The following is a 286,475-nucleotide window of genomic DNA, read 5'->3' as shown; positions in this document are numbered from 1 at the left end:
AAGGAAGACACTCAATGAGGACCTCTGGCCCCCACATGCACACACCAGCACTTACATGTTCTCTCTCTCTCCCTGCCTCCTTCCCTCCCCCCCCCTCTCTCTCTCTCTCTTTCACACACACACACACACACACACACACACACACACACACACACACACCTATGTGCCTTTCAAAGTAATATTATATGTTATTTATGGATACACCTGTGTAAATAAAGGTTTTAGACTGGATTGTCTAAATTCGCGAATTTAATAGATCAAGAGTGTGTGGGTGTCTCTCAGTAGTGGGGAATGAAAAGTAGCAAGTCATGGCATTACTGATAGAAAAAAAAATAAGTCACAAAGCAACCTGCTAAATTTTGAAAGTCATCATGAGGAATAATGTCATCCGCTCCCAGAGAGAGGGAAGGTTGGTTCACATTAGCAAAGGAAATGCGTCATTACCTGTGAAAACTCTTCAATACAGTCACTGAGTCGGCCCCACAGTTGCTCAGCTGGGGCAGTCAGCACCTCTGTAGTCAGACTATTTCTTAAAATGTTGTTGGGAGAGCAAAAGACTAGAAATAATCTAAGTATCCAACAGTAGCGGGTAAGCTAAATAACATGGAATTATTCAATAATTTAAAACAGTGACAGGGAGGTGTATTTGCTGTGGGAAAAGGTAGATGGTGGAAAAAACAAAAAACAAAACATGGATCACGAGACCCTAGCAGGATGCTGTCATTAAATGTGTCCATGGATGCTTGATGGACAAAAGGAAAAGAAAGGTTAGGTGACAGTGGTGGAGGAAATGTGACATTTCCCGCAATGTTCTCTGGGTAACACGATGAAAATGACTTTCTGTTTCCCCAACTTAGGCGTTCTCTTCATCAGATCACGGGCTGAGAAGGTAGCAGGAAGGGTAGCAGTGTTCAAGCCATGGCCCTACGCTGTTCACACTCCTCCTCCTTCACTCTGTGTGTCCCAGACAAGGCTCCTAGTCTCAGTGCCTTTCTCCTCAGTGCTCAGTAGTGAATGTATTCGCCACAGCAGGCAACAGGTGCGACAAAGGGGTAATGGGAATCACAGGCATGGGTTAATCGGGAGGATGTGGTGGTTTGAAAGAAAGTGGCTCCCAGAGGGAGTGGCACTATTGGGAGGTGTGGCCTTGTTGGAGGAAGTGTGCCACTGTGGGGGCGGGCTTTGAGGTCTCTTTTACTCAAGCTTCCCTTAGTGGGACTGTCAGTCAACTTCCTGTTGCCTACAAGATGTAGGACTCTCAGCTATTCCTCCAGCACTGTGTCTGCCTACATGCTGCCATGCTCCTCACCATGATGATAATGGACTGAATCTCTGAAACTGTAAACGAGCAACCCCAATTAAATGTTTTCCTTATAAGAGTTGCTGTGGTCATGGTGTCTTCTCAAGCAATAGAAACCCTAACTAAAACAGAGGAGGAGAAAGGGTAATGCAGGAGAAAAAAAAGAGAAGAAATAATTAACACTAAGGATGTTTAAAAAAGCCACAGGGGGACATTATTTTATAAACTTACCTAAAACATATATAATACATGCATTTGTGGGCATATATATGTACACACACACACACACACACACACACACACACACACACACACACACACACACACACGCGGTATGCCACGTGGAATGATGGTGCTTCTCCCAACAACCACGCACAATCTAACAAAACCCCATGTCAAGCATGGAGACCTCTCCTGGAGTGGTAGGTTAGAGGACTGTAAGAGTCTCCCAAAACATTATGGGTGTTGCCATTGCTCTAGGCTGCCTTCTAGAACTTGAAGGTAAGAGCCCATTGCAGAAGACATCACACACATCGGACACAGAATTGGAGAAATCGAGCTGAAATTGACCTGAAAGTCTTTTTCCTGAGGAGTGGTTCTCACGGTTTTGGAAGGTGCTATGCAAGCTGCCAAAGAAGGGGAACAGCTGACAGTCCCACCCGGTGCTGCCTGTGTAACTTGGGGAGGAAGTCACAGACCTGGAAGGAGACCAAATAAGACATAATGATCTGTCAGAGCTGGGGGCCTCCAGCAACCATCTTACTCATTCCCTTCTAATACATTGTGAGGAGAAGGTCTGGAGAGAATGGTATCTTGAGGGTCAACCACAGCCTCACCGGGTATCTTGGTTTTGGGGAGTTCTTAAAGGGTACGTTCAGAAAGATGCATTATGGGGTGAGGGGTATCAAAAGTTCTGGACCCTGGAAAAAAGGTCTGACCTCCTCCACCCAGCTGGGGCCTCTCCTGACGCAGCAGAAGAGCGATGGCTTGGGAAATAACAGATGGAAGGTCTAGGGTCCTAGTCTACTTTGTCACTCCCAGAAGAGAAGCGAAACATGTTCCCATCCGTAGAACGATCCCAGGATGTCAGCTCTACATGTGCTCCCAGTGCCATCAACTCCTTGTGACATTGCACTTTACATTACTCAAGTCACAGATAGCAAGAACCTACCATGTACCTCAGCACTTGTACCTTAGTTATTCAGTCATTTCTGACACTGACATCTAGCTGTATGCGCACATGTGTGGTTGTGAGCTGTCCAAAACATGTGCCGGGAAACAAACTCTGGTCCTCTGGAAGAGCAGTACCTGCTCTGACAGCTGAACCATCCCTCTAGCCCCACAGAAACATCCGTGTATGTACTATCCTTGCACGAATGTGCAAGCGTATCTGTAGAATGCAGAATAAGTTCCTGGAAGATCGCTGTGTTAAATTGTGAATTGCTCAGGTAAGTGGTGTGTAGATTTAAGTATTTTGATAAATATTAATAAGTTAGTCTTCAAAGTTATTGGGTGACTGTTTTTGATTTCGCTGCTCTTAGTTTACAGCAATTTCTTCTTTCTCAGAACGTAAGACAGAAAAGGAGCAGAGGATCTCTCAGTGGTGAGGGAGGAGGACAAGGGAGTCCAGACAAGAGCTAGCAATCCATTAGTGCTGCTCTCGGCCTTGGTCAGAGAAGTTTCTGCTTGCAGTGGGCAGCCGTTAATGCTCACAAAATACAGAGATGAAATGACATTGAGTACTTAGCCCTACATGGGACATCTCTTTCACTCCCTCCAAAGCTCGTGGGAGAGTGTGGAAGAGAGGGCGGAAAGAAGGCAGCGGCCGAGGACAGGGAGGGGGGCTCTGAAATGCTGTCAACTGTACATGGCGTGGCCGTTGCTCTCATGGACTCACAGCAGCAGTGGCCAGATGCACAAGGCCTGAGCAAGACTGGGCCCATCGACTGTCCATCGTGGAGGCCCCGACCCGCTCCCTGAGGAACTATTGGCAGTGAAGGGTTGCTGGAGAAGGGGGAATCATTTTCTTCAGTGATGTAGCCACTGGTACGTTGCCCATGCCCCATCAACACCCAACCTATGCTCAGGCAAGCAATCTTAACCAAACACAGAGGATCACGAAACAGCAGCAACAAAAGACGTGAGAGTTGGGACTCACTGGGAAGAAGGTTAGTTCCGCAGGGGCAGGGGAGGAGTGACAGAGGGCATGGGGATGAAATGACCCGAATACATTTCATACATGCATGGAATTGTCAACGAATAGATGTTTTTAAAAAACATGCCTCACTTTTTTCTTTTTTAATAAACACAGGCATGTCATTAACTGTAATGATAATCAACCTTTTCTAGACCTTTCTTCATTTCCCAGAGTAAGCAAGAACATTCAAATTTTCTTTTCTTTTTTCTTTTTCTTTCTTTCTTTTTTTTTTTTTTTTTTTTTTTTTTTTTTTTTTTTTTTTTTGAGACAGGATCTCGCTCTGTAGACTAGGCTGGCCTGGCTTTACCTCCCAAGTGCTGGATTAAAGGTGTGTGCCACCACCCCCCAGCTTCAATTTTTTTTCTTAATGCTTGAGGATTTCATTCATGTGTTCAATGAAATATGATCCCCTATCTCACAAACTCACAACAGTGAGGGTTATCTTCCCAAAACCTGTACAAGATCAATCCAGTTGAAATTCTGCACAGATGAAGTAGATGAATCATAGGCCCCATCCCTCACCGAAGAGCGACTTGGGGGGAGGGAGTACCTCAGGCTGGTTTTAAAACTCATACTTCTACTGCCTCGGCCTCTTGAGTGCCAGGATAACAGGTGTGTACCACCACACCTGGGCGCCAAGGCCTTTTAATATTGTTTTGTAAGAGCTGTTTCTATATTAAGAGAATTCAACTTTTTGAGCCACCTCGTGTGGTGATCAGCTCATTCATTATTCCTCCTTATTTCCCTATCCCCACATTTCCATGTTTCCTTATGACTTTTCCTAGGTTGCAAATTTTCTTTTCCAAATTTTTCCATTATTCTTAAAACTTTTATATTTATGAACTCAGTTAGTCTTGACACCACAGAATGAGGTCTAGGGACATATTGTTCACACAAGGAAACTAAGATTTAGATGAGATGTGACTGAACATAGCCTAAAGTCACACAGGAGTGCACAAAAGGCAGAATCCTCCCCTCTCTGGGCCTAGGCCTTTCCTCCACTTTGCGAGTCTGTATGGCATAGTTTTGAGGGTGTATGCATGTGTGCGAGTGTATGTTTGAGCACATGTGTGCCTCAGTGTGTGTGTCGGTTGAAGACAGCCTGAGCACAGTGGCCATCCTTTTGTAGGGGGTGGGGGGGGCGGGGGGCTATACCAAGTGGAGCTTTGCTTTGTGCACCAGAACCACCAAGTCTACAGTGAAGTCCGACTCCATCAAATAGACAGTGATGAGTCCAGCATTGGAGACAAGAAGAATCTATGTCCTTGCCTATGGCTTCTCAGGATGCTGGAGAACAGAGACTGGAAGTGTTAGGAAGGAGGCAGCTGGAGGCTGTGGATGGAGTCCTGCAGTAGAACGGGCCTGGCTTTGTCCATACTCTGCCTGACTGTCTAAACGATTCTAAATGGTCCTTGCCAGTCTGGAGTGCTGTGAGTCTTTGTTCCATTAGCCAGCTCCCAAACCATGACATGAAGACTTATTATTAATTATGAAACCTTGGCCGATAGCTTAGGCTTGTTTCTAACTAGCTCTTGTAACTTAAATTAACGTATTTCTATTAATTTACTTTCTGCCTCATGGCTTTATTACCTCATCACCGTAGTGCCCATCCTGCCCACTCTGCATCTCATGACGTCTGTGCCTTCTTCTTCCCAGCATCCTCTCTGCCCAGAAATCCTGCCTAGCTATTGGCCATTCTGGTTTTTATTAAACCAATCAGAGTGACACATCTTTGCAGTGTACAAAAAGATTATTGCACAACACTGAGGCTTTGGAGAATCCTCTAGGCGACTGTGTGGCTGCATAGCTCTTGATGCATTTGAAAGTGCAGGTGCATCTGGAATCTCCTCGAGGAGGTAGTTATCCAAGGTCACACTGAGGGTGGTGACCTGACCAACTTCTAGCTCAGAGGTGGCGTTTAGTGAACTGCTGAAGATTTGCTAAAATGTCCTAAACACAACGACGTGGTAACAATGTTTAGTATAGGGGCTGGGGAGATAGTTTAGCTGGTAAAGCACAATCATGAGGACATGAGTTCCGATCCCGAGCACCCATGTGAAGGGACAGATACAGCAGCCTGGCTGCAACCCCGGGACTGGATGTAGGGTGGAGACAGGCAGGTCCTTGAAGCTCACTGTCAGCCATCCTAGTCAAATATGTAAGTCCAAGTTCCGGGAGAGACTGTCTCAAAAGCTAAGACGGAGAGTGATCCAAGAAGATGCTGGACATCAGCCTCTGGCCTCCACATGTGCACATACCCACAGGAACATACACAAACACACCAAAAACGTAAATACGGTGAGCACTCACAGGGAGCATACAGCACACTAAGTGTTTCATATGTATTGTCATGTATCCCAGCCCTATCAAATAGCTCTGCCTTTGTTACCCTCATTTTATGTTATTTTATTTTGTGTGTATGAGTGTTTTTATCGTCTGTAGGTCTGTACACTACACATGTGCCTGGTGCCCTTGGAGGTCAGAAGAAGGCATTGGATCCCTTAGAATTGGAGTTAAGGGAGATTGTGAACCACTGTGTGGGTGTTGGGAATTGAACTGGGTCCTCTGGAAGAGCAGCCAGTGCTCTTAGTTGCTAAGCCATCTCTCTAGCCCCACCAACTCCATTTTATAGATAAGAAAACCGAGGCACCAAGTTTAGTAATTTACCTGAGAGATAACTACAAAGTAACTAACTGACAGTGTAGTTGGATGGATGGATGCATGGATGAATGGATGGCTGAAAAATAAATTAGCAGGTAAGTAAATAAATTTGAGTTTATAAAAGTCCTTAATATCTGCCTTCTAAACATCTTTAAGTTATATTTTAGACATCTCGAAGGCAGCTATTTACCCAAGATATTACAAGTATTCCCTCTCCAGCTATCAGTCTCCATGGTCAAGGTCACATACAACAGCATTCATACATAGTTTAGGATACACTTACATCAACCAGGATGCAGAGAGACAAGAACAGAAATCTTACACTGTACGTAAATATAGCCAATCCAGTCATTACACCCACACAGACACTGATACACTTAGAGACAGGCAGACATCGAAAAGGACACGCCATCAGGAGACACTCAAGGAGACACAGAACCACACAAAGACCAGGATTCGTGGAATATGTGCCCTCCGATTCTCTCTCTCTCTCACTCACACACACACACACACACACACACACACACACACACACACACACACACAGAGAGAGAGAGAGAGAGAGAGAGAGAGAGAGAGAGAGAGAGAGAGAGAGAGAGAACGTACAAGTACCAGGGTGTACATTGCATTTAAAGCCAGACTGGACAGACTTAGCACAAGGGTACAAACCTTGCAAGGACATACTCAGAGACAAGGTCATTACTGCACAGATGAGGACATAGGTTAGCACACATAAGCAGAGACCCACGTTGGGCTTAGCTGCCGCCTTGCAGCCCCCTCTCATTTTCTCTAGGCCGAAGCCATTTACTGGATTTTGTGAATCATGTAGAATATAAGGGCTTCTTCCCTCAGCTTAGGGCAAAGGGGCATGAAGAAGAGGGACTCCACCCACATGTCCTTTTTGTCTCTGGACATTCAGAAATTCGGCCATGTCTTCATCCCTTACCTAATTTAATACACCACCTATTTCTGTTTATACAGTCTCCTGGCCTGGGCCCTTGTTGTCTCCCATGCAAGTCTTGACTACATCCTTCCATATGGCCCCCCATGTCACCTGTCAGAGGGACATTCTGTCTCAGCTGTCCGCCTTTGTTGAGAAAGCAGAAAACAGCCAATGGCATTTGGGCTCAAACCAAGACTTAGCTGCTAGGAAGAGGGGGAGAGGCTCCTTCTGCATTCACTCCAATTCACCCCACCCTCAGAGCAGCCCTAGGACTGTTTTAAAACGGAGCAGAGCTGAAGAGATCCTCAATGGTTAAGAGCACTTGTTGCTCTACCAGAGGACCTGGGTTCAGTTTCCAGCACCCACATGGCAGCTCACAACTGCCTATAACTCCAGTTGCAGGGTCTTAAATGCCCTCTTCTAACCTCTGCGGGCACCATGCATGCGTGTGGTTCACAGACACACTTGTAAGCGAAATACCCATGCACACAAAAAACTGTAAAGCTGAGGCCATTGACTTTGTTTTCTTTATTTTTGGGGGTCCAAAACAGTGACAGACTACTAGTAGGTAATACCCCCAGACTGAATATCACTTCCCCAGGGCAGGCTTCTTGAACCCTTGTCAGACTTACAGTCTGCCCACCCCCTAGTCCCCACAACACTATAAAATAGAGATGTGCTATATACCTTCATCACAGTTGTGAGTAAATGCATCACAATCAAACCATTACATAATGTCAGTAATCATTGGCGTACTGTAAACCCCATAAAGGCAGAGGCCAGGCCCGTTTTATTCACCCCTGTATTACGAGCTCTTCATACTGACTCATATGAATTAGTAACTCAGAACTTCCATTCAGTGAACACTTAGTAAATGTCATGTCTACTCTACACAACTGATTTTGCTCTGGGGTGTGTGTGTGTGTGTGTGTGTGTGTGTGTGTGTGTGTGTGTGTACATCTGTGTGCACACCTGTATGTGTGTGCTGATGCATGTGGATGTGGAGGCCAGAGATTGACCTTGGCTGTCTTCTCCAGTCATTCTCCACCTTAGTTTTTGAGACAGGTTCTGTCACTGAACCTGGAGCTCTCCAATCTGGCTAGCCTGACTGGTCAGTGAGCCCCTGAAATCCTCTTGTCTTTGCCGCTCCAGTACCGAGATTATAGGCACATGTCCTGGGATCTGAACCCAGGTTCTCACGCTGGTACGGCAAGCACTTTACCAACCCAGTGGAGCCGTCCCCAGACTCCTTATCTTTATTTCTTAATGGAGAATTCCCAAAGGACTTATCCAAGACTACATATCCAAAGTAAGGAGGAGCATTTAAGTTCACCAGACAATGTTTCTTCAGCTCCATTCCACCTGCCGGGACTGTGTAATTCTGCATTTTACTGGTCTCAAAGTGGAAGCTTGCCTGTGGTTTCCCATAGTGCTTTTCTCCTGGGTCCACACCTGCTAGTCCCCATCCACAATCTCAAGACTCCCCTCACTCTCAGACTTGTTCCTCAAACCTCACTCAATGAGATTTCCCACGGGGAAACGGCATATTTATAAGGGATCAAAGATTTAGGCTTTTAAGCCTAAACCCTATTCCTGGACTATTAGTCATGAGCTAACCCTGAAAGGAGAAATGACACCAAAGACTGACTGGCTTTCTTTTCTTTAAAAAACAAAAACAAACAAACAAACAAAATCCATTGGAGCCAGGTATAATAGTGCACACCTTTAATCCCGGTATTTGAGAGGCAGAGGCAGGTAGATCTCTATGAGTTCAAGTCCAGCCTGGTCTACAGAGCCAGTCCCAGGACAGCCAGAGCTACACAGCAAGACATTGCCTCAAAAACACAAAACAAAGATCAATTTGTGCACACGGTAGGGGGAGGGGTGTGTGCATCTTGAACTTGTTCTTAGAAACCCAGGACAGGGGCTCTTTCCTTTTACCAGGTGGGTCTCAGGGATCAAACCCAGATGGTCAGGTGTGGTGGCAGTCACTTTTGCACTCTGAGCCATCTCGATGCCCCCAGACCAGGTCCTTCAGAGCTGCCTTTCTTCCTCTCCACAGTCAGCTTCATCTGTACTCCTCACCAGGAGCCCCCAGACTCTGGCCAGCTGAACAGGTGACCTGGATCATGATGAACCAGCACAGGTCCAAGATAAAAGGTCTCTGTTTTTCAACAGCTCTGTCCACATGTGCCATATGACGCTTTCTGAGCCTCAGTTTCCCTCTCCCCAGGATGAGTCATTTGGTGGTATTTCAGGTCCCCTTTGCTCAGCGTGGTCGGCCCTGACGGAGCTGTGTGGACCTTAGAGGGTAAGCTCACACTTACAGAGCACATGCTGTATCTGTAGTGTTTTCAGAGCTCCAGGCTGAGGAACTCACTTAATGGTGATACCCACTTTGTGAGGCACCGTCTCTGTGACGGTTGGAGAGACCGAAGCCCAGACAGGTTAATTCACTTGCTCAACGTCACTGTTCCACTGTGGCATAAATATGATCTCTAGACAGACATGTGTTCAGGAAGGGTTCAGTGGGGCAGCAAATACTCAGTGTCTCTCACTTGGTGCCAGCAGGTGTCAGCTGTGGCCCCATGAAGCTTCATCCAGGATGGGCCTCAGGATGGCTTTCTCACACGGTCAGTGGTCCAGACTGTCTGATAGCTGGCAGCTCCTTGGGGCTATCTTACGGCATCTAGCACGGAGTCCTCACATAGCTAGGCATCTTGGGCAGAGGCTGGCTTCTCCCAAGGTGCGGAGCCTGAGCAAGCCAGGAAGAAGCAGCAAGACCTTATTGACCTACCTGCAGAAGTTCTATATGATGCACACCCCCTCCCCACCCCCGTGTTCTACTGGTTACAACATAGTCACCGAGCTTCATCTGGATATAAAGGGAGGGGCTTGGACAAACATTGTATGCACGCTTTTAAGAGTGGTACAGAGGTCCTGCTGATTAGTGGCGAAGCTGGTATTTGACCCTCCAAAGGTTAGCTCAGGGTCTGTCTACATGTTTAATTTTCTTTCTTTCTTTTTGTTTTTTTTTTGTTTTTCTTTTTTGTTTTTCGAGACAGGGTTTCTCTGTGTAGTTTTGCGCCTTTCCTGGAACTCACTTTGGAGATCAGGCTGGCCTCGAACTCACAGAGATCCGCCTGCCTCTGCCTCCCAAGTGCTGAGATTAAAGGCGTGCACCACCACCACCGCCCGACGTACATGCTTATTTTTCATGCACAGCCTGCTTTCAATATTTAGGCTTGGACATCGCTCTTGAGTCTCTGAGATGTCTTCCCTGGTTCCAGGCCAAGTTCTGTGACCTCCCACAGCCCCCTCACATGGGCTTCCCTGAATTAATTTGCCCTGGTGTTAGGAGGCTGACAGAGCACGGGAAAAGACAGACAGTGGAGTCGGGCTGGCCCAGGCTTCAGTCTCATTCCTTTCCTGTGACCTTGGGGACATCAAGTCCCCTCTATAAGTCTCAGTTCTTTGTAAAAGATGGGAGACAGAAGTGCTAAGGACACCCCCCTTCATAAGCTGATATGAGGGTTCATTCATCCAACCTACAATTAATTAAAGGAGAATCACTTTTTGCCAGGTACGCTACTAGTCTCTGGGGTGGGTAGATAGAAAAAATGAGAAAATAAGAAAAAATCCATCCTCCACAGACATGATGGATCAGATGGCTACTAGAGGTACACAGGGGAAAAAAAGGGTAGAGAGAATTGTTCATCTCAGGGAGGTGGCCATGAGGGGAGACTTTACTGCAGAAGTGATATTTGAATGAATGTCCATGAGAGCAAGCCCTGTGGCTTCCCAGAGAGTGTTTCTGGCAGAGGGAAGAGAAATTCCACTGGGTCTGAAGCCAAGTGAGCCGCAGGGATGTGTGGAGGATGAGGACAGAGAGGTGGCAGAGCACACAAAGTTAGGACCTTGTAGACTCTGGACAAGATGAGAACCATGAAGGTTTGTGGCAGAGAAGTAGTCTAGGTATACTTTGGGTGTAGAGGACCAGAGTCACTGATGAAGACAGGCAGAGAGAGAGAGAGAGAGAGAGAGAGAGAGAGAGAGAGAGAGAGAGAGAGAGAGAGAGAATACTCTAAGATGTATGGTGTCTGAATGCCTAGAAAGAGTGAAGCTCCCATTTACCAAGTCAGAGTGGCTGTATGCAGAACACTCCGACTTTTCTATTGTTCTCAAGGTCAGAGTATGATTCCTGGAAAGGGGACAAGGCTTCAGGAGTGCCTTCTTAGTGCCAAGTACTCAGCAAGGTGACAGAATTGGAAGGCTGGTCCAGAGGTCCCCACCTTGTATAATTCCCTTTGGTTTGACTGTGTGTGGAACTAGGAAAAGGCATCACTGCCATGATCAGGTTGTAAGGCAATATAAAGGATGAAGGAGGACTAACTATCCTTTGGGGATAACCTAGCGGGAGTTAGAAAGAGCAAAGGATGAGAAGGGGTTGGCGTTCCTGTTGTGGTTTTGAAGATGGAGAACCCATGGAGAGGACCATTTGTAGATGCTGAGCTGCCAGCAGACATGGCCTTCAGTCCTACAGCCCCAAGGAACTGAATCCTGCTGGTACCCTGAATAATCATGGAACGAGACTCTTCTCCAGAGTCTTCAGTAACAGCCAGCCACACCTGGCTAATACTTGGCAAGGCTCTAAATGAGAACCCAGCTGAGCTGCCCAGACTTCCCATCTAGACAGATTGTACATTGATAAAGATCTGTTGCTTCCACTTGGTTGACTACGAAACAACAGAAAACAAATACAACCATACAGATTTAGAGGGTTCCTGTCGCCATCACATGGATGAGGAAATAGGTCAGTGAGATGGAGAGGCTTGCCCCTAGGCCTCTTGGAAAGAAGGGACCAAGCTGTCTTTCTGAGGTCACCTCAGATGGTTGCTTCAGGGAGAGGGATGGGAGCAGCTGGAAAGGGGAGCCACTTCTGTTGGTAGAGGGAACTTCTTGTCTTTCAGGTAGAGAGAGCAGCTGGGGGTCACTGATGAGCTTGTCTGTCTATACCCAGGCTCTGGGTATCTGAGCCTGTGGGTGTGATTTCAAGGACTGTGGTCATCAAGATATGTCTGAGAGGGTGTGCCAGTGTGAGCCTGCAGCAAGGTCTCAGGATCTTGAGTCTGAGGGTGTCTGCATCAGAATGAAACCATCCCTGTGGGTGACTCAGTCTGTATGGCTGTGTCTATAGGTATGAATGTTCTGAGGGTGACTGTCCCAGGTTTTGACATATAGGTCATCGCAGGAGGAGGAGTGCTAAGTGTCTGAGGTGGTCTGGGACTATGTTCTGTGTGTGGGAGACTTCCAGGGTGTCTGCAAACTTCAAGTGTGGGTGCATAAGGAGGTGTGTGTCTATCTAAACTTCTGTGGGGTTTGTGGGATCTGAGGGTCTCCGCTGTGTGGGAGGACATGTCCTGCCTGTTGTTCCCTGTAACTCTGCAGGTCTCTGTGTACCCTCTGAAGTTGCCAGTTGGTGTATCTGCCACTACGTCTCTAGGAGTCTCTGTGTATCTATAGATTGTCTGTTCAGGTGTCTATGAGGGTGTGTCTGTCCGGGTGTCCCTCCGCTCCCCCAGAGTGTATGAGAGCCTAAGATCTCTCTTGCTGAGTAAATACATCCTTGCGGGTGCTTGTGTATCTGAGGGTCTCCGTGTGAGCTGGAATCCTAGGGGGATCTGGCAGGATTTTTGGATTTCTTGGACTGTGTCCCTCTGTTCACATCTGGGTCTCTGGGTGAGGCCTGCTTGAATCGGGGTGACTGGCCACCTGCCTCTGGAGCGAGTCTGAGGACTCACAGTCACCGGTCAGAGAGGCCACTGGGGGTTCAACTGCATCAGCCGGGCGCAGACAGCCTTGCGGCGGGCTCCTGCACCTGCCGGGCTAGCGGCGGCGGCGCAGCCCGCTCCCTCGCGGCTCCCACGCCCCGCCCGCGGCGCCCCCTCCCCCGGGCCGCGGCGATTGGCTGCGGCGCTCGGCTCCGGCCCGCCCCGCGCGGCAGGCAGGCCGGGGGCGCCGCGGGCCAGAGCGCGCTGCGCCGCCACCACCGCCGCCACCGCCACCGCCACCGCCGCGAGCACCGCGCGTCTCCGGCTCCACGCGCCGCCAGCGTCCGGCCCTCTGCGCCCCGTCGCCAGCCCAGCCGCCAGCCCGCGGAGCCCCGGGCCGCCGCCACCACGCCGCGCGCCGTACTCCGCGTCAAGAATGGGGCGGCCAAGCTGCCCAAGCCGCCCGCCGCCGCCGCGGCCGAGGCTCCCGGCGCGGGCGCGGGCATGGAGCGCTCGCAGAGCCGCCTCAGCCTGTCCGCCTCCTTCGAGGCGCTCGCCATCTACTTCCCGTGCATGAACTCCTTCGACGATGAGGACGCAGGTGAGCGCGCTTCGGGCCACCCACCCTGGGAGGCTGTCCCGGGATACGGATGCCGGGGACCTTCGGGGACCCGGGGCGCCCGGGAGAAGCGGCCACTGTCTCCACTGCACTCCCGGTCCCGCCGGAATAGACATCCAGGGGCCCCTTCCACTCCCTGGGGACCCCAGCGGTCTAGGATAAGCTCTGGCCCTGCCCCTCTGCCCCAGGGACCCCTTGATCATCTGCACTCACCCTTCTCGCGCAGGTGGGCCCTTGGGTGGCCTGGACTCAACTCTCCCTATTTATGTGTACCTGCCCTACAGGACTCCCCCGCGACCCTCGTCTTGTTTCTGGACACGACTTGCCCCCACCTAAGTCTGGTATATGGCCCCTAGTCAGATCTTAGGGTTTAGGCCGCCTCACCCCTGGGCTTCCGACGTGCCTCCCAGAGGTTGGAGGTTGTGCGCAGTCCTTACCTCTCCGAGGTCTTTGTCTTAGCTGCATCCGGAGGCTCCCTGCCCAAGACCCCTGTTCAGAGGCCAAAGCCCTGAGTGCCCCTATTTTTCCTCGTTCCCTTCCCCCACAGGCTGAGGCTCCCGACTCTAATCAGATTGGGGCGGGCCGCGCAGAACTGGCCCGTGTCTGCTGGCCTTTCCTCTTTCCTCCCCAGGGAGGTGTAAGGCAGTGTAAGCGCTAACTACACCAGCGCACCCTCCAGTGTGTGCCCCTGACTCAGGTGCTCTTGTCCCTGGGGTGGCCTTTCTGGACGGGCTGAACCCAGCTGCCAAACCGTAGCTCAAACCTTCTGCTTCTAGGCCTGCAAAAAAACCCCAAAAACCAAAAACCAAACCAAATCAAACCAAAAATCCCAAATGATAGCCAGAGCCCAGGGCTGGGGAGGAAACCCTGGGTCCTGGGACCGGGCAGAGGGTACAGAGAGCTGTGAGTTTGGTTTTGGGGTAAAGAAGCAAATCCAACAACAGGTGCGGTACCTAGAAGATTTGGGGGAGAGGTCCCCCAAAGAGTGCAGGGTGAGGGGCTGGCATCAGACCCCAGTCTTTATTCCTTTATTCCATAAGCTGTGACCTTGGGCGAGTCATGCCCTCCGGAGCCTCAGTCTCCTCATCTGTGAAATGCGGATGACGCTGCCTCAGATACAAGGCTCCCTGTGGTGGGAGGCTGGAGTGAAATGGTTTTTGAACTGATAATTTGAGAGTATTTGAAGTCAATGAGGGGCGGGGGAGAGGAGTGTGCATGTGTGTAGGAACAAGTGGGTTCAATACTGATTAAAATATGAATTAGCACTCCGAGGGAAAAAAAGCATATAAGCATTACCCCAAAATTTTACTGCACAGCTTAAGGAATTCAAGAGCTCAGGTTTCAACTCCCTGCCGACTGGATCTTTCTGCCTAGGTTCTGTTATGAGGTGGAGTGGTGGGTAATGGGTGCTCAGGTACCAGTGACAGATGAGCAAAGGGAAATTCCCCAGGGTCTGTGGGCGGTGAGTGAATGGTAATAGCTGAGGCCAACACCTGATAGAATGTTGTTCTGTTGACCTGGGGGCAGGAGTTGGGGGTGAAGATGGTCGTTGTACAGACCATGTACTCACCATCTGACACATCGAATACCCGAGGCCCAGGAGCTCAGCTTCTCTCCGCAGATAGCTGAGGAGTGTTGTATTATTATTCTAGACAAGGCCAGGTGAGGTGGAACTGGGGAGGGGTCCCTAATGGCCTCTGCTGCAGCTAACTGAGAGAAGAAACCAGCTGTAGAGATGAGCGGGGGGTGGGGGGCGGCATTCTTGGGGCATCTGTGGAGAGAGAGGGCAAGCTTCCAGTCCTGAACTGATGTCAGGTTGCTCTCCTAAAGTTCGACAGACCACCTACTTGTGTCTCGTGAGTCAAACTGGGCAGGAGCACAGGTGTGTAGGAACATCAGAGACAGGCATAGTTTGGTTTTTCTCCAAAGTCATGCTGCAGGTTGTGGGTCAGGCACCTTGGCTCTCATTGCAAGATTCATTCTAGTTTCACTTGAGTCAAAGACAGCTTCGTTGAGAATATTAACAGCATTTCTAAACACCAATCTAATTGTCCCCACCTCCTAAATGAGTGTCTTTAAATTCTTGTATTTTACTTGTAAAGACCTTCTTTGGCCCTCCTAGGCCCCAAATACACAGGGTGGGGGTTGTGTATCTGTGAGAATGTGTGTGAATGGCTGAAGCCCTGGTGTGTGGTGTGTGTCTGTGTCTCTGTGTGTGTGTGTTTGTGTAACCCAAGGTCATCTGGTGTCTCATGCACAAAGCTGAGAGCAGAACCAGGTTTCCGGCTCTCTTCAGAACACCAGTAGCTTCTCTTTCTGGAGGAGGATTTTTAAAAAGCCAGATCTCACAGTGCAGAAAATGGTTCCCAGGTGAGGAGGCCTTGGGGTGTGGTTGGCAGCCTGGGGCTCTGTTTGGGCATCTCAGGCTCCCCACCTGCTCATCCCTAAGGCTGTCTCCAGCTTGGGAAGGAGGAGGAGAAAGTCTACTTTCATACCTGGAAGAATAATGATGGGCTGGTGAGAGTTGGAACTAAGAACCATTGGCCTGATGCTTAATTTCTCTTGATCGTCTCCTTCATTCATTTTCACCCAAAAGAAGAAAATTGGGCTTATTTCCTTTAAAACAGCACTGAACAGAACTGTTTCTAAAGGCAGTTGGAATAGGTTCTGGGGTCCTGGACAGGGATTGGCTTAACCAGAGGAGGCCAGCCCAGACTTGGCTCATCCTGACCTCCTCTCCTCTCCCGCTGGCCCCCTTAACTGCCTCTCTGTCCTTGGTGGTTTCATTTCTGAAGTGTGTCCCTGACAGGCTTCGGGCTCATCTGAGAGCCTCCCCTTTGTTGCTGTTCCCAACCCATGTCATCATTCTCCATCCATTAGATTAGGCCAGAGCCATCTTCAAGGCTCTCATGCTTCTCCAGCTAGCTTCCTGAGTCATAGGCTAAGGATGAGACTTTTTGTTAGCTTTAAGTGGGGCAGAGCACCTCCCTGCTTTGGACTTAGGAGTGTGGGCAAGCAGGGTAGGGAGAAGCTGCCCTCTCTTCCCATGTCTTTCTAGCACCCTTGAGCCTAAGAAGAGGATCACTGCTGGTTGCTACAATGCCTGTCAAGAGGAATCTGCCCTCATCCGTTCTAGATGCATCTCTGATGATGATGCTGTCTTGCCTTGTTCCCAAGGACGCTGGGGCTTTAGAGAGGCAGGCACTCAGGGAGAGTGGGTATTTCTATCCATGACTTTGTTGCCCAGCCTTACTGGCCATGGGTTTGCAGCTAGGGTCGGAAGGAGCTAGACATGTGACCCTGTTCTCCTCACCTACACAAGGAAGAAAATAATAGTGCTCCCAGTAGACTCCTTTGGGTCAATGTTTTAAAAATTATTACCATGTGCTACATATCTTTCTAGGCATTTAAGATGCATTATTTTAATCTTTCCTCATAACATCCCCATAAAATTAATATCCTGTATAACATCCCCATTTTCATATAAGAAAACTGAGGTCTAGGCAGAGTAATTCATTCAAGGTCATTTAGCCAGGAAGTGAGGGAGTTTGGGTTTAAATCTGGGAGAACTGATTCAAGCATGCTTGCTTTTAATTATGCTGCTTGCTATGCAGTGGTACCTGGCATGAAGTGGGTTTCAATACCTGTTAGCTCTGGTCTGTCTCATTAACAAGTGAAGAGTTGTCTCTGAGCATGGTCATAAAGAAGACCTCTGTGCATTTGGGCAAAGAAAATCCTGATTTTCAAAATTTTAGCCGTCATAATTTTAACAGATTAATTTTATTGCATTGTAGTTTACGAAGGTAAAACTACTGGGCCAGCTTTTTTTGAAGTGCCTAAAAGGTGGGTATTTCAGGGGGCTTGCGAGCCAAATGAAAGTGAAAAGCATTCTGGCTTACCGTTTCCCTCCTCTTTCTAATGAGTTTATTTGTAGCACATCCACAAGCCGGTCCCTTAGGGTATAGTTGGGGATCTGGGGTATATCCCCTTTGTAGTAGATACCAAAAGAAGTTGTTACATCAGGGTCTGGACCTGAGGCTAGTGTTCCTGAGCCTGACCAAATAATTTGGTGTCTAGTTCTCCCCCGCCCGCCCAGGAGAAGGGCGGAGAAGCTGGAGGAGCCAGCTCTGATTTGCCCATAGGATGGATGCTTCGATCCAGCTCAGGGAGGAAGTTACCATGGCAACACCAGCCGGCTACCAGTCCCTCTCCTAGCAGTTAAGGCCACATCTCTGGGCTGGAAAGCCCTTCATGGCACCTCCCTCTTCCGCTCAGACCAAATCTTTTTGAGGGGAGCATGTGGTGGGTGGGACCCACAAACTATTACCACAGCCCTCATCCCCACCCCCGGTTTTGAACAGAGGGGAAATGGAGGTGGTTGTTTGAGTTACTTGGAGGCTGTGAAGCTACCCATTTCCTGCCAGACAGATCTTGGCAGCGGGAATCAGGGTTCCAGTTCCTGCCAGCACCCCCAGGCACCTGGAATGACCACATTGAAATCTCACCCTCCCTCCCAAATTTACAGGATTTGGCGGAGTTTTCTTTCCCAGGCCAAGTGCTAACTTTTGTCCTTGAAATTTGACCCAAGCTTCATCTGGGAAACAAAATGTCCTGCTGCCCCTGCTCCTTCCCCTAGAAATGGTGGGAACAGAGTGAGTCTTTCAGCTCCAGAAGGGGGGCTGGGCTGTGTGCATGATTCAGGGAGCTCTAGTATATTGTATCTTCATGAGGGGGGCGCCTTAAAGCATGTGTCTAGGCTCTGGAGCCTCCTCTCCCTCCCTCACCCCGGGCGATGCCACATTCTGTGTCCCTTTTCTTTTCTGCCGTCTATTACCCACACCCCCAGTTTACCACCTGGAACTGTAATCTCCTTGATTGTTTTTGAGAAAGGGTCTAACCATTCACTGTGTAGCCCAGGCTTTCCTCAAACACGTGGTCCTCCTGCCTCAGCTTCCTGAGCACTTGGGTTACGGGTCTGCATCACCACACCCCGCTTTGTCATCTCCTGTAAAATTGGGAGCTGGGCAGAATTCTTCTAGATTTGGAAAACTCAAGCCAAGTGCCTCTACAGTTCAAGGTGATGAGCAGTAAGGTGAGCATGTAGATCCAGACACTCGAATCAAATTATCCTGAAGGAATCATCTCAGGAAAGCCAGGTGCAATACACACACACACACACACAGACACACACACAGACAGACACACGCACACAGCCTTGTACACGCACACAGCCTTGTACACACCTTAGACTGCTGCTCGGGTTTTCTCTGACCCCCAGAGCTCTTTTCTTCAGTCTCTTCCTTGGGTATTTCACCTTCCTCCTCATCCAGCTCCAACTTCCTTGGTTTGCAGTTACACCCCCTTACACACACACACACACACACACACACACACACACACACACACACACACACACTCTACTAGGGGAAGGGGAAGGAAAGATCCATCTGCCTTGGTTCCCTTTGGGGGATGAGGCCCATCTCTCTCCTTGCCACTCTCCAGTGCTCAGGCTGGAGACTGAGTTGGGGGCAGTTGGACTGTGGAAGAAAGTGGAACTGGAAGGCAGCACCCCCACCCCACCCCACCCAGTTGCTCTTCTGTCTCTAGCAGTTCTTCTACCCAATAGCCATCGCCAGCATACCTTTTAAAAACTGTCAGGAAAGAACCCCTTCCGGTCTCAAGGTCTGCGCCGTTCACTGTCTTTTTGTGAAAAGATCCTAGAGCTTGAATTTGACTCCACGGCCTGCAACCTCAAGCAATCTTTATCTTCCTAATTCAGGGTTGGGGGAGGGATAATGATCTTGGTTAGAGCATCTCTCAGGGTGGTAAAAAAAATAAATAAAATGACTGAAGGGCTTCCTTGGTGGTGTCCACTGCCTTCCATGATCTCATGGATTTCTGTATCAATGGCGGTGCTGGCTGCGGCTTCAGATACGCCCATTTTACAGATGCAGAATCCTAGTCCGCTGGAGCCATCGATGGGTGGTGATCTCAGCCCAGCTGTACTTGCCTGGAGGCTACCTTCCAGCTCTGAAGATGAGTTCCCTTGTGGGAAGGGGCTGTCACAATAGCAAATGACTAAGACTGGGGCCTGTTTGGCTTATATAAGCACCCCAGGGACTGGCAGCCAGCTACAGACCACCATTCCTGGGTGGTCCCCTTCAGCTGGCCAGCAGCAGCTCTGACTGCATGACCTCCTTGAAGGATCCAGTTGTCTGTCCTGGCCCTGAGGGCCCAGCCATCACCTGCCTCTGCAGAACGATGTAGGCCAGGACTAGATTATATTTAACGCTGTGCTATTTCTACTTGACAGCCCTGGAGCACCACTCCCCTCCTCCTTCCTCCCCCCTCCCCTTCTGATTCACTTGGAAACTGATGTCAGTGCCTTATTCTTAGCCCCCGTAATTGTAACTGCATTGAGCAGTGCGCACTTCATTAACAGTTTCTGCGGTGGGGAGTGAGAGGCCTGGGTGGCTGGGCAGGGACATGGGTAGAGGTGGGGACAGGGTAGGCACTGCTGGGACCCTGGCTAGCTGCCTGCTTTGGATGGACCAAACTGGGTGGGTTCCAGGACTGGCTTTCTAAGACAGGCTGTCCTGGAAGGACCGTTGGAAAGTAGTGGATAGTCCATTCTCCTCATTAGGCAGGGAAGGAAACTGAGGCTCAGAAGGGCAGAATGGCTTGCCGAGGTCAGATGTTCATGGTCCAGAATTTTGGCTGCTGAGCTTTTCCGGCATTTATTCATTGAGTTATTCAGTACCAAACTACATTCTAGGTGCTAGAGATGTGTTGGGGAGCGAGTCAGACATGGTTTCTGCTCTCATGGAGCTATGCCCTGGCCTGAAGCAAGCATATAGACAATAACTATATAATCAACTAAGAATACACATTTTCAGATTGTGTTAACTGATGTGGGATGAGATAACATCAAGTAGTCAGGGAAAGCTGAGGCAGTGGCAGCCGAGTTGAGGACTAAGTAACAAGGAGCCTGGCTTTTCCAGGTAGGTGTTCCAGGGCAAAGGGCCTGAGGTCAGTGAGACTTAGGGAACAGAAAGTAGACAGAAGTAGGGAGAGTCTGCTTAGGAGTCGGATCATCACAGCCTGCTAGGGAATGATCAGGGGCATCTGGTAGGGGAACTGAGGTCCAGAGTCGGGAAAGAAAAGGCCCCCATGTGAGTAGAGACAGCACAGGACCAAGAACTTCTCATATCTTTGGGTGCAGGAAGCTATGACTTTGAGTGCACAGCATGGCTTCTTCGGTGCTGAAGTTGGGAGGTACTGTGGAGTCGGGCAGGCCTCCTACTGCTCACCCTGCTCTTCCTCTTCCTCTTCCTCCCTGGACCCAGCTCCATCGCTTCTCAGGCTGACAGGGACCCTGGGGGCTTCCAGGGTGGGGAAGAGAGAGTGAAGCTTGGGCTCTGCAGACCTCAGGTTTGACTCTCGTGGTCCTGGGGGACCCCGGGGCAAGTCTTTGTGCCTCTCTGCACTTCATTTCCTCCTCTGTAAGATGGGCCATGCTCATAGACAACACCTCAAAGATGGCTGTGAGGGATGAATTATATAATGCACATCTCCAGAGCTGGACACGTAGGGTTGTGGCCTCTGTGATTGCATGTCCGATGCCCAGTCCGCAGCAGTTTTTAGCCAGTGGTGACTGCTATGGTTGTCCCATCAGTTTGAACAATGAGCCTCAGGATTACCTAGGTCTGTTCACAGGCAGACTGTAGACATTGCCCCGATCCAGGGTTTCTTGTTCAGTCTGGGATAGTCCTTGAGAGCCTTGCTTTACACCTTCTCTCTGTTTCCCTCTCTGTCTCTCTGTCTTGGGTCTCTGCCTCTGTCTGTCTGTCTGCCTGTCTGTCTCCTTCTCTGTGTTTTGTGTATGTGTGTCTTTGAGACGCTGCATGTGTACATGTGTATGAATGTGTAGAGGCCAGAGGTCAGTATTCCTCAGGTACTATCTATCTTGTTTTTTGAGTCAGGGTCTTTCAGTGGCTTGGAACTTACCAATATGCTAGGTTGGCTGGCCCTTGGACCCCAGGAATCTGCCTGTGTCCACTTTCCCAGCCCTCGGATTACAAACATGTCTGCCATGTGTGGCTTTTTAATGTAGGTTCTGGGGTGCAAACTCAGATTCTCATGCTTTTGTGACAAGGACTTTACCAACCGAGCATCTCCCCAGCTCAGATGAAGGGCCTTGGCATGTGCCTCCCCTGTCTCAGCGTTGGCTATTGCCTGCAGGCCCTCTTGTTTCTTCATGGTCTCATCCAGAAGAACCTCAGCTTTGTGAGACTCACAGTGAGCTCCCTGGATCCTCTGGGAAGCCACGTGAACCAGAGATGAATGCAGCAATGTGTCTTAGAAGATGTAACAAGCCGAGGGCTGGACACAGATAGCCCTGGGATCTCAGAGGGCCTAGGTCTAGCGCCTTTTACCAGATGGAACAGGACACTGCCCTCTCTTGCTCTGATGAAAAGTAAGCAGGGCCATGTGTGCATCCGCACGGTTCATTTGAGGACAGCGTTGACTGGGAAGAAGTAAGTCAAACTGATCATGGATGTAGAAGCTTACTGCTGGGAAGTGCTGCCAAGGGGCTGGCTGAGTCAGTTTATTGAGATGCCTCTGAGACAAGATGGCCAGTTTCTAGGGAAGGTTTAGCAGGAGGTGGACCTTGTGAAGTAATAAATTTCTTGTCTGGCCCAAATAAAACTCAAAATAGGAAGAAGAGGCACCTAGAGCTAGTTTACTGGTGAAGTGTGACCTAAGCAGATGGAGCGCTCTCTTGGAGGGGTGGCTTGGGGTAGCAGTGACCTGGGTCTACATCGCTGCAGCATGCTAGCCATGAGTCCACTGTAGGTAACTGGTCTGGGCTTCATCCTTGTGTGTTACAAAATGCTGCACAAAATCGAGATCCTGGGAAGATCTGAGGCTGTCTGTACCACATGTGGAGAAACAGGAGCTGCTGACTTTCCAGTCATTGTAGACTTTCTGGAAGGAGGCGACATGCATGCATGGCTGGTTGAAAGGTGGGAGGGTGGGAGCATGCCATAGGCTAGGGTGACCCAGTGCCTGGGTCTGTCTGGATGATGGTTCACTGTGCACCCATGGAGCCTGAGAGGCTACCTTAGGGGTCTGAACAGTCATGAATCTTGTATCTCCTCTGGTCACATCTGGTTGCGTGTGTGTGTGTGTGTGTGTGTGTGTGTGTGTGTGTGTGTGTGTGTGTGTATGCATATGTGTTCTGGAAGTTAGAGGATAACCTCAGGTGCTGTTCTTCAGGAACCTTCCATCTTGCATTTTTTTTCCTTTTTTTTTTTTTTTTTTTTTTTTTTTTTTTTTTTTTTTTTGGTTTTTTGAGACAGGGTTTCTCTGTGTAGCTTTGCACCTTTTCCTGGATCTTGCTCTGTAGACCAGGCTGGCCTCGAACTCACAAAGATCCACCTGCCTCTGCCTCCCGAGTGCTGGGATTAAAGGTGGCCCGGCGCATTTTTTTCCTTTTAAGTTAGTGTCTCTCATTGGCCTGCAGCTTTCCAGTTAGGCTAGGCTGTCCAGACAGTGAGCCTCAAGGACTCCCCTGTACTGGGGAGTACAAGGGATTTTTATTACCCATGATTTTTATGGGTGTTTTGGGGTCTTTACACAGCAATCAGTGCACTGAGCCCTCTCCCCAGGTGCCCCCAGGACCCAGGACCCCATCTTCCAAACGAGAGCCTGTTGGCCTTTATTTCTGCACTAGCGGAACCTCCTATAAAGGACCTCACGCCCCATTTATTTCCCAAGTTTCTTCCTTCAGAGTTTCTCATTAGCTGATCTTTGGTGGATGGATCATCAAATAATTTTAAAAATAAGCTCTCGGGAGGCAGAGGCAGGCAGATCTCTGAACCTAGTCTACAGAATGAGATCCAGGACAGTCAGGGCTACAAAGAAAGACCCTGTTTCAAAAACCAAAACCAAACAAACAATTTTAAAAACATATAAGGATTTTGGACATTAGTGTATGTAGATTCTGAAATTAAATGTATGAAAGGTCCGGTGAGAAGTGTGCTGGGCACCCCATCACCGCATCTTCCTGCTCCCTTCCGTATGTGTGCACTGGTACCAGACTTCACAGCCAGGCCCGTTACTGTTGTGGATGAAAACATCTGTGTTGGAACAAGCGGAATAGCACCAAAGGCCCTCAGAGAAACTGTCCGCCCACCTCCGGCAGGCCCACTCCCACAGCCACCACGGCAGTCTTTTTTTCCTTTATTCTGAGACAGGGTTTCCTAATATAGCCCTGGTCGTTCTGGAACTCACTCTGCAGACCAGACTGGCCTCAAACTCAGAGATTTACCTGCCTCTGCCTCCCAAAGGCGTGCACCACCACACCCAGCTTCTTTAAGGCTTCAGTATCTCCTTACTTTCCTGTTACCAAATTGAGTCAAGTGCCTACGGTGGTGTCTGTATCTGAGCCAGGCACTGTGAAGGCTGGATAGGAGCCGGATAATCCTGGGTAGCTGGAAGAACAGAGGTAAGGGCAGAAGGTGTGGTTCTGAGTCCTGGCCCTTCTATGTGTTGACTGAGTGACCATGGTGGAGTTATGTAACCACTCTGAGCCATCTGTAAAATGGGTTTATCAGAGATCCTTCTCACCGCAAAGGTGCCACGAGGCTTAAATGAGTCAGTATTTGTCAAGTGCTTTATGGAGAGCCTGGTGCACACTGAAAATGAGGCGTGCTAAGGCTTAGATTTTATAGGGTTTTTAAACCCTGGGATTGACTCAGGCTCTCTTGGATGAGGACCAGAGAGGCATCTTCATTTGTCCACAGCCCCACAGCAGGTGGCTAGGAAAGCCAGAAACACTGCCAGTGTTCCCATACTCATGACTCAGCCTTCCCTGACCCCAGATGTGCCATGTGCCATGATGGATGGACCCTGCTGCCACCTGAGGCTTCAAGTCTGTACCATACATTTTCAGCACTCAGTGTCCCCGGAAAATGCCACTTGCAGTCACCCTGGGACCGAGTGGGAGGATGTGTCACTGAATGGGACCTGCCGTGGAAATTAATTAGTGCCTCAGAACAGGTCTCGAGAAACATCTTTCATGTGCCTGGGCCCAACACCATGCTGGACTAGGAGTCTCTGGGGCCTCTCCAGCCTAGGCTAGGCTACCCTCAAGCCCCCTGCTCCAGGAAGCTGTAACTTCTGGTGGGTATCAGTGTTGGAGAGGAGGGACCTTCAAACTGGGCAGTGAACTGGGAGTCTCTTGCAAGGGAGGGTTTAGCACACAGAGGGCACCTAGGATCCTTTGGTTGTTTCAGGTGGAAAGCATATGGAGGCGGTGCAAACTCTCCCTCCTGCTTTACGAGTTAGCCTGAGCTTTGGGCTTGGCTGACGACTAGTAGGAATGACAGAGACGGATATGGGATGGGCAAGGAACACAGGAACCACACGGTATTCAGCTGCTTGTGCCAAGGGTGGTAGCATCGTAAACCAGCTTTCTGAACTCCTATGTCAATAGCCCCCCAGCTGGGGAGCAGACATACCTTCCAGGGCCAGGCAGCTCCCACCAGCCAAAGGTGGGGCTTTAAAGACAGGAGAGCTACTTGGGGGGTGGTGAGGGTGATGCTTGGTAAAAGGGTATATCCAGGGCACTGATGGGGCCCAGACATCAGGGATCCTCTAACTGGGGGAAGCAGGTGAGCCCAGCTGTGTCCTGGCCCATGCCTAGGCAATGGCATGTCACTTGTCCATAGTTCTGTGAGGCGGGCCTGATTATCTCAAGAGGCCTATTTATGAAATGAGTCTCTGGCTTGACCCCTGTCTTGGCCAGGGCCCTTCATCCCATGAGAGCTAGAGCCTAAGCCTGAACCCAGCCCAGTGGTCTCTTCTGCATTCTGAGTCGCATTTCTAGTTCTTCTAGAACATGTATGTGCATCTGATGCTTCTCAAGGCTTCTTTCCCAGTGCCACCTTGAAGGGCATCCGTGATGACTTCCACTTTGCATCTTCCAGGCACAGAGTACTCCATGCTGAAAAAGGATTTCAATCTGCTTGATCTCATAGAATCTCATGGAACTCTGGCCTGAATTGGAGAAGTGGGCAGGCTGCCTGAGGGGATGTGACAGCTCCCAGGAACACTGATTTGTCATGGGGCGACCTGGATTTGAGATCTCATTTCTGCCAGTTTGCTGGTTGGATGACCCTGGGGGCATGTCATTCTCCTCTTGAACCCTGGTTTCCTCATTGGCTGAGCAAGTGTGTGGTTATAACACAGCAGCTAACCTGTGAGTTCAAGATGCTGTGTGAACCCAGAACTCTGCAGGGCGCTCTCTGGCTGGTCACTGGTGGAGAAGCTGAGAAGCAGCGATGGTCCCCATGCTTGCGGAAGAAGCAATGTATGCATAGGGAATAGTCTCAGTTTAGGGGTCCTCTGCAGAAGGGGCACAACAACATTTGCCCTGATGTCCACTGTCCACGTTTAGGTTTCCTCAGATGTAGACTCTGAAGATGAGGATTCAAGTTTAAGCAGCAGAGAAGCCTCATGGAGCTGCTATTTTTTTCTGAGTTGAAAGTCAAATAGTGATTGTGTATTGTTCATACAGTTTACAGAAGTGGTCTGTGATGCCCAGGAGGGAACTGAGGAAGTGAGGCAGGGAAGAAGCCAGGACATCTTTAGGCTGGTGACCTCTGAGTGAGGGAGACTGGAGGTTAGACTTGCTGGAGACTCTGAGGAGACTCCATAGTACAGGGCTACTCTGTGAGAGGCCAGGCAGAAGATATTTTGGTCTTTTCAGGTCCTGGATCTCTCTTGCAACTTTTCAACCACACAGACTGTATGTAAATGAACAGAGACTGGGTCCTAATAAAACTTTATTGACAGGCGAACTTAGTCTAAGGGTTATAGCTTGAGAACCCCTAGAGTAGAAGGCTGACTTGAATTGTCTACCCAGAACAAAGGAGCTGGGCTGTTTATGCTTCAGCTCCCTTAGTAATGGGAGCTGGGGTGGGTGCCAAGAGTGGATCGTGGTCATCATTTCCAGCAGATTGGGGGGCACTGAGAGTGTATCATAGCCATCATTTCCAGCAGACTGGGGCGTCACCCTCAGGCAAAGAAATGTAGGTGCCGGTAAGAGAAGTCAGGACAGGGGTGTGAATCAAGGGATTGGCCACAGCTCACTGTAGCTAGGGGTGTGGTTTGCTTGACCACTAGAAGGCAGTGTTGGAGAGAAGGCTGAAGGAGGAACAGGACAGCAAGTTCAGGGCAGGGGTTTATTACTTCATATTTCTGTCTTTAGCAAGTATTTGATGCTCCTTGGCTCAAAATGGCTTCTCTACACCTGATGCTGTTTTGTTTTTCCACACTCTGGACGGAACCCAGGACCTCACACATGTTAAGTGAGTTGTGTCCCCAGCCCCAGCTGATGATCCCGTTCTAGCTTTTCACTTCTGTGCCTCTGCTGGGCTGTCCTCTCTGGGGTGCCTCTCCCGCTCTGGGAAGCACTGCTGATCCCTCCACATGTACTGCAAGTTCCCATGGTCCTTTGCTTTTCCCTTCTCCAGGGACTTGTGTGATCCTGTGTCCCACCCGGGGCACTGGTTTAGGACAGGCAGTTCTGGCTCCCAAGCCTCTTCCTCCCTTCCCAGCACCTCATTCCTGTCTTTCTTTCTCTAGTGGTTGCTGTTGCCAGACCCTGTTCTGGGGACCCCAGACAAACTCCCTCTCATTGTCTTCATGGAGTTGTTGGTCTGGGGCAGGGGAGCAGGGAGCGGTTGATATTGGACAGCCCAAAGACACGACAGATGGTTCCGTCACTCCTGCGTTATGAGGCAACATACCAAAAAAAGGCCATGGCAAGGGAGCTGACCCTGGGGAAGACAGAGGGGACAGCTAAGCTGAGACCTGGGGGGTGAGTACAGTTGACCTTGTACACGCAGCAGAGGGTTAGAGTGGACAAGAGGCCTCTCTACTAAGCTCCGATAGGCAGCTGTGGGGACACAGGTGAAGTCCTGGATTCTCACAGTTTGGGTGATTGTTCTTCCCATTCCTCTCTCTCTCTGTCCCTCTGTCTTTCTCAGGCATACACACACATAGAAATAGTAACCTTAGGTCTGTCCATGATAGAGGTATGGGTAGATTCTGCTCTCTAGTCCATGTCTTCCAGGGATTCCCCAATAAGATGGGGCATGCTAAAAACTGAGGGCTTCAGAGTCAGGAGCCCCAGTCAGGCTCCCACTGGTAATCGGCATCCTTAACTAGGTTATTTGCAACTCAGAGGAGATTCTCTTTCTTGCTGTAGAAGGAGGGAAATACTAACTAGCCCTACTCACACGGTGCCCATCACCTCACTCACTCATTGAAGCCCCGAGGCTGTCCTACGGAGAAATCATGATGCTCCTTGCTTTACAGATGTGAAGTCTAAGACCCAGAGTGGCAACAGAGGCCACCCAAGACCACAGCAGGGGTCAGAGGCAGGATTCCTGTCCAACTGCCTGGCTCTGGAGTCTGAGCTTAGCTTCTTGACTTTAATGCCATCTCACAGGTCAGGAGAGAGGAGCCTTCACCCAGTGCCTGAAACAGTGCTCAGGAAATGTTAACTTGTCATTGTCTGCAGCTGTCAAGGGCCCTGAAGTTGGAAATGGACTCGGTCTTTTGAAAGCCCAGAGAAAGGACTATGTGACTGATGGGGTAGCACATTGGCTCATACTTCATTGTTATCTCTTACGCCTGAACTTAAGGGCAGTTGGAGCCCTTGTTGACTTTTTAGCAGGCATGGGATGTGACACTTAGACATGGGTTTTGCAAATCTTCAAAGACTTCTTTGGCGTCATGGGGAGGAATGGAGACGGAGGTCAGGATTGGTCCCCTTTGCACATAGTGATTCTTCTCACATGTGTGGGCCCTCGGCCAGGCCCGTGATGGGCCGTTGTCCAGGCTGCTGCGTGGGCCAGGGCACCGGAGAGAAGGCACGAGTGTGTCACCAGGCTGGTCTGGTGATGCTCGGAGGCAGGGATGTACCGGCTGGAAGGCAGAAACAAATTACTCTCCCAGAGCCGAGGCCGGGCCAGTTCCTGCCGTGTTACATTATTAAATTTGTAATCTTCGTGCTAATACTTTCCAGCAGTGAATAAGAACCAAATTTGAAATGCCGGCTTTACATTTCTGGAATGGGGTTCTTTGTCAAGAGCTCTTGAAACCCATAATTTCTCTCCAGAGGTGACTGTCAAAGTCTTTTTTAAAAAATTAAAATAATAATAAAAAAGGAAAACTATTCTTTAGTTAAAGGTTGAGGCCAGAGGGGTTGACCCCAGCTGTATGTCTCCAGTCCCAAGAAGGACTCAGAATCAGGCCAGACCTGTGGATGCTCAAGTCTGCCTTAGAATTTGAACTCCCAAGTCTGGGCTTTGTGGGGGAAGAGAGTGAGAAAACCTTCAGGCCTGCCTTGCCTCCCCTCCCCCCCCCCAGAGTTGTCAAATGTCTAGATTTGTGAAAGAGCCTGGTAAAAACTGAGTCACGGTCTCAAAAGGATCAGCCACTGTTCCCATGACCTGCAGGTGGCTGCTGGTGGCCGAGGTTCGTCGCCTCCTTGGTCCCAGTTCTTCACCTGATGTGGGTGGGGTGGCCAGACTTCCTGGTTGCTCTGTGTGACCCTCCTCCAGCCAAGCCCTAGCTCATGGGTATGAGGAGCCTGAAAGGGGATATGCTCACCCACCTGGCCTTTTCATGCTAGGCCAAGCTCCAGGTCTAGGGACCCCAGAATGCCCTGCTCACACAGCCATGAGCCAGTGGGTCTATCCAGATTCCTTCCCTGTGTTCATCCCAACTGAGAGGGGACTCCACCACCGATGACCACACCAGTGACCTTGAAGGTGCTCCTTGTGTAGGTGAAGACAGCATGCAGGTGTGCAGTGGGGGCTGGAAATGGAGAGCAGGGGTGGGCTGTGGCTGAAATCCAGCACCCTCCTCACTTCACGATCAGCCTCGGGACTCTGCGGAGTCTAAATTTGAACCTGCCCCTGCCTTCAAGGTCATTATGAAGACATATTTCTCAGAATAGAAGGAGGGGACATATTTTATTTAGTAGCCCTGATTTATAACTTTTAAATATTTAGAATAAGTATGAGAGCCTCGTTTGGATCCCTGCCAGAGCCCTACATATTAGGGGCCTTTACATCATCCTTTGAACTACGAGTGAGACAGTCTGCTGGACTCTTCCACTCTTGTGGTCCACATCATGGGCTCAGGAGCAGGAGTCTGGCTTAGATGGCACTTTTGTGCCCTTCAGGAAAAGGTGTATCTTCTCACACCCTGAGATTCCTCCTCTAGGAGGGTGAGTTGGGGAAAGACCCCTAGGTCCTGTATCTGCAGCACACACTCAGTGACCAGTAATCCTGCCCCTCTGCCGTCGCCACCCTCACCTAGACACCTTTGTTCAGGGCACAGCCTGTCTGAGAGTTCACAGCTTCCTCTAGACCAGACCCATGGAGGAGCCGCCATCAGGACCCAAAGGGAAAGTGCTGACGTTCTGGACTCCTGAGCTGTTCTCCATGTTGAAGGCATTCTTGTCCAAACAGGAGTGTATGCTTGTGTCTGCCAGCTATTCCGAGCACTTTACCTCCATTATCCTATCGAGGCACCAGACTGGAGGGAGAATACAGTGTCACAGCCATTGTACAGATGGAGAAGCCAAGGCACAAAAAAGACAGCCTTGAATTTGGTTCAGGATTGTTCAGTAGTAATTTCAGATTCCCATCTGCCTGGTCTTTCTTTGAATCCGCTAGTCTGACCTCTGTCCTACACTGCCCTTCATCATTTAAAAAAGTTTTTGTTTTCTACATTGATCCATTGATCTTGTGTATAGGAGAAGGGCACGGCACTTGTGCACATGGAAGTCAGAGGACAGCTTACAGGAGTTGGTTCTCTCCTTCTGCCTCGTGGGTTCCAGGAATCACACTCAGGTTGTCATGCCAGGCCACCTTTCATTGATGCAGCCAGCAGACACAGTCACTTGTTCCTGTGTGCTGTATCCTGAAGGGGTTGCTATGGATCCAGGACCTTCTACTCCCCAGAGCAAAGACAACAGGCAAAAGGTAACACGTTCCAGGGGAGGGCAGTGCTCCATTGAGTGCAGGATGCTGAGAGCCACTGTGGTTCAAGGTGCTTACTAGCTGCAAGGTCTGGGCACAGGATGGGCTTTCTGAGAACAAAGCAGATATATTATTTATGTCTCCTGGGAGCAAAGTAGGAACAGTAGAAAGTAGATACAGGGAAAGAGGGTAGCATGGCTGGGTTGGAAAAGGCCCCAGAGCTTTGCTCAGTAACACCCTTCTTGGAGACCAGAATTACATCGTAATTTTCAGATCTTATTGGTCTGATGAGATGGGTGGGACTTAACCTCCCCCTTCACCATCCTTGTGAAATTCAGAGAACGGGGATGGAGAGGGGAAGAGCCAATCATTCATACTCCTCTGACAGGTTGGGTTAGACCTTGACTCTGAGCATCCCCGCCTATGATCTTGTTCTAGTACAGGATACCTTTCATTCCCAAGAAAAGCGGATTTGCCATTTATCATTTTAACTTTTGCATGTGTGTGAGTAAATGCATGCATGCGTGTGTGTGTGTGTGTGTGTGTGTGTGTGTAGGGGTGTTGCACCCTGTTTCTGAACATAGAGGTTAGAGTTGATGTCAGATGTCTTCTTCAATTGTTCCCCAAACTTCTTGTTTGAGGAAGGGTCTCTCATTGAACCTAGCACTCACTGATTTGACTTGATGGGTTTGCCAGGAAGCTCCATGAATCATCTGGGTCCACTTCCCCAGCACTGAGGTTACAAGTGTGCACCGCTACATCTGGTTTCTACATGAGTTACTTTACTGGCTGAGTTATCGCTCCAGCTCCACATTGTCGTTGTTGTTTTGTTTTGTTTTTTCAAGATGGGGTTTCTCTCTGGAGCCCGTTCTGGAATTCGATCTGTAGACCAGGCTGGCCTCGAACTCACAGAGATCCTCCTGCCTTTCCCTCCTGAGAGCTGGTGTGCACCACCACCGCCCAGCTCCCAGCTCCACGTTTTAACTTTAACACGAGTTATAAACACATGTACCATTCCCACTGGCATTTCCTGCATACATGCTGCACTATCAGGTGCTGTGCTGAAGATTCACGTGTGTTTTCTCGTGGTTTCTGGTGTTCCCAGTATCCGGGGCTGCACACACAGCCGATAGACACCTGCACTGAATTCCCCTGGCTTTTGAATGCTCAGGCACTGCAGGGTGTGGTCATAGTGGAAACTTGAGGAAAACACAGAAAAAGCAGATAAAAAGAAAAGAAAAACAACTCCAGAGCTGATCAATTTTAGCTCTAGAATCCATGTTGGGGGGCCGGGGAGAAGCCAGGCATGGAGGCACATGCGTGTTATCCTAGTACAGAGGAAGTAGAAACATGCAGACTCCTGACCAGCTTCATGACCAGCCACCCCAGCCTGCTTAGTGAGTTCCATTGAGAGACCCTGTCTGAAAACACAAGGTAGGCAGCTCTTGAGGAATAACTCTTGAGATTGACCTCAAGTCTACACACACACACACACACACACACACACACACACACACACACACTACAAAGGGGGGAAATTCTAATATTTTAGTCCAAAAGTAGAAGAAAGCAGAATGTACTGGAGCTGTTTTCAGAATAGAGACAGAGAGTGGACGCGTGCACGTCCTCAGGAAGACTTGTTTAAACCAAAGCAGAGTTATACTATGACGCTGTTTTGTAAGCCGAAGCCACCACCATTCAAAAATCACCTCAAAAGGACCTTCACAGGCAGGTCTCAGTCGGATTTCTAGGATCAGGTCTAGAACTGAATGCTGCGGGCTGTTGGTCACGGCTTGTCCAGGCCGCACGGGGACAGCACAGGGCAAGCCGCTCAGCCTGATGGGCCATGGTGCGTATCTATCCCTGCTTTTCCAGTCTTTTTCTTGTAAAACCAATCAGTAAATAAAATTTAAACTGACAGCCCTCCCCAGGATTTTATTCTGTGCCTGGCCCTGCATTTCTATGCAGAAGCAGAAGGCTTGGGAGCTATAAATAGCCCCAGCCTCTTCTACACAGTGGCAAGAAGCATTTGTAGGTTGTCTCCTCCCAACCTGGTGACCTGGATTACTTCCCCCCTGCAGTGGCTGCGTTCCTTACCGCCTCCTGTCTGTCCTGCGTGGAGCAGAGCAGGCCCTGTTGGTGAGTAGTTCCTGAGCACCTACCCAGGGCCACACCCTCTGGGCTGGGCGCTCAGGCTTGTGATAATAGCCCTGTCTTAGTCTTCTGAGGCAGGAGGCAGATAGATGTAGACACAGTGGTCCATGGATGAGATTTTGGGGGGGGGGGTGTGGAAGCTCAATGAGAGACTTCCCAGCTCTGGGAAGCAGGGGTTGCTTCCTGGAGGAGCCCGGGAGGAAGCAGCCTGGGAGAAGGAGCTGGTGGACCAGTGATCATGCTGGATACAGTCCTGTACAGACTCACTCTTCTCTGTTGCTAAGCAGACTGCACATAGTAAAGGTGAGCCCTGTGTTCTGTGGGCCCGGTGGTTCCCAAGGCTCCTAGAGTCCAGTAGTCTTAGGTGAGGAGGATGCCCCACTTTTACTGGTCCTTGATTCCATGTTTTTCTGGATTCCCGGCTCAACCTAGACAATCAAATATCTCCATGAAGCCTGGGAACTCATCGTCTCATGCATCCCCTGGGGATTCAATATGCTGTCCTGTCTCCATCTAGGAACCGCAGCTCAGTCCCTGATTTACCTGATGAATGGGGGCACAGTCTCTCTTGGGGTGCATCCAGTGATAGGAAAGGGGGTTCATAGCCTCTTGGGGTTCCTGCTCACCAACAGGCAGCTTCTTCTTGTAGCCAAAGTCACCTTCATCATCAGCCCTCCCACAGTGATGACATGGATAATTCAGCATGCATAGCAGATACTTTTGTTATCCACAAAATAACTGCTTTGGGAAGCAAAAACAGAAACAAAAACATGGATCTCAAATACACTCAGACCTGAGTTCAAACATCTCCCTTCTTTATTATTGTCCTACCCTAAGGCTGTGTCTTTGTGTCTCAGTGTCTACATGAGTAAGCTAGGGGACATAATGCTTCTTACAGTCAGGTCCCTGGAAAGACTAAGTGTGTGTGTGTGAGCAAGGCCCAGCACTATCATTACTATTATGGAGCACATTTGAATGGTGAAATCAATATCCAAAAGGTTTTCATTGAGTGCTTAGTATGTGACTAGCCCTGCCCTGGGTGATGGACACATTGTGAGCAAGTTAACAAATGGCTGTTATAAGTATCAGCATTGTTAGCCCCACTTGGTCGTGATGGTGGGGTGGGTAGGACAGTGTTCTTGATGAGAAGACACAGGTCAGGTAGTGGCGCACACTGTGGCCCCAGCACTTGGGAAGTGGAGGCAGGAGGACCAAGAGTTCAAGGCCAACTTGGGATACATGAGACCCTGTCTCAACAAAACAAAATAAACGAGTAAGATGGAGGAAAGAGGCAGGTTAGAAAAGCTGGGGTAAGGTGGGAATCATGTCCTTTACATCTTTCTCTCCTTTTCTTTACCTTCACCAGATTATTCTGACAGTCCCTATGGGAAGGGAAGAAGGAAGGGGGCTGGCAGATCATTTTGAACTGGACACAGGGACTTCTTCAGCCTCAGCCCCTATCATTTCCGCTGTGCTGGGCCATTCAGGGACAGTTATAGGAGCCTTCTTCTCTCTATACTCAATACCACTGGAGGTCTAGTTATGATGCCTTTGGGCATCTTGCAGGTGAAATGGGTCCTTGGGGCCACATGTACCTGGTTATTCAGTCAGCTTGGCCTCAGATCTGCTCTCTCAGCTGCAGGTGTAGCCAAGACCCTCTTCCCTGTACGGAACCCCCTCTCCACCCTTAGTCACAGCCTGAGCCCAAGTCTAGGCTCTCTCAGATTTCTGAGGCTCAGGACTGGCACTGGCTGGCTGTGAAATGTCCCCTGTTGTCAGTGTCCTGCCCCATACAAGGAAGTGAGAAGTCAGCTACTGTGTTCCCTCTTCTAGGGAAACTGGGCTTTGGGCCTGCTCTTTCTCCACGGGACAGAAGCTCCTGGCCAAGAAACCTCAGACAACCCCAAGGAAATGAGAAAAGTGTTGTAGCTTAAAATGCACCTGTGGTCAGACTGCATGCGTGTCCATTGCTGGTGAGGCGGGTCTCAACTAATGCCACCCTCGCTCTCGTCCTTCTGTTTTGTTTCTCTGCCGTGATCCTGGCTTGGCTGCTCCTGGTCCACTTCATTTGCCAACCTAAGTCCTGACACCTGGGAACCCCAGTGTTTACAAAGTACTTATTTTCAGTTCATAACCTTGAACGTCACGGAGTTTTATACAAGTGGAAACAACTCTCAGTAGGTTTTTCAAGGGAGGCCATGGGATTAAGAACGCTGAAACTTGTGCTCCTGGTTTATATGGAATGGGACTGGGTGTGTTAGAGGAAGACGGGGCTCGGGTCCCCGCTGCTGGTGGTCCTACCCCAACTCTGCAGAATGCAGGCAATGTAAGCCTTGTCGAGCCTCGGCTACCCGTCTATGAAGTAGGCATCGGACTCAGAGAATGCAGGGTTGCCTTTCCCGTCATCACAGTCAAGGTCATCATCACTGTGTGTCAGGCCTCCTGACTGGAGGTCCTGTCTTCCAAACTGTGCCTTCTGTCACTTTTCCTTTCCTGCATCTTCACAAGTTTACTTCATTTTTTTAATAGTGTGTGTGCGTGTATGTCTGTGTGGGGCACTGTGCACATGTGTACAGGTGCCTGTGTAGACCAGATGAGGGTGTCACATCCCCCGGAATTACAGGCAGTTGTGAGCTGGCTGATGTGGGTACTGGGGACCAAACTTAGGTCTTCTGCCAGAACAGGAAGTGCTCTTAACTGCTGAAACATCTCTCCAGCCCTCTCTCCTGCATCTTGAGCTTGTCTAGTACTATTTCCCCTTGATCACTATGTTCTAGCCACTCTTGCCAGCCTGTGTGTGTGCACACGTGGGTGTGCAGAGATACATGTGCTTGCTCGCACACGCAGAGGTCAGAGACAACCTCGGCTGTCATCCCTCAGGTGCCGTCCACCCTGGTTTTGTTTTTTCTTTAAAGCAGGGTCTCTCCTTGTCCTCGAGCTGTCTAGTGACTCCCAGGGATCCCCCTGTTACAAGTGTAAGCCACCAAGCTCAGCTGTTGATGTAGGTTCTGGGGACTGAACTCAGATGCTTGTGTTTGCCAGGCAAGCACTTCACTGAACGAGTCATTTCCAGCTTGCTCATTGAGCATGCCATACAGAAAGCTGCCATGGGGTTTTTTGGTCCCTCTCCTGGATAGATATTCACAAGGTTATTCCTTTACTCCCGTCAGGTTCCTTTGGCTTTTGTTTTCGGTTTTTGGAGGTAGAATTTTGCTATGTAGTCCAGGCTGTTCTTGAACTCCACTGTGTAGTCCAGTTTAGCCTTAAACATGTGACAATCCTCCTGCCTCAGCCTCCTGAGAGCTGGGATTACAAGTATGTGATGCCATGCGCTGCTTCGTTCTTTAGTTCTTTACCAGCTTCTCATGGTGAGGCTGCCTGGCCCTCTGGGAAAGCATCTTCACATATGAGTCCTCTTGTTGACGTCTGTCACATCTGCTGTGTGCTGACTTTTGTTGCCCGGGTGAGTTCTAGGGCCTAGGATAGTGCTTGCCATATAAAACACGTTAAAAAAAAATACCTCATGAGTAGATGAACTCGTGAATGGCTCTTGTCTGGTCTGAGGTAGGATCCTCTGGTCTCTCACACTCCACAGACACCTGTAATGTAGTATTTCAACAAACTGATATTTCCCTGGAGGCTCCCTGTGTCACAGTGAGCCTCAGGTTCCTGGGATAGAGTGTGAGTGTGAACACCTCTGAGGCAGTAGGGGCCTGGCAGGTGCCACGGCAGGGCTCCCCTTAAGCACTTCCTGTACTTGTAGCTGGCCCTTCCGACCCATTGGCTGTTTCTTTGACCCAGATTGGAAGGCCCAGGGACAAGGACTTCGCCTGCCATGCACAGTGCTCTGCCCGCCCCCACTAGGACAAGAGCACATGCATGTGCATCTGGTGTCTGAAGAATCGAGGCCAGGATGGGACCAGCTGACTGACAGGACTTAGATATACCCAGGTGGGGTGACTGGCCCTGCCTGGGAAGGCGCAGGATAGAGACAAGGGGAGTCTCATGAGAGGTGAGGCCCCTCCTGTCCCTTGGCAGATTGCCTGATGCCTCACTTGGCTACCCATGTGGCAACTTGGGAACCATGGCAGGGTGGTGGCACCCCCTCCCTTGGGAGCTGGGTGGCCCTGTATTTCAGCTTCTACCTGAACCTGTGTCCTTGTAGTTAAAAATAGACAGGGATGGGAGTACAAGGACACTGTGTCCTCTGCCACCAACAGGGACTCTGCTCCCTCTTCTCAAAGAGAAGATCAAGGAAGGCAACAACTTAAAAAAAAGCACCCCTCCCTGTTATCTTAGAGGCGAGCCCAAGCCTCTCTCCCCAGTCTAGTATGACCAAGATGAGCTATGGGTGTCACCACTGGAAGGCTCTCTGGGGTAGGCAGACATCTGGCAGGAAGTCCCAGAGGCCCTCTAGGCTTAGGACCTTGGCAGACATCACCAGTTAATCAAGGCTTTCTTTCCCAGGACCATGCATGGTAGGCATCACCAATCAATCATGGCATTTTTTTTTCTCAATCCAGACACAGTGTAAGAATTCTTAGCATGGGCTATTTTAGGCAACAGCTACCAGAGAGAGAGAGAGAGAGAGAGAGAGAGAGAGAGAGAGAGAGAGAGAGAGAGAGAGAGAGAGAGAATATGTTGATCATCACCAATCTGCCAGATGGGTCAGAAATTTATATGTCACATGGAAATTCCACGGTGCAGCTGAGACCAGACCCACATTGTCCGAGTTCTGCTAGGCCCTCCCCTTCTCTGCTCCCATGGCTTCCTTTTTTCCCATCAGAACTAAGGTTTCTGGGTGCTGAAGGTGCTTTTAACCTACAAATTACAAGCCCTAAAGATTTCTGCAGTGCATTGTCTGTCTGGAAGGTTCTTTTCTAAGGGAGGAGGGAATAGCATTCATCAGCTCTCAAAGAGGCCCCTTCAAGACCAAGGAGAGAGATGAAATCAGGAAGGAGAGGAGTCTTGCCAGTATGTGGGCCATGAATCAGTAGTGTTGTCCTCACCTAGGAGTGGCCAGAAAGGCAGACGTCCAGGGCCCACCTCGAACCTGCAGAGGCAGAATCTGCATTTAACAAGATCCCTGGGGGACCATTTACACATTACCACTGAGAGGTACCTGGTTGGAATTCACCGGGCACAGCGTCTGTGTGCAGCCCCTGCTGGTTGCCAGTTCTAAGGCAGGCGTGGTCCCTGCCCTCATTTGAGAGCATGGAAAGAAACAGGTGCCATAGCTGAGCTGGGCCTAGAAGCTCTAGGGGTGTGCTAAGGCCAATTTCAGAGATGTCTTTGTTTCAACTGAAGAGAAAAAACGACCCCAGCCTGCATTAAGCTGGGAGTTTCTTGTGGGGAGGAATGAGTGGGCACAGGGAGCTGCTGTCCTGCAGAGCAGTTCAAAGAGGGACTGGTCTTGGGACCTAAGGAGCTGAGCAGATCAACAGCAGATATATCATCACTCATGGCTGGCATTTCTCACAGCTCCCAGAGCTGAAGGCAGCTCACTCAAGGTGGGACTGCTTTCAAGGGTACTGCTGCTAGGTGCTTTCAGCTGGTTCCAACTGGTTGCTCTTTGATAAACTCCGAGGAAGTTGGCCATATGTAGTTGAGGAGGGTGGAGGTGGTAAACCTGAAGCAGAGAAGACAAGACAGCTTGCCTTGGTGGCGTCGGGAGGAGGGAATTTGACCCCCTAGTCCCTCCCTCTGCCCCACATCCATGTTCCCCATTGTTGAAGGCTAGGCTGTTCTGGAACTTTCCATGAGGCCCTGATATATGGAGAAGGAACTTAGTTTCCTGTCTAAAATCGGGCACATGCTTGGCAAGGCCAGTAATGGCCTGGGGCCAGGGCCTTGGGGAAGCTGTGGCTCTGGATCCTGAGAACCCAACTCTTCCCCGCAAGGGGCTGTGGTTATCAGGCCCAAGGCGGCATGTGCTCAGTCTGTGGAGCACTTGAGATGTCCTGTGTTCCCTTGTGCAGCGCTGCTTGATTAGCTTCCTGCTGACTCCGTCCTCTTGTATGATGCTTTCATTACTGATGCTCCCATTTTTTCCTTTCAGGAAGACTATATATAAGATGCGGCACTTCTTAATAAACTTGTTTGGCATCAAGACATAGCTTGTGCAAAACCTCCCGGTCCAAAACTTTCCTGTCCTCTTTATCTTCTGATCCTCTGGTTCTTCCTCCCAGGGACCACTGAAGAACAACCTGCTGGTCTAGGTCACCCATCAGGGTGTTTTCATCGCTAGATCCCAGTTGGTGTTCCAGTGCATTCTGAGATGAAGGCTTACCTGGCCTCCAGAAGGGTTCCCAAGCTAGCCTCTTGTTCAGTTGAAGTACTTCCTGTCCCTGGAAGAGGCCTTCCCCACCCTCAAGCTACTGTCTCCTTGACTTTGAGGGGCCTGTGTAGAATGGAGTTAAAGTCAGGCCTGGGATATGAGATGACATGGATGGAGATATATACATTACACACACACACACACACACACACACACACACACACACACACACACACCCCCTACCTCTTACTGGACTATAATCCACATACCATATAGTTCACCTGTTTAGTTTGTATAGTTTAGGGTTCTGTAGGTTTAGTATATCCACAGACAAGTAACTGCCATCCCAATCAGTTGTACATCATTTTTGTTACCCACCAAAGATACTTTGTATTCATGACTGGTCAATTCCCATCTCCCCTCAATCCTGCCCTGACAAACTCTAGTCTTTTTTTGTTTTTGTTTTTGTTTTGTTTGTTTGTTTGTTCGAGACAAGGTTTTTCTGTGGAGCTTCGCTCCTTTCCTGGAACTCACTCTGTAGCCCAGGCTGGCCTCGAACTCACAGAGATCCACCTGGCTGTGCCTCCCAAGTGCTGGGATTAAAGGCATGTGCCACCACCGCCCGGCCAAACTCTTTTTATCTCAATAGGTTTGCTTCTGCATTTTGTGTAAATCAAGTTACTGAGTGTGTGTGTGTGTGTGTGTGTGTGTGTGTGTGTATGACTAGCTTCTTTCACTTAGCATAATGTTGTCAAGGTTCCTCTGTGTTGTAGCATAACACTACTTCATTCCTTTTTACAGCTGAATAATAACCTATTGTGTGCATATACAGTTTGTTTAGCTAGTTATGTCTTGATGGACCTTTGGACTTTCTGGATCTTGTAAAGGAACCTGCTGTGGCATGTGTGCTCCACACAGCTGATTTTGCCTCTACTGCTTTCTTGGTGTGGAGCCTTTGGCGAGTTGCTTCAGTTCTCAGCGCTTGTTTCATGAGTTTCTGAGAACTGGGAAGACTGTGTCCATCTCAGCGTCATTGGTAATTGCGGCTGTAATTTACTCTATACCCTTATCTTGCTATGACAGGAACTGTGCATGTGTGATGCCGTCGAATGCAGCCCCACAAGGGACAGGAGAGACTGTTTCACAGTTAGTATGGCTCTCTGCTGTGACAAGCTCGCATGCCGCCTTGTCATAATGAATCATTTCGTGACTGGATGAGTTCTTTCCAGTGTGGGTGCCCAAGCTTCCCCATTCTCTGTACCCTTGGCCTTTTCACATTATCAGGACAACCATATTTCTTGCCTTTCCTTTTAGATGTTTTTCAAACCTTTGAAATATACAAAGAGAAAAGTACAGTGACTAAAATCGCTCCCCGTGGCTCCGTCTCTCCTGCTTCCTTGCCTCTGAAGCGTCATTTCTCACACAGGACTTGCTCCTTCCCCCCAGGTCCCAGAGTTATTCCTGGGACAGGGCTCCTGCTGACTCATAAATAATGTTGAATAGGAGCAAAAACTAGACCTTTGTTCTATAAGTTACTGAAATTTGGAGCCCTTTGTTACTACAGTGTAACCTAGCGAGAGCTGACTGATGACACCGACGCCTTGCAAACGTCTATGGTGGCTTCTGTCACTCTGTCTGGCATACAAGGGAACGGAGGCTCATACATTCGGTAACTTTCTTTAGTTTTCTCAGAAAGTGGCATAGGCTAGGCTGGGGATATATTCCATAGCAGAGTACTTGCCCAGCCTGGACAAAGCCCTGGATTTGGTCTCCAGCACCTCAGAAGGAAGACCAGGAGAAGAGGGCTGCTTCTAAAACCAGTTACACAGCTCCAGGGCCTGTGCTGCTGAGACGTAAGTGAGTGGGCTGTTTGGTGAAGGATGAGTAACCGGGTGTAGATGGAGCACCTGGTAAGTGAGTGCTTGATGTCAGGGTTTGTAGTATAGGCTTGGGGCAAATCCTGGAAGCCTTGGATGCTGTGTGTTCTCTGAAGCTTCCCAGTGCCAGATGGGGAAATAGACCACACCTTTGTCCACAGCCCACTTCTTTCAGTGTGTTTGTTGGTCCTGAGTGCTAGTAGAGATGGCTTTCTGAGGAAAGGCAGCCATTGGCGGGGACATCCTTTCAGTGCCCGCTGTCTCCTGGTGACTGTGGCAAGACCCCTTCTCTATAAGGTCATTTCGTGTTGCCTGGAGCAGAGAGAATGACTGCCTGCCTTCCTCTGCTGAGTGTAGAGCCCCTCCCCTGTTGTATTTACTCTGCATCTAGAACGTTCCAGCCTCCACTGACCTTTCAAGTCCACATTTTTTTCACCTTCTTCCCACATGTCTCCCACTTGTTAACATAACCTTCAGCGATACCAGAACGTAGCATTTGTATGGTCAATGAGATACTATTTTATTTGCAATTAAGTGTAATTCAGCATTGAAATGATTCTGCTTTCAACCCAGACCCCCGCCTCTGCCTCTGGTGTAAGATTAATTATCTCTCTCTCTGGGTCTCATAATGTTCTGCATACATCTCTGCCCTTGCTCTGCACTACATTGTAATTATAGCACCTTGTGTTGTAATTGCCCCTTTACTTCTCTGCCTCTTCAGGTAGACAGAGTTTCAGCAAAGTCTGGGTTTCATTCGTCTGTATTGTGAGTCTCGAGCACAGGCTGGGGCACTGAATAGGTAATTAGTAAAGGGATTGTTGGATGAATGAAAATTACCTGCTACATCTTCCCACCCTCTCCCACCTGATAGCCCCTCAGGATGGAGATTGTTTTCAGACCCCCCCCATCCCCTTACCAAAGAAACATGGCATAAGAAATGAGCCCAATAAATACTTAGTTTGTTGGGTAAGTGCAAGTAAAATTTCTTTCTAGGGCAGAAGCAGGTAGGTTACAAAGCACAGTTGTAAGTGTTGCAAATATGAGCCTGGGACCCTCTCACAGTCCTCTTTCCCCTCGCTGGGGCTCTCAGATCTTCACCACCCACCTTTGCCTCGTTGCTTCCTTGTCTCTCCTCTTTGTGTCTGTATGGTCTCTCCTTCAGATCCTGTGTGATAAGGCCAGAGGCATTCTCCTCTCCCCACGCCCAGGGCAGAAATGACTGGGTCTGCAGTGAACCAAGATCCTGCTCTGGCTTTAGCTTCCTGCCCACTTTGGGCAGGTACATTAGCTCCAACTCTCCTGTGAAAATGGTCCATACTCAGCATCAATGGAAGTGTGTGTGTGGGATGGGGGGGAGGGTTTAACCATGAGCACAACTTGGTGATGTGATCTCCTATCAAAGTATAAGTTTTTTAATTACTGTTAATGTTGTGTGTGTGTGTTGTATGTCTATGAATTGTGTGTGTGTGTGTGTGTGTGTGTGTGTGTGTGTGTGTGTGTGTGTGTGTGTGTGTGTGTGTGTGCAGGTGCTCATGCCAGCATGGAGGATGTCAGGTGTCCTGCTCCCTATCACCCAGTTGAGCCAGGGTCTCTCACTGAACCTGGAGCCAGGCTGGTGGCCAGCAAGCCACAATGATCCTCTTGTTTCTGCCTTCCACATCCCTGTGGTTACAGATGCATGTGGCCATACCCATATTTTTACATGCGTGCTTGGGATCCGAACTCAGGTCCTCATGCTGGCACTCTTACCCTCTGAGCCATTTCTCCAGCCCCTGAGACATGATTCTTTGGGGGCAGCTAGTGGAAAGAAAGTATGATTTTGAAACACACTAGATGAGATGGGCGTGTCTCCCAGTCTTGAAATCGTCCCTTTTGTGAAACCTCCACCCCCAGCTAGCACCTGACCGCTACACTTGGCCAGCACCATGGACAGTTCCCGTGGGTGTTGGGGCTGCTGCTTGGCTTCTCTGCACAGCAGTGTCTGAGGCCTTTAGGAACCACTCATGACCGTGTACCACCAAGATGGTCAAATCCTTGCAGAATTTAGCTTCTACACGCCGTTGGTCATCTAGCACCTCGATTCTGGAGATGCTTCAGCATTTTCAAATGCAGGTCGTAATATCAGTGGAATGATGACTATTAGGCCTGGTATTGGAGAACAGTTGATGGAGGTTAATGATAATGTACGAGTTTACTTAATGCCAGATGGTTCCAGACTAGTGTCTACTCCTTCCTCTCTCACCCTGAGTGTTGTCCTTTCCTTGTACACTTAACAAACCTTCCATCCGGAGAATGCAGATGTGAGCCAAGTCAACACTCATCAACAATCTTTCCACCATTATTTCCTACCCAAGATTCCCTGCACTGAATGCCATTTCTTCAGGATGTTGTTTCCTGCTGAAGGAAAATCTGTGTGTTAACCTGCCCGGTCCAGAGCCTGCTGTAGGGAGCCTTCTAAATCTGTATCCTGTGGCCCAGCATTTCCAGCCTTAGGTTTGTGCCTTGCAGAACTGTGCACAAATGGTCACCAAAAGACACATGCAAGAATAATTTTGGCACAGCCATTTGTAATATCTCCATATGGAGATTACCCAAGTGCTCACCAATAATAGAAGGGATGAGAATTATTTTGATACATTCACACATTGTACTACAATAAAGAGAGTGAATGAAACCATTAGAATGACAAACCTCATAAGCAGACTTTTGAGTGAAAGAAGCCAGACGGTAAAGAAAGTAGATTAGGAGGCTCCAGATATCACAGGCCGCGAGGCTGGGGAGACAGTTCACTCAGTAAAGTGCTTGCTGTGAGTGGGCACCCGAGAACGATCCCAGCAGGCGTGTAAAAAGCAATGGAGCACATCTGCAAGCCCAGCACTGGGTAGGCAGAGACATGCAGATCTCTGGAGCTCAGTGGCCAGCCGTTCTAGCCAATCAGTGAGCTCCAGGTTCAGTGAAAGACAGTGTCTCAACAAATAAGATGGAGAGTATTTGAGAAAGACACACAGAACTGACCTCTGGTCTCCATACACCCACACAAACATAACCCATACACACACACACACACACACACACACACACACACACACACACATACACACACACACACACTATATATATATATATATATATATATATATATATATATATATATATATATATATATAATGGATAACACAGTCTGTGCTCTTAGGAATCGCAACAGTTATACTGTTCTTGTGAGGAGGTAGCTAGATGTGGGCAGGGGGAGCTTCTGGGCATTAGGAATGCTCTGTTGCCTCATCTGACAGTTGACACTGTAGACCAGTACACTGTGCAATATTCGCTAAGCTCTGAGCACCTAAAAACTGTACACTACATAATTGTATACTTTTCTTTGTGTATATTATAATTCAACACACAGTTGCTTTAAAAACATCTCCCTCCTAGGCCAGTTGTGGTGGGGCACACCTTGAATCCCAGCTATGGGGAAGCTGAGGCAAGTGGATCTCTGTGTGTTCAAGGGCAGACTGGTGTCTGTTTCAAGTTCCAGGCCAGCCAAAGCTACATAGTGAGACCTTATCTCAAAAGCAAAACAAAGCTCCATCCAGGGAGAAGAGGAGAGGGTCTAAGACTTTTCTGTGCAGGGTGGTGTAAAGTTTGGAGGTGGCTGGCCACATTTGGAAGTATTCCATCTCCCAGAATGCCGAGCTCACTGGGGGAAAGGGAAATGGATCAACGGCATAGAGCTGGGGTTGTAAATTAGGACCAGGTCGGAAAAGCAGTGTGTTACAGCCTTTGATGTATTCTGCAAGCCGTGGGGTGCCTCAAAAGTTTCTAATCAAAGAAATGGTGTGTTCTTTAGAAAGCTTGTGAAGGCCATAGGGGAGAGCTTGTGGGGAAGGACAGTTTTGTAGTGGACACAGCATTTGCCATAGAAGAGGAAAAATGGCAGTCAGATATTTTAAAATCTGTGTGTGTTCCAGCGATGGGGTCAAACTCAGAGCTTTGTGTGTGTTTTTAAATGTTCTACTACTGGGCCACATCTCCAGCCCTTTACACTTGTTTTTTCTTTTTGAGATAAAATTTCATTGCAACCTGGGTCTCAGGCTGGCCTTGGACTCTCTCTTTTCCTACTTGAGTCCCCAGAGTTCCGGGCTTACAGATACACACCACCATGCACAGCTGAGGAGGAGGCTGGAATAGCATGGTGGGGCAACGTACTCAAAATCATATAGCTAATGATATGGCTGGGGCCAGAGTTAAGGACCCAGGCAACCAAGCTCTGAAGACTTCTCCATGACTCATGCTTCAGGCCGCTAGACACCGGAACCTCCTGGAGATGCTGTAGATATCTCAGTGAGCAGCTGTGGACCAAAGAACAGAGAGCTTGAGAGCCATCCATGAGTTCTTGCACCACTAACATGACCACTGATGCATGCCCCTCCTGGAGCCTCAGTTGTCCTCTGAACAGTGAAGGTATTGGTCTGGAGGGTCCTTAAGTTCACTCCAAATGGAGGCTAATCTGGCTTCCAGAGAAGGCAGATTCTGATCACTCTAGGTGAAAGAGGGGGTGCGGTAAGGCTCTTCATAGAAGTCACTAGGTCTATGACTCCTCTGCCTGTCCCTGGAGACACAGCCAGAGACGCTGTCAGTTCTCCGAACCCCACGCATGGTTTCAGCCTTCACTTTTCAGGTGGATTTGAAAGCTGGAAGGAGAAACTGAATCCAATAGGAATATCAAAGCCAGGGAGAGGTTGGCCACAGAGGGAGGCGGTAGCAGCCATCAGAAAAAGCAGCAATGTGCCAGGGCATTGGTGTTTCTCTCCACCTGGTTTTAATTAACTGAGTCACCTGGAGCTCTTGCCCTTTGGGATTCATCGGCTGCTATGTGGACCTACAGGTCACACTCAGAGATTTAGCAACTGAGTAACGTTCTCTTGCTGGAGACGTGTGGTTTTCTTGGGGACTTGTCTGTACACCAGTCCAGTGAAACACAGGTTTAGTGGGGTGAGCAGCTGAGTGGGGTCCTCAGTGTTGAATGGAAGCAAATGAGGACTGAGCTCTCACTGTCAACATGGGGCTGGCACGACCCTGCTCCAACATGCTCCAGTAGACCAGTGGTGGTTGGGGGACCAGTGGTGGTTAGGGATGGAAGGCCTAGGGACCTGGGACAAGTGTCCTGTAACCTCTCTCAGCTTCAGACTCCTTGTGTGGAAAACAAAGCCAGCAACACTCACCTGCAGTGAGATGCCAAGGTGAGAAATAACTCGCCACCCTCCATCCTTCACCCGAGACCTCCAGTGGCTGAGGCTGCAGGGTCTGTGGATCCCACTCTGATCCTGGCTTTGCACTCGCTCCAGCTTGTCTGATGTATGCCTGGATGTGTTACTGAACTGCTCCAAGCCTGCTTCCTTGTTGTAAAATTAGGCTATAATGCTTGCCTCTCAAAGGCATTGTAGATTGAATTACGTGTCTAATAGCGCACGGAACAGGGTAACAGCCAAAAATAATTGTGTCTGCTCTCATAATTTGTCATTATTATTTTCTTGCTTTTTGTAAACGCTCTTAGAAGATGTGTGAAGCCCGTCCCCATTGGGGTATGAGCAACTGAGTAACGTTCTCTTGCTGGAGACGTGTGGTTTTCTTGGGGACTTGTCTGTACACTAGTCCAGTGAAACACAGGTTTAGTGGGGTGAGCAGCTGAGTGGGGTCCTCAGTGTTGAATGGAAGCAAATGAGGACTGAGCTCTCACTGTCAACATGGGGCTGGCACGACCCTGCTCCAACATGCTCCAGTAGAGGTGGAGATCAGGCGTCAACCCAAGGAGCTAGGTAAAAAGTCTCTTTGGAAGAGATGGCTTTGAACTCTGTGATAGAGACTGGTGAATTCAGCTCAGTGGCTTATTAGCATACTGTCTTGGGGACTGGAAAGATGGCTCCATGGTTAAGAGCACTGGCTGGTGTTTGATGTTTAGCACCTGCATGGCGACTCTTTACCATCTGTTAACTCAGGTTCCAGGGGAATCTGATGCCTCTGGCCTCTGCTGACACCTACACTCATGTGCACACACCCACACACACATGCACACACCTACACACAATTAAAAAGAGTAAAAATAAATCTTAACTAAAGAAGGAATCTGAATGAGGGTATCAGCAGGATGGCTCAGCGAGGGAAGGGGCTTGCGGCCAAGCCCCAGGCCCCATGTGGTGGGAGTAGAGAACTGACTCCTGATTTTCCACGTGTACCGTGACACACACACACACACACACACACACACACACACACACACACACACACACACACACACACAGAAAACACCTGGCATGGGAATCAGAAAAACCTGGGTTTGGCTTCAGCTCTGCCCTGAGCAGCTGTGGATGTCTGTGTGTCCTCAGGAAAGTTACTAAGCGAACCATAAATTTGCAGTCTTCTGCCTGCATGCCCCAAGTCCTGGCATTACCACTGTGCACCACCATACCCAGTGGAAATCACTTTTTGGTCCCCACTTTCTTCCCGTGTAAAGTGGAGTGGCAGCTAGTCACAGTTGTTGTGAGAATCACGCAGGTCGATGGCACTGACTTCATGGTATAATGCACTGATGACGACCACCCTTGTTGAGTGCTGACCTGTGCCATAGAACGTCCAGAGGATACAACCATAGTACATCATTACATAAACTACTACCTTTAGTTTTATCTTTTATTAAATTTGTTCTTTGACAATTTCATACACACACAATAGTGCATTCTGATTGCTGTTACTTACATCTTCTCCCATCCCCCAACCATGCCTAATATTCCCCCTCCCCACCCATGTCTTGTATGTGTGTATGTTTCTTACAGCCATGTCTTGTATGTGTGTATGTTTCTTACACCCATGTCTTGTATGTGTGTATGTATGTTTGTGCGGGCTACTGAGTTAAACCTGAACCATCTTTGTGACCATGAGTGTGGAACTGTCCATGGGACATGGTGGGCTCATCCCTGTGGACACAACTGAAGGAATGTGTGCCCCTCTCTCAGAACCCATCAATAGCCAATAGTTCTGCAGGAAGGATCAGGGCACTGTTGGCCTCTTTCCAGTCTTCTATTGGCTGTTGGCAATGCCAGTCTTGTGCAGATCCATTGCAGGTGGCTCCTGCTGCTGTGAGGCTGTGACAGCATTGGCTGGGTCATACTGAAAGCTATGACATTTAAGGCTCACAACCTCTCTAAGGATTTTGTGCTGTTGCAACCGTTCGATGACAAAATGGATGTAGGGTGCCTGATGTAGGTGTTGTCCAAGGATAGACTCTGGGGGATGGTTAGAAGCTTGATGGTAACGTGGAGGGAGGGGGGAGGAAGAGGAGAGGGAACCAAGATGGGGAAGTTCTGAGGATGGACATGGAGCACAGAGAGCCCATCCAGGCTGAGGAGGCAGGGAGGACGGAGAGCTGGGAGGGAACTGGTGCCAGAGGGAGTCAGTTGCAATGAGTGTATTGAATTTGTCAGGACAGGAAGAGCCATTCTAGGGTTTGGAGTAAGGTCATGCATGCATGGTTAGAGCTGTGATCCAGTTATGAATACATTTGTATTTTACTTTCATTTATATTGTGGACTTAATACATTTAACTATAAAAAAAATCCAAATGGCAAATAAGCACACAAAAGAGAAATAAAACCCCCTTCGCAGTGTGCTAGATGGAGTCTAAATCGGTGAAGCTATTTGGCAGAGTCAGCTAAAGCGGAACAAATATCCACCTTGTGACCCAGCAGCTCCTCTCTCAGGTACATTTCCAAAAGACGCAGGTGCAGATTCCCCCCAAGAGTCTTCTAAAATAGCCACAGCAACATTACTCCCCCATGGCCTCAAACTTGAGGAAAAGCCAACAAAAGCCCCCCACCAAAACAGCGCGTAAACAAGATGTGTCAAAGACTCCAAACAGAAACGTGCATGAATCTCAGAGGTGGGGCAAGTAGAAGAAAGCAGCTGCTTCTCCCCAGAGAAGAAGCACTCCTTATGTAACAGTGAAAACCACCCAGAGTAATTGCTGCCCTTAGAGACGCGCGCGGTGGCTGCCCCTGTAAGCTACTGGTGAAAGTGCTGGGCTCCTGGAGGTCCTAGGCATGCTTGCTGTTGTTTGTTTTAAGGCCTATGCTAATTATACAATCTTATTTAGTTGGTAAAAATTCACCAAGCTCTACACTTCCAGTCTGTGCACTTAAACTTAGATGTAGAAGTTATAAAAAATGATCTTGTACACACCACCCCACCCCACAATTACTCACCATTGACTTTTTAGTTCTTGTCTTCCTAGATTTTTCTGTTCATATGAATAAATATAAGGATGAACTGCTCTCTCTCTCTCTCTCTCTCTCTCTCTCTCTCTCTCTCTCTCTCTCTCACACACACACACACACACACACACACACACACACACACACGCATGCACAGCTATCTATAGCTTTACAGAAATGGCACATGTTTTACATTCTGCCTGCAGCCTGCTTTTTTAACTTACCAGTATGCTGAGGGAGCCATTCTTTGTCACTGTGGATGTAGATGAGTCTTTTCAGTAGTTACACGGTCTTTTATTGTGGTGATGTGTCATTTAATTAACTGGTCCTTCATCGATGGGCAGTTAACGCCAGCATCTCATTGATTGGAACAGTACAGTGGGGGACCCCTTGGTGCATAGCTTTGTGTTCTTCTGTGATTGCTTGGGTAGAATGGACTAGTAAGAGTGGAATGCCTTGGTCTGAAGTGGTGTTTTAATCTGTTAATGGCTTGTGGGTGGTGGGTTGGAGGCGGCTCAGAAGCCATTTAGAGTTCAAGCTTGAGGTAGCAGGGCTGCTTGGCTGTGAAGATGGACAAGAAGGGGATATACAGTATAAGGGACAAAGACTTTGCAAGCCCTGGAACACACTAAATGAGAGAAAAAGCCTCTGTAATCCTGGGGGGTTCTGAGTCTGGGGGCACATGGATTAGAAGCTTATTGGAAGAAGAAAGCCCACAGCAGACTGAGCTTCTGTAGGTTGAGTCCAGGGACCTGGTTCTCTTCCCTATGGTGATGGAATGCAGTAGCAATAAACACAGGCTTAGGGGCTTGTGACTAGAGTGTAGGGCTCATTTGCATAGGGTGGCTCTGAGAGAGAGAGAGAGAGAGAGAGAGAGAGAGAGAGAGAGAGAGAGAGATCCCCCCAAGGATGCATGGATAGATAGTAAGGGCCTAATGTGTGTAGAAGCCAGTGGGACTGTGAACAACAAAGGCCGTGGCCAGAGGCAGGTGGAGATCCAGTAGAATTCACTATCAAAGATGTCAAAGAAAGATGGAGTCCGTAACTCCGGCTCAGTGGGTAAAGGAATCAGTGTCCTAAGTTAGTCCCCATCTCTGCCGACCACCATGGGTGTGCTGCTACATCTAATGCTGGCTCTTCCCAGCACTTAGCTTACCTGCAATTAATCACTGATCGTCTACTTGCCAGCTTCCCCTCTCGACAGTGAGGCCACAGAGCCAGGGACCATGCCACTTCAGCTCCATCCTCTAGTCCTTGGTCACTGCTGCCTCCTGTCCCTTTCCCTGTCTCCTTCTCTCCTCCCTCTAAAAATTGGAAGAGGGGGGGACTTAGGATCCTGTGGGAGAAAATGCAACCTATACAATTGGAATTTGGGGTACAGCAAAGCTGAGTGCCTGTGAAAAATGGGAGTCCATGTTGTTTATTATACAACAGGGTGGCCAGCCTTTGAGGGTAGCCGGTTGCAGTTTGGTACCCAGGGTCCACAGAACACAAACTCTGAGCTCCCACAATGGCAATCATGCAGGATGGAAACAGTCCTTTGCCCAGTGTTCACCACCTTCTGGAAAGCCTCCTCCACGTTTAATCTACCAGGTAGTGGCACTTATCCCCGTTATCTATGGAGGGGATGGTTGCCCCTGAGTCCATAGTGACTGTGTTCATGCTTTCCCAACTCTCCTGCCCTATGACTCACCTGTCCTGATGTGATCTTTCTCAGGATAAGACTGGACGATGTCTCTTCTGTGTTTTGATCTTCCTCACTCCCAGAGGAGGGACATCTTCCTCCTAGGAAATAAGAGCCTGAGACAGCATCAGCAAGAGATTAATAGAAGAGTTGGGTAGCTGAGGTTAGATGGTGAGCATTCTTGGAGTGCTTGCTTGCACAGAGCATCTCCAGGTGAGACAAGACAGCATGTTTATGAAAACGTCAGCAAGACAGTTGGAGAGGGTGAACTGGGAAGTGTCATGAGGTCATTCTCTCTGTAATGACTGTAGACACTTCTGAGTAGCATCCACTGTGTGCCAGGTGTGGTGGCAAACATCCCATCATTAACCCCTTACAAGCTCCATGAGTGAGCAGTCTGATCTTCATAGCCATTGCCTGGGCCATCCTCCTTAAGAGCCTGACTTCGTTTCCTGAATCCAGCTGGCATGAGGCCCAGGAGCCTGCGTGTGAGGTTCCTTGAGGGCTGCAGGCTGCCACAGACATGAAATACATCCTGGCCTCCTCAGTCCTGGGGATTGAACTCTTTGTCATGCGTGACTCTGTGTCTGTCCATGACAGTGACATGGAGGTGGGGCACAGGGCTCAGGGATGGGGATCAGATGCCTGGGAAGGTGTCTGAAGCATGTCTGCAGGTGCTGGTTGTGGGTCTGAGGCCTCAGGGAGGGATTGTTTGTCCCTGTGCATGACTGCACTTGTCTCCATGTGTTTGGGTGTAGAGGGACGCTTCTCTTACCTGGGTTCTCTTCTGGCCTGGGTCTGTCCATAACTCTGTACCCGTTGAACACAGAAATGGGAATGGAGGTGGCTGGTTAGAGAAAATAAATGTGGACAGACAGAACACACTTCCATCACGTGTTCATAGACACTGGGTGACACACAGAGAAATGCGGCGTACTGCTGCTTCTTTGGTGTGCTTTCTCCAGTGGGTGGGCGTGGACCTTTGAAGGATGCGCATCTGGTGTACCCAGTTACCCTCAGACACACATTGAACAGTGGCTAGGGACCCATGGAAACACACACAGACAGTCGGATGACACAGGTACACACCACCTAGTTGCCTCAGACACAGACAGCAGGTGGAAACACACATGTATAGACATTTAGATTCCTTGCATCTTTGCATGTGTATTCATATGTGTTTCTCTGAGTATACAGACACCTCTGTATCAGTACACCAGGGGTGCATGTAGGGGACAGGAACATGTAAGCACACACTTGGGCAAACATACACAGCTTTGATAGCTCTCTACATGGGTATCTGAGACTCTGAGAGTCGCGAAGCCACGATGCCATTATAGTGCTGGGAAGAGGCCAGAAGAGAAGGCTGGAGGTGGCTTGGCCCACCTGGCAGCCACATGAGGACAGGGTTCACATGGCTGCACTCCCCCGTGGGTCAGTCAGTGAGTACTCACTGATGACATCTTTGAGGTCCCCAGGCTATCTCTAGATTCTAGGATGCTATAAGAAAGGTCTCATTAAGAATTTACCCATCCGCCAGGCAGCAGTGGAACACACTTTTAATCCCAGCACTCGGGAGACAGAACCAGGTGGATCTCTGTGAGCTCAAGGCCAGCCTGGTCTACAGAGTGAGATCCAGGACAGGCACCAAAACTACACAGAGAAACACTATCTCAAAAAACAAAAAACAAAAACAAAACAAACAAAAAGAATCTACCCCATCCATAGTGAGCCATAGTCCCCATGAGACAGGTAAGGCTTACCATGAATCATCAGGCCATGGGGCTCTGAGGGATACCTTCTGGGAAGGGGCATATTGCTGCTCCTCCTCACTGGCTCTGTGAACCAGTCCCTGATGTGTGCCATTGTCCACCACACTGAAGCAGGGAGACTAGGAACCTCAGCTTTATGGACTCTTTGGGGCACCATGGCTTACCCAGCAGTCACCAATTGGATGTCCACAGTGAGCTCAGAGGCTCCCATTGGTGAACACACCTATGTGGAAGCTGGCCAATAAAAAGCCAACACATAACCACGTTGCACAGTCAGCACCAGGAAACACCAAACACAGGCTCCTAGGCAGAGGGGCTGGCTGTGGAGGGGCTGGGTTGACATGAGTTGGTTAGAGGCCTTTAGAGAGAGAGGGTTGTATCACAAGATGGAGGCAAAGGAGTGAGTGGCTGATAAAGAAAAGCATGATGGGAAGGAATTCCAACCACAAAGGCCATTTTGTTTCATCATTACCTTGCAGCTCTCCCATTTTACAGATAAACAAATGGAAACCCAGGGAAGCTGGTGAATTCTTCATGCACTCTCTAGCCAGTGAGAAAGGCATTCAGGATTTGAGTCCTGCCATGTGGCTACAAAGCCAGTGATCTTAGTGGTCCTCAGTGAGGGTGAATTTGTTTTCTAGAGAATAGTTGGTAATGTCTGGATACATTTTGGTTGGCACGGCTGGACTGGGCTGCTCCTAGCATCTAGTGTCGAGGGCTAGGGACACTGCTAGGGATTCCATAGTGAACAAGACAGCGCCAACAGCATGGCAGGATGCTACCTACAGAGTCAGTCACTCTGGCATTGAGAAGCCCTGGCCTGACCTTGCAGAGCACCCAAAAGAGTATGACCCATAGTAGGTGTTTAAGATGGTATCCGTAGACAACAAGGGGGATATTGGAGAAGACTTCAGGGGAAAAAGTATGCAAATAAGCTTATCCCTTAACAAAGCTCGAGAGAGTGTTGGATGCTGGGTAGCTCTGAAGGGCAAGCAGCCTGTGCCCCAGGGATGCCGGTGCGGGCAAGCCAGCGGGTTCAAGGACATTGGTGGGCTGGGTCAGGGCTGAAGCTTGGCTTCCGTCAGCTGCTGAAACACTGACCAGACAACTTCTTTCTCTGTCCCTCCCCCTCCCCATGTCTCTCGCCATCTCTCTTGGCCCCTGTGCTCAACAGCAGACAGCCGGAGGCTGAAGGGTGCCATTCAGAGGAGCACAGAGACAGGACTGGCCGTGGAGATGCCCAGCCGGACACTGCGCCAAGCCAGCCATGAGTCCATCGAGGACAGCATGAACAGCTATGGCTCCGAGGGCAAGTGAGTGTGGGGCCTGCGCCTCCCTGCAGCCCTCCTGCTCCCAGTCGTCTTCTCGGTGGGGGAGCGATTAAGCAAGCCTCACAAGAACCCTTAGTTCTTGGGCAGGTGGGATGTTGACTAAGCCTTTTTGGGCCTTCAGATGAAATCAGTAAGGTGCAGAGCCTAGGTTTTATGCTTGATCCCAGCTCTACCACTTTGGAGCTGTGTGACCTTGAAGAGGTCGCATCCTTGAACCTCAGTTTCCTTGTCTGTAACCTGAGGCAATAGCATCAACCACCTTGGCATTGTGATGGTTAATGTTAGCTGTCGATTTTATGGGCTATAGGATCACCTGGGCCTCCAGACACATCTGGAAGGAATTATTTAGTCTCTGGCCATGCCTGTGAGGGTTATGTTGGTTTAATGGAGTTGGGAAGACCCCCCACTCAAAGTGGACAGTGCCATTCCTTGGGTGTGGGTTCTGGACTGCAGAAAAAAGGAGAAAGCATGGGCATGGTGGCATGTGCTTTTAACTGCAGCACTCGGGAGGCAGAGGCGGGAAGATTTCTGTGAGTTCGAGGCCAGCCTGGTCTACAGAGAGTTCCAGGACAACCAGGGCTATATATTGAGACCCTGTCTGAAGAGAGAGGGAGAGAGAGAGAGAGGGAGAGGGAGAGGGAGAGGGAGAGGGAGAGGGAGAGGGAGAGGGAGAGGGAGAGGGAGAGGGAGAGGGAGAGGGAGAGGGAGAGGGAGAGGGAGAGGGAGAGGGAGAGAGAGAGAGAGAGAGAGAGAGAGAGAGAGAGAGAGAGAGAGAGAGCTATCTGAGCGTTAGCAGCTGTGGCCCTGTGCCTCCCAACTGTGGGCGCCATCTGACCAGCTGCTTCCGGTTCAGCTGCCTCGACTTCCTGCTGTGATGGTCTGTGCCCTGAGCTGCAAGCTGGAGCCCACCCTTTCTCCCTTCAGTTACTTGCCTCACAGTGTTTTATCACAGCAGCAGGAGAAAAAAGAGACACGGATGTTGTGAGGCTTAAGTGTTCACAATCGTAATCCTGAGTTAATATGTATAAAGAGCATAGGACAGTGCTTGGCACCTACTGTATACCAGTGTTGGAAGATAAGCCAGAGAAAGGAGTTACTGGGGTTCAGTAATATATCATTATTGTTTCCTTTTTCTTTAGTTTTTAAAATCCCAGCTGGGTTTTAAAAATACAAACTAGGGCTTGATAAAGACTCATGTATGTCAAGTCTTGAGAAGGCTGTGCTGCCTGGCTTCTCGCCAGAGTTTCCTTCAGGACTGCAGACCAGGATCGGGTACGTGTTACAAATGCAGATGACAGGGCTCTGTGTCCCAGCCACTGGGTCAGTGTGTCTGGGAGGGAGCCCAGGAAGTCAGCTTTTCAGCCTTCTGGAGGAACCCATCTAGGCTAGGGTCTCACCTTCATGGGGCCCTTAGAAGACTAGGGGAAGTTTGGGGTTTGCCTCCCCTGATGAGCACACCTGCACACACACACACACACACACACACACACACACACACACACACACACACACTCACAGAGTCACACAAACCTACTCTTTTCTGTTTCCCCTCATGCCCATCCATGAGTTCCTGGCTAAGAATTTTAGATTCAAAATAACTCCATACTGTACAGACAGCCCAGGACTCAGAGGGGGTTGGGAGTTTGCCCAGGGCCACACAGCCGCTAATATACGGAACTCAGGAGTCCTGACCCCCAGCTAGAGCTCACTCTACACGACCACATTGCTTCGTTTTTCCAGTTGTTGTTTAAGGCAAGGAGGAGACCTGGGTGTCACATTCCCTGTCGTCACACCCGAGGGAACTGAGACTTGGGAAAGTTAAGGTCTGTGCCACCTTACCTGTGCAGGTGTCTGCTGCCCGAGGCTGTGTGACTGTAAATGGACTGAAATTAAACAAACCACCATGCTCCTCTGTCAGGCTAACTACGTGCAGACCATTCAGGTCCTCGTGGCTGCACGTAGTTCACGGCAGCTGTATTGGATAAGGCAAGAAACAGAACACTTTGTCTTCATGGGGGTTTTGCTGGATTGCACTGCCTGAGTGGCTTACCCCCTCACAGCTGGTGACGGGTTGCAGACTCCCGCCAGCTTGGGGCGGGAAGGGCTCAGCCTCTGCCTTCATCGCTGGTCGGCCTCGGTGGGACTCCCGCTGGCTAAAAGCCTTGTCCCCGACCCCCCACCCCCGTCCCCCCTCACACACACTCCACCCTCACCCGTCCCACACTGGGCGTCTCTGGCCTTATGAATGGCCTGGTCCTGGCAGAACTGCTGGTCCACCCACCTCAAGGGAGACTTTCCTGTGGGAGGGAACAGGGGTGGACAGCGGAAGGGAGAGGAGGAAGAATAGGAGGGAGAGAAGGAGGGCAACGGCCTGCCTTTTGTGTAACCTAAGACACTTGGCAGGGCAGCTAAGCTTGGAGGAAGTTATCCAGGCACCCAGGGAGTAGCGAGTGCCTTCCTACTCACAGGTACCAGTCTGATTCAGGAGGCGTGAGGCCTAGTCTTGTCCCTACTACTGGCACGTTGGGTGCTTGTCTGTCCTTGGGTACCTCTGTGATCTCTAGGCTGGAAGACATCATGTTGGCCTCAAGAGATTAAAAGAACCAGGTCCGGGGAAGCAGTGTGGTGCCCTAGGTGGCAGCTGACGTATCGAAGCTGCAGTCCTACGTCACGGAAAAGAAAAGACAGGCTCAGGCCGTCACAGAGCTGCAGTCCTCCATCATGGAGAAAAAGAGACAGGCTCAGGCCATCACAGGACTCCCGCAGGGGAAGCGTAGTAGGAGGGTATCACGAGGAAGAAAGGAGGCCCTGGCTGCTTGTGGGTAGAAAGTGGCTCTGGGTAGCATTTGCTGACGTGTGCCTCCAGGGACCAGAGAGTTCAACTGCATTACAGACAGGGTCAAAACAGGCTCAGCAGTCGGGCAGCCCTGGCTTGTGGTTCGTGCTTCTTAGTAGCCATGCCGCTTTGGGGAAGTCACCTCCTCTCTGAGCCATTTGTCCACTGGAGAAAGGGGGCAGTAACAGAGGAGCTGTCCAGAGAGCAGTGGTGAGGGGGAGTGGATATGTGGGAAGCACCTAGAAGAGTGAGCAGCACACGGCTGACAGTGATGATGGTCACTGTCAGTGTTGTTCAGTGTTAATTCAGCCACTGTGAGCTGTGTGGTTTGGGTCAATTGCTAATAGATAGGGTGAGCCATCCCACATACAAATGAGTCTACAGAGTGTGAATGAGCACCGAGCAGGTATTGACTGTAGTGGCCATTAAATGTTTGGAGAAACTGAGGGAGGATGAAAGATCTGGAAGATACTACTTCCAGCAGTGGGGACAGACGATAATAAATACATGACAACTTAGTATGCCGTATGCCAAGTCTGGAAAGAGAAAGGTGGAAGGACTTTGTGTCCTTGGTGGCATCACCAGCCTACGAAGCCACCCCAGAATTATCAACCTCAAGAAATCTAGAAGGGATTGAATCTTGTTGGAGGCCAGCCAGGTGCTGCCACCTCACCCAGCCCCTGGGTGAGAAAGGGACAGGGAGTGTTCATCTGTGGCCATCCCCTTCTGTTCCTTAGATATTTGGAGAGCTGGTCAGACCCAGCTGCCAGGCTCTGGAACAGGAAGGGGTGGGAGTGCCCTCCCCTCTCCCCACCTCTTGGGCTCTTGCCAGCCCAGCAGATGCTCACAGGGAGCCAACCTCGCTTGAGGAGTCCCACAAGGCCACCATCCCTGGCATTCCTGGATTGGGCCACTGAGCACCCAGCTACCAGGCATGTAAAGGCACTGGGGCTTTCCACATGAGTTTCCATGTCAACACATGTGATTAGTCACCTGTATTATGCCAGATAGCTGGGTTGGCAATCATGGAAATTATGTCCTCAGGGACTTCCACTGTAGGGCACTGGCCAATCATCCAGAAACCGATACAAAAGGTAGGTATGAAAATGGCGGCCAAGCTGCAATTCCACCCAGGTCTCCAGGCAGAGAAATACATGCAGCTTAAACCTCTGTCAGTGAAATTGCTGTAGGCTCTAGGGTAGTAGTGACTTCACCCTTTCCTGTTGAAAGTGTGGACCATATTTCAGCAACAACAGCACCCCCTGGGTGCCTGTTAGAAATCCAGATCTCAGCCCTATCCACACCCATTGGGTCAGAATCCACATGACACCAAGATCCGCAGCTGGTGTGTCAAGACAGTGTTAAGACACCCTGGCTTAATGGCCACATCAGCCGTGTGAATGCTGTAGAAAGCACTGTGCAGACACTGTGCCAAGGGCCCTGACCTATGTTGACTCATTTAATCCCCATAACAGCTGGATGGTGGTGTGAAGGCTAAGAGCCCCACTGGTAGAAGAGGAAATGCTAGGGGGTGATTTGCCCAAGGTCACAGGGCAAGGAAGCAGCTGAGCTGGGATTCATAGCCAGGCTTCTGCCCAATTACACTCAACCCCTTCTCTTGTTTAATTGTTGCATCAATGAACATTTCTGGAGCAGAGAACACAAAGTCCCTCCATCTTCCTCTTCTGCAAGACTCGGCATGTGGCATGTGTATTGTCTTTTGGAGCTTGGAAAGAACTTCCTTTTCTGGGACCTCTTTCTACCTCATCCCAGATTGGAGTTTTATTAGTGAAGGACAGAGGGGCTAGAGTCAGAGTAGGGCCATCTCACTAAGAGAAAGGGTACAGGCTAGAGTTCAAGCCTGAGAAGGAGTCCTGAGGATGCTAACACACACCAACTACACACTACACACAGACCAACACCTACACCCACCCACACCCACACACATACCTAGACACATATACCTATATCACACACACACACACACACACACACACACACACACACACACACACACACATATCTATATACACACCTCTACCAGATACACACACAACTTACATACACACACACCTCGATGAATATACCTATATCACATACATATACACACATCTATACATACACGTATACCATATACACATACCCCACACAAATACCTATACACATACCTACACATACACACCTGTACATACAGACACACACACATACCTAGAAGCATATACCTATATCACATACACACACACACACAAACACACACATACCTACACATACCCCTACATATACCTATGCATACACCTATACACATACATGCATACACCATACATACACCACATATACATAGTCCACATACCACACACACCAAACTTTCAACTTTATACACATCACATACATATGTTACACACTACACATACACTCCATATCCACATACCACACCCCATACATATAAGCACACCTAAATATACACATTTCTATAAACATACCATACTTTACACACACACACAAACACATACATCCCACACCCTTGCCCCCAGGCCTGAAATGCTTCCAACCAGACCTCACATGTATATTCAATTGGAAGAGGTTTACTTGGAAGGGGATTCTGAGAAATATTGTGAGAGACTGGGCAGGGGAGGCGTTTAATGGGTGTGCTGTATGGCGCCAGCTTCCTCCGTGGGCAGCTCAGTCTTGAGGGGGAGCCTGGCAGTCAGCAAGGAGCAGGCTCCTGAGTGCAGCCTCTCAGCAGGTAACTGCTGCTTGCTGTGGGCACTCCCATTTCCGTCTCTTGCTCTTTCTGTAGTACCATGGTCGAGGGACTAGAGAAACTCTTCAGGGTCCAGAGAGACATGGACGAGGCACAAAGAGGATGGCCATAGAGTGGCAGGTAGATCAGCAAAGCCCATCACACCGAGTGCACAGGACCCCCAACCTCCCAGCCACCCAGACCAGAACGCCCAGACTACCCCCTCTCTTGTATTCCTTCCCTGACCTGCAGTGACGTGCCCATTTTAATTGTCTCTTGAATCACCCATTTCTCCCATGCCCGTCCCTGAGGGCCCTAGCTGAGGGGCGCATTGCTCTTACCCAGACACCTGCAAGTCTCCTTTTGGCTCCAGACTCCATTGTCTCTCATCCTGCACTCACTGATGCTGACCTCTCCCAGCCTCTCTCTGTCCACCTCCCCGAACCTTCTGCTTGCCACCGTCTTGCCTCACGTCTCAGCATCCATAGCTCCTCTACCTGCGCTCCTGTCCCTACCCCTTGTCACCCTCTGACTCACTCCTCCAGACCTCGGTGAAGGACTAGCGCGTTGCTTCAGTTCGTGTGCCAAGGCCAGTTAAACTGTAGTGACTCCCAGGGGTACTGTGTTGAGGAGGAGGAGGGAGCCAATTCAGGCCTGGTCAGGGTGCTGAAGCTCATTAGCAATGTCTGCCCTGGGCATAGCGGGAGAAACGGAATGGCTCACAAGTCTGCCATTTCTCTGACTGGATCCGCAGCTTGCACACCCCCGGCCTCTCCAGCCATAGCACCTGCCACTCTCTGTCCCACTAGACAGTGATTTCAGTGCCTGCTTAGCTGGCTCACAGTTGGTGTTCTCGAATGTTGATGACTAGCTAGGTACCACAGAAGCATGTCCGCATTCCACTCTTTCGGTCCTCTCTGTCTCCTTCATCTCACAAAAGCCAGGGACTTAACATCCTCTCTCTCAACCCAGCAACTCCCAGAGCTGGCTTCCAGGACCCAGCTGCCTGTTCTGTCTGTTGTTGTCCTGAGGTGTCTGGGTCGCTCTGCCACAGCCTAGGGAAGTAGCAAGTGAGCTCATGACAGGGTCATCGCAACCCAGGCTCAGGGTTGCATGATCACCAAAGAAAGGCCCAGGAGATTAGCAGATAGCAAGAACCCCCGCCCCCCCCCCCCCCCCACCAACCTTAGCAGAGTCATTGTGACTAGCGGAGGGTGTGACCATGGGCCAGGAGGAAGGAGTTAGTTTTTTCTTCTTTTATAACACTAGGCTTTGCTGAGCATTTGACCATGTCTGACTCTGCCCTAAAGAATCTAACCCATTTAATGCTCAGGGTTACTTCCTGTTTTACTAGAAAGAAAATCAAGGCCTGGAAAGGTGAACCATGGATCTCCACGGTTAGTGAGTAATGGGGACAGGATGTGACCCCAGGCCTGCCTGACCCCAGATCTTGAACTGCAAATCCTCAGGCTCTGCTCTGGAGACATGGGGACAGTACTGTTGACCTTCCCTATCTGGATCCTTCACATCCATGGCTTCAGACAATCATAGAGAAAATGTTTGGATGGAATATTGTCTGTGCTGAACATGTGCAGCATGTATACATTTCTTCTTGTCATTTCCTCCTAACCCTGATAGGGAGACCAGGTATTTGCATAGAATTTATGTAGCATTAGACATTCGGAATCTAGACATGACTTCAAGTCTACAGGAGACTGCTACAGGAGAATGCTCCTACCTAGTATGCAAATACACCATCTTCTTTAAGGGAGTTGAGCATCCATGAGGTTTGATATCCAGGAGAAATCTGAGAATCAATACTCTGGGCACAATAGGGGTCAACTGTGTCTTCTAAGGGTTAAGAAATTGGACTCTGGGGCCAGACACCTGGGTTTCAAATCTCAGATCAGCCACTTTTTAGCCAAGTAGTCTTGGTTGGATTACTGTTACTCCAGTGTCTTGCTTTACCCTATTTCTCTAAAGTAGACATTGATGATAAGTTTTATTAAGATTTATAAAGGTGTTGGAGTAAATGAGTTAACATTGATCAGTTAACAGTATCAGGCTTGGCTCATGACAAGTTATTGATAAATGAAAAGCAAATCCTTGGCTCTGTGCAGAAACTCCACTCTCAGGGAGGGGACAAGCTTGGAAAAGTTTTGACTACTTCAGAGTTGCAGTCTAGATCATGTGGTCCAGTGTCTCTTAGCCCACGGCCAATTCTGCGACCCTGCTTGTTTTGAAAACTAGAATTTGTTGCAACACGATTGAAGTATTAGGGAATAATTTGAGCTTCACACTGACTCCACATTTGCTCAGTCAGGCGGGGTTTCGTCTATCGGCAACAGGATGTGAAGGCAGAAAGCTGCTTTCACCTAGGAACTCACACATCCCCAGTGACCGAGGCACCCTCGGTTTAGCAGGTGTTAGGATCTGCTGTGGTACAGTGCCCCACGTGGCTTCAGCCAGCCCTCTCCACTGCTTCACAGCAGATCACAGAGGGCAACCCTTTGCATGCTGCCAGCCATCTTCAGCTCGTCAAGGTAATGCACCGTATTTATTGCAATACTTAAGCACTTCTCGACATTTAATGTGTATTAAACTTTATGCCGTATTTACTAGGTGTGTCCGTGTCCCCCCCCCCCGTCCCCCTGCCACACACACACACCTTTTTATGTGACTTTGACCCATTTTCTTCATAACCTGTGATCTTCACTGCAGGATTTTTTTCACTCCTCAGTCATTTATAGGATGGCACATTTTACCTTGTAGCAGATTGTTGTACGAGGTGAATCTGTGTGTCAGGGTGGGGGTGTGTGTGTGACTGGATGGATGGACATGCTTGGAGTAGGCAGCGGGTAGTGGATAAATGGGCAAGAGAATGGACTTCCAGAACCTTCTAGAACCACAGCCTGTAATCACCATGAGGGCTGTACAGCCTTTTAATTTCTGATGCCATTAAGTCGGGTGATCCAACTGGAAAAGAGAATAGAGTCAAACCTGTAAATTACCCAATTACTTCTTTAACCACCAAGAACACAGGGTCCAAGCAAAGCTCAAAGGTTAATAATAAAAGACAAATGGATTGTGCTCCACAAACAAAACTAATAGGATTTGAGTTGCAGGAAATCTCATTTCACCATTAAAACAAAATAAAAGGCCAGTGGAACAATGGGTAAAATCCTGTTTCAAGGCTCTGCCTCTGCCTGTGTGGCACTGGCCCCGGGAGGAACTGGCTCGAGCAGGCTTCCCGCCACTCCCACGGCCTGTGCTTGGTCCCAGGCATCCAGATGCTGCTATGCCAGAACGGGAAGGACCGTGAAAACGCCAAGTAGAAGGGAGGAGACTGTGCCAGGCTGGGCAGCAGGGACCGGCAGCCATGATGTCTTGCTGTGATTGGTTCAGGAGCAGCTCTGTGTGCACCTGCGTTATCCTACCCATGTTCCCCAGTGATTCAGCTAAACAGGAACTCTTCATTTTTACTCAATACATTAGGAAACTGTAGCCCAGAGAGGTGAAAACCCCTGAGGGCCGGAAAGATGGCTCAGTGGGTCAAGTCCCTTGTTGCCAAGCCTGACGACCTGAGTTCAATTCCAGGGCTCCCATGAAGAGGGCCTGTTCCTGCAAGCTGTCCTCTGATTTACACACACTGTGGTGCCATGTGTGCATGCACACTTGAGTGTGTATATACACATGCACACACACACACACACACACACACACACACACACACACAAATAAATGCAATTAAAAACATTTTTAAATCTCACCCATGTTGCCCAGCACTGGAACAGAAGGTGTATATCATGCCACAAATCTTAATTGTTATCTTTTATTCTGTTGTCTGGGAGTTTGTCAGGGAACATTTCCTGAGCTCCTGTTGCATACAAGGACTATTCTATGTAATAGCATGTGTGAAGCATGTTACAGTCAGCAAGCTCTCTCATGCCCCTTTGCTAACAGATCTGCACAGAGCCTGGATATGGCACAGGCATGCTGTGCACAAAGTGGAGTGATATCGTTAACGGATTAAGATCACCAACGGAAGTGCCGTGACAGCAGTGACTTGCTGGAAGTCACTCGACAAGCAGGTGGCCAGTGAGGCATACAGAGACCCACCTCTGATTTGTTAGACTGCTTTTCCCCACACCTCCAGAGGAAAATCCCAAGGTGGAGCATGGCCTCTTGGTGGAGTTGGTCCTCTGGCCAGCAGGGGCAAGGCACACTGTGCCTCTTGCTCCATGGATGTTGTTTTTGCTAGCTCGGGGTGGCAGCTTGGTGCCTTGGCAGCCAGTGAGGCACCCTGGGATGGGAAATCAGGCAGCCGCCCAGATATTAGAAACAATTACCGCTAATTACCAGGGCTGCCAATTCCCCATTGTCTGCCTGCACTCCACCAGGAATCAAGGAGCAGGCGATGAGGATGTTGGAGGAAGCTTTCAATTTTGGCTTGCAGAATGCCTGGTGCTGTCTGGGGGCTGGACTCCTTCCTGCCTCGAAACCCACAAGGCCCCGATACCTTTCCATCTCTCTCGGTTTCAGAGCACACGTCCTCCCTATAGAATAATAGATCTTGGATCCTCCAGAGTGTTGGGAAGGTGGGGTGGAGGGACCCAGGGCCATAAAGCAAAACCCACACCTCAGCCGTGAGTCAAGTGCCGATCTCAGTGCGAGTAACTAAGGGTCTTTGGTTTTATAAATGTGGTGAGTACACACTTTAATCTCCAAACATTTAAGTGGGTGTTTATTTTGTACTTTTTCTATAAAAATATACTGCTGGTGGATGAAGATAATAGCCACAGGGGTTTACCTGTGTGGCTCCAGTACCAGACAGCCTCTTTCTGAAGCTGAACCAAAGACTTGAGAGGAATAGGAGGCCACCCCAGAAATCAACACTGGGAGAAGAAGAAATCTGATAGGAAGGGAGGGGTTCATATGGGCAGAGGTCATGCCTATGACCCCATCCTCCAGTAGGTAGCCAAAGCTTGGAGAGGCTGTGGAAGATGTGCAATCAAGCTATCCGTTACCCCAGCTGCCAGCCGTTCCCAGTTGTCATCAGTTGGATGTTGTTTCTGGGATGAGGTGGGAGGGGTTAAACCTTAGGGGCTTCCTCTCTGCCCTGCATATAAGCAGAAAGAATTGTCACACCAGAAGAGAGGACCCTCGGACTGTGTGGCCCATGTGAGAAAGGGCAGCTGAGTGCAGAGGTGCATGCTGGGAGGACAGGGTGAGCCAGACACTATCTGCCTGGCTTAAGTAGTTACTACTCTACCGCTGATCTATAAAATGGGTCCACAAATAGTATGGACCAAGGGCCTTTAAGGCCTAAATGAATTAATATGTGTAGAGAATGCCCTTCGACCTTTGGCAGCCCGCAGTAAGGGTTGTTCATTTGCTGTTACAGATCCGTTAATCAAGGCTCCATTTTTTCTGGTTTGTTGAAGCTTAATCTCAGGTGGTTCAGGATTGTCCAGAGGGTTAGATCTATGTCCTAGACATAGAGCACATGTAGAGAGAATCCATGTAAACTGCCAAAACAGGCCCAGGGGGAACAGCCAAAGTGTGTCTGCTCTTGGTATCCGTTAGCTGCTTCTGTGGGCTGAGCTAGCTTTGACTCAAAAAGTATCCAAAAAAAACCACTCCAGAAAGTTCCAAAAGCAAAATTTGGACTGGCCGCACGCCTGTCACTGTAGTGAAGACACACCGATGGAATGGTGTGCAGATGCACATTGCTGCAGTGCCTGCCATCTCTTGGGCCTCCATCCACTGTACGAGCATCGTTGGCCTCTGTTCATGTCCGTTAGGTAGATCTGCAGCGGTCATATCTGTACGGCACATGACAAAGTTACCACGTCATTTTTCCTAAACAGCAAAACAACTATTTACATTATCATGTGCAGTGGCATTGTGGGAAGTGTCTTATGTAATCTGCCCATGATTTAAAGGGCATGAGGGGGACTGGAGAGATGGCTCAGCGGTTAAGAGCACTGACTGCTCTTCCAGAGGACCCGGGTTCAATTCCCACACATGGCAGATCACCACTGTCTGTAATCGCAACTCTAGGAGTTCCAACACCTTCACACAGACACACAGGCAGGCAAAAACACCAATGTACATAAAATTAAACTTAAAAAAAAATCTTTTAAAAAGAAGTACATGAGGGCACCTGCATAGGTCTATGCAAACACTATCGATACATTCATCTTATAGGAAGGACTTGAGCATCTGTGGATTTTGGTGTCTCTAGGGGTTCTGGAACTGGAATCAATCTGTCATGGGTACCAAGGGACAACCTGTCTAATAGGATGGAGAAAGCACAGACACTGAATACATTGTTTAGTTTGTGGCAAGCATCCCACGTGCTCCAGTGTCCTCGTTCTTCCCATAGTGTTTGCCACCTTCTCTCATGGTATATAATTGATATTATTTTAGATATGTTTATTTACTTGTGTGTATTCATGTTTCATCTGGACAAATGTATGTGTACTGTGTATGTGTCTGGTGCCCACAGGTCAGAAGAGGGCGTCAGCTCCCCAGGAACCAGAGTTACAGACAGTTGTGAGCCACCGTGTGGTGCTGGGAATGGAACCCGAGTCCTTGCAAGAGCTGCCAGTGCTCTTAACCACTGAGCCATCTCTCCAGCCCATTGATAGTATTTCTTGCTGTGTGCCTGTGAGGACAGAAATCACCGTCTGCCTTGTTCCCTGGTGTGGTCTATGTTCAGAACAGTGCCAGGGATGTGCTAAAAAACATACGGTGAATGAATGAGTCACGTAGAGGCTGGCTGAAATGCCTGTATCCTTGCAGGGTTATCAGTGCTGGGTAGTGTTGGTATCATCGACTGTTATCATTGTGCTGCTGGGACCACGGAGGAAGGATGTGTGGTCCATAGGCATCAGCCATCATTCCAGTGTCTTCCAGCTGGTGACCGTTGCCGCCTGCTCCTTAGTCATCATTTCTCTAGCCTCAGCCACAGTCCTTCACCAGACCATCAGCCTCCATGGATCTTTTTCTCAAGTGCACATGCGACTTTTGTATCTGGGGTGTGGAGGGACACTGGGGCCTCAGAGATTGTCCCAGGGTCACTTGAGAAGACACCCAGGCTGCCATTTCTACAGAGCATTGTGCCCTTTCCTTGGCTCCACTTTCTAAGAATTATAGTGCGAGCCCCACTGCTTTCAGATCCCTGCAGACTATCTGGGGTTTTCTGTGATCCTTCAGCATCACCAGCTCACCTGGGGACCATAGATCTCAGCTCACTCCATCCTCACCAGACTCCCTCTGCTCTCTAGACTGGGGGCTTTCTATGTTTTTTGTTTGTTTTCTGGGCAGCACTATCCCATTTTTTGTTCCTACCCTTTTTTTGTTTTGTTTTGGTTTTGGTTTTTGGTGTTTTTGTTTTGTTTTGTTTTGTTTTTTGTTTTCCAAGACAGGGTTTCTCTGTGTAGCTTTGGAGCCTGTCCTGGATCTCGCTCTGTAGCCCAGGCTGGCCTTGAATTCACAGAGATCCGCCTGGCTCTGCCTCCCAAGTACTGGGATTAAAGGCGTGTGCTACCACCACCCGGCTTGTTCCTGTCTTTCTAAGTCTGTTTCTTAGATTTGCAATTTAAAAGTATGAAACTGAGTCTCTGTGCATCCTTCTAGGCTACCCCTCTTCTAAAGCAACCTTCTGACACCCTGTTACTGGTGTGTGGAGGACCCAGGGGGCAGTAGGAATTCTGGTAATGGATGTGGAGTCCTGTGCCTGCTGTGACTCTGCCCATTATGTCCACCGGAAGGGAATGGGTTGGCTGAGCGGCTTACCTGACATGGTGGAGGGTAGGTGAGGTAGACCTGAGCAGCCGTGATCTGGGAGCTTGTAGAGTCCGAAGGCTTTGTGAAGGCATCTGTCACTGGTCTAGTCCTCTGGGGCACTCCTTTTAACTACCAGAGTTGTTGAGTGGCCAGGCTCAGCTCAGGCATCTGACCCTGGATCCATCAGCTCTGCCCAAGAATTGGGATCACCCTTTTTGCTGGGCAAAAAATGTGTTTCTCATCTGAATAACGGTGGAAAAGATTGGCTTGTGTTTTTTTGTTTGTTTGTTAAGAAACAGTCAACCTCCTGTGGTTGTGGTGGGGATGAGAGGAGAGAATGAGCTGCAGGCAGCTTGTTCCTGTAGACAGAGCTCTGCCAGGCAGAGCCCATCACTTCTCACTCAGTACTGCAAGGGACCCTGGAGAGGGAAGCAGAGGGTTGCCATTTGAGGTTAGACGAGGAAAGGGAAGCTTAGAGGTAAAGCAGGGAGGGAAACTAGCTAAAGCTGGTTTAACCAAAGTAATAATAGTAACTGTTACTGACTTATGTATTCAAAAGGAGGTAACTTTGTTAGGTAAAGCCTACATAATACCTCCAGTCTGATAAAGGCTTCATCCCTGGGCTCTCCATACCAAACACTCCAGTTCCATGTCCCAGGCCCAAGTCTGCTGGAAAAGGGAACTTTACACTCCCCATAGTTCATAAAGCTTCCATAACAGATTTTCATTGACTGAACTGAGCCGTATGTCTGTGCTGGAGCCAAGCCCTGGCCAAGGAGAAAAGGGGTGCCCTGAGAGCTGGTCCTCCCTGCTACAATCACATGCCTTGGAGAAGCAGGGTCCCTAAAGAAAATTGGAGGTTCTATTACCAAAGAAGGAAAAGTGGATATCCGGAAGCCAAACAGCAGCAGCAGCAACAGCACCTGTTGGGTCCAGGGCTGATGTGCAGGGCACTGATCATCTGGACCTTTCTCATTAAACTGCTGATTCTGGTCTAGCAGCTGGGCAGAAGCATCACATGTGATGTGATCCTAACCAGCTCCAGATGTACCTGATGCTGCTGATCTCTGGACCACACTTGGAGTATCAAGGCATTAAGCTTTTTGTGCCAGCACTTGCCAGAACCATCTCCCATGATCTCTATAGCCCCCCTGGCCAGTTAAATCAGCGTCCATGGCACAGTCAGTAGTGGATATGGATAGAGATCACCATGGAGCCTGGGCAGTGGTGGCTCACACCTTTAATCCCAGTACTCAGGAGGCAGAGGCAGGCAGATCTCTGAGTTTGAGGCTAGCCTGGTCTACAGAATGAGTTCCAGGTTTGCATGGATACACAGAGAAATCCTGTCTCAGTACACACACACACACACACACACACACACACACACACACACGCGCGCGCGCGCGCGCACGCGCGCACAAAGATCATCATGGAATGAGGAACATATTGGATCTGTGCATCGATCCCAAAGCACATCTTTTTCTTCTTGCAGTCTTAACTATGGAGGTGTTTGCCTGGCTTCAGATGCCCAGTTCAGTGACTTCTTGGGGAGCATGGGACCAGCACAGTTTGTGGGCCGCCAGACCCTGGCTACCACACCCATGGGTAAGTGTTCGAAGCCCTGTGCCCCCTCCCTCCTTGCCCTTGCCTGATGGCTTCATGCTCTGAGCACCTGGGCTACATAGTCCAGCCGTCCGTGGTGCCTACCTCTGAAGTGTCCAAGCTGTAGCTTTGGGACTTAGTCTGCTCCTTTTTGGGCTGGGAGTGGGTGCAGAGGGACAGCAAGTCCCCACTGGAGCTTCTAAGCCACTCTCTAGTGTCGTCTCTTGCAGGGGACGTGGAGATTGGCTTGCAAGAGCGGAATGGCCAGCTGGAGGTGGACATCATCCAGGCTCGGGGACTGACTGCCAAGCCAGGCTCCAAGACACTGCCAGGTATGGGGACATCTGAGAGATATATGTGGTGTGGTCCACCGGACTGAACTAAAGAGAGAGACATCTTTCTTGTTTGTCATTGTACCCTGGTCCTAGTATATACTAGTATACTAGTATACTTGGCGCTCAGCAGGGCTCAGAAAGCATTTGTGGAGAGGTTGGTAAATGAATGTGTAAGGATGGCATGGTGGGCAAGTCGTGGACTGAGGGAAGAAACACTAAGCAAGGGAAGGAGGAGGTAATGAGGATCACTAGAAGGAAATCAGGCCCACCCAGACATGACCTCACATGCTGCCCACCTAGACATGACCTCACATGCTGCCCACCCAGACATGACCTCACATGCTGCCCACCCAGACATGACCTCACATGCTGCCCACCTAGACATGACCTCACATGCTGCCCACCCAGACGTGACCTCACATGCTGCCCACCCAGACATGACCTCACATGCTGCCCACCCAGATATGATCTCACATGCTGCCCACCCAGACGTGACCTCACATGCTGCCCACCCAGACATGACCTCACATGCTGCCCACCCAGATATGATCTCACATGCTGCCCACCCAGACGTGACCTCACATGCTGCCCACCCAGACGTGACCTCACATGCTGCCCACCCAGATATGATCTCACATGCTGCCCACCCAGACGTGACCTCACATGCTGCCCACCCAGACGTGACCTCACATGCTGCCCACCCAGACGTGACCTCACTTGCTGCCCACCCAGATATGGCTGCCCATGCTGCCCACCTTACACCCGTTTGCCCTATGGCCCTTTCCCATACCCCTGGGGTTTCTCTGGTCCCCAGAAGTAGGTGATTGCGCCCTCTCTGTTGCATCTACTACCCACAATTTGAGGGAGCAGCCTAGAACCCTGCCTTCTGCCCTTTGTCCCCAGCTGCCTATATCAAGGCCTATCTGCTGGAGAACGGTGTCTGCATTGCCAAGAAGAAGACCAAAGTGGCCCGCAAGTCACTGGACCCGCTGTACAACCAGGTGCTGCTGTTTCCTGAGAGTCCCCAGGGCAAAGTCCTGCAGGTAAGGGGTGTGTGTGTGTGTGTGTGTGTTATTTGGGGGCAGGGTCTCTTAAGGGCCTTACCCAGGGGAGTTGAAGCCCCGAGGCTAACTTGTACCCACAACTTCCTGTGTCACTATGAATTTAGTCCCTCAGGAGTCTTGGCTGTTTCATCCCTGGAAAACATGCAGGAAGGAATGAACTGACTCCCAAAAGTTGTCCTCTGACCTCCTTATGGATGCCATTTCATGAACACTCCATGCATGCATGCATGCATGCATGCACACACAAACTAACAATAACAACAAAATATATGTGTATGTACAGACACACACACACACACACACACACACACACACACACACACACACACACACACACGTGGGCTGGAGAGTCATCTCCGTAGTTAAGAGTGATTACTGCTCTTCCAGAGGACCCAAGTTCAATTCCAAGAGCCCACATTGGATAGCTCACAACCATCTATAACTCCAACTGCAAGGATCCAGTGCCTTCTTCTGGCCCCTGTAGGCAGCAGTACACACACACACACACACACACACACACACACACACACACACACACGCCCATGCATCTGCACATATACCACACATAAAATAAAAAACAATTTTCTAAAAAGATTAAAAAACAAAAACCAAGCAGACAGTAAGTGACAGTCTTGTGTGACTGAGGACTGTCCCTTAAGCCTGTTTTCAACTCTCCTAACGCTGCGACCCTTTAATACAGTTCCTCATGTTATGGTGACCCCCCAACCATAAAATTTTTGTGTTGCTACTTCATAACTGTGATTTTGCTGCTATTATGAATCATAATATAAATATCTGATATGCAGGATATCTGATATGTGAACCTTGTTCAACTCACAAGGGGGTCGTGACCCACAGGTTGAGAACTGCTTCTCTAGGCTTAGTTGAGCAGGGCTGAGTTAGCCCACCCTCGCTCAGGAGGACAGAACCAAAAGATGGGGTGCAGGACAGCAAATGGGGGTCCTGCAGCCGCAGATCCAGACCCACAGGCCAGCTCCAAGAGGGTGCTGACCCAGAGACCAGGAAGGTACTGCAGAGAAAGATCAGTTGGAACAAGAAAGGAGGCTACCAGTGACTGCAGCGTCCACTTGGTGAACATGCTTCATGTGGGTTTCTGAGGCTCCCCGTGGGGGCAGCAGGGAGAGGGATCCTGTTGCAGATGTAGGGCTATCCTTCAAGGCCTCCCTTCATTCGAAGGTGGGGCCATGTGGAGGGCAGAGCAGAGAGGATGAGCGAGAGGAAGGAAGCCAAGGTATAGATAGGGTGGCGTAACAGGGACACTAGAGCCACAAAAACATGGTCAGATGAGTGACTTTTATTGCCTTGTATTTGGGGCTGGGGGCACACATGCCACAGCATGCATGCGGAGGTCAAATGATAACTTGTGGAAGTCCATTCTCCCTTCCTCCGATGTGAGCTATGTGGGCTCCGGCATTGACCTTAGGTCATCAAGCTCGGCAGCAGGCGTCTCTCCCTGCTGAGCTATCTTGCTGGGCCCCCTTGCATGATTTTCAAAGAGGTAGACTCTGCAGGACTTAGTGACATTGGCCTGAGGGACCCCAGGTTCTGGCTCAAGGCCTATGAATGAATGTGACAGGCTTTTTATTTATTTATTTATTTTTGAACTTTTATTGTGTGGGTGTTTTGCCTGCATATATATCTGTGTAGTGCTCATGGTCCTGGTGCCTGTGTGATGCCAGGAATCAAACCCAGAGCCTTGTGCATGTTGGGTAAGCACTCCACCAGATGAGCAACCTGCCCAGCTCTCAGTTGCAAGATGGGATCAGTCATGTTTTTTTTGTCCTGCAGGTGATTGTGTGGGGAAACTACGGGAGGATGGAGCGGAAGCAGTTCATGGGTGTGGCCCGAGTGCTGCTGGAGGAACTGGACTTGACCACCCTGGCTGTGGGCTGGTACAAGCTCTTCCCCACCTCCTCCATGGTGGACCCAGCCACAGGTCCTCTGCTCCGGCAGGCATCCCAGCTGTCCCTTGAGAGCACCGTGGGGCCCTGTGGCGAGCGATCTTAATGCCAGGAATGGGGAGGGGCTCCCCGAGATGGCCTGGAGACCACCCAGCCCTGACCTGGGACCCCAGGCCCAGGGCCACATTGGACATTGGAGGATGGGGTGCTTCCCCACAGTGGGGAAGCAGAATGGGGAGACCTGCCCCCCTTGGGCCCCTCCTCACTCCTTCACCTCCTACCCCTGAGACCTTCCCTCTCCCAGTGGGTTGGCTACACTTTTGACTTGGCCGGGTTTGACCTGGTGGATGCGGCTACAGCCAGAGAAGGACTGAGGTGGCGGAGCAAACTACTCTCCCGCCCCCACCCCCACCCCACCTATCACCCCTTTTGCCTCCTTGGAAGCTCGCTGCCCAGAGCCAAGTCCAGAACCAAGCCGGCCATCTCCATGGTGCCAATTACCAGCAAGTGTCTTTCCTGCGGCACCGGGTTCAGGCAGCTACTCTTGCCCCAGAGCTGACGGGGCAGTTTGCAAGGATCCGGAGCCAGCTCCCGGGGGGGCCAGAGCTCCCCACTTGAAGGGGAGTGTGGGTCTCCCTCTGCCTGCCCGTGGAAGGAGCTTTGCCGCAGCCTGTCTGAGTCCATCCATCCATCCCTCCTGCCTGCCCCTCTGCTGTAAGCTCTAGGAATTGGGGGCCAGCAGAGATCCGAGGAAAGGAGGAGGTACCTGAGGCCCGGCACAGATCCCCAGGGGTCCTTGCTCCATGGGATTGCAACAAGCTGGTCTGGAGCTCTTGGTGGACTGGAAAGGACATAGTCATCTGTGATATGGTGGAGGACTGTGGGGACCTGAGTTTCCAGAGTCCTGCACACAGGGCTCTCTCATATGCAGGGGTAGCGGGAGCCGAGCTTTGAAGAAAGCTGGATTAAGTTTAAGGGCACCAAGGTAAGGGTTTCCCAAACAGGGGAACCCCTCCTTGTTGGATGAGATCAAAGGTCATCTTGTTTCCTTCTGCCTCTGGTCTAGGGTCTTGGGGAGGCATTAGAACCCCTCCCATTTTAGTCTTTTTAAATAAACCATCCTGTATGAAGGGCAGAAGCCACTGCCCCGGCCTCATCACCACGGCTCCAGGAGGTCCAACCGGAGGGATGCAGAGCTAGGCCTGTAAGAATTTGAGGCTCCGATGAGGCCTGGGTAGCTGCCTTCCTGTGGCCCTCCCTAGGGCCTGCAGGAGCCCTTTTGCATGCTGAGGGAGGACACAGTCTGGCCCCTGTAGAAGCACATTTCTATCACTCTCCTGGGAGCCGCCCAGCAGCCCGCCACTCCTCCTCACCTCGCCCCTGCTGTGTAGGGTGTAGTCCAGGTTAGCTGGGTAGTTAGTGTTCACCCCGAGGCCTGCTCTTAGCTCAGATGTAGTCTTTTTTCAAGCCCCAGGCTGGGGGTAGAGGGGAGACCCCAGTTACATTCCAGAAGATTGAAGCCTCTCTCTCTAGCCTGGGCTGGGTGGGCTGCCTGGCTCCCCAAAGACCAGCCCTTCCGCCTTCTCCTCCCTGCCTCCCTCTCTCCTCCCGTACAGGGTTGTAGCCCTAACTGTCCATTATACTCAGCATTCTAGGGAAATACCCTCGGTATTGATTTTCTTTAGGATGCACACCTGAGAATTGCCGGGCCTTGTAGAGGGGCCTGGACTCCATTAGAGGGTGCCATTTTCCACTGAGGATGCCAGGGCTCTGTTGAATCCCACCTTGTTCCTGGTTCCTCTACCAGGGATTCCTACCACTTGGAAATTCTCCCCATTCCCTGCCTGGCTAAGCTCTGAGCGCCCTTTAGGGTTCTGGTCCAGTTTATCACCTCCATATGGAGCTGTTGAACTGCACAGGGAAGGAAGGGGCTGGACACAGGCCCCTCTTCTGCAATTGGTCTTCAGAGTGTCCTTGGGACCGTGGAGGGGCAGGCCCTCGGGGCAAGGGAGCAGGGCTCTGGATGGGCTCCCATTTGAGGCCCACAGTTAGCCATCACCCCATTTTTTTCAACCAGTGTGATATCTCTGCAGTTAGGTTATTACTCACTGTTTGGAATATTTTGAGCTAGGAGAGCATCTTCTCTCTCCAGCTGTCACTGCTGTGGTTGTTCAAGATGGGACAGAGCCTGGCTGTCAGAACCAGAGGAGGAAGGGCTCAGCTCTGATTTGTCTGAGAGAGAGAGAGAGAGAGAGAGAGAGAGAGAGAGAGAGAGAGACAGCACGCATAGGAGCACAAGCTCCAAAGCAATAACAACACCCTGGGGCGGTCGGTGAGGCCCCCTCAGTGATTTTCTTGTTTGTTCTGTGAGATCTCACTCACCTCCTGGAGGGGTGGAGTGGGGGGCTGGAGCCCCCATTTCTTTGTGTCATTGTAAGCGTGTGCCCCACTCCCAAGGGACTGTGACCACTGGGTGTGGAAACCATATCTGTCCTCACTGAGGACTGGACAGGGCTTTGGGGAGGGAGAGGGATCTTCATCCTTAGCTTTAGGGACTATCAAGCCCAGCCCGTCCCCACCGCTGTCGGACCCTCGGTCAACTCGAATCTACCACCTGAAGAGTAAGAGGGTGGAGTTGGGGGGCCTCTCTGGTGCTGGGTCTCTAGGGGTGTTTCTTTATTTCTCTGAACAGAGGCCATGTATAGGACAGCCGTGTAAAGGGCCATCTCCATTTTCCTTTCCCAGAATGCCTCTGCATTCTGAAGGGCAGGGCCTGTGGATCTTTAGTCCATTTGCATTTTGCAAAAAGAAAAGAAAAGAAAAAAGATACCAGGGCCCTGCCTGAGGAGAGTCATCCTGGGGCCATTGATATGCCCAGTGGCCCTTCTACCTAGATCTCCTCTTCATATCTCGTGCTGAGCTGGAGCCAGGGCAGGATGAAGGGGGACTGCTGAGTCTCGTCCTTTCTACTTTTCTTTGGAGCCTGCCTCCTGGTGGCTCCAAATTATGGCAGGACAAGCTGTAGCCAATCTGAGAGGTTAGGAAACCCAGGCTCCAGCAGGAAGTCATTTGGTTAAGGCCTCTCAGCAATATGCATGGGGGGCGGGGGGAACGGACAGAGCTGGAAGCTGCAGCAGAGGACCAGCTTTTGTTCTGGGGACAGGTCGTCTGCCACCATCATCATTTCCAGCTTCTAGGCACAGGTGGCGCTGCCCTCTTGACTCTCTCTCTCTCTCTCTTCTGGGCTAGCGCCTTTTCTAAGCTTGAATTGGGAGAAGAGGAGGGGCCAGGGTGGCTGGGATCTCCTGGGCAGTCTCCCCAGTGATCCTGAGCTGAAGGATTTGCTCTAGGCCTTTTGTTCTGCAGGTCCAGCTGACAGTGGGTGGGAAACACAAGCTCCCACCTGGAGAGTGGGGACTGTAGAGTGGGGACTCCTGGGGAAGGTCTCGCTCACCTTCAGGAGAAATAGCACCCCTTCTCATAGCACTTCCCACAGTGTGTCCCCAGTGATTTTACTCTGACCCTCACAAGAGCCCCAGATAGCGAGTGAAGGGGGGCTTGTGTTGTCAGCCCCATTTTCAGGAAGGGGAGGAGGAGGTCCCGAGAGAGGTGCTTGCGGAAGTGCCGGCTTTGACAGCGGCTGAGCACCAGCTCATTCTCCGGTGGTCCACAGCACAGGCGTGCATGCACACAGTTGAGGTACTTAAAGCTTTTTACAAGCGATTCACCACTGGGTTCCTTAAGGCAGGAGATTCTGGAGCAGTTTGAGGTTCAGAAACAGCACAGCACCCCACACTCTCCCAAGGCACAGCTGTTGCACCAGGCAAGGTCACCTGCATTTATTTATTGAGCAACAGCACTACACTGGGCCCAGAGCCTTGAACCCCCTTCCTGTCCCTTGCAATGGCTCTCTTGGCCCTCCAAGAGGGCCTGTGTCTGTGGAACAGGACCTTGGTGGATGGAGAGTTTCTATAAGCTTACCTGGCAAGCCCCAAGGGTGTTTCATTTCAGCAAGAGAGCCTGTGTGGGCTAGGTGGAGGCTGGGAGCAGAGGTGTTACCTCTGAGCCCTTTGTGTCCTCCCCACAAGGTGGCAGGAAGGTGGGACCCCAGAGTCCTTGGGCTGCGAGCCTCCCTCCATCTACCCACCTTTCCCTGTGTCCTCTTGGGGAACAGGAACAGCCTGGTCCTTCAAGGAGGGAGGGTTTTGGGGGCCTCTGAGTTGGAGTGGGTCACATTGCATTGTGTTCATGACCACATAGCTCATGTTGGAAATTAAAGTTTTTGCTTTTCTACCCTGGCTTTGTTCCTGTTTTGCATCAAGACAGTTCTGTCTGGGAAGAGAAGGGACACGTGTTTTAAGGGGTGAGCACTCTACGATGCCAAGGCGCCTTGCCGTGGGCTTATAAACATCCCCTATGAGCAGAAGCTTGCCTCAGGAAACTCTCCTACAGGTGCCCATGTGAAGCGAGGTCTGCACAGGAACTCTTTTATGGATGGAGAAGCTGGGGTCCAGGGAAGTGACATGTTGCTGGTGATTCGTGGGACCTAGAATGAAATTTATCACACGCCACTGAGCTGCCTATAGATAGTAATGGGGGTGAGGGGGAGACTCTCCCCTTCATCCAAAAGGGACTAGCCAGGGACAAGGCTTTTGCTTGACAGTAGGGGCAACCATTTACATGGGCTAATTCCATTCTTCACGCCGAGCAAAGGGGATGCTGTCATCGATATAATGCAGAAATTGCCCACTGTGAGCCGTAAACTGCCTTCAGTCTGTCTCTATCTCATGCTTCTAGCATGAGCATCCAGTCTCAGTGTTTAAAATTATGCCCTTCCCCTCAAAGATATCGTGTGTCCTCTTCAGAGCAGAAGCTAGCCACTGGTCATCCTTTGAAGGGGTGACCTGGTGTCACCCCTCCTCGGAGCTGAAGGCCACATTTTCTTACAAGTTTAGACTAAACAGTTTACATCTCCAGGGTAACTGTAGAGTCGGCTTGTGCATTTAGTGCAGCATTCATGTATTTCTAGAAGGGATGATCCACAGTTGGTAACGGGAGCCTCAACCCCCTCCAAGCCAGAGGAAGGGTGGGTTTGCTAACAGGCGGGGCTAGACATTGGCCAGGGTAGGACTGTCAGATGGACTTCCTCCGAGCTCGGCGACTGGCTGAGCTGCTGTGGCAGTGGTGCAGGGCTTCTGGACTCAAGGGAGGCGAGAAGGCTGGGTTGTCACAGGCCCAGGTCTCCAGCTGATGGATGCGGTGAGAGACGCAGGTGGAGGACGCAGCACGGACGCGGCTCGCGAGCGCCCCCCTGCGGAGTGCGCTGGCGCGGCGGGCTGAGCGCTCGGGGGCGTCGGCGCTGGCGAGGAAGCGCAGGACCACCAGGTTGAGGAAGGCACCGATGACCGTGAGCCCCAGCAGGATGTAGAGGAAGCTGAAGGCCACGTAGGGCGGCTTCCTCTGCAGCGCCTCGTCTCTCTGCAGCGCCACGAAGTCGCCGAAGCCGATGGTGGTGAGGGTGATGAAGCAGTAGTAGTAGGCGTGGAAGAAGGTCCAGCCCTCGAAGTGCGCAAAGGCCGCGGCGCCGAGGGCCAGGGTGGTTGCGCACAGCAGCAGCCCGGCCACCACCATGTTCTCTGCGGACACGTGCGGCCGCTGCAGACCCAGGCAGCGTTTGGCCGCCAGCAGCAGGCACCTCACCAGCGCGTTTAGACGCTCGCCCAGGCTCTGGAAGGTGACCAGCGTCAGGGGGATGCCCAGGAGTGCATAGAACATGCAGAAGACCTTTCCGGAGTCTGTGCCTGGTGCGGCATGGCCATACCCTGTGCGGGGAGAGAGATGGGATGCTGACAGCCCAGCCTGCCCCGAGATGCTCCCACCCCAGGCCTGCCTGTCCTCAGCAGCTCTAAGCCCTACTTAGGTCGTCCCCACATTCTGAACACCCGTGAGGCTATTCACATCCCAGATGTCTACCCACCCTCCCCGTGGAGGTGGATAATCGACCTGTGGTCCTTCAGAACCACGGAATTCTGTTGGGGGCATCTTCTGTTCCTGGCAGTAGCGAAGGATGGATCTTAAATGTATGTTACCCAGTGGAGGAAGCCCAGTCCCACAGCATGGACCCAGTTGATAGGATGCTCTGGAACCAACAGCTGGAGAGACAGAACAGCGCTGTGGCTGGCTGCTCTAGGCTTGAAGGACTACCCAAGGGCTTAGAGTTTGGGCTGTACAGAGGGGTTCTGTGGCTTGGACTGCACCTATTTGATGGCTGCTCTGACAAGCTACAGTGTCGAGAAAATGTGAATTTTAGCAAATTATGCCTTGGTCAGAAGGGACAGGAGACAGGTCTTCTGTGGTTTCTTAGTATCCACAGGATAAAGTCCCAGTTCTCACAAGGATCCCCCAGCCCCCCCCCACTTCCAAGCCTCACCCCTCCACTCACCTCCTTCCTCCCCAGTCTCACCTCTCTCTGCTCACCTCCCCACTCTCCAGACTCACCCCTCCTCTCATCTCGCCTCTCTCCAGCATCAACCCTCTCTCACCTCCCCACTCCCCAGACACAACCCTCCTCTCTCCTCTCCACTCCCCAGCCTCAGCCCTTCTCTTACCCATCCTACTCCCTAGACTCACCCCTCCTCTCCACTCCCCAGCCTCACCTTTCCACTCCCCAGCCTCACCCCTCCTCTCAAATCCCCAGTCTCCATACTCACCCCTTTTACACCCACACTCTCCAGGTACACCCTGTTGTTCCCCTGCTGGAAAGTCATTTCCACACTTCTTTCATATTTTCCTCCCCTCGGACTGCCTTGTCTCCCCTTCCTAGCCCCCTGCTCCCTCAGATTCCTCCTCATCTTCTGCCACCCTGTTGGTCTTCACTAAACACCCATTGGTTCTGGGAGTCTCTGGATCAAGCACTGTTCACTGGTTCCCTCGTGGGATCTAAGCATGGGTGGGCTTCCTTGAGTCATGGGTCCCCGTGCCATTGTTGTGGAGTGTGGGTGTGTCTCTCTCTGGGGAGAGCACCAATAACTTACATGGGCCCGTAACCAGGGAGAAGTGAGGGGGTCCATCTCCCAAAGAGAATATCCTCCAGCAGACTGACCCTGTCTGCCCAGAGGTAGAACACACAGACCCCTAGACATGTGCACTTCTATATGGTAACCTCCAGTACATACAGATGTGTGAAATGGTGTGCCACTGTGGTCATAGCAGAAGTTAGAACCAAGCACACATCCATCAATAGTGGCCTGGTTAGGTTCATCTCAGCACCATTCAAACAGTAGAACACTACACCAGACCACAGTGGCCATATCACCATGCAAGCATCTGGCAACACCTAAGGAAGCTCTTGGTTGTCTCTACTAAGGGCCGGGAATGGGGTAGCTGTGTGTTGCTGGCATCCAGAGGCAGAGGCTGGGGATGCTGCCAGCACCTTACAGAGCACAGGGCAGGCCCCCAAACACAAGTAACCAGGGCAAGATGTCAGTGCTTCCAAGGTTGAGAAGCCCTGCTATTCAGCCTGAAAAAAAAAAAAAATGTCGTGGCTCTTTAGAGTTGATATAAAAAGCATTGAGACATTCTAAAGCAGGGTCTGGGGTACAGCTCAATTGATACAGTGCTTGACTAGCATGCCCGGTGTCCTGGGTTCAGTTCCTAGTACCAGATAAAAGACAAGCATGGTGGCATACATCTGTAAATCTCCAGCACCTGAGAGGCTGCTGAGGCAGGAAGACCAGACGTTCTCTGTCATTAACAGATACGGAGTGATTTTGAAGCCGGTCTGGGCTATATGAGGCCCTGTCTCCAAAAAACAAAGGATGTACTAAATGAAAAGAGCAGGAATAGGCAGAATAGTGCATACAATGTATTCTCCATACAATGTGTGTGGTGTTTAAAGGGACATGTACACAGAGCATGTAGCTGGAGTATTTGAGAGACGAGTGAGATGTATGTGAACTAGGAGATGAATGAATGGGTTAAGAGACAGGACAGAGACTCAGAAAGACAAAGATGGCATGTTTCCTCTTTCATGTGGAATCTAGATTGTAAAAAAAGACATGAAAGCTAGAAGGGGGACCACTCGGGACGAGGACCAGAGGAAGGAGGACAAGAGAAAGTGTGGGGGTGAATATAATCGGAGTGCCTGACAGATGTGTATGAAAACGTCACAGTGAAACCCATGGGTTCTGTACAATTAATATACACGAATAAAAAAGACCAAAGAGCTTCCAGGAAAAGGGGGGAGAAATTCCTTTTCATTCTGCACCCTTTGGTACCTGTGAAATGCACAGTGTGAACATGTATAATATTCAGAGACTCGGTTTAACGTAAGCATTTATAGCCCCATGGTTGGTTGCCCTTCCACTACGTGGCCCCGTGGGTCCGCCTCCCTGTGGTACCAGGGAAGGCACACACTGCCCATCACTACTTTGAATCCTTGAGGGCAGGAACCATGGTAGCCACTTCTGTACACCCTGAGTCACCCATGCTCTGCACAGACACACAGACAATAGGTCCACGGAAAGTTAACTGACTCAAACCAACCGGGAGGGGAGGGGAGCTAGGGCCCTCCTTAGGACTAACAGGCCAGGAAATGCTGTTTTCATCTGCTGCAGGAGCAATGCCAGGTTTGAGCAGAGGGAAGTGAGTATTAACAACACATATCAGGTACTCTCCACGGATTCTCTCATCAGGCCCAGGGTTAACACTGTTACCCCTGTTTTGTGGTCAAGAAAGCAGGCTCAGGGGGACGGAGCTGTGCAAAGGTCCCAGAGCCTGAGTTGTTAGCCCCAGGTCCTCCATGCTTCTTGGTGCCTTTCTTTTGCTAAAGCAGAACGGAGATTCTGGACTCTTGGGGCCTGGCTTCCTGCAAGGTTTTTTGTTTGTTTGGTTTTTTTGTTTGTTTGCTTTTTGTTGTTGTTGTTGTTTTAACACGGTACAACAAAGGAAGTGGTGCGCCCCCAAGTGGCCAGAAAAGCCGAAACATTTCCCGTTTCTACACCGTTTTGTTTTGTTTTGGTTGGTTGGTTTCCCTCGCCGCCGCCCCACCCCCCACCCCCGCCCCCCACCCCCGCTTTTCTTTCTCTAGCTTGGGTTTCAGGTTAGCGAGGGAGGAGGCCAAATCTGACCCGAAAGCGAAAATGGGAAAGGGCAGAGGCTCCAGAAATGGCACAACCTCTGTAGACACGGCAAATGGGAGTGTCTTGAGAATGGGGCTTGTAGACAAGAGAGGGCAGAAGCATTGAATGAGCTGGGTTTATAGTTGGCAAATAATAAATTATTACCACCAATAGTGCCTGCACAGCCTATGGCACCACATGCTGGGCCGTTCACACTCCCGACCTCACTTTAAACCTGGCATTTGCCCGGCAAGGTAGAACATTTGCTTTTTGCCTTTGACAAAAGCAAGTGTCAGGGGGCACAGTCGCTTGCCTGAGAAGGTAGGTGGCTGGAGGGGCCCAGAACTCAGTCTTTAGGGTTGCAAGTGTGCTTAAACTCATGGCTACTGTGCAAGTGCATCTTCCGGATGTAGGCTTCTGGTTTGCTCCTGGAAGGCCACCGGGACACCTGGCAACCACAGCTGGAGCCTGGTACCAATTGGTGAGCTAACTGAAGTCTGAAGCCCTGGAGAGCCGCTTCTCTCCTTGCAGGTTCCCCAGACTTAGCCCCTCAGGTCCTGGCCAGCTGTGGTTATGGCAACAGCTGGAGTCCAAATAGTGTATATAGCGGCTCCTCTGGCTGCCCCAGTGTGAGCCAAAGCTTTGGTAATCTGCCATGCCCTTAACAAGTGGTTGGACTCCTGTTCGTCTCTAGGACACTAGCCACACAGCAGTCACAAGGCAAATGAGAGCTCTGTTATACGGGGCTAATAGAATAATTGTTATTATAATACAAAGGCATTCTTATTCCCACGGTGTTTTCTGTGGGTCAGGTCCTGTGCTAAAACAATCTGCACAGTAATAATCTCCACCACAGCTGGCCTTCCTCCCTTCCCCTTGCAAGACATGTTAGGACTCCTAGTTTTCAAACACGGTAGCTCAGAGAAGTCAAGAAACTTATCTAAGGCTACACAGCTGATACAGTGGGACAGGGAAGCCCTACTTCTGTTCCCCAAGACCCTGGGGTTTCCTCTAGTCACCCCTGTGTCAGCCTCGTGACACACCCACTGACTGCCCCCATTCCGCCCAGTGAGGCAAATGAGCCTCAGAAAGCTAGCATCCTCCTTCCAAAGACAGGGACAGGGGTGGGACTGCGCCCGAGGAGAGATCGAGACTGAGCGGGACAGGGGGGAGGCTCCGAGGGCTCACCGATGGTGGTGATGACTGTGATGGCGAAGTAGAAGGAGCCTGCGAAGCGCCACTGGCGGCCGGCGCGGTGCGGCTCTGCCTGCAGCGCCAAGCGCTCCAGCTCTCGGTAGTCGTCGGCGGAGAAGCCGTACTTTCTGCGGAACTCGCTGCGCTTCCGGGCCAGCAGCCGCTGCCGGTTGCGCTCGGCCTCGGACTCCAGCGCATCGAAGACTGCGGCGCCCACCAGCAGGTAGGACAGGATGCACAGGATGAGCGCGGCCGTGCGCGCGCTCTGCTTCCTCATCGCGTCTCGGGGGCCCCGGGTTTCCGTGCGCCCCGACGGTGCCAGCTCCAGCAAGCTCTGAGCTCTCCCGCCGCTTCCCCGCCCTAGCTCACGCAGGTCCCCGCAGGGACATCTGGTGCAGAGGCCCAGCCCAGGTGTGCAGAGGGCCCGCCTCCATCCCGAGCTCGCCCTAGGACTTGGGGCTAGTCACCCTTTCCTTCCTCCCGTCTATCACCTAGGAAATGTTTGCCAAGCGCCCTCTGGTGCCCACCCTTCTCGGTGGGAGTAGAACAAATGTGCCAGCAAGCAGGGAGGGATGATAAATGAGCAAAAAGATAAGGTAAGACAGGTGTGATAAAGGAGAAAAATAGCGCTTGAAGAGGCGCGTGCCAAGCCATCCAGGAGTGACCAGGGAGACAAAATCCAGGCCACAAGTGTAGGTTCCTCGCCAAATCAGAAGGGAGGTGACTTGGTGCAGGAGACAGCAGGAAACAGTAGTGACTGGTGTGGCTGGAGCCAAGAGAATTGGCATGCAGGCTGGAGAGAGAGAGGAAGAGGAACAGCGAGAAGTGACTTTTTTTCACTTATTTTTATTTTATATGAATTGGTGTTTTGCCTGCATGTGTATCTGTGTGAGGATTCTGAATCCCCTGAAACTTGAGTTACAGACAGTTGTGAGCTGCCATGTGGGTGCTGGGAACTGAACCAGGGTCTTCTGGAAGAGCAGCCAGTGCTCTTAACCACTGAGCCATCTCTCCAGCCCCGAGAAGTGACTTCTATAAATCCATTTTTAATTTAATTTTTATTTTATATTTGCCTGCATACCACTTGCACAGGGCCGGTGGAGACCAGAAGAGGGTGTAGGTTCTCCTGGAACTGGAGTTGAGGTTTCCAGTTGTGAGCCACCATATAGGTGCTGGGAATTGAACCATAGGTCCTCTGGAAGAACTGCTGAGCCACCTTTCCAGATCCCAGGCTGAATCTTCAGGACAACTGAAAACCATGGGAAAGCAGTAAGCAGAATTACACGCAATTCCACCATAATCTGTTTTTTTGTTTTGTTTTGTTTTGTTTTTCAAAAAGGCCAGGAATGGCAGTCCACACTTGTAATCTCAGCACTTGGGAGGTAGAGGCAGGTAGATCAGGAGTTCAAGTCCTGACTGGGCTACTTGGCACCATGTCTCACCACCACACCTCAGAAAATGCAAGGGACTGCCATGTGGAAAAGAAAAGGTGGCCGAGAGTGAAGACCCTTCAAGAGGATGGCCTCACCCAGATACATGCTAAGGGGGGCTAGCCTAAGGTAACAGAAGAAGGGAAGCAGATGGCCCTGGGAAACATTGGAGAGCTGGACACATGGCAAGTGTAAGCTCCCTGGCATCAACAGGCTTCACCAGTCCAAGCTTTAGCCAGTAAATCCTCACACGCTGCTCAGGCCTGAGCTCTAAAGCCCTGCCCCCATGCCACCCCACCCCTTCCCCTCACCTGCAGGCTGAACACAGCACCCCCAAAGAGCACAGGAAGGCTGTGTGCCTTCTTGTGATCCATTATGTCAGGGTCTGATTTGGGGGGTCCATCTGTCACAGAAGGTGATACACTCCAATTCACTGGACAAGAGTCACTAGTGGATTTGGGTGTAGAGGTAAAGGGAAGGACTCAGGATGGCCCCGGAGTATTACCTGAGCAGCTAGGTGCTCGGGAAACCTTTCATTGACCCTTCTTCTCAAAGAGCACACTCCTGTCTCCAAGCACCAAAATGGTACCTTCTTCGGAGTCCTACCTGTGAGCCTGTATGGAGACTTCTGCTACAGTACCAGTTACCCTCACCTGAAGCTGTTGGGGACAACTGGACCTCCCAGGTATCTGCTGCAGCATGGCATGCATTGCTATCATCGTGCCTAATCAGGCCTGTCTCCCCATAGCCTCTCACCCTTGCTTGCCCCAACCACCCTCAACTTTCAGTCCCCACCATAAACGCTTGCTTGGCTCATTACAGCCTTCTCCCCATCCCACTCAGCCAACATCTGTTGCCTCCCTGCCAGGGGCCGGGTAGCAGCAGAAGTGCCATACAGGTATCGAGGTGCTTAATCACCCCAACTCAGCTGGCTCACACGCTGGCCACTCTGCCACTCTCAGCACAGTCGGATGTGTTTCCCCAGGGGGTCTCCTCTGAGCTCCTAGAGGCCTCTGAGTGCCTGCCATCTTCCATTCCTCCCACTACAGTATAACCCTTGCATTGCACATATGCATCAGCCCCAAGGGTCATCCTCTGGTCTCCAGCACCCAGACCTGCTGTGCAGCACACACCTAGTGGCAGTTTGAGGTCAAATGAGAACTTCCACGTGCAAGTTAGGAACAAGTCGCCTCCACTGCTCCCGGAGCTCGGGCTGGTTCAGTTTCCACTGCTCCCGGAGCTTGGGCTGGTTCAGTTTCACCGCCCGTAGAACGTCGGGTTTGTTTGCTTGTTTGTTTTTGTTTTTCGAGATAGAGTTTCTCTATATAATAGCTCTGGCTGTCCTGGAACTCATTTTGTAGCCCAGGCTGGCATGGAACCCACAGAGATCTGCCTGTCTCTGCCTCCCAAGTGCTGGGATTAAAGGTGCGAGCCACCAACACCTGGCTTAGAATGGTTTTTGTCTTTAATTCTTTTCTGTCTCATAAGGAACTGCAGTAGCATAAGAATGGCCCCCAAGAATGCCCATGCCTCCTCCTTGGGATCTGTGAATACATTTGGCTGCCTGGCAAAGGGAAGCTGAGGACGCTGATGGCACAGGTTGCTGATCACCTCAACATGGGGGATGATCTCAAACCTCCGGGTGAGTCCACATTACCACAAGGGTCCCTATACTCAAAGATGAAGGCAGGAGAGACACCCAGCGATTGCAGCATTAGGAACTCAGCCTGATCCCTGGAGGAGGGGTAAAGCAGGTGACATTCAGGAGCTGGAAGTGGGAAGAAGATGGGTTCCTGCTTTGTCTAGAGAAAGGAATGTGGACACACAGGCACCTTTGTTCTAGCCCAAGGAGACCCATGTCGAGAGAACTAGAAAGTTCTTCTTTTTGGGGGGCAGAGGTGGATGTAAATGTGCAAGTACACATGTGGGGGCGATATGCATGCACACGTGTGTGCATATGTGTAGAGGCCAGACATCAACTTTTGAATGTCACTCCTCAGGAACTATCCACCTTGTTATTTCTTTGGAACAAGATCTCTCATTAGGATTCAGGGCTCTCCAATTCAGGCAACTGACTAGCCAGACTGCCCCAGAGATCCTCTTGACCTGACCTCCTCAGGTAGGATTACAAACACATGCCACCACACCTGACTTAAAAATGGGTGCTGGGGATTGATCTCAGGTTCTCATGGTTGTTAAGCAAGCACTTTACTGGCTGAACTCTCTCTCCTCAGCCCCAGAAAGTAATTTGGAGGGGAGTGGGAGGTGGGGGTAAGTCCCCATGTTTGTGATGATTGACAGCTGCCATAGGGTGAATGGAGAAGCCTGGGGAGCCCCACCTGCTTGCCAACGGGATTACCCTAGGGGCATTTAGCCCCTGTTACTATCACAGTGAGTGGACCCTGGCCTGTAAGACCTCAGTTCTGGGGTGGAGTTGGGGCTCAGTGCCTATAGAAAAAGATTTGCACACCCTCACCCCCAGAGGGTCAGGATGGCAGCCAAGTGGCCCAGAAGCAGGTTGCTGACGCGGTGAGCTAACACAGTTGCTGAGACTTTATTTTTAGTAAGGGCATCAGCAAGTTTGTTTTTCTGATTCTTCTCCGCACAGAGAGGCAGAAACCTGGGCAGAAGCCTCGGGGTGGGGGCAGGGCGCCAGGCTCTTCCACTCAAGAAGGGTTGGAGAAGAGCCTGTGGGGACGAGCAAGCTTGGGGAGCAGCTTGGTCGTGGGGAGCGGGGGAGGAGAGTTCACGAGGATGATCCTGAGCACAGCTGAAGTTCAGAAAGACTTGAGTTCAAATTCCTACTCCTCCACTTTCTACTTGCATTTCCAAAGACAGAACATCTCCACCTTTTTGAGCTTCGATTTTCCCATGTGAGAACCAAGATACCAACGCTCCCCACGGAGGACCGTTACAGACACTGGGATGTGCTGCTTCCCAGGTACCCTGAGCTGGTAGTCTTGTTTCCTCCCTTTTCAAAACTGCCTGTCGACAGATGCCAGGAATTCTGTTTTCAGAAACAGAGGAGAGTCTGGCTAGAGGCGCTGGAGCCCTGTGTGTGCTGAGCATTGCCACAGTGTCACCTCTACAGGTCAGGAAAGAGAAGGTGCCGATCTACCAAGTCCCCGTGGTCATGGCTGAGACAGGACTCGAACATGGGCCTGCCTGAATCCCAAGGGCACCACTCTTCTTAGGCTAGGCACTGCTGGCCATGTCACTCTTCCATCGGCCCTGGGGACCATACTTTCCTCATCTGTGAGATGGCTGCAAGATCCTCGGTAGACGAAGCTGTCCCGCCACTGTGAGGATCCCATGACATAGAGCTGAGGGTGACTTGTCAGATGTGCCTACTGGGGTGGGTATAATTGGGGCCATGGAGGCACTGTCTGGCCCTGCCAGGCAGGTGACTCTGCCCTGTGCTTGGCATTTTTGGTTCAGCAGTGCTATTTTAAGCCGGAGGAGGTTAAGTTTGTGTATGTGTGTTTCTCAGCTTGGAAGTCATCAGCTGAGCAGACACCAAAAACAGAACTCCCTAAGGCACTCTTTTCAGCTCCCCTCCTCCCCCTGCTTGGGGACCTGAGGGCATCTAGTGATTTTCCTTTGTCCCCTGATGCTAGCATTATACCCATGGCCTTTCAGGGAGGCCTGGGGGCTCCTTAAAAGCTGGCAGCCTTTGCCACTCACACACTGGGGAGAGGAAGCTGAGGCCCAGCACAAGAGAGGGGACTCATCTAAGGCCACACAAGATCAGGTGGTGAACAAGGGACCAGGATGGAGTAGATAGTTATCTGGGACCTTGGGTCCCGTCTTAGGCATGTGACTTCACCTCTCTGAGCCCCAGTGTGCCCTCATCTCTGCCTCAGCAGGTGGGTAGGAATATCTGCCTGACAAGATTCCTGTGAGGATCCAATAAATGTGCTAAATCCAGGGTTTCACCAGCAAATGACAGCGCCCGCCCCTGCACCAAACCAGTTTCTCCGCAGCCCCTTCCATGTTGCTCATTCTGAAGGCTTTAGGGATCATAGGAAATTGATTTTTACAGTTAGAATGAAGTTCAGTGATTTCCAGAAAGCCAACAGGCTCAGGCATTTCCCTTGATAAGGTCCCTATGTGTCCCTCTTAACAGAATTGACTGTTTTCACCCCAGGGGACATCATTGGGAGCTCCTTAGAGAGCAGCTGTGGCTTGTCAGCACCCTGACTGTCACTCAGGGATCTGGGCTGCGTGACATAAAAAGCTGCTTCCCACTAACCAAAGAATCTCAGGCTTACAAGGACACGTGATCAAAGTCACCAGGCCAAGAGGCATGCATAGGAAGGCCACCTGCTGTGAGCTTGTTCTGGTGGCAGCCATACTTCCCTGTAGGGAGGGGTTTACCAGGCAATGGTGCGGGGTGACCCTGGCTGCCACGTGGCAGTCAGAGCTCAGCTGCTGACGAGCCCCACCCTCTCTTCTGCAGTGAAATCTACTCTGTTGGAATCAAGGGTGTCTGAGTCACGGGGTCAGGGCTTATCCAGAAGACATCATGGCCTAGGGATGGCAAGAAGATGGGGAAACACTGGACAAGAAAGTCACGGGCTGGGCTGGGAAGACGGTTCAGCTGTAACTCCAGTTCCAGGGGAGCTGATGCCCCGCCCCCCACGACCTCCTTGGGCACCAGCCATGCTCATGCATACATGCATGGAAAATACCCATACACTCAAGATAAGTAAATCGAAAAAGTTTTGTTTCAAAAATTCAGGTCAGACTTGGTGGTACATGCCTTTAATCCCAGTCCTTGGGAGGCACAGGCAGGGGGATCTCTGTGAGTTCAACTCAGCCTGGTCTACAAAGAGAGTTCTAGGCCAGCCAGGGTTACACAGTAAGACTCTGTCTCAAAAGAAAAACAAATATATAACTTAGTTTATAAGGGGAGAGGAGATAGTGGAGCCTGGGTTAACCAAAACTAAAGACTTTATGAAAAACCAGTATGGAAATCTACTGCTTCATAAGCTAATTACAAACTGTAATTAAAATATAGAACGAGTTTGAACACAGATACCCTGCATGTGTGGTCAATACTTCCACCAGACCACTTGGGTTATTAAAGAAAAATGTCAGTGCCAAGCATAGGTTATTGATCAGGAAGGCCCCCGAAATCCCCAAAACAACACAGACTATTGCTGTTGCTCCTGATTGCCAGCCAGAACTAGATGTTAAGGCCCTGCTGCAGAAGACACAGGACATTTTGGTTGCAGGACACGGAGAAATGAAGCTGGAACTGCCATGAAACCTTCCTCCCTGCTGTTTCTGTTCAGTGGCAGAGGATGCTCCGCAGGCTTTCTGGGGAGAAAAGTTGTCCGTGTCAGCTCTGCCGACAACCCTGCATCCCACCACGCTGTCTTGCCAGGCAAGATGTGCCCACTTTGGTGGCGTGAGAGTCATGGCGGTCACCATCTGCTTTTGGATTGGATTTGAGGCCTGAGCCACAGGAAGAAAGCCATGCCTGGTACTGTAAACCTGCTCTAAGGCGTGGCTTGAGAGGTTCTAGGGGAGAACATACTACTGTTGTTTTGGTACCCGACACATTGCCAAACCACCTTCTAAATATTTATGCTAATTCCCATGGATTAGTGCTGTTCTCAGCCTTGGCTAGAGAAGCTTCTCTTTGCGGTAGCCAGTAGCTAATGTGGAGACTCGTAACTGATGAAAGTGAAGAAGTAAATGACAGTTGATGCTCAGCATGGACTAGAACAATCTATACACACACACACACACACACACACACACACACACACACACACACACACACACACACAGCATCACAGAGGAGGAAGGGAGCAGAAACACTGTAAGAGCAGGAGGAAGGAGAGGAGGGCTGTGAAATGTTGTCTTCTGGATATGACAGGGCCATGGCACTCATGAACCCACTGCAGCTGTGGTTACCTGCCCAAGATCCAGCCAGCAAGTTGGGAGGACAAGGGCAAAAAGCAGCCAAAACATCACAAGAACAGTCTCTATGCCGCTTTCTAATATTCTTCTCCTCTGAAACTTCTTGAGCCAAGCTGTCACATGCTGTGGGATGTCTTTCTGTATGCTGTGAATATGTGTTCCTCCCATTGGCTAATAAATAAAGCTGCATTGGCCTATGGCAGGGCAGGATGGAGCCAGGTGGGAAAATCCAAGAGAGACAGTAAAAGGAGAAAGGAGAGTGTGGGGAGACGCCAGCTGCCGCCCCAGGAGCAGCAAGATGCCAGCAGACCGGTCACGCCACGGCCACATGGCAACTTACAGATTAATAGAAATGGGTTAAGTTAAAAGAGCTAGCTAGCAAGATATAAGCCTCTGAACGATCATTTTATAAGCGGCTATGAATCGCAGGTGAGAGGTTTGTCCTGACCTCGGGGCGGGCAGGACACAGGAAATCTTCCGGCTATAGTCACAGTTCACATGTCCCTCAGCACCATTGTCCATGCTCCTACTTGAATGGACCATTAAGGCCCACTTAAAATGTTCAACCACTTTTCTAGTACAAAGTCCTCCAACAAGCAGCCTGGTCAAGCCTGTCACATCAATGCCCCGGTCCCTGGTACTAACTCCTGTCTCAGCCCCTGTTCTACGGCTGTGAAGAGACATAGTGACCAAAGTAAACCTTATGAAAGGAAGCATTTAATTGGGGGCTGGCTTTCAGTTTCAGAAGCTTAGTCCATTATCATCCTGGCAAGGAGCATGGTGCCAGGCCTGGTGCTGGAGAAGTAGCGAGTACTCTGCTCCATCCTGGTCCACAGGCCGAAAGAGAAAACAACACTGGGCCTGGTTTGGACTTTTGAAACCTCAAAGCCCACCCTGCAGTGACACACTTCCTCCAACAAGGCCACGCCTACTCCAACAAGGCCACACCTCCTAATCCTAATCCTTTCAAATAGCACCCCTCCCTGGTGACTAAGCATTCAGATCGATGAGCCTGTGGGGCCCATTCTTATTCAAACCACCACAGTGTGTTATTAAGAGAGGAAAGGATAAAAGAGGGGAGTGGAATGTGTTGGGGTGTCTAGGGAAGCGGGAAGGGGGAATTGAGGGTCCTAGAGGGGGTGGGCATGCAGGAAGCAGATAATCAGGATCCATTATCTACATATATGAACCTGTCAAAGAACCAATAAAACAAGTTCTGAAAGTATCCAGTTCCTTCGTTGCAGTGGACATGTCAAGTTTGGCCACGGCCGTGACATGATGGAAAGCAGAGCACCTGCCTCACCGTGGAACAGTCCGTTGGACAGCACTGGCAAAGAGCACAGATTTGACAACCAGACTGGCTGGATTTGAATGCTGGTTCCAATCTTCAGTTATCCTGGGCCTCTGTTTACTCGCCTGTGAAATGGGGATAATGATCCAGTAAAGGCCCACATATGTGGGAGTCCACAGAGGTTTCCTAGTGAGATCTGAGCTTGCTTTACACAGCAGGGCTGCATTAGGAGATGGCTGGACCATGTGTATGGTCACCAGGTGTCTGGGATGGTCTACACTTGGCTGTGCTGGGGGGAGGTCTTTTGCTCCACCCCTTGGCATTCCTTTAAAAGCCCTTTAGTAGAGACAGAAGGGCCTGGTGGGTTTTGACCCAGGCCCTCCTGAGCTATCCTGTGTTTTCTGTCTCTCTCCTCTATACTTCTGTCTACATATTCTTTATTTCTCCCTGTGCTCAAGAGTACCCTGGGGAATAAGAGGGAGCTGGTCTTCCTCACACACAGCCATCACACCTGGGACTAGAGGTTAGTCAGCTACTCAAAGCATCAAGGGATGCTCTCACTCACACTGGACAAGCTCTCCTACCAATGAGTGCATTTCTAGTCCTTTGTTTTGTTTTGAGACAGGATCTTGCTAAATTGCCGAGGCTGGCCTTTGAGTTCACTATGCGTACAAACTGGCTTCCCAGGTACCTGGGACTATAGGTGTGCACCGTCACACCCAGCTTGTGTGGCTTAAATGACGTGCTAGGAATAGAACCCTGGACCCTGAGCACTTTAGACAAGCGATCTAACACAGAAATCCATTCCCTACCCCAGGACATCCTTTTAAATAGAAGATTTCTATTTGTTTGTGGGGTTTGTTTGTTTGTTCAAGACAGGGTTTCCCTGTGTAGCCTTGACTGTCTTAGAACTTGCTCTGGAGACCAGGCTGCCTGTCTCCTGAGTGCTGGGATTAAAGGCGTGTGCCACCACTGCCTGGCACACCTGGAAGATTTTATTCAATTAAAAACAAACATTTGTTTTCCGTCCAATCTATTCCTTGTGTTTAGCCCTGTTCATGAGCTTCACACATTGTCCCCATATGTGAAGGACACCCAGGACTGGCAGGCAACTAACAGAACAACAGGAGAGTAGAATCCTCTGCACCATGGTTCTTTCTTTTTAAAAATATTATTATTATCATTATTATTGTTGTTGGTTTATTTGTTTGTTTTTCGAGACAGGGTTTCTCTGTGTAGTTTTTGGTGCCTGTCCTGGATCTTGCTCTGTAGACCAGGCTGGCCTTGAACTCACAGAGATCTGCCTGGCTCTGCCTCCCGAGTGCTGGGATTAAAGGCGTGCGCCACCACCACCCGGCTATTTTTATTATTTTAATTGTGTATATGTGTGTGTGTGTGTGTGAGTGCATGTGCATGTGCCTTTGAAGACATCGGACCCCCGGAACTGGAGTTACAGGCAGTTGTGAGCCACTTGCTATAGTGCTAGGACACAAACCTGGGACCTCTTAAGAACAGTGCATGCTCTTAACCGCTGAGCTGTCACTCCAGCTGCCTCCGGATGTTTCTTTCCAGATCCTTTGGAGTTGTTTCTTCCATGCCCAATTTAAAGTAGTTTTTAAACCACAAGTCTTTATTGAGCTTTCGTAAAAAACAAATCTCTTCCCTTTGTGCTCGTATTTCACCAGCTTATGGGATCGCTAATTCAATTGCCTCTTTACAAAAACCAGTGTGGCTGGTGCAGACCAGTTTGGAAACAAACCCAATAGACTCTTGGCAAGCATGCAATTTGATGGCAGAAAGCCAGAGGGGACAAGGGTGCCAGAGAATGGCCTGCTGGCCACTCAGCAGGCGTGTGGCAGGAGTGTCCCATTCAAACAGCCTGGAGAGCCCCATTAGCCGGGAAGCTGTTTCAACAGATTGCTAACAGGAATTTTGTTCTCATCCTCATTCTAGCAAAGACTCCATAGTGTGGTGTCGACTTTGGGAGACACCTGCACAGCAAGACAATTCATTTGCCAGCCTGTCTTGCAGCCACAAGTGACCATGGGATAGGCCTCACCAATGGAGTGCAAGTTAGAGTGTGGGTTCCAGACATGGCCTCTGGGGAACAGGGAAACGTCTCCATCTCTGTCTGCAATATAGACGCAGAGGACCCTGTGCCCTGGGAAATGGTGGGTCACCATGTAAACAGCCAGGAACATCACGTGAAGGAAAGCCGCCATCCCGTCAGAATGCTTGCCTGGTTTATTAAGACAGCTAGCATCACCCAATGGACACACTTACCATGTAAGCTGTGATAGTCAAATTAGATGATACATACACAATAGACTCCCAAGTGGGACTTCCTATTGTTTCAGGTTCCCAGATGAAGTCTGCTTTACAGCTGAGGTCAAACAGAAGGTACCAAGAACGCCTATATTCCAGAAAGCTCCAAGACTCACCTGCAGGCCCTTCTTAGAAACGTTCCACTGGCTTCCGCCTCCTAGTCTAGTCCCTCCAGCTATGTAGTAAAGTCAAGGGCAAGTTTCTAGGACCAGAGAACAGGTTTAAATCCTGGGCCTACAATATACCAACTGCGAGACCCTGGTAAAATTGTGTCAGCTCTCTGGGTGGCCTTAATGATAATATCTGCCACCTCATTGCCCTATACCCCCCCAGATACAGAGGCTGTGAGGTCAGCTTGAGTCCTGGCTGCATGTTCTATTCCACCCTCCCTCCGACCCCTGCCTCCTCCCTCTCCCTGACTGCTGAATCCTGTCAGTCACTACATGGATCTCTTCTTTATCTAGTTGGAAGCCAGAAGAGAGTCACAAGGAATAACAAGAGCCATCCAGGTCAGAGCAAGCAGCCTGGGGAAAGGCCTGGAAGGGAGAACGTGGCCAAGAGGGGATGCCACACCTATGGGGTGTCTCAGCACAGAGGGTCTGGAAGACACAAGAGGCCTGAGAGTCGTGGGTCTGGCCCAGTCAGTGGAGGTTTATCTCAGGGTCCCAGAGGATTTTAAGCAGAATGACTTAGCCTTGGTTGTGTTTACAATGGTCTTTCTGGCTATGCAGTGTGGCCAATGGGAGAAGGCACTCACGGTGGGTCATCCAGTGGACAGACAAGGTACCCTGCCTCGGGGCCTGGTGATTAAATAATACATTCAGCACAAATGAAAAAGCAACAAAATACCCTCCCCCGAACAGGAGCGGGGCGGGGTGGGGGAGAGAATAGCTATCTCTATTTCCAACTCACCCGGAGGCTTGGTGCACCATCTCCAAATAGGCTGCACTTTTACATCTGGGCAACAGGGGGCAGCAGTGACCTCTGGATCCAGGACTTGGATCAGCTGGCAGCCTCTCCACTATTCAAGCTTACAAATATCACTAGGGGGCAGCACCATGTTACTGTTTCCTCCACCAGAGCCCGTTGGAAACCCGCTAATAACACACAGATTTTAGCAAAGTGGGCACTCAGGATGGACTGGCAGCAGGGGACAGAGGAAATGGAAGATCCTGCTCGGACCAGATGCTGGCGCAGGCGCGGGTTGTTCTTGAACAGTCGACAAGTGACCGCGTGTGATCTGGATACTTGATAATACTGTTCAGTTGAAGTTAAGAAAAAGAAGGGAGGGGAAAAGACAAAATGGGAGGAAAGGAGAAGGGAGAGAAGGGATAGATACAAACAAAGAGGAGAGAAAAGACGGGGAAGAACAGGAGAGAAAGAGAGGAGAGAAATGGGTGGGGTGGGGAGACAGCGCATGGGCCGTGGGTTCGGCTGGTTCTGAGTCTCCCAGCCCTGATAGTAGCTGTAATTTTACATATCCATCTTCAGTTTCTCCTCTGTAGGGCAGGAATTCCCTCAAGTACTTCACATTTCAAAAGTCATGGACAGGGGCACCAGGACACAGTAAATACCCGCTAGGTGATGGTACTGTCCACTGCCTGGCACCATCCTGGTGCTAAGCCCAGAGCAAGGTCTAGAGGGTCAGATTCTCTAGAGCTGTCGCCAGTTAGGACAGGGAGGGTGCTGGGCATCTTGGCAGGCCTGGGATCTCTCTCTGTCTTCCACTGAGGGAGCCCCGTCTTCATGATCTCCCTCAACATGCAGGAAGATGGGGTGCCCCAGTCCACAGTCTGGCTCCATGCTGGGAGAGTCAGCTATTGCTGACAGAGAAGGAGTTTCTAGAGAGTAATAGGTCAGTGACACACAGTTCCCCTGCTGCTCCAACCCAGCACTAAGGAAGTGAGTGCAGACACTTTCCTGGGGTTCAGCCAGCCAGACCCAGGTAGCTCAGCTAGGAAAGCCTGATCGAGGAAGAAGGTCAGGTCTTCATCTCTTCACACAGGGAGAGCTCCTGTCCCAGCCCTCCATCATTCTACCACACAAAGGCTGCCCTTCCTCTCCCTGTTTGGTGATTCTGGGAGACTGGCAGCCCTACATCGTGAGGTTCCTTCTCCTCTTGCCTCCAGGCCAGTTTTGGGCTTGGCCACCTTGCCCCACCCGTGGGAGGCTGCTCTCACTTCCAGGTGTGGTGCTGGACTTTGTTCTCTAGTTGGCTGCTCAGACAGACTCAGTACCCACACTGAATGTTTCTTCTTTTTTTTATTCTGTCGAACAGGACAAGTCAGTCACTGAGGAGCGTCTGGCTTCGAAGGCACAAAGCTCAGGGACAGGCAAAATCACACCTGTGGAGATGGAAATCAGGCAGGACGGGGCTCATCTAATCACCAGAAGGGGACCACAGGAAGAGCAGGACTTTTCTGAGGTGATGGGAACATTATATACCTGGACAGAAGTGTTGGTTACACGGGTGCACAGTCATAAAGGTTTGTGGCCTGTGCATTTAACTGTGCGAATTACACATATCTCAATAAAGTTTCATAGGGAAAATCACACTTTCAGCACAGAGACTATTGTCCTTTGTTTAGTTTTTGGTTTTTGAACAGGATCTCACTGTATAGCTCTGGCTGGCCTGGAACCCAATATGTAGACCAGGCTGGCCTCAAACTCACAGAGATCCATCTACCTGCCTCTTTTTTGGAGTTCTGGGACTAAGGGCATGTACCACCACACAGACCAGAGACTTCTCTGATTGCCTGGCTAGACCTTGATGATAACACCAGTTTTAAAAGTATTTGTTGCCAGGCATGGTGGCACATGCCTTTAATTCCAGCACTTGGAAGACAGAGGCAGGGGGATCTCTGATTTGAGGCCAGCCTGGTCTACAAAGCAAGTTCCAGAACAGCTAAGGCTGTTACACAGAGAAACCCTGTCTCAGAAAACAAAAACAAAAACAAAAAACACAAAAACAAAAAAGGATTTGTTGTTTGTGGTGTTTGTGTATGTGCACTTGTGTGTCCATGAGCGTGTGTGTGTGTGTGTGTGTGTGTGTGTGTGTGTGTGTGTGTGTGTGTAGGACCTCAGGCATTGTTCCTTAGGAGCTTTCCACTGTGTTTTTTGAAGCAGGGTCTCTCACTGGCCCGGAACTTCTAAGCAGGCTATGATGACTGGCCTTGGAGCCCTAGGAATCCTCCTGCCTCCGATTCCCCAGTACAGGGATCATAAGGGTGCACCACCATACCTGGCCTTTGTATGTAGGTTCTGGGATTCATCCCAGGTTCTCAAGCTTTCCTGGCAAACACTTTACCAACCAACCTCAGCCCCCACTTTTATTTTTAAAATAAACACAAAATGGACCATGGGAGAGGATGTAAATTTTATGTTTAGGTGTTTTTTTGTTTTGTTTTGACATGATAACACAGGACACCAGAAGTGTGGAGCTGTGAACCTCCTGCTTTTCAAGTGCTTAAGAAATGTGTGTTCTTACAAATACAAAGTGAAGTCCATGGATCTTGCTGATGCTCCTTGGGACAGCATGATTTCATCTCTTCATGTTCACAGAGGATTCTGCCACTGAATTCTTCCCGGGCGGGCAGGGTATTCTCAGACCAGGGAAGCCAGACTCACGAGTTCACCCATAATCTTGACTTTGGGGACAAGTGCACAGAAGTCCAAGAAGGGAATTGGGAGTTTCAGGCAATCTGCTGCCTGGTACCTCCTCACCCCCATTGTCCCCAGCATGATGACCAGGCTTGCCCAGCACAGCTTAGCTTTAAAAGTTCTTTTGGTGGTCCTTTTCGTACAGGGAAGTTCGGAGAGAAAGCTGTCCCATGTGCATGTTTGATAAGGAACTAGCCAGGAGGACACAGACGCCTGGATCAGAATCCCAGGCTGAATTAGAGAAACGGAGCTGGTCATATGCTCCACCTACCTCAGAGACAGCAGGCATCCCTCAGTGCTCTGGACAGCGAACCCAACCAGGACAGTTAACTGCAGCCCAGAAAGGGACATCTAGCGTCAGTTCAGGGCCTGGTCCTAGGGACACCTGCTGAGAGTGGCAATCTCTGCATCTCCATCCCCAGTTGGCTCTAGTAGGCACTGTTCCATGAGCTTCGACTCCTGCCTGCCAGGCAGGGTCTGGGCAGACACAGGCGGCGCTGGATCTCCAGTTGGCAGAATCGGTTCTGGTTGGATACTCGGGTGGTTACACCCAGCCCACAGGTGGTTGAGCAGGGGCCCCAGGCTGTGCTCCAATTTGGACAGGGGACATCAGCCGATGCGGGAGTGACAAGGCCAGAAAGTTGGTGTCCTGGGGGTTAGAAAGAAGAGGGTGAACATGGAGAGGTCGGGGCTCCGCAGGCAAGTCCACTGGCCTGCTAGCCATCACAGGGACCCTGGCGAGATGGCTGAGCCTTAGTTTCTTCCTAAACTTCCTAACATTTGGGATTGAATAAACAATGGCTGGGGAGTCTACGCATAATGCACCCCGCTGACACTGGTCATGAGACAACGGAAAAGGGCCCTTTCCTTTCTCTCTACCTTCCTACTCCCTGATCTATGGTGTCATACGGACACACTGTGTGGCACTGCCACCTGCTGGTAAGAATGCTGAAGGGCCAAGACGACAGGCTCCCCATGGCCTACCTCTTCCCTCCCATTCTCCTCTTCTCTCATGTTTGATATCCTTCCTTCTAGCCCTGAGAACCAAGAGCATATCTGGCAAAGTCTAGAGAGATCTTTCAGTTGTCACAGTCAATGTATACAGGAGGTTTTTTTTTTTTGGGGGGGGGGGGAGGGTTGCTACTGACATCTAGAGTGTAGAGGCCAGGTTGTCTTTCTACATCCCACAGCATACCCAACAGCCCCCAACCACAAAGAGCGACTCATCCCAAATGTCACTGGTGCTGATGACGAAAGAGCCGGCTTTGTGCACACAGGCGTCATGTGTTGGTGTGTCAGAGCAGGGGTGTTGGATCAAGGACGGCTCAAGAGTACCAAGTTGTGAGGTGTTTGCCCAGAGCCTACACACACCCTCCTAGGCACACAGGTCACTTCCAGATCACTAAGGCTAGCTAAAATGGGAATGTTCTTGAATAGTTGTGAAACCATCTTTGCTAAGGAAGAGTCTCCAGAATAAAAAAAAAAAGTTTGTGCATGCTCAGTACAGACCCAATTACAAAACTATTTTTGATGAGCAGCTGGTTGAATCCACGGATACAGAGGACCAACTGCAAGTATGCTCGTGGCCCTGTGTACATGTACACACAATGGAGGTCAGATGGGAGGTAGGGCTTTTATCTTGCTTTTTACTATGTAAGTGGAGGGCTGACAGCATGGCTCAGTGGTAGAGCACGTGCCTAGTGTGTACAAGGCTGTAGGTTCAATTCCAAGTATTATGGGAGGGCGTGGATACGTACCGTGAGCTGGATGACTTTCTCCAATGTGCCTAACTTGATGTGCCATATTCCCTGCCAGGGATAATGGTGGCCAGAGCACGTACGCAGTGAGTGTCAGGCCTCTTTACAACCCATTCACTTGATCTAATTCAACAGTTCTAAAAGGTGGGTGTTCTTTTTAGTTCCGATTTACAGTTGGAGAAACTGAGGCAGGGAACTCCAACAACTTTTTCAGAGTCACACAGCAAGCAAGGCCAGCGCTGGGTTGAAAAACGCAGTGTCCATCTCTTTAACCCACCCCGTCTCCTGCCTTCCACATGTGGCGGCATCCACAGAACCAGCCCTTACTTCCTGGTCACCTTCTCCAGTCAAATTCATGTGACAACAATAATGTTTTCAAAGAAACGGGACACCAAAGTCCCAAAGTTGAAGCGTTTGTAGAAGGATGTAACTGTCTTGTCTGTACCTCTGCCCAGCCCTGGGCTGTATCCCAAACTCCAGTCCTGCTGGTTCAGCTTTTACCCAGTATTTTACTAAATCCACACAATCATGGATTCATAATATTATAGATTGTACACATGTATTAAGAGTCATAAATATATGGTCCATATGTATATCTGGAACCCCAGCAGCTGAGGCCTTGGTGGCCTGGGCTTACCCTATACTCACTTACCTTGGGCCATGTAACGCTGGATCCTTGGCATCACTCCCTGGTCACACACCCACTCAGGACAGCACCTCCCAGGCACCTCTACTCTCCTGGGGCGTGGACAGTCCCAGCTGGGCAGCCGCACATCCTCACTGCACAGTGGCAGGCAGGTGAAGCCGCCGTCGTCACAGCGGCAGAGGACCCTGCAATTGGGCTGAAAGGTCTCCCCATCCAGGTACCTGTGGCCATTCACCTCACAGCTTCCATCATCCTCTTCCACTGCACAGGGAGGAGAAAGCAGACCGACTGTGAGTCCTGGCCCCAGAGCACAAGACAGGCACCCTGGCCCAGCCCTGGCCTCACCACACCCCCTCCCCCGCTGGCCTGCCTCCCTCCTCAGCAAAACAGAGAGGCATCCAGGAGCCTGGCTTGGACCCCAGCTCCAAATTTTTTTTTTTTTTTTTTTTTTTTGGTTTTTCGAGACAGGGTTTCTCCGTGTAGCTTTGCTCCTCTCCTGGAACTCACTTGGTAGCCCAGGCTGGCCTCGAACTCACAGAGATCCGCCTGGCTCTGCCTCCCGAGTGCTGGGATTAAAGGCGTGCGCCACCACCGCCCAGCTCTAAATTTTTTTAACCATGGACCACGTAATTTCACTTCTTGCCTCAGTTCCTCTATGTGAAAAATAGTATATGTTGGTACTTATTTCATAGTGTGTCCTAGACTAAATGAAATTATGTGTATAACGAATCTGAAAAAATGAAGCCTTGTGTTGAGGGATGTGGCTCACTTTGTAGAGTGCTTGCCTAGCATGCTCAAGGCCCTGAGCTCAATCTCCAGCATTGTATAAACTCGGTGTGATGGCATGCTTGCTGGCACTCCTGGACTCCTAGCACTTGGGAGGTGGTGGCAAGAGATTCAGAAGTTCAAGGCCAGCCTAGGCTGGAGACCCTGTGAAGTTAGTGATATTTAGAATTTAGTCGTGAAGCACACTGGATCTGGGGTGTCCGGTAGCATCCCCTTCTGTCCTCTTCCTGTGTGGAGTTATCACTGTCCGCCAAGGTTTAACTCGCTGGCTGTGGGACTTTGCATTAGCTGCTTAAATTATCTGAGTGGCCCCATCACCACCTCCCTAGAGAGCTGGAGCCAGAGTGCTCCTCCTCACATCCCCTTATTTCTCCAGAGAGGACAACTATATCACCTCCCTGTCCCCACTGCCTCCAGATCACAGCCCCTTGGATACAAAGACCAGACCTTCTGACCTGGACCATGTTGCCAATGGTTCCCTAGAAACCACACAGGTGCTGTGCCTTGCTCCCTACTTCTGGGTTCGCCCCACCACACCCATCTCACACACACACACACACACACACACACACACACACACACACACACACCGCCTGACCTCTACTGCCTCAGCTTTGGGGCCCTAGTTGCCAGGATGACCTGGTAAACAGAGGTGTGTTTAGGAAAGATAACGGGAGGATGATAATTTTAGCAAGAGTTCCTGGCACCTCAGAGGCCACCATCTGGGAGCTGGCTGGGTGTGGGGCAAGTGAGGCTGGGCAGTCAGTCCCTCAGCAGGGTAGATGCACTATGAGAGGTGCCTTGAGATGGCAAACCCCATGAACCATCTCAGAATTCCCCTACCCAGCTGTACCCGTGTCCAACTGCCAAAACCCTTGTTCCCTCCAAGCCTTCTTCAGGGTCCCCTCTGCCAGCAACCTCCCCTACCCACCCGTGACAGCAGCCTTCACTGGAGGTCCCCAGGCTCCCCTGAGCACGAGCCACAGGCTTGTCGTCTGGGGACTCTCGGCGTCTTTCTCCCCTCCGGAAGCCGTTTGCAAAGGCACGAGTCACAGATGGACTGATTTTTCCCTTCCACCGCTCACAAGCTGTGCGGCCTGTGTAAGTGACCTGAGCCTCTCTGAACTGAGCTCCCTCGCCTCCAAAAGAGGGGCAACCCTGAGATCTTCCTCAGTGTTAAGGATAAAGTAGAACTGACTTGTAAAGCGTTTTCCCATAAGACTTACTCTAGAAAGGGCTCCCTCCTGTTACTGCCAGCTGCTAGAACCTCTGCCGTCATCCACGTAATGCCGCAAATATTTGCTGAGCACCTACTGTGGCCTAGGCGGTGTGCCAAGCGGTTGTAATCCAGGATATGTGGGCAAACGGGCAAACATCATCCAGTGAAAGTAAACAGCCCACCAGCCGAGGCTGTGAGGGCTGGTGATCGGGCAGAGAGATGACGGCGCTGGAGGGGAATTCGTTTTTTAAATATGGTGCCAGGGCCTCATGGATGAAATAGCGTGTGAGTAGGAATGCGAAGGAAGTGAGGGAACTTCCCATGTGTATATCTAGGGAAAGGATGAGGACAGTGGATGGCCAGGGCAAAGGCCCTAAGGTTGAGAGCATGATCTGGGTGTTCAGGGCCAGTGTGGCTGGAGCAGAGAGCAAGAGCAAGAAAGGGAGCAGATGAGGTCATTTTTGTCAAAGTGTGAAACACACTTAGATGAATTGTAAAAATCTAAACCTTCTCTGTTCCTCTAAAGTTCTCAACTGGGGTAATTTTGCTCTTTGGTGACCTGGGCAAGGTCACCACTGGTAGCTGATTCTGGCACCTCATGTGTACAGAGGGTGCTGCTAACTGTCAGGCCCCAGAGGGTCTCCCTCCAACAGTGGCCTGGTACATAGTCACCGAGCCCTGCTCCAAAGTGTCAGAGGACACCCAGGCCTGAGAGGGTGATGAGGAATGTCACACATCCAATGCCACTGGGAAACAGCCCCGGGGCTCGCACTGTAGCCCAAAGCTCTCAGTGGAATGGAGGGAATGGACTGTTACTTAAATCTGACTGGAGATGGGCAGGCTGTAGGGCATGGAGCATGCTAGCTAACATCTCTGAGCCTCAGTTCCCCTGTTTGTAGACCTTGCCCAGCAGGACTATGGGGGCATGAACAGTGAGTGACCAGCACTGTTCACGGCACACGGCGCCCCATTGGAGCCTGCCCTCCTGCCTTACACGGGTCTGTGCATTTGTCTTGGGGCAACTGCTTGCCCAGCTTTGGAAGTTGGCTGTGATTTGGGATATCCCAGCAGAGGACAAGAGGGAAGAAACAGGAAGTGGGCCCAGGAACCTTTGGAGGTGAGCTTTGGCTGAGCTGAAGGAAGACCGCTCCTAGGGTGAGATCAGAGAGATACTGAGAGCAGGGCTCCACTTGGACTCTGGACCCCATGGCCTGGACGCCACCCCCATTAGTCTGGCAAACCTGCTTACAGAGGCACGTGGCTTCACGGCCACCGGGGCCTGCCCCAGGCTGACAAACCAGGCCCTGGCTGGGGTCACAGACATGCAGATGGTCACAGGACTCCCCCAGCCGCCGTGCACACACTCGACAGCAGCCACAGCCATCCAGCACCAGGGGCACCCCCAGTGGGCACTGGGGTGGTGTCCAGGGACAGGTACAGGATGTCGGACACAGCTGGGCACACACCTGAAAAGACAGAGACCTCACTCAGCTTTGACTATCATGGAAAGTATGGAGACTCTTACAAATGGTCACTTCTTAGCTGAGTCAGACAGTGTGGGATCCTTAACTTGGCCTCAGTGTCACTCAGAACTGGCCTTGAACTGGAACCATTCCATGGTGCTCCTAAGAGGCAGAATGACACTGTGCTCTGGAACAAAGACCCCAAGTCAGAGTTTCACTTCTAGGCTCTGCCTTATTGGTTGAGTTGCCTGAAAAGTCCTTGAGTTCTCCAAGCCTGGGTTTCCTAATTTGTGGAAGAGAACAGGAAATGATGCCACTAACTCCTGAGGAGGTCGGCAATACGGTTTGCTTTTTTTTTGGAGGGGGGTGTGTACATGTATGTGTGGTGTGCAGGTGAATGTGTGTAAATGTGAAAAGATCAATATCCTGTGGCTGCCTCTATCATTCTCCAGCTCTTTTTTTTTTTTTTTTTTTTTTTTTTTTTTGAGACAGGATCTCTCACTGTGCCTGATGATCACAGGCTAGCCAAGTGAACCCTGAGGATCTATCTGTCCATGTCTGCACCCTCAGCGCTGGTGGTACAGATGTGTTCCACTGTGCCAGGCTGTTATATATGGGTGCCAGGGATGGATCTCAGGTCCTGAAGCATGCTCGGCAAGCATTTTACCTGCTGAGCTGGCTCCCCAGCCTCCTGACTGTGGTTAACTCTGCTGGTCATCCTTGCTAATTACAATAAAGGCTGACCTATGAACTCACAGGAAGGCAAGAGTGAGAGCCTGAGGAGTGAGAGGTGGGAAGCCAACATGTTCTGGGTGAGTTCTTACCCTCGGGCTGAAGACATCAGACAGAATGTGAAATTCCCTGGTCTTGGCACAATCCAACATGTTTCCCAGCCCTGAGTGCACATCACATTAGCCAGGAAAGGGAAAATACAGATTCCCAGGCCTCCTCTGGGACTCACGAAACTAGAAATCATGAAGGTAGGACCTGCAATCCATTTAGTAAGCTGTCTAGAAGCTTCTAGCTTCATCTGGCCCACCCCACCCCAATACCTCCACCCTACTCTACCCCACTCCCACGCCGCCCTGCACAGATGGGGAAATTAACTCCAAAGGGGGGAAAAATGGTTGCTCATAGCCAAATCTGGGAGCTATGCCAAGCCCACGGCCCCAGAGGAGGACACTTCTCCAGTAACAGGCAAAATCTGAGCCAGGGGCTCAGTACCCATTCATTGCAGGGCCAAGGCTTCACCCCAGTGACACACTGGGCCTCCCACCCAGGACAGAAATACCCAAATGAAACACCAGAAGCCATGGGTTCCCAAGAGGGTGGGGACCATGAGAGGTACCACTCGAGATGTTCCTGACTGCCTGCCCCACCAGTGGAGGACCAATCTTTAGCAGGAGTAGACGACCTTATATGAAGGAAAAGAAAGCTAAAGATCCCAGACCTCCTAACTGGCCCAAAGAGACAGTGATTCCTTTACCTTCGGCCCTTATCCTGTCTACCCCTCGACCCACCATCCTAAAAACCTGCTCTCCAGGGCCCACAGTTCTCACTGTGGCCAGCAGGGGCCGCCATAGAGTAGCCGTCTGTCCTTGACCAGTGGCTCACACCTAAGGCAGGGCACTCTGCAGAATTTCAGGTTCCCAAGGGTTCCTGGACAGTCTCTGGGAGCTTGTAATGAACACACACTGTCACCTCTCCAAGCTTTCTGTGTCACCTCAATATAGGATATAATACATTCTGGGGTACCTCACTCGGAACTGGCCTGGGAGGAAAGAGGTGGACTTTCAGAGCACAGTTTCAACTCCCTTGGCTGACCAGAACTGACTGAGCAGAAAACAAGCCTTCTATGGAGCCCCTGGCCTGCTGCAGGCCTTCGGTAGCTCCCAGCTTCTCCAGGTCCTGACCCCCAGGACTAATGATACCAGTTACACTGAGTGCTGTGCTGTCCATTTCGCACTCTCCTGTGAGGTATGGGCAGCTTGTCTGATTTAAAGATGATGAACTAACATTTGAGAGACTGAGGCAGGAGAATTACCTCAAGTAACTTAGCCTGAACTACATAGCGAGTTCCAGGCCAGCCTGGGCTACAGAGGCTATTTGTTTCAAAATAAAGTCCAAAATAATAATGGCAAAACAGGTCAAAATCAAGATGTAAACAGCTGGAAAGCAATGGGATAGGACCAGAATCCAGGTTCCTGGGAAGCCAGAGTCCAAACTTAACTCTTGTGCCTACCCGTTACCCTCCAGGGGCTCCTCCATTAACAGCTGAGCCTCTGCCTCAGTCTACTCATTTGTTCAAGGACAGTGACAAGGCAGGGCAAGTGTTCTTGACTGGTCTATGGAAGAGGCAGCCCCCTCTGACCTCCCTCCTCTCCAATGCCCTTGTTAACCATCATGTCCCCATACTCAAGCTGTCTCGTTTGCCATGGTATCCCCAGACCAAGTAACTAGGACTCTGGTCGCAGGCAGCCCTGATCAAGAGGGCTTCGCTTTTTCCAGGTTGCCTGTCCTGGTCCCAGTCCCAGCTCTTCCTTGGCCTCTCAGAATCCCTCTCCCTCCCTAGGGAACAGGAGACTAAGCCACCCACTCCAGCATCTTGCTCTGCCCCATCCCCTTCCAAGACCAGAAGCCAGTCGGTCCTGAGCTTTCAAGGGAGACCTCTTGGGGCCAGGAAGGGAGAAGCTTATACCCACACTCCATTGGTCCCAGACCCAGGTCTCCATGTTACTGGGAACCCAACATTTAGTGCGAAGCATTGCCCAGGTTGGGGTGGAGACACAGACTGGGGTCTCCTCAGAACACACTGTGTCTGTCCCAGGCTCAATCATGATACTCTTCTATTGTTCTATTTCTTTGCAGTGTGGCTTTGGACAATTGCTCACCCTCTCTGAGTCTCAGTTGACTAAAAGAGGAAAACACTTTATAAGACTGTTGTGAATGTGAGGCAAGGTGGAACTACACACGAGCCTGTTAAAAAAATGTCCCATGTGGGGCTGGAGAGAAGGCTTAATGGTTAAGAGCACTGACTGCTCTTCTTGAGGTCCTGAGTTCAATTCTCAGCAACCTGATGGTGGCTCACAACCATCCATAATGAGATCTGGTGCCCTCTTCTGGCCTTCAAGGACACATGCAGGCAGAACACTACATAATAAATAAATCTTTTTTTAAAAATGTCCCATGTGGCCGGGCGGTGGTGGCGCACGCCTTTAATCCCAGCACTCGGGAGGCAGAGCCAGGCGGATCTCTGTGAGTTCGAGGCCAGCCTGGGCTACCAAGTGAGTTCCAGGAAAGGCGCAAAGCTACACAGAGAAACCCTGTCTCGAAAAAACCAAAAAAAAAAAAAAAAAAAAAAAAAAAAAAAAAAAATGTCCCATGTGACACTGAGGGACATTTACCCACAGAGATGTCTCCTGTTCTCTCTGACCAAGGTCAGAGGGTCACTGTACTTTGCAATCAGACCCCAGCATCCATCCCTGTCCTGGTGGTTTATTCTTACGAAACACTTACATCTGATTTAGTTTCTGCAGAGGGGACTGGAGGGTCCCTGCTGAAGGACATTCACCTTGGTCCAGGGCCTGTGCTACCCTCTGCAGAGCAATTCTCCTCAATGATCTCCCCAGAGGATTCTTGTACCCATTTGACTGAGGCCGAGGCTCAGAAAGGGAAGGACACATGCCTGAGGGCAAACAGCAGAACTTGCAAGAAGCAGTGGTCTGAGCCCAGGGAGAGAAGCAAGCCCAGGCACAGAGATCAGACTATATCCAGTGTACGGCCTGCCAAGGGTCCTAAGTTGTGACCATATAGCCATCCACCCAGAATTCTACTTTTAAAGGCCAGGATTCCTTACCATTGAGAGAAGGCAGAGGAAGGAGATGGTCAGAAGATGGGTCAGTGGAGTGCCCCTCATGTCACCGTGTCCCTTGTGGAGCCAGCTTCAACCCTGGGAGGCAAGACCTGAGTCTTTATGTTCTAGAGACTATGAGGTTCCTAGTACAGAGAGAGAGAGAGAGAGAGAGAGAGAGAGAGAGAGAGAGAGAGAGAGAGACAGAGAGACAGAGAGAGAGACAGAGAGACAGAGAGAGACAGAGACAGAGACACAGAGACAGAAAGAGAGAGAAAAAGAGACAGACAGACAGACAGACACACACACACACACACACACACACACATACACACACACACCACTTATAGTTCTCATTCTTTTCCTCATAGTCCCAAGAATGAGCCCAGTTACCTGAAGGTGAGGCCGCTGAGGCCACCAAGAAGGCGTCTGACAGTGTGCAAGAGGTGAGGACAAGCCGGCAGGAGCCTCTCGGCTCCTCAGCTCCCAGCAAGAAAGGCCTCCAGCCCAAGCCACTGCCACAGCAGCTGCAGCCTTGCCAGGGCCCCTGTCGCACCCTCAGGGGCCTGTGGAGACCAGAAGCGTCCGTCCGGCAAACACCCCTTTCCAGATCTGACCCGCAGTGTCTTGAGCCCTGTGGCCTGAACTCCGGGCAGCACAGACCCAGCCTGCGGTTTCTGGCAGGGAGACTGGCAGCCACCCAGAGGTGGGTGTGACCCAGAGCAGAGCTTCCCTGGCAGCCTGGCTGCTCTTGACAACCAGGAGCCTCCCTGTCCTGCCTCTGGGCTTCAAAGGTGGCTTAGTGTGGCCAAGCCTGAGCAGGCTGAGCCTACTATGTGCTTCTGGCACCAGCTGGGCCCTGCTGATCTGATGAAGCTAAACCGTCTTTGTTGAATTCCACCAGCTCTGGGGGGCTCTGTGGGACTGGAGACACAGCACAGACCTGGGGACCAGACCCTGCGGGGTGGAGGTAGCAATGGAAACACTGAGGGGGCCTCTTATTCAGACTAAGGCTGGGATACAACCTTCGGAGGGAGATACCATTTCTCAGAGCCAAGAAAGAAGCTAGAATGATCCAGAGACAACAGCCTGTTCAAATGCCCAGAGGAGGGACCCAGCACAGCAGCCCTGCCTATTCAGAGCAGAAGGTGCCTGGTGGGCATGTGGCTTCCTGGGCACTGGACTGTGCAGGAATATGTAGAGAATAAAATACATGATTCACACCACCAACTGTGGGACATCTCCAATGTCCCAGCTATTGGGTGCAGGGAATATCCCTAAGGTCCCTTCAGTAGGTGTGGGGGTATATGGACTTGGGATTTGAAGGCCAGGAGCTCATTTGGTTGTGTGTGCCTGGCATGCACACATCCCTGGGTTCCCTGGCATTGCATAATGAACTGGATGTGGTAGTGCATGCCTTTAATCCCAACCCTTGGGAGGTGGCGCTGGAGGATCAGACGTTCAAGGCTGTCCTTGGCTACATAGTGAGTGTGAGTCTGGAATGGCTACATGGCTACATGAGACACTGCTTGGAAGGAGAGAGAGAGAGAGAGAGAGAGAGAGAGAGAGAGAGAGAGAGAGAACACAGGTTGAGGTGCTTGGAGAAGGCTGTGGCTCTCAACACCTCTGCCAGTTATAGTGGAACATACCCGTGAGCCTAGAACACCGAGGGCTAGCCTGGACTACAAAGCAAGACCCTATCTCATAAGAAAACAAATAAGCATGGAGTCCACATGCTCCCTCTGGGTCACATGCAGGCTATGCTTGCCACTGTGAGCGTTAAAAGCCATCTCTGGAAAAGAGGACCATGAGACCTGCCTCAGTCAGGGCCTGCAGAAGAAGTGGTGTGGCCAGCGTGGGCACTTGCTGTCTGGAGCGCCCTCCCTGATCCTTCTTATGCTTACTGGGTCTAAGCTCTGCAAGCATGACACCAGGGAGACTGGAAAGGTAGATCACAGTCATTTGATTAGGTAGTAGGGGCAGAGAAAGGGGGCGCAGGCCCTGAATCAGGCCGGTGGGGAGTGAGAAGCAGCTGGATTTTGTGGCTGGGCATGCTGAGGTGAGCATAGATAGCTGTGGTGTGCAGTCAACCCTGAGCCAGCTGGACACCCTGCCTTGGTGGCTCATTTGCTCTGTGGCTGCATGGAAACTCCATGCCCTCTCTGGGCCTCCGACAGACCTGCATGGTGCCCACGCCAATAACTATCCTTTTTTTTTTTTTTTTCTGCTACCATCACCAAGAGCTGAGTTTAAGACAGAGGCATGCTCAGCTTGGCAGCTAGGCAAGACCATGCGGCTAGCTTCCTGCTGTGATATCTGCAGAAGGCATTGGGTGCAAATTCCGAGACTGGTCCCCAAAAGGAAGGGCTTTCTCTTTGTCTCATCAACACTCCTTTCTTCCTCCTGCTTCTGGTCAAAGATGTGATGATGGAGTTCAGCAGCTACCTTGGACCATGAGGGTGCCTTGAAGATAGATCTATGTACAGGAGGGAGATAAAATGAAACTTTAAAAAAGGAGACTGGAGCCAGGCAGGGGGGAACACACATGTCATCCCAGCACTTACAAGGCTGAGGCAGGAAGCTATCGAGTTTAAGGTTAGCTTGGGCTACATAGACAGATCCTGCCCCTAGAGCTACATATGTGTCCTGGATGCTCCTTATAGATTTAATTTACACAATTAAGGGGGTAATGTGCACATACATACATATAATGATATGTAACCACTGTTTTTAGTACCTATATAGCCCCCGTAGACCCTCCTTTTTGAACTGACATGAGTTTGAGTGTTCTTGCTTTCACATCTTGCTGATGCGAAAATGGCATTTTGCTGTTGTTGTGGTCTGGTGACCACGCACCTGGAAACCTTGCTGAATCCCATTTAGTATTCTGTCTGTTGATTTGTCTAGCCCTGTCCCTCCGGGAACGGCATCCCTTCCAGTCTCTCCTTCCACGCCTGGCTGTCTGGCACAGGCCTCAGACCACAGCAGGGGCATCTGCTGCTCTCCCCTTTTCCTGGCCCTTCCGGACATAGATGCAGCTTGGGGAGATGAAAAGCCCCATGAGATGAAGGTAATTCTTTTCCATGAAGGCCATGGACCTTGTCCTAGAGCTGTGTCTGCTCCAGGCTTCATGAACGCTGGGCTGTTTTTCTCCCCCTTGATTCTCTGAGGCAGATATGCTGGCCAGTTCTCTATTGTTGATGTTTTCTCTGGGATAAACTTCCTGATAGTGAGAGATTGTGGTTATTTTTCTGGATTCAGCCAGTGTTTTACTTAGTGTCTCCATCTGTGCTCATAAATGAAATGGGCCTGTAACATTCCTTTATGGGTTTCTCTAGCTTTTGTAATTAATGTTGGTCGTTTATCACATAGCTCCTCTGGCAGCTTCCCCACCCCTTCCCATCTCCCCTTGCGACCTGTACAACAGAAGAACTGTTTCCTGTGGGTCAGCACAGCTTTGCCACCAGAGCCCCCAGGGCTGATGATTTGAGGCTGGGAGGGTCTTGATGGCCACTCCAGATCTGGAAATATGACTCCTCAACTTTAAATTCTCCACTTGTTCTTGGGCCAGTCTTTGGACATCTTAGTGTTTCTGTGTCCGTGTGCATGAGGGTGGATGTGTACACCCTGGGTACAGGTGAGGAGGCCAGAGGGCATGTTGAGTTTCCTCCTCTGTGGCTCTGCACCTCATTTTTTGAGACAGGGTCTCTCTCTGAAGCTGGAGTTACTGATTTGGCTAGGCTGGCTGCCCACTGAGGCCCTGGGATCCTCCTGCCCCTGCCTTCCAGTGCTGGCGTTATAGCTGTGTGCTGCCAGACTCAGCATATTTATATGAGTCTGGGGGATTGAAATCCGAGTCCTCAAGCTTGCATACACTATCCACTGAGTCATCACTTCAGGTTCCTCTTTTGATGCCTTATACCTTCCTGAGAACTGCCTGATTCCCTGCAGGTTTTAGGTTTTCAAATGTGTAAATGTATCACTGGTTCACAGTAGCCTTTAAATTACTTAATCTCTAGGTCCAGGTTATCACCACCATTTTGCTGTGTGTTTTGTTTTACTTGGTGGGGCGTGCTGGGGATGGAACCCAGGACCTTGGGAAACCTGGGTAAGCGCTCTGCCCTTGAGACACGTCCCAGCTCCTTCTCTCCATTGTGCCTCTGGTCAGCCTGCTCCATGTGCGTCTGCTATTAATTTTGTCTTGTTCTGATGAGTTCATTTGATCTCTGGCTTGCTGGTTTATTCACAGTATCTCCTGTTGCGCACGGCCATCCTCTATTTGGCCCTTAGATGCTGACTCATTCTGCATCTTTAGCAATGTTATATGAAGGGGGGTGGGCTCCCACCCCCAAACTGGAGGTTGCATCTCCAAAGTGGATTCCTCCCATAGCCCTGCCTCTACTGTGGCAGGAGGAGTAGGTTAGGGGAATGGCCACCAGCTTGGCTGACTACAAACATCCAGCCCCCAGGGTCCCTCTGTGAATTCTGCTTCCACATGTTCTGTAGGCTGGGCAGGAATTCAGATGTCTGCTCTTGGTCCTGAAATCCCAGGTGCCGTGTGACAGGTCCCTGGGGACAGCGGTGGACTGGACAGTTCACCGCTTGGCTGAAGTTTGAGCTGTCCAAGAGCGTGTGGGAAATGACATGCTCCCACAGAAGGGCTGGAATGTGGTGATCACAGCGCACACATATGACCCGTCATAGCATGTGGCTGTAAGCCAGTGTGAGGTAGGGGTTTCAGAGCTAGGGGAAGGCATGGGAATGGTGCCAAGGGTGTAGCTGCTGGTGAGCTGAGGGTTATGATAGATAGCACATGACAGGGCTTTGGAAATCGGTATGAGGGCTTACTCTCAGAACAGCATGCCAGGGAAGGCCACAGATCCCAGGATGCAGTTATCTGGGTGAACCAGGAACCTGAGGAAGCCAGGCTCCAATCCCAGCTCTATTCCTATGAACCTTTGGGCAAATTCTCTGACTTTGTTCGGCTTCAGTTTCTTTATCTGTAAAATGGGTGAGACGTAACTCTTTATTTTCCAGGCCTCCCTGGTCCCAGAGATCTATGTTTTATAGACCTGGAAATCACTTATTTCTGGAGGCAGCTCTGACCCAGGGAGAGGCTTGGAGGGAGGGTCTCAGTCATCTAGAGACCCACAGTGTAACTCAGAATCCAGGGTACTTTGTTGAGTTGTGACCAGTTGACCGGGCACCAACCCAGGGGGCAATACTAATCTAGGTTATTCCTACCCCATTTGAGAGCCCCTGCCTTGGTCAGAAGATCCCCACTCCAAGGACTCACTTCTCCCTGAGGGTCCCTATAAGTGTCACTAATACACCTATCCATCTGTCCATCACTCATGTCTGTGTCTATCTGACTCATCTGTCCATCTGTTTATACACTCATCCATCAACCAACCCATCTATCTTTCCATCCATCACCCATGTACTCATTCCACAAACCCAAGCTATATAGGCCATGCCTCAGTGTCAAAGAATGAAAAGCATGTCCCTGTCCACAGTGAGCTCAAGGAGTTTGGGAACAGAGGCCAGCGGAGACGATCTCTACACAGTAAGTAGAGGATGCAGAAAGGGAGAGAGAAAGAGAAGAAGACCTAAGCTGGGATGTGAAACTGAATTTGGAAGCAAGTGTGGATGTCATCTGAGTGATTTGAGCAGGGGCAGGAGGGAGTAGAGGCCTAGAGGTGGTAGGATTGAGTCTGGATGGAGCTATGATGGGGGCTGGGGCTCAGGGGAGCTGCAGCGGAGCAGGCCAATGTCAACTGGAAGCACATTGGTAGGAATGATGCCAAAACCTTGGGCACACTGCAGGGCTGCTTGGAGAGAGAGAAAAGCTGTCTGAGGCAGGTTATCAGAACCCCACTCTCATGCCTGCCAGAGTGATGTCAGGTAACTCTGTGAGGCCCAGTCCCCAATGATGACATCACAGGTTGACCTTTTACCCTCCTGGGACCCTTCTAGTTCCTGAGTCATACGTGGTCAGCAAACTGAGGACCATGTGAACATGTAGCCTGTCTCTGCTGTACCAGAGGCGCTTTAGCTGAGGGGAAGGAGGTTTGGATAGGAGCCATCACTGAGGGCTCTAGTCATGGGATGGCCAACATGCCAAGAACGAGCTGAGTCACTGTTCCAGTCATCAGCTTGGGCCTCAGGGTCCCTGAGTGGGCGATGGGAGCCCCGTTCTCTCTGCTCATAGCTGCCTCCAGGGTAGCTCTCCAGACAGCAGACCCTCCACTCAGAAACAGCCCCTTGAAAACCCCTGTGTTTAAAATATGCTCAAGAAAAAATGGCTTGAGATGTAGCAGGGGGAGGGGTCCTAAATGGAGCATCCCCTAAGACTCTATTGGGGAGTGAGTCTTTTTTTTTTTTTTTTTTTTTTCTGAGACAATCTCACAAAACCTAGGCTGGTCTCAAGCTGCTATGTCGATGAGGATGACCTTGAACTTCTGATCCTCCTGTCAAGTGCTGGGATTTTAGGTGTGAGCTATCTCACCCAGTTTATTGGATGCTGGGAACTGAACCCAGGACTTCATGTATGCGAGACAAGCATGCTACCAACTAAGCTACATCCTAGCCTGGAGAAGCTCTTCTAAATCCAAGAGTCCCATACGCTCCACACTCAGGAGAGCAAACAGGTCCAGGTTGGAAGCTACACAACCAATGTTCACTCCTGCTAACCTCTCCTGACTCTGGTGCTGCCCAGCCCCGTGCTGGGGACACCCAGGGTAGCTGGGTCCAGCCCTGTGGGTCCTTAGAGGCTGGGAGGTTAGGATATAGCTTCTCCCAGGACATATGCAGGCAACTCAGAGACAGACAGTCAGATCTCAGTTGGACTGCCACTGATCCCCTGAGGAAGTGGCTGCAGGGGCCTGTGTGCAGAGATGTGCATTGCAAGAAAGTTAACTATGATGAGTGTACCCTCTCCTGATTACCTTATGCAGTGTCTTAGCTAGGGTTTCTACTGCTGTGAAGAGACACCATGACCACAGCAACTCTTACAAAGGAAAACATTCAGTTGAGATGGTGGCTTACAGTTTCACAGGTTTAGTCCATTATCATCATGGCAGGAGTATGGCGGCATGCAGGCAGACATGGTGCTGGCTACATCTTGATCAGAAGGCAACAGGAAAGGACTGAATATCACACTGAGCGAAGCTTGAGCAAGAGAGACCTCAAAGCCCACCCCCACAGTGACACAACTTCTTCCAACAAGGTCACACCTCCTCCAACAAAGCCACACCTCCTAATAATGCCACTCCTTATGAGCTTATGGGGGCCAATTACATTCAAACTACCACAGCAAGTAACAACTGACCCCTCCTCAGGTATAGAGGTTGAGGGAAGCCCCTGACTAGAAGGCTCAGGGCCTACAGCATGCTCAGGGCTCAGAAGGGCCATGTGCCTATCTGCTCATTCCACAGCCAGACAAAAAACAAGGATGTGGGCTGATCTAGACAAGGCCCCCCAAAGAGCAATGAATGGACCTAAGGAGGCCAGTCCTTTCCTGTTCCTACAAAGACTGACAAGGCAAGTGGTACCCCAGTCAACTGCTGTTGTGACTGGGGAAGGGTCCTTAAAGCACACCCCTCAGTCCCCAGACAGGATCTAAGTGTGACTGGCACTCATACTTCAGCTCCTCCATAATTTCAGGTCTGAATACAGATGTCCTATTGTAGCTGGGGAGATTTCTCTCCGGGTCCCGCCAAGCCCCGGCAGACCGACAGCCCACTTACAAAATAAACACACAGACGCTTACATTATTTAAACTGTTTGGCCTAATGGCTCAGACTTCTAGCTATCTAGTTCTTACATCTTAAATTAATCCATTTCTATAAATCTATACCTTGCCACGTGGCTCGTGGCTTACCGGCATCTTCACATGCTGCTTGTCATGGCGACGACTGGCAGTGTCTCCTTCCGCCTTCCTGTTCTCTCAAATCTCCTCTCTGTTATTCCCGCCTATACTTTCTGCCTGGCTACTGGCCAATCTGTTTTATTTATTGACCAATCAGAGCAACACATTCAACATACAGACCATCCCACAGCATCCTATCTCTACAGCAAAGACTTAGGGTATTTAGTATGAACCACGGGTGGTTCTGAGCAACTTTAAATATTAAATCATTTCATTATGTCAACATCCCCGTAAATTGTACTGTTGCCACCATCCCCACTCCAGAGATGGGGAAACTGAGGCACTGAAAAGTTACATTAGCCTTACAGAGTTAGTAAAGGCATAACCAGAATCAGAGTGCCCTCTGTGTGTGTGTCTCCTGAGGGAATGCCACTTTCCCAGGGTGCCTAGAAAGGGCCTAGTCCCTGCTCAACCGTTGCAGCAGGATGCTCAGGATGGTGTGGAGGATTGCTGTCCCCTGTCCACTCACTTGGCTGGCCATGAGGTAAACAGGGCTCAGCTGTGGCTTTGGATGGTTCCTGCCAAGCTGGCACTTGGGGCCCTCAGGGTACCCAGGGGATCCCAGCCCAGCAGCTGGGCGACCTCAGGGCCAGCATGTCCGTAAACATCCCAGTGAGCCAGCCCCACATGGTTTGGCTGGCCTCATGTGGTTTCCTATGACATGGCCACTTCCACCGCCTCTGCCTATCTGGGCTTCCAGTAATGGTATGTTTTCTCTGGAGCTGGTGGTACTGGTGGCATGGAGCCCTGGGGACTTCCTGCCCACTCCTTTTCCTCCATGGGGTCTTCTTTCCCTCAAGAAGGCTGAGGATGTGCTGCCCAGGGGCTCAGACACCTTGCACTACCCAAGGCACCCCAGGAGGTATAGGCTAGAGCTGGGAGGTACCCTGGGCATCACCCTCATCACAAACCTAGGTCTTCATCCTTGCAGCAGGAAGGGTGGGGATCCGGCAGAAACAACTGCATCCACGAGCCTCGAAGACGGCTCAGTCAGTAAAGTTCTTGCTACTCCAACCATGATGACTTGAGTTTGGATCCCCAGTGCCTATGTAAAAGCTGGGCATGGTGCCACGCATGGATAGTCCCAGCACTGGGGATAAAGAGACAGGGGGGTCCCTGGGGCTTGCTGCTCAGCCAGTCAAATCAGTGAGCTCCAGATTCAGTGAGAGACCATGTCTCAAGAAATAAGGCAGAGTGATAAAGGACAATACAATGTCAACCTCTGGCCTCCATACATATGTACACACATATATGCACACACAACACACACAGAGGGGGTGGGGGAAACCACTGCATCCTCAGAGAGCTCTGCATGAAAGTCATCCCTACATCATCCTGGAAGTGACGTCACTGCGATGCTCATTTCGCTGAAGGAGGAACTGAAGTCTCCGAGAGTAAAATGGCTTTTCCAACAGGGTCACAAAGGTAGGAGGCTGGACTGAGATTTGACCCCCACGAGGTGGATGCTGGGTCTCTGCACCCACTCTCCAGGCTCACTGCCTCTTTAAAGATGGTTGGGACTTGCATGGCGTGGGGAACATGGCTCAGTAGTGAGACACTTGCCTGGCAATATAAGGACCTGGGGTCCACCTCCAACACGGAGGGGAAAGACAGCCTGCAAGCACCTTCTAGGTCCAACTGCCTGCCATTCAGACAGGAAGAAGGTGTGGTGGTTTGAATGAAAATGGCCCTCACAGCCTCATAGGGAGTGGCACAATTAGGAGATGTGGCCTTGTTGGAGTAGCTTTTGGGAGGAAGTGTGTCACCAGGGGTGGGTTTTGAGGTTCAAATACTCAAGCCAGGCCCAGTGTCAGTCTCTCTTCCTGCTGCCTGCAGATCTGGATATAGAACTCAGCACCTTCTCCAGCACCTTGTCTGCATGTTGTTATGCTTCCTGCCATGATGACAATGAACTAAACTTCTGAACTGTAAGCCAGCCCCAATTAAATGTTTCCTTATAAGAGTTGCTGTGTCCACAGTGTCTCTTCACAGCAATAGAAGCCCTAACTAAGACAGATAGAGTTGGTTCAGAGAGTAAGATGGGCCTGGCTGTGACCTGGTTCTGTCATTTACTTGTGCCGTTCTAGATTACCTTGACCTAGTCACTTCACTTCTCCGAGCCCAGGTTTACAAGTGCGTTTCTTGAGAGGATTAAAGATCTGGGGACAGGACTTTCCGAAAATGATGCCCTCACGACGAGGTGAACCAAGGCTTGTAATGTCCCACAGCTGACAGCAGAACTGAGACCACACACACAACCAAGTCCAAAGCTTTCCTTTCCAACCACTTAGCCACACACCACTTTCCTCAAAGGCGGCACAGTGTCGGACTGCACAGCAAGCCTCAAGCCTGAGAGTTCTCAGGAGCTCCCAGCCCCACTCAAGAAGATTAAGAAGAATCTCAGGGCAATGGCACATTAAAGTTGGTGGGTGTAGTGGTTTGTAAGAAAATGGCCTCCAAATGGAGTGGCACTATTAGGAGGTGTGGCCTTGTTGGAGAATGTCATTGTAGGGGTGGGTCTTGAGCTCTCTTTTTCTCAAGCTTCCCTCAGTGTGACAGTCAGTCGACTTCCTGTTGCCTCTGAGTCAAGATGCAGGACTCTGCTCCAGCACCACATCTGCCTGCATGCTGCCACGCTCTCCTTCATGACCATAATGGACTGAACCTCTGAAACTGTAAGCGTTGCCGTGGTCATGGTGCCTCTTCACAGCAATAGTAACCCTAACTAAGACAGTAGGGTACCCCCACTTGTGGGAAGGCAAAGGGGTAAGTTAATTTCCTGCTCACCTCTAGCCCCTTCGTGAAGTGACTAACACTGGTAGGCAGGGCTGAGGTATGTGGAGAATCCTGAGTAGAGCCTGCATGTGGCAAAATACAGGACCACTCAAGGTCTGGGTGGAAAGTGAATTACAAATGGGGAACAGGGAGAAAAACTAAGTTTGTGCAAATAAAGAGGCTCAGTATAGCTCCTGGTGATAGCCCACCTCCCTAAGTCAAAATCATTCACTTCATGTCCCACTTTGTCAAAATCGACGTGTACCATGGGAGGCCAAGCCTGCTGGAGCCGGAAGTGAACCTCGCTCCCACTGAGTCCCAGCTCCTACCTACAATGGTTGGATGCTATCAGTGAGGGAAGGTATGGAAGGAGGCAGGGACCAGGATCGGGCACCCGCAGGCCCTCGGCAGTCCCTTCACCCCCTTCACCAGGAAACTGACCATGAGTCAGGGCCCATATCTTGGACCCACCAGTCCTGGAATAAAACCCTGGCCGGGTACCCAGACATGTTGTCAACCCCGAGTGCTGCATCCTTTGCATACGCATATGTTGATGAGGAAGGGGCTACTGTGAGGATCCATGCAGACCTGAACAGGCTTGTCTCAGCAGCACAATGTTCCAGGATGAATACAGAGAGATGGCTCTGCAAACAGGAGTCAGGATCATCCCCACTAATGTTACTATCAACACCTAAAGGCAAACATCACCTCTACCCAGAAGTAGCTGGTTCTATCCAGAGATGCTTCTCTCCCATCTCCGTGTCATCAGATTCCTGTGACCTGATTAACTGTGACCTGATTCCTTGTATTGGTCATTGGGGTCCCTGCCTGGAGCCACCCATGTGTTCTCTGGTGGAGAGAGCCTGTTAGATGTGGGAGAAGAAGAGTGTTCTGGGCTCCCCGCTCGTGGGTTTGGAGGTTGATACCGTCTTGAATCTACTCTAAATGTTAGCCTTTCCTCAAAGTGCATCTTTGGATGAGTTACTTAACAGTTATATGCCTCAGTTTCTTCAAAATGTGCATGCCTACCATTTAGACTTCACAGGACCATCATAAAGATTAGAAGAGACCAGCACAGTGCCCGGCACATGCCAAACTCTCATCCACTGGTTGTATGTGGGGTTTGGGTGGCGGGTGTGTGTGTGTGTGTGTGTGTGTGTGTGTGTGTGTGTGTGTGTGTGTGTGTGTGTGAGTTTATATGGTAGTCAGAGGTCAGTTTCTGGTGTTATTCCTCAGCCACCATCTACTTTGTTTTCTGAGACAGATTCTCTCACTGGCCTGGAACTGGCCAAGTACACTAGGCTGGCTTGCCGGCAAGCCCCAGAGATCGGCCTGTCCCTGCCTCCCCAGTACTTGGATTACAATTACTCAACACCACACCCAGCTTCGGGTGGGGGATCAATTCAGATCCTCCCGCTCTCGTGGAAAGCACTTTACTCAGGCAGCTATTCACTGTCACTGTTCACATGGACATTAGGACAGAGAAGATACAGGCCTTGGAAGGTAGAGGAGAGTAGAGCAATTATATGCACTAACAGGGAACAGGGAACAAGAGAGTGTGGCTGCGTGGGTGAAGAAGAGGTGAAGGGATGCTCTGGGGGGTCCAAGAGGGACCATGGCTGGGAAATGGGTCCTGCCTACTGCAGAAAAGCAGCCAGTAGAAAACGTAGGAGTTGGAGTTGGGGCTTCAGGACAGAGCACTTGCCTAACACGGGGTGCCCTGGGCCCCATCTGCAGCACTACAAAAATGAAGGTTACTTTAGGTGTCTGGTTAGCCTCCCCTGCCAGACCTGGTGCAAAACCACGTTGACAACCGTCTCTTTTTTGATGATGTGAAAGCAGTGGCTTGCCCAGGCTGGTGCTTGTCCAGTCCCATGGCTGGGAAGGCAAAGACAGATCTTAGCTCTCTTTGGTGTTAAAGTCCACTTTACCCTGAACTTCTGCCTCCCAGCTGAGGATGGATGGCGCCAGGCCTCCTCCCCAGTAGCTTAACGTCTGTGAGAGCTGCTTAGAACCAGGACTGTTTCGAGAGCCAGTTTCTGGCCTCTAGGGTAGAGGCTGGAAATGCCTGTCCACATTCCTGGGTGTTAAGTCTGGGGATGCAGGCTCCCGCCATCAGCCATCACATTCCCCAGAAAGAATCTCTATTCATAACAAACCCCAAAGGTCACTCGTCTGGGATGGAGCATTTCTGCCTCCACCCCGGGGCAGGGAAGAAGGGCGCAGGCTTCATTAAGAGCACTCGGGTTCCCAGAGGTGTGACCTGCTCCTGACAGCTCTGAGTCCCCATCTTCCCTCAGGTGTCCCCAGCAGCTGGTGTCTAGATAGGACAAGCAGACCAAGAGAGTGCAGGAACTGGACCTAGAGAGAGCCCCAGGGCAGTCAGCCTCATCACCTCCTAGCTGGGTTCCTTTCCTGTGCTTCAGTTTCCTTTCTGGACCACACCTACTGCACACGGTTGTCATGGAGAGCCGTGAGATTTTTCCATTCAGTGATCACTTATTGAAAGCCCACCAGCTGCCAGCGAGTAAAAACAGACTCAACTCTCCACCTTCAAGTCTTCTCAAAGGAAATCTTGGGATGATTGTGATTTTCTTTAGAAAATGTTGGCACTAAAGAAACTGAACAAATTGAGGAGAATGTCAACAGCTGTGGAACTGAAATGATGGATAAACAGCAAATGCTTTCTGTATGTTTGATTTTTTTTTAGAAATAAGAAGAAAGAAAAGAGAAGGAGAGAGAGAGAGAGAAGGAGAAAAGACAGAGAAAACAGGGCGGCAGTAATCGCTGTTATGACCTCTCCCAGGCAGGGCTGCTGCCTCCAACAGGGTACTACAGAATGATGCTTGGCACACAGTAGGGTTCTGCTAGAAGTGGGTCCAAACCCTGGCTTAGCCTTATCATTGTAGGACTCCTAGGTAAACTGATGTTAGAGCCACAGGAGGATGGTGGGTCGTTAAGTTGTTAAACAGTAAATATTATGAGTTGTTTCCCTGAGTCTGGCCATTGGGGTAAGGCACTGTGGATCACTGGGGTTAGGCTCCAGGTGTCTGTGTAAGACATCATGGACCCAGCTCCAGCTGGTTGTAGCCTGACTGTTGAAGTGTAGGAATTTTTATTTATTTTTGACCTTTGTCTCTATATTTCCCCCTTGACAGATCAGCAAGATCAAATCATTGACAAGTAGCAAAGATCATCTCTCTTTTGGAGCTGCCTCAGAGCTGAGTAGGGGTGATGGGATCCTAATTAGCATTGCTAATCTGTGATAGGATCATAGGACAGTGTGACAGTTAATACTGAGTGACAGCTTCACAGGGTTTCCGATCACAACAGAGAGATGCATCTGGGCATATCTGTAAGGGATTGTCTAGAGTAGGTTAACTGAAGTGGGAGGACACACCCAACTGTGGGCAGCACCGTTCTTTGGGGCGGGGTACTGGACTACATAAAAAGCAGAATGTTAAGTGAATGCCAGCACTCATCTCTCTCTCTGCTTCCTGACAATGCATGCAATGTGTCCAGCCATCTCGAGCTCCTGTTCCCATGGCATCCAGGTGCACCCTGAGGGACAGCACCCTCACACGAAGCCAAAGTCAACCTTTCCTTCCTTCAGTTGCTTTTGTTGGGTGTTTTGGTCACTATAACTAGAAAAGTAACAAAGGGGGAGTTAGTACCAGGAGTGGGGTACTAAATGTGGAACAAGTTCTCTGGAGCAATGTGGAAGAATTTGTAGGTTTGGGCTAGAAAAATCTCTTGAATGCTACAAGCAGAGCTTAACGGGCCATTCTGGTGGGAGTCTGGAAGACCAGAATGCTGGGGAAATGCAGACAGTAGAGACCTGACTTGAAAGGGTGCTGCCGTTTTCCTTCTTACTGAAGTGATGAAACCTTCTGACCAAAATCAGCTTGGGAAGAAAAGGGTTCATTTCAACTTACATTTCCAGGTCACAGTCCATCATTGAGGGAAGTCAAGGCAGGAACTCAAACAAAGCAGGAACTTGAAGCAGGAACCGTGGAGGACTGCTATTTTTCTGGCTGGATCTCTGGCTCACACACAGATTCATACTTGGACAGCCCAGGACCACGCACCAGGAAACTGTGCTGTTCGCAGTGGGCCGAGCTCTCCTACCTCAATTAAGACGACCCTTCCTGGGCATGTCCATAGACAGACCTGATAAAGACAACTACGCAGCTGAGACCCCTTTTTCAGGTGACTCAGCTTGTGTCAATGCTTGCTAGAGTTTCTATTGCTGTGAAGAGACACCATGACCACAGCAACTCTTAAAAAGGGAAACATTTGACCAGGGCTAGCTTACAGTTACAGGTTTAGTCCGTTTATCATCATGGCAGGACACGGTGGTGTGCTGAGAGTTCTCCATCTTGATCAGCAGGCAGCAGAAAGAGTCTGTGTGCTACAAAAGGCCTAGCTTGAGCATATATGAGACCTCAAAGCCCGCCCCCACAGTGACACGCTTCCTCCAACAAGTCCACACCTACTCCAACAAAGCCACACCTCATAATAGTTCCACCCGCTATGGGCCAAGCATTCAAACACATGAATCCATGGGGGCTACACCTGTTCAAACCACCACAGAAAACTCGACAGTTAACGCTAACTGGACAGAGGGGTACTAGGACTCCACAAGGAACCGGGTCATTCTTGTTACATTCTAGCAGAGAATCTGGCTGGATTCTGCTCCTGTCCTGAAAACTTGAGTGAGGCTGAATACAGGAGTTGTGGGCTTATTTGTTTGGTGAAGGAAGTTTCCAAACAGGAGAGAACTCAGGCTGTGCATGAATACTGATTAATGCTCTCAGCCAGGCCAGAGTCAGAGGGGGGAAAAGATGGAACAAAGGGTGGATGATATGGCTTGGGGTGGGGGGCGGCTCTAAGCTGACAACCAGAATTCAATCCCCAGGACCCACATAGTGGAAGGACAGACCTGACTCCTACAGACTGTTCTCTGCCCTCCTAAATAAATGCAATTGGGGGACAGAGTGATGGCTCAGTGGTTAAGAGCCCTTCCTGCTTCTCCAGAGGCCCCGGGTTCAATTCTCAGCACCTACAACAGGGAGCTCATAACCTCCTGTAACTGCAGGGGATCTGATTGCTGTCTCTTCTGGCTCCTGAAGGTCCTTATAGACACACATGAATAAATATTAAACTTTATGAAATCAAATGGAGCCGAAAGACATGAAAAATAAGTCCTTTGACAAGAAAGGGTGGGAGCAAGCTTAATGTTACAGACAGGGCAGGTTTGAAAACCACAGTCATTATTTAAGAGCTAAGAACCATTGAAGAGAAACCTGGTCCTCTGCACTGTGTCTTTGAAGTTCATGACTTTTTTTTTTTTTTTAACTCAAAGACTCTGAATTTATACTTTTGGACAGTCAGTGCTGGAACTTTGAAAGACTGTAGGGATTCTGACATTGGACAATACGGATTTTGCATCATGAGACAGTCATGAGCCTATGGGAAAGGTGCCCTGAGGGATGGACAATTTTAGCTTTAAGAATGATATGTTAGGGTGGCATTGTGATGGTTGATATTGATTTTCAACTTCACAGGATCTGGAATCATTCAAGAGAGATGCTTCTGGGCTTATACCGAGGGGTTATCTGGATTAGGTTAATTAAAATGAGAAGACCCACCCTAAATGTGGGTGGCTCCATTTCATGGGCTGAGGTCCCAGACTACATTAGAAAAACGAATCCATCTGTCCCTGCTTCCTGACTATGGGTGCAAGGTGACCAGCTAACTCAGGCCTCTGCCCATTGTGAATTCCTCATCATGACAGACTGTACTTCCAAGCTGTGAGCCAAAATAAACAGGTCCTTCCTTAAGGTGTTTCTGCCGGTATTTTAACACAGCAACTAGAAAATGAACTACTACAGACAATAAGGTATAGAATTCTCCAGAAGCATGCCAGAGGCGGGAGGGAATGGCTACTGCAAGAAGTGGAAGGCCGGATTATGGGACCACCACTTGGAGATGGAGAGGCCTTCAGTGATGGTAATGGTTGACATCTCTGAGATGGTAATGGCAATGGTTGATAACTCTGAGACGGCATATTAGTTGGGATTCTATAGAGGAACATGAGTGATAGAATGAATCTATCTATATAAAAGGGGAGGGTCATTAAAATGGCTTATAGGGTGTGGTCCAGCTAGCCCAACCATGGCTGTCTCCCAATGGCAAGTCTGAGAATCCAGTAGTTGTTCAGTCCACGCAGCTGGATGTCTCAGCTGGTCTTCAGTATACTCCAACTCTGAAGAAGTAGGCTCTAATGCCAGTGAAGTCATAGTGAGAGCAAGCAGGCAGAGAGCAAGTGCTGCCTTCTTCCATGTCCTTTACACAGGCTGCCAGCAGCAGGTGTGGCCCAGATTTAAGGTGGATATTCCACACTGGGCTCTGGTGGCACACACCTTTAATCCCAGCACTGGGAGGCAGAGGCAGCAGGATCTCTGAGTTCAAGGCCACCCTGGTCTTCAAAGCTAGCTCCAGGACAGCCAACGTTACATAGAGAAACCCTGTCTTGAAAAACAAAAACAGACAAACAACAACAACAAAAAGATGAATAGTCATATCTCAAAAGATTTGGATTTAGGGTAGATTTTCCCATCCCAAGTGATTTAATTAAGAAAAAAAAATCCTTCACAGGCATATCCAGCTACTTGGGTTTCAGTTAATTCCAGATGGAGTCAAGTTCACAACTAATAATAGCCATGGCAGATGGTAATGGTTGATATCTCTGATGGCAATGGCCTGAGACAGTATAATCTGAACCTTAATATCATGTTGTCTGGAAGATAACAATTATGTTGGCTAGTTTTCATGTCAACTTGACACAAGCTAGGGTCATCTAGGAAGAAGAAATCTTAATCAAGAAAACGCCTCCATAGGACTGACCTCTGGGAAAGTCTGTGGGGCATTTCTTGATTGATGACTGACATGGGAGGCCCAGCCCATTATGAGTGGTGCCACCTCTGAGCTGGTAGTCCTGGATGTATAAGAAAGCAGGCTGAGCAAGCCACGCAGAGCAAGCTAGTAAGCAAGCGGCACCGCTCCAGGGCTTCTGTCTCAGTTCCTGCCTCCAGGTTCCCACTCTGAGTTCCTGCCATGGCTTCCTTTGGTGATGGACTTATAAGCTATAAAATGAAATAAACCCTTTCCTCCCCAAGTTGCTTTAGGTCATGATGTTTTATCAGAGCAATAGAAACCTAAGGCACCAACAATACCAATGACACCAGAAAGAAGGTTAGGTAAGCAGGAGCTGAAAATAAAAAGCAGGATGAAAAACAGCAAGAAAGGGGCCATGGGAACCAAGAGAGGCCAAGTCCATCTGGAGAAGTTGCCTGGGAATTGTCCCTGCCAGGAATTCTGGAAGAAACAACTTGACTAGCCTTGGAGAAGGCAAGGACTAGAAATACAGAGCAGAATAAGAAATCCTGCTAGGGAGACAATGGAGGCCAACCATGGCCATGCCAGATATTTTCCAGAAAAATGACTGGACATACAAGCCGTGAGAGGAAGAACAGAGCAGTGGACCAGACTTGAAGGATAAACCCTACCTCTCAAGGATGAGAGCAGGAAGACACAACTGTGGTGCTATGGTGGGGTGCTTCATCTTTCCTGGAAGCCCCCCGTGAAGCAGGAGAGAATCAAGACGGGAGACAGGTTTAGATATGGTCAGTTAGTGTGTACTCAGTTAGCGTGTGCTGGGGGACACCCTGCTGGGGGGTCCCCTGGAGTTTGAGACTCTTAAGCTGAGTTAAGGGGTATGTTTGAGGCAATGTGCAGGCTGTGTAACCAAGTTTTGATCTCATAAAAATCTGTCGGCTTGGTCAGAAAGACCATGGAGACCCCAGAGGTGAAACTAACAAGGCCCACATCCTGCAAGGTAAAGAGTCAGTCAGAGGAAGAAATGTCCCCCAATTACACGGTCAAATTACTTGGATTTATAGTGTGACAGATCCTGCTGTGATGGAGATTTTTCATGAAGCAGAGAGTTGAGTTTCTCTTTACTCAGAGTCAGACAAATTAGTTTTGACGGAAGAACAGGACATCTTGAAAAGATTTTCATGATAGTAGAGAAAGGACCTGCCTGGTGGGACATGGGTAAGGGTGAGCCTGGGTGGCATAAGGACATCTTCCATCTGGGTAATTCCAAATCAGAAGCTATGTAGAGGCCTCCATAGGGTTACTTCTCTGGTTAGTACTTGGGTCCCTCTAAAAGGGGCCGGATATGGTCACCTGAATGACTGTAGGTCTGAAGGACCACTGAGTCCCCAGCTGAATCAGGGCAGGATGAGAGGTGTAGTGAGGAGCTGGGAAATTTTGTTTTTTAATACTCTTTTGTTTGGTGTTGATTTCCTGCTGAGTGTCTCAGGTCAGATGGATGGTCAAGAGTTGATCTTTTTTTCATTAAACTGTTAAGATCAGTAGAAATACTTCAAGGGCTACACTTTTTTTGTTGTTTGATGTTGTTCTTGTTTTGTTTTTTGTTTTTGTTTTCTTCAAGACCTGGAACTTGCTCTCTAGACCAGGCTAGCCTGGAACTCAGAGATCCACCTGCCTCCTGAGTGCTGGGATTAAAGGCGTGTGGCACCACCGCCCCACTCAAGGGTTACTCTTTTTTTTTTTTTTTTTTTTTAAGATTTATTTATTTATTTATTTATTATGTATACAGTATGTATGACTGCAGGCCAGAAGAGGGCACCAGATCTCATTACAGGTGGTTGTGAGCCACCATGTGGTTGCTGGGAATTGAACTCAGGACCTCTGGAAGAGCAGTCAGTGCTCTTAACCTCTGAGCCATCTCTCCAGCCCCAAGGGTTACTCTTAAGGGGCTTAATTTTCCTTCTGTTTGTGTGCTAGGGTGGATCAGGGTCTTGAGGACCGTGTAATTGGGGGACATTTCTTCCTCTGACTGACTCTCTACCTTGCAAGATGTGGGCCTTGTTAGTTTCACCTCTGGGGGTCTCCATGGTCTTTCTGACCAAGCCGACAGATTTTTATGAGATCAAACCAATTTTTTTCAAGTCATAGGATTCCTTGAGAGGGGTCTCATTGTCCCCTTCATCCTGACTGACCTTGGAGGACAAGGAACACAAGATTGGTTATCTCTTTTGCCCTCTTCAAGCTTAGGAGGCGAATACCCAGAAGGACAGTTTCTCCCATCTTGAAGATGAAATAACAGATTTTAGTTTTAATTTTTTTGTGTGACATTTAGACAAAGCTTAGGGGAAAACATGTTTTGAAACGACCGATTTTGTTGTTAAAGACTTCAGTGTCTAAGTTGGACAGACTTAGTAAAAAATAAAATAAATAAAAGTAAGTAATAAAACAAAATCTTTGTTCTTGAATTCAGTTATTGTAAGTGTTATCTGGGACAGATCTTAGGAGAACTTCACTGTTTGCAACAGAAGCTAAACTTGTTCTACATCAGTATATTGACCTTAGGAGTTTTAAAAGCTCTCATCACCGTGGGTATACCGCCTTAAAGTCTGAACTTTGGCAAACATTTCTGGTTCAGACCTCATCATTCCCATGCCATTTTGAAAAAAAAAAAAGTATTGTTTTACCTATCTTATATATCCCTCTCAAAATATTCATTTTTTAACCTTTTTTTTTTTGGTTTTTCAAGACAGGGTTTCTCTGTGTAGCTTTGCGCCTTTCCTGGAACTCACTTGGTAGCCCAGGCTGGCCTCGAACTCACAGAGATCCGCCTGGCTCTGCCTCCCGAGTGCTGGGATTAAAGGCGTGCGCCACCACTGCCCGGCCCTTTTTTTTTTTTTTACAATCTTCATACTTATTTGTTTTTTACAGTGTGCATATTTTTCCCAGAGAGCTACGGAAAGGTGTTTCATCTCCAGATTGTTTCTTTGCTTTTGGCATCCATAGCCTTGGGAACTTTTCTTAAAGCCCCAGGAAGGAGCCCAGGCCCATTGTCCAGCTGTTTGTCTTCCTTGTGGTCTTGTTTTTCTTCAGAGTGGTCCCACTTTCTAGCCTTGAGGAGGAAGACATTACAAGAAGGGGATGGTGGTTTTGAGGGGTCACTGTTGACAGTCCTTATAAGAGGAAGTATGAGCATGAGAGAAAGTGAGATCTCACTTCTTTTCCTAGGAAAGCGCCTCTTCAGGAAGGGCATAGAAAGAAGTTGGTAGTCCTCAACTGAGTCCCAGTGCTATCCCCAGAGAGGCAGAACGAGACAGCAGGGAGGGCAAAATTAAGCATGACACTGTATACACACACCGTCGGCAGACATTCGATGTGGTTCTAGGTAGCATGGGGAAAGGGAGGTGGAGAGAAGGATAGGGATCTCACAGCACAGAAAACAGCCAGAAGGGAACACATCCTTAGGGTGAGTTGAAGGGAAGAGTAGGTGTGAAAACCACAGTGGGTACCAATGAAGGTGCAACTTTAACTCAAAAGGTATTACTAGTAGGAGAGAGAGAGGCCTTCCATTTGTCTGCAAGGGACTTAAGCATCACTCTAAGCTAGAGCATCCCACTAAGAATGGAGGGCCTCCAGCTTCTGAAACTGAAACTCAGATTGACTCTGGAGCTTCCTGGGTCATGGCGCCAGAGTGTCCAGTTGGTCAGACTGGACCGACATCAAAAGGGAACTCACAAATAGAAACCAGCTGTGGATTGGTCATGAGAGACAGGAAGACTGTTATCCCGGAGATGTGAAAGCTTGGTCACCTGCACGTTTCTTGGACCTGGAAATCTGACCAAGAGAGAAGTGTCAGGCTTGTAAGTGATGGCCGTGTGGACACTGTTCCCTTCTGCTCTGGGAAGTGCACTCCTTCAGCAAGAGAGGAGTGAGGAGAGAGAGGAAGAAGAAAGCCCTCACGATGGGTGTGTGAGGGGATTTCCAGAAGGAAGGAAAGTAGCCCTTGCCCTCACAGACCGATCCACGGGGGCCTAAAGGAGCCCCCTGGCTTGTGGCCTGACAAGTGGCAGCAGCCTGAAAGCCATGGTAGGGTACTACCCTAGCCGGAGTGCCTCGGCTGTCTCTGAACCACTCATCCTGCCACCACAAGCACTGGAATAAGTGGCCGAGAGAGGCAGCGTGGGGAGCTTCTGTCCCCACAGGCCACCAACACGCTCTGGAAAATGACACAGGGAAAGCCAGTGATGCAGAAGGTGAGACTTTACCGGGACGTGAAAGACGAAGGAGAATTTATTGAAATATACTGCAGAAGAGGGTAGACCAGGTCCCAGTGAGAGCCTCCCATGGCTGAGAGGGGGCGGAACTGGAGGGAGAAGTGACTCATTGTGAGAAGCCCAGATCTGAGGGTCCAGGTGGGTAGTAAATTTTACGGCGGGAGTTGTTTCCTTGAGACTGTCCATTTGAATAAGGAGCCACGCACGGGTCATCAGAAATCAGGCCCAGGGACTGGGGACGTAGCTCAGTTGGTTAAGTACTTGCTTGTGCATGAGGATGTTAGTTTATTCTCCTGCATCTGAGTTTTAAAAGGCAGGTGGTACATCCCCATAATCTCAGTGCTGGGGAGTGGAGACCGGAGGATCCCTGTGACCCACAGGCCAGCATATAACCAATCAGCAAGTCTCAGGTCTGAATGAGACCTGTCTCAGAAACCAGAGTAGATGGCTCCTGAGCAATGACGCTTGGGGTTGGCCTCTGGCACACACACACACACACACACACACACACACACACACACACACACGCATACACACACGTATAACCAACTGTGTGTGCATCTGCTCACACAGGAACACATACACACATGCATGCACACATAAGCTAAAAGTATTTTTTTTAAGATTTATTTGTGTGTGACTGTGTGAGCGTATGCACACATGCACATAGGTGCCCACAGAGGCCGGAAGTGGGCCTTGGGTCCCCTGGAGCTAGAGTTACAGGTGGTTGGGAGCCACTGGACATGACTACTAAGAACTGAACTCAGGTCTTCATCGAGAACAACAAGCGCTCCTAACCACTGAGCTATCACTCCAGCCCCAAGTTAATTTACTTGCAGAGCAATTGGAGGTGGCCAGAGATGCCCACCACCGAGCTTAACAAACTGTCTTCAACTCCTGAAACCCACACGGTTAAGAAAGGAAACCAGCTTCTAACCTCCACACGTGTGCCATGGTGTGAGCCCCCATCACCACACACAATAAATGAATTTAAATGTAATAAAAAAAAATAAAAAGGAACTCAGGCTCCGGGTTTTATGTAAGACATCACAGGTCAGGCTCCAAATGGTTGTGGCCTAATTATTAAGCGTATGAGTCTTGAGGGCAACTTGAGCATTTCGTCTTTCCATTGGGCACCCCAGGGTGCTCCGAGCACTGGGTGCTTTGTCACTGGGCAGTGGGTGGCACTCAGATCCCATCACCCTACTCTCTTGGCCTGCATCTGGGCACAGAGTTCTCTTCTTTGTATCATGTGCACTGGGCAAAGCCAGTCGTGACATGGTGGGTCCTGGTCCTCACTGCCCACTCTGGCTGGCATGTCATGAAGCCTCGGGTTGTCCCACCTGGACAATGGGCACAGAGGGCTCTTTGCTGTGCTCTGCAGAGATGCTATAGCTCCAGGGAGGCACAGGGCACACATTCTGTGAATGCATTTCACAGGCCCCTGCCCAGGTTCCCATCAAAACTTTTGCCTGCTCTCATTTTACAGCTTTGGAAATGTCTTTGAACTAAGGATCCAGGGCTTCTGAATGGTGGAGCACTGATTACAGGCTCACAGAAGAGCTGACATGTGAGCCTGTGTGTGACAGCTCAGCTCTATGCCACGGACGTGGGAAGGGCTTAATCACTTTACTGTGGTTTTGAGCAGTCTCCATGTGAACCGAGAAGTGGGAAGGTAAACACATGGCTGTGAGTCAACCAGTCCTCAGACCAATGTCCCTGAAACACAAAGGATGCCCAACCTGCTTCTGGGGCCATCAGGCCACTCCCTCTTCTTGCTCAATGGTGATTGGTACTAAGTGGGAGGCAGAGAGGCACTGGTGTGTCTGAAGTTCCTCATCCCGTCCTTCTGGCTGTGCAACTCTCGACAAGTATATCACCCTCTCTGAACCTCCTTAACAGTTATGTGTGACAGTAGGGCTAGAGGCTCTACTCCTAAGAACATGGATGCTTCTGACTGACATTCACAGACTTTTCACAGCAGCAGTGGCCCAGGAGAGAGGGTGTGGCTTCCTCAAGGGCTCAGGGTCAGGCCTCTTGCTCCGTGTGGAATCTGGATTCTGTTGCCCAGAACAGCCTCTCCTGGTGCCTGGAATTCCACCAGGAATGACTCATGCCTCTGGGAAGCCACTGGCCTCTCTCCACTGTGCAATAACAATAATAGTCGCCTGTGGTGGCTTCTCTGCCCAGAGCTTTCACACTGCGGTCCCAGCTGGCCTTCGGCACACTGCTGAGAGCAGATAGGTAGGTGAGGGCACCCAGCATCAGATCAGGAAGCCACTTACTCAAAGCCGCATAGCAGGTGAGAACCCAAACCTAGAGGCCTGGACTCTACTGGCTCCTTGGCCAGTATCTCCCCTCCACACACACACAATGTAAAATTATTTTAAAAGCTATATACAATAGCTAAACCATAGAAGCTACCTAAATGTCCAATGACCAATGAATGGACAACCAAAATGTGGTATATCCATACAATGGAATATTATTCTGTCTTGAAAAATAAGGAAATTATGACTAATGCTACAACATTCTGCTAAGTGAAATAAATCAGTCACACACAAAAAAAACAAACATTGGATGATTCCAGTTAAATGAAGTATTTAAAACAGTCCAATTCACAGGGATTCAAAGTGAAATTGCCAGGCCCTGGGTGAGAACAGGGGCACCATTGTTATTTGATGGATACAAAGTTTCAGGGTGAGAACAGGGGCACCATTGTTATTTGATGGATACAAAGTTTCAGGGTGAGAACAGGGGCACCATTGTTATTTGATGGATACAAAGTTTCAGGGTGAGAACAGGGGCACCATGGTTATTTGATGGATACAAAGTTTCAGGGTGAGAACAGGGGCACCATTGTTATTTGATGGATACAAAGTTTCAGGGTGAGAACAGGGGCACCATGGTTATTTGATGGATACAAAGTTTCACTTTTGTAGGAGGAAAAGTTCTGGGAGTGGATGAGGAGGAGGACTGCACACCATGTACTTAATGCCATTGAACTGTACTTTGGAAAGTAAAGGTGGGCTGGGGTACCGTTCAAGACGCAGCACATTCTAACTTGTGGGTGAGGTCCTGGGTTCAATTTCTAACACACAGAAAACCCCCAAAAGTTAAGACAGTAAATGTTACTACGCTCTGCATCTATTTCCCCCCCCACACACACACACGCGCGCACACACACACACACACACACACACACACACACACACACGCACACACACACACGCACACACACACACACACACACACACACACAGGAGCAGGTGTGGAAGCAGAGGCTGACTGACATCAGGTGCCTTTCTCCTTTACTCTCCTTTTCTGATGCAGGGTCTCTCACTGCATCTGGAGCTGCCTGTCTCTGCTCCCCCGATGCTAGCATTTCAGATCGGTGCCACCATGCCTGGCTTTTTTCAGGGGTTCTGGGGATCTGAACTCAGGGCCTCACGCTTGTACAGCAATCACCTCACCCACTAAGCCATCTCCCCAGCCCCAAGACTGAAAACTTCAAAATGATGTTCCTAAGAGGAAGGTGGTAAACCCTAGCATTCCACAGAACATGCACCATCAGGCTGGGGAGATGGCTCAGCGGGTAAGGGCTCTGGCCATGCAAGCATGAGGACCTGAGTCCATCCTCAGAGTATGACGGCACACACCTGCAACCCTAGCATTAGAAGCCAGGGAAAGGCAGATCCCAAGGGCTCTCTGTCCAGCTAGCCTATCCAAATGCTGAGCTTTGGGTTCAATGAAAAACCATGACTCACAAGTTAAGATGGAGTGTGAGAGAGGAAGACACCTGATGCTGACCTCTGACCCCTACCTGGGCATATGTACCCACACACTATACAACACAGCACAATATAACACACACACATACACACAGAGAGAGAGAGACAGACAGACAGACAGACAGAAAGAGAAGCAGAGAAAGACACAGAGAGACAGACAGCGAGAGAGACAGACAGAAAGAGAAGCAGAGAAAGACACAGAGAGACACAAACAGACAGACAGAGAGAATACCTTAGTTTATCATGATTTGTATCTGTTAGGATAAGCTAGCTCATGCTGCTGTAACAAACAGCCTCCCCCCCAAATCTGAGTTTAGCATCAGACAAGTTTCCCTGCACCACACTCCCCCCACATCACTTCTTCCTTTCTACCCTAAGCCTCCCTGTCTACACCCCAAGCCCAGGAAAAATCCACTGGCCCCGAAGCTCACCCATTCAGCTAGCCTGGATAGCCAGCAAGTCCCCAGGATCCCCCGTGAACTAGCTGGTTCACTTTTCTCAACACAGTGGCTCACCTGGGAAACAGGAACAATCCCTCTGAGGTGAGAAGTCAAGGTCAATGGGAGCAGTTAGCATGGCCAAGGGCCTGTAGTCTGACTGTCCATGTTTGAAGTTCAGTGCAGGCTCTGGCACCCAGGCAGGGATGGCAGAAGCTTCATCTCCTGCCAGCAGGCCCTTGGCTTGAAGATGAAGCCAGGAAGAAAGCCTTGCTCCAGCCAGCCTTGCGTCAGGGCTGGGGAATGGGTGGGATGGGGCCAGAGGCTGCAGGCAGTTGTCTCACGCCAGCCTGGAATACTTCCTCCCCAGGAATCTGTTTTCAATCAGTTGGTCTTTTTTCCCCTTCTTTTAATCCGACCCTGCCAAGGAACAAGCATGCAAACCAGTGTCAGCTCCCGCCTGGCTAACAGGAATCCCTTGGAATTTCTGCTTTTTATCATGGGATGTGGGACCCTGCCACCCACCACGGGTGCTCTTATTCTCCACACCTGTGTGTGTCTGTGTGTCTGTCCCCAGCAATCTAGCCTCTGTCCCCTTTGTCCAGGCCTGTTCAACATGCCCGAGACTAGGCCTTGGACCCTCTCCTGCTGCAGCCTCACCGTCTTCCCTCTGCTAACACAACCTCTCAGTCTCATCTTGTGGGGGCCAGGGCTCCATTCTTACCTTCTCTGATTGTCCTTTGAGGACAGGGGCCGTGCCCCTACATCCTTGCAAGATCTCAGATGATCATGCCTTGAAAAAGCACTTTCACGACCACAGTACCAACGAGAGGAGTTAGTAGATTATCCCCATTTGAGAGATGAGGAACCAGAGGCAATGAGTGGCAGGTGTGGGGATGGGGGGCACAACCTGATTCTTTCCCCGGCTCCCACTCCCTCTGGCCACCCTGCTGAGCTGAGTCCATGGGGGCTGTTCCACCAGGAGAGGAAGGGCAGAAGGGTAGAGACTGGCAACTCTCTGACCTTGTTTTCTCTTCTAGACACACAGTGGGTCTGGACACACAGTGGGTCTGCATTTTGGCCACCAGCCTGTGCTGGGAAATCCAAGCCTTTGTGGCAGACATATCAAAGTGAGTCCAATCCCCCTGTTTCTAGAGCAATGTCACTTTGCTCCTTGGTCAATACAGTGTGCTAATAGAGACCTTGTGCTAACTCTGAGCGAGCCCAGGCCTCACACTTTGTGTTCTCCTCCCAAGTCTCTTCATCTCTCTCTCCCTCCCCATCTCTGTCACCTCTCCTCCCCAGGGGGACTAGGTAGAATGGGAGCACAGAACCTATGTAAGGTCAACTTTGATTGCAAACACAATCTCAACCTAACAACAAGAATGTCCAGGGCTAGGGATGTAACTCAACTGGTACAGTGCTGGCCTAGCTTGCATGAGGCGCCCTGGACTCAATCCCCAGCACCGCATGAATAGGGCCATGGTGGCCTACATGTGTAATCCCAGCACTTAGGGAGGTAGCAGCAACCTCTGAAACTCTAGGCCCTCCTGGCCTACACACTAAATTCAATGCCAGCCTGGCTACATGAGACCTCGTGTGTTGGGGGTGGGTAAGGGGAAAGAGAGGAGAGGAGGGGAGAGGAGAAGGAAAGGAAGGGGAGGTGAGGGGAGAGAAGAGAGGAGAGGAGGAGAGGGGAGGGGAGGGGAAGGGAGGGGAGGGAGAGGAGGGGAGAAGAGAGGAATGAGAATGTCCAGTCAGAATATGACTGAAGTTCCCAATTTGGATTTATACCCCAGCTGGTATTCTTTTCTAGCCCTCCCCTCATGCCTCCAGTGAGGTTTGAGGCCCTGGTAGAGGTGAAGAAGGAGGAGGAGGAGGAGGAGGAGGAGGGGGGGGGGGGGGAGGGGGAGGGGGAGGAGGAGGAGGAGGAGGAGGAGGAGGAGAAGAAGAAGAAGAAGAAGAAGAAGAAGAAGAAGAAGAAGAAGAAGAAGGGGGTCCCTCCAGGTGCCCCAGCCTGACTTGCCAGTTCTCTGGACCCATCGCCCATTGCAGAGGCTCTCACAGAGATGGCCACATGCACAGGCCTCTCTGAACCTTGGCCTTGGGAGATGCATACCTCTCTTTCTGGGGTTCCCCTGTAAACCTCCTCCTCAGCCCTTGGGAGTCCATATCTCATGCCAGCTGTTGCGTCCTTCATTCCTCCAGCAGGTCCTCGTGGACAGGACAGCCCTCCTCCCCATATATGCACACACAACCCGTATCTGATCTCAAAACTCCTCCCACCCACCCCAGTCCCCTGTCTGACACCTAGAGCTGTGCCCACAGAGTGCTTGTCCTGGCTCCTGCCCACAGCACCTGTTCTTTCTTCGGCATCTCATGGTCATTGATGGGGGTGAGAAATTGAAGGCAGGCTGCTGGCCTTCCCCTGTTAGCCCTTGTGCTTGTGACCCGCTAAGGGAAAGGCCAGCCTTCCAGGCTCATGTCTCTGGTTTCACATGGATGTATTTAAATCACAGAGCCCCTCCCCCACCCAGAATCTTACCCTCTCCTTCCCCCTTCAGTTCATTGTTTTGTACTTTTTGAGGTGCTGGGGAATCAATCCTAGAGTGTTGCAGGGCTCAGGCGAGTACCAAGTGTACTCTCAGGGAGCGACACACCAGCCCAATCTCTCCTCGGTTTTTAGAACCCATCATTTCCTGGAAATGCTCTCACATTACAGACCCTTCACCTTGTTTGATTCAGTATGCTCTAAAATACCCAGCATGAAGCTCACTCTCCTCACTCTTAAGTGTATGCCCAGTGGCCATTAGGCAGCCGGTACCAGTCTTCACTCACAGAACTCTTTCATATCGAAAGTGTAGCGGGGCGTAGAGTGTAGCTCTGTGGTAGAGTACTTCCCTGGCATGCACCAGGCAAGGGGTTCACTCCACAGCACTGTAGAAACAAAGGACCTCACCACCACCCAGTGTGTGTGTGCGCGCGTGCGTGCGTGCGTGCGTGCGTGCGTGCGTGCGTGTGTGTGTGTGTGTGTGTGTGTGTGTGTGTGTGTGTGTGTGTGTTACATATTCACACCTTGGATTTTGCAGTGATGTGTACACATTTCACAGTAATAGCACATCTAAATTAGGACCAGCCACAATTCCAGGGCTCATGGCCAGTGGCTGGTATGTGCGTGATCACTGATGGAGCAGCAACGGAGGTTTTTCTGTGTCTGTTACTGCCTGAACATTCTTGATTCTGAGAGATCGTGTCAGATTGACATTTGTAGGCAGTAAAGCTAGCTCAATCCCACAGACAGTGCCCGAGCTAATCTCCCTTGGCCCATCCCACCCCGGGTAGCTTTGCCTGCTGGTTAAACAGTACCAGCTGGGGCAGAGCATGCTAACACACAGTTCTCTTCCTAGGCGCGAGAGGCATTTCTTTCGGTGTTAGATGGCATGGCATTGCTCTGGCTGTGGACTGTCAGCTTGCCAGAGAGATAGATGCCTTTCACTCCCCTGCACCTCTCTCCTTGCTCCCCAGGTCCTCTTGGAGTCTGGGATGGAGCTGGGGCTGAAGGCTTGGTACTTCACAAATCCGTGAATTTGGCTGGCCAGAATGCTAGATGCCTAGCCGGGCATTATCTCTGAGGGCATGCCACCCCCTACTGGTCAAAATGAGTTTCATGTTCCTGACCAGGAAGCAGGGGCATCTGAGCAGCTAGAACTCAGGGCTGGCCTCTGGATTCCAGGTGAGGAGCTTTGTCTGTCTAGGCTGACCACCTCCCCATCTGTCAAGTGGAAATGACCATGGTTCCCACTCATAGGTTTGTGGGACGAGTGTTTAGGGACCTGAGCACACTTGGAGGAGGTGATGGACAACCGGTGCTAGCCACAGCATGTCTGGGATTGCTGACATTCTGAACGGGAGAGTCCAGAGCTGGTAAAGGAGGCAGCTGATGGCTGCACTTCCATGGCCCAACAAAATGCAGCCAGTGACTAGCCCCATTTCCTCTTCTGCGGAATGGCCTCCTCACTGCCCAGCAAAGGACTCAGACAAGCTGGATGCAGGAACCCTCACACTTGCGTAACCCTTCCCCGTGCCCAAGCCAGCAGGGGCCCTGCCTCTCCCCGACACCAGGCTAAGCATCCATTCAGTGGCCACTGAGGCACTGGACTCACCCTCTCCAGGAGTAGGGGACACCTGGCAGTGCCTTCCCCAAACACACTTCTCAGAGGTCCCCAGTGAAGCCCATTGCCATGGTTTTTGGAGGGACTGGGTGAGGGGGGTATATTGAGATATTCTGATCCCCAGCATCAGGAATGATTCTCTTTGATGTTCAGCTCTTGCCTAAGTGACAATTTCATTCAAATCATAGACAATGACAACCAAGATGTCTTCCTTTTACAGATTGTGTAAGCCATGTGGCCATGTGAATGCATTGGTGAGGTCCTCCAAAGGCTATGGAAGCAGATGTGTAAGGGGGTCCAAGAATCCTCACTGGTCTCCTCAAAGTCCAGCCCCCAGAGCCTCTCCTGGCCCAGGAGTGTCCATTGCTGGTGATGTCTTCCTCAGTTCTTCCCAACTACAAAGTCTTGAAGCTGCTTTTAGAGGATGGGGCTGGGTGGTTGAGGGTATCATTTTTCCATCCTAGATTATTTCTTTAATACGGTGACAATGCACTAGAAAATTGGTGCAGATATTATATACATGTAAAGTACCTGCAAGTGAAAAATACTCATTGGATGGGGCCATTATTAGAATTTTTATCTGAGCCTGGCCTCTCCAGCTTGGAAGAAACTAGAGCTTTGCTCTCTTTGCCCACTAGAGGGCACCAGACATTACTAACCCGTCCTGCCCAGCTCTGCACAGCTGGAATGCCCTCAGCTGCGGGGTCAGCATCGCTTCCCTCCTGCCTCAGAAGTGGCTCCCAGGCTAGCCAAGGGTACAGTAACTGTCCCGTGTCCCTTGAACTGACTGACAGTGATGAGGGTCGGTTGCTCTGGCCCACAAAAATTCTCTGAACTCCAGTGCTCAGAAAGGCAGCTTGTTCATCAAATCCAAAGTTTTGGCATCCTTCCCTGGCTGCATCCCACTGCCCAGGGCAGTGGGGACAAAGAGCTGGCTAAGCCAGCTCTTCACATTGTCTGTGTGGGTGCCTAGGCCTCTCTGAGCATGCGTTTCCTATGCTGTGCAACTTAAATATCAGCACCTGCATTGGGCTAGACTCAGGATGGAAGAGTCTCCACATTCCCCCACCCTACCGCGTTCTAGGTCTTCAACACTGAGCCGACAGCGGGGAGCAGCCCCTAGCGCTGAAGAAACTTCAGAAATGTTTTCATCTCTACCCTGATGGGAAGGCTTGCAAGGCCCTGACCACCAGACTTAACATGAAGAAGCAAGTTGAGACTTCATTCCTTTGATGCTGGTACAAGCAGGAACCCAGCTCAGCCTCCTGCCCTACCATTACAAGGCATTTCATCACCACTGCCCAAAGCAAGGATGGAAAACCTGGAATGTCTACAGTGTCGGGAGGAGGCCTTCTTTCTGGCCAGCTCAGGGCCAGGAAGGAGCCCTCCCTTGACACCAACATCCCTGGGATCCCAGCAACTCTGGAAGCCTGCAGGAGGCATTCAGTCTCTGCCTGGAAATCTGGGTACCAAGGTGGAGATGGCATGTCAATGAACCAATCTCCATGGATTCCTGAATTTGTAGAGAGGGCTTTTTCAATGCAGGGCTGTACCTGACTCCCTCATCTGTAGATGCTGCTTGCAGCTTTCTTTGTTTCTCTCTCTGAGAGGGCTCATGTACCCTAGGCTGGCCCCAGACTTAATGTACCTGAGGATGATCTCCAACTCCTGGGCCCTCTGCCTCCATCATGCCCATCTGGGATTGTGTTTTGTTTTGTTTCTGGCCTGGGATTTGGAGTCTCTACCTCCCAGGTGCTAGGATAACCAGACAGTGTTGGGATTTTGGGTTCTATGGGACATTTTTTCTTATGTGAGCTATTTTTTTCATTTAACATTTATGTTGTTTTGTGTCTTAATTATTTGGGTTTGGGTTTTTTGTTTTGACCTCCTGCCCTTTGAGGCATTTTCATGACCCACCTTGACCTAGAGTCAATTTTCTGTTGTTATTAAATGCTTTTCAACTTGCTTATTAGGACCTGTTGGGTTCTCATTCCTATCAATGGCAGATTGATAATAAAAATTATTAGTCCAGCAAGGTGATGCATGCCTTTAATCCCAGCACTCAGGAGGAAAAGCCAGGTGGATCTCTGTGAGTTTGAGGCCAGCCTGGTCTACAGAGAGAGTTCCAGGACAGCCAGAGCTACACAGAGAAACCCTGTCTCAACAACAAAAGGAAAGAAAGAAAGAAAGAAAGAAAGAAAGAAAGAAAGAAAGAAAGAAAGAAGAGAAGAGAAAGAGAGAAAAAAGAAATTATTTGTCAAAACTGAAGAAAATACATTAAAAAAAAATCCTGAAAGCAGAGAAAAGCTACTGTTCACAGTGGGTAGAGGACTGTCACAATTATGTCATCAAGTTAATCTGTGACACTGGAGTCTGGCTTTTCCTGCCAACCCTAAATGTGACCGATTCATTTGTTTGAATGTGAGGCACAGCTGAGGGCAAAGATGTGTGGGCATTTCCAAAGAGGATTAACAGAAGAGGGAAGACACACCGTGACTGTGGGTGGCAGCATCTCACAGCTGGGGAGCCCCAGTTAGTGGGAGCACAAGCGTTTCTGTGTGCCGTAGTGAACTGCTCAGCCCTGATGACTCCTCCCCCCACAACGACTCAACACTCTGAAGCCATGATCCCAGGTGCATCTCTCCTCTCATGTGTCTCCCGCCAAGCATGTGTCACCGCTATGAAAACTCTAATATTTGTTTCATTAATGGTGTCAAAGGTCACAGTCCATGTCTGCTCGAGGCCATGTGCTTGAGCAAGGCATGGTGGTGTTCTTCGGAGCTGACCACCTTACTTTCTGAGACACAGCAAGGTTCCTCACTGGGATCCAGAGCTTGCCAATTTGGCTAAACTGGCTGGCCAGTGAACCCCAGGGATCCACCTGTCTCTGCCTCCCCAGCGCTGGATTACAACTGCTCGACTATACCTGACTGTCTATGTGGGTACCGGGAGTTGAACTCAAGTCCTCTTGCAGGCATGGTCTCTGCAACCCCTTGAACAAGCTTCTTTAACCATGACCAAGTGGATAGTAAATAAATATATTTTCATCCTACTTTTGTTCCCATAGCATAGGTATTTTCCACGGAACTACCCAGTCTTTTATAATTATTAGAGATAAGAGCACTGGGGCTTTTCAGTGCCTCGAAGCAGGTAAGTAATTGTCACCATGGGAAGGCCACTTTAAGGTATGTTCTGTGGCTGTCACAGGCATCTTTTCCCATAGAAATTTTCTTTCTTTGGGACAAGTTAGTAGTTCCAAATTGGGAAAGGGTATCCTAGGATTTATCCCCTGGACATGGAGCACATGGAAGTTGGCCATCATAGAAATGTCAATCAAAACCGCAACAAGCTACCTACCATGGAGATGGCTACAGCCAAGGCAGACAATCACAGTAGTTGGTGAAGGGATGGGGAAGCTGAGCTCTCCTGCACTAGAGTGTGGTAGCAGAAGGCCACAGCTCCTTTGGAAACCAGCTGGCAGCCCCCCAACATATCAGAGTTCTGCTCCTTCCCAGAGTTCCTGATGCTGAGCAGAGAAATGAAACATGCCTGAACCAGCTTGGGGCCACCACAAGGAGACCAAAGGCAAATAAACCCTGTTACCCGTTCAAAACATAGTACGTGTTTTCTTCTGTCTCATCCTCATGCTCTAGCGTTTTGTCATTGATCAACTGACTAGACCACAGGGTCAGAATGCCCACAGGCTAGGAGGCCCTCATGACAGGAGCTTAAAACTAGTAGAGTTCAAGGTGCTCACACATGATAAACAGAAATAAAGGTCTATTGTCACAAAACCTAGATAAGCCCTCTATCCTGGCATACTCTTGGTGAGCTTTGAAATCACTGATTTTGGAGGTCACACCCTGAGCATGCAGTACTACCCACACTGCAGATAAAACCTCCGAGGAGCCAGTTATGAAATCCCCTGGTCACTTGCAGATTATACCTCCGAGTGTGGGGGTATGATAACAGTTACCTAGATTCTTTTGTAGAAAGCCGCCTTTCCTGACTGACTCTCTGCCTGTGCCTGCAGGTACTGAGGGGTGACAAGCACAGGTCAAAAGACTCAGGACCTGTCTTTAGACCATGACTGTTCCCTTTGCTGTTTCAGCCTTGGAATCAGTCTACTCAGGTCCACATGTACGCACACTGCTCATTTGGGAAATGCTTTTCTCCAAGACTACAATGCAGACTGTCCTCGGGCATTCCCCACTATAGCAGAGATGTATGATTTTTACAACGCCTTTGTACTTTCTGGGCAACTCAAACACGGGGAGTCCTTCAGCCTTATCATAAGTCAAGGACGTTCACACAAGAGGAAGCTGCCAGAAGCAGTTGTTCTGAGCTCTTTTGACTGGACTATTAGCACAAGTACAAGGCCAGGGTGTTTACCCACAAAATGAAGAATCTCTTTTAAAACCATGCTCATGGGCTGGGGAGACAGTTCAGTCGGTAAAATGTCTGCTATGCATGCAGGAGGACCTGAGTTCAAGCCCCAGAACCCAAGTAAAAAAGCCAGATGTGGTGGTATGCACCTGTCATCCCAGGGTTGGGGAGGCAGAGACAGGAGGATCCCTGGAGTGTGCTAGCCAGCCTAGCCCAAACAACGAGCTTCAGGTTCAGTAAGAGACTCTGTCTCCAAAAATGAAGTGGAGACCAACTGAGGAAAACATCTCACATCAACACACACACGCACACACACTCCTGTGTACACACACAAATACAAACATACAAAACTGCACCCAAGACTACTAGAAAATGACCATGCTTGGTCAATTCTGCTGTTGCTGCTGCACAGCAAACAGCCTGAGCCCCCTCTGCTCAGTGCTGCCCCCCATTGGCTGGGACTGAAGTCTCACTGTAGGGGCTCTACCTGTCTTCTTCATTGTAGATGGCTTGTCTCATTTCTATTGTTCCTGTGCCATTAGATCCCACTGTCCAGAACCCAGTGTCTACGTGAAAATGTTCTTCATGACATCATTTGTAAGAGCCAGGAGGTGGGCAGAGCCTAAACGCTGTCAGCCGAGAAAAGGACACATTAAATGTGATTGGTCCACACAACAGACTATCATTCAGCAATGAAAGGGATGGAGTAGCCAACCATACCAGAGTGTGGACGAACCTTGAAAAGAGCATGCTAAGTGAAGGAAGCTGTCACAGAAGACCATGCGTTGCTTGGTTACACTGATATGAAATGTCCAGCAGAGGCAAATCCATGGACACAGAAAGTAAGTTAGCCGTCACTGGGGTGGGAGGGGCTCTGCTGGGGGTTAGGGATGCCTCCTGATGGGGACAAGATTTCCTTAGGGGATGATAAAATTCAGTGTATATTGACCTGAACATTTCAAGCGTGTGAATGGTATGGTGTGTTATAATTATATATGTATTTGCATGTGTGTGTGTGTGTGTGTGTGTGTTGTGTGTGTGTGTGTGTGTGTGTGTGCATGCATGTATGTGTGCTCATGAGTGGACATGCTCATATCTGTGTCCACACATGGAGAGGACAAAAGTTGACATTAGCTGTCTTCCTCAATTGCTCTCCACTTTGTTTACTGAGGCAGGGTCTCTTGCAGAGCTCACTGATTCCAGCTGACGTAGCTACCCAGCTAGCCCTGGGTGATCCTTGTCTCCAAGTGCTAGGATTACAACTGGGCCACAATGCCCTCTTGACTGTTTTATGTGGATGCTGGAGATCTCAACTCCAGTTCTCATGCCTACACAGAAAGCATTTTATCCATCGAGCCATCCTCCAGCCCCAGTAACATTCTTTTAAAAAGAGAATGGAGATCCTCCATGACAATGAAAATACACAGCACCGCTTCTGGAGTGTGGACTGTTAGCCAGTCAGCAACTTGCTCATCCTCTTTTGCCTTTTTGGATGTTTCCATCAGGCTATTTCCCCTCATTACACAAACGAGAACACTCAAGTCCAAGAGCCACGGAGGAACTGGCCCGGGATCATTTCAGTGGCAGAGCTGTGATTTGAAGCCAAGTCCACACTCAGTGTGAAGCACTGTGATAGTCTCCTGGGAAGGCATTGGCAGCTGGTAACCATGTCAGCTGACAGATGGGCACACAGCAAGCGAGGGAACATGAGTCTCTGAGCTGGGTGGGACTCCTTTCTCCCATGTCCGTTATCTGGCACAAATGGCCAAGGCTCTTTATCTGCTGCTCAAGCCTTCTCCCAGAATGTCCCTGTTTGGGGCCCCCGGAGGAGAACCAGCCAAGAACTGCCCAGGTGGTCCCCAGGCTGGTTGCAAACAGAGCTAACTCAGTCCTTCCAAGGCAGTGCTCAACCCTGCCCACCACATAGCCCCCAGGACTTCTCACCGGTATCGTACAGAAATAATACACTTGCATAAAGGTATGCGGGCAAAGATGTTCGTCTCTTGTTCACAACAGAGAAAATCGAGAAAGAGCCTCAGCATCCAGCACTAGGAGGTTAGTTATGTGCCACAGAAGGCACAGCTCCGAAGAAGTCTGCAGGAAAGCCAGGGACAGTGACTCACTCGGTCCTGTGATCCCAGCACTGGGAGACTAGGGCAATGGGGTGGCTGTAGGGTCAAAGACAAGCTGGACTACAGAGCAAGAAACAACAAACAAGAAAGAAATCGGGGGCTGACCAGAAAGCTCAGCAGGTAAAAGGGATTGCTGCACAAGTCTGATGACTGAGGTCAATCTCAGGAGCACACAGTGGGAAGCAATAACCAACTCCCCAAAGCTGTCATCCGACCTCCACATGTGTATATGCACAGTGCGTGCATGCGCGCACACCCACACACACCACACTTACACACCACACACACCACACACACATATACACAACACACACACACACATTTACATACCACACACACCACACACACACACATATACACACCACACACACACACACCACATTTACATACCACACACACCACACACACACATATACACACCACATACACACACACCACACACATACATATACACACCACACACATACATACCACACACACACACACCCCACACACACCACACACACACAACACATACACACCACACACACACATATACACCACACACACACCACATGCACACACACCACACACACACACCACACGCACACACACCACACATACACACCACACACACACCACACATACACACCACACACACACCACATGCACACACACCACACACACACACCACACATACACACCACACATACATACACACCACACACACACCACATGCACACACACCACACACACACACCACACATACACACCACACATACATACACACCACACACACACCACATGCACACACACCACACACACACACCACACATACACACCACACATACATACACACCACACACACACCACATGCACACACACCACACACACCACACACCACACGCACACACACCACACATACACACCACACACACATACACACCACACACACACACATATACACCACACACAACACACACACACAACACACACACACACACACACACACACACACACACACACACACACACCAGGCTCCTTTTTGTTTCGTATTGAGACACAGGCTCATGGATCTCAGATTGGCCTTGAACTCCTTGTGGAGCTAGGATGACCTTGAACTTCTGATCCTCCTGCCTCTACCTCCTAAATGCTGGGACTGCAGGTCTGTGCCGCCATGCTCTGCTTCAAAGTCAGGCTCTGGTTCATCCTACGAGGCCTCATGGGATTTTGCTGGTGCCCACATCTCTAACTTATCTCTTTATTTTCCCGCTCCTCTGTTCCAGTCGCATGGGTCTTCCAGATGATTCTCCAACATGAAAAGAAATCAAGCAGACGCATCAACTGATCCTCCCTAGATCCTGTTCTCCTCACCTCCAAAATGGCTACCTACCCAGTCCCCACCACCCACTCCCCACTCCCCCCTCCCTCCCTTGTAGGCCATTGTGAGGGTTCTGTGAAGTCTGGGCGGAGCCTGCTTGGTGAACCGCACAGGGTACAGTAGCTATGAATGACTGTTATTATAAGAGCATTGAGAGCTGGGGGCCCAGCTTCCTGGTGGGCTGGGAAGGTAGGAACTGGGTGGGGTGAACACAAAGGCTAACTACTCCCCCTTGGCCCCAGGCTGGGCCTAATAGATCTGCCAGATCCTGCTCTGAGATCCTTGTCATCGAGCAAGGCCTGGCTCTTTCCCAGGGACCTGCAGGGGGCTGGGAAGAGCAGGGCCTCTGTGGGGTCAGAGCCAGGTGGCTGCTTACCTCACCTTCCCAGGCCAAGCTTGGGGTGCCTAGGCCAGGCAACCGGGAGCTGTCAAATGGGCCCTTTGACTTTGCAAGCGGCCGGCCTGCTAAGGATTGGACCCTGAGGAACATAAGATGTTCAAGGCTCCAAATAATTAGGAAGACTCAGCTGTCAAGTGCCCTCTGCTCTTCTGGTCCCCTCATAGCCCCCTTGGGTGCTTCAGGAAGTGCTTCATGATATCTATCCATGCAACTAACCATTATCTAGTCCCAAAGAGGAAGGCGATTCTGACATGTCACAGCATGGAGGAATCTTGAGGACACTATGCCAATCAAAACACGTCACAAAGAACCAACTATTTATGCAAGGTGTGTAGAGCTATCGAGTTCATAGGGACAGAAGGTTAAATGCTGGTTGCCCGGGGCTTGGGGAGTGGGAGCTGCTGCTCAGTGCGTCCAAATGAAGCTTCGGGAGATGGGTTCCATGGCACTGCATCGACTCAGCAGGGCTGAGCTGTCCTCCAAACGTTAGGGTGGCCGTTTTTGTTACATGAGTTCTACCACAACTAAACACCTCCCTGTGAATTCTGTTTCTCCAATCCCACCTGGTCTTGCTTCGTGTGTTTTAAAGTTTCCTGGTTAGTCACATGTGTAACTGTAACTGTTGAGACTTCTGATGAATGGACTTCTATTCATGATTAGATCAGTGGTGTTAGTCCCGCCCCGACAGCCTGCAACTCCCTAATTCCAGCCATGGGGTATGGTGACTAAAGACACAGACTCTGAAATCAAAGTCCAGTGACATCCCGTGTACTCTGTAAGCTAGGCAGGTTTCTTAGCCTCTCTGAACTTCTGTCTCCTCATCTATAAGCTTATGACTTTGCCTTCATAAAGCTGAAACTCTCATGGCACCTGGCATGTGAGTTGGTATCAGTCTCCCAATGTCATTAACTCTTCCTTGAATGGTGGATGTGTGTGTGGTGTGTGTGTGTGTGTGTGTGTGTGTGTGTGTGTGTGTGTGTGTGTGTGTGTAAACAGGGATGAGGAAGGAAGAGTCTAGACTTTGGAAAACAAGACATTGGAGAAGTCTTTGTAGGGTGCCAGGTTACCCCGGGTAAGACCAAAACACCGGAGCACTGTACCTCAGAGAATTATCATGAGGTGGGAGGAGAATTAACTATGTCTGCAGCCCTGTGGATGCTCAGGAGCCAAAGAGGAACTGTAGACGGCTGTCAGCTTGACAGAAGAACTTCACAGCCAGGGCTCTCCCCCATGACAATGACTGCACAGGACTAGAGGAGTACTCCAACCCCCCCCCCCACCCCCAGTCTGTGACGCTGAGGCTGTGGGAGAGGATTCCTGCTCTGCTGGGAGGTTGAAGGAAATATCATTCGCCTCCTTTTTTGGCCTTGATCTCAGTAGATAGGTCCCCAAATTCTTTCCATGTTTGGTAACACAGCCAGCAAGAGTCTACACCATTCTAATAATAAAATAGATTGAGCATGCTGAAGTTGAACAGTAACAATAAACATTAAGTTTATATGAGATCAACTTTGCATTTATGTAGGCAAGTATGTAAATTAAAATGTGCATCAATGCTTTCGTTAATGTAAAGCATCGCTGTAAGAATTTCATCACGGCATCTTAGTTGCATACTTTTAGAATAAGCTCCCACTGTATATCAATTTTGTGATGCCATTTTTCTATTAAAAAGTGAGATAATTTCATCTTTTTTCTAGCAGTTATCAAAACTTTTTTATTGTTGGCCCTTGGAAAAGTCTCAACATCTCCACTCATTATTGGAAAACTAAATTTCTTTCATAGCAAAGTTTTAAGACCAGCTGGACATGATTGTGAGCCTGTTAATCCCAGGTACTCAGGGAGCTGAAGCAGGAGGATCATCGTTTGAGCCCTGAAGACCTTGTGAACACAGCAGGTCTCCACTTCAAAATGAAAACATCCCGAAGACAATGGTTGTCAGACTGGATTTCGCAGCGCTGCAAAAACAAAATCAGAAGCTGTGAGCTCTCAAGCTGGGATTCCTTGATCGTTAATCTTGAGGATTCTTTGAACTGACACCACCTATTAACCAGCTCAGTGTTAGTATCCTCTTCGGGATGACATATTTTGACCTCAGTTATTGTCATAGTCAGCACTACTCCTCGACAACTTCTCCTTAGCTGAATCTCTAAAAACACCACACATACACCATTATACCCAAGGAGAGAGGAAATGGCAGAGGGAAGTTGGAGTGGACAGAGGCAGCGTTCTCAATCAGCTACTGTTAAAATATCTGATTTTGACGATTCTACAAAAGCGTGTGATTATGCATGGGTTGGGCCCACTTCCCAGGTTGTTGGGAGGCACCCAGAGCTGCTCTGAGGTGTTAGTCTCTGACTTCCCAGTAAGTCTACCTCTGCCTCTCCTCAGAACAAAAGCCCTGCTCTTCCATGCTTGGACACCATCAACAGCTGCTCCTGTTGCATAACTTCGTGTTTCTATGTTTCTTCTTCCAGGAGGGCTCCAGAGTAGGTCGCTTACCCAGCCTGTCCCCTGCTCTACGGCACTGGTAGCCCCTGTGTCTAGTTGATTTGCACTCGTAAGACAAAGGCTGGCCGGATGGCTCAGTTGGTCAAGCATTTGCTACACACGCATGAGGACCTGACTCCCCTGAACCTGTGTAAAAATGTCAGGTGTGGTGGTGAGGTTCTGGAACCTAAGACCTGGGGAGGCTGACTCAACACACACAGGAACACGCACACACAAGAGTGTGCACATACATACATAAAGTAAAATGTTGAATGGTGCCTAATCCGTAAGAGATTCAAGTTGGGAATGCTGAAGTAGCCTGTCCAGGTCTCCCGGATAATATTAGCAGAGCTAGGAACTGACCCAGAAGGAATGAATAGACAAATGAATAGGCAGCAGATGAACTCCAGTTTTCCAGACTGAGGCAGGGAAATGTAATTTCTTGGTGTAAACACTTGGTCTCTGCCTGACTGTGTCCCACCGTGACCCACCTGGGTCAGGGACCCCAAGAGAAGGTCTTCTGGGTCCAGCATAAGTCTCCTCCCCGTTCCCCACATCAAGAAACATGGAAGAGCGTGTGCACAAGTGTGAGCATCATGTCTTCCTTTTACACCTCTAAGAATCAAAGCCAAGACTTTAGGCATATTAGTCCAGAGCTCTACCATGGAGACACACCTTTAGCCTATGAATTTAAATCTTTTTTGAAAATCGTTTTAGTTAGCATACAAAGCAAGGGGCTTCATTATGATATTTTCATATACAGGTGGATTGAAATTTGAGTGAACATGGTCTCTGGGCAAGTTGGCCTCACAAGACAAAATATACCTACATTGATGATGCTGGTTAAACCTTTTGATGACTGATCAGCGGTTTTCATTCAAAGTGCTGACAGGATCTTAGAATCTATTCCATGTAACAAAGACAGTGAAACTTTTAAAATGCATTGAATCATTTTTCATTTTATGATTAAATATATAGTATATGTTAGGTATTGGAAATATGAAATAGATGAAGCCTAAGCCATTTGGATTTAGGAAAACTGTGTTTGTATATTACCAATGCTCTTCAAAGGTGACCTTTGAAGTTATTTCCAAGTTGGAAAAATAGGCACAATGACAGAAAAACAGATTGACTATGTAATGGAAATTAAAGTGGGATGTGAAATTAAATGAGTGCTAATATAGGAGTGGTAAAGATTTTAGCCTGAGTCCACAGTTAGGCACTTTAGGACTCAGACATATCTTGGCACAGCTAGAACTTAACAGGTTCAGTCCAACAGGGATACATTTAAACAAAGTGGGGGCCTACAGAATGGGAAAAGATTTACCAACTACAAATACAATAGAGGAATAATATTCAAAATAGATAAAGAACTCAAAAAACTAGATATCAAGAAAATAGATAACTGAATGTAAAAATGGGATAAAGATCTAAATAGAGAATTCTTAAAAAAAAAAGAAAAAAAGAAAAAAAAAAGAAACTCACTGGGCTGTGGTGGCAGTGCACGCCTTTAATCCCAGCATTCGGGAGGCAGAGCCAGGCGGATCTCTGTGAGTTCAAGGACAGTCTGGTCTACAGAGCGAGATCCAGGAAAGGCACCAAAACTACACAGAGAAACCCTGTCAAGAAGAAGAAGAAGAAGAAGAAGAAGAAGAAGAAGAAGAAGAAGAAGAAGAAGAAGAAGAAGAAGAAGAAGAAGAAAAGAAAGAAAGAAAGAAAGAAAGAAAGAAAGAAAGAAAGAAAGAAAGAAAGAAAGAAAGAAAAGAAACTCAAATGGCTGAAACAAAGGAATGTTCAGCATCCTTAGCCATCAGGAAAATGCAAATCAAAACCACTTGGGATCCCATCTTACCCCTGTCAGAATGGCTAAGATCAAAACCACAAGTGACAGCTCATGCTGGCGAGGATGTGGCATAAGGGAAGCACCCATTCATCGCTGGTGGGAGATCAAACTTGTACAGCCACTAAGGAAATCAGTGTGGTGATTCCTCAGGAAGCTGGGAATTGATCTACCTCAGGATCCAGCTGTACCACTCTTGGGCATATCCCAAAGGATGCTCCATCCTACCACAGGGAAACTTGCTCAAACTTGTTCATTGCTGCTCTATTCAGAACAGCTAGAAATTAGAAACAAGCTAGATGTCCCTTAACAAACGAATGCATAAAGAAAATGTGGTACATTTACACAATGGAGTATTACTCAGCTGTTAAAAAGTGAAACTTGATGTCTTACCCATAAAATGGGATGAGTGACAGGCCCTCCCTACACAGGACACGTGAGATCAGAAAACGTGCTCAGGCCTTGGAGACAGAAGCATGGTGGAGCCCGAGCAGGACCTTCCCTCCTGTGCAGGCCCAGCTGTCTGAAGTCCACACTTTCACATAGTCCCTCAGGGTCAGAAACCTTAACATGTCTGCTGATGCTTTCTGGGGATGTCAGTGAAGAAGATGGCCATTTGTCGTTATAAAGTAACACTAGAATGGACATTCATTCCTCCTTCCTGAGGGGTGTGGGCGGGCCCACGTCCATGTGAGCAGACGGCAGAGGGCAGCTGTGCCCCGCACTCGAGTTCTTAGTAAGGAACTACATCCCATTGCATGTCCTCAGCGTGTGTCTGGCCCAGGTAACTTTCAGTAATGCAGGCAGAGGATTTGGGGAGCAGCAGTCACACTGTCTCTCGTCCCCAAATCATTGCCACGCCTCACCACAGTGGCAGCTGGGGAGTCAGGAGCGGGGCTGTCACCTCCCATGTGCCATACTTCTCTACGTCTCTCTGGAAGGTAGCTGTCACTGTCCCCGTCTCTCAGAAACCGAAGCTCAGCCTGGAATAGCTCCCATCCGAAGAATCTCTTCTCAGCTAAGCAATTTCTCTTTTAAGATTTAACACTTTGGCAAGTAACCCTAGAAGACAGAAGGCCCTCCTTCCCTCTTTCCCTCCCTCCCTCCCTCCCTCCCTTCTTCCTCCCTCCCTCCCTTCTCTCCTTCCTTCCTTCCTTCTTCCCTCCCTCTCCCCCTTCCATCTTTCCTTCCTTTCTCTTTCTTTGCAGTTCTGGGAAACGAGCAGGCAGGCACTCCTACCACTGAGCTGTAGTCCCAGCCTTGACAATTTAGTTTTTTTTTAATCTAACATTTTCTACCTAGGAGCAAAAATAACCATGTGCTCTCTAGAAGGAAAACAAGGATCATCCCCCGTGCTCACTGCCTAGTGGTTGCTATGGAGTAGAAGCTGAATGTTTTTGCTATGGAGTAGAAGCTGAATGGTGAAAGGTGATCACTTTGCCTGCCACTTGTCTGCCCATGTAGAATGATAGTTCATTTTCATAAGATGAGACCCACCAGCCCAAAAGTCAAAAACCAGGAGCCTGTCAGGCAGATGGACGATGGACAGTTGTTGTCTAATTCACGTGGTATCTTTTTGAAATTTGAATTTCTAGGGGCTGGGAACAGAGCTCCCTCAGTTTGTACTTACCCAGAATGCACAAGGCTCTGGGTTCAATTCCCAGCATGAAATAAAGCTAGATATGGTAGTAAATGCCTGTAACCCCAGCACTGGGAGTGTTGAGGAAAAAGAATTAGAAGTCCAGGTCATCAGGTCAGCCTCAGTTACTTAGTGAGTTCAAGGCCTGCCTGGATTACATGACGTGAGACCATGTCTCAAAAAATTAGAATAAAATAACATGCCTTGATTTGTTTAAAAATCAGAAGATTGTGCATAAACTCTCAGTTTGTAGCAACACTGGCACCTGTGAGACGATATTTCCCAGACTCCCTTGCAGTTAGGCCCATAGGCCTACTTTCCAGCCAAAGGAGTATGGACAGAAGTATGATGTCACCCGGTAATAAAACCTCTCTCACCATAATCTTCCCGTGCTGCTGGCCAGACAGAGAAGGCTCCAGGAGATGGCAGGATCACAAAAGGAGAAGACTGAGAGCTTCCCAGATGACCTGCCCTGGACTGGAGGGAATAGGGAGCAAACCTTGGGAAAGCCAGACTCTAGTCTACTTCGCTTTCTCACTCTCAAGAAAGGCTCATGGCCTTCACTACAGAAGCAGGACCAATACAAATACAGACCTCAAAATCAATACATTTGTACATGAATCCCAGGTGGAGGTAACAAGGCCATTTCTGTTCTGAGCAGAGCTGGAGAACCTAGTGAATGTGTTCTCTGTGGGCCCCTCACGGCGGCTGTGCTGTGGAGGAGGGTCAGCCTATCTCATAGCCATAGCAATCCCCTCATGCCTGCTGCAGCGAGCATTTCCTGGAGTGCTCAAAGAAAATATGTGACATTTTCTGTGCAGCATCTGCCATGAGACTGTGGACACCCAGCAGGAGCCGAGGGACCTCCCGGGACTCAGCTATCTCCCTCAGATGAGATGATTGCTTGAGACTAAGAGCAACTTTACCAGAATCATCGCTCCTTCTCCCACCCCCGGAGACCAGCTGGCCCTCCCCCTCTACCGACTCAGAGATTTGAACATGCTGCCTTCCCCTCCCACCAGCCACAAACACCATACTCAAGGGACCAGGAAGACATCATCACTACATGTAGGGCCTGGATAGAGACAGCAGACAGGGTCCCTCAGTCCTCAGACTTAATTTAGAAAGGCCATGCTGGAAAATCCCAAGAACCCAAGGAGGTTGTGGATACAACAGCTCTGAGTTGTCCTCGAGGTCTGACTGACCACATGACATCACACAATGTCCACTAAAGAACAGTAAAAACAAATGTTGCAACCTATACAGCTTTGAGGCACACCCCTTTCTTTTTTTTTTTTTTTGGGTTTTTCGAGACAGGGTTTCTCTGTGAGAGGCACACCCCTTTCTAAACACAGGAAGTCTACTAATCACACACTGACTTCGGGGCTGGAGATGTAGCTCAGTTGACAGAGCGCTTGCCTGGCATGCTTGAGGCATGCTTGAGGCATGCTTTGATCTCCAGCACCACATGAACTCGGCATGATCGCACCTGTAATCTCGGCACATGGGCTGTAGAGGCAGGAGGATCAGAAGATCAAGGTGATCCTCAGCTACACAGGGAGTCCAGTGCTAGCCTGGAACACATGAGACCCTGTTTCAAAAAAACAACAGTAAAATCCTAACTTGAAAAGATGTGTGACGAAAAGGAAAGAAACATGTGACCATTCAAACTTTATTCTTTGCAGGAATACCAATGTCTTGAATTATGGGGCATTAATCCAGATCCCATAGATGTGGTAAATAATATATATTATGTGCCTGCCCAAACCCCCAAACAACTCCACATCCCAAAATGCACTGGTACCTTGAGACATCAGGGTTTTTGTTACAAACCTAAAACACAGAATCTGTCTATGGCCATAACCCTGAACGTTCCCTACACCACTAAAACATTGATTCTCACACAAGCATGTCAGAAGAGTTTGTCTGAGCCGGACTCACCCAGGAAAATGCACTCGCTAATTGCCAGAATCAGCACTCTGGAATGGATGCAAAGAGTCTGGTGTTACAGATTTAACAAGAATAGGATGGGTGGTTATGGCTGCTTGGTTGTTGGTGACAAGAATGTCAGGTGTTGGTTGATCCCTTGGGCTCAGGGAAGATATAGAGAGAAGCTGGAGCATAGCATTCCTACGGAAGTTTTTCACTCACATAATGTCAGCATGTCCATGATGAGCAGAGGTGAAATGGTTTAAGACCCGACTCAAGTAGAGCCTGAGACTCCCAGAGTGCCCTGCCTGGTAGGCTGAACAGGAACTCGCTGCTTTCTTTTCCTTACTTAGGACTTCACCACCATCCTCTTTTCCCATTCCTCTTTGTGATATGGGTCTGTACCCCACACTAGTCTCAAATTCAGTATATAGCCAAGGATGACTTTGAACTTACAACCTCTGCCTCCTGAGGGCCAGGTTTGCAGGCATGCACTACCACGTGTAGTTATGTGCCATCCACGAAACCCAGGGCTTCCTGCATGCTAGGCAAGCACTCTACCCACTGAGACACACCCCAACACTGTTTTCCTCTTTTGTTAATGATCTTTCCAGTGGAGGCATTTATAATATCAATAACAAAATTGTAGGGGAAAATCCTTTGCCTCAAGGAAGGGTCATTTCTAGGTAGTCATGTCCCCAGTGCAGTAATTTCCAGAATCATACCATCCTTTTGCTACCATGATTTTGGTTTTAGAAGTAGTCCTGTTATAACGTCAGGACAGACAAATGACAAGAGATTCTAACCAAAGACAGACAGCAGTGAGGCTCAGCAAAGCAACATCTTTAAGTCCTCTCAGAGGTCCCCCACTGCCGGTGACAACCAAGGAAATATTATATTTGAGGGTGTCCAGTAAAAGGCCTGAGGTGGAGAGGGTGACATTGGTCTCACCTAGGTCCCTGAAACTGTTGGGTCTAGGGTGAACAAATGTCCCTCAGAGGAACTGGGAGGATGAGGTGAAGCAAAGCCTCTCTGTTTCTTCCAACCTGAAAGTCCTGTCTGATTGGTCCCTGGGAACAAGAACCAATGGGTCAAAAGTTGAAGCAAAAGGTTGCAGAAACGCATAACCCGTTATTTGAAATCAAGCTGCAGTCTTGCCTTCAGGATTTCCTGTTCTGCCTGCTTCTGCCTGTTTCTGCCTGGCTCTTTCGCAAGCCCATAATTGCTGCTCTCCTTAGAGGTCTCGAAACCTTCTCTGTCCTGGGCTGTGGTCCCAGCATTATCAGAGATCCATCCTCACCACAGTGATTCCTTCATCTTTGTCTTGAACCTCCTGGAAACTTGAGGATAACAGTTATTTCCAAAAAGTACCCAGAAGGGCATCAGAATAAAGCAATTCAACTACGGACAGGATTTTAAACAGTCGTGACTAAAGGACTGACGGAAGCCCATACCTGACAACAAAATCATCTGTTTGTTACATTCAGCATGTCAGCATTGGAATTAGGACCTGTGAGAATTAGACACGGGAGTGCTAGATTTGTAAGAATCTCACATTTAGATTAAAGGAAACAGAAGCCTCACGTATGTCTTTTGGAGTTTCAGGTGCTGGTGGTGAAGACCCGGGAGATCCCCAAGACAGCCACGACCCAGACCGCAGAGATGTTTTCCGGTTCTTGGAATGTCGGAAAGAACTCGGAAATGTGACAAATAAGAAATTGGGAGGAATACTTTTTTAAACTTTCATTACGTGTGTGTGTGTGTGTGTGTGTGTGTGTGTGTGTGTGTGTGTGTGTGTGTGTGGTGTGTGTGCAGAAGCACACAGGTGTGGAGGACAACCTTCCAGTCAGTTCTGCTCTTCTACCATCTGGGTCTGAGTATCAAACTCAGGCCATCAGGCTCTGGGACAAGCTCCTCTCCCCACTAAGCCGCCTCGCCAGCCCACGGGAGGAAGCTTATCACAGAGTGAAAGTCTGCACTCCAGGGGTGAGAGTGGGCTTCCCAAGAGAGTCTTGCCCCGCAGGCTTTTCTTAAAGCTAGGGGTTGTGGTGTGAAGTTATACGAGCTACTTTTGTCTGGGGTAGCTTGACAAGGAATATTTGATTCCTGTGCTATGTCAGGATGAGGGTTGGGGCAGATGTGATATCTGCAGCTTAAGTTGGTTTTCACTCTCCGGTTTGGTGCTTTCTGATTTCATGGCCAGATACTGGCAAGCATGTCCAACCTGTGGCCTGCATCTGGCCGAATGTGACGAAGCATGTCCAATCTGTGGCCTGCATCTGGCCAAACCGTGACAAAGCATGTCCAACTCGTAGCCTTCAGGCCACTTCTATCTGGTTGTGACCAAGCTATGAGTATGGCCCAACTCAAAGTCATAAACGTACTTAAAACATAATGAGATTTTTTTGTCAACTTTTTGTAACAACATCTCCTACATCTTGAGTATGAACTTTATTGACATGTCTGTGAAAGGTTTATGGATTATAAATTCTTTTTGTATCTCTTCTTGTTTTACCTACAGATTTTCCCTTTGACCACCTTCTACTCCCTGGTCAGTTACTATTTCATCCCTCTGTGGTGATATTGTGTCCCCCAATATATTGTGCACCCTAATAAAGTTATCTGGGGTCAGAGAACAGAACAGCCACTAGATAGACACAGAGACCAGAAAATGGTGGCGCACACACCTTTAATCCTATCACATGGGAGGCAGAGATCCATCCTGACATCTATGAGTTCAAGGCCACACTGGAAACAGCCAGGCATGGTGACATACTCCTTTAATCCCAGGAAGTGATGGCAGGAAGCAGAAAGGTATATAAGGCATGAGGACCAGGAACTTTAGCTTTTTAAGCTTTTAGGCTTTTAGCAGCAGTTCAGCTGAGATCTATTCAGATGAGGACTCAGAGGCTTCCAGTCTGAGGAAACAGGATCAGCTGAGAAGTTGGCAAGGTGAGGTTAGCTGTGGCTTGTTCTGTCTCTGATCTTTCAGAATTCATCCCAATACCTGGCTCTGGGTTTTTTTTTTTATTAATAAGATCAATTAAGTTTTGTGCTATATCCCTCCCTCCCAGACATCCATCTCTTAATTTTAAGGAGTTGCAGAGGGGTGAAGGTTCATTTTCTGTAACTACTTCTGGCTGGTTTTTTCATGGAAATATCTAGAAGCCTGCTCTAGATCCAAGGTTGCTTTTTCAAGGGGATACAGTGGGATTTTGTTTGTTTTGTTTTTTTAGGGACCCTCATATTGATATGCAGGGCCTTGATCCTAGAAGGTGCACAATTTACAAGAATTTACTGGGCAATGTGGTTTGAAATGCCAGCACTTAGATGAGAGAGGCAGGAGAACTATTGCAGGTTCAAAGCCAGCCTGGACCATGAAGGCCAAGCAGGGCTACACAGATCCTGTCGAGAAAGATGGGTAGAGAAAGAGGAAGAGAGAAAATGATGGGGGAAGGGGAGAGAAAAAAGAAAAATGGACATGTTTAAAATGTAGGAATCAGGAGCTGGAAAAATGGCTGTGGCCACAAGCACTTGGTGCTCTTCCAGAGACCCAAGTCTGTTCCCCAATACTCATGTCAGGTGACTCACAGCTGCAGGGGATCCATCACCTCTTCTGGTCTCTGAGGACACCCACATACATGTGCACATACTCACAGACACATACAAATAAATTATTTTTTAAAAGCAGGAACCAGACACAAAGAGCCAACTAGTGATTACCAGAATATGTTCAGAACAAGATTAGTTGACGTGAGGAAGCTTAAAAAAAAAAGTCTAGTCTCCAATGTACAGACCAGAAGGCCTTTGGAGTTACTGGATCCAGATCACCCAGACACACCAAGCCTGAGGTAGTTTATAAAACTGAAAATATATTTGAATGCAAAGCATCCTTGAACAGTAATGCCTCAGAAAGGGCTGAAGGATGCATTTCTGCAAGAGCCCACAGCACGGAGGCCAGAGTTTTATAGCTACAGGTTAAGATGCTACAACTGAGTCCGGAGAGTGCTGGAACATTCTGGCTTTTCTCCCTGCACACAGTGGCTACTAGAGTCTTTTCTTGAATAGACCCTACAGTAGCTGTCACGGCCCCAAGAGCCCATCCCCCACTCTCTGCTTTGGTTCAATACCAATGACTCTGTTCTTTGGTTAGACTTTCTTGTTGGGTATGTTTAAGACCATGTAGGGGAACAAAAATCAACCAACCAACCAACCAACCAACCAATCACCCTGCCATGTGTGTGAGTGTTAGAATTTAAATCTTTTTAACTTTATAAGAGTTTGTGAGTGTGTGCAGCCTGACATATGTGTGCACATACATGTGTCCATGTAGAGGCTAGAGGCAATGTTAAATGTCTACCCCAATTGCTCTTTATTGTTTTTTAATAATAATAATAATAATAATAATAATAATAATAATAATAATACTCTCTGAACCCGTAGTTCAGCCATTGGTTAAACTAACTGGCCAGTGAGTTCCCAGGATCCTCCCGTCTCTGTCCCCCAGCTCTGGAGTTATAAGAGCACACTGTAAAGCCCTGCAATTTACATGGGTGTTGGGGATCTGAACTCAGATCTTCATGTTGTGCACCTCACCTGCTGAGCTGTCTCCCCAGACCCTGAAAATCTCTATAGTAAGAACTTTTTTTGATGCTGGGTGGCGGTGGCGGTGCACGCCTTCAATCCCAGCACAGGGGGGGCAGAGGCAGGAGGCTCTGTGTGAGTTCAAGGCCAGCCTGGGCTACAGAGTGAGTTCCAGGACAGGCAGGGCTACACAGAAAAACCCTGTCTTGAAAAACCAAAAGAGATTTTTTTTTTTAACTCAGTGCAGTGATATCCACCTGTAATGCCAGCACCTGGGAGGTAGAAGCAGGAGGATGGGGGTTCAAGGTCAATCTCAGCTACGAGCATGTTTGAGGACAACCTGAGCTACATGAAATACCATCTCAAAGAAAACATTGGTTTTGTAAGTCTAATAAAACATTTTATTTAACCCAATACATTTTTTTAAATTCTCATTTTATCAAAAAAATAAATAAATAGTGTTTTCGGTCCTGTGGAGTGAACCCAGAATCTCGAACATGCCAGGTGAGTACAGTACCACTAAGCTGGTACTTAAATAAACCCTGGGTTCCTGCTATTTTTGAGATTAGGTTTTACTGAGTAGCTCATGCTGGCCTTGAGTTCACTATGTAGTCCAGGCTGGCCTGAAACTCTTTTATTCTTTAAGTTGTCTTATAAAATAATGGGTTTGGTTGACATTTTCATGTGGATGTGTATTATTACACTTTGCTCACATTCACACACAACACTTTTTATTTTATTGTCAAGGTCCACTGAGGCTCTTGGGTGACTGGTAGAGCCTTGTGAGGAGCCCCTTGGCCTCCTCAGTCTTTTTCCTCTAACAGTTCTGTCTCTGCTGGGGCAGGGCAGGGTTGTTGACCAGGTGGCTTCCCTTGAACTAATGACTATTTATATTGGGTGTGGGTGGGTAATGTGTATGTGTGCACATGTGTGGGTGCACTTGCCTGTGTGTGCAAGTGCGGAACCAGAAACTGACGTCAGGTCTTCCTCTGTCACACTCCACTTTATTCTTGAGACAGAGTGGCTCACAGAACCTGGAGCCTACTGTTTCAGCTAGACTGTCTGTTCAGCCAGCCGCTGGGACCCACATGTCCAATGGCGGTCCTCTGAAGGATGTGTCCTGCGGAGAGCCCAATTTCTATGGTCTCCACAGCCCTCTGGGCAAGAGACAAGTGACTCACCAAGATTGTCATCCTCCGAGTTTTGGCTGACTTGGAGAGTAGGATCTTATTTTACCTGACATCTTTTTAACCTCAAAAGATCATTTCTTGTCTTGGCCTCAAAAACATAGCTGTTGGACACTCAGAATGGTCTGTCTCCCCCCATCCCCGTGTCTGTGTGTGTGAGTGTGTGTGTGTGTGTACATGCATGTGTGTATGTTGGAGTTTAAATCTTTATAATTTTAACTTTTGTACAACAGTAGTAGATAAAACTTGGACACATAACACATTTAGCTCTCAGAAGAATGTGTATTTATAGTCATGTGTTTACAAATACACTGTAGTAACCTAAACAAGAGTTTACTTAACTGGGGTTATAGACTATTTAAAAGATCTTAAAAACAGAGATGCAGAGTCGGGGGGTGCAGAGTCAATGGTGCTGGGGAGATGGATAGCTCGTCGGTGAAGAGCACTTGCTGCTCTTCCTGGGGACCCAGGTTCAATTCTCAGCACCCACATGGTAGTTCACACCCATCTATAATTCCAGTTACAGGGGATTCAATGTCCTCTACTGTCAGTGCCTGGGGAACTAGGCACACATGTGGTGCACAGACATACATGCAGGTAAAACATGCATACACATAAATAAATATTATTTTTTAAAGACTCAGTTTCCAGCTGGGCGGTGGTGTCATACGCCTTTGATCCCAGCACTTGGGAGGCAGAGGCAGGTGGATCTCTGTGAGTTCAAGGCCAGCCTGAGCTACCAAGTGAGTTCCAGGAAAGGCGCAAAGCTACGCAGAGAAACCCTGTCTCGAAAAAAAAAAAAAAAAAAAAAACCAAAAAAAAAAAAAAAAAAAACACAACAACTCCGTTTCCTAAGTAGTAAAAGCTGAAAAATGAACAGAAAACACAAGCAATTATATTATTTTAAAAAATAACAAAAATCATTGTTGTTTGGATGTGTGTGTGTGTGTGTGTGTGTGTGTATGTGTGTGTGTGTTTCAGATAGGGTCTCCCTATGTAGACAGGCTTTCCTTGAATCAGATATGTAGCCCCAGTTAGCCTCAAACTCACAGCAATCCTCCTGCCTCTCCCTCCCTAGTGCTAGAATTACAAGCATGCACCACTATATTCAACTAAAAATCATTGTTTTTTTTTTTTTTCCTTGCTGCTTCCCAATTGTTGTGATCAAACACTGACCAAAACTAACATGGAGAAGACTGGGTCTATTTGGCTTACACATCCCAGTCACAGTCCATCCCTGAGAGACGTCAGGAAGAAACCCACACAGGAGCAGAGGCAGGAGCCATGGAGGAAAGCTGCTGACTGGCTTACTGGTTTCTTCAGCTACTTTCTGAAACAGCTCAAACCCACCTGTGTAGTGGGTAGCCATTCCAGCTTTGATCTGGAAGTTCCAACCCCCATTGAAACTTCGGCAACTGTCACGCCTACAAGGCGGGGCCAAGGGAGGCGCCTGGAGACCTGGGATCTGGATGGGCGGCGCACGCACTCGGTGCCAGGACCTTGGACAGTGAAGGTGGCCCAAGCAGAGCTCCAGAGAACACCGCTGGACTGCGATACACCTGCCCCAGACCCCGCGACGTACCTATCCTTTAACTTGTAAGTTACGCCATTAAATAAATCTCCTTTTAACTACGTGGAGTGGCCTTAATAATTTCACCAATACACCTGCCCAAGGGTGGCATGGCCCACAGTGGGCTAGGCCCTCCCACATCAATTATCAATCAAGAAAATGCCCCACAGATATGTCCACAGGCCAATCTGATGAATGCAGCTCTTCAGTTGAAATTAGCTCTTCCCAGGTGTGTCAAGTTGACAATCAAGACCAGCCATCACAGTTCTTTAAGCTGTTTTTATGAAATGTTACTAAGAGCAGGATTTTCAGAACCCTTACACAGAGCTGGAGAGATGGCTGTTCTTCCAGAGGTCCTGAGTTCAATTCCGACACCTACATTGTGTGGTTCACAACCATCTACAATGGGATCTGATGCCCTCCTCTACAGATGGACATGCAGACAAAGTATCCATACACAGAACATACATTAAATAAATAAGTAAAAGAAATCCTTACTCTAAACATTAGAGAATTAGGTTCTAGTTTTACATTAGTGCATTAAATTTTACCTTAGAGTTGGAGAGATGGCTCAGCAGTTAAGAGTCCCGGATGCTGATCCAGGACACCTGAGTTCAATTCCCAGCACCCACATGGTGGCTCACAGCCATCTGTAACTCCAGTTCCAGGAGCTCCGATGCCCTCTTCTGGCCTCCGATGGCACCAGGCATGCATGTAGTACTCTGACATGTATGCTGCAAACCATCCATACACATAAAATAAAAATAAAATAAAAATTGACCTTGGGAATTCCTCGGATAACCTTTCAATGTGGTCAACTTATTTAACATAAAACAAATGCTTTTAAGGTTTCATACTTAACTTTTGTGACATACTTTAAGTTTATGGTTTTGCTCTTATCAGTTTTTTTTTGTTTTATCTGGAAGCAGTCCTCTTTTAATCCAAGAGCATTCTTTTCTTTCAAGTCCTTTTATTTTCTAAACCAAAAATACATTTACATATCTAAAAATTTTAATATAATTTCTCTTTCCCTTCTCTTCGTGTGTGTGTGTGTGTGTGTGTGTATGTGTGTGTGTGTATGTGTGTGTGTATGTGTGTGTGTGTATGTGTGTGTGTGTATGTGTGTGTGTGTGTATGTGTGTGTGTGTGTGTATATGTGTGTGTGTATGTGTGTGTGTGTGTATGTGTGTGTGTATGTGTGTGTATGTGTGTGTGTGTGTATGTGTGTGTGTGTGTGTGTGTGTGCAGGTGTGTGTGTGTGTGTGTGTGTGTGTGTGAACTGCTGGAGACCAGAGGGCAGCTCTAGGGAGTCGGTTCCCTCTTGCTACCCTGTGAGATCCAGGACTTGAACACTCAGGTCGTCACGTTTGTGTTCAAGGGCCTCTACCACTGAGCCACCGCACCAGCCCAGATGGTTCCTTTTTTTGCCTTGTTTTCTTCTTTAAACAATAAAATTCAAAACAATCTTTACCAGTTCCTGAACTTAGACAAAATTGTTTCTTCAGGAATAAAATGATATATTTTATATTTTAGTGATGGCCCAGGAAGTGATATCAGAAACAGAGAAAATAAAGAACCTTCAGTTGTAAACACCTAACACATAAAAATCCAGACATAGGCAAAATGTAAGTTTACAGTGATAGAGACGTTTCTATTTGTTTCGTTTGGTTTGGTTTTTTTCTTGTCATTGTTTTGTTTTTTCCAAGATAGGGATTTCCTGTGTAGCCCTGGCTGTCCTGGAACTCCCTCTGTAGACCAGGTTGGCCTCAAATTCACAAAGATCTGCCTGCCTCTGCCTCCCGGGTGCTAGGATTAAAGGTGTGCACCTCTGCCGCCCAGAACATTTCTGTTTTATATGACCAACAAATTAATTTATTTGCCAATGACTTCAGTCCTGTGAACTAAAAGGAATTGGAGCTAATTTTACATGAGCATTTCTTTATTCGTAAGCCAACTGGAATCAACTCTTTTCGGAGAACCTTATTTTGCAAACACTTCATATATCATACATCATATATCATATATCATATATCATATACAAAAGGCAACATATGTATGTACTATGTATGTATTTATGTGTATATTTTCATACACACACAAACTGAGATTATATAGACTCCAAGCTAAAACCTGAGTTCAAAGACAAAGGAATGTGGTGAGACTAATCTACTCATTTGAAGAGTATTGATGCCAGGTGGTGGTGGTGCTCACCTTTAATCCCAGCACTGGGGAGGCAGAGGCAGATGGGTCTCTGAGTTTAAGGACAGCCTGGTCTACTGAGTGAGCTCCAGAATAGCCAGTGCTACATAGAGAAACTCTGTCTCAAAACAAAACAAAACAAAACAAACAAACAAAAATGAAATGAAAAGGTGCTGTGGATATCGCTCTGTATAAATAAAATTCTGATTGGCCAGTAGCCAGGCAGAAAGTATAGGTGAGACAAGCAGAGAAGAGAATTCTGTGAACAGGAAGGCTGAGTCAGGAGACGCTGCCAGACGCTGCCATGAATACCAACAGGTAAGATACTGGTAAGCCATGAGCCATGTAGCAAGGTATAGATTTATAGAAATGAGCTGATGGTGGTGGGGCATGCCTTTAATCCCAGCACTCGGGAGGCAGAGGCAGGCGGATCTCTGTGAGTTCGAGGCCAGCCTGGGCTACCGAGTGAGTTCCAGGAAAAGCACAAAGCTACACAGACAAACCCTGTCTCGAAAAACAAAAACAAAAAAAAAAAAAAAAAAGAAATGGGTTGATTTAAGATGTAAGAACTAGATAGCTAGAAGCCTGTGCCATTAGGCCGAACAGTTTAAATAATATAAGCGTCTGTGTGTTTATTTTATAAGTGGGCTGCAGGACTGCCGGGGATTGGCGGGAATTGGAGAGAAACTCTCCAGCTACAAAAAGGAGTGTTGAAGGCTGGGCCGGGTGGCACAGTCTTGTAATCCCAATGTGAGGCAGGGGTTGCTGAGAATTCAGGCCTATCTCAGTTATAGAAGGTGAACCTCTGTGATTTCAAGGTCAGCCTGGTATACACAGCAAGTTCTGGGACAGCCAGGGCTACATAGAGAGACCCTGTCTCAAAAACAAACAAATAAACAATAAATAAACAAAATCCCAAAGTAATATAAGTACACAAATAAATTAATTACATTTATGATAAGTTATATTTATAACAGAATAAATGAGGTTATTTGTCTAAATGATCACACCCTAACAATTTTTAGGTGTTGTAAATGTTTTGTTTTGTTTGTTTGAGAGAGAGAGAGAAAGAGAGAGAGAGAGAGAGTCTATGTAGCCCAGGTTTCCCTATCTCACAATCTTCCTGCCTCAGCATCTCCAAGGCTGGGATTACAGATCTGTATCACTTGGCCTGGCCAGAGGCCAGTCTTAAGCAAGCCTCATGGATGACTGGATTTTAAAGAGTCACGTTTGAACCCTTCACCGGTCTGATCGTTTGCTCTTGCACGTCTGTGTTCTGTGCAGGGCTGGCTTGCAACAATCTTGCCAAAGCTGTGTTTTCAAAGGAGGCAACTGAAGAGAATAAACCCAATAGATTAGAAGCCTCTCAACTGTAGCCCTGGAGATGCATGCAAACACACACACACACACACACACACACACACACACACACACACACACACACACACACAGTATCAACCTAGATATGTAAGATGAGCTCAGAATGCAGAACCAAAGCAACTGTAGGTTGCCCAGTACTGTCTCAGGACACAGCAGTAGAGCCTCATGCTGATGGCTGAAACAAGAGTCTGTGTTAGGGAAGCATCTGAGCTCAGCAAACCCTGCTTCCCGGAGGCGTCAATGGGTCAGATCTCCTCCATTAGAGGTCTCAGAAACCCCCAGCACCAAGGGGTGTGAGTCACTCAAAGTAAGGGTGATTATACCTCTGTGCCCTTCAGAAGACTTGTCGCATTGCTCCCAACTCTCATTCCTATGAGATATGTGAGGCCCTGTGAGGTGGATGCATGGCATGGGGTCAGATACTCTGATGCCTCCATTAAGACCCACAGCAGGCCAAGGTAAGCATCTGTCTCTTTCTTTGGGGTCTGGAGACCCTCAATAGATAAATCTCTAATGGGATGCTGCTGTTCACTCAGATTTTAGCCTGTCAGTCACCACAGACAGGCTAACGTCAGAGTAATGACAGAATGACATGTCAACAGTTGCATGAAATCAACAATTACCATGAACACAGATAAGAAACTAAAAGAACACGTGTTAAATTAAATCAGAGTATATTCTTAGATATTTGAGTAAACTATTTTTAATAACATATAATCCTTTTTAGCCATAAGGGGAGTTTTAGAAAACATAAACTTGGGGCGGGGGAGAAGACTCATAAGAGTTTGCTTTGTAAGCAAGGAGACTTGATTTGATCTCCAGAAGTCATATAATACAAAGCTAGGCCTGGCAGTATGTACTTACACTCCCAGCCCTGAGGAGGAAGACACAGACAGGTCCCTGGGGCTTTCTGACCAAGCCAGCCTAGCCTAATCTATGAACTTCAGGCCAGTGAGAGACCCTGCCTCAAAGTAAGATGATGAAGGGATGAAGCCCAAACAACACTTGAGCTTGTCCTCCGGTCTCCACACATATGTACACACATTTGCATGCACACCAGCACATACATGCACCAACACACATGTGTACCCACACATATGTACAAGTACATACACAAATATGAAAAAGAACACAAATCATAATCATGTGTTTTAATCTCTGTTTCATGGGAAGAATGTTTATTCAACCTGACCAGCGTTACCCAGTTCAGAAATCAAATATTAACAGATCCAAGAGGACACGGGCCAGACATCAGCACGTGAGAACAAAAGAAAATTAGGAAAACAGGGTGTTGCTTCCTTTCCAGAGTGGGGCTGGACAACCCAAGGGGAAGACATTGGGTAGAGGGGGGGTGCCCATTGTGCTGAGTCTACTCATTTTTGTGACCTAAAAGGAGAGGGTAAAGGGGACTAAAGCATGCAATCATTCCCAAAAAGGGAACTCATATGACCTTATGACCATATGACCTTACACTGGGATTTGGCCTCTCCATTCCAAAAAGGATGGGCATTTTAGAGCCTGAATGTCCTCAAAATCAGAGGGCAGTGGCTTTGTGTTTGTAGAGGCGGGAGCTTTTGGCATGGCCAGGGTTCCAGAGTGCTGGTGATGCTCCCAGACATGAGGCATCCTCTTGCCCAATCAAGGTTTTTTGTTTTGTTTTGTTTTTGTTTTTGTTTTTTTGAGACAGAATCTCTTACAGCATAGACTGGCCTCAAACGTCCTGTGTAGCCATGAATGATCTTGAATCTCTAATCCTCCTGCCTCTACCTCCCCAGTGCTGAGATTACCAAGCATGGGTCACCACAGCTGGCCTGAGTGAGGTCTTCAGACCAGGAGGAACGTTTCTTTTGAGCTAACAATGACTGAGGAATAAATTGGGCAGGTCATCTGATGACCGAATTATTACATGCTTTGTAGTGAAAATCAGAGTGAACTGTGAAGAAAGGGGAATGTGGAGGGGAGGGGAAAGCCACCAAAGGCTGCTTCGTCAGGGACTGAAGAACACATGACTATGTCCACAGAAGTCAGATTACAGAACTCCCAGAAGGGCTTTTCTGAACCATGAACCTAATGACTGAGAAGATGCCAGAAGAAAGGAGAGATGGGGGTGGAGCAGATCTCACGGTCAAGTGCACAGTATGGGTAGGGTGTGGGCAGAGATCCACAAAGGCAAAAGAAAAGCCAGAGCTTATATGGTCCCTCCCTGCTTTCTGGGTGATTCAAGACCCACCTAAGACTAGAGGCTGCCCTCACCTGGGAGCGTCAGTGGCTACAGCTTGGGAAGAACTGCAGCATTCCTTGGTCTCAAGGTGTTCTGGAATTTGACCAAGAGCTGCTCAGTAGCACTGACTTAGTTGGGATGGAGCCCATGCTGCCTGCCTTCTGTCTTGACTGTTCCTTTCTCAGTGTGCTTCAGGGATAAGTCAACCAAGTGCTGGACTCTTCAGTCACTGGGGCCCGCGCTGGTGGTGGGTATCTCTTAGATCCTTCCAGGTCCCGATCCCTGTGATCACCCTAGATGCTGGCAAGATGTGTTCCCATGTGTCACTTGTGGAACCAGCTGGGGTACGCGATGGAGGCTCTCCTGTGGAGAAGGTCCCAGCTTTGGAAAACTGGCTTCCTTAATTTGGGTTCCTCGAAGAGTGAGTGGGTCTGAAAAGCGCTTTGAGTCAAGTGTGTGGTTTATGGGCAAAGCTTTGCCAGGAGTCACCTCACAGTCAAACAGCACTTCGAAGTGTCTGAGAAACGCAGTTACCTTAGACTGACTGAGATACTTGAAGAGACATGTGGCAGCCTTCGTAAGCACCTCCAAGACAAGCTAGAAATTCCCTCCACAGGTCAGTCCTTCTGGTGTCAGTCTGTAAGGGACAACTACAGGTCATAGGTCAATGTCCCAACACAGCCCTCTTCTGGGCTGTAAGGAGCACCATCTCTTCCTTTTGGAGAGGAGCTCTCCTGTAGTAACACACGACAAAAGACAAAACGAAGTAGTGGGTCATTGGCCAGGGATAAATCTAATAAATGACCATCTGTTTATATGTACATCTTCAACCAGGGGTGGCTAGATGGTCCCTCAGGTAAAGGCACTTTCTGTGTCACCATGGTGACCTGAGTTTCATCCCTAGAGGTGTGTTGGGAGAATAGGAACTAAAACAGCTCCATCAAGATTAACATGTGGCCAAACACAGTGAGAAACACTTTCAATTCCAGTATTTAGGAAGCAGAGGCAGATAGCGCTCTGTGAATTCAAGGCTATCCTGGTCCTCACAGTCAGTTCCAAGCCACCCAGGGCTATATAGACCCAATCTGAATAAATAAATAAATAAATAAATAAATAAATAAATAAATAAATAAATAAATAAATATCAAGATTAACATGTAAAGGAAGTGAGTTTCTTAGGAAGACTGAAAGCTCTACCTTATCCTGGCATCATATAAATGCATGAAATAAAACTCCCAAAATACCAACAGGAGGTGAAGGCCATAAAAGACCAGACACTGTGTGGTGAGAGGCTGTTATAGGCTCTTTCCTCCTCTCATTAGCCCACTTCCATTCTTGAGAGTGACTGTTCTTTTTATTTATTTATTCATATTATTGGGGTTTTTTGTTTGTTTTGTTTGTTTGTTTCATTTTTCGAGACAGGGTTTCTCTGTGTAGCTTTGCACCTGTCCTGGAACTCACTCTGTAGCCCAGGTTGGCCTCAAACTCACAGAGATTAGCCTGCCTCTGCCTCCCGAGTGCTGACATATTATTGGTTGTTTTAAAAATATTTTTAGTGCATGTGCATTGGTGTTTTACCTGCATGTATGTCTGTGTGAGGATGTCGGATCCTCTGGAACTGGAGTTACAGACAGTTGTTAGTTGCCATGTGGGTGTTAGGAACTGAACCTAGGGTTCTCTAGAAGAGCAGCCAATGCCTCTAACTGCTGATCTATCTTTTCAGCTCCCTATATGATTGTTTTTAGTTATGTGTAATATGTATGTGTATGTGCATGAGGATGCGGTTGTCCTCGGAGGCTGGAAGAGTGTTGGATCCTCTGGAGTGGGAGTTACAGGTGATTGTGAGCTTCTTGATATAGGTGCTGGGAATCAAACGTGCGTCCTCTGCAAGAGCAGTGGTTTTAACTGCTGAACCATCCCTCCTACCTACCTTTTCCTGTTTAAATAATCTATCTGTTTCTAGTCCACGCCTAACTTAGCAGACATAAGTTTTCCTCCACCTCCCTGATGGCTGCTAGGATTTTAACTTAGCCTGCACTGTGTTTTTCTTGTAGGCTCCAATCAAATTGTTCTGGGGCTTTCTTTTGAATCTATTCTAAATTCTTTTTTTTTTTTTTTTTTTTTTTTTTTTTTTTTGGTTTTTCGAGACAGGGTTTCTCTGTGTAGCTTTGCGCCTTTCCTGGAACTCACTTGGTAGTCCAGGCTGGCCTCGAACTCACAGAGATCCGCCTGGCTCTGCCTCCCGAGTGCTGGGATTAAAGGCGTGCGCCACCACCGCCCGGCCTAAATTCTTTTATTAATGAGACTCTGATCCCCACACTCGTGCTGAGGCACTCACCCCCCCACACACACATCACACCCCTACACACACACACCACACACACCCACACACACTAAAGAAAATTTAGACTAAAAGGCCCTCTGCTGTTCTGCTGTTTGCTTGCTGGCTTTCTTGCTTTAAGAGCAGCCTGGCTTTTAAATCATTATAATTCTAGGGGAAGACAGCAGTGCCCAACCCCCTTCAGTGACAGTGGTGGAACTCAGCTCCTCTCCCTTCCTCTGGAGAAAGCCCAACAACAGTAAAAATATGCTGACTTCCTCCAAAACATCTGGGAAGTCTGCATCTCAGGGAAAACACTGTCCAGCTTCAGTCACCTGAGACAAAGACTTGCTCCCCAGGGTGGCACTACTGAGGTCCATAGAGGCTTCAACAGCAATTCTCAGCCTTTCTGACGCTGTGACCCCTTAATACAGTTCCTTATGTTGTGATGACCCCCAACCATAAAATTATTTCATCACTACTTCATAACTGTAACTTGGCTATTGTTATGAATTGTAATGTAAATATCTGATAGGTGACCCCAAATGGGTCTCAATCCATAGGCTGACAACCTCTGCTTTAGGAGGTGGGATTCATGAGACGTCTTCAGGTGGGTTGCTGGAGTTGTGTCCTTGCAGGAGATATAGAGCCTAGCTCCCTCTTGCTCTTCCTGTTTCCTGGTCACCATGATGTGTGCCATAGGCCCCACTGCTGTGGGATGGTCTGTATGTCAAATTGCTCTGATTGGTCAATAAATAAAACACTGATTGGCCAGTGGCCAGGCAGGAAGTATAGGCGGGACTAACAGAGAGGAGAACAGAGAAAACAGGAAGGCGGAGGGAGACACTGCCAGCCGCCACCATGACAAGAAGCATGTGAAGACGCCGTTAAGCCACGAGTCACATGGCAAGGTACAGATTTATAGAAATGAGTTAATTTAAGCTATAAGAACAGTTAACAAGAAGCCTGCCACGGCCATACAGTTTGTAAGCAATATAAGTCTCTGTGTTTACTTGGTTGGGTCTCAGTGGCTGTGGGACTGGCAAGTGACAGAGATTTGTCCTGACTGTGAGCAAGGCAGGAAAACTCTAGCTACACCCTACACCTCCAAAACTGTGAGCCAACAACATCAAACGAAAAACCCCACATCCTTTGGTTCCATATAGTTGAATAGCCTAGGTATTTGCCATAGTGACAGGAAAATAACATGGCTGCTTCCTTGAAGTTAGGAAATGCAGAGTTCAAGGCTGGTACCAAGGACCAGGTCTAGAGTGGCCCACCAAAGTCAGTGGTCATCAAAAATCTCACCCTAAAACATACTCTCACAGGATTGTGCAAGAGTCAGAGCTACCTTCTCTGATATCCCAACACTCGGAAAACCACAGCAGGAGGCACTTCAGGTCCAAGCCAAGCTGCCTTGTTAGCCAATCCCTGTCAAGGGGAGGGGAGGGAAGAGGAGGGGAGGGGAGGGGAGGGGAGGGGAGGGGAGGGGAGGGGAGGGGAGGAGAGGCCTGGTAGAGGTCTTTGTACCAACAATGAGGATGGTCACTTGTGAAAACACACATTCTTGTTTTTCACACTAAATGCTCCAAGTGGCACTAAGGGATCTATTCTTTTTTTTTTTTTTTGGTTTTTCGAGACAGGGTTTCTCTGTGAAGCCCTGGCCATTCTGAAACTCAGTCTGTAGACCAGACTGGCCTCAAACTCAGAGACCCCCTGCCTCTGCCTCCGGAGTGCTGGGATTAAAGGAGTGCGCCCCCACGGCCCGGCTGAGGTCTATTCTTACAGAAGAAAAGAGAACACAATAAGGGTTTGCCCTGGTTGGTTGTTTATTGCTTTGATCAACAAGAACAGATTAGTCAGCTCACTTACACGTTCCAAGTAGTTCTAGTGATAAGTGAGAACGAGATATTCTCCTAATTATTCATATTCTGATAGTGTCAGCATGTCTACAAGGAACTTGGCTGAAACGGCTCAAGGTCCAGATTAATTACATAATCAGACTTTGGAATCCAGGAGGCTGTGTCCACTATCCCAAGACTTCTAGCTACTAGGCCTGCTGGGAAATGCAGATAGTTTTCTTCATATTTCCATAGATAAAGGGTGTGGCCCTCTGGCTGGATGACAGACAGCATTGGAAGGGACTTGCATCCACTGAGTCACTTAATCCTTACAGTCACCCGTTGATGTGGAACTTGGGCTATACACTTATTCTGTAGATGAGGAAAATGGGGCAGAAGTGAATCGAAGTGACATATCTGAAGAGACAGAGCTGGAGATGGCTAGAGCTGAGGACTGGACCTGGCACCCTGATTCCAGAGCCCACTCTGGACATCTCCAGCATTTGTCATAAAAATGCTAGGGGACGTGGGGTGGGGAGATGTGTGTGACCGCAGATAGTAAGCAGTGTGTGTGTGTGTGTGTGTGTGTGTGTGTGTGTGTGTGTGTGTGTGTGTGTGTGTGTATGCTTGTGTATGTCTCAGTGTGTGCTTATGTATGTGTGTATGCTTGTGTGTGTGTGTGCCTCTGTGTAAGGAAGGGAGTGTGTATGAGCATGTGAAGGACAGAGGTGAATGTTGGACATCTTCAATCACGATCTACCTTAGGTTTTGAGACAATCTCTCCTGGAACCTGAAGCTCCTCAACTGGGCCAGACGAGCTGACAAACAAGGATTTGCAGGGATCCTCCTGTCTCTGCCTCCCCAGTGCTGGGATTGCAGGCACAATTTGATGTGGGTTCTGGGAATTCAACTCGGGTCTTCATGATTATACAGAAGGCACTTCATCAACTAAGTCATCTCCCTAAGCCCCAGAGAGTAAGCTTTTAAGCCACGTGGTCACCCCCAAGATGGCACCTCAGGAACATTCTGGTGGTCACCAGCAGTTCTGGTTTCCCATGGCACCACTTTGGTTTTAGCATTGAAAACCCTGCACCTCAGGAAACTCCCTATCTGGGAAGGCTGCCCACCTAGTTCTTCCCATAAGAATCACAGAAGGCCACTGGGGGTTTCTGGGGTCTGAAGACACATGCTATCTGTACCACAGTCTGCAAGTTTTAATTTTTCGAGACAGACTCTCGCGATGCAACTCAGGATTCCCTCAAACTCATGATCCCCCTGCCTTAGTCTCCCATGGGCTGTGAGTGTATACCATCACCCCTGCCTCTTAAGAACTTATTCTCACAGACAGGCGATGCTCTTGCAGGCTCCCCCAGGGGACTGACACCGGACTTCATCCATACTCCAGTGGGAACACACCTCTGGAAGGAGATCAACTCTAGCATTCCAGCATTCCAATTTAGAAATAACATTCTCAGCCCCACCTTTGAGTCTAATTCACCAAAGATCAAACTGACATCTAAGGAGTGAACTAGGCCAGGAACTCATATCCAGCAGCTTAGGGCCTGCCCAATCCCGTTCAGGTTCAAGGAAGAATAGTTAGGTCCTGCCCCTTAGCAGGGTTCCAGGCCAGAGCTGAGATGCAGCTCTGCTCAGGTTCAGAGACAAAGAAAATTCTGAGGCACTAAGGGCTTCCAGAGCTAAATAAGGAAGGGGCAGCCAGGCTGGGAACACCATAGAATGTCCTCGAGTCTTGAGGTTTCCCCAGGCAAGAGCATAAGCCACATACTGGCTAGCTGTGGCCGACTACCATCACTTACCTAATGTCACCATTCTCTGTGATTCTGAGAGAATGACAAGGACACACACACAACACACACATCCACTGACTGGGACAATGACACCCTGTGAGGTGATAACAGCAGACAGGAAGAATCAACTAAACTGTGGATGCTATAGAACCAATGATGGATGGATGTGGAAAAGGAACCCAGAGCCTGAGACCAAGATGCTCCAGGGAGCCATGGAGACAGACTTGCTGAGCTCCCCAAAGGCTCAGGAGTTGGAGGAACCTGGCTCCCCTGAGCACGCAGCGGTGGAGGACAGACTGCCATTTGAAGGGATGACTGACTATTGCTCTGAGGAACAACTGGTCAACCAGGGCTCTTTTCACAGCAGGCACAGACAAAATGAGACCTTCCCCACCATGATAGGATACCCCATACCACATGCTCATAAGGGCTCAGGAGTGTGTCTCTCCCCATTTCCTTGATAAGTCATTCACACCAATGCCCTCTTCCTGGCTTGTCCTCTTATTTTTTCTTCTTAGTTACCAAGAGACTCAAAGACACAGAATGAGAGAAGTCACATGGACACCAGTGTCTGGCTTCCTGATGCCACACTTTCTTCCTACCCTCCTCAATGCACCAGGCCATTTGATGGGACAGAAGGCGGTTGTTTCCTCCCACTGTGTAACATTCTCTTGGTCCGTTTTCTAGATTGCTGGGGATGGGACCCAGGGCCATGCCTGTGTTAAGCAAGCACTCTACCACCGAGCTGGGTCCCCATTATCCTCTCCTTTACTAACAGGGCCTTCCTTTTTACCTGAGAGGCTTGTTTTCCAACTAAAATGCAAAACACTTCCCAGGTTCCTTTGCAGTTCAGTGTGGTCATATGACGTCATAAGTGAAAACTGTAAAGAGATTTGGAGAACTGAATCTTTAAGAGGAAGGCATTACTGGCTCCTTTCTTCTTCCACTCTGATCACGGAACTGCTGATGAGATGGGTCAGGGCCTCAGCTGCTGCAGTAGACACTGAGCATGAGGGCTTCACACTGGGGGTCACAGGACAGAAAGAGGCTGAGCTGTTCTCACAGAGTCATGACCTTCATGGCCTGCCTTTGGATTTCACACGACAGAGAAAGAGAAAAGTGTCCTGTTGTAACCACTATCATTTGGGGATTTTCTGCTGTGAAAAGAAGCTAATCCTATTTTGTAACCTGAGGTGAGGTCCATCTTCTCCCAGGTTCTCTTCCCACTCAGATCCTGGGAGATCAGCCAGCAGGGACTGACTGGGCTGGATGGAGTTCACACATCCAGGGGCAGATGTGAAGCACAGATGTTTTCTTTAGCTCCTACAAAGTTTTAAAAATCAGAAAATACTCGAATATGTTTTCTCTTATTATTCTTGGTGAGTTTTGTTGTATTTTTGTTAGTTTATTTGAATCAGTGTCTCATGTACCCAGGCTGGCCTCAGGCTTACTATGGAACCAATGATGACCCTGAATTCCTGACCCTCTTGCCTCCATTGTCTGGGTGCTAGGGTTACAGGCATGTGCCACCATACCTGGCTTATCCAGTGATGGAGACTGAACCCAGGACCTTGAGATTCTACATGAGAACTGTACCAACTGAACTACATCCCTAGCCCTTGAATAGATCTTAAACTTTGAAGTCCAAGATTCTGGATCCTCTTTGATGGCTAGAGGATCTGGCTGCCAGGCCAGTATTTCAGCACAGCAGTATTTTGTTTGTTTGTTTATTCATGACAGGGTCTCATGCAGCTCAGGCTAGCCTCTAATTCACTATATAGCTGAGGATGACCTTGAACTTCTGGTGCTCCTGCCTTAACCTTTGGAATGCCGGGTTTATAAGCATGTATCATCACAATGAGCATTTAGATATGGCATCTGCTACCTCCTTGTGATGGTTCCTTATCAAATAAGGATACTCTCCTTGGTCCAAGAATGAGATTTGCCTATGGCTCAGACTATGAGCCAAATACGTCCACACACTGGCCCTCAACTAGGGACGACTCTGGCTTATTACATGAGTTAGTGAATCTGTGTCATCTCCACTATACAGAGGAGGAAACAGGGGATTGGGGCTTGTCTGAGGCTGCAAGCCATAGGCCATCATGAGTTTTGACCATCTGTACTCTGTAACTGCTCTGTCAGCATTGACTCTGTAACCCTGAGACTCCTGGACGTGTGCTCAGCCTCACAGGGGAAGAAGATAAACTTAACGACCATTGATGTGTCATATTAGGAGGGGACAGATTATCTGAAGAATTACAAATAAGCAGAATGAGAAATTCCCTATATTCCCAAGTCTGGCACAGAGTCAGCCTGGGGAGCTATGTTGAGCAAGTGAGGCCACACTCCTCAGTCACCTGGTATCAGAACAGAGCCAAGATGCAAACCCTGGGTTCCTTAATATTTTAACCAATAAACAAGTGCTCAGTAAACAGTGGATGTCATTGGAATGCACCGTGTATGAAGTTAGGAGATGCAGGGGACTGACATTGGTACCTGGAAATCCTCATCTGCAGCCATCAACCTGGCTCGACACCAAGGCCCTGCTCAGATGCAGCTCCGCTCTATCCCAGGCACATCACAATGACCAGAGCTTCCCCTAACACTCCATCACACACCCCACAACACGCAAGCTTACTCTTCTCAGATCCTGGCCTCGGCCTGGAGATCTGGAGAGAAAATGAACCCAGTCACTGGCCAGTCAAAGTCATAGGACTTCCTTCTTTAATTCGTGTACATTAGTCATACAGATAATGGGAACATGTAATGTGCTCTGGTCATAATCACCCTGTTACCCTCCTCATTTCTCCTTCTCCTGACCTTCTTCTCACCAGTAGCTTCCTTCCTGATAATTCTTCCTCCATATTCTGCACTTGAGAGAAAGTGTGACTTCCTTTTCCTTTTAAATTGAGTTATTTAATTTAACATGGTGATCTCTGGTCTTATCTATTTTCCTTCTAATGATATGATTTCATTCTTCTCATGGAACATTTTCTTTTCTTTTCCTTTTCCTTTCTTTCTTTCTTTTTTTTTTAAGAAAAAGCCTCAGCCTGGTCTACAGAGCGAGATCCAGGACAGGCACCAAAACTACACAGAGAAACCCTGTCTTGAAAAACCAAAAAACCAAAAAAAAGAAAAGAAAAGAAAGAAAAAGCCTCATGTAGCCCAGGCTGGCCTCAAACTCACTAGATAGCTAAGGATGACCCAATTCTTCTGCTTCCACTTCCCAAGTGCTGGAATTACAGGCACATACCACCACCACATTCCTTCTTCACACGATCCACCTGTACTCTACTACAATGAATTAAATGTGCTCCTTCTGAACCTGGCTACCTCAAACCTCCTCTTCTAACTGGCTGGAGTAAACATGACCTTGATACCCTAGTGCTGCAGATTCAGGAGCACTGGAGGGGACCACCCACCCAGGAGTATTGAAGAAGTGCACTAACTCAGGGATCAGGCATCAGTATTTGTTACATCCTCTTTGCTACAGTAATTACTGTTGAAGAATTGTAGGTTTTTTCTTTTCTTTTTTTAATATTTTAGTGTTTGAGGCAGGATCTCTACACAGCTCTGACTGTCCTGGAACTCACTATATAGACTAGACTGGCCTTGAACTGAAGAGAGATTTGCTTGCCTCTGCTGAGTGATGGGATTAAAAGCCAGACCCGGCAGATTGTAGCTGTTTTTCAAGTGAAGCACCCCCACTGCACCCCAACCCCACACAAACTTTGTTAATTGAGCTGTTCACTATGGCGTCAGAGATGTTATTACCAAAGCCTCTCCTGGCAAAGCTGGAGAGATTACTCCTAAGCAGGCCCCATAATGCAACTTATTAGCTTGAACTGGATTTACATATATTGAGACACAGTTTCACTCTGTAGCCCAAGCTGGTCTTAATCTTGTGACAATCCTGCTTCCACCTCCCAAGCACTAGGAATACTGGCATGAGCACTCCACTCTGGTTGGGGTTAGACTTGAGCTTGGTTTTGCAGGAAGGCTAGGAGAGCCAGAGTTCCTGTATGCTTGAGAACCTATCTCAGTACAAGCAGTGTGCTGTGTGCAGAATGCATTTAGGGGACGGCCTCTCTCTCCATCCCTCCTCCAGCTCCTGCCTGGTGTGTGTTGTACGGAGAAGCTCAAGGCAGGGACCAGATGACACCCTCAAAGAGAGTAATGGAGGAAAGTTTAACAGACGGACCCACTACAAAGGTGCAGGCTATGCCCATGTGCTGCCCAAGTAACCTGGACTTCCCTCTACATGGTGAAAACTACTTCCCAATGACAGCTGAATGTCCCCATGTCTGTCTCTCTGCTGCAGGGCCCGCAGTCACTGAAGCACACTTAGCTGGTTATGTTGAACTGTGGGTACCAAAAAGTTAACGGAAGAGGTTCAAATAATACCAGAGGAGATGCGGGGGGGGGGGGGGGGGGGGGGGGGGGGGCACTTGCCTGCCACTCAAGAAGTCTGGGGTTTGGTCCTCAGTACTGCAAAATATACACACAAGCATACCTGATAATGGAGGAGAGTGTGTGGTTAAGCCCCTCCCTCCCGGGCCCCCAGTTGGATTAACTGCATAGCCTACCATCTGCCAGAGGTTGAGTCCAGAGCTCAGGCTGGTCACCTACCTGCTACTGAGTTCTCTCACTGCCCTGTCTTTTTTCCGCATCCCTCTTACGGTGCTTCCTTAGATCTCTTCAAATAAACCCCAAACTTTGTCTCGGGAGCTGTGTCTAGGAAAACCCTAACACCAGGAGCATAGCTCAGGGAGAGCAGCCACACATAGTATATAGTTCTTGGGGCCATCGTCTTAGAGACAGGGGCAAGAGGGGAGCTGCGGGGGTGGGGGGGAGGAGTGGAAGCCTGCCAGAAGTTATGGCCTTGCCAGAAAGACAGTTCTCTTTGATGACTCGGGAAGCAGAGGGAATAAGCATCCTGGCTTCTCCATCCTGTCACCTTCTGCCTCTCTGCTTATGCCACGGGCAAGAGTCCATGGTGGTGTGTACACCATGAGGCTGCTTTGGCAGAAGGGCGGTTTGTGTACCCAGCGGTGAGGACAATCAAAGGCTTGTAACCAAAACTCGGCTATTTCCTGGAAGTTTGGTCCTGCCTAGAGAGCAGAATTTCAACAGTCTGGGATCTAGAAACTTTGCTAGATCTGGTCAGGATGGAGCACACTGAGGTACAGAAGCTGGAGGGCTGTGGCAGATAGAAGTACCTGCCCCCAAACACGGTAGCCAATGAGAAACACCTGCTATAGCTTTGAGAGTAAGGAACATGGCTGGGCTCCACGGGGCACTGACGCTTTACTGTACCTCAGATGGTGGGATTAGGGGTGGCTGACAGTGGGGCTTGACTCAACAGCCGACTGGACTAGCTGAACATGAACTTTTCACCAGTGACAGTGTCTTCTGGTGGCTCAAGTTCCCAGAGAGAAAAACCAAGAGGCCCCAGTGGAAGTCAAAAGGGCCCCAGACCCCTCCAGATAAGGAAGACCTTTGCCTCCTTGGCCATGTCCTTTCTACCAGCAAGTCCATCAGGCTCTCCCAGGGCAAGAAGCCAGGACCTAGACTCCATCAGACAAAGACAGAATCAGCAAAGAGTTGTCACCTTTGGTGGAAAGCAAGTCATTTGCATGGCCCCGGCTTTCTCTAACATGCTGGATTGACTTTGGAGAAGGACTTGACTGGCACAACCCAGGCCCAGATACAGAGTCAGAATCAACCTTAAGTACCAGCTCTCCCTGCAATGCACTAATCTTCCTGGGCCCAGTGGGCAGGGTCTTCCTGCAGCCTCGGTTGACTTCATCTGTGACTGATAATGGTTCCTACTTCACAGGGTGTGGGATAGATTGGACTGGATGGTGTTTATAAAGCACTTCCACAACACTGTCCACTGAGGGTGTGCCCGCATATGGTGGTGGTGTCATGTATCCAAAGTAACAACAACAAAAATATCTCCTACAAAGCTACAATGTGTTAGGAATTTTTCTTTTTTGAGACAGAATCTCAATAATCTCAATAATAGCCCAACATCTTCCTGCCTCAGCTCCCTGTAACTAAGGTCACAGGCATGTATTACCATCCCTGTCTTAGAAAGACCGTTTTGATCCAATCCACCCTCTCCCTCACTCCCACATGCAACCCAATCCCAGATTCGGATTCTGCAGCTTACATGCAGAATCTATCATCTGTCCCACTGTCTCTCACCTGGATCCTTCCCCGGGGCCCCTCTCATGCTGTCCCCTCATGTCAGGGTGCCCCGGTGTCTCCACCTCAAGGTGCACACAAGTTGTTTAAGGATCTTGCTAGAATACAGCGCCCCCTTGGCCTCAGCCAAGAGTATGTTTCTAACCAGCTCACCTGGGACGTCAACCTGGCTAAGTTTCTAGACGCGCCCCTGGAGGATTTCTCCAAATAAAGGCGGATGCTGTCCTGAAACCATCGACAAACCTTCACTTACTTCGCAGCAGGCTCATGGGAAGGGCCAAGCCTCACTGGGGCAGTAATATGAGTTAGCTTCCACCTCGCCTGCTGGCCTCAGCCCTCCACTCTCGTACCTCCACTTTCCCCTCTGATTTATAGGTCGGTTTATTTACAGACGAAAAGAGGAGATTGCACCTCGCCCAGTTCTGACGTTTCCATGTGCCCCAGTCTTCCCACAGATTTATCCTGTCCCACCCCGGGACACAGTGCCTAGACTTAAGTGTATGTTTCCCTTGCTTTACAATCCTCCTCGCTGGTGCATAGAGCTAAACATGCATAGTTTGGGTGTTTTTATATGTTCTCAAGGTTGACCAGAGTCTGTGGAGTTTTCTTCTACCTATTCTTTGTCTCCATTCAGTATTGTGTCTGAGTACACCTGCTGTGCTTTGCAGCTGAAACTCACAAAATACTTCGTGGAGCAGACAGTGCGGGGTATTTCCCCAGAGAGTCGAGGTGAGCATCCTGACGTTTCTCCAGCCTGACTGCCCCGGGAGAGATGAACTCTGTGTCTCCAGCCACCCTGGTGTCCTTTCAGTTTTAGTTTCCAGGAGTCTCTCACACACATAACGAATGTCCTCTGCATCTCACCTGCCCTCACCTGGTGAGCTCCAGTCGTCGTTGACTCCGCTAAATCTCCCTAATTACACACTTTCGTCTTGGGATTCTGCAACAAGTGGGTCTATCCCGCAGAATCCAGCCCCATGGGCTGGATCCAGCCCCGGGGCTCCGTGCCTCCAGCTCCGGCCTGCACACAGTAGGCACCCAGGCAACAGTGAAAAGCCTCGGTGCAGAAGGGGCCGGAAAGAGGCCAGGGTTTGGCGGGGACACTGGGGTCACGCCTTCTGGGGGCTCACCTGGCTGTTATCCAGAGTGTAGCCGCCGGGAAGGTCTGGGGTCCAGCACTCCGGGAAATGGGCGCCAGGGCTGCAGGACGGCCAAGGGCGGGCCCCGAGCCCTGGCAGGCGGCGTCTCCGGTGTGGGCGGGGAGTGGGCGGGGAGTGGGCAGGACCGACCAGGGCAGCCCGGTAAAAAAGAGCGCGGCGGTCTGCCTTCTCTGAGAGCCCTCGGGACGCGACCCCGCCACCGAGCCAGCGCCGACCCAAAGAGCTTCAGCAGAGGGATCAGCGTCGGGGTGCACACTCGGCACCATGGCACAGACGCCCGCTTTCAACAAGCCCAAAGTGAGCGCGGAGGGGCTCTGTCGCCCGGCTTCTGCCCCCGGGCTTGCCCCAGGGCTTAGCCGGGCCCAACCCTGGGAGTCTTCATCCTAGATGCATAGGAGGACTCCTGCTGGCTTCTCCCCTCGGCCCAGGCCTGGGCTTGCTTCCGGGATGTCGAGTGAGGGACGTTGTGGCAGGGAGCGTTCAGAACCTGGAGGTGCCTCTAGCTGGCCTTCGGGTTCGGCTGCTGCCCACGCCGCGTCCACTTTGGGTCTCAGCCTCGCTGTCTGCCAAATGGGCGCCCAGTGGGTGGGGCTGTGTAGATGTGTGAGCCTGGGCGGGGTCCTGATGTCTGAACATCAGTAGAATGGGGCCCAGGGTCTCTCGCTGTTAAATGTTCGGTGAATGGCTTTATACTTCAGTGTTATGATTGCTTTGTTGGCACCAGGTAACTTAGGTTTGTGGATGCACCCGTGGGAAAAATCTGTGATCCAAGCCAGAAAGGGGAGCAAGACAGCAGGGCGCTGGGGAGGAATTCTTATGCACCCTGGGCCTTTGGCCACAGTGGGTTTGTCTGGGGTCAGGTCATGGCCCTTGACCCCAATGGAGAACCCCTTGCCTCTCTCCCCACAAGCTGTGGCTCCTTGGAAACAATGAGAGTCGGGGAGAGTCCAGGTCCTTAAGGCCAGGTTTGCAACCTTTACAGAATCTGTCCAGCGAGGCACTAGACCCAGCAGTCAGCCAGGCAGATTGAATGGGTCAACAGAGTGTAGGACGGAGGACTCGGGGGGAGGAATCAGAGACAGTCAGCCTCAGACTGTCCAAGAAACAGATGTTGAGTGGTGATGGCGGGCACTGCTAAGGCGTTGGTAAGAATCCAGCGTGTATGTGTGCAACATACATGTGTCTGGAGGGGCAGGGAGGAAGGGCAGGTGGGCCTGCTCTTACCATAGAGAACTCACTCTGCCCCTCCTGTTAGAAGCTAGAGGCCAGAAGGGCAGGGCAAGTCTTCTTGCCCAACTCACGCCTCCTGCACATCTTGTCTGGTGCCCCTCACCATAGTTAATGCCCCTTGCCGCCGAAGGCCTTTCTTTCTTTTCCTCTCAATGGTCTGAATTCTCTCCACCCTTGGTCAGGGGAACCACCTCTCCTGATGGGAGTGATGGAAGCTGAAGATGAATGACCGGTCACACTTCAGTAGCACCTACCCTTTTATAACAGCTCTGTGGGGAGTACCAATATATTGCGATCCCCAGTACTGTCACCTGGCTCATGGTGGCAGGTCATTTCCTCCTCGGCCTCAGACTCCACACCTGGAGAAAAGGACTTCATTACTGGGTCTGCTAGCACCAGTATCTACGTTAGAAGGCAATGCTGGAGCAGGAAGGTAGCGTGTTGGCGGCCACGTCTGAGGTGTGGCACATCTCCTGTCATGGTGGGGGAGGAATGCCGCTGTAGCTGGCAGAAATGGGAAGGAACCACTGTGATCAGAGTCTGGCCAGCCTGTGTAGCTGAGTGTCACCAGCTCGAGTTTACCGAGGGCCCAGCCTCCACAGCATAACGGCACACAGCCAGTCCATCCTGGCAATGACCTTACGAGGTAGCCAGTGCCCTCTCCATGTACAGATGGGGAAACATGTGCAGAGAGCTTAGCTGGGAATTAGCCAAGCTGAGAGAAGAGCCCACATTGAGGGCTGGCTTCAAAATCCCATCTCCTAAGCCAGGCACCATGGTCCTGTAGTTCTTGGTGTTTGGAAGGCTGAGACAGGAGGATTTTTTTTTTTAGTTCCAGGGATGTTTGGGATAAGAAAATAACACACAAAAGCCAGACATTCCATGCCCCTGTCTCTCCTAGGTGAGCTCTGCAAAAGCCTTGGGGATGACAGGGCATCTCACCTGAGCCAGGGGCCTTTGCTAGATTCTTTGGTTTCCCAAGACCTGGGACTTGGACAACTTCAAGGGGAGCCAAGCCCACGACACCTTCCAGGGCTTTTTGTTTTGTTTTGTATATATTTATGTGTGTGTGTGCGCGGGCCTACTGGTGGAGATCAGAGACCAACCTTGGGTGTCGGTTTTCACCCTCCAGCACCTTTGAGATAGGATCTCTTTGTTGTTCACCTCTGGAACACCAGGTTAGCTGCCCGGTGAGTTTCCAGGGATTCTCCTGTCTTTGCCTCACATTTCACAAGAGGAGTCATGGGGATTGCAGACGTGAGTTACCATACCTGGCCAGCTTTCATGTGGGCTCTGTGGATTTGAACTCAGATCCACACACTTGTGTTGTAAGCTCTTTACTCGCTGAGCCATCTCCTCAGCCCTGCCTTCAAGACAAAGAAGTAACATGGCTTTAACTGCAGGCTGTGACTGAGGAGGTTTGGGTGGGGCTGAGATCCTATTGTCTTGCCTCCAAGTGATATAACACCACTGGTCCAGCAAGTGGCCTGGAGGAGCACCTGCTACCTGCTTTGATTGAGTGCTTGCTTCCTAAGAATTGCTGGGCACGAAGAAGGTGGATGTGTGTGTATGTGTGTGTGTGTGTGTGTGTGTGTGTGTGTGTGTGTGTGTGTGTGTGTGTGTACCCGTGACCCTTCTCACTCTATGCCCACTCGAAGCAGGGTTACAAAATCCCATGCTCCAGCTGCCACTGTGTTAAAGGTCCACCCTGACCTTGTTCCTCTGGCTGTGATGTGAGCTGAGGATCTTTGGAGTAGAGTAGCCGTGAGTACCGGAACCTTTAGCAGCTTCATTCACAGAATCCTGAATGACCAAGCAGGTGGCTGTCAGCATCCCATCTGCAAGTGGAGTTGTCTGAGGACTAGAGAGGAGAAGGAGCTTGCTCAAAGCTGCTCCATCTGTGCATCTCATCACATCTTAGACTTGGAGGGAAGTGGCCCGGGTTGGGAAGGCTCAGTTTCTAAGCCAGCCTTTCCTCCTGTGAAAGTTCATAGGTAGCATGATTCCAGAGCACCTTTTCTCTCTCACACTTGGATGTGTGTCCTGCACCAAGTGCGGTTCTAGCTGCTTTGTGTCGATTATGTCATGTTTCATTCACAACAGCCTTCCGGGATAGGTCTTGTTGTCTTCATTTACATAGGAGGAAACTGACTCAGAGACACAAAGGAACTTGCAAAAGTAGCTTAGCCAGAGAGCGGCAGAGCTGGGCTGCAAGTCGGAGCAGCCTAAAACTGAAGTAGGTGCTAGTGACTGCTTTGCTAATTAGTCATTTTCCTTTTGTGGGGCAAGAGAAGCGGGGTGTGGGGAGGTTACAGAGCAAGGACCTAGCATCAGTGCCTTGGCCTTGGCCTTCAGACAGACCAGGGTAGAACCCCTGCCTCTCAGCTTGGCGGCATTGTCCTCAGGTAAGCAGGCCCTGAAACTCGGCCTCCTTTGCCTCGGGGAAAACCCACACCACCGTGGTTTCTGCTATAGTGCCTGGCTCTAAAGTGTGTGCTTCCTTCCGGGGGTTGCAATGGGCGCTTCCTGGACTCTGGGTCACCCTCATTGCTTATCTTGAGCAGGTGTACTTCTCCGGGTTCTTGGGGTCTTTCGGTTACCAGAGCCACCTGTTAAAATGAAACTACCCCTGGGAAGAGACCGTCTCACCCGTTCAGATTTGTGTGACAGTTGTTGGGGAGGGGACAGATGGAGATTTGGTTTCATGGAAGCCTTTGTCTGATGGGGCAGGATGAGGGACCAGAAAGAGGAAGGGGTCTGTGGTCACATAGGGAGGCAGGGAGGCCAGCCTGATTCCTCATTCGATATCCTGGAAGGCTGCCCTGCAAACTGGGAGAGGACTGTTCACCTGCCTAGGTGTCCTGAGAGAGTCCTATGGTGGTACCCCTTGGGGTTGGGGGAGGCAGCACTGTGTGGGATAGCCTTAGACAAGGGGACCCCAAAATGAGGTTGAATGCTATATTTATCATGGGGTTAGGGGTGAACTGTGCCTCAGAGTAGCTGCAGGGTTAGATAGCGCTCTGGGGGCTAAGGCCAGGCCTGTGCTGTCTGAGTTCTGCTCTCCCACTTAATTACTAGAGTTAAGTAACTTCACTGTGCTTAGTTTTCCCATTAAATGGGAATTATACCTGTACCCATCTCAGGGACACCAAGTGTGGCCTGCTTCGTGTGGGCATGCCACTGATAGCTCCTGTCTATAGGCACCAGTATTACCATTGTTGCTGATCATCCTGGTCACATTTTCCCTCTCCTCTGCCTAGCACCTTGCCTTGCATGCAAGGAACATATAAGCTTCTGGCTTTAGACTCAGGCAACTTCCTGGCTATGGTGTTCACCTGTTTGTAATACTGTTGTGGAGCTAAGGCAAGCTCCTCTCAGAGCCTCAGTCTTATCACCTATAAAATGGGGGCAAATGGGCCGCATTCCTAGATGGTTGAGTCATAAGATTTCCCTCAGTTAGAGATGCTTCTGCTGGCTGGGGAAGTTCTGGGGTGGCTTGTGAATAGTACTGGAGAGCTTCACCAGGCCCCAAGGGCTGCTTGGCTCCTTCCAGTCTGTACCTTGGAGCTACAGGAGCGCAGAAAGGGCTGAGCTGAGCTTGGAGGGCTTCCTGAAGGAAGCAGGGCTGAGACAGTTCACTGCCCCAAGCCTACCTTGTTTGTTGATTTCGTCCTAAAAGTCAGCAGAGGTGGTAGGGCATGAGGTGCTAACCCCTGACCCCTGCTCCACAGAAGCCATTGCCAGGATGAGGTAGGAAGAAGGGGCTGGGGCTGGTAGTGGGCACCTGTGGCTCCTCTGGGTACTGGCCATGGTGCTCAAGGCCAGGGCCTGGCTGCTCTGCCTGCCTGGATTCTCTACCAGATCTGCCCTTGCTGACATTAAGACTGGGGAGGGGGTGGGATCAATGACATTCAACATTTGCTGTGCCGGGTTCTATACTAGGTACCTAAGACCCAGGAGAGTGACACAGACAGGTCCCAGCTCCTGAAGCAGCGAAAGTGGAGTGAAAACAGAGCAGGGGCAGGTGTGGTGACACACACACCTTTGATCCCAGAGCTTGGGAGGCAGAGAAAGGTGGATCTCTGAGTTTGAGGCCAGCCTGGTCTACAGAGTGAGTTCCAGAAAGACTCTATCTCAAATTTAAAAAAAAAAAAAAATTAAAAAGACCAAAGAAGAAAGGAAGGAAAAAAAGAGAACAGGGCTGTGTGTTTAGGCATGTGGAGGCCTGGAAACACATTGTGTACTGGGGCCAGCCCTACCCACCCTCTATGGTCCTGAATCAGATATGAAGGCATCTGGCCAAGGAATCCAAGATTTAGATCCTTGTCCTGGTTCTGTCCACTGTCTCCAGCATGTCTTGTGACCTGAATGCACCTCTCTGGACCTGACATCTCTTGGTGCTTCCTGAGTTCCTGGTACACAGTAATTATCTGTTTGTTACTAAGCTGCTTCCTGTCCCCAGCAGCCCTAGGAGGGCTTCCTGCCATTCTCACAGATAATGGCCAACTATGAGCCAGTCTTGCAGAGAGAGGCATGCAACTCCTCCAGAGAGTCAGGAGGCTGGACGGAGACTGGGCACCGGGGTCAGGATGGTGCTGTGGCCACGAACAAGACCTGCGCTTAGAGGCAGAAGGACTTGGGCCCTGGCTCGGCTCTCAAGTCAGTCTGCACCCCCTAGGGAGGGCCTTACTGAGCTTTACTTCACAAGTCCATTTATGCAGCAGCAACTAGATCTAATATGGACCTTGCTGAATGGTCGAGAGAAAATGTGATGAAGGGTTCAAGGATAGCCACAGTTCGTCCTGTCTTTGGTGAGGCCAGCAGGACAGTAGTTAGGAGCTCAAGGGCAGACTTGGGTTCACTGACTGATTCCTGAATCTTTAACGCAGTGGTTCTCAACCTTCCTAATGCTGCCACCCTGTAATATAGTTGCTCATGTGGTGGTGACCCCCAACCATAAAATTATTTTTGTTGCTACTTCATAACTAATTTTGCTACTGTTGTGGATCATAATGTAAATATCTGATATGCAAGATATCTGGTATGTGACCCCTGTGAAAGGGTCACTCGACCTCCCTAGGGGACACGATCCACCTGTTGAGAACCACTGTTTCACATATTTCTCTGAGCCTCAGTTTCCTCTTGTGTAAAATGGGTGTGGCGTCCTTGCCTTCAAGGTTGTGACTTACACAGTAGACTCCACAGACACCCTCGCTGCTCCTTTTCCTGAACATGGCCCCACCTCAGTCTCCAAACTCGTATACCGCCATGCTCATCTGGGCTGGTGGACCTGGCTTCTCAATAGCAGCTTTCTGAAGTGTTCGGTGGGTTACCTATCTAAATTTTGAGCTGTCTGTGGGGATGGTCTATGCTTTTGCTCCCCACCAGCCTGCTTCTGTGGGAGCTTCTGTAGGAGCATGGTGGACAGCTGATCCCAGAGTTACCCTTGCCCCCGCCTGGTTCTCTGACACCCTCCACCGGGAGCTGGTGTGTGTTGGACTGCTGCTCGCCGCGCACCTACTGTGTGTACAGTGAGGGACACCCCATGTAGTAGCCAGCTCCCATCTGGACACATTAATGTCTTCTGTTGAGGTTTACTCCCAGCCCACTCTCCACCCAGGAAGCTAGAGAAGGCTTTTAAGAGGTGCCTCCCCTATTGAAAATATTTCTGTTGAAAACCCATCTCTGTGAGCATTTCCCAGCAGGCTTCCTGATTCCAACACACACTAACTCCTTGATCCTTCCTTCCTTCTCTCTGGCCTACTCTGCCCTGTGGGTCTCCTTCAGGTGGGCCTTCTGGACATGCTCTCTTGTATCCCTTGGTGTCTGATTGTCTTTACCTTGTGGCTCTGACTTGTGTGTGTCATCGTAGCCTGGAGCTCTAACCTCAGGAGGGCTCTTGTTCTGGTAAGTGGGACAGGCTAGAGCAGTCCAAGACAGCGTGGACGCTTCTAGAGCTGGCTCGTTGGCTCTCTGCCTGGAGCTTCGGGGAGCCTTTCTGGTCATGATGGTCTCCTGGGGGCGGGCAGGTGGGGCTGTCACATCCTGACAGATGTTGCTGTTAAACCGCAGCAGAGCACACTGTGGATGCATCTTGTGTTGACACAGAAGTGCTTTCCCCAGAGTGTCCTTGCAGACCCCTGGCACCCACTGATGGAGACACAGAACCCAGAGACCCTGCCCTGACCCACTGTCTGATCCCCCTTCTCACAGACCAGGCTTCATTTTGCCTCCTAACCCTCCCCCCCTTTTTCTGTGACCTCCTTTACCCCATCATGCATTAGTGTCTAAATGTGGCCAACTCACCCCCCCTCAAAAGAAATAAGCTGCTGTGACCCACATCTAGCCTCTGCTGCCTCCTGGGCTGTGTCTGCCATTCAGAAGTAAGGTTCATAGGAGAACAATCACAACCTTCTCCACTTTCTCTCTTCCATTTAGTCAAGCTTTTCCCTATCTGGATCCTGCCCTTGCTCAGGCCTCTAGTGTAGGGCTCTAGGGCATCTTCTCAGCCTTGACTCTATGTTCAGGAAAAAAAACAAAACACAACAAAACACAGGACTGAGGATGTGACTTAGTAATAGAGTGTTTGCCAGCCTTCTGGAGGCCCTGGCTCCCATCCCCAGCACCCCCAAAACACAGAAGCACACAGTCACACACCTGTGCCTGAACCTACCCCGAGGACTGAGGCAGAACTGATGAAGCCCAGACATCAGTGACTTCCCAACACTACCCCAGTGTCCTGAAGGGTTTCTACAGCCTGAGTTCTTAGACTCAGGGGCATCATTGTGTCCTCCTCACCTTGACCTCTGGCAGGGCCTGGCTGCATGAGATTCCTGTGGCAGCTGTAACAGGTGACCACATGCTAAGTGTCTTTAAAGCCACAAAACCCCCTGGGCTCCATTCCCAGCACTGAAAAGACAAAGCGGTGACATCTCCCTGCCCCCAGCCCTCACCCTCCAGTTCTGGAGGCCAGGAGTCTAAAATCAAAGTGCCTGCGGGGCCATGCTCACCCTGAAAGTGCAGGGAATCAGCCCTTGGCTTTTCCAGCCTCTGGTAGTGTCAGGCATTCCGCGGGCTTATGGCCTCAGATTCAATCTCTGCCTTTGTGGTCACACTGTTGCTTCTTGTCCTGAGTGTGAAAACTCTACCTCTGCTACTAGGACAAGAGAGTACGTTCAGGGCCTGCCCAGAGAGTCCAGAATAAGTTTTCCCAAGACTGTGGAGGATTCCAGGTGGTACCATCTAAGATTGTGGAGGATTCCAGGTGGTACCATCTAAGATTGTGGAGGATTCCAGGTGGTACCATCTAAGATTGTGGAGGATTCCAGGTGTTACCATCTAAGATTGTGGAGGATTCCAGGTGGTACCATCTAAGATTGTAGATGATTCCAGGTGTTAACATCTAAGATGGGGATGATTCCAGGTGTTAACATCTAAGATTGTGGAGGATTCCAGGTGTTACTGTAGCTGGAGAATTTTTCTCCAGCTCCCATCGCCAAGTCCCGCCAGTCCCGGAGCCCACTTATAAAATAAACACACAGACTCTTACATTATTTAAACTGCTTGGCCATTAGCTCAGGCCTATCATTGTCTAGCTTTCACTCTTATATCCAGCCCATTTCTATTAATCTTTACTTTGCCACGTGGCTCGTGGCTTACCGGTACTTTACATCTTCCTTGTCTTGGCGGTGGCTCCAGCGGGTCTCTCTTTCCTTCCTCCTTCCTCAATTCTCCTCTCTCCTTGTCCCGCCTATACTTCCTGCCTGGTCACTGGCCAATCAGTGCTTTATTTATATAGAGCGATATCCACAGCAGTTACCATCTAAGATTGTAGATGATTCCAGGTGTTACATTTAAGGTCCTAGTTACTGGTTCTAGGGCTTGAAGTGCAGGCAACTCCGGGGGCCCATGGTTGGCCCGGTGCCCCCCCCAAGGAGGTCACTGCTCTTCCTTGATAAGCCTGGTGGGCTGGCCTTTATATGCCATGTCCCCCGGTTTCCTCCCATCTCTGGCCTCTATTCTCCAGGCTCTGCCTCCCCTGCACTAAGTGCTGGCTTACGCCAGGGCCTGGTCCTAGACTCCAGCCCCCAAATCTTGTTGTGCGGCCCCTCTCAGCCTGCCTTTCTTGCCAGCTTCACATCTTATCCTGACTTCTCTGGCCCTTCGCCGCTGGGTGGTTCTGCCCTAGGGTTCCCAATCTCAGCATCTCCCTTCCTCCCATACACTCGCATTTCCCCCATCACAGGGCCTTTGCACGTACTGTTATGGCCACCTGAAATGTTCTTCTGCCCGTCTCCTCCCTTCACTTTCTCATCAGCTCCTCTGCATCCTTCAGCACTTGGTTCCGATCTGCGGGGAGGCTGTTTGCTGCCCAGCTGAGTGTGTTTGTTGCTGTCTTTCACAGTGAGGGTTTCCTGTGGGACCATCTCGGTTTATAACTATACATTTACCCACAGCTTGTCCCTTGCTGGCCTGGGGATGCCGAAGGAGTAAGACAAGACTTTGTCCCTTTCGCTTCCTTCTGTAGCCCCAGCAACACACAGGGCTTCACTAGTTTTACTCAAATGAAAACTCCTAAGTGCTGGGTATGGTGGCTTCGTGCCAGTAATCCTAACACTTGGCAGGCTAATGCAGGGGGATTTCAGGTTTGAGGCCAGCCTGAGCTAATAATGACTTTCAGGCCAGCTTGGGCTATATAGTGAGATCCTATCTCAGAGAACAATTTGAGAGATAAAGAATCAGAAAGACCATTCTTGGCTATAGAGTGAATTTGAGGCTATCTTGGGTTATATGAGATTGTTTTTTGAAAACAAACAAGTGATAGAGGGCAGGATTTTAGCAATTGCTATATGCCTAGAGCTTCATGATGGACCATCCACATGGTTCATGAAGACCTAGGGGAAAGGCATACTCAGGAGAACCCAGGGCACAGTGAAGTATCTTGCTCGCTCTGGGTGGCAAAGGAGTGAACAGAGGCTGGCTCCCACTGTGTGTGATGCCCTCCCAACCACCTGGCCTAGCTTCTGGGTGGATAACACCCCCCTCCAGCCTAGGGTAAGAAAGTAGAGACTCAGAGAGGTACAGTCACTTGCTTTAGGTAACACAGCTCCATGGGCCAGAAGCTTCAGGGTTCCAGTTGGAGACTCAAAGAAACTTTTAGTCAAATGGGGAAGCCAACAGCCAGTGTGACCCCAAGCTGGGAGTAAGCTGCTCTATCTTCTCCCAGCTGGACGGCCTTAGGAGTGCTGGTCACTTTAAGGACTTGCCGACTAGAATTTTGTCACCTCTGTTCCCTGTTGCTCTGGGCCTGGTTTCCTCTGCTGGAAGCAGGCTCTGTGAGAGTTTCTGGGGCTGCCCCTTGGGTCAGCAGTTCCCAGATGTTCCTGCTCCCAGCTAGATCTGCCAACCTTCTTATCTAGGTCACCAATTTCCAAATATGGCCACACCTTGGGAAATAGCACTTCTGGGTCTCCCTTGGTCCAGGAAGTTTCCTTCATGATCTGGATCAAGCAGACGACAAAGTCCCTTAGGTCACTGGCTCCTGGCACTTGTACCTCTTAACAGATTGTGGGAAACACCACCTCCCGGAGGCAGTGACTGCTTCCTTTGGGCCACACTTCTACACAGTCACTGTCTAAAATCTTCGTCGTGGTTTTTGTACAAGAGTGTACGCTGTTCAGTTAAAGCTTAGGCCCAGAGAGGCCAAACAGCTGAGATGTGCCCTACAAGGGTAGAGCTAGGACTAGACAGATGGACTCTCTCCAAAGCTCCTGCTCATGGCCTTGGCTTTGTGTACAAGGTGTCATATATGGGAATGGGCAAATAAGGGGTGATCACCAAGACCCTTTTTAGAGGATTAGAAAGACTTAGTTGTCACATACGTTGCCTACAAAGGTAGTCTTGACTAGCACCTCTTTGTGACACAGCGTGGTGTTTATATATTTTCAGTGCTAGGCTTGGAGCACAGGGCCTTGCACGTCCAAGTGTGTACTCTACCACAGAGCTGTACGCTCCACTGGAATCTGACTTGTGTTTCAGTGTGTGTGTGTGTATGTGTGTGTGTGTCTGTACGCACATGCGCACGCACGCATATGTGCTTGTGTGTGTAGGCCAGAGGTCAATATCAGGTGTCAGTCCTAGAGTGCCACCCACCTTATTTTTTGTGACAGGTTCTCACACGGACCTGGGGGCGGGCTTACCGGTTAGGCTAAACTGGCTAGTGAACCCCAGGGATCCCCCCACCTCCATCTCCCCTGCCCTGGAATTACAAGTGTGCACCAGCACACGTTTTATGTGAGCGCCAATTGGACTCAAGTCCTCATATTCGTACTTTATAAACCGAGCTGTCTCCCCAAACCCCAGAGCCTGATTTTTGAGGTGTCTGCAGTTGGCCCTTTCTGTTAAACTCAAGAGTTGGCTGAGTGACGTGGCTGAGGGCAGCAGCTCTGGTGTGGTGGTGGCTGGCTCCCACTGGCTCCGTGGTTGGCCTCATGGCTGTGATCACAAGTTTGGGAACTGGATTGGGGTTCGAATGCTGCTTCTGCTGCTCCCCAGCTGTGGCTAGGGCAAGGGTTGGGTCCCTGCGTCCATTGCTTTCTATGTGACTTTGGACAAGACATTTAACCTTAGTATCCTGAGCTGTGAAACACACAGCTCAAGTACTTGGCCACCTCCCCACCAAACACATACAGGTGAGCTCGGGCAAGAGCATCGTGTAGAGTTTAAGAGGTATATTGACTACGTGTCCAGGAAAAAGCGGCTTCTGAAGGGGTCCTCGGGCTCTGCGGTGTCTCATGTTCTTTCTGTGCCCCTTGCAGGTAGAGCTGCATGTCCACCTGGACGGAGCCATCAAGCCGGAAACCATCTTATACTATGGCAAGTAAGTCCATGAACAAACCACAGTCCTTGCAGGATTCAGAGAAATGTACAGCTCTTCTTAGGGACCCCTGGAGATTCCCAGGGCTCTGTTCATCCCTTGTGGGAGTCAAGGCAGCCCTTGATGGAAGATGGCGATGTCCTGGGTGCTTTCCACCCCAGCCTCCATAGGTTGGAGGTGGGAGGCGAGCATCCTACCTCCTGAGCTGTCAGGAAAAGTGAGCCCTTCCCTCACCAGCATCCTTCACTCCTTTGCTGTTAAGCACTCTGTGTATGCTGGAAGGACTCAGCTTTCCCCCACTGTCTCCAGTGTCTAGCCTCAACTCTCCCTGTGTGCCATGAGACAGCCTCCCCAGGTGTTCAGGTGCCAATTGGGAATTTGTCGCCCAACTCTAGAGCATGGCCCCCAGTTCCCCGGGAGAGTTCTGCTAGCACCCTTCCGTCCATGTTGTGCTTCCAGCAGCCTTTTCCTGCCCTGGGCTGTGGCTGTTCTTCAGCCTTGTGACATAAGCACACAACCTCAGCTGTGCTACACAAACTTAACTTAGTTATTCCTTCCCAGGCCACTGGCCTGGGGGGGCAGTTCCCTCGATCACCCCACTTTACAGATGGGAAGACTGAGCCATGGCAGCCAAAGGCTTCCTCGGGAGCACAGGGCAGGGTTTTAGTCCAGGGGTCTGGTAGAGTCTCTGCTGCCATCAACAACGCAACCTTCTGTGAAGGAAGGGCTGAAAAACAAACAGCTCAGTGCATATCAGGATAACCCATTAAGGTCACTCCCAGATGTCACGCTCAACATCTATGGTTCTAGTGTTGGGGACACGTCTGGCCTTATCTCTGTGGCCTTTGCTAAACTGGAGCTGGTAGCTATTGCCACAGGGCCTTGCTGAGGTCATTTGGATGGGACGCTAAGATGGGTTCTAATCGGGTATTATTAAATGGTCAAAGGCGGCTCATTAACCAGGTCAGGAAGGCCTGAGTATCCTTGGGTAAAAGAGGAAGAAGTGGATATTGGGGGACTGGTGTGATTCTTCTAGCCTCAGTGAGCTCTCAGGACGGGGGGTTGCCCTGGAGTCTTCAGGCAGCGGAGAAGCCCTGGCTTACAGTGCCCACGGCAGTGACCCCTTCTCTGTCTTGGTGACTGTGTTGGCAATCATCTCTTCTTCCTCCAGCTCCAGGGTTTCTGCCCTTCATGGTGCCTCTTGCCTCCTTGCCAGGCCCCTTCACCACCCTGTGGGCCCTCTGTAAAGCATATGAAGACCCAGCCTCCCTCTATTGCCCAGCATTCCACTACTCGGAGCCAGTACCGCCCCGTCTCTTGTCTGTCTGCAGTCTGTCTGCAGGTGCCCGTCACGGCCTCAGCATCCTCTGGGCGTCAGGGCTGCGGTCTGACCACTGTCTCTGAACATAGGTAGCAGTGTGTCCCTCTGAAGGCTCTCCGGGATCACCATGGCTAAACATGGCCTCAGGAAGGTCATGTGGGCAGGCTGGCCAGCAGCAAGAAGCTTAACCTGGAGGGAACAGGGAGTACTGAGAACCTGCCTTGTGGGCCAGAACCAAAGCAGGGGCAGGGACCACATCCCCACGGTAAATTATGGGGACCTGGGACTGGTAAGGTTTCATGACACTCAGACTGGAGCAGGGAAGCCTTGGTGTTACTTACTGGGAAACTACAGGGACTAGGGCTTATTTTATCTTATTGCTGTGCTGGGATGAAACCCAGGGCTTCTACATGCTGCGAAGCTGAAATCTGAGCCCCTTAATATTCTCTTTTTTAAACACACACACACATACGTATGCACACACATGTGCACACACACACACACATATACACCAATAAGAATAACAATAGTGGTGATGAAGTAGCAGAAACCAAGGCCGAGAGGAACACTGTGAACTGGAGCTGAGTCACAGTGGGTGGAGACAGCAGAAGGAGGAAGACACACCAAGTTCCCACCAGCTTCCTGCAGTCCACGGGGAGGCAGAGCTCCTGGTGTAGGAAGAAGGTTCCAAGGCAAAGGTGTTGGAGCAGGGATGGGACAGAGTCCTGAGCTGGGTGGCCAGCACAGCAGACCTGTTCTGGGTGGGGCAGGCTGCTATGACATGCCAGACAGGAGGGCAGAGGGACAGGTCCTGATCCCAGCTCCTGCCCTGGGAATTACGATACTGCACAGTAGCTATTGTATCTGAGAGCTTCGGTCTGCGCATATGTCCAGACGTCTCTGCCTGCCCCTGGACCTGATGAGGAAGGCATGGGCTTGCCATGGTACTCACCCCAGCATCAGCCTCCCTGTTAGTCCCTTGAGATGTATGAACTTTTCTCTGGCTCTACCACCCTGAATGCATTTAATCTCAGAAGCCAAACAGGGCTGGGCCTGGTGAGTACTTGGATGGGAAATGTGTGATTTGTCGTGGCTTCTGGCTACAAGTCTTGGAAGGCCTCTAGTCTGTTCTCTAGGCCTTGGAGCTCAGTTGCCTCATCTGTACCAGAGGAGAAGCTAGATGGAAGGATCCCCATGCTTCTTACTGGGGCTACCAGTCTGTTCCATGCCGCCCTGGGAGGCCTGGCTGGATCCTGCTCTGGCATCTCATGTTTTGTTTTCATTTGTTTTGTTTTTTAATGTAGATTTAAAAATTCATTTTATGCGTCTGAGTGTTTTGCCTGCAAGTAGGTACGTGTAACACATGCATACCTGATGCCTGCCAAGGAGGCTGAAAGGCATCAGATCTCTTGGAACTGGAGTTGTAGATGGTCTTGAGCCTTCATGTGGGTCTCAGAAGCAACCCAAGGTCTTCTGCAAGAGCAGTCAGTGCTCTTGCCCACCGAGTCCTGGCTGCAGCCCCTCACCTTCAGTTTTATTTTAGGAAGAGAGGCATCGCCCTCCCAGCAGATACAGTGGAGGGGCTGAACAACATCATCGGCATGGACAAGCCCCTTTCGCTCCCAGGCTTCCTGGCCAAGTTTGATTACTACATGCCTGTTATCGCGTGAGTTGTTCCCAATCCTCGTGGCGCAGGGCAGCTCCCGTCCCTGTAACCAAGACCAGACTGAGCTGCTGTAGAAGGCACTCCAAACCTCCGGCCCTGCTTTTTACCATGGTGTGCACCTAAGCCAATCTATCCTATGCCTTTGGACTCCTAATCTCTTCTCCCACCCAGAGGCAGAGGAGGCTGTGCTGAAGCCCTGTGGTGCTCAGGCTATGGGATGTCTTGTTCAGAACTCACTGCCCCTTAACACACAATATCCCGAGGCCCCTGCCACCATCACAGATCTCAGAGAAAGAGCCCTTGGCCTAGGTCAAGAAAAGGCATGGGTGCAGAGCAGGGTGGGGCCTGAATCAGGTCCCCCATGCCCCAGTCTGGAGCTTTGGAGGCAGGGCCAGGTCAGGCACCGGAGTGGGAAATGAAGGTGGAGTTGGGTCTTTCTTTGATGTCTTGAGTCACAGGTTGAATGAGGAACATTACTAGTCTTTGAAAAGGCCCAGGAATTGTCCCTAAAGAGTGTCAAGAGACAGGACTCAGACTCTCAAAACCTAAGCCAGCCTTCTGACCCAAATTTACCAACTTCTCTCAGTGTCGCTCAGAGCCAACGCCAAAACCCACGTGCCAGGTGCACAGTCCTACAACTTTGAGCCCTTGCTTTTTACAGACTCTGACTCCTACTCTCCCCTTGGGTACTAACACCCCACCCTCAGGTCATCTGCCCTTCTTCCCTCTGCCTGGAATGCTGTTCCCTAAAAGCCCATGGTCTGCCTTCCGCACGTATCTCCTGTGTCCCTTCTCAGGGAGCCTTGCTGACCATGTTGTGGCATACCACATCGCCTCCTGGCTTTATCTGTATCGACAGTGTTCCTGTCTGGTGGACTGTGTGTTTTCCCTTTACCTGGCTCTCCTGTCAGAAGGTGACCAAAAGGCAGGGATCCCAGCTCCTGGAGTTCACTGTGCACTAAGGGTCTGGGTCTAGTATGCGGGCTCAGGACCCACTTAGAGAATGAATGGAAAACCACAGCTATGGGAGAGCCGTGGGGGTCTGGGGCTGGGAAAGGCAGAGAGCGAGCCCCTCCCATGGCAGAGCTGAGACCCAGCTCCCCCCTCGTCCATTGAACCTCCTCCTGGGGGTGACCCAGTTCCCCAGAGCCGGGCCCCTTCTTCTCACCAAGGGCCGGTGGGGCACTTGCTTCCTTTGCCCGCTCTCCCTGCTCTGGGGCAAGTCCTAACTAGGACAGTCCATCAGCCTTCAATCAGTGCTCACAGAGGCTCTCACAGGTCACTTTCTGACTTGCTGGTGTGGCCCACACTCCTCAGCAGCAACTAAAACACTTTCAACATCTGACGGATCACTTCTGGGCCTTTTGACTGAGAGCAAGTGTAGCGTTTGTCTGCCTCCATCCAAGTGCTGGCCTAAGTGAGGTTTCTGATGTTTTGGCCATTTGTCCTTACAATAGTCCTTTGATACAGGTATCAGAGAGGGCAACTGACTAGCCCAGGATCACCCAGACTGTATAAGTCCATGACTGAATATCATTTGCCCATTCCAGAGTCCCTCTGGATTCACATATCTGTGCCCCTTTATCATCCCTGCCAGCCTTATATCCATTATTCAACAAATATTTGGCCACTGTGCCCTAGACCCTTTCCTTGGATGAAGTGTAACAGCTGTGACAAGAGAGGAAGGGATCTTTGCCTCACGGGAGTCAAGGGGAGATGGGAAATAGCACTTCAAAGAACCGTGTGATAGCTAATGTCAAGTGGTGCTCAGGGCTTCGAGAAAGGATACCCAGAGAGAAAGTGGTCTGAGGAGGCCTGGCAGAGTGCAGGATGCTGGGGCAAGCGATGGGACTGTGACCCAAAGTCCTGAGGTGGGAGGGACAAGCTTGATGGTCTTTGGCCCAAGACGTTGGGGAAGCTGGTGACTGCCATTGGGGCTGGCATGGAGTCAGATCTTTCTACACAGTTAGAAGCCATAGGATGCTAAACACATGTTCTGTCATTGAGCCAAACGCCTGAGCCCTGGTTTACTTTTCTTTCTAGATTCTTCTTTAGGGGGTGGAATCAGAGGACAACTTGCAGGAGTCTGTGCCCTGCTTCCACCCTGTGGCTCCTGGCAATCAAGAACAGGTCTTCAGCCTTGATAGCAAGTACCTTTTCCTGCTGAGCCATCTCACTAGCCCTCCTGGTTTCCATTTTTAATCATTCTCACTGCTACATGGAGAATGACGTTCAGGACAAACATGAAGACATGCCCGTTAGAGGCAGTTCAGTCACTCAAGGGTGAGGGGTCAGAGTGAGTTTGTAGGTCAGAAGTACAGATGCTAGGACCTGCCAGGTGGCTCAGATCTCTGCAGGTGCCCAGACAGTGAAAGCTTGTGAGCTGGAAAGAGGTTGGATCTAAGGAGGGTTGCAGGCACCTCGTTTGCTACTGGAGCTCCCAAGGAGTGGAAGAAGGTTGTTGCCAACCTGTGTTTTTCCCTTCCCAGGGGCTGCAGGGAGGCCATCAAAAGGATCGCCTATGAGTTTGTGGAGATGAAGGCCAAGGAGGGTGTGGTGTATGTGGAAGTGCGTTACAGCCCACATCTGCTGGCCAACTCCAAAGTGGACCCAATCCCCTGGAACCAGACTGAGTGAGTGACAGCGCTGGAGGGGCTGTGCTGAGAGTGGGCTGCACTGCCCAGCCCGAGAAGGGAGGATGGAGTGCTGAGAGTCTTGGCCTGGTCCATGGACTCAGGGACTCAACTCAGCTGGAAGAGGCATGATCCCTATCCCTCTGCCTGTGGTTATGCCTCGGCCCTACGTGAAGTGCTTGGCTAGCTGCCCATGACTCTGCCTGGCTTAGCCAGTGGCTTCTAGAGGCTTTGTTCAATGAGTGAGTCTGGCCCATCCCCGTCTTCTGGTCTGGACCCCTTGCATCTTGAAGGCCCCCCTGCTCCCTCCCTCTGAGCCATGATTCTGATACACGGAGAAAGCAGTAGTTCAACAGGCCCAAATTCAGCCCCCTCTCCACCTAGAAATAGGGAGGGCTATCTGACATCCTCACACTGGAATCTGGCAGTGCCCACGCAGCTCTAAGGAAGTAGCCCCCTACACAAGGGCTTGAAATCATGTCCACGTGTCTCCTTGGAAGACATAACTCAGGGGCAAGGCTGCCCCTCCCTGCTCCAGTTCCATGGCTGCCCATGGCCTTCCCTTGGCCTGAAGTCCTCCCTTCTCTCTCCACACAGAGGGGACCTCACCCCTGATGAGGTTGTGGATCTTGTGAACCAGGGCCTGCAGGAGGGAGAGCAAGCATTCGGGGTTAAGGCCCGGTCCATACTATGCTGTATGCGCCACCAACCCAGTGAGTACCATTGTACCCTGCTGGCTGCCTGGCCTAGCCACAGGGCTGTGCCTATTCTATCCCAGCATCCCCTACCCCATGTGTCTGAGCTTTCTAAGGACAACAGTGAACTCTTGGTGGCTCTGGTGAGTCTCCTTATCAGGAAATCTAGGTCTTGACAATCATGTGACTGACAGGAAGCCAAAGGAAACTAAACAATAAGGAAACATCCAAGACCACAGGACTCTGTGGTTTGTCCCGGTCTTATCTAAGCCAGAACCTCTTGCATAGGTCTGATTTCTGAGGTATCTGGGATTCCTCCCGTTACCAACATTGGTCAAACATCCAGGGCTCAAGCTTCAACCTGCAGGGCCCATTCTGTGACCTTGGGCAAGTCACATCACCCCTCTTGAGCTTTTACACCTTGTCCTGGGATGGTCACACTCTATACCCCACCCTAAGCATTAGTGGGAACCAAAGCCAAGGGCTGAGGTGAGGTTACAGGGCTTGCTACAATAGGGCATGGCCTACATGCCTCTTCTCAACCAACGATGCCACCTGAGGATCAAACTCGGGTCATCAGGCTTATGGCTTTCCCCACTGAGCCATCTTGTAGGCCCACACTATAATAACTTTATGGGGCTCTTAATATAAAAGTGCATGACTCATTAGCAATGAACTAATACTCCTGTGAGTTATAGTATGGGCTAAATATTAGGCTCTATTTTCCCATTTTCTGAGTGGGGGTAAGTCTGCCATGGGTGTTGATCAGCACTGAGGGAGCGGCCTGCTCATCACCTACTGAGCCCAGCCTTTGTCTCAGCGGACACTTGCCATGTCCAGTGGTGGTGGTATTCCTCTGGGAAAGGGGACTGTGAGGCTTGGGTCGGGGAGACACAGCAGTCAGGATCTGAAGACAAGACACTGGAACCTAGGTTTTCTCTGGACTCAGATGAGGGATCAGAACATTCAGCGGGGCAGCTGGGCAGCCCCACTCCCAACTGTTTGATGAGGCGCCAATGCTCTCTCCCAGGCTGGTCCCTTGAGGTGCTGGAAATGTGTAAGAAGTACCATCAGAAGACCGTGGTGGCCATCGACCTGGCTGGTGATGAGACCATCAAAGGAAGTAGCCTCTTCCCAGGCCACGTGGAAGCCTATGAGGTAGGCCTGAGAAGGGAAGAGATGGTCTTGGGGAGCTTGGATGGTGAGCTTGGGGCCTCCTGCGTCCCCAAGTGTGTCTTGGTTGGGGTTAGGGATTCAGAACCGGGTAGAAACAAAAAGAGATGAGAGCTGTTTGAGTCTGCATGTGCCTGTGATTTCCTGTGTGACCTTGGACAGAACTGCTTCTTCTCTGGGCCTCATTTCTTGGTTCTTGTGTAACTTGACTTTCTTAAGCTCCACCCTAAAATAGTGTTAGTTTGCTTTAGAATATTAGACAATGTGTTTAAACCCTTCAAACAGGTTCAGTGCATGGGAGCTGCAGAATAAAGGCTAGTTACCACTCTATTCATGACTTGGGAACCAGGCTACACCACGTACTTAGGGAAGTAGCCTAGCCTGACTCTGAGGACAGTCACACCTGCTAAAACTTAGACCCCAAGTGTGGCAAAGACAGTGCTTTCTAGGGACCTCTCGGAGCTACCCCCAACCTGTCTCTTCTCCTTCCAGGGGGCTGTGAAGAGTGGCATTCACCGTACCGTCCACGCTGGGGAGGTGGGCTCTGCTGAAGTTGTGCGAGAGGTAAGGAACCAGGGACCCTGGGCCTCTTCTTCCTGATTCTGATCCTGCTCCCAGAAAACTCAGCTCCTCTCTGCCTCTCCACAGGCTGTGGACATACTCAAGACAGACAGGGTAGGACATGGCTACCACACACTGGAGGACGAGGCCCTCTACAAAAGGCTACTACAAGAAAACATGCACTTTGAGGTGAGGGTCGGAGGCTGGGCGCTGCCTCTGGCTACCCCATGCCTTTAGGACAGAGGTGGAAGGACAGGCAGGCTAGTGGGAGGGGCCAGATGATGGCGGTTTCATGGGGCTTGAAGTAAGGAGGTCTTGGCAAAGTGGGCAAGAATGGAGCCACAGCAGGTGGCTCTGCCCCCCTGGCCTGGTATGGCCTGGGGCCCACTATGTCAGCCACACACCTGCCCCTTGCAGGTCTGCCCCTGGTCCAGCTATCTCACAGGCGCCTGGGATCCAAAAACGGAGCATGCAGTTGTCCGGTGAGATCTGGTTCCTGGGACCCATTTTGTTTTCTTCTGGAAAGGAAGGGGAGGGAGTGCAGGAATGGGTAATTGGTCATCCTGGTTCATAGTAATGAAGTCACATTGACTGGTTGGGAAGCAGGCATTTCTGTCCTTGTCCAACAAATGAGGAATGTGAAGCTCAGATGTACAGACCCGACTAATAGCATTGGGGTCCCATAGCCACGGCAGAATGCCCCCTCCAAGGGAAGCTTCTACATTCTTGTCACCCCACTGTCTCCTGGGCTTTGGGAAGATGAGTCTCATCTGTCTGGGTGTTTGCTACTCTTGGTGTTGTTGAGCATGCCCTGAACGCCAGCTTGAAGCTTTTCCCCAGAGCATCTCTCCCGTACTACCTGGCTCCCATCAGCTAGAGCATCTCTCCCATACTACCTGGCTCCCATCAGCTAGAGCATCTCTCCCATACTACCTGGCTCCCATCAGCAACTAAGACCATGGCCTTCCAGAGCTGTGACCAGGTCCTTACCAGGGCTCATGAGGACAAAGCTGTCTTCTCCTAAGGCAGGATACAGATGGAAAAACTTGGGCTGCCACTGCTCTGCCAGCCAAGCTCACACAGATAGAAGGAGTGTGCTCTGATGACAAGAGGCTCTTGGGCTTCCTTAGCACACGCGTGCATGGTGCCCGTGAGACACCAGCGGCAAGTCTTGGAGACGCATGGGTCTATAGCACGCTGGCTAAAGGTTCAAGTCATCTATGCAAATACAAAGGTTGAAGAACAAAGCCTCTGGGAGATGGTGGATCGAGAGGACCAGGGAGCGAACCCACAACAGTGACATTAAGGGACAGGCAGAAACAGAAGGGAAGTCAAAAGTGTGGTGCCAGGGGCTAGGAAGACAACTCAGTGGGTAAGTGTTTGCTGTGTGGTTCAGATTCCTGGCACCCACATAAAAAGCCAGGCATGGCCATGTACACCTGTGACCTCAGTGCTAGGGGAGTGAAGACAGGAGGATTGCTGGAACTTGCTGGCCTCAAAATAGTGAACTTCAGGTTCAGTGAGAGACCCTGACCCAAAGGACTAAGATGGAGAATGAGGAAGACAGCCAACACCTTCCTCTAGCTCTGTGCATCCTCAAACATGGGCATACACACAAACAGAAAACAAAAACCAAAATTTTAAGTAATGTTTTAAAAAGTATGGTGTCAGAGAAATCCAAGATTGGTGCTTTGAGAAGAGTCAAGTGTCAAATTCTGGGACTGGAAGGATGGCTCAGTTGTGTAAAGGCGCCCGCCACAAAGCATGGCAACCCAGTAACCTATATGGTAGAAGCAGAAAACCAACCACCACAGATTGTCCTTTGGCCTCCACACATACACCATGGCATGCACATCCACACCATAAACAAATACAAATTTAGAAGTGGTGGAGAGAGGGCTCAGAGATTGAGAGCACTGGCTGCTCTTACAGTGGTCCTGAGTTCAATTCCCAGCAATCACATGGTAGCTCACAACCATCTATAATGAGATCTAGCGCCCTCTTCTGGTGCCCAGGCATATATGCTGGCAGGACACTGTATACATAATAAACAAACAAACAAAAACAAAAACAACAAAAAAGGGTGTTGAATACTGCTATCTGAGCAAATAAGGTTGGAGCTAACACAGTTGAACTCAGTAAGATGGCGGGTAGGGTTGTGCCAGGAAGTTTATGTGGTGTGCTGAAGAGCCAGCCGTATGAGAAACCGAGGACTGACCGGGAGAGGAAGGCAGGGTGCCAGACATGCTCCAGTACTGAGAGGAAGGCTAGAGGGAAGACAGCTTGGGCGGCGGCGGCGGCTGCTTTCCGGGCTCTCCAAATTGCCCTTCTCCCTGGCTGTCACCTCAGGCCATTCTTCTAGAAGCCTTTGCTTCAGGACTGACAGGGTGGCTTTAGATTAGCTCCTGAGTTTTCTAAGTGTCCTCCTTGGTACCAGAACACAACCCTTCATGTTGTCCAAGGTTGTGTAAAGGTCGAAGGGGGAAGATGGGCAGCGAAGGTTCTCGGAGTAAAGAGATCTTTTCTCCCTGCTGGCCCCTCCCCCAGCTTCAAGAAAGATAAGGCCAACTACTCACTTAACACGGACGACCCTCTCATCTTCAAGTCCACCCTGGACACTGACTACCAGATGACCAAACGGGACATGGGCTTTACTGAGGAGGACTTCAAGCGACTGGTGAGTCGGTGTGAGCTGCGGCCCTGACACTTGGCCCAGGTGTCTGTGTGAGGACTGCCTGGGAACTCTGGAAACCCACAGTCTGTTTACCCAACATGCCAAGCCGAGCCTAGCACCAAAAGCCTTCCACAGAGCTGCCTTGGCACCGGCATCCCAGCTGAGGGACCAGGTGGCTTAGCCTTTGCTTGGGTTGATGCCTCTCCCCAGAAAGGTGTCTGGCTGTGGAAATTTTGTTGCCATTTAGGCTGCTCCTCGGCTGAGACCTTGGTCTTGGGCCTGAGTGAATTCCTGAAGGGCCTCTGCCCACATCCAACCTCCTCACATCAGCACTGAGTATGGGAGCCTGTGGTCCCTGCTACGGCTCATGCTGTCCTGTAGCCTGATGCAAGCCCCTTGCCCTGGTTCACGAGGCCACTCCCTTCCTTGCTCTTCAACTCCATGTCTCCCCTTCTAGAACATCAATGCAGCGAAGTCGAGCTTCCTCCCCGAGAAAGAGAAGAAGGAGCTTCTGGAACGACTCTACAGAGAATACCAATGGCCGCCACAGGCTGAAGGTACACCTCTGCAGGGGCCCAGCAACTCTCACCCTGTCCCTCCTCTACCTTACATGTGTCTCATAGCAGAAGTCCTTGGGGGAGCAGGGGCCAGCGCTGAGACTAAGTGAGGACTGTCTGGCTTCTGGGCACAGCTGTTAGGCAGCCAACTGTCAGGGTGGCCATTCCTGAGCAGCTACTACCTGACAGGCTTCCTGAAGACTCCTCAACCATCAGGGAAGCCTGGGGTGTGACCCCAACAAGGAGCTGGCCCAGTTCTAGCTCCAGGAGTCCCTTCATATGGCCTCGGAGAGCCACACATCCCCTTCCTTGCAGCGCGTTTTGTTGTCTGTGGAAGGAAGTCTGGGCCTGGAATTCTGTGTTTTCCCCAGTGCCTTATGTGTTTTGAGTGCTCTGACCTTTCTGTCTCTCTGACTTGACCAGCAGGGCAGGTCCCCTGAAGATGGCAAAGCCACTTCTCTGAGCCTCAGCTTGTGGATGGAGTCTTCACAACTCTGTGACACTTACCTTCATTCCTTCCAGACCGTGGAGTGGCCAGGTCTGTCCTCTGATCGGGTGTTCTGGCCAAAGCCCAGGGGCCTTGCCAATCGTGGGTGAATCGTGAATTGGAAACCTTCCTTCTAAGGCTGAAAATCTGGTGTTCAATAAAGCAGCTGGTGACTGGGGTCTTGCAGCATGTGGTGAATGGGGTCTTGGGACTGGGTGGCTAAGAATGAAGAGTCCTGGGGCCCCACACTGGGGACTGGGCTAGGAGGAGCCAGGACCAAACTCCACAAGTGACTTTTCCAGAATTGTTTGAGCAGATGCTCCTCAACTCCTGGCTCCTTTAATCAGAGTCCTTTGCAGTTATTTTTATTATTTTTAAGATTTCTTCATTTTTGAGTATATGGGTGTTTTGCCTGCATGTATGTGCACCATGTGTGTGCCTGGTGCCAGAGGTCAGAAAGGGCACCATATCCCCTGGAACTAGGGTTTAGATAGTTGTAAGCCACCACCGAGCATGTGTATTTCAGAGGACAACTTGTATCAGTTCCAGGGATCCAACTCAGGTTGTCAGGCCTGGTGCAAGTACCTTTACACACTGAGCCCTCTCACAGGCCCCTTCCAGGCTGTGGTAGCCGTGGGCTGTGTGTGGATGGGGTGGGGTAGGGCTCATCAGATGCCACCTGAGGAGTTGTACTGGTCACTACAGGACAGAGGGCAGCACTGGAACCCTGCTGGCTGAGGAGGGGGGAGGGGTACAAAGCCCAGCGGGGCATTTGGTGGTTAAAAGAAGGAATCTTAAGCCAGTCACACAAATCATCAGCATTTATTTCCTGGGACCTAAGTATCACTCTCTTGTTACAAAGGGCAAAGAATTGGTCTGTTAGTTTTGAGTCCAAATCTTTTCCCTACAACTGGATCTATGAGGCTCCATGGGGGAACAGAGCTGCATAGATCATCAGAACTAAGCTTAAAACGGCTTTCAAACCAAAACCAAAACAGAAAAAAGTGATTGTCAGTTCCCCCTTCTCTGCTGAAAAAAGTTATGTTTTTAAAAAATGTAAAAGAGGCTTTAAAAAAGGGCTAGGACGGTCTTTCCAACACAGGCGGCTGGCTGGAGGGATGAGTGGTGTGGAGACACACCCTGTCCGGGTGGGGGCTGCTCACCTGGGGCAGGGCCTGGCTCGAGCCCCGCCCCCACCTGGCTGAATAAATAACATCCCGTGGTGATGGTGTACCTGGGTACCATGGGGAGGTGGAGGGAGAGTGAAGCCTGTGGGTGTGGGCAGACAACTTTGCTGGAGTACGGGCCACAGAGGCCTCCCCAAGGCTCTCAGCTGGCCTGGCTGGCCTGGGATATGGGCTCAGAGAAGAGGCTGCTGGGTTGTGCCCGGGCTCCAGTTCCAGGAGGGGACAGCAGGTCTCTCTTCAAGACGAGGCGTTCGCATCACTGCTCTGGGGCTGGCTGCTGGCCTCCTTGTCTGGGGTACTTCCCTCTGCCTGTCCTTCTGCAGGGGAGAGGAGGAGGAAGTTTGGGACACATCTGCATACTATGGAGCACAGGGGGTCTGGAAGGACCAGTCAAACTGATCATTGTGGCCAGCCTTTGGAGCAGGCTAAGAGCTGCACTGGGGCGGGGCTGACCAAGGCCAGAGATGCATTAGCCTGCTCTCTCAATGTCCCACTTTTACCATGGAAAGGCTGGCAGGGCTCTAGTATAATAAAAATCAGTAAAGGTCAGGATTGTGGACAGGTGCTAAAAACATGAGATGAATGTGTGCTCTCCAGTGGGGAACTGTGAATGTTAAGTCCCCGGCAAGAAGCACGTGCTTAGTAAATGGGAATTTCGTTGAAGACAGTATAGCAGACTCAACCAGTCCAGCTCAGAAGTGCCCACAATGGCCTGCACATCCCAAGGTAGAGGATGCACATATGGACTCCCTGACTCAGCACACCACTGCCAGCATCCACTCCTGCTCTACTCCAGCCAGCCAGAAACCTGGGCTGGCCTGAAGTGATGGACAGCAGTAGGCTGAGAGACCCTCCTGCTCTCACTCCCAGCTTCCTCTGGCCTCGCTGGGAGGTGGGACCGGCAGTTTCTGCCTCACCTACCTAACAGCAGTGTGCCCAGCTTGTACTCCGTTCGCAACCCTCCCAGGGTCAGCAACCTCCACAGAGTCTAGTTATGGGCAGAGCCTGGTTATGGGCAAAGCTCAGTCAATAGTGCAGTCTCAAGCCCAGGGACACTGTGATGCACTGAAGGTCCATCTCACTCTGCCATTGGGCCTGTCTTTATGCCTGAACTGAGCTCTGGGTCTGGCCACTGCAGGCACTCTGTTAAACAATCCACACAGCAGCCTCAAGGTGTGGTTAGAGCCACGACATCCATGAGAAAACAGGCTCAGAGGGGCAAGTTGATGGATGTACATGTGACCAAAAGGTGGAGAGTCTGCTTACTGCTAAGCCCAACTCCTTCCACTAAGCAGCATTCTCTGGAATTTATAGAGACTTGTTGGCAGGACAGCCTCCCGGTGCCCCACATGGAAGTCTTGGGCCCTGAATGTTCATGGAAGTAAATAATTTGGACAGAACTTGGCATTGTGGCTCAAGTGCGTGCCAATCTGAGCCTGCCTGGCATGAAGCTACCTCCTCTGAGGATGGTGACTGAACCAAGGCTCTATCCCACAAGGTTCTTCTGGGCCTCTGGAGGCCTAACACCCATGACTGCAACCAAGGCAACATTTGCATTTTGTGAAGTCCTCCATGAGCTGCGACCCTTTGAACTCCCCATGGTCTTTGACTCCCCATGGTCTTTGCTCTGTTACTCTGCTCCTAGAGACCGCAGGCAAGTCACTTTGCAGAAGCCAGGCTGGCAAGGATGAAGACATTCTGAACAGACTCTGTGTCCCTCACCTTGGTTGTCAGACTATTGAAACATGGACCCCAAGAAACTAGGAATTCCCCAGGATCTCCTGCTGAAGAAAAGCCTAGAGCCCGAGCCAACCAGAGGGACTTTTCCCCGGAAAGAGCTCTGCGACTTGTCAGACCCTGAGGACAGTGGCCCCAAACAATGAAGGGTCCATGACGGGCAGGACCACACCTTGTACAGGACTGCTTAGGTATTCACAATTCTGGCCTCTATTTAAACCTGCCCTCATGGCAGGGCCCCAAAGATGAACTTGGAAGGGTCACTTGATCTCTTTGTCCCTCCTTCCCAATGTGGCCATGCTGAATAAATTACCTTTTCCTGATCTTTATGTTAAATTGGCTCTCAAAATTTTACTTTCACTTTGAGTGTTTTGCCTGCATGTATGTGTATAAGTGTTTTACTTGTATGTATGTGTACCACATGCATGCATGATACCTCTGGAGGCCTGGAACTACATATGGAGCTACATATGGCTGTGAGCAGCTATGTGGGGGCTGGGAACCAAACTCGGGTCCTTGATAGAAACAGCAAGTGGTGTTAACCACTGAGCCATCACTCCAGCTCCTAATTTGGTTCTTTTAATTGTCATACTGGGGACTGACATCTGAATCTGGCTTACTGGAGCATAAGATGTGACCCTAATTTCTCTCTAACAACCGTATATCCTCTGTGCCAGCCCGAGAAGAAAGAAACGGTGCTGCCCAGGGTCAGCGCCCTGTCACCCCCACGGCTAGCCTGTGGCTTCTCTTCCTTTAGGCAAAGTAAAGAAACATCTGTGCTCCTTGTCTGAGAAGATACCAGGAACAGACAGATTCACACAGCATGCTGGAGAGTGCTCACACACAGAGCAGGACAGAGGCTCGGGAAGATCAGGTAGCCAGGACCTCTTAAGCCTTTGAGGACTTGTCCTGCTTAAGTTATGTATCACCCTTGGAAGTTCTGACAGAGAAAAATTCTGGGGCCCTTGGCCTGCTGGGTCAGAATCTCAGGGGTGGCATTAAGGCTCTGTCCTCTGTCTTTGTGAGTCTGCTGGGCTCAGAAATGCCTGGAGACGTTTTATTGTGAGGCCTCCTCACAGAAGCTTCTCATAGCTGGTCTCTTTGCCCCAACTCTACCAAAGCTGCTCCAATCCCTGGCAGCAAGCACTGTTGTCTCCATGTCTCCTTGTTAGACACCAGTCACTGTGGCTAGCAGGCATCATGTACTGGGAGGACCCAAATGCCACAGACTCTCAGTTAGGGCAAACAGTGTTGTAAGGGCATGTATGAGGGGACTAGCGGCTTTGATGGCTAGGGTGGAAGGCACCAAAGCTGACTAGAGCTGAACAGAGCACAGAAGCCTTGAAGAAACCCTTGGCACCGTGCCTGGTGTGCCAGCTGGACACACTGCTCATTCGGCTGGGCAGTGAGTAGCCATTGAGGAGGAACCTGTCACGTGCCAAACAGTGCTAGTCACAGAGGGCATGTGCTGGAGCGGCTCAGTTCAGAGGGGTGCTGTGCTTACAGGGCACGGAGACAAAGGGAGAAAAGGGGCTCCTCTGCCAGAGACGAGCTGTGGTCAAGGAAGGCCTGGGCACAAATAGCACCACAATGAGAAGCAACCACCGTGTGTGGAGCAGGCAGTTGAAGAAGCTCATCACAGCTTTTGAGAGCCTGCAGGCCTTTCCTCTGGCTGGAAGCCAGAGCACGATGTGTGGAGTCAGAGTTGAAGCTGCATGGGGATGTGGCATGAGCCCTGTGGAGTTGTCCACACCTGAGCAACAGTAGGGACCAGCACGAGTGAGGCCAAGAGGAGGTGAGAGGCAGGACACTCTCTCAAGGCACAGAGATTGTCATACTAACTATGGTCATTTACTGGGTGAACCTAGGAAACCTCCCAATTTCTCCTGACCTCAGCTGACCTATCATATGAAAAGCTGGGTTCCAGCCCCCAACATCTTCTCTGTTCTGTCCTCCTAAGTCACTTCTGGGTAATAAGGACCAAGAATTCAAGACTAGAGCCCCCCAGGTAAGGACAATGCTATGGCTCTGCAAGGTCTGACTGCTCCTGGGTAACACAGGAGGAAGCCCCAGTGCATTGTGGGAAGTGGTATGGCAAGCATGGCCTTGGTGCCTGCAGCAGAGAAGGACTGGTAGGGAAAACTTCCCAAGGAAGGGTCTGTAGCTATCTGTGGAGTTGAGCTGAGCAGAGTCCTCTTAAGAGAACAGAGGGAGAAGTGGGGAGCAGGGTGTCCCAGGCAATACTGGGTGCTTCCTCTTGGTTTCTTCACTGGGTCATTCAGCCTGCGGTCACCAACTGCCTGCCATGTGCAGGAAGAACAGAGGCCCCTCTCTCCTGGAGCTCAAAGTCAACAAAATGAGACCTTTGAGAGTAATATGGCTGGGGCAGCCCATCAGCTCTCAGGGGCCGGCCACTCAGAGCATCTGCTAAGCTGGACCTGAGAGTAAAGGGCCAGCAAGTGGCCCTAGCTCCATTGGGGATGTTCTAGATGGGTAACAGTGAAGTAAAGGCCCTGACAAGGATGCTCTGCACCATGATAGAGAACTAGACAAAGATGGCTGAGTGGGGTAAGGTGTGGTTAACAAGGCACAAGTAGACCCAAGGCCAGGCAGCTGGCAAGCAGTGCGTGACTTCTGGCAAGCAGAAGCCCGACAGGACTGGATGGCTAACGAATCCTGCTGTCTGCAGTGCAAGAAGGGCAGGGATTCCTAGTGAACAGCAGGTAATATGGCAGCTATGGGGAGGATGAGAGGATGAGGCATGAGGAGTTAGGATATATCACAGAGATTGACAGGGCTTGGTGGTGGAGTGGGAGCAGAAGGGAAGTGCCCTCGATGCTGGCTGGAGCCCTCAGGACCAAAATGCTGACATTCTCCAACCTAGACATTGGCTGGCTTTGCCACTGATCAGTAACAGTCCCAATTATACACACTTCTCTGAGGAAGTGTAGAACCTGGAGACCAGCAAGAGCTAGCAGAGCACCTCCCCACCTGCCCACCTGCCCACTGGGATGCTGGGCATTGGCCTGACCTGCCCCCTCAAGTGCCAGCTCGCCCATGTCTCCAGCTAGCTTCCGCACGCTCACAGCCTCTGAGTCACCCTGGATGTCAGGGACTGCATTCCGACGGCCCGCTCGGTCGCAGGAGATGAAGTCCGAGTAGGAGGGCTCGACCTCCATCATGCCTGTCGCATCGTTCCTCAGGCCTGTGGGGACAGGGGCAGGAGAACAGAAGTGAGGCGCTGGCAACCTCTGACAAAATGGCATGACCACTTTTCCACTGAGAACTAGGAAGAAAGCATAGCAAACAAAAGGGACCCAAACCACTGTAGTCCCAGCTAGACCACTATCCACATCGTAGAGAACAGCATGGAGCCAGGGGGTGGTGCATGGCGGTAATCTCAGAAGTGGAGGCAGAGGCAAGATCTCTGTGAGCTCTAGGCCAGGCTGGCCTACAGCGAGTTCCTGGACAGCCAGGGCTATGTAGAGAGACCTTGTTTTATTAGAGAGAGGGGAAAAAAAGAATGTGTGAGGGCCAGGAAGATGGCTCAGTGGGTAAAGGGGCTTGCCACCACACCTGATGGTCTGAGTTCAATCCCCAGACACCACATGGTAGAGAGAGAACTGACTCCTGTAAATTGTCCTTTGACCTTCATACCTTTGTACCTTCACTCACGCACGCGCGCGCGCACACACACACACACACACTCACACACACACACGATGAAATAAATGTAAAAAATATCTTTAAAAAGAGCATGCATTCAATCTTCATTCAAAGTAAATTTGATGATCAGCATTTCCATGCTTACCATATCATGCGCCTGGCCCTGTCTTGGGGCTACAGAGGGAGCAAAGAACAGCCAGCACCGTTCCCCACCTCACGGAGCTTAGAGCATCAAGCTACCATGGTTTAGGCCATGATCACGTGTTCAGGGCTTCAAGGGTGCTACAGGGATGGCCAGGACCCAGCCAAGACTCGGAATCAGGAAGTACTACAACAGTCCAGATCCAAGGATGGTGTGGGAAGAATCTGGGCATGGTGGCTTACACCATGTTGTACTCCCAGCACTCAAGGGACTGAAGCAGGAGGATGGTTGTGAGTTTGAGGCCAGCCTGAGCTATGCAGCTGCATGTTGAGCTCTGGGATAACAGAATGAGACCCTGTCCCAAAGTAAAATTTTAAAATGGCAAAAGAGAGAGGCAGAGAGTGTCCTAAGGAAGGGAACAGCAATTCCTGCTCTGAGGAAGGACAATGGGTAGAGTGGCAGAGCAGAAAGGTCTTGTAGGAGGAGACAGTGACACCGAGGGCCCTGAGGGTAGGCAGAGGCAGACCACATCCCGGAGGTGTCGTAAGTCATGAAGACAAGCTGAGTATTTCAAAGACAATTCTAGCGTCTGTGTAGAGCAGGGCCTGGACGGGGGCAGGTGAGGAGGCTTCAGGAGAGGTCAGGTATGAGAAGAAGACAGCAGGGGTCAAGCAGGCCTGAGATGGATTCTAGACACAACCTGAGAAACAAGCATGTGGGCAGTGTCTGGTTGACAGGGAATTTTGGTTTCTGACATGAGTCAGGAGATAGCCAGAGGCGTGGCTACTGAAATGGGACCCACAGAGGAGCACGTGGGATACCAGGTGGGTGGAAAGCAACTGTTGACTAGTTAATCGCCTGGCTGGCTTCAAGTTTCCCATGAGCCCTCCAGTGGGAAAGGTGGGGCAGGCACATGAGGAGGCTAGAGAGGAAACAAAGGTGTGAAACCAGGAACTGTGGTAGACAACACTCTGAGCACAGAGAGGACACAGTAATTATTTAGGGATCATATCATACATCACATGTACATCTACACATCGTACACCACAGCCTATTCTTTGGAGCAAAGACCCTATCCCTCTCCGGACCAGTTTGCCCACCTGTAAAATGGAGGTGTGGGGAGATGGAGGGGGCACACAAACTCTGTGTGAGCAGTCCCCACTGCATCCAGCAGATGGCGCACCCTGCCTAGACTTCTTAGCTGTGGTCTTAGCTGTGGTGAGGGCCTCAGCTGAAGGAATTCCTGGGGGTGGTTCCTCCTGCTAGCCACTCAGCAGCCCCTTCCTTTAGGGAAACTGTTCGAAGCCCCAGTACAGGTAAATGGCCGTCTGCAATGGTGATAACACCGTAGGAACAACTACAAATGACAATGCCACCAGCTTTGGAAAGAGTGACAGGGCAGTCACCAGGCTCTTGTTTCATATCCATCACTCTCAATGGCCCCACCCAGTAAATACGCACTGTGTAGCTTTATAACCTGACTTGGAAAGGTCTCAGGCAGATCCATGTGGCTCCCAGGCTCAGATGTTTCCCCATGTGACACCAGCTGCCCATGGGATGGGTCAGACCCTGGGCAGCCCACACCATCTGCTGCAGCCTGTTTCCTCCATGAAAAGGAGGATTTGTGTCGGGATATTCAATGCACCAGACTGAAAGGCCTGAGCTTGGCAGCCGAGCCAACATGCTCTGCTGCTTCCTTCCAAGATGCTCCACTCGGCACCTGCTCCAGAAGAGGAGTGCTCTATAAATAAACCTGGATCACATTGCTTTTCATCCACCCACCCACCCACCCAGCCATTCTCTCCCCCTGCTACCTATCTATGGGATGACAGAATGACTCCATGGGCTGCAGGGGAAGGCTCTGCTGCCACAGAGTGCTGCACTGTTCTTGCCTATCTCCAGGATCTGACACCAGCAGATGGAGTTACCTGCTAATCTCAAGTGCCAGCCACTCTCTGGGACACATTCCCTGGGGCTCTGACCTTGCTCCTATGAGCTGCACGGCAGAAAGTTGATGCTGTTGGCACTGAGAAAGATCACTGTCAAGCCCCAAACCCAGTCCTGGAAAGCATCTGTCCCCATCCCTCAGGGAACAGAGATTCCAAACACAGCTCTGGGGAGTTTTCAGCTCTCACACCAACACCTAAGCTCACATTTCTTTCACATCTATATTCTTCACCCTGTGATGGCATAGACCTGGAATCACAGCTACCTGGGGGGCCAAGGGAGGATGATCTCAGGTTCAGCTAGCCTAGGCTACATAGCAAGATCCTGTCTCAACAGATAGACAAACACGAGGAAATGCTCATGTATACTGTTAAGTGAAATAAAATCATATAATCACATAGTGAATATTTAAATTATGAGTGATTTTTTAAGTATTTTATATTTTCTCTACCTTTTTGAGACAAGGTCTCGTGTAGCCCAAGCTGGCCTTGAATTCACCATATAACCACCACTGGCCTTAAACTCCTGATCTCCCTGCCTCTATTTCCCAAATGCTGGGATTACAGGTATGCACCACACCTGGCTTACTTTCTAAATCCTCCTTAGGGAAACAGTTATGTTTTTGTTATTAATTATTTTTAATGCTGGAGATGTGACCCAAGGCCTTCTGCATGCTAGGCAAGTGTTCTACCACTGAACTACAACCCTAGCCCATAAATTATCAAGTTTTAAGATATGTGTGCAAGAGGAATAAAACTCACAAGGTGCAAGAATTAGGTGTCTCCACTCTACTCCAGACACTCTCCCCAAGAATTGGGTGTCTCCACCCTACTCCAGATACTCTCCCCAAGAATTGGGTGTCTCCACCCTACTCCAGATACTCTCCCCAGCACGATATATCTTGGGTCCTCCCACAAATGTCTGTGTCATACACAAAGTCTTTCCCTTCCTTTTCCCTTAAAATTTTTGCAAACAAAATTTTCATTTTATATCTTTATTATTATCGTGTGTGTGTGTGTGTGTGTGTGTGTGTGTGTGTGTGTGTGTGTATGCATGTAGCATGAAGTGCGTGAGTGTAGGTGTGTGGCAGCCACATTGCTCATATGGAAATCAGAGGACATCTTTGTGGAGCTCTCTCCTTGTGTCCTTCTGGGTGGTCAGGCTTGTGAGGCAAGAGACTTAACCACTAAGTCATCTTGTTGGGAGTCCTTTCTCTTCTTTTGGAGAAAGGGTCTCATGCTGTGGACCAGGCTGGGCTGGGACTTAATATATATCCCAGGTGGGCCTCCAACTCACAGCAATCCTCCTGCTCCAGCTTCCCAGATACTAGGATTACAGGCTTGAACTATCATGTCTGGACAAAACTTAATTTTTCATCTTGCTTTTCTTCATTCAAGCATATGTCTTAGAAACAAGTCCAAATTCCCCTGAAACCCTATACGACGATATCAAAATGCTAAAAATACATCCAAAGTCTCCCAGCCCTCAGCTGTCGCTGGCAGCTGCATGATGATCCTCTGTGGTCACTGCTACAGACTGATTTAACTGCTCCCCACCCGTAAAACCTGGAGCCTGTTTCCTTAAAAGCAGAAATGCCACATCAAAGGCTCTGTGCTTTTTCACTGTCCTAAGTCCTGCCCAATTTTCCTCCACAGGCTGTTTCATTTTCATTCCCATTTTAACCATCCTGTGCTGCTAAAACAGAATACCTGAGTCCGAACCATCCTCAGCCCCATGCTTCATGTGAATACGGAATGTATACACAATCAAGGTTTTAATGATCACAGGTCATTCTTTTATAATCTCCCTTCCACAAGGACAAACACCGTCTTTCTTTTCTGTTTCCCAGTGTGCCCTGGAGGGCTTTCCAATGCCTGCATGCACTGGGTACTTCATATTTACTGAATAAATAATGAACTACTAATAGCCTGAGTCCTCCTCCTTAGCAGCCAGGCTGGGTCACTATCAGCACCCTGTGGTAGGTGTAGGACTCCTCTACACTCCACTCGAGAAATGAGAAGAACTGAAGTGCCTGAACTACTGGTGCCCCCATGCTCTCCTTCAGGCTCTTCTCTGTTTCTTCTAGTTGCTCTGCACATCTCTCCATCCCGTGACATGGCCATCCACCTGCTCAGCATCAACTCTCTCATGCTGAGATGCAGACACCTGGGTGACATCAGTAGGAACAGCAACATTCTGTTCCTTCCCAGGTCTCTTGTTTATTCTTTCTCCTGGGCAAGGAGCTACCTCCATAACCTGCTGCCCAAGACAAAACTCTATGGCCCTCAGCTCACTTCTTCCACACAAGCTGGCCTATGACAGCGCTTTCCTTCTGGCATATTCATCTACTCCCTACCTCTACCTCCGGCTCACCCTCAGGTCCTTCATCCTCTGCTGGCATGAGGGACACTCAAAAACAGTCAGGCTCATGGTCACCCCTGGCTCAGAAAGGTTCAGTGATTAAAAGGAGTAAAGCAAAGCTGAGTGTGACTGCATGTCTGAGACAGAGGCAGGAGGATCAGAAGTCTAAGATCATTCTTGATTATATAGTAAGCTCAAAGCCAGTCTGGGCCACATGAGACCCTATCTTAAAAAAGTAAAATAAGGCTACATGCACTGATGCATTCACACATATGCCATGAAAGAATGTTCTCAATAAAAGGTTAGCAACACGTGGGTCTGTGCAGGTTTCTCCCCTTAGCCCTGGCCCATCCTGGATTTCCAGCAGAGCAACAGCTTTGATGCATTCAGGATCACAACAGGGCCTAGACCATAGTATATGCTCAACAAATAACAAAAAGTTTACGGCAGAGTCGAACCGAGGGGGACTCCAGAGCTCATCTAGAAAAGCCTCTTGCTACTTGGAAAAGCTGAGGCTCAAAGGAGAATGCTAGAGGGTCACGGTGGCACACTCCTTTAATCCCAGGAAGAGGGGGCGGGGTTCTGAGGCTAGCCTGGTCTACAAAGAGAATTCCAGACCAGCCAGGATGACAGCGTAAGACCTGATCCTAAGTAGTAGTAACAGCAACAACAACAGTAGAGTGCTATACCCAAGGTTCTAGAATCTACAGGTCCTAACGCCTAGTGCAGAGCTCACTGCTCTGCCAGCTGAGCAGTCCCGGGACATCACTGAGGTCAGAGGCTGCAGGTGCACTGTGGTGAACTCATCTAAAGCAGCTGTCCGGCCAGCTTCCCTATTTACCACTGGGGACATGGTGGCTTGGGACTAACCAAAACACTCCCAAGTTCCTGGGCCAAAGTGAAGATACAGTAAGAATACAGGCTTACAGGGGCTGGAAAGTTCCATGCGATGTGAGAGGTACCAATTAATAAAACATTGCTGTGTCCCACTGTGGCTGAGGTATCAGCAAAGCTTCCCTTCTGACATTTCACCCAGCTCCTTTGTTTACTCTCTGTCTAACAGTGCCACAGAGAGCCAAAAGCCACACCTCCTTCTCCCGTGCTGTCACTGCTGGGTGGAATAGGAATTCTACCAGTAGGCAATCCTGGCCAGCATGTGCACTATTTTACTTGACAGACCTAGCTCACAGGCCAAGTTTAGGATGTGATGAACTGTGTTCTAGACTCAAGGTGGAAGGAGCAAAGGCTGGGCCCTGCGTCCTAACAGCAGTAAAGGTCTGACTCCACCCTCAGTGCTCACACAGAGGGCAGACTCCCAGACCCTCTTCTAGCTTCCTTTCCTGCATCTGAATAATGGAGTGTGTCCGCTAAGTCTCTTCCAGACTGGACATTTCATTGTCTACTGCACCCCACCGATATGCCAGGGACCTTCCCATGTGTGGGGTACACACTGCAGACAAGAGAAAGCATTGGGTGGGTATGGAAGGAGACGGAGGGTTCTCCAGCTGGACACATGGGTCAGTTAGAGGTGGTAAGTCAGGGAAGTGGCTTCGGGGTTAAAATGAAAAAGAGAGAAAGGTCAAGTGCCAGGTGTGGTGACATCTGACTACAATCCCAGCACCTACGAAGGAGAAGCAGGAAGACTCCCAGAAGTTCAAGGCTGGCCTAGTCTGCACAGAGTCCCATAGGGAGACCTCTCAGAAACCAGTCGATCAAACTAAAACACCCTCCCCCACACGAAATGAAGGTGGCTCAGGAGTGATCCAGGCAGAGCCAACAGCCCATGTGTGTCTAATAACATCAATCTGAGCCTGTGCTCCATGCGGTGCTAAAGACCAAAGCTCTCTACCTTATCCCTGGAGGTCTAGAGAACTCTGTGGGATCTGGATGCTTTCAGGGAACCCAGATGATCTTGACACCCAGACCAGAAGGGAGAAGCCCTTCTATTCTGGGGTCTTGAAGTCAGAGGCCGAAGGCCCTGCAGGTGTTACTCTCGTCCCCACAGGATGGCATCTCTTTAGGGTCTCTGCTGCTCTCCCAGGCTCTGAAAACTGAAGAGGCCCTGGGCTGTGCCAAGAGCTACAGTCTCCTTGAGTCTGCAACTCTTAGTCCTCATTGCTAGGGCAGATTCCATTACAACCCCAAACTGATTTCCAAATACATTTGAAAGGTCCTTTCCTGCTTTTTTTCCTTTTTTAAAAAAATGAAGTATTTTGCAGAAGTTACAGAAAAAGCAAACAGATTTTTTTTTTTTTTTACAGAGGACATAGGATACGGGAGTGTGAAACGGTCTGGTAGGAGGTTTCTCAGGGTAAGCAAAACTGCCTTGTTCCTCTAATGCCAGAAAGAGCTGTGGGTAGCTGATGTTTGGAAAGCCAGGATCTACTAAACCAGCAGACCCCAAACCCTCTCTTCGAAGGAAGCTGGAAGCAGACAGGCAGCAAGGCTGGCATCAAAGTGCTCCCTAGTGCCCTGAGGCACATACAGTGCAGGACCCCAGAGTGCTCAGCACCCATGCAGAGTAGCCCTGGGCACAGCTTTGATCAGAGGTGCCAGCAGGCTCCCAGCCTCTGCACAGGGAAAGCCCAGACTTCCACGGTCAGGGCGCAGCAGTGAAACCTGCTGTGGGAAGTGTATGATGGGAGGAAACAGTAGGATGCTGGCCCAGACAAGACCACCAGTGACCCTGTAGTGCCAGGGAGCAGGGACAGCTTTCTGCTCATTTCTTACTTCTCTAGTCACTTTTCCCGTGGGGTGTCCTGACACTACACCCTCTGGGTCCCCTCTCCTGCTGGAACCTGTACATTAGAGCTTCTCCCCCAAGTCCTTGGTCCTCTGATCTGTGTGCTCCTGGGGGGGGGGGGGGGGGGGCAGCAATCCCTTCCTTTAAATACTATATGTTGATGTCACCCAAAGAGCTTCAAACTTTCTTAGAATGTGTGAATCTGCCCACGTGGCGTGTCACTGGGCTTCCTTGTCACCAGCAAACCTCACCTGTCAAGCTATCAGCCTGCTCCTTCCCAGTCTTCCCTTTTCCTGGGCTGCTGGAGTCGAGAGCGTGGAGCCATTCTTCATCCTCCTCCTCCACCACCCACTTACAGTTTGTCTCCAGGTTCCATCACTTCTGCTTGCAAGACAGTCTCAGTGTGCCACTGTCCACCCGCTAAGTGTCATGCAGAGGCCCTGGATGCAGTCCTGCATCCCTCTTACCCAAACTGCTGCATGGCAATTTCCCATGCAGTCCCAGAGTTGTTCTCGAAACAGAAACTGGGCTGTGTGATTCCTCGGCTCCATTCAACATCAGCAAGACCCTAAGCTCTCGTGTCAACCTGACGTCCCACTCTGACCCAGGTCTGCCTTCCCTCACAGCTTTTCATCATTTCCTCTAACTCTCAAACCTAATGTGATTCCTAACCTTTCCAGGCCTCTTCCGTCTGCCTGAAGCATTCTTGGTCACTCTCACGCTTGTGCGCTGTAAGTAGACAGGTGACACTCTAGTTTTCCAAGGTTCCTGCTCTGAGGTCTGCAGGGCTCCAAACCACCAGGGTTCCTCTTTCTCACTGTGTAAGTCAAGAAGGCCTGGGGCCTGGAGGCTACTGCAGTGGACTTATATAACTAGGGTTTTGAAATCTAACGTCTGTCCCAGAGTGGCCCCTTATGGTCCTGGCCAACTCACCTGACCAAAGCACAACTGTGAAACATGGGTGCTAATAACTGCCTTGAGTGTGGCTGGAGGGATTCTCAAAGCTCACTGGTACCAGAGGTCCGGTGGTCTCTCTCTGGCTATAAATGAAGTCTAAGACAAAGAAAGCATTACCATGGCTGTTTTGCAAAAGACAGGGGAGGTCAGTATCTTGCCCAGGTCACACGGCAAATGTGGAGCAGGATCCAGTCTATAATCAATCAGGCTAGAGCATGGAAATGACCTAGAATAAGGTCTAGTGTCTAGTACGATTTTTTGTTTGTTTGTTTTTCAAGACAGGGTTTCTCTGTGTAGTTTTGGTGCCTGTCCTGGATGGATCTCGCTCTATAGACCAAGCTGGCCTTGAACTCGCAGAGATCCGCCTGGCTCTGCCTCCCGAGTGCTGGGATTAAAGGCATGTGCCACTGCTGCCTGGCCAGTATGATTTTTTTAAGTGTCTGTTTCCTTTCTTTTTCTTTTTTTTTTTCTTTTGTCCTCTGCCCACCCAGCCACCCCATTCTCTAGCCTCAAAGAAAGAATTTCACAAAGTGGAACAGGAAACAGGGAAGCCTCAAGAAAGCGTTCTACTGTGCTCGCCAAAACAAACAGCAGATGTACTTAACCACACTTAAGCAAAGTTCTGTGCTGAATTCTTGCACTTGTGATTTCTGGTTTTGAGTCAGAGTCTCACCATGTATCCCAAACTGGCCTCAGTCTTCTGATTCTCGGCCTCCCTATCGCTAAGAGTACAGGCCGGTACTATCACACCTAGTTCTCTGCAGTGGATTTTGTGCTGGAGATCAAATTCTTCAGTCTTTGCAATGATGACTGGTTGAGTCTATGAATTTGTCTCAAAATTCTTTATCCACAGCAATAGGAAAAATAATGTGGGATACCAATTTTAAAAACTTCACCCTCTTAACAGCTATGCCAGATTCAGCAGGGCTGTGTTGTGACTTATGTGCTGTAGGGGCTGGAATCTGTCAGTCTGGGATTCTAAGGAGGCCACTGGGATGAAGCAGCAAACAGTCCTGCTGGATCTTTCAGTGGTTAGGCATGCTTCTCCCCAGCTCTCCTACCATTTGTGCCATACCTAAGCTGAGCTGTAAAGCAAAACTTGCCGAGAGGATCAGCCCCCTCTACTCTGAAGGGAGGGGCAGGAAGGGATAGTGAAATCACTTCCAGGCAGGCTCGCCAAAGTCCCAGGCTGGGCTGAGCTCCAGCTCTGCTGGTACCAGGTGGACACGGTTCCCCCAATCTTAGGGGTCTCAAGTACGAATGAAGGGGGAAACAGCCCTCTATCTCTGTAGTAGTTCTGCAATATGTCAACAAGCTGTCTGACACTCTGCCTAACAGGACTGACTTCTAAAAGGCTGGAATGTAACTCAGTGATGGAGCACAAACCTAGTATACACACAGTCCTGGGTTGAAGTTTTAACACCCTCAAGAAAATAAAAAAGGTAATGGAGGGTCTAATTTAAATCCTTTGGATAAGTTATGAGCTAGCTTTGGGACTAACTTCTCTTCCTCCTTCTGTCCTGGGGATCCCACCCAGGGTCTTCCGAATACCACTGTGTCTCTAATTTCTAACATAAGATGAATCATGGCATCTGATTTCTAGGACAAAGGTAGTGCATCTCCTACAGCATCCACTTGGCTCTCCTGGATACCTGTCCTCAGCACTTGAGCAATACAGGAAATCAGAGGCTGCCAACCATGAAGAACCCAAACTAGCTCTGGGAAGTGACCCCACGAGGAAGCCTGAGCTACATGGATGGAGATGCAGCTGGCCAGTCACTGGCTATTACATGCCCCTTGTTAATTCAACTCTAGCCAATATCTATGCGTGAGACATACAAACCAGAATTACCCAGGTAAGCTGTCCAAAGTCCTGACCTACAGAAATCAAGAGAGAAAGTAAGTTACTACTGCCGTTTCCACCACCAGGCATCAAGGTGATGTGTTATGCAACGGTGGAGAACCAGAGCAAACCTGAGTTACTTCCAGCTCAGGTTTCCTCTCCAGCTCCTCCAAGAGCCTATCAAAGAGCCCCAAAAAATATAGTGTGTAGGATGAAAAGAAGCAAGATATTATTATCACTACTCTTCATCCATTCATCCAAAAAAATGTACTGATCACTCACTGTGTACCAGATTTGTGACTACATATTATGGGCATAAAAACAGCCAGACACAAGTATAGCCTTGAGTATATAGTTCATGGTCTAGTGAAGAAGACTGACTAAAAATTCCTTAACTCTTCACAACTTAAAGCATGTGAGACACATGGTGGAACTGCTAGAGGCAGTGGGTGTGCTTCCAAACCCTTTCCCCTCAGTGGGTCTGTAAATGACAAGGCGGGACGGGGCATTGGTACAACAGCCCTTGTTGACGCTTTACTGATGGGAGAGCATGACAGTCCACATACCTGGTAAGTGGGAAGAGTTTAGGAATACTTCAGGATATCATATATAAACTTTAAAATGTCACAAACTCGGGCAGCAGTGGTGCATGCCTTTAATGCCAGCACTTGGGAGACAGAGCCAGGCGGGTCTCTGTGAATTCGGGGCCAGCCTGGTCTACAGGACAGGCACCAAAATTACACAGAGAAACCCTGTCTCAAAAACAAAAAACACGCCGGGTGGTGGTGGCGCACGCCTTTAATCCCAGCACTCGGAAGGCAGAGCCAGGCGGATCTCTGTGAGTTCGAGGCCAGCCTGGGCTACCAAGTGAGTCCCAGAAAAGGCGCAAAGCTACACAGAGAAACCCTGTCTCGAAAAACCAAAAAAAAAAAAAAAAACCAAAACAAAACAAAAAAAAACAACAACAAGAAAAAAGACTTTTTGGGCTGGAGAGATGGCTCTGTGGTTAAGAGTACTGGCTACTCTTCCAGAGGACCCAGGTTCAATTCCCAGCACCCACATGGCAGCTTACAACTGTCTATAACTCCAGTTCCAGAGGATCCGACACCCTCACAGATAAATGTGCACATAAAATAAAAATAAAGTATATTTTTTAAAAAAAGTCATAAACCTTGGTAGATAAGAGCTAGAGCTAAAAGGAATAGACGGAATGATAAAAGACACCCGGCACCTTCTTCTCCCTCCTCCTCGTCTCTGTGCACGAGCACAGGTGTGCACACACACTCACACACACACACACACACACACACACACACACACTAAATCTTAAAAAAAAAAAATCTTCCGCCCCTTGCCTACATCAATCCCAAAGCGATACGGATCAGAGACATGCTCAGAGCCTCTTAGCTAATAAAGTCATTTATAAACTACATTAGAGTCAAATTTCATTTTTCTAATTATTCTCTGGGAAGGCCGCCCTCCACGGCACCAGGATCCTCACATTACTACTTTCTACATGTCAAAGCCTCATCTGGAGACATAAGTAGATCAGCAGTTGCCTAGGACTGGGAAGGAAACAAGAGGGTGGTAGAAAAGGATGCAGGGTTCTTTGTGGGTGATGGAGAGGTCTATAATTGACTGTGCTGATGGATGTCCAACTATGAAAGTACTGAAGGGTACTGACTTGTACTCTTTTATGGGTGAGCTATGTGGTAGGTGAATTCATGAAGTTGTAGAAAGAAAAGAGCCTACCTAATTATAATGGAGAGAATCCCTTCTCCTGTAGACACCAGTGCATTAATGCATTATGCCCTAAGCCTTCCTTCGGTATTTCAGATCACTCCTGTGAATGTGGTTTCTCATACAAACTGTGACACAGCAACATTCTCAGTATCACAGTGTATGGGGCCCTATGCAAAACTGTTTCTTATTTTTCTGCCTTTTCCCTAAAATAAGGAAGGTGAGCAGGGATGCTTTAGTCACACATCTCTGACTGGCTCATTGGCTATGTAATCTATGGCAAGTCACTCGACTCTATACAGTACAGCAGTTTCTCCATGTGTAAAATTATCACACCCACTTTCTTAGGGCGTTAAGTACAATAGCATGTAAGATGCTTTTAATGATACCCCTGGTAGTGGAAGCCAGACTGAACTGAAGCTCTCAACATAATTTTGTTTTATTTTATTTGAGACAGGGTCTGTCTATTATGTAGCTCTGGCTGTTCTGGAACTCCCTATATAGACCAGGCTGGCCTCAAATTCAGATATCCACCAGCTTCTGAGTGTAAGGATTATGTCCTTACGTCACTAGCCTGTGACGGTGTCCCAGCCTAAAAAGCGGGTGTTCCCTCTCTGTGCCCTCTCTTTCTGCACTCTCTCCTTCTGTATTCTCCCTTCTCCATGCGGTTGGTCTCTCTCTCTCTCTTTCTCTCTCTCTCCCTTTTTCTCTCAATAAAGCTCTAGAAAGGTAACCATGGCTCTTGATTCTTCCGCCACCGATACATCCAGCACTCTCCTCTGCCGCTTAACCAACATTTGGTGCCGTGACTCGGATAGACCACTGAGGACCTGCTGTGACCACTGCTGCTTGCCGCCTCCTCCCCCACCCAGTGAGACCTCGAGACTGAAAGTGTGCACATGTCCCTCACCTCTGCTGAACCCTCACACAGCTACCACTACTGCTACCGCCATGATTCTTCACCACAGTGAGTCCGCTGTTCTTGTGGCTGTAGTTTGAGCTATATTCTTTGCAATGGAAACCCTGGGGGTTGTCCTCGGGCTGTGCTGAAAACAGCAGGCACATTTTCGCTCCCAATGAGGGGGTAAATGCTGTCTCTGGTCCACTGTGGAACAACTGCAGCACAGCTGTAGCCCTTAGCATCCCTTGACAAAGAGGGTGGGTAACTTGAGCTGATTCACAGATCTCTCTTCATTCCTTGGGGACTCCCGAGATTGGAGTCTGACCCCAGCTTGTTATTTTAATTTTTTATTTTTCTCTCAGCTACAGCCATTGGACAAATGGGGGGATACATTTACCACTTACAATGGTGGATAGGGGCGGGTACCAGTAAATCTGGCCACATAACAGCTTCACAGAAACTTCTGCCAGCGAACAGGCAAATAAAAAAGTTACTTTATCCCCAAGCTTTCTGCTAAAGCTCTGAACCCTTCTCCCTCCCCATTTCTGCCTCTGCCACGTGCAACCTTTTCTGTCTGACTTCCGCTGGCAGTGGGCAGGCTCAAATGGGCGGGCTTGGGCGGCTTCTATGGACTTTTCATCCTAACTCACCTTAACTCCACCCACTCATTCTCAAACTGCCTTGAGAAGCACAGACGGGTCTGGTAGCAACTGACTAAGATCCATACAAATAAGTTTACAATAGTCAGGATGGCTCTTAAGCCAAAAATCAGCTTATAGCCTCAGACAAGTCTTCCAAAAGGATCGGTTTACAGTCTGCCTCCTGGCAGATCTTCCAAAAGCTGTCCTTAAGCCAACAATCATGAGAAAAAAAATTCAGAACACGGAGTAAAATCTGTCCCTTGTTCCCCAGACCTCCCTGACTAAAACTTAAGCATCTGGAGAGCAAGGGTCCTGACCCCACAGGCAAAAGAGTCATCTGTGGCATTTAAGGTATGCCAGGGAAGAGATAAAAGCCTGAAAACGTAATTGCCAAGTGCTGGCACTCGCTGACTCCCAAAAGCTGTAAGGTTCCTATTTTAAGTGAGGAAAAAGGCCACGGGCTAGTGAATGCCCTGCCAGGCCATCAACAGCCTTGTTAAAAGTGCCACCTAGAAAGACAACCAGTCAGCTGACTGCCCCCAGGTGCCAAGACGCATGGGTACATCAAGCTAAGACCTCCAGTAGACCTAGGCTTGGCTACAGACATGACAGGGAACCCAGAACACAGCAGGGAAGCGATCCGTTTCTTTCCTTCTGGACACCAGAGCCACTGACTGGGTCCTGGGAGTTTTGGGATGTCACCTCTCCTTTCTCTATTGTCGGGTACAGAGGACAGCCTTACCCACCTCACCAGATTTAATTGCACTTTCAGAGTTACTTAATGAAAAAAAGATTTCCAGCTAAGATAAGAGCTCATTGCCTCACTCCAGATCCACTGCCTGTGTTTCTCATGTGCACATAGACAGGGCCCTGATCTTTGCCTTGTCCCTAATTCCAAAAAATAAGTTCTCATGCACCACAAGCTTTTCTCTTCCCAGTTCCCTGTTCTAACTCACTGTTCAGCTAATGGTACAGGACCACCACAGAACCAGAGTCCAGAGATCAGATAAAAAACTGTAACAGAAGGTTCCCAGCCACAGCCAAGAGGGATACATGTCTCCAGAACAATGGATGGCAGACAGTATCCTACAACGCCTGTCTACCTTGGAAAACTCCCTTTCCCCATTCCCCCAAGAGCCAACTGACATCCAACCGTCAGCTGGAAGCAGCTTTTGAGAGAAACGATGCCCCTATTCCCATCTACCTGCTTTTTTTTTATAATAAGCAAAAGTCTGGGATGTAAGGATTATGTCCTTAATTATGTCACCAGCCTGCGACGGCGTCCCAGCATAAAAAGTGGGCGTGCCCTCTCTGTGCTCTCCCTTTCCACACTCTTTCCTTCCATATCCTCCCCTCTCCATGCAGTCTCTCTCCCTCCCTCCCTCCCTCCATCCCTCCTTCCCTTCCTCCCTCCCTCTCTCTCTCTCTCCCTCCCTCCCTCTTTCTCTCCCAGTAAAGCTCTAGAAAGGTAACCACGGCTTGTGACTCTTCCGTCACTCTCCTCTGTTGGCATGGCCGCTGCCACAAGCGCCACCCCTTAACTAACACTGAGTGCTGGGGTTAAAGGTGTATGCCACCCACCCCTTAACCAACACTGAGTGCTGGGGTTAAAGGTGTATGCCACCATGCTCAGTCCCAACACAATTCTTGCCATTATCAATGTCACTTCTCACAATGGTCTTTCCATGTACTCAAACCAGTAAACTAATGTCATGTTCAGAGCACTTGGGTGTTGAGTAGAATGAATTAAGAACGAGGCTGTGTATTTCATGATGTGGCGTGGACCACATGGTAACCATGCTGCTTGACAAAGTTCCAGCATTTTGACATTGCAGGCCACACTTCTCCAGCACCTTTTTACTTTCATTTTTAATGATTCTCAATAGTAATGCCTTTCTCTTTGGGAAATTTTGTATGGGCTTTTGTAAAGGCTAAAAATGTGTATCCTCTTTAAACAAAATAATTTTTTGGGGAAAAAAAATCCCCATCATGTGGCACCAGGAATTCCATTGTGCCCTCCTAATTACACCAAGGACAGAAAAGTTTTTACTTTGTCTAGTAAAAAGATTTACTAGACACACTGATCCTAAGGAAATGCCTACAAATCAGATCCAGAGCCTGAGGCCATTAAGGTCAAGAGTTCAGTTAAGAAGTGTAGAGAAATCAGAACGGTGCAATATAATGGGAAGAGTAAGACATCAGGACCTTCCCTTTTGGGAATGTTATGAGGGGAACAGGCCTATATAATAAGACTAAGAAATTGTAGTATTGTGTCTGTTCCCCAAAAGAAGTCCTTTTCCCCAGATCAGGCATTGGGTAAGGGTCTCCACTCCCTGGGCCCTTGAGTAAAGTTCTTGCTTGATAAAGCAGATGTTCTTATCTCTAGCAAGAGGAACTTGTGGCCCTTTCATTAACACAGGACTGGTGCCTATTGTCAAGGTCAATGCTAGATCCCTCAACCCCTGATCTCAAGCCACACCCCAGCAACACATGCCCCTTGTCTCCCTCTCCTGTTTAATCCATGTATAGTCTTTTTTTCAATTAAAGGCTGCTGGCAGCCATCCCAATTCACTCTCAGGTCGTGTCTACCACCCTCACCCAACTCCACACATCCTCTTTGGGACCTGAACCCCCGCCAAAGCAGGTCTCCAGCAATGAGGGGAGTCGGAACATCCCACCGGGCAGCCTTGAGCTTCAGCAATATTAGGTCACCTATCTCGGCTCATGGTACCTGGAAGTTCAGATGGGCCACTGGACTGTGAATTCCCTCTAGATCAAAAGTTCTCAAATTCCAAAGATCAAAGACACATTTGATAATCTAAGGAAAACTATGGACATTTACAGAGAAAATGTATATATGTGCGTGGTGGTTTGAAAGAAAATGGCCCCCAAAGAGAGTGGCACTATAAGGAGGTGTGGTTCTGTTGGAGGAAGTGTGTCACTGTGGGAGTGGCCTTTGAGGTCTCCTTTGCTCAAACTTCCCTCAGTGTGATTGTCAGTTGACTTCCTGTTGCCTGCAAGATGTAGGACTCTCAGCTCTAGCACCACGTCTGCCTGCATGCCGCCATGCTCCCTACCATGATGATAATGGACTGAACCTCTGAAACTGTAAGTAAGCCCCCTCAATTAAATGTTTTCCTTATAAGAATTGCCGTGGTCGCCAGGCAGTGGTGGCGCATGCCTCTAATTCCAGCACTTGGGAGGCAGAGGCAGGCGGATCTCTGTGAGTTTGAGGCCAGCCTGGGCTACAGAATGAGTTCCAGGACAGCTAGGACTGTTACACAGAGAAATCCTATCTCGGAAAAACAGAAAGAAAGAAAAGAAAGAAAAGAAAGAAAAGAAAGAAAGAAAGAAAGAAAGAAAGAAAGAAAGAAAGAAAGAAAGAAAGAAAGAAAGAAAGAAAGAAAGAAAAATTAAATAAGTAATAAACAAACAAATAAATAATAAACAAATAAACAAACAAATAAATAAATAAACAAATAAATAGCCATGGTCATGGTGTCTCTTCATAGCAATAGAAACTCAAACTAAGACAACATGTGTATCAAGCTGTGCCTGTGACTACAGGAGCCCTGGGATTTGTAAGGTCCCCCCACAAAGCCCAGCAGAGTCAAGGAACATAGGGCTCTGGCCCCCGGTGCTCCCTCCTAAACAGATTTGGGTAGAAAGAGTATCCTGGGAACTGACAGCTGCAGCCAAGCCACTGCAAACATATGCATCCAGGGCATTCCCAGAGGCCCTGAGTCAGGAGAGGACACGAGCCTAGTGTCCGGGAAGCAGCTGGCAGGCGGGTGCACAGGCTTCACTGGGAAGCAGCCGGAGGGCAAGGTGTGCAGGCGTCTCTGGGAAGCAGCTGGAGAGCTCTACTCTCAAGGCTGCTTCCCACTGGAGGCCCTGGTTCTGCACACAGGGCAGAGTCCAGCTGGGGAGGGGGCTGGATGGAGGAAGGACTAGAATCCCCTCAAATCCTGGACTACTAGAAAGTAGAGGGAAAAGGCTATAGAGCCCATCTCTGAGCTCTGGGTTCTTCATGTGTAAAAACAGTGCCCACTCTGAGAACTGCTGGAGAAGTAAAGAAAATGGGTACTACTTTCCCTCTACGACCCTGGAGAAGCAGGAAGCAGAAGTACAGGGTGAGAGCTGAAAGCGCTAAGGAGAGTTCAAATCCCGGCTCTACCTCCTTAGTCAGGGGGAGACTCCTGACCTCTTCAAACCCCCAGTTCTTCACCTGTGAATGGGGTAACAACTTCCCTACACAGCTGAACTAGAACTAGAAATATTAAGTGTATATAGCACTTGGCTCACACAAGATGTTCAAGGCAGGAGTTACTATTATCAAAAAAGTGAATAAAACCCATGGAGTAGTTTTTGTGTAGTTGAAAAAATAAAAGGCATAGAGCTTTAAAACACACACACACACACACACACACACACACACACACACACACACACACAACTAGAGTGAAATCTTGGGTGTGCTGTTTTTTTTGCTTTTGAATGTTGGCCAAATGCTATGATTTCTAGAAGTCAGGGTTCTCCCCACTCAGTAAAACACAGAAAATAAGCCGGGCGGTGGTGGCGCACGCCTTTAATCCCAGCACTCGGGAGGCAGAGCCAGGCAGATCTCTGTGAGTTTGAGGCCAGCCTGGGCTACTAAGTGAGTCCCAGGAAAGGCGCAAAGCTACACAGAGAAACCCTGTCTCGAAAAACCAAAAAAAAAAACACCACAGAAAATAACGAGAGTTGCTGAGTAAGACACCAGGAAGAACATGTGGCCAGTGCTACAGTCTTACTTTTTTTTTTTTTTTTTTTTTTTTGTTGTTTTTCGAGACAGGGTTTCTCTGTGTAGCTTTGTGCCTTTCCTGGAACTCGCTTTGGGGACCAGGCTGGCCTCGAACTCACAGAGATCCACCTGCCTCTGCCTCCCGAGTGCTGGGATTAAAGGTGTGTGCCACCACCGCCCAGCCAGTCTTATTTCTGTGCTAAAGGGTAAACCATACTCTAGCTAACACGGCAGCTCAACAGGGTTAAACGATGGCTTCCAATCAACCAGATAGATGTTTAAACCTTTCAGCATGACAGTGGTAAAAGTCAACAGTAAAACTTACATATATTCATAGTGTGCGGTGTGATGTTATGTATGTATTTGTGTAACATATACATTCACATATATATATATATATATATATACTAAATCATCTAAATGATTACTACATTTAGCTAATTACATATCCATCACCTCACTATTTTGTGATGAGAAGACCTCAGATCTATTCTCTTAGCAACTTTCAAGCAATCAACACATTATTAGCTCTAGTTGTCATACTATACATTAGACTTGTTATTATTATTCATTTTATAACTATGAACCATCAAATCTGCCTACGTTTAATTTTTAAGAACCTCGCCAGTTCTCCATAACAGCTACACTAATTTACATTCCGACAACAATGGACAGACGCCTCTTGGATTTCCTCCTGAGCCTTTTACAACCGTGCTTCTAATGCATGTGAGGTGGCTAACTCACTGCAGTTCCAGTTGCATTTCCCTGATGATTAGAGAGATATGAGGTTCTTCCCATGCATCTGTCAGTATGGTACCCTAGGGAAAGTAATTATTGGGATAGAGTAGTACAAACTTCTGGTTCCAGCCCTCAGGAGGTAGAGGCAAGACTATTGTGATTATAAGGCCAGCCTGTATCAAGCTGATAATAGAAAAATAAATAAATAAATAAAAATTTAAAAAAAAAATAAAGCCAGTCTAGGCTACATAAAACCCTGTCTCAAGAAAGCAAAAAAAGAAAAAACTTAAAAGGCCAGGTATAAGAACCATGTGTGTAGCCTGACTAATCCCAGCACTTGGGAGCAGGAGGCAGGAAGATGAGGGATTAAAGAAAACCTTAGCTGGGGCTGGAGAGATGGCTCAGCGGTTAAGAGCACTGACTGCTCTTCCAGAGCGACCCAGGTTCAATTCCCAGAACCTACATGGTAGCTCACAACTGTCTGTAACTTCCAAGATCTGACACCCTCACACAGACATACATGCAGGCAAAACACCAGTACAAATAAAATAAAATTTAAAACTAACTAAATAAATGTTTTAAAAAAGAAAGAAAACCTTAGCTACAGCGGGAGCTGGAGGCCACTGTAGGCTATGTAAGACCCTGGGGGGGGGGTTGTTTGTTTAAGTATGTGGAGGGGCTCTGGATATAGAAATGTATCTCAGCTAGTACTGTTTGCCTAGCATGCACTAGACCCTGGGCTCAACCCCTGGCACCACAGAAAGCAGGTGTAGCAGCACTGGGGAGGCAAGAGGATCAGAAGTTCAAGGTCGGGGCTGGAGGAGACATGGCTCAGCTGTTAAAAGCACTTGTTCTTGCAGAGGACCTGGGCTTGGTTCCCAGCACCTGCAAAGTGGCTCACAACCATCTGTAACTCCAATTCTAGAGGACCCAATACCGTTTTATGACCTCCACAGGTAACAGATAATCCATGTGGTACACAGACATACATGCAGGCAAGACACTCATGCACATAAATAAATCTAAAAATTTTTTTAAAAAAAGCTCATAGTCATCCTTGGCTATATAGCAGCTTCAATGCCAGCTGGGGCTAGATGAGATCTTGTCAAAAACACAAAAACAAAACAAGAAAGCCAGAGGTATTCCAGCAGTTGGGGAGAGTGGGAATAGGGCTACTACAAGTTTTAGGCCAGCAGGGGTGAAAAGGTAAGATCTCATCTCAAATAGCAAACAAAAAAAGCTGGGTGTGGCGACCATACCTGTAATCTCAACACTTGGGAACTGAGGCAGGAGAATCAAGAGTTTCAAAGCCATCTAAAGCTACATAGGGAATCTAAGGACAGCCTAGGCTACATGAGACCCAAACACAGACCACCAAAAACTAAAACAAATTTAAAAACCACCAATAATCGAACAAATATAAAAGAATCAACCATAACCAAAAAGTAACCACAAAACCCTCAACAACTAAGTACTCTGCTCATTTTTAATGGAACTATTTGAGGTACTTGTTTTTGTTATTAAGTTATATGAGTTTCATTTATTTTTATTTAAATCTTTATTGTATATAATGATTTACAAATGACTTTTTTTACTCTGCTGGCTACCTTGCATTTTGTCTATCTCCTCTGCCTCTGCTGTATACAGTCACACTTCTTTAGCTTTAATGTGGTTTAGATGTCATATCCAAAAAGTTGCTGCCAAGACCAAAACCATGGAGCTTTTATCCTCTATCCTAGGACTTGTAAAGCTCCAGGACACGTGTGTGCATCCATGTGGTCTCTCTTCTCTCTTCTCTCTTCTCTCTTCTCTCTCTCTCTCTCTCTCTCTCTCTCTCTCTCTCTCTCTCTCTCTCTCTCTCTCTCTCTCTCTCACTCACTCCAAATTAATGTGTGGGTGGGTACATGTGCCTATACATACATGAGGAAGCCAAGGCAAGACTTACTGCACTGAGCCAGGGTCTCTCCCAAGTCAGAAGCCTGCCATCTGAGCTAAGGTGGATGGCCAGTGAGCTCTCAATACCCACCTGTCTTCACCTCCCAGTGCTAAGGTTATAGGCACTCAAACCCATGCACTGCTTTTTATGTGGATAGGGGAATTTGAACTCAAGTCCTCAGGTCCCCATGCTACAGGGAAAGTGCTCTTACTGCCAAGCCATCTCCCCAGCTATCAGATCTTACATCTAAATTTTAGGCCATTTTTTAGTTGGGTTTTGTGTATGGTATAAGAAATATACCATTCTTTCTCATGGATCATCTTGCTTCCTCACTTATTAAAGAGGCCGTCTGTCCCTTTCTCCACTGCATATTTTTGACCCCTTTGTCAAAGATTAGCTGACATTCCATGTGGAGTTTGCTTCTGGACTTTCTATTCCAGCACACTGGCCTGTCTCTATGTCTGTTTTTAGACTAACACTCCACCACTTTAATCGCTAGTTTTGTAACATAATTTAGAATCAGGTATTGTGGGACCTCCAGCTTGGCTCTTCTTTCTCAAGAGTGCTTTAGTTATTCGTGGTCTTTATAGCTTCATAAATTTTAGAATTTTTTTTTAATGTAAAAGAAATCTTCCTAAAACAAGTAATTCTAGAAAGCCTTCTGTTGTGGCTATGGTCACGCAAATACCTGTTTCTGGGAGAAATGCCACTTCAGTTCTGTAAGGACAGTGCTAAACGTGTATACTGCTTTGGGTAATGTGGATACTTTGGTCACACTGGTCCTATCGGCAGACTCTTTAGATGGCTTGGCGTAGATACTGTCCTGAACAAAGAGGATTCCCACCTGTGACCCTCTCCACTCGCTCCAGTGACTCCCCTCAAAGGAGCCATCCTAGTGGCCATGGCCCCTCATTTGATGAAGGGCACCCTCTGTGTGCATCCCAGGTTAGCACAGGCATTGCTCCCTTCCTCTCACAGGAGTAACAAAGCCTTCTCTGTGAGCATGGCTGCAGGCCCAAAGGAAAATACCCAGGGAGCTAAGCAGACACACTCCGAGCTGTCAGGGAACTCACACACAAGGCAGAGAGGTGGCCTCAAGGCATCTGGAGAAAAGGTCTTAGGCAAAACACTAACTGGACAAGCTGCCCCAGAGCTCAGCTCTAGATCATGTGTTAGTCACCAAGAGAGAACAGAGGAGCTGTGTCTCTTGTTTCTCCACGGCCTCTGCCATATCTGACCCGTCTACAGAAATACATACAGTACTGCAGGTGCTGCAGCATCAGAGACGGGCTCTTCCACTTCACCCGTGTCACCAGGGGGTCACCTCTTGGAACCTCAGTTTCGTTATCTGTGACATTTGGGTATTTCACAAGACTAAACTCAGTGAGATTAAGAAGCATGAAATAAGGCAGCCATGGCAGTGCTCAAGCAATCCCAGCACTCAGGAGGCAGAGGCAGGAGCATCTCTGTGAGCTTGAGGCCAGCCTGGTCTACAGAGTGAGTTCCAGGACAGTCATGGATACACAGCAAAGCATAGGTGTGTTTATCCTAATACTGTTCTACACGCCTTCTGTACGGCCATGGCCAAGCACACACCTAGCCTGCAGCCAGCATCTGACCACTCCTCCCTAAAGATGGCATCATGGGAGAGAGGCCCTTAACACAGGACAAATAGCAGCTGGTGGACCCCAGGATCCCTGTGGGCATTTCAACAAGGCATTGCGTGACTAACAAGCCACAGGGGCCTGAAGCCCCAACTGAGCACATAAAATACCCACAGCGGAATCAAACAGGAGGGAGCGAATGCCTACCATCCTTTAGTAGACAAGGCAGCTGGTGCTCACAGCTATGAAGGGACTTGTGCAGGGCCACCTGTACAGGGCTACTCTGCTTTACACTAGATGACTCTACCCACCCACCTCCTCATTCTCTCCCAGGAGATCACCTCCCCAGAATGTAACCTTTCCTCATCAGGTCCACCAGCAGGAGGAGTATAGGCCCTGAGGAGAGGGGATGAAGGCAGATGGGGAGGGTAAGGAAATTAACTTAGCCTAATTTCCAGAAGGGTCGTCTTTCTAAGCCTGACTCAATGACTTACTGTTTACAGCCATAATGGTCCAGCCATAAGCTGGACTCATTCATAGCCATTTGCAGACTCAGCTTCACCGGTGGCTCCTGCTCTGTGTTACAAAGCCCATGCACACCATTGTATCCTCAGGGGCACCGAGCCTCTCAGGCCTCTGGACCTTCCCCCTGTGCTGCTCCAGAAGCCTGGAGGCCTGCAGCCTGTTTGGCATACTCCTCTCCAGACCATTTCTCACCTGCTTCTGCGCCTAGTGCTGACAAGTCACTCAGCTAGCGACCGGACTCTTAAGCTTCCTGAAGGCAAGGACTAAGTCTGCCACTTCTGCTGTGGTAACCAGTATCCACCTCACCCCTGCTGATAAACTGAGCTAAAAGACCATTTCCTGAGTGAGTCTAAACTGAGCTGCATTAGAGCTGTGCTGCTCCTACAAGACAACCTTCCTCACGAGTCCCTGGTTGAGGAACACAACAGAACCAATGAGCTCTTCACAACTGAAGAGAGGTGAGCTTGCTGCCAGGCTCTTAGCACCTTTCTGACAATTTTAGTTGTGGAAAAGACCTGGGTAAACATGGGTCAACTGGGCACATGTCGCCACTGACACCTGCATGAGTGGGCAGATGGCTGTGGACAGAATACCCTCAACTTAACAATGCATGGCGAGTCACAGGATTTTCAGATTTCGGTGTTGTGGGTGAAAATCCAGGTGTGGTGTGGTCATGCACAACTTTCATCCTACCATTTGGGAGGCAGAGGCAAGTGGATCTCTGTGAGTTCCAGGCCAGTCAGAGTAACATGGTAAGACCTTGTATCAGAAAGAAAGGAAGGAAGAAAGAGGGAGGGAGGGAGGGAGGGAGGGAGGAAAACCAACAGCCATGCCATCTGGTTTAGACCATGTACCTCTATGCCAGAATACCTGGCTATCATAAAAACTATGACTACTGACCCTAGGTGGCACACTTCCAGGCAACCCATTCACACTGTGTATGCAGTTTGTTTCCAAAAGTAAAGAGCCTGCCCCAGCCCTCGTCATAAGAATGCTGGGCTGTGCCCATTTCTTTGGACAGGGCTTTGCTTGTTTTGGTAACTCTAACAAAGTCTTAAAATGACAGTTCCTATAACATGCCCTGGTTGTTGTGAACATTTCTTTATAACAGAAACATGCAGAAAAAGTTGGCGTCACACCCAAAGTTGCTAATCAGCTATGTACGACTCCATCTGTTTGGGTATATGGCTAAAGAAACCTGCTAAGACACTGGAAGGAAGCTGTCTTTCCAATGCCTGTGGGAGTCAGGCCTGTGACACGGCAGATAGCATGCCGTTATATAACTGCTGTTAAGAGCCACCTGCATTTTCTTTAGGCAACAAAAATTCCCCCTGAACTTCATTTAGAACCTAATGACTTTCTTTCAAGCAAGAAAAAGGGAAAAAACATGTAGGCAAACTTGGGATATGATGGCACAGAAGTGTGAACTGCATAGCTACCCACCTAGTTTAATTTCTTTTTCCTGCTTGCATCTCTTCAGATTTTTCACTCTTGATTAATCAGTGTGGAAGTCTAAGAAACAAGAAGAAAAGAAACTGAGATTAGAGCCAGGCACACTCTGGGCTGTCTGCAAACTGGAGCAGCCTTTGGGAAGACGACTTTGCTGCAGTATCTGTTAACGTGGAATGAGCACTTCCTTTGAGTGAACCCAATGTTCAGAAGTCGGTACCAGGGATATATTCCAACAAGTAAAAGATACTGTGTGGAATTAGCTGCCTATACGGGATCGAGTCAGATTTCTGGGTATCAGTATGCCAAGACACCACATAGCCATTTCAAAGTGTAAAGAACTAACATGGAAAGAAGTTAATGTTTAGTTGCTTAAAAGAATATTGTAGCCAGGTGGTGGTGGCTCACGTCTTTAATCCCAGCACTTGGGAGGCAGAGGCAGATGGATCTCTGTGAGTTCAAGGTCAGCCTGGCGTTCAGAGCTACTTCTAGAGACAATCAGGAAGAAAAAAAAAATCATGAAATTACATATATTAAGTAAAAAAAAATGTAAAATTGCATATATTACTGTTGCTTTTTTGTGGGGGACAGTCTTCCTATGTGGTTCCAACTGCCCTCACAATCTCCTCCTCGGTGCTGAGGTGACAGGTGTTGATGGCACACAGCTACGTACATACCTGCATGTGGGACAGTAAGCTGCATTTGCCCTGACTTTTTTGGGCAGGAGGGGAGTGGTGGTGGTGGTAAGATCACAACAGAAAGGGCTTCCATTCCATGGTGCTGTTCTGTCTTTTTGAGACAGGTTCCTGACTAGCTGGAATGCTATGTGTTGGCATGCAGGTTTCTGTGAACTTCAGGTCAGCAAAGCTACAAAGTGAGAGCCTGCCTATCAATAAATAAAGCCTACAACGTAAACTCCCTCCCCTCTGGGAAGCCCATTCCATCCTGGGAGTGGCTGCTGCTGGGAAGAGGATGTTTCAGACCAAGGATCTGCTCACTGGCTGCTCCCAGCAGATGCTCTGGCTTCCATATCCCACGAGACCAGAACCAGATAAGGGAAATGTGAACACTGTTTGAATCATTTAGACAGAGGAGAAAGCAGAGGAAATGATAGCATTAAAGAGTGAAAGGAGCCAAGGCTCGACACAGTTGCCAAGAGAACTGCCTGACTGCATCAGCCCTTCCAGAGTTCCCAGAGGGCCTCTGCTCTCCTCTGCTCCAGGGCTTTGCTTCTCACTTTGTCTTAATTGATAGTAAAGATTTCAATGAAACAGCAATGGCATCTCCCATCTTCACATACCCTACAATGCATATTTGCTTTGCTTCTCACTGCACTCAGCCTTTGCCCTCTATGCTTCTTCATGGCAGCAACCACCATGCAGGCCACGACGTGTTCAGGCCTGCTGCACTGTTAACCTTCAGCAGTCTCATTCCCCCCCACCCCCTCATTCCCTCCCACCCCCTCATTCCCCCCACCCCCTCATTCACCCCACTCCTTATGCTTTGCCTACAACGGCCTTTCAGCTTCCTGAACATTCTACAGGTTTTCCTGCCTCCAATCTTCTTGCTCTCCTGCTCCTCTCCCTCCCTGGGTGCTCCTCTCCCTCCCTGGGTGCTCCTCTCCCTCCCTGGGGCTCCTCTCCCTCCCTGGGGGCTCCTCTCCCTCCCTGGGTTAGTCTTCCGGCTCCATGCTATCCTTTAACCTTATCCCTTACCCCTTGGCTCATGGCGTCAAGGCCTCCTGACTCTGTTCCAGCACCACCTCTTGGAGGAAGCCATGGCCCACACTCTCCTGTATCTCATTTAGCCTGTTCATGCAGCCTGAACACCGAATCTTGCGCTGGGTGAACTTCATTTGGGAAGGGCCATTCCTGTGTTCTTTCACACCACCCATCTATCACCACACCCACTACAAGTGGTGAATGGATATTGGCCGACCACAAGAAATGTCCTCAACATGAACTGAAAGTGTGGCCTCAATGATACGCTTTCTTTTCTGCCTTTTCAGGCTTGCCACCACTCTCTGGGGACACACGACAACAGGTTTGCTTTGTTGAAACAGGGCTTGTTTGTATGTTTGTTTGTTTTTATTTTTGGTTTTTTATTTTTTTATTTTTTTCAAGACAGGGTTCTCTGTGAAACACTTCTGGCTGTCCTGGAGCTCACTCTGTAGACCAGGCTGGCCTCGAACTCACAGAGATCCGCCTGCCTCTGCCTCCTGAGTGCTGGGATTAAAGGCGTGTGTCACCACACCTGCCTTCCTTTTATTTCTTTAACTGCTGGAAGTTGTTTTGTTTTTGTTTTTTAATTTCTTGTTCTGTTACTTTCTTGTACATTTAATTTCAAAATTTATTATGTGTGTGCTTCGTGTGTGTGTGTGTGTGTGTGTGTGTGTGTGTGTGTGTGTGTGTGAAAGAGACAGACAGAGAGACAGAGACAAATGTGGGGAGAGCCTATGAAGCTCTGATCCAGACACTTTCTAGGTCATAATTCAAAAATTTTCAGTAACTGTATGGTTGGCTACCATCTTGGCTGGTAACCTGGTGTGTGTGTGTGTGTGTGTGTGTGTGTGTGTGTGTGTGTGTGTGTGTGTGTCTGTGCCTGTGTGTGTGCACAGAAGCTTTTCCATATTTTTGTTTATGAGCCTAGCCTTTAACAGCTGAGCCATGAGCCATCTATTCAGCCCAAGAAGCTCTTTAAAAAAGATCTTGGCCAAGGCCAGGCATGGTGGTGCATGCCTTTAATCCTAGCACGAGGGAGGGATTTGAGTTTGAGACCAGCCTGGTCTACACATAAAATTCCAGGCCAGCCAGGGCTACATAGTGAGACCCTGTCTCAAAACAAACAAATTAAAATAAAAACTTAAAAGGTCTTACCCCCCCCTTCATATTCTCACAACAGCACCATTCAGGAGGCTTAACACCCAGATTTTAACTAGCAGGGCAGGACAAATGGAGGTGGCAGCCCCTACCCAATCAAATGGTAGTTCTGCCTGTATAGTGGACACCACCAGAACACACATGCCTCCAGGATACACAAATGCACAGGACCCCAGGCCCAGGGAGAAACATGGCGGTCTGAGCAGAAGACGGTGAGAGGGATATGTAGACAGATACCAGGTAAGTGAAAGACTGAATGGTGATTTATTTCAAGTATTTTTCTGCACTGTCTAGCTTTCTTTCCTTAAATATGTTCTAAATTTGTAACTGGAGAAGGAAGAACATCACAATCAATGCTATAGAAACAAACCAACAGAAAATCCACTGCTGACTGTAGACTCCAAGTTACTCACCCCTATAGTTGGGGTTCCCAATCTGGGGCCATCCATCCCAGGAAGGACCCTGTATTGTGAGGAAGAGTTTCTACCATTCCTCTGAAGCATGGGAGACAGACAGGAAGGTGACGGAGCAAGTGTCTTGGCTGCAGCAGTAGCTGCAGCTGCTCCCAGCCCAAGAGCTGCCAGCTGTCAGCACAGGAACTGGAGGAAGAGTGGGGGCTGAGAGCAGCCAGAGCTCAGAGCCTCTGCGGCCCCACTGCCTAGCGCTCCACAGCCCTCCACATGTCTTGTTTGTCCACACGGCACATGCCACGGTAACTGTTCACTCCCGCTGTCTGCCTTGAATCACAGGGCTTGGGGGGTAGCCCTGTGGCAGGGTGCTTGCCTGGCATGAAGCTGGGGTTTTTTTTTTTTTTTTTGGTTTGGTTCCTGTCCTGGATCTCACTCTGTAGACCAGGCTGGCCTTGAACTCACAGAGATCTGCTTGGCTCTGCCTCCCGAGTGCTGGGATTAAAGGCGTGCGCTGCCGCCGTGCCACCACCCGGCTATGAACTTGGTTTAAACATCAATGCTTCACTTAAAACAAAACAAAACACAACAAACTATAGTAACAACCCAGGAACCGTGTGGAATTCTGAGCAGGACCTGGTAGCATTTACCTACAAATTATAAATGTGGGAGGAAGAGTAGTAAAGGCCAGCTTCAGCTACCTAGGGAGTCTGAGCCAGCCTGGACTAGACATGATCCTGTCTCAAAAAGAAGAGGGGTGGGAAGGAAGAGAAAACAGCTAAGGCTGGGTCTGTAATCACCTAGTTTTCTAGCCCAGTGCTCAGCACTGTGGGAATGTGACAGACAGCCCTAACCTGATGGCACTGTGTTACAGCATGCCCAGGAAGAAACCACTCTATCCCAGTCATTAATGACCCTTCTTTCCGGTTGCCCTGGGTGGTCTGGTTTACTAGTTTATACAACTGACAATTTATACAGGACTCCCCTGTGGTGGCTAAGGACTTAACCCAGTACCAGGCACCCCCTAATAGCTGTTGATCTTTGTCCTGAACTGCCCGTGAGATCCTAGTGGCCTGCAAGTGTTGGCCATGTGAGATAAGAAAACTGGCGTTACCTTTACCATTGTGAAGGAATTAACCACTGTGCTCTGGCTTTTGTAAACCCGCTATGGCTCTGGGTCTGGGATGAGATGGTCTCTTTACCTCTGACAAACAACTGAGGGAGTGGAGCCTTTTCTCCTCCAGCTGTGGATTCCACAGAGCACGAGATAACTGTGATGCCCACCTCTGGGGTCCACCTCTCTAAACCCTCCCTTTAGCCCCCTCCGTCACTACAAGCTCCTGACTTGGCTCTAAGGCTGTTGTCCTTCTGCTAGAAGTAAGAATAAATTCATTTAATCTGAACTCAAATTGACAAATTGAGTCTAAGTCTTTAGTCTTTCCCAGTGCATTCAAACTCTACAACAATATGAGACCTCAATACACATTTACAGAATAGTGGAGACCACATCTATAAAGCATTATACAGAGCTGACCTAGAGCCCTGGGACACAAGTGTGCATTAACCACCAGACACTTCCTTTCTTTGGGGCTCTAAAGGTCCATAACCCTGTCCTAAAGAGCCAAATGGAAGCAGTAATTTCTTCGAACATCAACAAAGCTTCTCTTACATTTGGGAAAGGCTGGCTTCATAGTGATTTGTTCTAATCTGCAATTCATAATTTGTTGGCCTCACAGCTGAGTGCAACTCCCAGAGAAACCATGCTTTCTAGAGGAAGCCAGGCCAGTGTTCTAAGCACACTGGGTTTCCAGGAGGTGGTGAGCACAGCCTTGAGCCCTGAGTAATAACTGTTTCCAAGAGTTTCCACCTCTGACTCCACTTAGCAATCACTTCTGGCACCTGGAGCTCAGCTGAGTAGATTGGGTGGGCTCAGCATCTCACAGCCGCAGCGCCCACCGCTTCCTCCTCCAGCTCCCAGGCAGTAGCACCCACCTCTTCTTCCTGCCTCCATGCTGACAGCTGACTGAAGTTCAGAATTAGGTGTCCAAGTGACAGGAAGCAGCCCTGAAACCTGGTTTGTAGAGCCAAGAGGCAGTCCTGGGTGCCTCACATAGACACCACCCTGTGAGTGCACTACCATTCTCCTACTGTAGTAAAACAGCAGTTTAGAGCATGCAGTTTGGTTTTATTTTGTTGTTTTGTCATTTTTGGTGGTGGTGGTTGTGGCAGCACTAGCCTGGAACTCACTCTACATAGGTTTGAGGCTGAGGATAGCCTAAAACTCACAATGATCCTCTCCTGCCTTAGTTTTTCAAGTGCTGGGATTACAGGTGTGACTTACCATGCCCAGCTTAAGAGTTTGGTACCAATCTACAGGTGCTAATCTACTGTATTTCATCCACCCCCACGACACCCTGTGTGATAGGTTTGAGTGTGATCCCAGCTTTGCCCAAAGGCGGACGGGTTCTAAAGGAGGAGTGAAGGTCTGTCCAGGGCATCTGAGCTAAGGAGTGAAATGGTGCTCTTCCCTGCCTTCCTACCAAACTCTAGATTGAAAGCATAGGCAGACTAGACACCAACAAACCCAGGGATCACAGAAACCCACAGTGGCAAAGGGCCAGGAGCCAGACAACAGACTAGAATGTATAGCAAACTAAGCGGGGACAGTAATGAAGCGAAGCACATGGCCTAAGCAGCTGAGTTAGACTAAAACACCACTCTGCCTTCTGACTCTGGTATAATGCCCCTCTTCAAGCAGACAGAGAAACTAAGCCCCAGGGAGGTGATATGGACAGGAGAGAAACTGAGCCCCAGGAAGGTGATATGGACAGGACAGCAGCTCAGGGGCAAGTTCAAGGCTGGCAGGGACTGCCTATTCTCATTCAGCACTCTACCTCTATCGCCTGCAAGTTGTGAACACTTGAGCAGGTCGGTCCCCATCTCTGCACCTTTTTCTGTAAGATGGAGAATACCTCTCACTCACATCACTGCTGTAAGATGAAAAGGAATCAGCTGAGCTGAGCTGCCCGGCCTCGCATGTAACACACACTTGAGGAAGACAGGAAACCCACTCAAGAGCTCAACACACAGTCTCTTCCACAGCCTGCCTCTACTCCTAAGATGCCCTACACTCACCACCAGGGTGACAGGTGTCAGGAAGAGCCCTGTAATGGTGCTCTGATAGCACAAACAAGAAACTAAAGCCATCCTCACCTTGCATATGAAGAAGGCATACCACTCACCACTGTCCATTCCTGCTTCCTGGCAGAGACCAGGCAGCCCGCCCCATCCTTTCAGAGCATCATGGCGAGCCGGGCGGTGGTGGCGCACGCCTTTAATCCCAGCACTCGGGAGGCAGAGCCAGGCGGATCTCTGTGAGTTCGAGGCCAGCCTGGTCTCCAAAGCGAGTTCCAGGAAAGGCGCAAAGCTACACAGAGAAACCCTGTCTTGAAAAACCAAAAAAAAAAAAAAAAAAAAAACCAAAAAAAAAAAAAAAAAAAAAAAAAAAAAATCAGAGCATCATGGCCTCATTACCTCCTTAGAAAGACGGATGGTCCCTACCCAGATTCCCCAGCTCAAGGGGCCAGGCTGGGAGCTGAGGCCGAGAAGAAAGGCCTAGCCTCCCAGTGTCCTTGCTACCGGGTAGCTAGAGTCCACCTCGGATGGCACAGCCACTGGGAAAGCCTGCAGCTTTAAGATATGCCAAGTGGCTGCGAGAGCTCTCCCTCTAATCCTGACCTTACTTCAAACGGTTTCCAAACAATACATCCTCCTGAGGACTGGGGTCTGTGATGGCCCTAAGATAAGGAATTAACAAGACCTGGAAGGACAAGTGACCTTTGCTTTGTTTGCATCCTAGCTGTGGACATCCTTTCCCGGCAGCAGTAGTGGCCAGGACACCAGACTAAAAGAAAGGGCACAGAGGCAAGTACAGGGAACTTTTCCTTCCCCTCCCATCTCTCATCTTTCTTGCCAAATTAAAAACTAGAGTGGTAGGTTTTCAGCTGAAATGGAATTGTTAAGGCCAGAAAGATGGCTCAGCAGTTAAGAGCACTTATCCTCTTCCAGAGGCCCCAGGTTTGGTTCCCAGCTCCCAGGTAGCTCCCAAACACCTTTAACTCCAGTTCCAGGGATGCTATCAGTGCCCTCTGGCCTCCAAGGACTCGGACATAAATGCACTTGCCATTAAACCTGACTTTTTCATACAAGCTAGGATCTGAACCCAGGTCCTTGTGCTTACAGAAGCAAGCACCTTACTCACTGAGCCATGTCTCCTGCCCAGTATCCTCTTGATTTTGCCACCCAGCCAGTTTTTAGCCATTTTGGAATACTGAAAACCTAGGGCACTTTGCTTCAAAAGCTATAATGGTCAGCCTCAGAAGAAAGAAACATACACACAATCATCTGGTTTTGTCCCCTCATTTATGTTCAAATGAGAAAACTTATGTCCAAGTGTATCCAACCCTTGCTCAGGCCATATACTTCCCCGAGGACGGCTCCTTACTACATGGTGGCTTTATTTTTTCTGATGGAAACCTGGGAGGCCGTGTACATGGTGACAAGTGCTTCCCCTGAGCTACACCTAGTCTAACCCTGCTTTTGCTTTCCAATATTTTCCTTTTAACTACAACTTCTCAAGTATATTTAACCTGCTTGGTTCAAAACTGTCTGTAACTCCACTTCTGGCCTCTGCAGGCACTGGACATGAAAGTAGTACAGGCAGATTCTGAGTATATATGCAGGCAAAACACTCACACACATAAAAATATAGTAATTTTCAAATATCACCTCTCTTTAATTTGCTAACTGGGGAGATGGGCCACACTACGCCATAAGCCATCTCTAGCCACCTGAGGACCTCAGATGAGACCCACAGAGGGATCTTTGAGTAACAAGGGCCCCTCCCTTCCTCTCTGCACAGAGTGACCTGCCTTGTTTAAAAACCTGAAAACAGATTCCAAGAGAAGGAAAGAGTAAGGGCTTATATGGTCAAGGAAGAAAGCAGAAAGCCAAGGTTAAAGATCACTCTTTCTGAGACTGGAGCTCTCCACACAATTGTTACAGTACATGGAGATGCCTTTATGAACCTAGACAAGTTGGTATCCGAAATTTAACATATTTAACATATTACCAGCACTTGAGAGGATTAGGAATTTTAATAAACCAATTTATGTGTGTGAGAAATGTCTTTCAAGAATTGTAAAACTTTTTTAATTGAAATTTTAAAAAGCCTCTGTAATCAGAAAACTATTAGAATTTTACAGATAGCAATTTCTACAGTTAGACTTGGCTTTTTAGCCTGTATGTGGACAAGGAGGTGCTCTGAAGGCTGTGGAGACTTCTGAAGCTATGTGGTGAGAAAGCCTCCAGTGGGAATGGAGCCTACCTGGGAGAATGAGGCTCCCACTCTGCAGCCCTGGACAGCTGCAGACAAAGCTGTAATGTCTGAAGCAATTGTCCACCATCATAGCATAGAAACAGACCCTCTGTGGGCGGCAGGCTGGGGTGGGGCAGACAGTGCGGTTGTACTCACAGGAGCCAAGTCTCCTCCAAGTGCAGAGGTCCTGGGTCAGAACGGAAGGTAGAGTAAGAAGCCCGAGTTCAAGAAGGGCCGTGCAGAGAGCAGCAGGCAGCTTGTTCCTGCCCGTTCTCTCTCTGTCTCCTAAATGAAAAGCACTTCGAGGTTTTGGAGGGTGTTTCCCACATCTCTGGCCAAGTAAGTCCCCATTTGTTGTAATCCAATTCTCGGCCTGATGATGTCAACCACTCAACCCACTTGCTCAGTTTCCATCTCTGTCCACAGGAGAGATCTATTTCCTTTAGACAATGAGCCGGGGGGCTGGAACTGAATCCCAGGCCCGTCACATTTGTCAAACATCCTTCCTTCAATTTTCAACACTCAGGCCTCAGTGACAAAAGGCTTCCTATGCAGCGGGTCAGTGCCAGGACTCCAGGCGTAAGTCCCTCTGCTTCTCAGTCACTGGGAAGACTGGCTGCCTGCACTCTGCTGTGCTTCCATTCATTTCTTTGGTGTATAAGTGCTAAATTAGGCAGGAAACCTCTCTATCCTCCTCCATCTCTTCCTCTCTGCCCAGTCCTCCAAGGTGCTTCATCTCTCCAGCTTTCTAAGAGTGTGCTGGGCACAGTATGTGCGTGTCCTAATGTCCTCATGCACGCACGCGCGCGCGCGCGCGCGCGCGCGCGCACACACACACAGGAAAGGCTGGGACACAGCACTGCTCTGCTGCCTGGAGCACTGGCTGCAGATCTTGGCCCTGCCTCAAGCAAGTCACTGGACTTTGGCTTCATCACTGAAATGATAACCTGGGTGTCTTTCCTGCCTGAAATCCCACTGGACGTCAGTGTGTACAGAGTTTATTATCAAATTCATCTTGGAGCATTTTACTCCAGGCTACCAGCCACATGCCTGAGCAGGAAGAAACCCCTTCTCCTACAGGCCCAAAATGCCTGACTGGCCTTGTGGGCTCCTGGGCCCTCACAGTGAAGCTAAGACATTTCTCTGGGAGAAAACCCAAAAGAACTCACTGAAGGCATCCCAGGGGACATGAAAAGAGACAACATAAACTACTAGATAAGATAAACAAGTATGAGAATTTAACTGTCCTTAGGGACAAACCCAGCAATGGTTAGGCTAGATAACAAGAATGTTGCCTCTGCAGTGTGCTCCACCAGGGAGATGGGCAAACCTCTCCACTCTCGCCTGTGAGAAGTAAGGAGACCTAGGCAGGGACCGTGAGCACCATCAGGAGTCAGACACAGGATCTGGGTCCTCCATAACTGTCTCTCTCTGTCTCTCTCTCTGTTTTCCCAACTATAAAATGAGATGCTAGTGGCTCCATTTTAGGATTATGAGAAGTGATGCTTTCATGGGAACTGAGACAACGGTCAGTACAGACCAAGTACTAGGCAGATGTTAGCTCTCATTGTTGTACATCATCTACTTTCTCACGACACCCCTAGAAGAATTATTATTATTCTCTTTCTCAATAAGAAGATGAAACAGAGAAGTTTTGTAACATGCCTAAAGTCACACAGCTTGAAAACAAAAGGGCCAGAATTAGAAACCATGGCTCTTGGCTCCTAAGTCAGAATGAATGTCACACATGAGCCAATGCTATTTTTTTTTTTTTTTTGGTTTTTCAAGACAGGGTTCTCTGTGTAGCTTTGCACCTTTCCTGGATCTCGCTCTGTAGACCAGGCTGGCCTCGAACTCACAAAGATCCGCCTGTCTCTGCCTCCCGAGTGCTGGGATTAAAGGTATGCGCCACCATCGCCCAGCGGCCAATGCTATTATTAAAACAGACATCCCACCAGCCTGATAAAGGGAACACTCTAGTCCACCAGATCAGAGGGTGGACTTACTGGCTTTGTTACCAAAATGCTGGGTGGTTTTAACTGCCTTTCCCCAAAGGGGCAGAGCCAATCTATGTGCATGCTATTTCCATGGGGACGGGGTTATAGAACTCTACTGGACATAGCTCTTTATGTCAGATGGGAAAGGCTGTGGCCCTTTGTAACTTAATAGGAATTTTAATTAGTTCTCAGAAAACTTTGATGCTTATCAGTACTCAAGCAAACAGGCTCTTCATGGGAGGGTGTTTGCCAATCAGAAGGCTTTGGAACAAGTTGGTGAACTGTGGTGGAATAAAAACGACCAGTCTGAAAATGCTGTAGGAGCAACATGAACATCGGGGAGAGATGTGGGGTCCTAGTAGCCCTGCCTTCCTTCCAGAGGATGACCTTGGGTAATCGGTTTGTTTTCCTTCTCATCTGCCCCTCCCCCTTCCATGGGCATTTGACCCACAGCCACTGTAAATGAATACAACAGAGGGAGATCAAAAGCAGGAGGGAGACAGGAGAGGGAGAGAGACACCCTCCCCCACCCCACCCTACCCACCCACGCAAAGGAAACAGAGTAACCAACTATGGAATGTCTTAGGGTTGCTCTGTCAGCATTCTGCAAGGGTCTTGAGGGGCTCTGGAAATGCCAGCAGTCAGACCTTGGCACATACACCAGCTCTTGGCACAGAGCACTTCTGACAAGCGGGGCCACTCTTTTGGGGTTCCAAAAGAAAAAGCCGTGTGTACCTCTGCTCTGCAAAGACACCGCCTGTGCCTCCTAAATCTGCTTTAGTCGGTCATGTGGCTCAGGGCTTTTAGTTCTTGCCAATATCTAGGGCTGGTCTAGAGCAGTGGCAAGTTGACAAAGCCCCACAACAGGGTGGCCAGAGAGGAAGTCCAGTGTGCGGAGTTAGAGTGGGCAAACACCTGACTCCAGTCACTTCAAGCGTGGAGAAGCCGACGGCTCCCCCAAGCAGAGAAGGCCAGGATTTGGGTGCAATGCATTGAGCCTGGTTCCACTGCTGTTCCCAGCCTGTTCTGGCATGTGAATAATGGCCAAACAGCAGCTAGGGGAAGAGGCTGTTTACTTGAGTTCAAACTATTTATAGCATCAGCAATCTGCACATATTTGGATGACAAATCTCTGGGCTTCAAGTGAGCCGAGCTTTGCTCCTGGACAATTTCAACAAACACATTCCCTCCCCACACCACCCCCAGGTCCCTCAACATGTGTTGCCCTCAGGATATCTAACTTGAGTTGCTGAGCTTCAAAAGATTATAAAAAGAAATCACATTTCAAGAGCATGTGACTTTTAATTCATCTATCTATGAGTTTGAAATACATATATCCTTTAAGACTTAAATCATAAATCCTAATCCATATACATTCTTTAATAGTGCTTAAAGATCCCATAAATGGCCAAACAATATCTGACTGATGTTGTGGGATATTTTGATTGCACTCTGACACTCCCGAGACTGACAATAAAGTTGTCAGATGGCAGAGCTAGTTACTAGCTGACCAAAATTATCCATAGAGGTTTTGGAGGACTGAGGACATATAGAGAGACACAGGAGGCAGTAGGGTGGGGCTTAGAAAGATTCTCAGCCCCTTTGGATCGAGGAAGGAGAGAGGAGGTCACTGGTTGCTTCTCTACTGCTTCTCTGATCATTTAGCTTCTTACCCCAATATCTGACTCCTGAGTTTTTATTGATAAAGAATAATTCAATAAGCACAGGTTGGCACCCAACACGGGGCATGTATTCCCACATAGGACCTGAGAAAGCTTTAAAAAAAAAGTTCCAAACACACAAACACAGAGCCAAACATGGCTTCCTATCCCACAGTCTCTCAGGTGGGCTGACACAAACAGAGACACAGCTCCCAGGCACTGCATGCAGGCTTGAGCCAGGCAGTGTCATGTGTGGAGGCACACAGCAAGTTTAAGGCTTGGCTCATGCAGTTAGAGAAGGCTGCAGGCATGCAGTAAAGTGGTCCAGATCGAGAAAAATTTTTAACAGTTACAGTAAAAAACGGGTATAGACAGTCATAGAAAAAATAGTTAAAAAATAATAAAATAAAGCCTTTAAAGAGAAAGTAAAGTAATACAAAAGAAAAAAGTCACATAAAGATGGAAAATACACAGGGCATCTGGATCCTGTATGTTTTGCTGACTGAGTTTTTTGAATGTTAATGAGTGAACAGCAGCTGCTGAGAGACATTGGATTATGAAAGGGACTGCTGAAATAAACCAGTCTGCTGTGGGATGTTCTGTATGGTAAATGTGTTGCTGATTAGTCAATAAATAAAACACTGACTGGCCATTGGCTAGGCAGGAAGTGTAGGCAGGACAAGGAGGAGAATAAAGCTGGGAAGTGGAAGGCTGAGTCAGAGAGACACTGCCAGCCGCCATGATGAGAAACAGCATGTGAAGATGCCGGTAAGCCACGAGCCATGTGGCAAGGTATAGATTAATGGAAATGGATTAATTTAAGTTGTAAGAACAGTTAGCAAGAAGCCTGCCACGGCCATACAGTTTGTAACCAATATAAGTCTCTGTGTTTACTTGGTCGGGTCTGAGCGGCTGTGGGACTGGCAGGTGAGAGAGATTTGTACTGACTGTGGGCCAGGCAGGAAAACTCTAGCTACACCAGTCTATATACTTTAGAGATGTCTTGGCTTTAATGGAAGTCAGGAAGTGTGTTGTGTTGGGGGAGAGGCTGTGGCTTTGTTTCCACAGGAAACAAAAAGTTATGGATTTCTTCAAAATTAATGAAGATCAAATTTGATTGGGGGAGACCTGCTGAAAATCTTGACTACAGACATGAAAAAAGGAACCAAAAAAGACTAAAGGGCAGTTGATATATATGCTGATTCCTCTACTATGGGAACAGCTCTGAGTCTGAATGAGACATGACAAATCTTGTTGGCTACAGAGTCCTCATGACTTATTATTATATGTCATCCTTTCATATGGCATGGATAGAGGTTTGGTTATACAGTCCAAACAAACTTACCAAGTTGAAAGACACCTTTTATCTGCTCAAACATAAAACAAAAAAATCATCTTTAACTGACTGGTACACAATGCACATTCCTTGTGTTAATGCAGTTATACAAGTTACCTTTAAAAGTTTGTGTGTTCTGAACAAAAGGACCAGACACCAATGAAGACAAGTAGCCCAAGTGATACAGCCTCTCAGAATACCTGTTACAGTTTCCTCAAAATTCTACATCCAAAACAACTTCAAAGCCACTAGCTGAGATGGTCCAGCTACTACCGCTAGGACTTCAAATAAACCTTGCAGTTTCCCAATACACAGAGACTGGACAACAAATGACACAGCTAGCTTGCCCAGGACTTGAGCATTCTTTTCAGTTTTCTCAGGGTCTCCTAAAGATGTCATCCCCTCCAGACAACAGAAAATAATTTTAAGAACATAACACCCACATTCCCAAGAGGTGGGGTGGGTGGTTTTTGGTCATTCAGTTGATTATGGATGTTTATCATCGTTTAGGGGGATTAGTTGCAAGTTGTTACTGGTCACAGTCATGGAGGAAACTAAGCAAAGGAGATTAGACTCAGGGATCTCAATCTGAAAAGAAAAAAGGGGATATAGGAATGATAGGATAAAAGGGAGATTACTGAATCTACTTTTAAACTAAAAAAGCAACTACTAGGTTTATTTTACATTGGTATGGATTTTTGTTTATTGATACAAATTTAAGGTTATTTTTGTTATACTGTATATATGTTTCTACTCTTGTTTAAGATATTTTTGTATGTTGAAACAAATTTAAGGTTATTTTTCTTTTAACATACTTTACATATGTTTCTACTCGTTTAAGATATTGTACCTATGCAGCTTGTTTTAAAATGTAATGTAAAGGTCTAGTCTTTAAAGGCTATTATTACAAACTGTTTAAGATAATTAAGGAGCCAGGCAGTGGTGGCGCACGCCTTTAATCCCAGCACTCAGGAGGTAGAGCCAGGCAGATCTCTGTGAGTTCGAGGCCAGTCTGGTCTACAAAGCAAGATCCAGGCCAGGCACCAAAACTACACACAGAAACCCTGTCTCGAAAAAAACCAAAAACAAACAAACAAACAATATGTGTGTGTGTGTATGTGTGTGTATTAAGGAATGTAGGTTAGTAGTTAGTCATCTATAACAATCAAATTTGTTTGTGGCCATGTTGGTATGTTGTCAAGGTTAAGCAGAGATATATTTTAGATAGACAGATGGTCTTCAAATACTTCAGAGGCCTATAAAATATAGCATTTAAGATGTAATGATAAGCCGGGCGGTGGTGGCTCACGCCTTTAATCCCAGCACTCGGGAGGCAGAGCCAGGCGGATCTCTGTGAGTTCGAGGCCAGCCTGGGCTACCAAGTGAGTTCCAGGAAAGGCGCAAAGCTACACAGAGAAACCCTGTCTCGAAAAACCAAAAAAAAAAAAAAAAAAAAAAAAGATGTAATAATAATGCTTTTCATGACAGTGAGACATCTGCTCCTGACAGCTCCAATCTATTTCAGAGAAGATGATGAGCACTGAAGAACCTCCATATGGAGTTTGCTTTTATTATGGCAAAGTTAGCCACTGGACAAGAAACAGCTCTTGTCTCAACTGCTGACAGTGTACTGTCCAAATTGGACAAACAGGACACAAAAGAAAGTGACTGCTAAACTTTGCCAAGCAAAGTAAGACAGTCCTTCGAAATTTCTGCTTCACAGAAAAGTCTGTTAGGCCAAAGATAGATGCCCCAACATTGCAGAGGAACCTTAGGTGACTGTCCAGGCAGCCAGCTGTCTCTGTCATTTCTATAGTTTTGGAAGTTGTTTGCTTTGCACTTCCTGTTTACTCAGGTAATAATATATCCTTCTCAGGTCTTTGATGGAGTTGAAGATGAGACAGTTATAGTTAAAGTTTTCCTTGTTACCAAATTCAAAAAATAAACTTACATAAGAGATGTAAAGTTTATAAGGTTGAAAACCACAAAAGTTTAAGTTGTTTCTCTAAAAAGATGTTTTTAGGTCTAAAAAGATATTTGTAAGATGGGAATACAAGTTATGATAGAAAATGGTTTAGATATAAAACTTTGGACTCACCAAGATAAGACAGATAATGAAATAATTTCTCAATTTCTCCAAATTTACCGAATGCAAATGGATTGGATACTGTGAATGTAATCTCCCCTGATAATTGTTCTTACTGTATACTGTATATAGTTTTACTGTATTAGAGTTAAAACCTTTCCTTTTTTATTTAGACAAAAAGGGGGAAATATATGGGATATTTTGATCACACTTTTGACACTTCCCGAGACCGACAATAAAGTTTACTTTGAATCAGAGGGCAGAGCTAGCTACTAGCTGATCAAAATTATCCATAGAGGTTTTGGAGGACTGAGGACATACAGAGAGACACAGGAAGTAGGGTGGGGCTTAGAAAAAAATCTCGGCCCTCTTGGATCAAGGAACGAGAGAAAGAGGCCACTGCTTGCTTCTCTGCCACTTCTCTGATCATTCAGGTTCTTACCCTGGTATCTGACTCCCAAGTTTTTATTGATAAAAAATAATTAGACAAATGCTTCAGAATGATTGTAATCAGTATGTTTGTGTTGCTATAATGCTGCCAAGTCCAGCTCAAGACCTATACAGAGAACATTTCTTATAACACAGTTTGTGTAGGAGGATAAAAGTTTTCAGAAGTGATCCACAAATATGTAATCACATATGCGTGCCAAACAAACAGCAGAAACATTACACCGACTCCAGAGCAGAAGCAGTCAGTGCAGGATTGCCAACACCTCTGGAGCTCACTGCACGCCCATATAGGAGAAAGGCAGGGCTACAATAAAAAGCGTGCAGACCCTTCTATAGCTTTAATTCAAAGTGTGTTCAATGAAAGAGTCTGTTTGGAAAAATTTGCTACCTCTAAAAGCTGCTTTGTTTTTAGGATTAGGGACTGTCTAACTCTGAAGTGAGAAAAATGGTTGTTGTTAGGTCCATACGCAGAGTGGCTATTTATGTTGGAACCTTGCAGCTCTATCACACAATGCAGCCACCCAAAAGAAAAGGCTAGTAAGTGAAGAAAGGACATCAAGTGTGAAGAGAGATGCTGGACAAGCAGTTTCTGCAGAGGGACACAGTTGGCCTTTAGAAGGCCTGGCCTGTTCTCCTACCCTTTCTTCTTGCTAATACACTCACTGGAAGACAAAATGGAAGGGTTCCAACAAACCTTACATTTTATTTTTTTTGTTCTGAAACAGAATCTTACTACATAGCCCTAGCTAACCTGAAGCTCACTGTGCAGAAGTGAGTGGCCTTAGATATGTGGCAAGCCTCCTGCCTCAGCCTCCAGGGTGCTGAGATTAAGGTATGTGCCCCCATGCCCAACTATACTATTACTATAATGCTGAGGATGAGACCCAGGTCCTCAGGAACCCTAGGTAAATGCTCTACCTTTTATGGCCCCACCCAGCTTTCAATGTGCACTTCTTATCCCAGTGGTTCTCAGTGTGGATATTTATCACACAAAGATAACCAGACAAGAACACCTACGTAGATACATCCATCAGTAACAGTGTTTATAAAGAAAGTGTTGGTGACATGTTTACACAAGTCACCAGCTACCCACAAACCTCAAGTCTACTTGTTTGGTAAAGCAGAGGCCTCATCTCAGAGACTCAGGATTAACTGAGACTATTTGATGTACCCAGTTCATAGTTTACGTTTTGTTGCTGTTCCTAGAGCCATTTACATCTGTAAAAGGACATACAAAATACCAAATTGCCAAATGAGGACATTGCTGGATGTCGGATAGCAAGAGGCATCCATTAAATTATGTACTTGCACAAGTCCTTAATTTTTTAGAAGTGCATGTTAAGACCATATCCATGAAAAAATAAGACATTACTCTTCAGGAAAAGAGGGTGGGTGGAGGTGGAACTCAGGGGCAGAGCACTTGGCCAGCATCCACAAGGCATTGGGTTTGATCCCCAGCATCACAAAAGAAAAACAAAGCAAGGATGGAGAGAATCAAACTGAAGGAACACACACAGAGGAGAAAACAATTTGGGGACAGTAACAGGAACTGGAATTGGCTTAGTGTGATCTCAAAACAAAACACAGTTCCTAGCCAGGGGGTAGTGGCTCACACCTATAATCCCAGAGGCAGAGGCAGGCGGATCTCCAGGTTTGAGATCAGCCTGGCCTACACAGTCAGTTCCAGGACAGCCAGAGAGACCCTGAATGAAAAAAACAAAACAAAACAAAAAATAAGAAAAGAAGGAAGGAAGGAAGGAAGGAAGGAAGGAAGGAAGGAAGGAAGGAAGGAAGGAAAAGAAAAAGAAAAAGGAAAAGGAAAAGGAAAAGGAAAAGAAAAAGAAAAAGAAAAAGAAGACAAAGAAAAAGACAAAGACAAAGAAAGCAAACACAGTTTTTTGGGGACTTAAGAGACCGCTTAGTTGGGTGAAGGCACCACCAGTCCACCAGGCTGACAACCTAAATTCAATCCCCAGGACTCCCAGGGTGAAAGGAGAGACTCTATTTCCTCAGGCTGCTGTCTGTCCTCTGTTACACACACACACACACACACACACACACACACACACACACACACACACACACACACACACACAACGATTAAAAAAATTCTTTTGTTCTAGGTGAAAACAAGATCTCCAAAGTATTTCCAGGTTCTATTCATTGTGCCAGTGACACAGTTACAAGAGCATTACTTAAAAAACAAACAAAAACTACCTAGGGGATTTATGGGATGGCCTCATAAAATTCAAGATCTTACAACACACATACGAGAAAGCTCTTTAAAATCCTATCTGCCATCCAAGCAGGCTCCCGCCACATGGATGGATCTCCCAGCAAAGCACCATTTGAGTTTAGTGCTGCAAAATGTAATAGAAATAAAAGCTGCAGCTCTCAAATTGGCTCTTCAGGACACAAAGGAAGAACTGGGGTTACAGGGCCAGTCTGCGGGTTATAAAGAAGAGGATGAACAAGGAGCCAGGAGGATGGTAGAAACTTGGGGTACCCTCCTTAAGACCTCAAAATCACCAGTCAACAACACTTCCAATGCTTTAATGAGTGTGTTCCCTGTTCTTGAGAAAAAGTAAGAGAAGGAGATAGTTTCAACTCCGAGTTGGCAAATCAAGAACAGAGAAAGGTGGCTAGGGAGCACAGTTCAACTGGAGTGCCTGCAGCTCCAACCCCCAAACTGACGAAAGGGGGAGAGAGGGAGAGGGAACGGGGAGGGAGGGAGGGAGGGAGGGAAAAAGAAACAAAAGAGGGGGGACAGAGGTGACCTAGAGAAGCATATGCCACACTTTCTACAGAATCCTGGGGACTTTGGGCAAGGCATAAAACCAGGGGTCTGGTCTCAAAGAGCTGGGATATCTGGATCACAGAGTTTTTTTTCAGTTATTTGTTTAGTTTTGAGACAGGGTCTCACGTAGCCCAGGCTGGCCTTAAACTTGTTATGCACCGAGGATGGCCTTGTCCTTCTAATCCTCTTGCCTTCACCTCCCAAGTCCTAAGATTACAGGTGTGCCTGCCATGGCCCATTCATGCAGTGTTGGGAGTCAAATCCAGGACTTTGTGCATGTTAGTCAAGTACCACCTGAGCTATATCCCTAACCCTTGGATACCTTATCTAACAAGTGCAAGTGGGTTTGCGAGATAAGGGGATAAACATGTGATCTTCAATTCTGATCTTCAATTTGACTGGATTAAGACATAGCTGGGTAATGAATGAAACTCACTGCTCTCTCGCTTGCACACATGCTCTCTTTTCTCTCGGGTGTGTGTGTGTGTGTGTGTGTGTGTGTGTGTGTGTGTGTGTGTGTGTGTTTTTGCATTTTCAGAGACAATTAAGACCTTGAGGGATCTGACCAAATGAATAACTTAATCCCTTGATGGATTCTAACATGGTAGCATTATTGGGAGATGGTGAAAGGGAGGGGGTAGCAGCTAGCTGGAAGTAGGTCACTAGGAGCATGCCCTTGAGGCTGTATCTAGCCCTGGCCATTTCCTGTATCACCCCCCCCCCCCCCCCCCCGTTTCCTGTGTGCTGAGAATAGCTGTTCTCTGCTACACACTCCTATCATCACCATGTTCTGCCCAAGTGCAAGGGGCCAAGTGCCCATGGACTGAGCTCCTGAAACTATGAAATCCTTCTTCCCTTATGGTTAATTATTTATGTCAGGTATTTAATCATATGACATAAGGCAATTAATATGCATGAATGTATGAAAATACACTGATGAGACTCCTCCATGTCAGTGAAATACTTTCCTGCTTTCAGTGACTCCTACTCAATGTACATTATGTATCCCTTTGAGAATCGACGGAGAATGTGTATTGTCAAACAATTTTCTTTCAAGAGATCAACAGAATCTGATGATCATCTTTGGGTTTGTCACGGGTGCACAGATCACATCCAGAAACTCTCAAGAAAACTGCAACAGTCTTTTGATGGACATTGCTTGTTGTTGGTAATGGGCATCAAGCCACTTGCAGTTTATACACAAGGCCCCACAATACTACCAACTCCCATCCATGCATTTAAAAATGTGTGTTGGGGCCAGATACCCCAGGCCCTGGAGACATAGATGCATGCCATGAGACCTTTTACAGGGTTAACAATGGACTGAGGGAAGCAGAGGGCAAACAGACCTCCACAATATAGACAGGATATATCAGAGCACACTCATCAGACTGACCTCACCCTTCAATTTCCTTTTTGGCTCCAGGACTTACTAGCTACAAAACAACAGGTGGAAATGATTGACAGGAATTCTGAATAGAAAAGAAAGCAGTAAGCAGTCCAGAAACTATGGTACCATTGTTAAAGGCCCAGCCCTCTCTGCCTGTGGACTGCTGGACTTTGTGTCTACAGAAAAGTATGTCAAAACAAGAATAGGTTTCTTGGGTCTGGGAAGCCGGATCAGTCCATGACACGCTTGTTGCACAAATAAAAGGACGTGAGTTCAGATTCCTAGCACCACCCTTCAAAGCAGCAGCTAGGGGCAGGACCTGCAGTCCCAGGCTGGCCTTGAACTCTGCTTCTGCCCGCCCCCACCCAGTGCTGGAATTAAATGTGTGTGCTAACATGTTGGGACTCAGATATTCTTTTCTTTTATTTATTTGTTTGTTGGTTTGTTTATTTATTTATTTAATGGTTTTTTGAGGCAGGGTTTCTCTGTGTAGCTTTGCGCCTTTCCTGGAACTCACTCTGTAGCCCAGGTTGGCCTCAAACTCACAGAGATCTGCCTGCCTCTGCCTCCGTTTTAAACAGTACTTCAAGAAAAAGGAACTTTTTTTTTTTGGTTTTTTTCGAGACAGGGTTTCTCTGTGTAGCTTTGCGCCTTTTTCCTGGAACTCACTTGGGAGCCCACTTGGGGTGGAGAAATGGCTCAGGGTTAGGAGGGCTGGCTGCTCTTGTAGAGTACCCAGATTCAGTTCTTAGCACCCACATGTTGGCTCACAACGTCAGCCAACGTTGACGTCAATTCCTGGGGGTCTGATACTTTGTCTTTCATGGGTACCAGGCAAGCATGTAGAACATATAAGTACATACATGCAGGCAAAATACTTACATAAATAAAAAAAATAAAAATAACTGAAGTTTTTTTTAAAAAAAAAAAAGAAAAAAGAAAAAGGAATTAATTTCCTTTAATCCTCACAGACACTTTATGAACACTTTATCACTATTCTCATTTTACAAGTGAACAAGTAAAAGCTCAGAATGTTAACTTGCTTAAAACTGCAAATCTTTTAAGAAATCAAGTTAGCTGTCTAAAAGGAAATACTTTTTTGAGATTTAATTTATTTTATATGTATTGGTGTTTTGCCTGCATGCATGTGCGTGCACCATGTGACTGATGCTGAGGAAGGCCAGAAATGGGTGCCTGATTCTCTGGAACTGGAGTTACAGATGGCTGTTAGGTGCCATGTGGGGGCTTGTGGGATGTTCTGTATGGCAAATGTGTTGCTGATTAGTCAATAAATAAAACACTGATTGGCCATTGGCTAGGCAGGAAGTGTAGGTGGGACAAGGAGGAGAATAAAGCTGGGAAGTGGAAGGCTGAGTCAGAGAGACACTGCCAGCCGCCATGATGAGAAACAGCATGTGAAGATGCCGGTAAGCCACGAGCCATGTGGCAAGGTATAGATTAATGGAAATGGATTAATTTAAGCTGTAAGAACAGTTAGCAAGAAGCCTGCCACGGCCATACAGTTTGTAACCAATATAAGTCTCTGTGTTTACTTGGTTGGGTCTGAGTGGCTGTGGGACTGGCAGGTGAGAGAGATTTGTCCTGACTATGGGCCAGGCAGGAAAACTCTAGCTACAGGGGCTAGAAACTGAACCTGGGTTCCCTGGAAGAGGAGGGTACCCTTAACCACTGAGCCATCTCTCCAGTCCTATATTTTAAAGTTTTAATTATGTATCACCTACTGTGTGTGTGCTTATGTATGTGTGTACAGACATGTATAAATGTGCAAGCCACAGGCCAACTCTGAGAGTCAGTTCTCTCCTTCCATCACATGGGTCCCAGGGGTTGAATTAGTTTTGGCAGCAAGCACCTTTACCCACTGAGTCATCTCACCTGCCCAAGGAAACACTTTAAAAATTACATTTTGGCTGGGGTTGGGGATTTAGCTCAGTGGTAGAGTGCTTGCCTAGCAAGCGCAAGGCCCTGGGTTTGGTCCTCAGCTTTGAAAAAAAAATTACATATTGGGGGGCTGGAGAGATGGCTCAGTGGTTAAGAGCACTGACTACTCTTCCACAGGACCCAAGTTCAATTCCCAGCACCCACATGTTAGTTCACAACTGTCTAATTCCAGTCCCAGGGGACCCAGCACCCATGGCAAAATACCAACAGACATAAAATAAAAATAAGTAATTTTTTAAAAAATTACATATGGCACTGAAGAGATAATTCACTGCTTAGAAGCATTTGTACCTAACATCCCAGTGTCTACAGTGAGAACGGGGAACTCTTGGTCATGTGTACCTATAATCCCAGTGTGTCTACAATGAGAACGGGGAACTCTGGTCATGTGTATCTATAATCTCAGTGTGTCTACAGTGAGAACGGGGAACTCTTGGTCATGTGTATCTATAATCCCAGTGTCTACAGTGAGAACGGAGAACTCTTGGTCATGTGTATCTATAACCTCAGTGTGTCTACAGTGAGAACGGGGAACTCTTGGTCATGTGCATCTATAATCCCAGTGTCTGCAGTGAGAACGGGGAACTCTTGGTCATGTGTATCTATAATCTCAGTGTGTCTACAGTGAGAACGGGGAACTCTTGGTCATGTGTATCTATAATCCCAGTGTCTACAGTGAGAACGGAGAACTCTTGGTCATGTGTATCTATAATCTCAGTGTGTCTACAGTGAGAACGGGGAACTCTTGGTCATGTGCATCTATAATCCCAGTGTCTGCAGTGAGAATGGGGAACTCTTGGTCATGTGTATCTATAATCTCAGTGTGTCTACAGTGAGAACGGGGAACTCTTGGTCATGTGTATCTATAATCTCAGTGTGTCTACAGTGAGAACGGGGAACTCTTGGTCATGTGCATCTATAATCCCAGTGTCTGCAGTGAGAACGGGGAACTCTTGGTCATGTGTATCTATAATCTCAGTGTGTCTACAGTGAGAACGGGGAACTCTTGGTCATGTGCATCTATAATCCCAGTGTCTGCAGTGAGAACGGGGAACTCTTGGTCATGTGTATCTATAATCTCAGTGTGTCTACAGTGAGAACGGGGAACTCTTGGTCATGTGTATCTATAATCCCAGTGTCTACAGTGAGAACGGGGAACTCTTGGTCATGTGTATCTATAATCTCAGTGTGTCTACAGTGAGAACGGGGAACTCTTGAGCCACCTAACCTTGTTTATACAGCAGTGAACATGAGATCTCCGCCTCCAACAGGCTAGAAGGCAAGGACTGACACTGTTGTCCTAACTGAAACCATCCTCTAACCTTCACATGTATTCTGTGGCATGTGTGCCTGCACTTACACACATGAATAAACATGTGTGCTACCAGCTGGTCATAGTAGCACATCCTGTAATCCCAACATTTAGGAGGTGGAGGAAGGCAGATCACAGAATTCAAGACTAGTGTGGACTATATAGTGAGTTCCTGCACAGCCAGGGCACATAGTAAGACACCATCTCAAAGTAAAACTAAATTGGTTGATGATATGGCACAACAGGTAAAAGTACTTGTCACCAAAAATGAGGACCTGAGTGTGACCCTGGGACCCATATGGTAAAAGAAGAGAACCGACTCTTGCAAGTCATCCTCTGATTTCTACATGCACAGTGGCACGTGTATACCCATATACACATCACATATACAAACACACGTGTACATAAGGTTATTTTTATTTTGTTGTTTTTGTGGGTTTTTTTGTTTTGTTTGAGACATGATATCTTACTGTTCTATTGCTGTGAAGAAACATCATGACCAAGGCAACTCTTTTGTTCTGTTTTATTTTTTAGGGTTTCTTACCCCCAGGAGTGGTATTGTTTTGTTTTTTGAGACACAGCTTTGCTGCCAGGCAGTGGTGGCACACATCTTTAACCCCAGCACTCGGGAGGCAGAGGCAGGTGAATCTCTGTGAGTTCGAGGCTAGCCTGCTCTACAGAGTGAGTTTCAGGACAGGCTCCAAAAGCTACACAGAGAAACCCTGTCTCGAAAAACCAAGAGAGAGAGAGAGAGAGAGAGAGAGAGATTGATTCTCTGTGTAGCCTTAGCTGTCCTAAAGCTCACTCTGTAGGCCAGGATGGCCTTGAACTCACAGAGATCCACCTACCTCTGCCTCCTGAGTATTAAGATTAAAAACATGCACCACCACCACCACCATCACCTTGTTAAAGCAACTCATAAAAACAAAGCATGTAATTGGGGGCTTGCTTAAGGGGAGCATGGCAGCATGCAGGCAGACATGGTGCTGGAGAAGTAGCTGAGAGTTGTACATCATAATCCATAGGCAGAGAGAGAGATAGAGAGAATCTGGGGCTGGTATGGGCTTTTGAAACCTCAAAGACCATCGCTAGTGGCACACTTCCTCCAAGGCCACATCTCCCAATTCTTCTAATCCTTTCAAACAGTGCCACTCCCTAGTAACTAAGCATTCAAATATATGAGCCTACGGGGGCCATTCTTATTCAAATAATTACACATGCTCTCACTATATAGCCCTGGTTGACCTGGAACTCAGTACATAAACCAAGCTGGCCTTAAACCCACAGAGATCCACCTGCCTCTACCTCATAAATGTTGGGATTAAATGTATGCACATATAAAGTTATTTTTAAGTTCCTTTGGACAATGTATGTCTGTGTGTTACAAACATGTGCATACTCTGACATAAATGAGATGTTTATACCAGAGCTATCTATAATACAATAAAATGGAAACACATCTGGCTACTAAAACTGTGGAGACACACATGCTACAGTATCCTCTAAACTGTTTCTGAATGGTGCTCCTATACTACACTTCCCTGGCCCAGTCCAAGGGTGCCTTGCCTAGCTGACATTGAAACTCAAGCAACAAGCTGAGCTGGGCATGGTAACACACACCAGTATCCCAGCTCCTGGGAGGCTGAGGCAGGAGGATTTCAGATTTGAAGCCAGCCTGGGCTACACCATGAGACCTTGTCTCAAAGCAAAACAAAAGGGTTAAAAAAGACAGCCAGAGTGAAGAGGAGGTAGAGTCCTTGATGCTCAGCCCTGATATAGGCTCTCCCTGGTGGGAATGGCCGAGACAAGCATGAGGAGGAAGGAATGAAAAGCAGAGGGGAAAGTCTGAGTAGGACCTGGAGGAAGAAAAGAAAACAGGGTTTCTAGAAAAGAAAGGTGGGAACAGTACAGACGATGAGGTGGGATCTATAAGACCAATGGGCTCCTTAGCCAGGAGAGATCCCCTGAGGAGTGCTGAGCCAAGATAAGAGGCACTTTAGACACTTGGATTTCCGGCCAGTGTATACAAACTAGTTATAAACTCACATATAAACCTAAGGAGCGTGTCAGGCTCTAGAGAAACAGGAACTTCATAGACCAAAGTTATTCCCTAGAGTGTTTAAATACTGTTCCTGTGAGTTGTTTGTTTTTGTTGCTGTTGGTTTTGGTGTTTTGTTTTGTTTTTTTAGAAAAAAAGTAAGTTGAAGAGGTCTGTGTCTCTGAATGCATTTTAATGTTTGCTCATTTAATTTTAACAGAAATTGAAAACTTCCTAAGCCAAAATTCCAGCTCATGGAAGGTGGAGAAGGATCAGAAGTTCAAGGCTAGCCTTGGCCACATAAGAAGTTCAAGGAGCTCAAGATCAGCCTAGGTAACTCTGTCTCAAAAAACAAAAACAAAACTGGGCGATGGTGGTACACCCCTTTAAACCCAGCACTTGGGAGGCAGAGGTAGGCAGATCTCTGTGAATTCGAGGCCAATCTGATCTACAGAATGAGGTCCAGGACAGCAGCTGTTACACAGAGAGACCCTGTCTTGAAAAACAAACAAACAAACAAAAATAAAACCAAGAACCAATATTTGTAACAGCAACATTGCAGATAAATCTAGATCCTTCCTTTCAGAATAACAGTGAAGAAATACAACTTTTAAAAATGACAAATCACACTGTCCCCTTCCCAAGAACATTCTTTGATAAACTCATTTGAAAACTAAAAAAAACCAAATGAACAAAAAACCAACTGGATCTGGGTGTAGCTCAGTGGTGCAGAGCCCTTGTCTGGTCTCCATAAGGCTTTTGGGTCAACCCCCATGGGTGCTGGGTCAGAGTGGAAAACATTAACAAAAATAGCAGAGTACTATGTTAATGATTTCTGGTAGCACATCAAAAACCCTCGTCTTAAAGCAAGACACTTAAATGATGCCAAGCTTCAGGAAATCTACAGCTCAAAACCTAACAATATGTTTGTACATTTGGAAAAGGAAGAAAGTCTCATGTGCCATAGGCAACAGAAATAACAATCAAACACAGCCACTCCTCTCTGCTTGCTCATTGGAGTGTCCAGGGAAGCCCCCTCCCCCCTTCTTAGTCTCTCCCTGTCCACTCTTTTAGGAGACTTTTTGTGCGCTGCGTGCGTGCGTGTGTGTGATCGTGGCACACTTGTGAAGGTCAGAGATAACTTACTGAGGTTGGCTCCCTCCTTCTACTGTGGACAATGGGGACTGAACTTGGGTCTTCCTGGTTAAAAGCAAGTGCTTTTACCCACCGAGCATCTCAGCAGTTTCCTCTTTTTCTTTTCTTTTCTTTTTGGTTTTTTGAGACGGGGTTTCTCTGTGTAGCCCTCACTGTCCTGGAACTCACTCTGTAGACCGGTCTGGCCTTGAACTCTGAGATCCACCTGCCTCTGCTCCCGAGTGCTGGGATTAAAGGTGTGGACCACCACCACCTGGCAACAGCTCTTTTAGGAGACTTTCTTCAAAATGCAGGCTCTGGGGAGGATTTTCAGGGACACCTTGAGGAACAGTCTGCTGTGCTCTGTGCAGACACTTAGGCTCCCACAAAGCATTAAGAGGTTTGTCCTGAAAACACTGCCTGTCAGCCAAGAGGCTGATGTGTTCTCAAGCTGAGAATCCCTGCCTAGCCAGCAGCAATGGGCTCCCCAGCGCAGCCCTGTTCCCAGTGACCTCCTTTCCAGTTTTCAGACAGCAGTTAGCAATAAGGCAGAGCCCACATCCCCACTGATCTTGCATCAGATGAAGTCTGGCTGCTAGTTCCATGGGAGCGTGTTTTCTCTCCTAAGCTTTACTCAGGTTAATGAAACTCCCACTTAATGACTGCTTGACAGCTCTTTGTGACCGGACCTTGCTAATGTCTGCAGATCTGTGTGTCCAGTGTCACCTCACTGTCCTTCCATCAACTGCTTTCAGTTCTTCCCAAAGCCAGCTCTCCCTCCACCACTTCAAGGCTGCCAGAGTTACAGCTTTTTTGAAGTCTTCAACTTCCTTTGGCCATCCCACCCTTACCTTTACCCTTCCTCCTACTCAACCCTCTATTGGACCATCAGTCTCAGCTCTTGTGCCTTCTCCTCCAGGAAGCCTTCCTTCCTCACGTCAGCCACATGTAAAAGCACATGTGCAGGCCAAGATAACACTACGCTCCCTTCACCTTTATAAAGCATGTGGACTGGGATGTAGCTCAGTGGTAGAATGCAGACCCAGCATGCAAGAGGTCCTGAGTCCTATCCCCGCCAACACTGTAACAATAAAGACAAGTAGAACCGTTCAAGGGGTGGGGGAAGAGAAAGAGAAGGCACACTCCACTGTCAGGCCTGACAGCAGGCAGGGTTTCTGATCTTCAATGCTGCAGCCCTGCTGCTTAGAGCGTGTCTCAGATGATCAAGAGAACACAGTGAATGAACGATAAATGAAGTCATGGGGTATTAGTCATTCTGCTCTGTAAGCCTTCCCCATTTGTCTCCTCTTGATATGTTGTCTGAATTCTGCTCCACAGTCTTAAGCTCATCATGAGGGCAACACAGCCCTGGCTCCAATTTGGCTTCTTGTTCCTATCTCAGAGAAGGAAAACTGCCAAGTCCACAGAAATTAAGGTGACAACAATCTTCAGAGAGCAAGATGTTCCTCCTCCTCACATGTACACTTGTCCAATCACTTGTCCAATCACTCAGCCAATGGCATGAGTTTATCTCGGCAAAATGTTATGTGTTTTGTTTGGCTCCATGGTACCAATCACACTGGCTATTATCAGGGTGGCATAAACTTTCCTGAGATGAAGTAAAGTTTAAATAAAATTAAAAAAAAAAAAAAGCTAACTGAATTCCCTAAAACTTCCCTCCCAGGCGAGATCATTATGAGGCAGAGGAAGGGAAATGAGGGTGAGTCAGTGTGAGTCAAAGCGAGGAGAAAGCGCTTCTGGTAAACAGTTGCTCTTTTCCAGACAGGATTAGGATTACCCAAACCCCACCGCTAAAAATACACAGATAACAGGTGGTATACATTATATAAGTACTTCCAAACAGAGACTCGGTCACCGACTCTAAAAAGGGAACAGTTAATCAGAGTCAGCCAGGCCTTCTTGAGCCTGATTCTTCTTGGAGAAGCCCCAAGAGCAAGCAAATGTTTCCACTGAAGCCACGGAGACCCTGAGTGCCCACACTGTACTATAGCCCCCACGACCTAACTCCCCCCATCCACAGTACTCTGATCTAGGCCTCTGCATTTGCTCTCTGAAGAACCTGCTCCCTCCTGCTGGGGATGGAAGCCAGTCCTCCTGCATGCTAGACAAATACTTTACCACTGAGCTCTACCCTGGGCCATGAGACAGGACGGCAACAAGAAGCCCACACAGCCTGGAACTCCTGGACTCAAGCAATCCTACCACCACAGCCTCCTCGTTTCGTTTCCATTGATTATTACTGGGGGGAGGCACGTATCATAGTGTGCACTCTGGATGTCAAGAGGACAATTCTGTGGAGACAGTTCTCACCTCCCATCTTAACATTGGTTCCAAGGATCGAATTCAGGTTGTCAGGCTTATGTGACAAGCACCTTTAACTGCTGGGCCACCTCACTGGCCCTCCTGCCACAGCCTCCCAAGTGCGGGAATTACAGCCATGTAAAGGAATCGCCTCAAACAGAATGCTTCATCAGATAAAGGAGGTGGTGGGCCCAGGAAATCCCAAGCTACAAAAGCTACAGGATCATCGGGGCATGTTGAAAAGAGATCTGGGTGCCACATGGTGCCTCCTCCTGAACACACCCAAAGCCCAACACATGCATGCTGTCTTCCTTTCCTCTCCAGGAAGGAAGTCCACCATTCTGCCTGGATTCTTTACTAAGAGGGCAGTGGGATACAGTCAGCAAGGAATATTTTGAAGTTGGCAGGATCAGAGTCCTTTTCTGAAATGGTCTCCACAGTAAATGGATACAGAGGCCAGCGGTGTAGCTCAGTAGTATAGCATTTGTCTAACATGCTCAAGGCTCTGAGTTCAGTCTTTAGCAGTGTAGAAAGAAAAGAAAGGCATACATATGGAGGGCTCCAACTTGGTCCCAGCCTACAGAAGAATTCATTCCAGGGACCTCAAGAGAACGGTTTGTTCATGGGATTTGCTTGCTGACACATCCTACTGGGCTCAGGATGAGACTACACTCCCTGTCATCTACAAAGCCTCCTGAGACCCGGGCCTTGGCCATGTCTCTAGTATGAAATCAGGCTGCTCTCCCTTTCTGTCTGTTCTCCCAGCTAATGGTCCTACCGTTTTTTTTTTTTTAAACAAGCCAAACTTAACTCCTAGGACCATTATGCCTGAAGTGCCAGTTGTGGCTCTATTACTTACATATTATGTGACCATGGAAAAGCTAGAGGCACTTGAGACTCAGTTTCCTCATCCATTAAGTTCAGTCATTAAGGAAATAGTCACCAAGCGCTTTTCACATGGCATGTCCTGTTCTAGGCACTCCAAGGCAGTGAGCTATGTATGTGGCTTACTGTCTACTGGACAAAACCAATTTGAGGAATAAACAAGTCACTTCAGACAATACCAAATTCTACAACAGAAATTAAACAGAGTAATAAAACCCAGGAGTTGACTGTCCTAAGGTGTGGATCATCTGCTTCTGCTGGCTTCTGCCACCCACCATATCATATTTAACTCCAAATTCTGGACTCTGCCTCTTCAGCTACTTCTCCCCCACCTCTCTAACCACTCGTCTCTCCTCGCCTACTCCGTAAGCAACTTCTTGGTCTGCCTGGCTCCTGGAGCCTGCTATGGCCTCCTGGACACCCAGCACTCGGAAAGGCTCTGTCTCTTGTTGGCTCACTGGAGTCTGCTGCACGCTTATCCACTGTGGTTCAGGGCATCTCTGCTAAGACACTTACCCCTCCTTCTACTGGAATCCTTCTGGTGGAGTTCCTCTTTGTGACCCTTTTCTCTCAGCCTCTCCCACTTCCTCTTCACCCTGCTTCTAAAGGATGCCTTCTTTCATGCTTGCTCTAACCATGAGCTCTCTCATTCACAACTAGATGCATCAACTCCTCACCTGCCTTCTCTGACCTCTTTCCTCTTCAGACACAGAATTTTTATTAAAGCCTCATGGTATTTCTACAAAAGGCTTGGCCTCAGTACAGCTCAACGGGCAGAAAATGGCACCCTTGATTTCCACATTCTCAAAGATGATAACAACTACTGCCGTTGCAAAAGCAAAGGATCCTCAAATCTCTTCTAAGCCCTCTGTACTCCCTGATCTTGTCTTATCTCTGAGCTTTCTTTATTCTGCTCAATCAAGTTGCTCCCTCTGATCACTAAATTCATTTCACAAGGATTCAAATGTCTCTTGAGCACGGATAATATTAAAAATTGTTATACACTGTTCTAATTAAAAAAAATTTTTTTTAAAAAGGGCTGGCTGTGGTGTTGGATTATGGCTCTCCCACTCCAGACCCAAGCATGCATGTTTAAAAGTTTCCTCCACATATCTGTCCTAGGTGGTGGGCACGTGACTGTGACAGAAAGAACGAAACAGAACACCCCATCCACCCACCCAAGACACCATGTGCTTTAAAACAACCAAAGAGTAAACTATTCCCCAAAGGATTACTGCTTATCTCATATTCCTCTTCTTGGTTTTGTTTAACTCTCTAAATACTCCCCTCTCTTCAATCTCTAAAACTTTTGCTAAAGTATAAACTTTCTTTTATCTCGGGATTTGTAAATTCATTGGGTGTGGTGTAAAATCTGTAAAACCTGTAACAAAAAGTTATCTTAAAACTTGTAAAAAAAAAATTGAAGTTTAAAATCTATGCATAGGTAATCTTAATTTGCTACAGCATGCTTGTATGTAACTTGAATTCTTGTTTAAAAAAACACATCTGCTACAGCATACTACTACACATATGTAACTTGGATCCAGTTCTTGTTTGTGAAAAATAGGACAAATCAACAAATGATTGATGATTAAGGTTTATAAATTCCTAAGGTTGTAAAGGTCTACTCAGGATAACAAAATCTGCCTTAGAGATATATGTCTAGGCACTTAAACAATGTATGTTTTATGATTAAGGTTTATAAACTCCTCAGGTCCATCAGGCTGAGAAAAACTGACTTGAGGATGTATGTCTAGCCTCCCTGTCTTTGCTAACTTCGTTAAGCTTTCGCTATTTCTATAGATTGAGTCATATAAAAAACTGTGATATTCTGTAAAAGCACACTGTAAAAAAAAATCAGAAAAACAAGGTTACCAGTCCCCCTGTGGGCTGTTTTATGGTTTAAAGTTTAATTTTAATGCTAAAGAATCTTCTTTTCGCTGGGCGGTGGTGGCGCATGCCTTTAATCCCAGCACTCAGGAGGCAGAGTCGGGCGGATCTCTTTGAGTTCGAGGCCAGCTTGGGCTACAGAATGAGTTCCAGGAAAGGCGCAAAGCTACACAGAGAAACCCTGTCTTGAAAAACCAAAAAAAAAGAATCTTCTTTTCAAATTTTTAAGGCTCAAACTTAAGGATAAAATTGTAAAATCCTAATCTTATGAAAGTGACTAACTTGTAAACTGTTAAAGATAATTAAGATATACAAGTTAATGGTCAGTTACCTTCTAAATGATCACATTCTTTAATGTGCTTAGAATTATACTTGTAGTTATGCTAAGTACAAATGTAATTCATTTACAGGGACAAATTTAAGCCGTCTGTTTATATTGTTAAGCCTGAAGCAAGTAACTAAAAACAAGTAAAGTTTGTTTAAAATCAGGTATAGTTAATATATTAGATGATGGTCCTCAAATCCCTCAGAGAGATATGATGACTATGGCCTTTAAGGTGTTTAATAAAAAAGCCTTCTTCTATGCTGGGAAGGCAGAGGCAGACAGATCTCTGGGAGTTCGGGGCCAGCTTGGTCTATAGAGTTGAGTTCCAGGATAGGCTCCAAAAGCTGTATAGAGAAACCCTGTCTCTGTCTGGGCAGGGGGGCTTCTTCTGATAAGCAGAAATACCAGATTCTGGTAGCAGCTGCTAAGGCTGTCTCCAAAGAAGATGGGCAGAAATGGACTCTACATGGATCTTGCTTCAAGTATGATAAAGCTGACTCCTGGACAAAAGAACTGCTCCATGCCTCACCCACCACCAGGGCCCTTCCCAAACTATGGACACTGTCAGTGTTGTTATCATCTGATACAAGGAGAGTTCAAAGTTAGCATGGGCTGCCTAAGAGCCTGTCTTAAAAAAATAAAAAATATCGATCCAAAGCTGGATTGCATTTTGGTTATTTTACCCTCTGGGCATTCTCCTACAGGATTTTTTTTTTCTAAGACAGGGTTTCCCTGTGTAGCTTTGCACCTTCCTGGATCTCACTCTGTAGACCAGGCTGGCCTCAAACTCACAGAGATCCGCCTGGCTCTGCCTCCCGAGTGCTGGGATCAAAGGCATGCGCCACCACTGCCCAGCCTTCCATTGCACTTCTTTCAGCTTTGGACTTTCAGGCTGCTTTGTCTCTTCACACCTGTATAATCACTCTATAACTTACATATATGTATATTTATTGATGTACTTACTGTACTGTGTGTAATGTATGACTGAAAGTCAATACTAGCAATTGATATAATAAAAGAACCTGTGTTTTAAAAAATAAATAAATAAATAAAAATAAAAAATAAAAATAACCTAGTAACAATTTCACTTTTCAATGATTAACAAGTGAGATCAAGGAATCCATTTAGATCTATTGAAAGAGACAATAATTCAGAAGAAAGAATAGTGCTCTCAAAATAATGAAAATCAAGCCAGGGCCGGAAAGATGGCTCAGTGGATAAAGAGTTAGCTATATACATGTGTGAGGACCTGAGTTTGATTCCACAGAACCCATCGAGAATCTCAGTGCTCCGACACAGAGATGGGGCAGAGACAGGAGAATCCCCAGAAGTTCACAGGCCACCTAGCCTTGCACATACAGCAGCAAATGACAGAGACTCTGCTTCAAACCAGATGGAAGACAAAGACCAGCATCCCTGGTCAAGACTGTCCTCCAACTTCCACACACTTGTGGCTGCACGCACATGTGTGCACGTACCAGGCATGCTGGCACACACCTGTAATGCCAATACATGGGAAGAGAGGGAAGGAGGGGGATCACAAGTTCAAGGCCAGTATGGGCTAGGTAGGAAGATCCTGTGTCAAAAGCAAACCAACCAATCCACTGGAAAGGAAGACTGAACTAGAAGCAACGCACCTTCTAAAAAGACGCTGACTAGAAGATGAACAGAGAGGGTTTGTGCCAGCTCCCTTGAAAAGAAGCATCAACCAAATACATTGAAAACACAGGAAAAAGAAGTCGGTGTGTATAATGGGGGAGGGAATGAAGAGTTCAACATGCCAGTGCGGTTAATGGTGGCTTTAGGGCACTGCTCTTATATTTGTTTGGGGTTTGGGGATTATAAAGTTGGGGCTTAATCTCCTTGAAGTTTATAAATCATGTGATGGTATGAACCACAAATGCAGCCAACTTATGCTATCAAAAACAACCATCCAAAATTTAAAGAGTGAAACCTAAATGGCAACTAGTTAGTTTGTTTTAAAGGAAATATTGAAGTTTTAAGACTTCCTGAGAGTTTGGGTCTAGTGCATTGACTTTCTGGCCTGGGTTTCTGTGACCCAGGGGATGTGACAGCTCACTGTCCTGTCCAAACAAACACTGCAGACGTTTATTAGAACCATCAGGGTAGTCCATTTCTCTTCCCACAGAATCAAATTTTATCTGGACAGATAAGTCTGTTTCTGTTTTGGAAGAATGTTCTGCATAATCAGAATTCTTTGTAGCACTGAGGAGAAGGCAGTCAGTTTAAAACTCAATTTTCTTTAAAAGAAAAATAAAGGACTGATTTTTCTCCAGAAATCCTGGCTTTGGGGAAAGTAATGCAGTAATCTGAGGATCATGGAGCTATCTTTAATTAGGAGCTGACAAATGACTGTGAGAAAGCTGAACTTAAGGACACTGTTTATATTTCAAAGACTGTAAAAGAGATTCTGCTACAGAAGTTTCCCAACACTGCCCCTTAGTCAAAGACTCCTTAGGAAAATGATTTTATCAACTAGGTTGGTAAGAATTTCAACTCCAGTGCATATATGGAGCTATAAAAATGAAACTGTTTTCATGCTTTAGAAATAAATGTTTTAGCAGGGCTTTGGAGGCACACATCTTTCATCTTAGCACTCAGTGGCAGAGGCAGGTAGGCAGATCTCTAAGTTGGAAGCTAACCAGGGCTACATAGTAAGAATCTGTATTAAAAAATAATGAAAACAAACAAACATTTTAATCAGGCATGGCAGTGTATGCCTGTAATTCCAGCACCCAGAAAGCTGAGGCAGGAAGACTACCACACACTGAGACTAGCCTGGTCTACATAGCAAGCATCAGACCAACTAAGGATCCATAGAGTGACCCTATCTCACAAATGGGCAAAAAATAAAAGACACCTTTTTTGCAAATGGAAAAGCACTTATTGTGTTATAAGATTTATTTGCTGGGCTGACAAGTGGATCTAGGGGTGAAGATCATGAAGTCTCAGAATGAAAAGCCATATAAGGCACTAGCTTATTACCCCAAAACATTCCAGGGATATGATTCCCTCTAGTCAGAATACTCTGGAAAATTATCCTTAATGTTAATTCAGAAATATATTACGTGTATAACCTGTGATGCTCTATGGGTTAGGTAGATTAGACACTTTAGTAGCCCCATTCTCCTATGAAGAGAACTACAGTTGGGAAAGGACGGCACCCCAGGTCACCAGCTAGGTGCCTCAGCTGCCACACTTGCCTTTCTCCTGCTGTGCAGTGATGAGCATGATGCCCACAGCAGCAGTGGCACCTAAGTCACACTCACCACGCTGTGGGCACTGTTTTTTACACTTCCGTATGTCCACTCATGCCGTGCTCACAATAACCCCTCACTAAAGCTGGGTGGCCTGTCTGTGGGTCACCAGCTCCTCTCTGTCTACTTCACTCATCTTACACGTCCTGCATCTCTCCCCAGAAAATCAAAGTGGGCACCCTAAGACCCTATGTTCTTCACCTTCATCTCAAATCATAATTCATTCTTAAATACTAGTAATTATTAAAGCTGGATGGTGGGTAATAGGGATTGCTTTATACTGTTTGCTCTTCTTTTGTTTAGGTTTGAAATTACCTTTTAAACATTTATGGTTTTTCCCCTAACACGGAATCTGACCCATTGAAGAGGCCAGATGACTAGCCTCCACTAACAGTGAATTCCTAAGACAGTGTTACTGAAGAGGGCTCAGCAGGAAAAGAAAGGGGCATTGATTCATTCACTAGTTCCAACAACAAAGGTTAACCCCAATTATGTGTAAGGCTGGGTAAAGGTCCAGTGAGGGACTCCTGTCCTCACCAAGCTAAGAATTTAATAATGAACACCCATGTACTGCTTTGAAAAGTAATTATGCAAGGGACTAGTCATGAGAAATGCTATAAAAAGAAAAGTTCAAAGCACTACAAGAGTCAGAAAAAGAAGGAAATTCCATTATACAGACCTCTCCAGGACAGTCCAAACTTTTTGACGTATTAAGCATTATTTAAATTCAGTAAGTGGCTCACAAAAGAAAGGGTGCTAAATGCAAAAGCAAGTCAGGTCTGGAAAGCCACATTCTCTTTTATGGTATTATGGTGGCTCCCGGGGTGGGGGTTTAGGATTCTTCTGCAGTCTCAGGATCAAAATACAGATTAGAGAAGATGTGTGTGTATGCATGCATGTATAAATATGTGTGTGTACACACATAGGTGCTCACACATGCAGAAGCCAGAAGGCGTGTGTGTGTGTGTGTGTGTGTGTGTGTGTGTGTGTGTGTGTGTGTGTGTTTAAAACAGGATCTTTCACTGGGGCAGTGGTGGCACATACCTTTAATCTCAGCACTCAGGAGGCAGAGGCAAGTGGATCTGTGAGTTCGGGTCCAGTCTGGTCTACAGAGCAAGTTCCAGGACAGGCTCCAAAGCTACACTGAGAAACCCTGTCTTGAAAAACCACACACACACACACACACACACACACACACACACACACACACACACAAGGACAGGCTCTTTCACTGAACCTGGAACATGCCAATTCAACTTGACTGGCTGGCCAGCAAGCCCCAAGGATTCTCCTGTGTCCACTTCCTTAGAGCTGAGATTATAGACAGACATGGTCATATCTAAATTTTACATGGGTGCTAGGGATTGCACTAAGGTCCTCAATCCTACTAGGCAAGCACTCTACCCACTGAGCCATCTCCTCAGCTGACATTTTTCTTTAAGATTTATTGGTAAGGGGTCTAGCGATGCTCAGTTAAGAGTGCTTGCTATTCTTTGTCTTTCTAGAGTTCTAGTGCCAGACAGTGCTATTCAGGCTGCTGGAGAAGAAACGATAGTAATGATTTCACCCAGCACCAGACCCTGCATACTACAACACCAACCCAGCGCAGTAGTGGCATGACCGTTACGGAAGTAACCAGCCACTCTCTGCTTGGACTTGAGGCCTGCTCCCAGGAGGGAGTTCGTGCCTGGGACTATAAACCTGTCAAAAGACCATGGGTGGAGACATCATAGGCCCTAGAGGGGAAGCTACTGTTGTCATTTTTGCTAAATTTTTCATGGTGTCAAACTGCCTTCTAAATATTTCTATCTATACATCTGTGTTACTCTTGACCTTCCTCAGAGCTTCTTCCTGCACTAGGCAGTGGTTAATGAACTGAGTCATAACTGTCAAAATGCTGAGAACAAGTGACCACGAGTACTGAGCCCTAAATGGGACATTTGTATCATACTCCCCACGCCCAAGGCTTGAGGACACTGCAGAAGAGAGGGGAAAAAAGAATGATGAGCAGAGGGTGGGGAGGAGTGTTGCGAAGTGCTGTCTTCTGGACATAACAGGCTTTTATAGTCAGGAGCTCAATACAGCTGTGGATAAATGCACGCGCCCTACATAATCTGTCAACCTCCCATCAGGCAGCACTAACTGGACTCTGGTTACACACACACAAACACAGTCATACATTTATGAAATTGTCAAAGTATATATAAAGCAAAGATTTTCTTTAAGTGCACCCTTGAATGCACCTACTATGTTAAAAAAAAAAAAAAAAAAAAAAAAAAAACAGAATCACAGACGCTGCCATCTTTGAACAGTTTCTCCAAGAATCGATGTGAAGAGAAAAGCTGGGAATCCTGGTAGAGAGTCTGTAATCATGAAAGGAGCAAGACAGGATTGTTGTAACTCCCTTTTTCTAAAAGGTCTTTGTAACCTATCTCCTAAAGTCTTTGAAGAACAGGGGCTTGGGCATGGCTCAGTTGGCAGAGTGCTTGCTTGTCTGGCATAGCATGCTTGAGGCCCTGAGTGTGGTCCCCACCAGAACCTGTGCATGGTGGAGCACACTTGTAGGTTCAGAAGGTCAAAGTCATCATCCCTACTTAGTGGGAATTCATGACTGGTCTGGGCTAGAGACTGTGTCAAAAGAAGCATGGGACCAGGGTGGAGGGAATTTATTGCTCAGCATTGTATCATTTGCCTAGACCTGGTTTCAATCTGAGAGGAAAAGGTGGGAAGGAAAGGAAGAGGGAGGGAGGGAGGACAAAAATATAGGAACTACATAGGAAAGCTCAGACATTAGACCTCAGGACTTCGAGGACACAGCTTCCAGAAGGGGTCTCCTGAATCCTCACCTTTAGTTTCCCCTCTGAAAAGGAGAATGATCTTTGCCCACCTCATGGAGCTGTTTCAAGGACAAAATGAGAGTATAGACTTGCATCTTTCAGAAATTCAAAGTGTTGAGTTATTTACAAATGCCAGCATGGCAACCAGCTCCTTCCAGAATGCTCTGAAGCAGATCTCGGGTTGTGGAATAGAGAAGGTGATAGGCTGAGATCATCCAGACCCTGAAAATTCTTTGTCTTTTCTTTTTTCTTTTTAAGATTTATGGTAGTTGCCGGGCGGTGGTGGCGCACGCCTTTAATCCCAGCACTCGGGAGGCAGAGCCAGGCGGATCTCTGTGAGTTCGAGGCCAGCCTGGGCTACCAAGTGAGTTCCAGGACAGGCGCAAAGCTACACAGAGAAACCCTGTCTCGAAAAACCAAAAAAAAAAAAAAAAAAAAAAAGATTTATGGTAGTGGGCCACACCTTATATCCCAGCACTTAGGAGGCAGAGGCAAGCAGATCTCTGGGAGTTCAAGGCCAGCCTGGTCTACTGAGTGACCAGGACAACTGTTTACACGAGAAACTCTGTCTCAAAAAAACAAAAGAAAGGAAGAAAGATAGATAGATTATGGATTTGTTTTATTTTTTGGAGACAGGGTCTCACTGTGTAGCGCTGGCTATCCTGGAATTCACTATGGAGACCAGGCTAGTCTCAAACTCACGAGATCCTCCTGTCTCTGCCTCCCAAGTACTACAATTAAAGGTGTGTGTGTCTCTGCCTCCCAAGTACTAGGATTAAAGGTGTGTATCACTATTGCCCAGCTATATACATAAAATTAAAAAAAAATAAATAAATCTTGAGTTTTGCAAAACTGGTTAAACAACAATGCAAAGATATTTAACATTATTAAAACCTATATTTTAAAATGGTTATGAGAAAATAATAGATTTTATGTGTCCTTTACCACAAATAAACTTTAAAAACATTTTAAAATAAAATTTATTTATTTTTATTTTATGTGCATTGCTATTTTGCCTATATGTATGTCTGTTTGAGAGTGTCAGATCTTGGAGTTACAGACAGTTGCTAACTGCCATGTGGGTGCTGAGAATTGAACCCAGGTCATCTGGAAGAGTAGCCAGTGCTCTTAACCACTGAACCATCTCTCCAGCCCCTTAAAAACATTTTTTTTCTTTTTTCTTCCGGAGCTGAGGACCAAACCCAGGGCCTTGAGTTTGCTAGGCAAGAGCTCTACCACTGAGCTAAATCCTCAACCACTAAAAACATTTTTTTTAAAGAACTAATATTTAAGCTGGTGATGCACACCTTTTATCCCAGCATTCAAGAGACAGAGGCAAGCCAAGCATAGTGGCGCATGCCTTTAATCCCAGCACTCAGAGACAGAGGCAGGCAGATCTCTGAATTCGAGGCCAGCCTGGTCTACCTAGTGAGTTGCAGGATAGCCAGGGCTAAACAGTGAGACCCTCTCTTGAAAAAAACAAACAAAAAAATGAGGCAGAGGCAGAGGCAGGCAGAACTGGCAGAAGCCAGCCTAGTCTATATAGCAAGTCCCAGGCCAGTCAGATGGCATAGTGAGACCCCATCTCAAACACAAACAAATAAACAAACAAGAACTAATATTTCCAGAAACTTTTCCTACATATGTATTATTCTCAAAAAAAAAATATTTTTTGAAGCCAGGTGGCGGTGGTGGTGCACGCCTTTAATCCCAGCACTCAGGAGGCAGAGGCAGGCGGATCTCTGTGAGTTGGAGGCCAGCCTGGTCTACAGAGTGAGATCCAGGAAAGGCACCAAAGCTACACAGAGAAACTCTGTCTCGAAAAAAAAAAAAAATTTTTTTTCCCTCAAAAAATTAGAAGCATACTGTGTGAAGAGTCTGCCTCTTATACCTAATCACACGGTGCAGATATCTTTCAAGTGTGCATAACTGCCACCTAGTTCTGTTTTTATGACTGAACTGCCCATCACACGTCTGTTTCCAGCTTTTTGACATCATAAATCACCACGGCAACATCTCTGCAGACTTTCTGATGATGTCCTACTACTGGTACCGGCTTCCACTTGCCCCCTTTGCGATACCAACACCCTTAATTTTCCCTGGGAAAACCACCTCCTTGTCCTACCGTCCATTCTCGTTTGGTCTTCCCACCTCTCAACCAACTTTATCCTATGTGGTTAGGCACAGCATGCCTAAGTATATTGCTTAGTATGTGTCTTTTATGTGGCTACTGCCATTTCTTCTACAATTACATTTCTGATTATCACTGCTATTACAAGGCTATTGCCTTTGGGAGGTGAAGGTGTGGCTCAGTGGCAGAGCAGGTGGTTAACATGCTTGAGGAACTGGGTTCAATTCCTGGCATCAAAAAAAAAAAAGAAAAGGAGAAAGAGAATGGGGTGTGGCCTGTTCTCTCTCTTGTAGCTGTTTGCTCAGTTAATCTTAGTATATTTAAGTATTTTTAAGTTATCTCTTGAATTTTCTCAGCACATAATACGGAAGGTATAGAATTATACCACCTAGGTAGTGACCTACCACCTAGGTAATAAAAGCTCTGGGCTAGGAAGATGCTCAGTAAGAGCGCTTGCTGAACAAGCATGAGGATCTGAGTTTGAATCCCCAGCACCCACATAAAAAGATGGGGTAGGCTGAGAAATGCTCTAGGTTAAGACCAGTTGCTACTATTTACCTATTACCAGGGACCCAGACTTGATTCCCAGCAACCACAGGGTGGCTCACAACTCCAGTTCCCAGGGCTCCTGCATGCACGTGGTGCACATACAAACACTCAGGTACATATATACACATACAAAGTGCAGGTAAGACTGTGTATGCCTGCAACCCCAGCACTATGGTAGATAGAGAACGGGAATCCCCGAGGCTGGCTGACTGCCAGCCTGACTTTAGGTTCAGTGAAAGATGAAGAGTGATAGATCAGAACACCACACCTGCACACACACACAGATTAAAAGCCCAGCAAACTGAAACACAGAACCCAAGTATAATGAGATTTCAGGTAAGCATTTAACCATAGTTTTCATCCATAAACTGGAGATCATAACAGGGCCTGTCTCACAAGGTGTTTATAACCAGGCATGGTGGCGCACTCCTTTAATCCCAGCACTGGGGAGGCAAAGTCAGGCAGATCTCTGTGAGTTCAAGGCAAGCCTGGTCTACAGAGTGAGTTCCAGAGTAGGCTCCAAAGCTACAAAGAGAAACCTTGTCTCAAAAAAAAAAAAAAAAAAGGCTGTTTTACTGAAGGATTGTAGACTGCTTGCCTAGAACACTCAAGGCCCTCAACCGCAGCAACCCACCCCACCAAAAGAGCAGGTTATATTGAGAGTAGCACTTAATATACTCAGAGAAGTGCTTAGCATGATACTGGCTCGAAAAGGCCCGCAATCTGCCAACAACGAGAGCCGGCTGGCTCTCCACACTAACACACACCTTTGTCTGAGCTTGCTGCCTTCCACCTGGGCAGTCTGCTGGCACTAACCTGCTCCGAGCCCAGCCACTCCTACCTTCCAGAGAAAGTTGTGCTATCGGTTTCTCCTTCCGCTCCCATGTCTTCTCAGCCTTTCCCTCCCACCAGCTCTATGCCAACTGCATTGAAGCGCTCTCCCATGCTTTATTGAAAAAGGAAAAAAAAAACCTTCCCTTACTCCTCGATCGCTCCCCAGCCTCTCCCCTCCCTCCACAGCCAGCCTTCTCGGAGCTGCCTACACTGTCTTCTCACATCCCACTCTCACCTCATCCTACTGATACATTACACCAAACCTTTGGAAGCTGGGACATTATAGATTCCGCCCCCGCCACTCACCACATCTGCTCAGTCAGGTCCCCAGTGACCCCTGGAACTTATTTACTCAGTCGGCACATTCTAACCCTAACTTCTCCTACTTGCTACTCGGTGGCATCTAGCAAAGCTGACCTCTGCCTTGGGCCTTCATTACCACACTCTTGGTTTCCTCTTCCAGAGCCCTTTCTTCTTGGTGTCACCTAAGTGAACAGTTCTTCCAAGAGTGTGCAAAGCAGCAACCCTCAGATCTGGGCCCTTTTTAAATCTCCTTCCTGATCCTCCTGCTTCAGCCTCCTGAGTGCTAGGATTACAGGTGGGAGGCACCACAACTGCTCAGTATTGATATTCCACCTCCAGTTGTAGCGAACAGCTTTCACTACCATAAATAAACTAACAACACCAGGTGTGGTGGCCCGCCTTTAATCCTACTACCCTGGTGGCAGAGGCAGAGGCAGATGAATCTCGGTGGGTTTTAGGCCAGCTTGGCCTATAAAACAAGTTCCAGGCCAAACAGGGTTAATTACACAGTGAGACCTTGTCTCAAAATAAACAAACTAATGAACCTGTGTGTGAATATGTATATGTTAAAACAAGGTTTCACTTTGCCCAGCCTAGCCTTGAACTTGCATGTAGCCAGTTAAACTCTTGGTCCTCCTGCCTCCACCTCCCAAGTGCTGGGAAAACAGGCAAGTGCCACCACGCAGGGCTCTGTAACATTGCTTTTGAATGTGTTTGGAATATTGTCCCTTTATCATTCTTACCAGCTCTCCAGACAGTGCTAACTCACACTACTCCCTCCCCAAACCTCCAAACTAGACTGTATTCACCTGCCCAGAGGACTCCATTAATACATCACACAGTCACTAGTCAGAGGCATCGCTTCCTACCCAAGTTCTCATCGCCACGATAAGGATCAGCTTTCTCCTCATAGTACCACACAGTGCTGGGCACCTCATACTTGCTGTGGTTTGCATGTATCTCCCAAGGGTTCATGTGTTGAAATTTCACCTCCACTGTGAGGTGGCAGGTGAGGAGATTGGAGACTGTCTGAATACAGTGTCTAGAGGTGGGACCTTTGGGGGGGAATCAACATTATTAGATAAGGTCATTAGGTTCTTGTGACTGAGTACTAGGACTCTGTGCGAGAAGGTCAAGGATGCAGCTCAAAGGCAGAACACCTGCTTCATATAGGCAAGATCTGTCTCTTCGACCTCCAGCACCACAAAAAGGGGACTCCTCAAACTCCCCATCTTGTAATAAGCAACACTCTGAGCCATCTCAGGACTTTGCTATAAAAAGGCCATGGTCAGAAAAGCTACCCAGTCTCGGGTATTTAATTTCAATAATGAAAAAGGTCTATGATGGGGTTGGGGATTTAGCTCAATGGTAGAGTGCTTGCCTAGCAAGCGCAAGGCCCTGGGTTCGGTCCTCAGCTCTGAAAAAAAAGAAAAAGAAAAAGGTCTATGACAATATTCTGTATCTGGTTTTTGAATCACCATAAATAAATGGCTGCAAAGGGAAAAATAAGAGTGATGAGACCGCCAGGCGCATGCCTTTAATCCCAGCACTCAGGAGCAGAGGCAGGCGGGTCTCTGAGTTTGAGGACAGCCTGGTCTACAGAGCGAGATCCAGGACAGTCAGAACTATGCAGTAAGACCCTGTCTCAAAAAATCATACAAAAATAAGAGTGATGAGACCAAAGAGGGTGAGGGATCAAGCACACTCACCTACTGATTAGAATCCTCTGCCAGCTCATACCTGTATCCTAGAACTCTGGGGATGGAGACACAAGTTCAAGGCTAGCCTCAGCTACAGAGCAGCATCAAGGCCAGCCTGGAGACCATAAGACCCTGTATAAAACAAGCAATCTCCTGAAGGCCCCAAAAATAAAATCCTAACTTCCTTTACCACCACCACCCCACCCCAAAAAAAGTCTGTCAGGAAGAGCAGAGTCTTGTCTCTCAAACATCAAGTAGAGACTAGTTCTACCTTTCAGATTCTCTTCCGGCCTGAAATTCTTGAGAGATTCTCTACAAGTCAGGCTGTCTCCTCAGGGCTCTGTCTTCCTAACACTGGGCATGTCACCAGCCTCGTCTCCTGGCCAACACACCGGCAAGCTTCATCTCTCCTTTAGGAAGTAACCTTCTTGTGTAATCCCCTAGGACCACCGCTCTCACCTCTGAAGGTCTACAACTGCCCTCTCGGCGTTCAGTTTCCTGTACGTGCAAAACCACAGTTCAAATTACACCGAATTCCTGTTCATAGGTCTGTTTCCTACGGACAGGAGTGGAGTTCCCTAAGGACAAGATGTCTCATTCACTTTTTTTTTTTTTTTTTAACGGCTGGCGATCAGCCCGGGCCCTTGTTCTCAATAAATCCTCAATGATGTTCCTCGTAGCAAGAGCGTCAAGGAAAGCTCCCACGTATCGAGGATTTTACATAAAAGGCACTTGCGACCATCTTACAAGACAGGTGTTGTTACCATTATAACCCCATTGTGCAGGTGAGAAAACTGACACAGGAATAAGTCCAACCCCGACGGTCCCCCGAAGAGCGGCACACGCATACGTTCTCGTCAGTTCCTAGTTACTCGACGACCAACCCTCACGGAAAAGGAGCTTTTAAAAAAATTGTTATTTAAAAAAGAAAACTTTCCCATGAGCCTCAAGAGATGCGTCAGAATAAAAGCCGAAAGCGCACCCACCCGAACCCGGCGAACCCGGCCGGGGTCAGAGGGCGTCGCAGGCGCCCGCTCCCGGGCCCGGGGGACCAAGTCCAGCCCTCCGTCCTTGCCCGGCGTCCTCGCGGCCCGTCCCTCGCCGGCCGCCTGGCGGACCGCTCCTCTCCGAGCCGCGCCCGCCCGCTCTGCCGCCGCTTACCTGCCGCCTCGTCGCCCTCGCGGAGCCCGGGCCGCCGGCGCGAGCGCCTCCCCGGGGCCGCCTGGCGCCCGCTGCCCGCCGCCGAGCCGTTGCCTAGGCGACGCGGCTGCCGAACTCCCGCGTCGCTCGCGCTACGGCGGCCGGGAAGGGACGCAGCTGTGGGCGGGGAGAGGACGGGAGGAGGAGGCGCTCGGCAACAGCGAGGCGTGGGTGGAGGAGGGAAAGCTGTCGCGAGGCTGGGAGCCTTCGCGCCCCAGAGAGGGAAGATGGACGTGGGGAACAGCGAGGCTCTAAGGGAGGGAGTGTACCTCGGATGCTGCCTGTGTCTCAGTTCATCTTCGGCTCGCGAAAGGCGACCGTATGTAGAGGGGCCCTATGGCCCAAGGCTGCTAGGTTGGTAATAAATGGATTTTTTTTTTTTTTTAGTTTGTCTTTGGTTAGTTGGTTTGGGTTTCTATTTTTTTTCTTCCTTTCCTTTCTTACCTTGCTATCTTTTTTCTTTTTTGAGACAAGAGTTCATGTATCCCAGGCTAGCCTTCAACTCAGTATATACCTGAAAATGATCTTGAACTCTGCCTCTACCTCCCAACTTTTTTGGTGGTGGAAGAAGTAGAACCTAGTTTGCTTGCTTGGCAAGTGCTCTACCACCGAGCTACAAGCCCAGCCCCTTGACTGGAAATAAAGAGTAGAAGATTGATGTGAAGTGACAATTCTCTGTTATAATCTCTGGAAGGAAGAGGTGTGGCAAACAGTGAATAAAATTGGTTTTGGGGAATGAGAATTTGATCAGAATTGCTTTCAGCATGGGAAATAAAAAGCTCGTAGTCAGCAATTACACTTCCTGGAAAAATCCTGCAAATATACAGGACCCTACGCACAAAAGATGCTCCTGTTGTGGGGTTCCAATCCACTGGGAAAAAACAAAAGACTTAGACTCAGTCTGAACTCAGAGTAAACAAATTTATTCTTACTGCTCGCAGAAGGACAACAAACAGCCTTAGAGCCAAGTCAGGAGCCTGTAGTGACGGAGGGGGCTAAAGGAAGGGTTTAGCGAGGTGGACCCCAGAGGTGGGCATCACAGTTACCTCGTGCTCCGTGGAATACACAGCTGAGTGATAAAATTGCTTCACTCCATTCAGTTGTTTCTCATCCCCATTATACACAACAGTAACGCCATTTTCTTATCTCACATGGCCAACACCTGCAGGCACTAGGGTCTCACAGTCATTTCAGGACAAAGATCAACAGATATTAGGGGGTGCCTGGTACTGGGTTAAGTCCCTTAGCCACCACAGGGGAGTCCTGTATAAATTGTCACACAAACCAGACCACCCAAGGAAACCGGAAAGAAGAGTCATTAATGACTGGGATGGAGTGATTTCTTCTTGGCAAGCAATAACACAGTGCCATCAGGTTAGAACTGGCTGCCACAAACTCCATTGTTTTTTTTTGTTTGTTTGTTTTGGTTTGGTTTTTTGTTTTTAAAAGCAAGAGTTGAGACTAAATGTACATTGCTAGGATATTGAACAAACAAATAAATGGTGGTACATCCATAAAATAGGTGCATCCATAAAAAGAATTAAGAGTCAAACTAGGTATGGTGGCTCACACCTGTATTCCCAACACTTCAGAGGCTAGAGTAGGAGGATCACTGAGAGTGCAGGACAAGCTTAGGCTGAAGAGAGAGTTCCACTACTGCCTGGGCTAGTGTGAAATCCTGCCTCAAAAGTCCAAACCCCGCCTAAAATAATAGGATCCAAAGTAGCTACAGCTGTCGACACAGTTTACATGTAGACCTGCCTGTCTTTAAGCTATGGTTGTAATAAGATCTCCTGGTCTCTCCACTAGTCCTGTTCTTCCTTCTACCTTTTTTGGGTGGGGCAATGGGGGAACAGGGTCTTTATATAGCCCTCGATGTTCTGGAACTCTATATGTAGACCATGCTGTCCTGAAACTGACAGAGATCTGCCTGCCTCTGCCTCCAGAGCTAGGCCTATGCCGCCACACCCAGCCTCATTCCCAGCCTTTCTTTTATTTTTGCCATGCTGATCAAACCCAGAACTTTGCACATGCTAGGCAAACACTCTATGGCTGATTTGTCCTCAGCACTTGACTTTGTGCTTTTTAAGCCCAGCAGGCTTCTGTCTCAAGGCCTTTACTTCCATTGCTCTTTATCCAGATACTCGTCTCCAGATATCCCTAGGGTTTGTTTCCTCACTTTGTACCTCTATGTCCCATGACCAAAAAGACCTACCTGATTAAATTCGTATATTCCTCACAAACTCTGCTATATTCTTCTCACTTCTTCACTGCTCTCATCCAGCATCTGATGGTTCTACTATACATTTGTTTATTACTTGTTTCTTTTCACTAGAGCATACACTCCTTTAAGGACAAGCACATTGTTCCTTAGTGTTTGCTGTCTTATTGCTGGGAACAGTGCCCGGCACATGGTAAAAGCTTACCAGATGAGTAAGTTGAGTGTACAACATCATGTGTTTGGAATGCTACCTCATGTAAAGAGGAGTGATAGATCATAGACGTGTGTATATGCAGGCCTGCACATGTATAAATAAATACATACTTATGCTGTGGAATGTCTTTCTGCATGCTGTGAATGTGTTGCTCTGATTGGTTAATAAATAAAACTGCATTGGCCTATGGAAAGGCAGCTTAGAGGCAGGCGGGAAATCCAAGCAGATATACAGAGAGAAGAAAGCAGAGGTGGGAGAGACACCAGCCCAATGCCCAAGGAGCAATATGCTAGCAGACTGGTAACGCCACAACTATGTGGCAAAACATAGATTAATAGAAATGGGTTAATTTAAGATGAAAGAGCTAGCTAGAGAGAAACTTAAGCCATTGGCCATACAGTTTGTAGTTAATATAAGCCTCTGAGTGATTATTTTATAAGCAGCTGCAGGACCTTGGGACCAGGCAGGATACAGGAAAACTTCCAGCTACAGATGTATAGTGTCAACAGAGGCAAAGGCCAAAGACGCAGTTGAAGGCTGTCTTCTGCAGCAGCCTGAAGACTTCTTCTCAGAGACCTCTACTTAGGTGAAACTAGGAGTTTTGATTTCACAAAGAAAAGAATTTCAGGAGCCAATAAGAATTAAAGTCGCCGGGCGGTGGTGGCGCACGCCTTTAATCCCAGCACTCGGGAGGCAGAGCCAGGTGGATCTCTGTGAGTTCGAGGCCAGCCTGGTCTCCAAAGTTCCAGGAAAGGCGCAAAGCTACACAGAGAAACCCTGTCTCGAAAAAACCAAAAAAAAAAAAAAAAAGAATTAAAGTCACTCGAGTGGTGGCAGCGTGCACCTTTAATCCCAGCACTCGGGAAGCAGAGGCAGGTGGATCTCTGTGAGTTCGAGGCCAGCTTGGGCTAACAGAGTGAGTTCCAGGATAGGCTCCAAAGCTACACAGAGACACCCTGTCTCGAAAAACCAAAAAAAAAAAAAAAAAAAAAAAAAAGAATCACAGTCACAATATCTTGTCTATTTGTATTTGGCAAAATTAAAGAAAATATTCTATCCTATATTTGTGAGTCTAAAGTTTTATTATCTAATTTATCTTTTATCATAACCAAGAAAAATTATAACTATCTAGTCTTCAACTACATCAAAGACCCCAGAAGAATATAATATTACCTAAGTAAACAGAAAGAGCATTGTAAGCAACCTCCAAAATTCTAGAATGACAAAGACAGTTGGCTATGTGGACAGTTATCCAAAGTTCTTCTGCTATGTTGGGGAATCCATTCTTTAGCCTACAGGCCTAGAGTCTTTCAGTCACTTCTCTGTGTCCTGTAGACTGTCTAGCAGTTTCTTCTGGGAACCTAAAGGACCATCTCGTCTTGCAAAGTTCAGTGGTCACCTTCCTATGGGTCCTGAATGTCCAGTCAATATAACATTTTGTCAATCAGTCCAGGCAAGAACAGTTTCTTCCCCAAATGGCTATTTTTGCCAAGAAGAAGATAAACTCCATATGGAGTATCTTCGATGCCCATCTTCTCTCTGAAGTAAATCAGTGCTGCCAGGAGCAGACATGTCTCATTGTCCAGAAAAGTCTGTTTTTAAAACATTTTAAATGTCATATTCTGTAGGTCTTTGAAGTGTTTGAAGATTTCCTAACCTAATTGAATTACATCTATGTATACCTAGAAAACTTAAAATGACTATAAGTTTGACTATCATAGAAAACTAATTATTACTCTGTATTTCTTAATTATCCACTATAATTTCAAATGAGGTACACAAACATAATACCTTAAACAAGAATAGAAATATATATATAGCATAACAAAATCAAATGTAAATTTATATCAATAAACTAAAATCCATAGCAATGTAAAACATTTCAAACAAGTTGTTACTCTTTAAAAGTAGGTCCATTAATCCACCCTTTCATCCTATCATATGTATACTGTCCCTTTTTCTTCTTTAGAAAGAGCTTGTATTGGCTGGGCGGTGGTGGTGCACGCCTTTAATCCCAGCACTTGGGAGGCAGAGCCAGGTGGATCTCTGTGAGTTTGAGGCCAGCCTGGTCTACAAAGTGAGTTCTAGGAAGGCACAAAACTACACTGAGAAACCCTGTCTCGAAAACCCCCCAAAAAAAAAAGAGCTTGTATTTATAATCAACCCTCTTTAAATAAAAATAGACATTTATAAACAATATTTTGGGAATTTGGGCATAACTTCTCATATTACTTCCTGCTGGATAAGAGCACTGGCAATCTTATGGGGATCCTGAGAAAATTAAGGATTATGATCAAATCTTGACTAGAGTAGTCTGTGAGACTGCATTCTCTGAGCCAGTTGCCTTGAAGTTGATTTTGGACGTTGGATGATCTGGGCCATGGTGTCATCAGAGACCTTTCAGGGGGTCTTGGCTGGTTAAACCTGATGTATCTTAACCTGGAACAAAGCCATAGCCTCTTGCTTCCTGTGGAAACAAAAGCAGAGCCTCCTTTCCAAAGCAACATATCCTTAGATCCAAATTGTGAAGTTAAGATACCTTTAATATATATACATATATATATATATATGTATATATATCTGTAGTTAAAAATTCCAAAGACAACACAATCTGATTCTCTGTGTAATATCCATCTTTATGTGACTTATTTTTTATACTACCATTACTCTCTCTCTCTCTCTCTCTCTCTCTCTCTCTCTCTCTCTCTCTCTCTCCTCTCTCTTAAAGATTTATTCATTTATTATACATACAGTGTTCTGTCTGCATGTGTCCTTGCAGGCCAGAAGAGGACACCAGATCTCATCACAGGTGGTTGTAACTCACCATGTGGTTGCTGGGAATTGAACTCAGGATCTCTGGAAGAGCAGTCAGTGCTCTTAACCACTCAGCCATCTCTCCAGCCCCCATTAATGTCTCTTTAAAGACTTTATTTTTTTTAAACTATTTCTTTATATAACTGTCTATATTCCTTTTCCTCTCTCTTCCAAGCCTATGTACATTTTTACACACACTGTAAACCATTTAGAGGTTTATTTAATCTGAATCTGACTTATTGTAAATCTATTGCTTTAAACTGCAGCATTACTAAGACTGAAATGGCAGCTTTGGCTGCTGGCTCTGCCCACATCAGCTTCCCAACACGGCAGAACTACATTTACCCCCAGCTCTGGGAACCAGGCTCACCGTGGACTCTGGGAAGCAGTGGGTCTATGCTTCCATCCAGCAGCGTGTAGCCCAGAAACCTCTTTTTTTTTTTTTTTTTTTTCCTGTACTAGCAAAAACTAAATCTGTCACAATGCAGTGCACTGTGCGGCTTGGAGATGCCATTGTGTACCTTGGTGGAAATCCACCATGCTGCACTCAAGCCCACATGTCGCTATAAACCTGCCATACTGCAGCTCATGGCTTGCCTGAGAGACACAACTAGGAAGCTGTTTTTAGCTCCATTTTTTTTCCAAATCTTTTTTTTTTTCTTTAAAGCTTTCTCAGGTTTTAGGTGGAAACTCTTGCCCCACATTTTGGCGCCATTTGTAGTCAGAAGTTTTTCTGTGTCCCACCTGGCCCGAGGTCGGGACAAATCTCTCACCCACAGTCCCACAGTCTTTTGTAAAATAATCACACAGAGGCTTAATATTACTTATAAACTGTATGGCCATTGCTGGCTTCTTGTTATCTAGTTCTTATATCTTAAATTAACCCATTAAGAAGAGTTTTTTGTTGTTATCATTATTGTTATTGTTGTTGCTTGGGTTTTTGTTTGTTTGGGTTTTTGTTTGTTTGTTTGGTTGGTTGGTTTTTTGAGAAAGGGTTTCTCTGTGTATCCCTGGCTGTACTGGATTTCCCTGTATAGGCCAGGCTGGCCTTGAACTCCAGAGTGCTAGGACTAAAGGTGGATGGGGGGTAATAGAAAGAGAGGCACCCAAGGAAAGGATAAGTGTGGGTGTGGGCTCCCCAGCAAGAGTCATCACATGAGTGACTGAACTATAACTGTGCAAACAATTTTAGTGGTTTCTGAGTTACATCTTCCAAGGGCTGCTAAGGAATCTTTTTTTTTTTCTTGTTGTTTTGATAAGTGAGATAGGGTGGCTCCAAAGACTTGCAATCTGATTAGGTAAAGCCATGGATCACAAGGGTTGTACAAGGTGGTTAGGACAAAACTTTTACTCTAAATAAGATTTTTGTGAGAGTCCTAGAAAATTGCAGGTGACAGCTGGGAAAGAAAAAAGGCTATATTCAAAGGTTATATACCTTAGAATGTAAGTATGATTCGTTGCTATTTTAAAATTATTATTTGAAACATCTCTATATAAAAGGAATAGTGTCCCTAGATAGGCAGCCTTCACAACATATGTTAATTGTGCTGGAGGATTTTGTTTTCGT

The 286,475-nt window shown here is 48.6% G+C and overlaps 5 protein-coding genes and 2 long non-coding RNA genes across 15 annotated transcripts; 3 read left to right on the top strand and 4 right to left on the bottom strand.

The window, feature by feature from the left end:
• Positions 1–13,238: 13,238 nt before the first annotated feature.
• Positions 13,239–76,499, top strand: Rims4 (regulating synaptic membrane exocytosis 4). Of its 2 annotated transcripts, none has more exons than XM_052723384.1 (6): positions 13,239–13,473; positions 53,760–53,895; positions 68,776–68,888; positions 69,116–69,217; positions 70,124–70,263; positions 72,094–76,499. In XM_052723384.1, exons 1-6 carry the CDS (start codon positions 13,377–13,379, stop codon positions 72,310–72,312), a joined length of 807 nt encoding a protein of 268 aa, XP_052579344.1. In that variant the 5' UTR covers positions 13,239–13,376; the 3' UTR covers positions 72,313–76,499. The 2 variants fall into 2 exon arrangements, with proteins under 2 accessions (XP_052579344.1, XP_052579343.1); XM_052723383.1 differs by having other exon boundaries at positions 13,240–13,473; positions 53,757–53,895.
• Kcnk15 (potassium two pore domain channel subfamily K member 15) lies at positions 76,019–83,445 on the bottom strand. The gene is made up of 2 exons (XM_052723381.1): positions 82,514–83,445; positions 76,019–78,028 (listed from the first exon to the last, which is right to left on the bottom strand). Exons 1-2 carry the CDS (start codon positions 82,794–82,796, stop codon positions 77,340–77,342), a joined length of 972 nt encoding a protein of 323 aa, XP_052579341.1. The 5' UTR covers positions 82,797–83,445; the 3' UTR covers positions 76,019–77,339.
• On the top strand, positions 82,632–94,779 carry LOC128100768 (uncharacterized). The gene is made up of 3 exons (XR_008214929.1): positions 82,632–82,742; positions 84,525–84,634; positions 85,438–94,779. It is a non-coding gene; the product is annotated as an uncharacterized LOC128100768 (long non-coding RNA).
• Positions 94,780–96,860: 2,081 nt separating this feature from the next.
• On the bottom strand, positions 96,861–107,603 carry Ccn5 (cellular communication network factor 5). Of its 2 annotated transcripts, none has more exons than XM_052725123.1 (5): positions 107,271–107,603; positions 106,884–106,990; positions 102,814–103,030; positions 99,566–99,820; positions 96,861–97,805 (listed from the first exon to the last, which is right to left on the bottom strand). In XM_052725123.1, exons 2-5 carry the CDS (start codon positions 106,941–106,943, stop codon positions 97,585–97,587), a joined length of 753 nt encoding a protein of 250 aa, XP_052581083.1. In that variant the 5' UTR covers positions 106,944–106,990; positions 107,271–107,603; the 3' UTR covers positions 96,861–97,584. The 2 variants fall into 2 exon arrangements, with proteins under 2 accessions (XP_052581083.1, XP_052581082.1); XM_052725122.1 differs by having other exon boundaries at positions 106,884–106,976; positions 107,271–107,596.
• Positions 107,604–165,382: 57,779 nt separating this feature from the next.
• Positions 165,383–179,950, bottom strand: LOC128100628 (uncharacterized). The gene is made up of 2 exons (XR_008214844.1): positions 179,780–179,950; positions 165,383–167,201 (listed from the first exon to the last, which is right to left on the bottom strand). It is a non-coding gene; the product is annotated as an uncharacterized LOC128100628 (long non-coding RNA).
• On the top strand, positions 179,945–203,860 carry Ada (adenosine deaminase). Of its 4 annotated transcripts, none has more exons than XM_052723037.1 (12): positions 179,945–180,106; positions 191,857–191,918; positions 194,780–194,902; positions 197,392–197,535; positions 198,133–198,248; positions 199,261–199,388; positions 199,896–199,967; positions 200,052–200,153; positions 200,382–200,446; positions 202,512–202,641; positions 203,096–203,195; positions 203,718–203,860. In XM_052723037.1, the coding sequence occupies exons 1-12, from the start codon at positions 180,074–180,076 to the stop codon at positions 203,744–203,746; spliced, it is 1,104 nt and encodes a 367-aa protein (XP_052578997.1). In that variant the 5' UTR covers positions 179,945–180,073; the 3' UTR covers positions 203,747–203,860. The 4 variants fall into 4 exon arrangements, with proteins under 4 accessions (XP_052578997.1, XP_052579000.1, XP_052578999.1 ...); XM_052723040.1 differs by having other exon boundaries at positions 203,622–203,860; XM_052723039.1 differs by having other exon boundaries at positions 203,619–203,860.
• Positions 203,861–204,488: 628 nt separating this feature from the next.
• Positions 204,489–279,722, bottom strand: Pkig (cAMP-dependent protein kinase inhibitor gamma). 4 transcript variants are annotated; one of them, XM_052723042.1, is made up of 4 exons: positions 279,621–279,722; positions 234,577–234,645; positions 209,638–209,811; positions 204,489–205,186 (listed from the first exon to the last, which is right to left on the bottom strand). In XM_052723042.1, the coding sequence occupies exons 3-4, from the start codon at positions 209,786–209,788 to the stop codon at positions 205,107–205,109; spliced, it is 231 nt and encodes a 76-aa protein (XP_052579002.1). In that variant the 5' UTR covers positions 209,789–209,811; positions 234,577–234,645; positions 279,621–279,722; the 3' UTR covers positions 204,489–205,106. The 4 variants fall into 4 exon arrangements, with proteins under 4 accessions (XP_052579002.1, XP_052579003.1, XP_052579004.1 ...); XM_052723043.1 differs by lacking the exon at positions 279,621–279,722 and adding an exon at positions 279,446–279,601; XM_052723044.1 differs by lacking the exon at positions 279,621–279,722 and adding an exon at positions 276,464–276,514.
• Between the last annotated feature and the right edge of the window lie 6,753 nt (positions 279,723–286,475).

The sequence above is a fragment of the Peromyscus californicus genome, unplaced genomic scaffold, assembly GCF_007827085.1.
Source record: "Peromyscus californicus insignis strain IS unplaced genomic scaffold, ASM782708v3 Scaffold_7__1_contigs__length_154581171, whole genome shotgun sequence".
Lineage (NCBI taxonomy): Eukaryota > Metazoa > Chordata > Mammalia > Rodentia > Cricetidae > Peromyscus > Peromyscus californicus.
The sequence above is the reverse complement of the archived record's forward strand: the minus strand, read 5'-3'. Positions and strand labels throughout refer to the sequence as shown.

Bases quoted from the DNA above. Each gene is read 5' to 3' on its own strand.
- Rims4 (XM_052723383.1), top strand. From the start codon at position 13,377: ATGGAGCGCTCGCAGAGCCGCCTCAGCCTGTCCGCCTCCTTCGAGGCG. The intron at 69,218-70,123 runs GTATGGGGACAT...CTTTGTCCCCAG, and splicing joins AGGCTCCAAGACACTGCCAG to CTGCCTATATCAAGGCCTAT. The intron at 70,264-72,093 runs GTAAGGGGTGTG...TTTGTCCTGCAG, and splicing joins CCCAGGGCAAAGTCCTGCAG to GTGATTGTGTGGGGAAACTA.
- Kcnk15 (XM_052723381.1), bottom strand. From the start codon at position 82,796: ATGAGGAAGCAGAGCGCGCGCACGGCCGCGCTCATCCTGTGCATCCTG. The intron at 78,029-82,513 runs GTGAGCCCTCGG...CTCCCCGCACAG, and splicing joins CACAGTCATCACCACCATCG to GGTATGGCCATGCCGCACCA.
- Ccn5 (XM_052725123.1), bottom strand. From the start codon at position 106,943: ATGAGGGGCACTCCACTGACCCATCTTCTGACCATCTCCTTCCTCTGC. The intron at 103,031-106,883 runs GTAAGGAATCCT...CTGTCTTTTCAG, and splicing joins TCCTCTGCCTTCTCTCAATG to GTGTGTGCCCAGCTGTGTCC. The intron at 99,821-102,813 runs GTAAGCAGGTTT...CTCCCTGTGCAG, and splicing joins CCGTGAAGCCACGTGCCTCT to TGGAAGAGGATGATGGAAGC.
- Ada (XM_052723037.1), top strand. From the start codon at position 180,074: ATGGCACAGACGCCCGCTTTCAACAAGCCCAAA. The intron at 198,249-199,260 runs GTGAGTACCATT...GCTCTCTCCCAG, and splicing joins CTGTATGCGCCACCAACCCA to GCTGGTCCCTTGAGGTGCTG. The intron at 203,196-203,717 runs GTACACCTCTGC...CATTCCTTCCAG, and splicing joins ATGGCCGCCACAGGCTGAAG to ACCGTGGAGTGGCCAGGTCT.
- Pkig (XM_052723042.1), bottom strand. From the start codon at position 209,788: ATGATGGAGGTCGAGCCCTCCTACTCGGACTTCATCTCCTGCGACCGA. The intron at 205,187-209,637 runs GTCAGGCCAATG...TCTCCCCTGCAG, and splicing joins GCTGGCACTTGAGGGGGCAG to AAGGACAGGCAGAGGGAAGT.